The sequence below is a fragment of the Diabrotica undecimpunctata genome, chromosome 2, assembly GCF_040954645.1.
Source record: "Diabrotica undecimpunctata isolate CICGRU chromosome 2, icDiaUnde3, whole genome shotgun sequence".
In the NCBI taxonomy this organism is placed as follows: domain Eukaryota; kingdom Metazoa; phylum Arthropoda; class Insecta; order Coleoptera; family Chrysomelidae; genus Diabrotica; species Diabrotica undecimpunctata.
Genome location: NC_092804.1, coordinates 124,097,127 through 124,385,484, shown reverse-complemented (window position 1 = coordinate 124,385,484; position 288,358 = coordinate 124,097,127). Strand labels below are relative to the sequence as shown.

The following is a 288,358-nucleotide window of genomic DNA, read 5'->3' as shown; positions in this document are numbered from 1 at the left end:
GTAATCAAAGTTGGCAACGAGGAGGTATTTCTCCATCCACATAATGACAACACTGTGCAAGCAGCCATTACAGAAGATACAGTCGTGCCTGCGAGAAGCGAAACGATCATAGTAGCGCGACTACAGGGAATTGTAGACGAAGGGAGACCTGTTATGATGGAGCCTTGGAACCACGACGATGAGGTTGGCCGTGGAATCATAATTGGAAAGGAATTGGTGACTTCGGCTAAAGAAATTCCTGTGAGACTTATCAATGTCAACGACTACCCAGTGACCATAAAGAAAGAGACAAAAGTAGGAACTTGTGTACCTGTGACATCCATAATTCGTCAGGCGACAACATCTGATAATTCCAACGACAAATTCGACCAAATGGTTGCAGTTGCAGGACAGTCTCTAAATCAGATGGAGAAAAGGAAATTAAGGGAATTTCTTCGGCAGTATCGTGATATTTTCGTACCGAAAGGAGGAAAGACGGGAAGAACTACCGTTGTTAAGCATAAAATTGATACTGGTAATGCTAAGCCAATTCGTCAAACAGCTCGACGATTACCACAGGCGAAGAGAGAGGAAGCTGAAACGATTGTTCAGGAAATGAAGAAAGACGGGGTGATAGAACCTTCTACGAGTCCATGGGTCTCTCCGGTGGTCCTGGTTAAGAAGAAAGACGGAACGACGAGGTTCTGTGTGGATTACCGTTTGCTGAACAACGTTACCAAGAAAGATAGTTATCCTCTGCCTCGGATCGATGACACATTGGACACATTGGCTGGAAGTAAATTGTTTTCTACTTTAGATTTGAAGTCTGGATACTGGCAGGTAGAAATGGACCCAGTCGATAAAGAAAAGACAGCCTTCACCACAGGATCTGGATTGTGGCAATTCAACGTTATGCCATTTGGACTTTGTAATGCTCCTGCGACATTTGAGAGGCTTATGGAAAATGTGTTGAGAGGGTTATCTTGGAAAACATGCCTGGTTTATTTAGATGACATAATCGTCTTGGGGGAGACATTCGAAGATCATTTGAGGAATTTAGAAAACGTTTTTAATCGACTTAAAGCTGCCCAATTGATGCTAAACCCCAAGAAGTGCCAGCTATTTCAAGGTAAAGTCAATTATCTGGGTCATATAGTCAGTAAAGAAGGAGTGGCCGTGGATAAGGGAAAAATCGATTCCATTAAGGAATGGCCAAAACCAACTGACAAACATCAAGTGAGAAGTTTTCTTGGACTATGTACTTACTACCGGAGGTTTATTAAGAAGTTTGCAGATATCGCTAAGCCATTAACGCGACTTACAGAGGAAGCAAGAGAATACCGCTGGGATATAGACTGCCAAAATGCCTTTGAGACCTTGAAAAAGCATTTAATAACAGCACCAATTTTAGGGTATCCACTGCCAGAAGGAGAGTTCATCTTAGATACAGATGCAAGTAATGTGGGAATTGGAGGAGTGCTGTCTCAGATTCAAGGAGGACAGGAACGAGTCCTCGGATATTTTAGTAAAGTTCTTTCAAAACCTGAGCGGAATTATTGCGTCACGAGAAGAGAACTTCTGGCAGTAGTGAAATCAGTAGAGCACTTCTATCAATACCTCTATGGAAGAAAGTTTCTAATCCGAACCGACCATGCCGCCCTTAAGTGGTTGATGCAGTTTAAGAATCCAGAGGGTCAGATAGCCAGGTGGATCGAACGACTCCAAGAATACGATTTTAAGATTGAGCACCGGGCCGGAGTTAGCCACAGAAACGCTGATTCTCTTTCCAGAAGGCCATGCTCAGCAGAGTGTTCCCACTGCAACAAAACGGAATCCAAGGAAGCAGCAGTGCTAAGAACGACGATTGTCAACGACGACTGGACGCCTACTAAGATCAGGGAAGAACAAGAGAGAGATCCAGTTATACAGAAAATCCGAAAATGGAAAGAGGAAAACCGTCGACCACCTTGGCAGGAAATATCAAACCTATGCTCAGTAGTTAAGACGTATTGGGCCCAGTGGGACTCATTTATCATCGAAGATGGCTTGCTTAAACGAGTCCTGGAAAATGATGACGGTTCAGAGAAGAGAAGACAGTTGGTGATCCCAAAGAGCAGAATAGCCGAAGTACTTCGTCAGTTACACGACAGTCCATCGGGAGGGCATTTTGGTGTAAGGAAAACCCTTCAGCGAATTCGGGAACGGTTTTATTGGATGAACAGTTCCGACGATGTAAAAAACTGGTGTAAGAAATGTACTATTTGTGCCACGAGTAACGGGCCTTACCGAAAAAGGAGAGCTCCTATGAGACAATATAATGTTGGAAGCCCGTTTGAAAGAATAGCTTTGGACATCGCTGGGCCATTTCCAGAAAGTGAAAATGGGGGCAAGTACATGTTGGTAGTAATGGATTACTTCACTAAGTGGGTCGAGATTTACGCACTTCCAGACCAGAAGGCCGCCACCGTTGCAGATAAGTTGATCCAAGAATATATCAGCCGATTTGGAGTGCCTTTGGAGATCCATAGTGACCAAGGCAGGAACTTCGAAAGTGATCTATTCCAAGGAATATGTGATAGACTAGGCATGAAGAAAACAAGAACTACAGCAAATCATCCGCAATCGGATGGTATGGTAGAACGAATGAATAGGACAGTTGGCAAGTATTTGACAAAGATGGTGTCCGATCATCAGCGAGACTGGGACCAATACCTTCCATTCTTCACAATGGCCTACAGATCTGCTGTTAACGAATCAACGGGCCAGACACCAGCCAGAGTCCTATTCGGACGCGAAATGCGACTACCTTGTGATCTAGAATTTGGGTGTCGACCTGGAGAAGATGTAGCAGGTGAAGATTATGTGATCGAATTACGAAGAAGAATGGACGATGTACATGAGTTGGTCCGTTCCCACCTTCAGATCGCTAGCGACCGAATGAAGAAACGGTACGATACACAAGCCGAAAAGGGTTGCTTTAAGAAGAACGACAAAGTATGGCTGTATAATCCCAAGAAGCGAAAAGGTTGTTCTCCCAAATTGCAGCAGTTTTGGGAAGGTCCATACCTCATCATGGAGAAGATCAACGATGTCATCTACCGAATAAGCAAGATTCCGAGGGGAAAGCCGATGATAGTACACCATAACCGGTTGGCATCTTTCGAAGGTGACCACGACGTAGATGAAGAAGTGGAAGTAAACCAAGTCCAAGATGTGTCTGACCTCACGTTTGAGGAATTCATGGGTGCCTATGGAGGTACCGGTAAAGCGAGACATGGTGTTACCACTGAAGAAAAGCAAGATCTACTCGCGCTCCCCGATGACTACTCGCTGGCCCTTACCATCCCGGCCAGTATCAAAGACGCACCAGGGTTGGCATCCGTCTTTCGAAGGAAGTTTGGTCGAGTTGCAGAACTTCAATGCCAAGTGCCAGCTCCCGGTAAAACCTTGAAACTCCAAGATGCATCACGTTACCTTTTCTACCTGGTAACAAAAGACACTGCCCGTGACCAACCTACCTACCGAGATGTATGGGAAGCCTTACTTCAATTGAGAGGGCACGTACTAGAGTCCGACGTGCAAAAGTTAGCCATGCCAAAGTTGGAGTGCCGCCAATTAGATTGGAGGGTTATCCGAAATATGGTGGAGGAGATCTTTAAAGACACCGAAGTCCAGGTGTTAGTCTGTTGCAATCCGCATAGTTACTGGTGCGGAGAGAAAACCGTCCCTTGTCATTTTTATACAACTGGAAGTTGTAAAAGAGGGTCCAGTTGCCGATACCAGCATACAGTTCCGGTTCCAGTCCCGACAAGGTTCCAGGAGGAACCATCTTTTAAGAGGGGGGCAATGTTACGATAAATATACTGGCCTAACTTTTATGACTAATTATTCTGTTTTATTGTAGAAATTTCGGTGGAAGTCTAGATTCAAATTATGGTGAATTCTCCAACTTGATGTTCTCGACTATTCCAGTATATCAGGATTTCGTATATAAATACAACATTTTTATATGGAGAGACAGTTAATTCTCAAGAGCCGCGCTCGCGAATTTGTTACGTACGAATATAATAAATTATTGTCAGATAAGTTAATATAAATAAAGAAATAAATTAAATCCGTAAGTGTTATAAATATTGAACCTTTTAATAAATTCACAACAGTATGACAATAACAAAAGATCCGCTCAGATGTAAGTTAGTGGTTGAGAACAACCCCATAGAACAGGTGATGCAATTCAGATATTTGGGCATAGATATATCAAGCACAAACGACCCAGTAAAGGACCTAAGGAGTCAGATCAACAAAGCATCCGCATTGTCCGGTTAAATCTGTATATATGCACAGATAGTAAAATTAGAATTTACAAGGCTTGCATACGACCGATCATGACATATGGCATAGAAGTGCGTGAAGATACGAACAAAACGAAACAGATGCTAAGAGTTGCTGAAATGAAAACCTTAAGAACAATAGTGGGCAAAACAAGAAGAGACGGAGCGAGAAATACAAACGTCAGAGAGTAGTGCAAAATTTAAGATATTGTAAGATGGAGAACGCAGCGCAAGAGGATGTGGTACAATCATATAATGGATGAGAATAGATTCCCAAAAATTGCACTAGAAAACAACCCGCCCGGTTCAAGACCTCCCGGAAGACCACCTAAAAGATGGAGAGATAGTTAGCAATCTACCTTCCAGGAAATTAACCAGAGGCAACTTTAGAATTAAACAGATCGGAAAATCCCAAGAAGAAGTTCTAGATTTTGAGAACGATTTCCGAAGTGGAAATTGAAACGTCAATAAACGTATTTTAACCTTTAATTGTGGCTTATTCCCATGTAAATATAAATTAATTTAAAATGCCACAAGAAAATAGCTTCAGAATAATAACAAAAAGATTATATATACAGCACATTAAGATTATTATTCAAAAATAAATAAACATAAAATAATGTGAACTTGTCATTAGAAAAACTCACACACCACAATACCGGTCCTGTCTGAGAATTTAATAACTTAGAAACTAAATTTGGCTTCGTCTAATTTCCAAGTTAATACTAAGCAACATTCTGTCGCAGGCGAAGCCCTCGTGCGAGTCAAATTGGCTCTAACGTTCACGGAAATTTAATAGTTCTGGATGGCATGCCGGCGGTATTGCCGTTAAGTGTGTAGACATAACGCGATCTTATAAAGACGTAATAACACCTTATACTCCGTTCTAATTCTAATTAAGTCAAAACAATTATTCGGCCCTTTAGTGTGTAACGCAACAGTCTGAGGCTGAGCCGGAAGATTGCTTAATTGATAAAGCGCACATCGTGTGTAATATTTTAATGATCCTATACAAAATTTTGTTCGAACTTATTAGATCTTACATTTGCATATGTCCATGGAAAAATAAACATAAAAACATTGGACGGAAGCAACAATAATTAATAGTTTAAAAATAGAGAAAAGGAAGATTTAATTTGATTTTACTTTAAGTGTTGTTGTACATAGATCTATAAAATATAATAGAATTTGTAATATATCAAAAGAAGAAGTGGCATTTAAGTCCGTAGTAACGGTAATTTAAAGGCTGGATCAACAAGAGCCACTATTAAACTCCAAAATAATCTTAATCTTAACCTAATGCAAAACTGCCCAGAGACATATAAAATTAAGGTGAGGCGTATCAGCAAGTGTAATATATTTTTTTATTTAACCTATGGTGTACATAAATGATTATAACGCGTAACAAACAATTTTATAATAGTTATTTATTCACCAAGGGTGTTATTAAGATGATTACGCTTGGAGACCAACATAATCTAGCAAGAGGACCTCTGGCCCGAGATATGGATGTTGCTTGATTGGCTTAATCATCCGGTAATACCAGTGGTATATACAAAATTTTATTTTTCAGTTTAGACGTTTTTACTTTTTATTTTAATGCACCTACAAAATATCTATGCCTATTTTAAATAGTTTATGACAAATAAAGTGTTGGAAGTAGCCTATGACAGTTGTTGATATTTTGACATTTGTTGATTATATTATGTAGTTGTCAGTTGGATTTTGATTCAGTTATGGATTTTACCAGAAAATATTCGAGAAGGTGCAGTAAAGACATCGAGTTAGAATCTATGGAGAGGGCATCACGTGACTAAAAACGACCTCACTTCGGCCATATTGTTTTGCCACTTTTGACAGATCGTATATGTTTATTTACGTTTGTTGTTTTTCGAATATTTTTAGTTTTATAATACTTTTATAGAAACTGTAATAATATATTGTGATAGTGCATAATAATGGTTTCTTGTTCTCAACGTAGTTGCAGTGGCAGAAGCAATGTTAATAAAAAATCTTCAGGAATAACGTTCTACAGGTTAGTATACAAATATGTAAACAAAGTAATGGCCCGTACTTCAGAGAATAAATTAATCGTATTTGACTGTATTAATTTATCTTTATGTATAATATATCGTGTTTTTAGTGTTTACCGCAGGATAAATAAATCATAGTTTATTAAAAATGTATTGCACTTTTTTAAATTATGATTAAATCTTCTGAATTACTAGTCATATTTTTATAGTAGTTTTAATATTATTGAGTCCGGCTATGATCCCACCGCCATATTGATATCACAGTTAGCCACGCCTATCTACGCCGTTTTTAGTACATACGTTAATATGCTCATAGCTTCTCCATAGATTCTAACTCAATGAGTAAAGACCACAAAAATTTTAATGCCGCTTCAATCCCGGCCATTGTACTTCAAAGAGCACAAAGTATTTATTCAATGAAAATTGAGCAATAAAATAGCTGATATGTATAAATAAGAATATAATATTGGCTTACTTTTAGGAATTTGTAGGTAAATTTTTGTTTTTTTTTTTTTTCTTTTTGTTATGTTAAGTTCACGTTTGTGAGTGAATTATTTTAGTCCGAAAAGTATTCTTCAAATTCCTTGTGACCTAAATATTCCAATCTCAAATTCGCATTAATTGTTAACGAAATTCTAATATTTCCCATTTTAAGGTTAGTTCCATAATACCTATTTACTTCTTTAAAAATAATTTTACTTTTTTTATACAACAGGCTATATAGCCCGCTTATTATAACAACTAATATTATTCTTCTTACTTTTCCTCTTTGGTTGTCACTCCATTTTTTGCGCGGTCTTCTGATACTTCTGCCGATTGGTGATTTATCTTTTGCTATTTATTGTCTTCTTCCATTCTTTTTGTCTATTTTGTATGCATTCATTTATACACTGTACGTTACATTTTCTTCTAATGTCTTCAGTTCTCTTTCGATCTCTCAGAATATTTCCTGTAATTCTTCTCAGTACTCTTATCTCTGCTGTTTCCAGTAGCCTTTGTGTTGTGGCTGTGTCGGGTCTTATTTCTGAGGCATATGTCTTATTGGTCTTACACTGGTTTTATAAATTATTGACTTAATTTCAGTGTTAATCTATCTGTTTCGCCATATAGTGTTATTAAGACATCCTGCCAGTCTATTTGCTTTTTGTACTTAATCTATCACTTCTTTATCCAGGTCTCCATAGCTGGACAGTGTAATTCCAAGGTATTTTATTTCCATTACTTATTCAATACTGATGTCCTCAGTTTCTATTTTACATCTGGTTGGTTCTTTGCTAATTACCATTGTTTCTGTTTTCTAAAATCAGATTCTCATATTAAATTCTTTGCTTTTATGTTAAATCTCTCGACCAGTCTTTGCAGACTATCTTCATCTTGGGCTATCAATATCATTTGCATCATCTACGTAACCGAGTATTTTTATTTCTTTGTTTCCCATTCTGTATCCTGTTGTTCCTTTTTTAAGTATGGTATGATAATTTAATACAACTATGATAATTTCATACATGATTAAATTGAAGAGAATAGGTCTCAATGCAAGAAGTAATATGCAAGTGAAAAGTAAAAATATATAAAACAACTATACATCAAAACCTATATGTACCTATATTGAATATGTATAATTATGGCGTAGAGACAGGAACTAGTGTTTCTCATAATTATAGTTTTGTCTTGAGATTATTAATCGATTCTAGTTCAGCATTTTTGGCATGTAAGGAGTCGACATGCTACCAGAATATGCCATCAGGGGATATTCCAGTACAATGGGAGGGTGATGGAATGTGCTCCGATGGCATATTATCGGTAGGGTTATCGGTAGTCGCATGATCACTCAAAGCGGGTTAATTTCATACCTATTAGATGCGCATTGAAGTTTATTGCTATCTGTGGTGGGACGACCAGCATTTCCGTTATTTTACTTAGGCGCTGAGATCTTCCTCATATAGTTGTTCGTCTGCAACACGAAACAGGCAAGGTTCTAAAACTATTATTTTTGTGGCATGGAATAAATTTCTTATGGACATCAACAATAAATAAGAATCAGTCAAATTCACCATAAAACAATAAAATTTAAATTACCACACCAACCACATACTAAACATAAAAAAAGGAATTATCAAATCCCCATATGATAGAGGCCGAAGCAACTGCTCTAATGACAATGCATTTCAGGAAGAAAAAAACCTATTAAGAAAGGTTTTGACTAAGAATAACTACCCATTGTTCTTTATACATACGTAATTCACATAATTATACAGAAATATTCACACGAACTGACTCAAAGATGGCAAATTGACTTGAAGATGACATTAAAAAACGGCATCAATAAAATACCCTGTAAATGCAACAACTTATATGTTACAGAAACAAGTGTCAGGGTGAATGAGCATGAAACATATATAAAGAATGGAGACTTCGAGAAATCCAAGATATGCAAACACGCCTGGGACAACGAGCATAGACCACAATGCATCAATAGGGGAGAGTTACCTAAGACGGGACGGTTCCCAAGTAGGGACACTAGCAATTCTAGAAAATATGTAACAAGTGGCAACACCTGCATTGGAAGAATGAAAGCGCGCCATTCAGTCATATTGTCACGTAAACGACACGATAGCATACCGGTAGCGTTCGTCAGAACAAGTTGTTAATGTTTACATATTTTTTTAAATTTATTTACGTACAACATTATAGTGAATATAGCGTTAATGGTAAGTATCTGTGAAACTTAACGTTATTAGTCAATAACAGAGTTTATAGTCATTGCATTTCACTGTAAAGTATTTGCCACTAAAGCTTTTGTTTAATATCGATTAAGATTTTACAAAATGGGTGCAAATCTCTTAAGATGGGACAAAGTTAAACTTCCTAAGTCGGGACGTCCCATCTTAGGAACTAAAATATGGCTACAGATATTCTTCTTATACCTGCCTACTTTTAACTAATTAAATCATTAATTACTCATAAATTCTTACATATAACGGTAATTCATTCTAAAAACATTTAGGTATAAGTAGGGGTTCATTAATTAGATTATACCCAAGGAGGTCATAATATTCTAACCTTGATTATAGCTAAGTAAAGATAATGTGTCATTAAAAAATGTTTTATTCAGTGAACTCTATATCTCGTAAGTGGCACTGATATATTTTTCTTTTACAGATGCCAAATAGAAATCCAAATTCCTATTGCAAAAGAAAAAATGATCGTGGAAACTGGTCCGTTCAAAATATGATTCTAGCTGTACAAAAAGTTCGGAATAACGAACTATCGCTTCGAGAAGCTGCTGACAGATATAATATTCCTAAAAGTACTCTTCAAAGACGAGTTACAAACAAAAATAAAATCGTGACCGAAAATGACAAATATCTTGGTCGGTTTAGGCAAATATTCTCAGTTGAACAGGAACACGAAATTTTAGATCATATTCTTGAAATGGAAAAGCGATTTTTTGGAATCACTTATAAAGAACTTCGTTGTCTGACATTTGACTTTGCCCAAGCAAATAATATTGCTAACAATTTTAATAAAGATACTCGAATGGCCTCTAAAAAGTGGGTTTTTGGGTTTTTGAGTCGACATAGAAATATTTCTCTGAGAAAACCAGAAGCAACCTCATACGCTAGAGCTACAGGATTCAACAAGAATGCAGTCCAAAGTTTTTTCAACAACCTGGAAAGTATTTATAATAAACATCACCTTACTCCAGATAGAATCTGGAATATTGATGAGACCGGAGTGACCACCGTCCAAAAATTATCTAAAGTTCTTGCTCAGAGGGGTAAAAAGCAAGTGGGAGGTTTAACAAGTGCCGAAAGAGGAGTTAATGTCACTATAGTAGCTGCTATGAGTGCAAGTGGCAATTTTCTTGCGCCTGCTTTTATATTTCACAGAAAGAAAATAAAACCAGAGCTGATGGACAATGCACCTAACGGTAGTCCGGCATTTGCACAGGACAAAGGATGGATGGATCGTGATATTTTTTTAAAATTCATAAAATATTTTGCACAACAAACCAGACCTTCGAAGGAGTGCAAAATTCTTATTATTTATGACGGCCATTGTTCACATACAAAAAGTGTAGACGTTAAAAACTTCTGTCGCGAGAATGGTATTATTTTATTATGCCTGCCACCACACTGTACGCATAAAATGCAACCCCTAGATGTTTCGTATTTTAAATCATTTATGAGTTATTATGATTTGTACCTTACTAGATGGCTAAAAAATCATTGTGGTCGTACATTTGGAATATATCAAATCTCAGGGGCTGTTGCAGAAGCATTCTCAAAGGCATCTTCTGTACCGATAGCGACAAATGGATTCCGAGTAACCGGAATTTGGCCTTTTAACGAAGACGTATTTCAAGACTGCGAATTCGCTCCCTCTAAAACGACGGAACAATCAGTGGACAATGAAACTACATCACAGGTCAATAAATTATCCGTAATGATGGCTCATACCGAAGGCGTAAATCAAGTTGAAATGTATGATAATCCGATTCCATCAACCTCAAAACAGTCTGTTTTAAGGTCACCTAAAGATGGCGATTCCAAAGATAACAGACCGATACAGAGAAGCCAAATCATTCCTATCCAATTTCCGACATCCAAGGTAAAAGTGACTGATATTAGTCCGCTACCAAAGGCACAGAAAAAGAAAGGTAAGACTTCTTCTAGACATTCTTTGAAATCCACGATACTCACAGAATCGCCGTATAAAAATGAATTAGAGACGTTGCAATCCACAATCCCTACTAACAAGGTTAAATCTGTGAAACGAACTGTAGTTATGGACCACAGCGCTCGAAATGCAAATATTAGCAATATCACAGTCGTCACTTCAACTAAAGATGATTCAAACTGCATTGTATGTGGAAAGAAGTACGCAGAGAGTAGTGAAGACTGGTACAACTGCAAAATATGTTCAAATTGGGCTCATGAGTCTTGTGGAGTAATGGATGATCTCTATTTTATTTGTGGAAGTTGTATCGAGTAATGTCCCTTTTTGAGAAACCCAACGGACCATCTTTGGATTCCGGTTTCTCATGATGGGACATTTACACTTTTTTTTAATAACAAAAAACGAAGCATATTTTTTATTTTTTATTTAGTTTATATCTAAAATGTGTTAATAATTAGAATAAAGTTTCATTTTATTACCTCAACTTTTTTTTAATATCTATAGATTTTCAAGTATTTGTTATAAAAAAAAACTGTCCCAACTTGGGTGACTCTCCCCTAATCATAAAAGAACTGACACGAAAAAGAGAAAAGTCAAAGAACAATCCTCATCCTACTTAACGAAGAAAAATGTGTAGCAAATCCATCATTCGAATAGAGCAGGCTTTGGTTGTCAATACTAAAAGAAGAAGTCAACAACAAGAGGATAACAACAATAGCCGAGCAATAGAAAGTTGGAAAAATATTACCTAAAATCGTATACACAATATATATGCAACACACAATAAACATGCAACACACAATATACCAACACAAACATTACACAAGTACATTACACAACTTTCGTTACACAACTACAATTACGATACAGATTACACAAACATATAACATATAACACAGGGAAACAGTCAGAATATGATATTCCTAGGATAAAAACACCACCCTCAGAATTTTTTAGCCATTTACATGCTTTTGCTTACCAACAAGATTGAGGCCAAGTATGTCTATTTTAAAAGCATATAACCTAATAACAAACAACTTAGTTATACATCTCAGAATTTTTTAGAATAATCTTTTTTGAGAACGATTGCCGGAGTGAAAATCGAAACGTCAAATATAAGTTAGTTAAAAATGTAAGCTTTATTACAACCAATAACTGTGGCTGAATCCCATATAAACATAATATTTAAAACAAAATAGACACTTATGCACGGGTAAGTTAAGATATCAATGCAACACCCATCCAAACATCAAAACAAACGAGATACGAGAAAAACAATCAATTACAGTTATTCCTAGAAAAGAAAATACTGACTCAATCTTGACATAGTATGTAATAGAACTATGCGGATTATGTAAATCATAAAACACTGAGATACTACATATTTTCCATAAAAAAAAATTAAGCGTAATAATTAATAAATATCAAATTAAATTTGTAACAATGTGTCCAATGCTAAACAGGCGCCTTCCTAAGTTGTCACCATTGCTCCCAATCTTGCGTTTTGTAAATCAAATTTTTTGTAACCGTCCTTATACAAACAAATAGTCCACTGTGTCCACCTCTACTCATACATGCCAGAAATTTAGAACGGTATTCTCTTAGTTTTAATTCCAACATCGATCTTTCCATTGCTTGCTGACCTAATTTGATTTTTTCCACAGATTTTTCGTAAGTTTTAATTTTTTTTTGCACAATAAGTCAATACTGGAAGCACATATTATTGAAAAACCTTTCTTTTTAGTCAAACTGGTATATCGGTTTTAAATATTATACCTCTCAGTTTGCGAAAGCCGATCATGCTGATTGTATACGTCTCTTAATTTTGCAAATTTGGTACTAACTTTTTCGTATACAAGGTCTCTTTAAGATTACTATTGTAACTGGTAGCTCTTTTAGACCGCAAACTCAGCAAAGCTTAGGTTAATTAAAATAAAAATATATTTGAAACAAATAAATAACCAAAATAAAATTATATTCTAGATAACAATAAACAAACGCCAATTCTACGGCGGCAGCATCAGCATAACTCGGCGGCTCACTGTTTAATACCTGCAAGAAATAAAATATAATTAATGTCATGTAATTTAAACGACAATCACGATGTGTTAATACGCTCGCAGCAAAGACCGAAAGGACTGAGGAATAGAGATGGAACGGGCCGATCAACTCTCGGTTCGGCAAGAATCAGAAAGTGATTAATCAACACTTAGCCACTAAGTCTCAGATCAATACTCAAAGACCGGGTAAGGAACTGCTACTAGATCAACACCCTAGTAGAAGCGATTGGCTTTTAGTCAATACCATAGGGCCAGTGGAGTTGTTATCAGATCAATAATCTGATGGAACTCCGGACAATTGCGTCCAGTGAACACCCAGAGGCTCGGTGGGGTTCCCACAAAATCAGAACTCTAGCGGAACTCGATTCTTTGCAAGCAAGCAAGCAATTTAAGTAAACCCAGTCTGTTAGACATGTTCACTCCTAAAAATTTTGTTCGGATGTAACAATTCATTGGAGCGAGATGTATTAACTCGAGTTAAAAAAAGAAGTCGCTCCACCGCGCTTAAATGCTCCAAACTTTCTCCAAACTTTCTCCCGGATAGCACTCTGATGCGCGATAGGGGTACAACTATCAGCCAAATGCTCTTCATGTGTCATGGGTAATAGAACTCCAACATGGTTCCCTAACCAATTCAAACTCAGGACAGCGTGACGCGATTTGTTCCTGGTATCCTCTATTGACTTCGCTGCGAATCTAAAATTGCTTGCTTGTGCTCCAAGTCTCCGCATTGGTCTACATCCAGTCCGGAGACTTGTTGCTTAAGTGTTTGAATCCTACTTCCCCGGGTTTTTTGTTTTTGTTTTTGTAAATTTTTTTGGTTGGCTGTCGACGGATTTTTATATGTTTTTTAAGTTTTTTTTTGGCCTAGGCCCTTTTTAATTGTTTTTCTTATTTTTATTGTAGGTTGCCTTTGTGAGGGTCCTATTGATTTTAATTGGTCCTCGCTCCTTGGAGCCCACACAGCCCGGCGATTAGCAGTGTTTGAAGACTTGTAGAGCTACGAACTATCCTCTGTTGGCATATTTGTTTTCTCTCTGGGGTTTTTGTGTTTCTCTGTGATGATTTACTTTGTTTGATTACTTATTTTGGTTTTCTCTCCCGTGTTTGTTTTGTCTTTGTCTTACTCCTTTTTTGTTTAGTTTGTCGTTACTTTTATTTGGTTCCTGAATTGATTCCACTATTTGTTGTTTAAGCCTCTTGTGTATCCAACGGTGGACAACGTCATATCTTGTGATCTCTCACAATATGGGACTAGGGTAGTTTTCCAGTCACATTGACCTGTTGTAGGTACCTGTATATGAAGCGTTTTGCTACATATCTGGGAATGTTGTTGTGAACTGCGTAGATCCTCTTTTTTGTGGTTTTACAGGTGTGTCCCCATGCGAGATATGCGTATGTGAGTATCGGTAGAATGATACTGTTTATTAATGTCATCTTTGTTTTTATTCTTAGTTTACTTTTTCTATCTTTGAGTCCTCTAATGGTTGCTTTAGCCATGTTGGCTTTTTGCCCTGTGACGTCTACGTGCTTTTTAAATGTTAGGCCTTTATCCATGATAACTCCCAGGTATTTGGCCTCACTTTTCCACTCCATGGGATTATTCTGTACAGTAAGTTGTTCCTGAGGTTGTTGGTGTTTCTTTTTGAATAGCACCGCTTGTCTTTGGTCTGAGCTTATGGCAATTTTCCATTTGATACTCCACTCCTCGATTTCTTCCAAAGCGGTTTGCAGGTTGTTTACTGCTATATCAACATTTCGGTGCTTTGCCGCTATTGCAGTGTCATCTGCATTATAGGCTTAATAGTGTTCCTGGTATTCTGGGAACATCTGAGTAAATATTAGGGGTGACAGGATCGCTCTCTGTGGTACTTTAGCCTCCGAGTTTCCGAGTTCGGACAGGACTTGTGCTATCGAATTTTAAAGCTCCGACTGCTTAACTAAGAAGAGATTAGTCTCGTCATTGTCCCGCTGTAGCCATATCCTCTGTCCAAAGCTTTACTTACGTCCAGAAAAGCTGCTCCTGTGTACTGTTTGTCGTTAAATCCAGCTGATATGTATTCTGTTAGTCTAAGTACTTGTAGCTCACTAAATTGGTCTGCTCTGAAGCCGAATTGAGCTCCTGAAATTATTTTAAGCCTGTCCGTTTCGGCTTGTAATCTGCTTAGGAGAACTCATTCTCTCTTGTGGCGTACGCTGTTTTATACGGTCGTCGACTTTTAAGCTCCTCTAGCGTGCATTCATGGAAAAGGAACTTGTGGTGCAAGTGCGTGTATACGAAGCGCTGACGGGACGTGGCGATGCACATCGTTACAATATTTAAATCTATCTCGGCTGACGCAGAGTTTATTGTACGTAATTACTCTCGAGCTTCTTTAAGACTATCTGAAACCAGCACGATATCCTAAACGAATTATAAGTAGTTTATTCATGCACCATTATTAGTCAGTCACACGTTCTCTTATTCAGTTTTTTAAATATTCATTTAAGTAGTATTGTAAATATTTTTGGTGTGATGTTTTCACCTTGGTATACATCCTTGGAACGCGGTATATATCCTCGTTCCATTTAAACTGTTGATATATAAGTATGAAGTTTCATACTTAATTTTATATAATATCCTCCTCCTCAGTCCTAATCCCTTTTGGGTTGTGGTGAATCCATCAGGCCTTTACAGTTTTTTCACGATTTCCCTCCATCCTTCCCTGTCCTGGGCTAGTTGTTCGGCTTCATATAATCCTTGGTTAATCAATATTTTTGTTTGATCTACCCAACGGCTTGAAGATCTTTCCCTAGGTCTCTTTCCTTCAACTTTACCCTCGACTATCAGTTTTTATCGATACGTTAGTGCCATGATCAATCCAGGATATTCTTAACATGCGGCGGTATACCCACATTTCAAAAGCGTCTAGTTTATTTTTATCCGCTCTTTTAAGGTCCACGTTTCGGATGCATATGTGGTTATAGGAAAAATGAGTGCCCTTACCAGCCTTAGTTTTGTGTGTACTGTGATGTTCTTGTTTTATTGTATTGTTGTTATGGTTATAGCTGTTCTAGCAATAGTCAACCTTCACCTTCTACGTATCTCTTTGTCACACCCTCCGTCATTTGTTATTAGAGACCCCAGATATATGAAAATATTTACTACTTCAAAGCCACCAATTTCTTTAATGTGTTAAAGATTATTCCGAGCTCTTCCATGATCTTTGTCTTACTCCTATTTAGCTTTATATTATATTAGTCCATATGTTTTGCTTTTCTCCTCCAGACATCTCATTATTTCTTCTATTTCTTCTTGATTTACCACGGTGTCATCAGCATATCTCAAATCTCAAGTTACTGATTTTTTGACCTCCTACTGATATTTTACCCTTCCATCCATCTGGTATTTTTCGCATAATGTGTTCGCTGTAGATATTTAACAGAGTTGGCGAGATTATGCATCCCTGCCTGACACCTGCCTCTGTTCTGAAATGATCGGAATCGGATTGAGTATTTGGATCTGTCCGCTAGTGTAAATTTTATTTGTCATTTTAATTTTATATATACGAGTAGCTACAGCCAAATCTGCAAATAGCCACGTTTGTAGATAGTAAATAATCTTACCTACAACGTTATCAATAGAAATTTGTGTTATCGCAATATAAAGAAAAATATTTTCTCTATTAGGTTGCATATCTTTAAAAAACACGTTAACAGATAGTCAACGTTTTAAATGTTTCATAAAATTGTTATGGATATTTAAAAAAGGGCCATTAATAATATTAAACGATTTCCTTAATCGTATAAAATAATACAAAAGAAATACACATATAGGGACCAATTTCAAAGCTGTTAACAAAGTATAGAAACCTCCCCCGAAGCTTTAAAAGGGACTTTTTCTGAAATTTCCTTTTGCTTTTGATGGAAGTCTCTAATAATCCAAAAACAAAAGACGAATTTCTTGTAATAAGTGAACAGGGGGAGGTAACAATGTAGCTATAGAAAAGGCGAAAGGGTTGGTTATCAAACTTATTCGGAGGGTTCTTTTTAGTTGAATAAATCATGGACGCAACTGCTCTTCTTTGCTCTAAGGTATTGTGTATATTTTGTTTTTATTATTAATTATAATTTTTACTCATTTTATCGTTTACTGTCGACCTTTTAGCGTTAACAATTCTTGATTGAACCGTAAATATTATTTTGCTACAAGTAATAATGATATTAAAATATCGTTTAATTAGGAGTACGGGAGCATTTTGATAAACATGATTTCCATAAATAAAATTAAGATATAGGGTAAGGTTCATTTAAAAAGGTTGTAGAACTGTTTTTTTGTGTCAAGTTAAATATTATTTAAAAAAAAAAAGATTATTTTAAAAAACAGCGGGGTGTTATTGTATACAAAAGTTGTTAGACACTTATATTTTCCAAATTGACCAAATTGATTAAAGTAATTTTTTTAAACGATTTCCTGAGTGAAAATTGAAAAGTCAAACAACAATTATAATACATAAAACTTTTGGTACAATGAATTGTGGCTAAACCCCATATAAACATAATATTTAAGATATTTTTATTTTATTCATTTATTTTTATTTATTCATCTATTTAATTATGAAAGAAACCTACCTATCTATCTATATAAAATGCTAGGATGACAATTCACTCTGTTTGTCCGGTAGGGTAACTACGCCATCTAGCAAAGAAATCTTAACTACCAACTGTCATTTCAATCTACTGAGTCAATCATATTTTGTTTTTGAAACGATACGTTTAACTAATATGTAATACTAATAATAATAATTACATATTAATATAATTAATAATATAATTAATTTTTTGCAAAAGTGCCAAAAATATTGGTTTCTGTAATTTTAAAATAATATGTAACAAACAAAATAATTTAAATCTTTATATCTTTTAAATGTTAGTTTAGATTTAAACATCTAGCACCACATAGGAAAGAAATCTGAACTACCAACTGGCATGAATAAATTTATCTGAGAAAAAAAATGTAAAATATATATTTGCGAAATAAAGTACCGAATAAGGACTTATCTGGAAGATAAATTGTGTTTAGTTTTGTCTGTTATTGTGTTGTAGGTTATCGCCAAATCAAAAATATAACCTAAATATTGATGTTTATTGTTGGTGAGAGACATGGATCCGGTATTAGAAGATTTAATGAAATTAATGGGTGTGATGTTTTATGTTAATAAAATTAGTGAGGGAATATAATATTTTAGGTAAAATCGACCATTTTAATGTTTTTAAGATAGTAAGTTAACTAACAGTGGAATAAAAGTTAATGGGAAAAAAGTTTTTTACTTCTGTATAAGTTTTATATTGTAAATAGTTGTTAATAAAAGATTATAAAAGTAGTTTATCTACCTATTTTTTTTTTTTCACTTTGTTTCGGCATTCAATGTTTTAACAAAGATGGTAATTAAAAAAAAGTTTAAATGGAGATACCTAATAGAAATGGGCTTTTACTTGGAGATTCTGATTAGACAGTGAACCCATTTTTAAAGAGTCCAGTAACAGGCCATTTAAACAATTTCTATAATGAACTCCATATTAAAACCAGATACATATCAAAACATTTTATATATGGAAGAGAAGGTCTAGGTACTATTTTATCCAATGGAAGTAGCTGTAAAGTTCTGCAGCAAACATTCTACAACCAAGCAAGAGATTAAAATGAAGAAAAATGTAGAGATGAATTGCAAAATTTTTATTGGTTATTAAATTTTTCTTTACATAATTTAATTTATTCCTGCCGCCACAAATTGTATAATCAAAAGAGATATTAAAACATTAGTGTGATTTCTTTGAAAATTCTTTAAATATTGGTGGGTTCCGAAATAAATTTTTACTTTTATCTTACAGATAAATAACAGCAACATAATTTGACGTGAAAAGACGGGTAAATTTTAATCTATAAATAAATGTCTATCCTCCAGATAAGTGTATGTTAGATAAGACAATATCTATCTAAAGGTGAAAAGACCGAACCTTTCATGCAAGTTTATTATTTAAAAAATTAAATTTTTAACACTTTTGAAAGTTTGTTTATACTAAAATATTGGCTGCTAATTTAACTTTCTTAACAAACAAATTGCCAAACTAGAATTATGCTGGTTTTTGTACGTAGAACGATTTCATAAGACGATTTTACGCAAAAGTTCAGCAATTCTCCAAAAATGACTTATTTGTTACGAAATTTGTACAACAGAATAAAATATCATTTTGTTTACATCCTAGCCTTAAACAGACGGAAGTCAGAGAAAATTGATTGAAGCGACTGTAGATGGCAATTAATTGGATCCCCGTCATATGGTGACGGCACAATCACTAATTAAGTTTATATATATATATATATATATATATATATATATATATATATATATATATATATATATATATATATATATATATATATATATATGTTTGGATAAATTTCCGCGGTCAGATGAATGAAAATTACTTAGTTCTCGGGAAGAACTGCGTTGAGAATTTATTACTCGACGTTTCGGCACCCATTTTGGAGCCATTATCAAGAGTGATACGGTTCGGTTCGAGTTCGGGGTCTCAATCTGCCTACTCCCCTCACTCGAGACGTACCAGTATCGTGTTCTATATTGCAAGAACTGCCTCTCGGCACTGAGGTCTTAATCTGCCTACTCCTCAGTGTCGAGTGACAACCGGTCTTACCCTCTGTGGCTGCTTTTATACTCGCTGTATGCGCGGGAACGGTATGCGCTGACGTGGTCTGAACTGACGTGGCCTGAGCGGTGTGGACGAGAGGTCGCTGAAGCAGGGGTCGCCATGTTGTTCGGTCCGATACTGAATTAGTATCGGAATGTTTGACAGATATAGAATGTTCGTAAATACGGTTATGGATTTGTCGGTTTGTCTGTCCGATGTATGTACGTGGGCAATTGGAACAGGGTATCTCGTAAACACCATGGTCTTCATTAGAGATTGGCTCTTTTACGGATCTGACGAGATTGAACAACTTGGAGTGAGTAGTGAAGATGGTTTTGATATTTAGAGGAAGAAGAGTTCTACTGATCTTATCAGTGACACCTTTAATAAAAGGTAGAAATATTTTGGGTTGATCCGGCGGCAAGGTTTCTTTTTGGGATGGAATGGGGTTTAGATGTTTTTGAATGCTCTTATTGATTTGGGTTTTGTGGTAGCCGTTTTGTAAGAGTGTTTGCCTTATTGAATTAATTTCGGATGACCTATGATTATTGCTGCTAAATCTTATGGAACGAGAAATGAGAGTGTTGACAACTGATTAAGTTGGGCGGGGTGATGATGTGACTGGGCATTAAGATATCGGTTTGTATGAGTGGGTTTCCGGTACACGGAATAGGAAAAACTGTGAGGTAAGTTTTTCTGAATAAGAACATTAAGGAATAGCAAAGACGCTTCAGACTCAACTTCCATCGTGAATTAAATACTAAAATGTATTCCATTCAGGTGGGAGAGGAAGAGATCTAACACGTCTTTACCATGAGACCAAATGACAAAAGTGTCATCAACATACCGTAACTAGCAGGTGGGTTTGAGATTTGATGACGACAGGGCTGCTGTTTCGAAATGTTACATGAAAATATCAGCTATTACGGGAGAGAGGGGAGATCCCATTGGGGCACCTTTGATTTGACGATAGAAATGATTTTGGAATGAAAAGTATGTATTAGACATGCAGTGTTTTATAAGAGATAGTGTGTCTTTGGGGATTTGATGTTTAGAGTCCAAGATGGAAATGGTTTCATCGTTTCATCGGAATGTTAGTGAACAAAGAAACAATGTCAAAACTAACTGGTATATCTGAGGGTAAAATAGAAATATTTTTCAGAAGATCAATAAAATGAAAAGAGTTTTTGACAAAAGACGAAGCTTTTTTGGCTAATGGTTGTAAGGATAAAGCGAGATGTTTTGCCAATTTCTGAGTGGGGCAGTTGTATGCACTGACGATGGGTCTTAGGGGAACATTGGGCTTATGGATTTTTGGAAGGCCGTATATCTTTTTTTTCTCTGGGTATAAGAGATTTTTGATGTCTGAAGGTAGAGTAGACTTATTTATAATGGATTTGGTCGTTTTTTCCAGATAGGTGGTGGGATCGTTTGGGACGCGTTTGTATTCTGTGGAATTGAGAAGTTCGAACATTTTGTCGAAATAATTAGAAGAGTTAAGAATGACGGTGGCATTACCTTTGTCGGTCGGAAGAATGACAATGTCAGGGTTGTTATAAAGTTCTTTGAAGGTGCGTCTTTCTAAAAGACTGATATTTGACAGTGGGGGTTTGGAAGTACGGAGAATTCTGGCGACATCTTGTCTGGCGACTTCGGCTTGGTCGGAAGGAAGATAAGAAATAGCTTCTTTAGTTTGACAAATGATTTTCTCAGTTGGGATTGAAAGATGTGTGACAGAAAAATTGAAGCCTTTTGATGGAGCTTTGGTAGCTGAATCGGATATGTGGATATCTGAGAAATTGCGGACAACAGTAGAAGGTTGTTGATTTGAAATGGGCTTTGGATTTTGTTGAGAGATAAGTTGGTCCAGTTTACGTTTCTTGGTTTGGGTTTTGTTGTCAGAAATGTGTTGGGCTTTTTGGTGAGAAAGACGATCGAAAGTGTCCCATAATAATGGATAGATATTAAAAGAGTGTATGTCATTGTAAATTTTAAGAAGTTGGGAATTTGTTGTATCTAAGTTGCGTCGGGTGGAATGAATTGAATTTCGAAGAAGCGAAAAACCAGTTGCTCTAAGAATTTTGGAAATTGATGAAGATTTAGTATGATGTGTAACTTGAAGAGATTGTGGAATTACTTGATGATCTCGACACGATTTGAGAAAAGCAAGATCACAGAGAAGACGGTATTTGCGTGTTAGAAGATTAGAAAAAGATTTAGTAAGAATGAAAAATTCCTCCCCGTAGAGGCGAATAAAATGTTCGGATAAATTTTCGCGGACAGATGAATGAAAATTACTTAGTTCTCGGGAAGAACCGCATTAAGAATTTATTACTCGACGTTTCGGCACCCTTTTGGAGCCATTATCAAGAGTGATACGGTTCGGTTCGAGTTCGGGGTCTCAATCTGCCTACTCCCCTCACTCGACACGTACCAGTATCGTGTTCTATATTGCAAGAACTGTCTCTCGGCACTGAGGTCTCAATCTGCCTATCTCCTCCTGTTTTTTTTTTCTCGGACAGCATTATTTATTTATTTATTCTCTCACAATTCAACTTTTGTATGATATACTTAATTGTTTATGTTTACTTAACTTTACAATTGGTTTATAAGGATGTTTTTTATTTTTGATTTTTGGGCATAATAGGAGCTCGCTCCTCTGCCCTTATTTGTAATATAATAATAATAATAATAATAATAATAATTCACGTAAGTCTAGGATAGACCATTTAATGGAAAATCATGTATATTTTTATGGTTTTAAAAGCTCCTGAACAACCTGATATTAACAAACTCTTTTATATAATGAAAAAGACAGAAAAGATTTTATTTCACGTTCAAAGCGTCTATGTATATATTGATACGTATTTCGACTTAAAAAGTCTCATCAGAATAGTTATTCATAGCCGTTCTTAAAAAGAAGAACGGCTATGAATAACTATTCTGATGAGACTTTTTAAGTCGAAATACGTATCAATATATACATAGACGCTTTGAACGTGAAATAAAATCTTTTCTGTCTTTTTCATTTTATTTGGATCTACTCTGTATGAGTACGAGAAACAAATTCGTTAGGATTTCTGCCTAGATGAATAGACATGTCGTGGAATGCAAATTTTAGATTCCCCATGTCTTCTTTAACATCTTTATCATCGTCTGGTCATGTCTTGCAATTTTTAGAAGGCTCCAGATTAAAGCAGAAATCTGAATTTGTTTCGAAACTATCTTACCGATTTTTCTTTTATATAGTTTGTGTTATGAATAATTTAAGTCGAAATTTTGAAATTATATATAATTTTCATTAAGACATTAAATACCTACTTAAAATTTTTGAAATTTATAATTTAACACACTCTTAATAATGTATTTTATTTTTATTTGGCTAAATACAGACATCAATTTTCTAAATTAAATAGCATTATATTGGGTTTTGTATTTAATTTCTTGACAAAAATTATACACAATTTTAAAATTTTATCCTAAATTATTCATAACAGACCTAATATAGTTTGTGAAAATCAGGTTGTTAAGGAGCTTTTAAAAATATAAAAATCTATAGGGTGTTCCATTAAAAATAAAGATGCTGAACTATGCTAGACCTTGACTATTGCGTGAATTATCCTGTACATTTAAGTTATTGTTTAAAAGGCACACATTTAAATTTAAAAGTTTATGTGTATAAGTATATAAACTTACAAAGGGTGTTTACGGGCATCAATCTCCCGCTTAATGCCAAACCAAAGAATCAGACCCTCGTCATACGAAAGCTTCTATTACATCAAAATTTCACTAATAAAGTCGACAAACTTCTTAAATCAAGGATAATAAAAACAATTTTTCCCCTCAACAAAAACTTTTTTGACAAGGACAACATTCCAAGTCAATAACACGCAGTTTATAAAATTCCTTGTGTGGACTGCCCACAATCTTACATATACCAAACCAATTGTAGAATCCAAATTTAGCCGCAGAGCTATTTAAGCCATAGAGATCGAAAAACGCCCGAACTGTCTCAATAACGATCATGGCACTCGATGGAGACCTCTTATAAAGAAAACATCGTCCTTTCCGTCTAATAATATAATTCACATCGTCAAGAAACTTCGCGTTAACCCCTACCCAAATGCCCTGTCAGTGAACCACGTAACCATCGATGGTATAAATGGACTGTCCCCTATTTCGAGCAGTTTACCAGGGGCATTCTCGTCAAGAATCGGATACAGAGGATGTACAGATCAAAACACAGACTGATCTACCATCTGATCAGAGTCTAGCCGAGTGGTTGCCGATGACAACAATCAGGAAAGTAGGTACTATTCCAAGAACAAGTCGGTACAGAAAAAGATGCCACGGAGTCCAAGACAGATAAATCCAGAATCCGAAGTGAAAGTGGTTCAATCAGTAGATGATGCAGAAGCGGTGCATCAAGAAAGAAAACTAGAATATCTTAGGTTTGAAATATCTTAAGTGTGCAATGTATAACATTATTATAGTAATAAACGTTTTTATTTTTATTTTCATTTTTATATTCGAGCAGAAGTAGTGCAGTGGCCAATGAACTGTTACAAGTGAAGTGATCTGGGGCTTAGGAGATTGATACTCCAGAAGCCCTGATGAAGACTTAAAGAGGAATTCGAAAGCTTGGTGTAGTGAAAATTGACCCTAGTTAAACCCGGAAGCCAGGTGAGTTTGTTATTAATTTTTGTAATAATATTAATCTTAGCTTTAGGTATATACAAGATGTCCAGTGACTCTCCTGACAAACGAAGACCAGATATTCCCAATGGAGCTAGAGCTCTTTGAAGATGGCGCCTTGTAAGTAGTTTTTTTAATAACTTTGAGAACTCTTCTATTAAGAAAAATAAAAACTGGTAAGAATATTTATCTTTCAGAGTAGAATCGAATCCATTAATTACGAATTTCTACTATCGTTCATACGTGTCCGTTTTGGGTAGGTCAACGAGTATTTTAACGGTTAACTTTTTTTGTAACTTTTAAGCATTTGTTATACTACATTATTAAATTTTTAGATATTCTAGTACTAAGAGGTACTCTTAATTTAAATCTGTAGGATACACCCTTTTCTAGAAACATCGATTTGAAAATTTTTTAAGCAGGCAAATCTCCTTGTAGCATTGCTTGTACCTTTGTAAAATGCAAAGATATAAATTTTCGTTGTGTATGAATTTCGTTGATTTTGAATTTGTGGGATACATGACAGATAGTCTTCTAGCGCTAATCTCTAATTTTTCCTAAACCTCCATTAAAGTGACATCTTGATGTCACATCAATATGTTTCGTTATTGTTTGACTAAATGACTGACTAAAATGTATATCAGCGTATTCCTCATTAGTAAAAACCATTTTTGTTGAATTGAAATTATTGTGTTTGAATGCCACAAAGTAAAAACTAAAAGAAAAACTTTACGAACTGACAAGAGTTTGACAATGCAAAACGTAGGTTATAGTTGTGTTGACAGTAAAAAGCCTACTAATAAAAATATTAATTTAATTTTCATGACGAAAAAATAAAAAAATTTCATCTCGATTTTTCTCGAAAATGGTGTATCCTACCAACTTAAAGTAAAAGTACCTTTTAGTAATAGAATATCTAAAAATTTAATAATCTAGTATCACAAATGCTTAAAAGTTACAGATAAAAAAGTTATGCGTTAAAATACCCTTTGACCTACTCAAAACGGACGCCTGTGAATGGAACTAGAAATTCACAATTAATGGAATCGATTCAACTCTGAAGGATAAATAATCGTATCAGTTTTTAGTTTCCTAAATAGAAGCGTTTTGGAGTTAAACTTAAAATTAAACGATTAAAAAAAAGTACTTACAAGGCGTCATCTTCAAAGAGCTTTAGCTCCCTTAGAAAACATTTTCGGACTAGATGAATTGGGTTAAATCGTCTTAAAATTATCTGAGAAATCTGCGGTTTTCGTTTGTCAGGAGAGTTTCTGGAGACCCTGTATATATATATATATATATATATATATATATATATATATATATATATATATATATATATATATATATATATATATATATATTTCAAATGATTTTTTCGACCGTACTGTTTTAAATATTGATTTAGAGTATCAGCAATCGGTCAGGAAATAAAACTCTATTTGTTCAGTCTCAATATTTCGTCACGATTTTGTGACTTCTTCAGGAGAAAACTGTAAATTTATTAGAATAATTAATGATTATATGTAAACAAAATGAATATTTTAATACTTACAACTATATTTAAATTTTCATTCTTATAGTTGTAAGTATTAAAATATTTATTTTGTTTACATATAATCATTAATTATTCTAATAAATTTACAGTTTTCTCCTGAAGAAGTCACAAAATCGTGACAAAATATTGAGACTGAACAAATAGAGTTTTATTTCCTGACCGATTGCTGATACTCTAAATCAATATATATATATATATATATATATATATATATATATATATATATATATATATATATATATATATATATATGTATATTTATATACATTAAAAAATAGTTGAAACAAGTCGGTACAACATGGCATAGAAAAGCGAATTTTAGAAAATCGTGGGCAAGTTGGTTTATGGGGATTACGAGAAACTTAAAGAAAATATTTTGAATAAAATCCCTTATAAAAAGGTATATAAAAAACCCAGTTGGGCTATGTTGAATTGACAAAACGTTTTCGGAATAAGTATTCCATCATCAGTGTCTAGTTAATACATGGATGTAGCCACTAAATATGTGGGTAAAAACCCTTTGAAAATTATTAAATGAAATTTAGTTTACATTATGTCTAATTTACAGTTAAAATGTTAAAGTTACCGTTGGATTGGTAACATGGCGACATACGACTCTACATTAAGTTGCAAGTCCTGAGACCGTCTCAGGACTTGCAACTTAATGTAGAGTCATATGTCGCCATGTTACCAATGTAACGGTAACTTTAACATCTTAACTGTAAATTAGACATAATGTAAACTAAATTTCATTTAATAATTTTCAAAGGGTTTTTACCCACATATTTAGTGGCTACATCCATGTATTAACTAGACACTGATGATGGAATACTTATTCCGAAAACGTTTTGTCAATTCAACATAGCCCAACTGGGTTTTTTATATACCTTTTTATAAGGGATTTTATTTAAAATTTTTTTAATATATGGTATACAGCCAAATACAGGAGTGGATTTTAAAGAAAATATGTTAACAGACATGCCACGCCCGAGTGAACACCATCTTAGTTATTTTAAATGGAACACCCTGTATATTATTGCGTTTTTATTTAGATTGAGTGTAAAATTCTAGTCCAAATTTGTATAAGGTAATTTATTATTTACTTATTATAACCTTTTAATTACAAAGAAAACTAGATGTCAACAAAATGCCTAGAAATCGAACAACTTCAAGAAAAATACGACACCTTTAATATTCATAAAAAAGTAAAAGAAGTGACAGGTAGACACAAAAAGAGATAATCAACAATATTAAAGAATGATAACAACGAAATAATTATGGGTACAAAACACAAACTAGAGAGATGGAAAGAATACATACAAACTCTTTTTGACGACGATAGACCTTGTCCTCCACCATCCACAGATAATCGAATAAATGAAAAAGGCCCAGAAATAACCAAAGAAGAAGCGATTCACGAAGTAAAATCTCAGAAAGATGATAAAGCCACCGGTCCAGACAATATCAATGTCAAAATACTAAAACTGATTGCAGATAACGAAAGTAAAAGCCTAGTTAATAACAGCACTATTCAATAAGATATATGACACAGGTAAAATACCAACAGACTGGCTAAAATCAACATTCGTAACATTACCAAAAAAATCGAATTCCGCACAATGCGATGATCGATATCGAATATTAAGCTTGATGTCTCATGTCCTTAAAACTATTCTCAGAATTATCCATACACGAATTTACAAGAAGTGCAAGTTCCAGATGAGTGACACTCAATTCGGATTTCGAAACGGATTGGGAACATGAGAGGCTCTTTTTGCTTTAAATGTGTTAACGCAACGTTGCAGAGACATGAATGTAGATGTATATGCATGTTTTATTGACTATCAAAAAGCATTTGACTGCGTGAACCTTCAAAAGATGATCGAAATTCTGAGAACAACTGGAGTTGACGAACAAGACTTGCGAATTTTCTTAGAACTATACTGGCACTAAACGGCAACAATTAAAATAGAGCACACAACATCCGAAGACATACAAATCCGACGAGGAGTGAGACAGGATTGCGTCCTATCACCGCTACTGTTTAATTTGTATTCGGAGTCTATATTCAGAGAAGCATTAGACGAGGTCCAAGGCGAAATTAAGATTAACGGAATCAGCATACACAACATCTGATATGCTGATGATACCGTCTTAATAGCAAGCAACGTACAAGAACTACAAAATCTAATAAATGCGGTAGTTCACCACAGCGAAATGTTCGGTTTACATCTAAACGTTTTCAAAACTAAAACTTTAGTATTTTTAAAGACACCAATAAACGTACAGGTTTATGCCAAAGGTCAAATAATAGAACAGATAAATTCCATAAAATATTTGGGAGCAAATATAAATAGTCAGTGTAATCCAAAAAAATGAATCCTATCAAGAATCGAACAAGCAAGGAAAACATGCATGATCATGAAAACATTTTTTACAAGATCAGACCTTAGTCTACAGCTTAGAATCCGAAGGATCAGATGTTACGTGTTTTCTCTCGTACTGTATGGCTGTGAAAGTTGGACAATGGACTTTGAAACAGAAAACAGAATAGATGCTTTTAAGATGTATATATACAGACGAATGTTGAGAATTCCATGGGTAAAAAGAGTTGCTAATCTTGAGGTACTTCGTCACATGTGTAAACAAAAAGAATTACTAAAAATAATCAAAGAGGGAAAAATGGAATACTTGGGTTATGTGTTGAGAGGCGAAAGATATGAATTACTTCAAGTTATACTGGAAGCAAAACTCCAGGGCAAAAGATCAGTATGAAGACGCCAGAACTCGTGGCTGAGAGACCTGAGGAGATGGTTCGACATCTCATCCGCAGAAATCTTTCGCGCAGCAGTTTCCAAAACTACAATTGCCATTTGGATCGCCATCCTTCCAAAGGAGATGGAGCCATGAGAAGAAGAACTTATTTTATTTGAGTTATTCACCTTTTTTTTCAAAAAAAATTTGACAGATGGAGACAAACTATATATATATATATATATATATATATATATATATATATATATATATATATAAATTAATATGTGTACTCATCTTACGTTACGTATACTTATGTGTAACATGGTACGCTACTGTGTTTGCCTTTTATGTAGTTTTTGAATGGATTATTGCCTCCCGTTTTATGTGTCTATTGGAAAGCAATTTAAAGCAACTTGGGACAGAGACTTGTATAAAGTAAATCTATAGGTTTATTTTTTATTTAGCTAGGTCTAAAAGGCGATCAATATAAAAAAGAGAATGCCAAGTGTGCAAAATTGGTTACAACTTTCTTAAAAATTCAATTTTATTTACGAACATGTTATGCTACAAAATATTTTTTAAAGTTTAATAAATGTTTAGAAAAATTACAAGAATATGTAAAAGACCTTGTTAGAAAAAATTGCCAGGCACAAAGATCTTTGAAGACAGACAAAACATCACGATGACCCGATGACCACTACACTTCATCCGGGATTGGTCCCGACTGAAGAGAATTTTTTAGATAAGTTAGAAATTTTAGTACTTAAAAAAAGTTATTTGAATGTTTTCTATAAAACTATATAAACTGAACCTGTAGATAAAATTAAAGATAATAAACATGGTCTTCGCTAGATGTTTAGCTGTTAATTTAAAATATCAGTGTTTCCATAGCTCTTAATATAAGTACCTGTGAAAATAAAGTATTTAATCGTTATTTTTATTCTAAGTATAATTGAGGAGCAACTGAGCAAAAAGCAATGGATTCAGTTTTAAAATTTTTTAAGTTGATACTACAAAGTACTTGGTTTAGTTCAATTTACATTACGACTGATAAATCACAGCAAGATACAAAAGTATCTTACATGATAACTGTTTTTTCCGTATAAAGAAAACGAAGAATCAAGATAGGCCCCCGTTGCATTAAAAGAACGAAGAGAGGGAGATAAGGTTTCTCATAAAACAGTAATGATAAAAAAATATTACTGAATTTATTGGAAACCTAAAAGGCTGCGAAAGTCACTATAACTGATCAAAATCAAAGATGATCTATTTATCTGCCAACCTAAATATATCAAAATTACACAAATTATATAACTCACAATGTACAGATAATAACCATATCTCCAGTTTGACGATGTTTGCCAATATTTTTAGAACAAAATTTAATATCGAATTTTCTTCCCCTGCATCTGATAAATGTTCTCTGTGTGTTCGATTAAAGCACAAAATTAAAACAGCAAAGGATGACAAGGAAAAAGTGGCTTGATGTTACAGTACAGAATTCATAATAAAAGAGGTAAGGCTTTTTATAAGTTAGCAAGAAAAATGAAACCGAATTCAATCACCTTTTGCTTTGATATGCAGCAAGTGCAACCCCTTCCAGGTACACCTATTAATGATGCTTTTTATGCTCAACAAGTGAGTTTTTACGTTTTATGCTATATCGACTTGCACGCTAAAAGTCCCGTATTTGACACACAGACAGAAGATATGGCTGGACAAGGATCGATGTAAGTATCTGCTTTGCTTTGTCATTTGAATTAATTCAATCTTAAATATAAACAAAAAGTTTGTTTGCCCTCTACTATTGATTAAAGAAAAAATCGTCTGAAAACTTAACTGAAATTCATCTTCCCTTTATATGAAATAACATTCCCTGTTAGAGGTCACAGCTTCTTACCAGCTGACAGAGTTTTTGGGCACATTGAAAAAGCCTCAAGAAATTGTATTTCTTTAAAGACAAAAGAAGAATATAAGCATATTTACCGCTTATTTAGAGCTGTAAAAAGCCTTTTATCTGATTAATTAAAGACAAAAGAAGAATATAAGGAAATTTACCGTTCTTTGGGAGCTGTAAAAAGCCTTCCATCTGATTGGATTCTGTATGATGTTAAACAATTGCAATCATATTTAAAAAAAAATTGATGAAGTATCAGATGTTAAAAGAATTATATCGAAGAAAAATGAACCTTCACCAATAACCATTACTTGCTTTGAACACTTTAGGTTCGAAAGTAACTCGACGAAGTTTTTAAAACGTTGCTTAGGAAAAGTAAAAAAGACTCACAGTTGACATTAGAAATCGCGAGATTAGAAAGACCACTAAACGAAAAGAAAAAAAATCGTTAAAACGTTTACTGATACAAGAATTTGGAAATACGTCGGAAAAAAAAGAAAACCTTAAATGGTACAAGGACATTCTATAAAATCGAGAAGAGGACACCGTTAATAAAGGTGATGAAATGAAAAAGAAATGTGATTGTCCAAAAGATGATACAGGCCTTCATAATTGAGAAGCTTTGTTTTATAAATAAATAATAGTATTTTCGTATACTGGTGTTTTATTTTCGACATTTAGGTATTTACTTATTTAGGAAAATGACATAAATCCAACCAACATTTACGCAAAGCAATATAAATCCATTAATATAGAGCAAAATGCTATAAATCCACATAATGTTTTAGCAAACTGAGATAAATCCAACAAAATGAAAGCTGTAAAAATTGGAAACTCCGAAATTAAACACAAAACTTCAACTTTCTGTAAAAAATAATGTTATCAATAAAGTTCTATAATCAATAAAATATTTACTAGTTGATAAAATATGTTTAATTCAACTAGTATTTTTGTTGTTAATTCAAAATTATATATTTTAGATTTAATACGTTTGGCTCAGGTGCCCCCAATTTCTATCGTACATTAATTTACCTGCAAGAGATACGCAACACCGATTATGCAACTGCGCATGCCCAGTCGACATTTTAATGTTTTATCCGTGCTAGACGAAAAATTAGAATATGTTGGCACATTGAAAAACAGACAGACTACATAATAAGAAGAAGATATGTCGTACATAGTATTCCTATTTGTAAGTAAGCGTTGTAAGTCGTCTGGTACTTTTGCAGATAATGTTGTACCTTTCACGTATCTAATATTACTCACAACCTCCTGTTTGACTACTATTTATTTATTTAATTTTAAATCGCCTTCTTGGCATATACTTTCACTATAAACATTAAAAAGCATTCACTCTAAACATTAAACATTTCTTACTGCATGATAGTTCTTGTTAAATGTTAGGGGTAAGGGGGAATGGTGGCCGATGGGGTAATGCTAGCCATGAAATATTTACATTTACCTAATATTATTTCACGTTTAATACCTGTTGCGCCATCTAACAGTGTTTCGTTCAAACTGTACCTAAAACAATGACGATGTTTTGCTGGCAAAGAAGGAATTTTTGAAAATGTCATATTTTGTTGAAGTTGATGTATTAGTGCAAGATTTTTTAAGGTATGTAGAAGTATGTAATTAAGTTTATTTAGCTGCATAATTGATACCCATTTGTTAAATTTTTAACGTAGTTTAAGACTATATAAAAAGCAAGAAAAAGCAAGAAGCTCTAATTTAAGTGATTATGAGTCGATCAGTATAAATATGTATTTTGGGGTTATAATAGCCACGCGCCTGATGGTAATGCTGGCTGACCACTATAACCCCCAAATTGTATTTATATAATACAGAGTATTTCTTTATAAATTCTTATATTTCAGATGCCTCGAAATTACAAGAGAAAAAGTAACAAAGCACGATGGAATGCTGAGCAACTTAGTGCAGCAATAAATACAGTAAATAATGGCAGAAGCGTCCGTGAAGTTGCAAGAAGTTTTGCAATTCCCAGATCTACCATTTAACTACGACTAAAGCGAAATGATACAACAGTTGCTTCTTTAGGTCGTAATTCTGTTTTTACCAAAGAAGAAGAAGAAGTTTTCACAAGCAGGTCATAAAGTTATCAAAACATTTTTATGGGATAACTCACACAGAAATAAAAAAATGTGCCTATAAATACGCTGAAGAATAAAATTTACATTATCCATTTTCGAAAGAAAAAGAAATTGCTGGAAGAGACTGGCTTGACGGCTTTCTTAAAAGAAATCCAGCTATTCGATTAAGAAAACCGGAGGCGACAAGTATTAACCGCATATCTGCTTTTAAAAAAACTGAAGTAAACCTATTTTTCTCTAATTTAAAATCCATATTGTATAAATATAAATTTTAGACATTCAAAATATATAATGCAGACGAGACAAGCATAACAACCGTCTAAAACCCCGGAAAAATACTTGTTGAAAAGGGTCAAAAGAGAGTCCGTTTTATTACAAGCGCAGAAAGAGGTCAAACAACAACTATTATATGCTGCATAAGTGCCTCAGGAACATAAATTTTACCTTTGTTTATTTATGCCCGCAAAAGAATGAAACCAGAGTTAAAGAAAAATGGGCCACCTGGTGCAGTCTACTGCTGCTCGGATAATGGGTGGATAAATGAGCAAATATCTCTCGAATGGCTCCAGCATTTTTACAGTGTTGTAAAACCTTCATAGGAGCATCCAGTTTTGTTAATCGTCGACAATCACAGTAGCCACTGTACATTAGAGACATACAATTTCTGTAAAGAACGAGGAATTATTATGTTAACCATACCCCCGCACACATCGCATCGACTCCAACCGCTGAATGTAGCTTTTTACTCATCGTTAAAATCAGCGTATAACATTGAATGTGGCAATTATCTTCGAAGTCATCCTCATGAGCATATCACGACATTTGAAATACCTAGTTGAAATATTTAAAAATTCATACGGTCACGTAGCCACACAGTCAAAGCCCTTAAAGGTTTTGACAATACAGGAATATTTTCATATAATCCTGAAAATTTTACCGATAAAGACTTTGCTCTAGGTGAATCATTCATACAATAAAAAGATAAAAAGACACTAGACCAAGAGGAAAAAAGTGGATTAAATAAGGAGAATAATAATAAGGAAGTTAATGGGAATAAAGAAAGTTCGACACATGACAAATTATTTGAAGTATCTTTTGTTGACATAATTCCACTACCAGGATGCTCAAAAGATAACTCAGTTGGAAATAAAAGATCCAACCACAAAAGCAACAGGAAGCAACAGGAAGCAACATTCCGAAATAATGACATTTACACCAATGAAGTTACTTCTAGAAGAAAAACAGCGGAAGAAGGAAGAGCAAATGAGAAATAAAGCCAGCAAAGGAACCAAAAGAAAAATAGGCATCGAAGAGTCCAGTCCTCCGCGGATAGTTCCAAAAAGAAATTGTATAAGAACACAGAAGATCACAGAAGATATATCATCTGAAGATGAGGATGATGACGATGACCGTGATAGGGACGTTAACGAGGATATTTGCATAATTTGTGGCGAATTCGGTAAAAACAGAGAACTCTGGATCCAATGCAGCATTTGTGGCCAATGGGCACACAAAGACTGTACCAGTTTCGAAGGCAAAATTTAGATTTGCGATTTCTGCATTTAATTATTTTTTAAATGGGGGTAATAGTGGCAGAGGCCACTTATACCCCTCGGCAGCGAATAAATATGGCCACCAGCAGAAGTCTGAAAATCCGTTTTAATTTTTATTTTTCTGTTTAAAAATTTTTCGTAAATAGAGTTTGAAGTACTAAGGTTTGAAGTTTTATTTATGTTAACAGTATAGGGGAGAGTGTTGTACCTTGGGTCAATTTTTAGTTTTTATTTTTTTCTAAATCCTAAAATTATATATTTGCAAAGTTTATCCAATGTATTAGTTACTTTGTCTATTTGGCTACATGCTTTATTTTTATTGACACATTTTAAGCTTAGTAGTTAGTTAAAAAATATATTTTAGCAGGCCCTTGCATGTTGACCCAAGGTACAAACTGGTAATGTACCTTGGACCAGCATATATTGTACCTTGGACCAGCATTATATTGTACCTTGGGTCAGTTATAAAAAAAAATAGAACAAATCTTGAAATGTTTTATTGAATATCTCAAAATAATCAGAACATTATGATTAACTAATGATTAATTTAGTAAATAAAAACTTATTTGACATTATATCCGCTAAATTTAACATTAAATTTCAGGTGCGCATCGTGACGTGCAGTTCCGCTTATTTTGTGCGGTTGTGGAAGTTTACGTACAATATCATTGCGTAAAAAATCATAAGTCTCGGTTGAGTCGTTTATAAACTTATTGTAATCTAGAATTCTACGTAAATATCTAAGTTCATTATTAATTCCACTGTTCAGTATCTCGGCAACATAATAAACAAAAGATTTCTTCCCTGCCACTTTCACTAAAACAAAGTCTCCTTTTTTAATCTCGTTATTTTCAGATAAGTCATATATTTTTTGGTCATTTAATAATTCTTCTTCTCTAGTTACCAAGTCCTCAAATGTACCTCCATCACTTGAACTTGATTCACTATCATACTTAGCAGCTCTCTTTGGCACATTTTGTATATCTTCTGTCGCTATTTGCTTTGTAACTGCCTGCACTTTCTCAAATGATACCGTCTTTCCCTTTTTAAGCGTAGCTATTTCATCTTTCTCTGGAGTATCGGTAAGTATTCATGACTTTCCTCTTGCTCTTCCTAACTTCTTTTTGCGAACAGGTGCCTTTGGATAGGGTCGCAACATTTCAGGTGTAATAGAACTTCCTGAAGTTCCTGCTTGACGAATATTTGAGGTAGAAGGAGTAGAGACTTCCATTTCATTAACTGTAGTTTTAGTTTTTTCCCCGTCCTGTTCAACATTGACTTGCTCGCGACTGTCAGTAAGCTGGTTTAAAGGACGATCAGTTACATACGAAGACAGAAACTCATTATCTTCAAAAATGTTTTCATTGACGGGATAGAGACCGCTCACCTCAAATCCCTTCTGTATATTAGATGTAGTAAATGCTTTTGGAAATGCCTTACCTGCAAGTTCGGCTATATCGTAAATCGTAATAGGTTGTCCAGGGTGCATAATCATCCACTCACTACAGGCGGTATTATAGTAAGTTTTCATCGGTCCAAAAACTGTTCGATCGAGCGGTTGCATTTTGTGGCTGGTGTGGGGATGAAACGTTATCGGTAGAATTCCATTCTTTTTACAGAAATTAATGACACTTACATTCACGTGGCTATCGTGATTATCCAAAAGTAATATAACTGGATTTTTAACTGTTGGTTTCACATGATTTTTAAAGTGTTGTAGGTATTCCAAAAACAATATTTCGTTTGACCAGCCGGACGAATTTGCACCTCCTATAGTTCCAACTGGACAACCTTTTAGCATGTGAGGCTTAAAATTAACCCTCGGAAATATCATCATTGGCGGAATATGATTTCCGATTGCATTTATTGAGGCTATCAAGGTTACATTTTGACCTCGCTCTCCACTTGTCATTTGACCTAATTGTTTTATTCCCTTAGGTCCTACAATTTTTGGTGGTACATGGACAGTCGTTAACCCTGTCTCGTCACAATTCCAAATTTTTTCTGGGGAAAAATCTCCACGAGACAAAGCTTCTTTGTAGTTCTTAAAAAAGGAAGATATATTTGTTTTATTGAAGGATGTTGATCTGGCCAAACTTGTAGGTTCTGGTTTACGAAGTGATAAATCTTCATGTCTTCTAAGAAACTGCCTCAGCCATTCCTTGCCAGCTATCTTTTTTTGGTCCCAAGAAGGCGGATAAGACTTGTTATTTGCAGTTGTATACTGGTATGCTAAAGTACGAACTTCCATTTTCGTCAAACCATGCAGTGGAGGCGTGCAGCAGTGAGAAGATATATTTTTAACTCAGCTTCCTCTTCTTTATTAAAAACTTGTTTTACATTATTGGCAGCAACATAAGAAAATTCTGAAGCCCCCGACTGCCTGAAGGATTTTACGTGCCTGATCAGCGTGGTTTTTGATATGTTATAGCACTTTGCTGCTTCCCTAATTGATAATTCACCACTTATGCATTTATTTCCGGCTGCAGTTAAATCCTGGGCATTTAAATGTGGTCTTTTGATACCCACTTTACTTCTCGGCATTTTAAAATGACTATCTGAAACAATAATAAAAGGTTTTTTTGGTAACAGACACACCAATTAATTTAAATAAAAGTCAAAATAATGTTAATTCGCAATAAGATTGTACCTTGGTCCGGTCCAAGGTACACGACCTACCGGTGACCCAAGGTACACAACGTAACAATTTCAGCTGTTTTTTGTTTTCTAATATTAGGTTATGCGTTTAGACAAAAAATACATTCATGATTATCAAGCGTAAATATATATTGTCCATTACAGATAATAATAAAATATATATATTTACATTTGAAGCGGATTTTAACAGATAACAAATAGGTAAATAATTTACTTACGATCAAAAAAAACACAAAACGCTCTGCAAGTCACCACGCTGCAATTTTTTGATAAGTGTATTTAGATGCCATCTACCGCTGATATTATTAAACCACTAATTCAACCAAATCGAAGAGAAATCTGCAGTGGGTAAGAAAGAAAGTCAACTGACCCGAGGTACAACCCGGTCCGAGGTACAACACTCTTCCCTAATATGTAAAGCTATGTAGCAGTATAAATAAAACAAAATGCTTAGGCGGCCACTATTCCCCCCCATTTCCCCTATACAATTTTAGATAGCATTACTCTGAGATTATTGTTATTCATTGACGAAAATTTAATAGGTTTATCTAGTAAGACAAAAAAGTCCATTACAAAAACATAGAACAAATTATAACTTTGTGTTTTGAAACGGAGTTTTTAAAAATTATTTTATTTACAAATTTACAAAAATTAACAAACAAAAGTTATGAAACAAAAACTATGAAGCAAAAGTTAAGTAGCAAAAGTTTACTAGCAAAATATATGAAGCAAAAGTTATATTAATTGAAAAGTCCCTCTATTTATAATATTGTATTGCGTCGTTTCTATTCTCCTATAATGTGCAGATTCTGTGGAATCCAGTGGCGTAACTCCTCCCTCACTGAGTCCGAAAAATATCGGAGTTATTTTTGGGATGCTGGTTTGTGGAATCTTCTTCAATGCCGGAATCTTCTTGTAATTCTATATCATGCTCGTTCCGTTGCTTTGATCTTCTTTGTTTAATAATATACAGAATGATCAAGATTAGAATAACTGCTATGACTGAGGTGGTCACCAATGGAGTCGTATGCGAAGGAATATTTGTTCCTCTAATTGGTACTAATTGTTTGGCCATATTATTAATTGCGTAAAGATTTTCAAAGTCAATTTTGGTAATATTATGGCTCTGGAATTTTTGTATATTTTCTGTGGAAAAATATTTTATTTTTGGTAAAATTAGAGCTTTCCCTCTATGAATTTTGATATTATTATTGAATTTCAGTTGATTGATTATCACTTCACAATCTTCTGGTATACTGATGAGAGATGGACTGTGTACTTTGAAAATTTGGTCTCTCTTGCACTTTGATTGGACTCGTTCTGATGTCGATGGCATTATCAATACTTCATTATTAGTTACTTGTTCAATAATGGATTCTTGGAGAGTGACTTCTGTGGTAAAGCATTGGGTTGAACTTTGACCATTGAGGAAACGCAAGGTGCAATTGTCTTGTAGTATGGCATCTTCTTTGCAATAGTATGTTTCTTCTAAAATGGGACATTCTTCTTTTTGTAGGTGCATCTCGTCAGAGGTTCGTGCCAAATAAGGGTATGTGGGAGTGAACATCTTGTTCTTTTGAATTATTGGGTAAATATGATAAAAATCAAGGACAGTTGGTTTTAGGATAGGAATGTGAGTAGCAAAGATCAATTTTGAACTTGAAAAAGTTACTTGTGTCCCTAATAGCATGTAATACGTTAAAATATTTATAAATTTTGGAATTTGAGAAGGTTGGTAAATACTGTGCAAATATTTAATCATATCCTGAATTTCCTGACTCGAAATAATTGAACTATGTAATGTGTTTAATTTTGAAAACATAATTCCATTTGCTATATTTTCGATAAAATCTATCATATTCTGACAATCTAAATTTATCTGACTTATGGTACCTTGAAAAGTAATATAATTTCCTAAGCTGTTTATAGTACTTTGAATTTCTAATTGGAACTTCTGTAAGTTATGTTGCAGTTTTTCTTGGTTTTGCCAAAGTATTTCTAAAGATTTGTTGTAATGATCAATTAGTTTTTTGTATAAAGATATTTGTAAGTTCGTTTCATGAATAATTTGTTTCTGATTATTTTCCAGTAATTCTATTGCTTTATCATATCTATCTCCGTCTTCTGAATCTAAATTTCCAAATAAGTATTTATTAACTTTACCTAGGCCATCAATTAGGCCTCTTTTTGATCGAATATGGGGATAGATGTTTCCTAATTTTTTCTCTAATGTATTAATTAAAACTTCTGTTCTTTCTAACATGTTTTCTGCCAATCCATGATATGAAATGGGATTTGAGGCATTAACTTTCACTACATTAGTTTTTATTATTTGAAAATTAACTTTAAGAGATTCTACTTGTCTAACTATTTCTTTTAAGTTTATATAATGGATAAATGTATGTTTACTATAAATTAATCTACATGTACCTAATTTAATTGGGAGTAAAAGGTTTTCAAGAGGTGTTATATTAATGTCGATGTCAACTCTAACCTGGTGGGACGTCTGGTATATCATCTGTATCAGAATCAAGACGATTATTTTCTTCATTTTGTTGAACCTGCAAAAAGTTTCTTTTATTAGATCTGGGTTTGCGAACTGTGCTTTTATGATACAATCCTTTATCTGTTTCCAACAACAAGCCACGATCGTTGACAATAGTTGTTTCTTTAAACTTAGGAAGTGCTTTGTTGCGACTTCCACTTTTAATATATGCTTTGTTTTCATTTGTGTAATCGTGTGGGTCTGACCTCGTTAAATTGCGTTTTTCTATCTGTTGGTATTTTACGTTTGCATTTCGTTCATGTATTTTATCATATAATATTTTACAAGATTCTTTATGATTCTGCACATATTGTGATAAAATTAAATGATCATTATTGTCGAATGGGTCTGGATTATTTATATGCCCTTTAATAATTTCAAATGGCGTAAATTTAGTAACAGAATGAATTGAATTATTATATGATAATATGCAATGTTTCATTAATTGTTCTACTGACATGTCTTTATTTGTTTCTCTAAGGCATCTAAAATGTTCTATTAAAGAGGAATAAAAACGTTCTACCGGAGAATTCGAATTGCTGTTCTTAGGAGTAGTAAAATGTAATTCTATTTTATGTAATTTACAAAAATCTTCTAAGTCATAGTTTTTGAATTCAGTACCGGAGTCAGTTGTTATTTTATAGGGTAATCCATGATGTGTGATATAGTTTAACAAACCATCGACTAGTGAAATTCCACTAATACTAGGAATTTGATATGCTTGTCCGTATCGAGAAAATGCATCAATTATTGTAAGAAATGGCGTATTGGATATTCTAAATATATCCATATGAATATGATCAAATGGCTTAGAACCCGTTGGTGTAAGATTAAATTTAATGACTGGTGGGTCTCTATCATATTTATTTTTTAAACAAACTTGACAATTGTTGACATACTGTTCTATATCTTCTGACATATTAGGCCAGTAGTATCGTGAACTCATTGACTTTTTAGCTCATTTATACCACGATGTCCTTTTTTGTAAACATGATAATAGTTAAGTTTTTCTTTTTGTTCGTCGGTAGTCTCAATATCATCTAATATTTTTGTACAGTGCACAAATTTGAATGCAGAATTTTTGAAGTAATTTTGCAATGCAACTACAAATGTTTCAGGTGATAGTGGTGGTCTAAAATACAAGGCATATAATTTTCTTGGGTCTATATAATTTTTAACAAAATTTATGATTCTTTTTTGCATATCTCTTTGAGGTAAAATAACAAATAGTCTTGTGTTCTCAAATATCTTTTGTGTTTTAGTTTTTATTTCATTGATTTCTCCACAAGTTAATAATATTTGATTTTTGTATAAATTCAAGGCTCGGTCTGTGATTGGTATACTAAGAATTGGATTTTCCACTGAAGTATGTACTGTATTTCCATCAGTATCTTCATTTCCACTTTTTTTTTTATTTTATTTTTATGGCTTCGGCAGTTTGCCATACAGCCAGTTACATGATCTTTTAATCTCATTAGGTACAGTAAAAAGTTTTTGAGTTATTTGCAATCGAATAGACTAAAATAGATAAATTTACAACATTTAACAAAAAGAAGAGAAAAAATATAAATAATACATACACATATATATCCATAAACATATACAATTAACATGGGTCACCTGTTTCACGTCCAGGGGACCATCAGGACATTATAATATATAACATACACAGGAGAACTAGGCCACGGTAAATAGGATTAAACATATAAAGGAGAGAAAACAAAGGTAAGGTCAAAGGTCAAAAAATCGATTATGCAATCGTAAATTAATCTATTTTGAGTCGCTAGGGCAGATAAAACGTTAAACGGAGATTTACCGGTAATACGAACTATATTCTTATATAATAAGGTGGATTCCAAATTATATTTGGCACAACCAAAAATTACATGATCTAGGTCACCTTCTACTCCACATTCCAAACAGTTTTTACTCTCGATCACATGAATCCTTGCAAGATGAGCAGGAAAACAAGCATGTCCAAATTTCAGCCTAGATATGGTTGTTATATAACGCCTAGGGACATTATAAGTTCTGTGCCAATGTGCAACAGGGACAGTTGTGTGTAAAGAAGTGTATCTATTTGGGTTGGTAAAACAAATCTCAGACCATAGGTCACTCCATTTATATTTTAAAACTGCCTTGCGTGAAGCAACCAAATCAGAAATACTGGGTAAAAATTCTGTGGTATCCACTGAATAAATACTTAATTTGGCTAGTTGGTCCACATGTTCATTATGTTTAATTCCACTGTGTGCTTTGGCCCATATAAATATCACATTTTTTTTATTTTCCTTAAAGTGTTTAACTAATTTTTTAATTAATATTATGTAGGGATTGGAGTATGAGGTTGGAAAAAAAGGTTGGTTAATGGCTGTGAGAACTGACATGGAATCTGAAACAATAATAACGGAGGAATCTCTGTTAGAAACAAAAAGTAGGGCTTGATATATGGCAATTGCTTCCGCACTAAATATGGAAATATTTGCTTTTAATTTGAACATTTTTTCTACCTTCTCCATGGGGATGTAAAAGGCACATCCTGTACCGTCTTCTGATTTGGAGGCATCCGTGTAGATAGTACTGTAGTAATCCCAATTGGATAAGATGCTTGTTATAATGCTGTTATTTGCTCTTCCAGTGTTAACATAATTTGATTTAATAAATTTAACGCTATAAAAAAGAGCTTCAAAATCATTTATATCTGTGTGTGATTTTAAATTAATAGCTTCATCAGCACAAACTGTGTTTTCTCTAAGAGCTTCACATAGGGTTGGAGAATTTTTCTTAATCCAATATTTATTCGTTAAATCATAATTGTTTAAATTTGTTAATTCGGTATAAAGGAAAGTGTTCTGGTGTTTAATTTTCAGTAAAAATTTTTCGGCCAAGAAATGTCTTCTAAGAAAAATTGGAGGCTCACGTGCTTCAACATAAAGGGGCTCAATAGGAGTTGTCTTCATGGCACCAATACAGATACGCAAACACTGGTTTATAAATATGTTTAATTTGTTTAGTAAGTTCTTGCTGGCAGATCCATATAACCAACATCCATAATCTATGATAGAGCGAATGTAAGTTCTATAAAAAAGTAAGGAAGTCTGAACATCTGTTCCCCACCAAGTTTTAGTTGTCATTTTCAGAAAGTTTAGGCCTTTTTCACATCTATTTAACATATATTCTATGTGAAATTTCCATGTGAGCTTGTGATCCAGTATAATGCCCAAATATTTAATTACCTTTTTAAAAGGAATTTCTCGCTGTTTTACTATAAATGTTTCGATATTGGGAATATTATGTCTACTGAAAATGGTCACTGCTGATTTTGTGGCCGACAGCTGAAGGTGATTTTCTTCCAAACATATTTCTACAACGTTGTAGGTATCCATTAAAAATCCAAAAGATTCATCTCTCTTCTTTGTTTCACAGTAAATGCAGAAGTCATCTGCATATTGGATGATCTTAAAAGGATATTTTTCCAACTTTAATTTATGTAGGTCAGCTGTGTATAAATTGAAAAGAAAAGGACTTAAGACAGCTCCTTGTGGAATTCCTGTGAAAACATATCTTGGGCCTAATAAATGGTTGTTAAAATCCCTGACATAAACATGTCTTTCTGAATATAATCCGATAATAGCATACACTATTGCCTTAGGAATGTTAAAATCAATAATCATTTTTTTACTCAAAATATTTAAGTTTAAGGTGTCATATGCTTTCTCAATATCAATAAAAATTGTTGGAAGAAAGTTATTTCTAGAGAAATTATTTTGAATATTTGTTACTAAGGTTGTAAGTGCATCTAGCGTACCCACTCCTCTTTTGTATGCAAATTGACAGGGCGTAAGCAGGTCTTTTCTATGTAGCCACCATTCCAGCCTATGTTTTATCATACGTTCGAAAGTTTTTTGCACACATGATAGCAGAGAAATTGGTCTATAAGAATGGGTCAAGTTAGGGTCTTTACCTTGTTTAGGAATCGGTGTGATTATAATTTTCCTAAAATCTTCAATGCACTCACCTGCAAGCATCTCATCAAAAATTTGTAGAAGAAAACTTTTTGCTATAATTGGTAGGTTCTCTAACATCGGATACTTTATTTGATCAAAACCCGGGGCAGTACTTTTTTTTATTTCTTAAAGCATAATTTAGTTCATTAATGTGAAAATTATTTGCCAAAAAATGTTTTTTATCTAAGATCGTATGTTCGATATTTACAGTGAAAGGAACAGTCTGGGGAGCTACGTGATTAAAAAACTCATCTATTAAATCATCATTATGTGGCTTACCAATGTTTATTGTTTTACGATTCATTTTTTTTGCTTGTTTCCATATCATGCTAGTTGGAGTATTTTTGTTGAGATTGGAACACCATTCAATCCAACTTTTTTTAGCTTTTTCTTTTAATGTTCGTTTAGTAAGTGCCATGCATTTTTGGTATGCAAGAAAATTATCTTTTGTGGGGTTTGCTTTGTATACTTGCAGTACATGTTTCCTTTCAGAAATTATGTTGTCACATTCTGCATCCCACCAAGGTGAAGGTGTTCGATTTTTGCACTTAAACGGTCTGTATTCTTTTAAAGTTCTTTGTGCCGCATTATTTATACAATTGATTAAGAATGCATATTTTTCTTTGGTGGTTGGATATTCTGCATCAGTAAAGTTATAAAAGTAGTCTTCCACAAACTCTTTATATTGTTCCCAATTAGCTCCTTTTAGGTTCCATCTATATCGCGGAATTGTGATGTCCTGTGGAATTTGCTGCATTGCAAGAGTTATTTTTATCATAAAATGATTCGATCCAAGTGTGTCAGAGTAAACTGCCCAATCTATATCACTAGCTACGTCCGAGGAGCAAAAGGTAACATCTATCATAGAATCATTGCATCCTGGCCGGGTAATACACGTGGGTTCGCCAGTATTCATAACTACAAAATCACAATTATTGCTTGCTTCAATGAGTTGTTTACCAATAGAATCGTTTTTATGGGATCCCCAAGTAGCATGATGCGCGTTAAAATCCCCACCAATAATACATGGAGTTGAAAACTGCGAAAAAATATTTACCCAATCAGTTGTGTTGGTTTTAATATCCGGTGACCTATAAACGGAAATTATACTTAAAGTTTTATTGTTGAATTTGATATTAATACCACAAACAAGAAGATCCAGATTAAAATTGGAAACTATGCTTAATTCTAGGTGTGAAATCGACTTTTTGACCAAAATGCAAATTCCTGAAAAACCATCTTGTCTATCTTTACGAATTACATTATAACCTACGAAACTATATACTTTTTTGGGTTTAAACCATGTTTCACTTATTATTGCTACATCAATATTATTATTTACAATATAATGCATTAGACTATTTTTATTCGAAACAGCAGAACGTGCATTCCACTGACAAATATTTAATGTCTTTGGTAATGGAGTGAAGGTTACTTTTTACATGTGTCCTCCAACACTTTATTTATTCCTGTTTGAATTAAATCATTATTCAAATTTTTGATATCTTCAATGGTATGAATACCTTTTAAAAATTCAACTATAAAATCTGCAATTGACTTTACAATGTTTTTGTTATTTAAATTTTGATAATTTGGTGGATTATTATTTCGAGGCAGTGGTTGATTAGGGCCAAACTGAAACGGAAACATCGGTTGTGGAGGAGGAGTGTCATTAGAAATTCGACGTTTTTTATTGCTATGGCCGGTAGGACTTCGTGTAGGATGGGTGGGCAAAACGTAATTGCTATTATTCTTAAAATTTGAGTGTAAAAGGGAGTTAGAATTTCCAGACTTAGATTCAATCGCTGGTAAAGGCGGAAAATTGGAGTTGGATAAAATAGAAAAACTATTGTTTACAGATATACCAGAATAAGACATTTCACAATATTCTTTTGCCTCAATAAAGGAAATATTTTGTTCAACCATAACATTCTTAATTTTACGTTGTTTTTCATAATGAGGACATTTTCTTGAAATAGAAACGTGGTCATTTGTTTTACAATATAAACAGCGAATTTCTGAATCGTGACAAACATGATTTTCAGCTTTTACATTACTACACTTAATACATAACTCTTCAATATTTTTACATTGCCTAGAAATGTGACCATAGCGTAGACATCTGAAGCACTGTGTAACTCTGCTAAAAAACCGCTCCACCGAAAAATATACACTATTTATTGAAATATAATTAGGTAAAGTGTTCCCTTCAAAAGTTACAATAATGGTTTTTTTGGGGACATACTGTATATCACCATCCTTTTCTATTCTACGATGTGTACGTTTAACATCAACTACTGTTGAAGGAGATTTTATGTTATCTAAAATATATTTCGTATCGAATTGAGTATCAATATCTTTTATCAAACCCTTAATTTCTAATAAATGATTTGGTATAAACGCTACAAGATCATTTTCTGATAAAAGAGGATTGTTTACTAAAGCATTGGCATCAGAACATGTTTTTAGACTAACTTTTATTCTATTTTTTCCAACAGATCTAATTTGGTTAATATTGTTAACATTTAGTTTTTTGTGTAAGATATCTCCCACAAATAAGGGATGAAGACGGCCGGCATTTTCAATATTTTTTCGTTCGATAAAAACACAAATATTACTCAAATTATACTTATCTCCATTTCTTAGATTAAAAACTTTAGGTGTTTTATTTTGTTTATAAATATCCTTTTCTTTATCACTAATGACCTGACGACTGGTTTCAGCTGTTGTCTCAGAACTTAAAGTGGTATCCATGTCTTGTACGGGGACCGATAAATAATTTCCTGACTCCGCATCACTTTTAGAGTTATTTGCACTCATTGTCTGGTTAATAGTTACACCTAACGGCGTCTTTCTTTTTAAAGCTTCCCCCATTTAGGGGGGAGCTATTTACACTCCGTACACGTTAACCACCGTACCACTCCGTTGGCTACCTGAATGGGAATCTTGAATACTTATTAATTGTAATATAACTATTAAATACTGTTTAATATACACACAATTATTAAAAACTAATAGGAGAACTTTTAATTATCAAGTTTAACTTTGACAGTTATTTGACGTGGACAACGATGTTCATTTCCACTTGGATTAACATTTGGGGGTCTGATTTTTATATCCGATATTATGTTTATTCTTTTTTCTTGTTCATTCTTGTCATCTAATGTTTCAGAAATTTCTTCTTCATCTTTCATCACTAGATGTCTCTAGTAGCATACTCTGGTAATTATTTTTTCTATAATTGCTAGAGTAGTCGGTGCGTTTTGGTTTAGTTTGAGTTTTCTTACAAGCTCTCTCTGATGACGGGAAGACCCAGAAACACGTGTCAGGGAGTGGTAAGAAACTCAAATTAAATCGAAACGCAACCATTTTCGTATAGAAATTTCTTCATTGCTTAACTCAGGAAGATAAAAGTCATTTGGATCAAACAATTGATCTGTAATTTCTTGATTTGGAACTGATAAGTTTTCTATTTCTTTTTGTATTACATCATCTATGTCATCAAGATTTACACACAAAGATTCAGATTCTAGTACATTTATTTCATTATCAGTGTCTATTCGTGAAAGACAATCCGCAACCTTATTAAGGGTTCCTAAGTCTATTTTGTTTCTTTTACTACATTTCTCATTAGGTTTTTTGTTAAAATAATTGAAGTTGTATAATTCATACTCAGAATTTCTAAAATAGCTATTTACTTGTTCATGTTGTGGTTCTCTTGGATTATTATTTTCGTTTTGATAATTATTTGTGTATAGCTCCTCAGCTATAGTATCAGGAATTCGTCTAGGGAAATAATTTCTCCGATAATTATTGTATTTATTGGGATTTGATCTAGCGTTTGAATTTAATGTATTTCTGGATGCTATTGACATAGGTTGTGGCTTAGGTAACCGATCATTAGGAATTCGGTTGGGTCTGAATACATTACTTTCTGGTCGGAAGTTTGTGGAACGATTCTGAGATGTGAAATGATTCTGAGAATGTTGGGGTGCTAAAGAATTTTGGTTTTGATAACCTTGATTTCGATATAAAAAGTTAGAATTGAAAGGGTTTTGATTTTGATAAGTAAAATTTGGATTTGTTTGATATTGATGTGTGGGGTTAGAATTTTGTGGACGATAATGGTTGCTAGGCTGATTTGGCCTGTAAGATGGATTAAAGGAATTGTGTGACTTAAAATTATGATTGTTTTTTAGAAAAGTATTACTAGAATGTCCATATAAATTTTCAAAATTATGAAACTCGTCGACATATGCAATGGCATCTTTAAGAGAACTGGGTTTTCTAAGGTGCATATTATTTTTAAGAACACCTGTACATCCTGCAATAAAAGTGTTCAGTGCGATTTTATCACAATGGTTAATTTGGCATAGTTTATCTGCATGCTCTATACTAGTATCGTTACTTATTCTTTGGGCTACATTGCTTTTTAATAATTGTATTCTTGTTCCAAAATTATGGAGTGTTTCATTTTTAAATGGTTTAGTTCGTGTTAGTTCTTGCATTAAGCAGTCTAAATCACGTCTATCTGCGAAGCATTGTTCTAATGCTATCTTTATACTACTCCATGTCGTTAGTTCCATACGATTTCCTACTATTGCTTCTGCTTTTCCAACTAATTTATCTTGTATGCATTCCAAAATGTGTTTATTTAAATCTGGATCATTATATGTAGAATATGTTTGTATTAGTTCGTTGTATCTAAAGATAAATTTGTTGAGAGTATTGGAATCTCCATCGTAGGGTTTAATATTTTTTTTAATTTTGATTTGAGAAAGTCCCAGTTAAGGGGAGTTTGAGTTTGAGTTGCAGTAGCCATATTTTCAGATAAAATTATTTGTCAAAATATCTCACAAAATTGTATAAAATTATGTTTTATAAAAAAAAAATATATATATACGCAATATAAATATGTTTCAAAGATTTTAAATATTTCAAAAAATTATTCAATAAAAATAAATATTTTCAATAACATAAATATGTATTAAAATGGATAAAAAATATCAGTATTCTTATTCAAAAAATTCAAATTCGTATTCAAAAATTCAAAAATTAATCTATCTATCCTCACAAATGTATGAAAGGAAAGGCGAAAAGGAAAGGCACTTACAGTTATCTGGAGCACCTGCTTCTCTTCTCCAAACTTTTGCTTCCTCTGGAACTCTGCTTCTTCTCGTTGATACCACTGTAGGGTAAAGGTTCGATTTGGATACGCACTACGATGTTGAAACACCAAAAACCGAAAAAGTTCTATCACTTGATGTGTAAAATGTTCTTTTCCGATCCGCACGTATCCTACTGACTGCGCCAATTATAACTTTGTGTTTTGAAACGGAGTTTTTAAAAATTATTTTATTTACAAATTTACAAAAATTAACAAACAAAAGTTATGAAACAAAAACTATGAAGCAAAAGTTATATTAATTGAAAAGTCCCTCTATTTATAATATTGTATTGCGTCGTTTCTATTCTCCTATAATGTGCAGATTCTGTGGAATCCAGTGGCGTAACTAACATAAATATAACATAAAGATACTTTACCGTTCATAAAGATAAAATTGTTTTCAAAAGTGGAGTTGATACGTTCAATACGCTGAGTCACATATTTTTTATAATTCACTTTAACCTGTTGTACTTAACTTTATTGTACGTTTGTCTAACTATGTAGAAAATGATAAATAAATATTGTAAAAAAGACAACCATTTCTTAAGAATTTGAGCATAGATCTTATAATGACACTAACATAGCGTTTATCAAGCTGTGGGCTTCGCCCCTTTAGGGGGCGTGTTAATCCTACGTGGTGGGCACCAGTACATCAAAATAAAAAACAAAAATTTATTTCATAGAACGGAAAGCAAAGTGATATTCATTCTGAAATTACAAAAAATTTAGTGAGTACAGTACACACATAATATACTAATTTCTTCTTCTTCCTCTTTATAAGCAATTGCAGTGTTTGTTTATTGGCGGAATAATACCTCTATGGAAGGTTGTGACTCCATCTTTTGCGCGGTCGTCAGATAATTCTTTTGCCGATTGTTGACTTATCTCTTGCTATTTTGACGACACGGGTCATTATTCTGCTTATTTGGTTATTCCATTTTTTTTCTCTATTTTGTGTCAATTCATTTATACACTGTACGTTACATTTTCTTCTAAGGTCTTCACTTCTCTTTCGATCTCTCATCGTATTTCCTGTAAGTATTATCAGTACTCTCGTCTCTGTCTTTTCTAGTAGCATTTGCGTTGTGGCTGTGTCGGATCTTGTTTCTGGGGCATATGTCATTATTGGTCTTACACTGGCTTTTATAAGTTCTTGACTTCATCTCAGTATTAACGTGTCTGTTTCGCCATATAGTGTTATTAAGGCATCCTGCCAGTCTATTTGCTTTTTGTACTTGATCTCTCACTTCTTTGTCCAGGTGTTCATAGCTAGACAGTGTAATTGCCAGATATTTTATTTCCATTACTTGTCCAATACTGATGCCATTACATTCTATTTAACATCTGGTTGGTTCTTTGCTGACTACTATTAATATAGTTTTCTGAGAGGAGATTATCATATTAAATTCTTCTGCTCTTATGTTAAATCTGTGGACCAGTCCTTGCAGACTATCTTCATCTTGGGCTATCAATATTGCGTGTCTGCGTAACAGAGTATTGTTATTTCTTTGTTTCCCATTCTGTATCCTCTTCCTTTGTATATTAAATATGTTAATTTATTTATTATAAATATGATTGTATCAGTAAGTACTATAAAATGCCAAATAAAACCAATAATAAACTCATCAGTAGTAAATTAAAAGTAGCTTTGGTAATTATTACTTGGCCCTGTCTCGCACAGTAAAGTATTTCAAAACAAAGTTTTATTGTTCTGAAGCAACTGTTCTTGTGGTATTTTAAAGTAATTACTATTATTTTAATGAAAATAAGCTACAATTGAAAGTTAAAGTAAGTTTATTGACGTTTCAATTTCTACTTCTTAAGGTTTTATATTACAAATAGACACTCAATTTTTTTGTCTATATTCAGTCGATAGCTATATTTGGTCTTCAGAGCAACCACCGCCGAAAATCCGGCTTCTCAAAAGTTGAAAATGGCAATAATATACGAAGTGCTCTTGTTTTCAGTGTAGAAAAGGTATCATCCACTCCTGCTCAAAATTCAAAGAGAAATTTATTAGACAACATGGGTCAATGACCTTAGATTGTCACAAAAAGAACTTTTACATATTGTTCTTCTTCCGTGTATGTTTTGACAGACTCATTCACATTTGAAAGCGGCTCTAGTTTTTTTTTTATTCTACATTTCTGCTTTACTTTCTACAAAAAGTACTAACTTTATCACTGATATCCAACATGTGTGCGTATGCTACTCAAAGTTGTAGATTAAATTTAATTTCTCGAATATTTCGACCAAACAACTTAATTTTATCACAAATAAAGCATCTTAAAACTTTCCGACTTCAAAAAGTTGAAATTTTTTCTTTTTCTTTTTCATAATAAATATGAACACTAGAGCGGTATTTTAATAAACGACTTTATTTGATTTCATTTAAAAAGCAAAATGTTTATAGTTTGCACTTTGTTGTCAAATTATCATTACTACTATAGTCTCCTTGAAACTCTGTTTTCTTTGTTAATCCAGTCGTCAGAGATTTGACCCCTAAAAATCATACGAACATGCTGAATTTTACCGAGAATATCAATTTTGGGTCCCCAAAAAGATGAAAAAAAGTTTATTACGTTTACCTTCAAGCTTCCACCTTTTCCCCTAAAACCCCCCTCGTCGGGGGTAAAAACGCTTAAAAGTCGATTTACCAAGAGTATGTAGGCCGTAGAAAAAAATATTTTAAATGAAAAATATAGCTGAGATACTTTCTTATAAAAATTTGTATTAGTACTTTTTACGTAGAAATAACTGTTCTCTCAGAAACAACGCTTAAAGCGACCGGCGATTTTGAATGTCAGTTGCGCACGCCAAATCAATAATATAATTTGTATAAACTAGACGGTAAAAATTGGATATCCTTTAATCAAAGTGTATTACTTTCATTGGCCGTTCTAAGTAAAATTTAAGAGACCAATCTTCAAAATCATTAACATAAAATTTTAATTTGGAGTTGTAGCAACAAATATAAGGCATTTGAAATATGACTAATAAACGCAGAATTTAAAGTTTTATATTACAAACGGTGGCTCGTCACGGAAAATGAAAACTAAAATATCATGCTATAGGTTTTGAAGATTAGGATCCAGTTATCGAAACTCTAAAGTAGCTTGTCGATAAAAGGGATAAATTGTATTGAATCATAAGAATCATAAATAATGCGCCACGTTTATGTATTTAACCCTTTTTTTTTAAACTGAATTTATTTTGTGGCAATATACAAAAATTGCATACAAAAGCTGCACTTTTTACCTTTAAAACGCATCTTGATTTTTGTTGATAAGAAACTTGAATCAGAAGATATCGAATTTTTATTGTCAAGTTAATACAAATTTTATTTAAAATTGATTTCAAGCTCATAACTGACATTCAAAATCGCCAATCGCTTTAAGCGTTGTTTCTAAGAGAATGGTTCTTTCTACATAAAAAATGCTAATAAACGTTTTTGTTTAAAATTATCTTGGCTACATTTTTTATTTAAAACATTTTTTTATGGAGTACAGATTCTTGGTAAAACCATTTTTTTCGTTTTCCCCCTCTACGAGGAAGTTTTTTGGTTAAAGACTAGGGGTAACAGTGATAAACTGTTTTGCATCTCTTTTGGCGTCCTAATATTGACACTTTTGACAAAATTCAGCTTATTCGTTTAATGTCTAGAGATTCAGTGGCATTTTCGTCTCTGACGACTGGTGTATGTCAATTTATCTGTTAGACATATCTGTTAAACATATTTCTGTTAAAAATATTTTTAAATTGTCAATTAACAATTTCATATTGCTCTTATATAAAATTAAATCTTTAGCACTTATTTGCAAATTTTAATGTTTTATACATTTTAAATTCATTTAAGGATATTCTACGTACTTATTTAATTATCCACTTTAACTACAAAGGGAAAATTCATATATACCCCTATTATTCAAATATTACCACATAGTTCTTTATAAGCTGGTTCGCATATCAGATCTACCGCCTCTATGAAATCTCACACCGAGCTTCCGGTTTAAACGCGAAATTAAAAATCTCTATTGTTTCATACTCTTTTCTAGAAAATATTTATGTGAATTCTGAATAAAGAAAATATCGTCGTGTACGTACAACAAGCTAATATGTGGGACTCGTATGCAGAAATTAGACCAGTTAATATTTATATATTTTATTTTTAGAAAATAACATCGTCAGGAATAAAAACTAAAGAGCTCTGTGCAACAACCGGACTTGATCCAAAAGACTACTTCTGGCACAAATTTTGTATCTCTTTTATTTTCATTAAATTTAAATAAAGCTAATTCGGCGGTTAAGGGAACTATAAACTCAAATAACTGATGTTAGAGAAACTGATGAAAAAATGGGTACCTGACTTTTAGCAGGTTATAAGCCAAGCGATTATGGTGTGGTGAGGACTTGTCTGGAGGTGGGGACATCGGTTCCCACAACGACCAAAAAACAATATACTTTAAGTGAAATGAACAAACTAGCAAGTAATAAAAAGCCGTCGATTTATTTAAGTGGTTTTATACCATGACAATACGACACTTTAAACAGTGGGTTGGTTTATTTAAACTCGGCAATGCTTCTTCGCTTCATCCCTTCTTCTTTTTTTTATATAGACATGACTCTGTCTGCTATTCAATGTGCCTCCAGTAAGTTGTCCTTCCATCGTTTTCTTGGTCTTCAAACTGATCGTCTTCCTATTAGAGAACCGTCTCTTGCCGTCTTTACTACTCTATTTGTTGTCATTCAGCTTATATGATCGTTATATTCTACTCTTCTATTTCTTGCTCAGTCCTTGATGTTTTTCACCTTGCATCTTCGTCGTATATCTGTACTTATAACTCCATTCCATAGTGTTTTACCATCAATTTTTCGCAGTGTTTTCATCTCTACTATTTCTAACATCCTTTTTGTCTTGTGTGTATTAGGTCGAATTTCTGCCGCGTATGTCATTATTGGTCTGATGACTGTTTTGGATTTTCATTTCTCCACTTTGTTTCATTTAGGTAACATGCGGCTCCGTTTTTAGAATTTTTTAGAAATTAACATAATAAGTTTTCTGGCGGATATATTAAAATTGTAAAATTGTTTTTCTCCCATTTGGTATCCTTTTTATATCTGACTTTTTTATTATAACATCCATAATAAGGTTAAATAGTAGAGAATTCAAGGAATCTCACTGTCTTATCCCACTTACAGCTTTAATAGGGTCATTTAGCTCTTTTTCTATTTTTTACTTTTATTGTTTTTTTTTTGATAGATATTATCGATCGTTTTAATTATTCCTAGAGGTATCTCTTTTGCATACAATAAATAACGTCCTTTAATTTGACTCGTTTACAAGTCTTCTTAAGGTCCAAAAAGTATAGATATGTCGGTTAGTTCTATTCTAATTATTCCTCTTTTACTTGGCTCATTATAAATATAGCATCGGTGCAAGATCTTCCCGACCTAAAACGTTGTTTTTCTTCTGTTAGTGTTATAATTTCATTCATTTTATTTGTTATCACTTTGGTTATTAATTTTAGTATTCTGTTTAATAATTTAATTCCTCTGTAATTTTTTTGGGTTTGATTTGTCTCCCTTTCTGAAGAGAGGTATTAAGATGCTTGATCTTCATTCCTGAGGAATTCTGTTTTGCTCTATTATTTTTTGGATTAGTTTTATTAGTTGTCTGGTCAGATATGGTCCTCCATACTTTAGTAGTTCGTTTAATATTCTGTCCTCTCCTGGTGTCTTTCTATTTTTTTAATTTCTTCCTTTACCTCTTTCTCTTCGCAATGTTTTCCTAGTTTGTCGTTATATCTGATATTGGTGGTGCATTATCGTGACCTTTAGCAAATAGGGATCAAAAGTAGTCTGCCTTTTCAATGTGTTTCGTTTTAATTAGTTCGTTTGTTCCTTTTTGAATGTGTTTCATTTTTATTAGTTCGTTTGTACCTTTTTGAATGTATTTCATTTTATTAGTTCTTTTTCTTTTATTTGTCCTCTAATCATTTTCCATATGTCTTTTTGTGTTTTGTAGAAGTTGTGTTCCATGTGTTTTAAGAGAGCTTTGCCAGTGTTTTCTTTTTTATTTGTCTAACTAAAGTATCTGTTTCATTTCTGATTCATTTATAGTGGTTGTATGCCTGTGGTGTTAGTTGTGTTTTGTATTGTAATCTTTTCTTCACATTTTGTCTTTGCTTCCTTTCTTTACCATGGGGTTGTTTTTTTTATGTTAGTGTTCGTTGCTTGTCTTTCTTTAAGTGATTCTATTGCTGCGTTAATTATGTAATTTTTGAGTTTTTCGCAGCTTTCCTCGATGTTATGGTTTTTTAATATTTCATTCCCAGCGATCTTCTCCGATATTCTTTTTCTGTATAAGTATTCCGTGGATTCCGTATTTAGTTCTTCTGCTTTGATTTTTATTTGTGTTGGCTCCGCTCACTTGGGTGTGAAGTATATCACGATGATTCTTATTTTACATAGTACTTGGCTATGGTCGCTACCTAGATCTGCTGAATAAATTGTGAGCAACTTATTGAGTGATTGACTAATACCTTGCGATTGTTTTACATGGCTCTTTAAAATTTAGCCTTCTAAGATATTAATGAAAAACATTAATGAAAAAAAAAAAAAAAAAAAAAAAAAAAACAAAAAGAGAAATCAAACGATTTCTACTTAGCGAAACCGAATTCAAATCTTAACCACTGTGTTTCCTAAAATTTGCGAAACAAACAGCTGGATGAATTAATCGGCAAGGGAATCTAAAATTGCATTCCACAAGCCGTTCATCCTAGTCAAAATTCGTAGTGAATTCAGTTTCTCGTACTTCCAACGAAGTAAATAACAGAACAGAATGACGGTATTAGATTTTTGTTTTGATAAAGTGCAGCAACAACCGTTGATACGTATTTCGACCTCCTTAAGTCTCTTCAGAACGGTCTGGCAGAGCAGTGGCTATACCGTTCTGAAGAGACTTAAGGAGGTCGAAATACGTATCAACGGTTGTTGCTGCACTTTATCAAAACAAAAATCTAATACCGTCATTCTGCAAAACATTAATGGTTTTAAATACCATGTTAACTGGTCAGTTTTTTGAATTGAAAACATCAGTAGAACACACTTATCTGAAATGTCTTTTAAACGTGATTCATTTGTTTAGTTGTTTTATTTAACTTAAAGTTGACAAGGAAAACCGAGAACATTATTTAGCTCAAAGGCATCCAATTCTCATATACAGCATTTTCAACTTTTGGGTGTATAATCCCTTCATGCTCGTTTTGATTATTTGTGCTCCTCCACCATTTTTAAGGTTGTTGCCTGAGTATGTTTTTCATGATCGTAAATAATTAATGTTACTGTTTGTTTTTTATGATAAAAAAAACCTTTATTGAACTGGTGTAATAAAGAAATATTTATTTAATACATGCAGTTTAATAAGGTTTTATATTTTGGTAGAACTTTAACACGTTACCTGCGGGACGAAGTCTATTTGGCTCCGTGAATGTTCTTCTTGTATGGCGGAATCAATTCGTGGCCTCAATACTACAACTAGGTAACTCAAATATAACACTTCTAAGAAAAACGCATTTAAAGATTTTTGCAAAGTGTGAATTCCTTTCTAGCCTAAAATTGACAAAATATTAAAGCCATATTCCGTTTTTAACATTCTTACCTTCTTTACTGACCATCCATGAGGTTTAATAATGTATATATTTTCCAAGATTAGGAATATCAGGAGAAAAGTTGGAAAAGTCCCAGTTATCTAGTTGTTGCATATACCAAAAAACACAGTTATGTACTTGTTGCAATATATATTTTCTTGTATTGGCCCTGGTTTTTGTTAAAAAAAAGAACTACTAGAAGTTATTTTTTTATTTCTTAAGTTAAAATTATACACTGTTACACATAAAAAATAAAAATTAGGTAGGTACCTACTAACATTTAAAAAAATATTTACAAAAAACTACTTTATGAATATTGATATAAAACAATTTGTAATTTCTGAAGAGGTACAAATAGATAAGTTCTTTAAGAGTCACCTTCGTAGTCTTGACCGTCATCTATTTCACTTGAATCTTCTTTATTCTCGTATGGCCGACTGGTGTAAAATGACCTGTAGGAATCTCCCAAAGCAGGTGGTTTCACAGAAAATAGTGATATCAGATCTTTATATTTGTTTATAGATATTGGAATCAATTGTTGGTACAAAGGTTGTAAAGGCGATTGAATTGAAGTGCGGGTCCGTTTGATTAAATTTAAGTGTCTAAATCCTTCATCAGAAAATGATTCTTTGAACTCCATAATAAACGGCTGTGACTTCCTAAATCTTAGCCAGCACATCTTTTGCCAAAGAACAGCGTTTCCATTTTCATCCTTTTTCCGAATAGTCAAGTTATCCCTTACAAATTTTTTGAAATCTTTTATGTTCGATTGATCCAAATCATGAACAAGATAAAGATTGTCTCCCTTTCTTCTGGCTTCCCGAGCAATTTGCTTCCAATCTTCAGGCCACAAAGCTTTCCCCACACACGTTTGAATTCTGTGTTTATTGCAGAGTGAATGGAATCACATTCCATCTCACTGTGCCCAGAAACCAAGAACTTCATATTAATGACTTACAGGTTATTTAAATCATTTTCTGCCTTCATTAACATTGCTGAAGTAAACTGATTCAAGATTTGGCCTCCACATCTGTCACTAAAAAAGGTGACACAGGTTGTTGTTTCTGAAAGTGATCTAAGATAAAGATAAATTGCACTGGCTATTTCACAACTTCCTCGGGATCATCGAGTCTCATTCCAAATGAAACAATCTCCTTGCTTACTGACAACATTGTAAATAGTGAAGTTGTAGTTGTCAAGCCTACGTTTATAGAAGAGTGCATTATTTGTTGGATCAGAGGGTACTAATAAAACTTGCTGGAGATCAAAATTGGCACATATGTGTGATCCATTAGAAAATTCAGCATCAATTCAATCTTTAAGTTTTTCGGTTCTAGCTTGATCCTCAAGAAAAAGATGAGCTTCATAATCTATTTTGAGCAACGATTTCTCATCAGTGGTTGCACTAATATAATGACAACAAACACGACACTGATCTTTTTTAGGATGATGGAAACTTAGATTGAAATTTTCATTAAAAATTTTTCTATACATGGCCAAAATAACTTTTTCTTCATCTCTTGAATCACACAATTCACAATAAAGTCTACGTGCTACAACTAGGTAAGTGTAGTTGTATAGTTTTGTGACTAACAGCTTAGTCATTAAATGTGCAACAAGTAGATAACTTAAGATATTGAGTTGTAATATTAAACAAAGGATGATTTATAAAGTTATCTACTTTTGAAAGTTAGTTATATTGACTCATAGGGTTCGTTTTGAATTGTCTAGTTATAGCATAACATGAAAATAATATATTTACATCTATTGGTAAACTTATCTCAAAAATGAAAATTTTCCAGTTATCTAGTTGTAGTATTGAGGTGACGAATTTGTATAAGACTTCAAATATGGCGGACAGACCGTCAGAAACTTGCGGTCCAGCTCCAGGGCATGTATGACCCCGAAGAGGTTGTAATGTATTTTTGAAATTTGTTTTATTATAATAAATGAAAACTGAATATTTTTTATAGAAAATCATTGTAAAACTGTCAAACACAGATTTTTATTGAAATAAAACTTAAAAATACAAAATTTTTGTACAAAAAATGTGACATTGAATGTGACGAGGTTTTTAAGACCCCGTCACAAGATATAGGAAGTTATTTAAAAATTGTTCCCGTAGGTAACGTGTTAATAACAGTGTTATTTTGTTAGGGTTACCATGTATATCAAAATGTAGGTATGTATATTTTTCATACTTTAAATAAATTTAATTCTAATTTTTTATAGATTACTTTAAAAATGTTCTCAAAACTTTAGTATTATAATGATTTTTTTAGTCACTTAAAAATCGTTCATCTCCAACAGATTAGCTTACTTTAAATATTTCAATTCTAAATTTATAATTGTTTAAATTTGGTTTTATTTTATTATTTATTTAATTCGTGTTATAATTGTAATAAAATTAAAAATGAAAATTGTTTGTATAATCAGAAAGAAAGATGAAATAATTGGGAATATGGAAAAATATGAGAAATTGGCTAATATGGACAAAGAATTAAATTATGTATTTCTGCAAAAGTTTTAGTCATGTTATTATAAACTTTTACATATAACTATTGTTTGAAACAAACATTTAAAATTGCGGGTCATTAAATAATAAGCCCAGAATTTGTACTCTGACAAACATAAGCTGTATTGATTTGTGTCTTTCAAATAAACATGTTTTATTGCCTGGAATGCCTGGTTTAAAACTGATATACGAATCTCCCTCGTTTCTCCTCCTGTTGAACTCGAAAGATCATCCCTAACACGATTCTACAGAATTGCTGAGATTTTGCGTGTGATAAGAAAGTAAACGTAGAAAATTTGAATCGAAGGATTCCTTCCTGCGGATCCTGCGGAGATTGCCGGTAAAAGTTGGATCGAGGTCGCGGGATTAACCGTTTTCGATTTTTTGCTTAGTTCACCTTTGCGCAGCACCTCTAATAATATCTTCTTTCAAAAACAATTTTTAGTTGTATTTACTGTCAAAAATAGTTTTAAAAAACTCAATCATTTCGAGGAAATCGAATAAAGTTCGAATCGAATAAACCAAAAAGAGAAATTTACTTACACAATAATTACAAAAATTAATGAAAAATGTTTTAACATATCGTTGAACCATCGAGTTAGAATCTATGGAGAAGTGGCTAACGATGATACCAATATGGCGGTGGGATCATGGCCGAACTCAATAATATTAAAACTACTATAAAAATATGACTAGTTATTCAGAAGATTTAATCATAATCTGAAAAAGTGGAATACATTTTTAATAAACTATGATTTATTTATCCCGTGGTAAACACTAAAAATACGATATATTATACATAAATATAAATTAATACAGTTAAATACTATTAATTTATTCTCCGAAGTACGGGCCATTACTTTGTTTACATATTTGTATACTAACATGTAGAACGTTATTCCTGAATATTTTTTTTAACATTGCTTCTGCTACTGCAACTACGTTGAGAACAAGAAACCATTATATATCACAATACATTATTACAGTTTGGGGCCGAAGTGGGGTCGTTTTTAGTCACGTGATGCCCTCTCCATAGATTCTAACTCGATGCGTTAAACAAACATTACTATAGCAACCCTCAATTTGAATTAAATACACAAAATTAATGCAGCTAATAGTATTTAAAAAAAAAAAGACAAATATATCCTACTCAAATAGAGTTTGAGTTTACTGTTTTATTAATATGCTGCACGGCAATATCATGTCTGACTCTTCTTTTTCTTCGCATATTCTTGATATCTTTTACAGGTGTCGAATTTACCTAAAACACCAAGTAGACTTTCTTAGTGCTTTTAGTACCTTTAGGAAAATTCGCCAAATATTTTATGTCTTCTAAAGTTTTACAGTTTTACTTTTGCTCTGAGTTCTTTTATTCTATTTTCACGGCATTTCCTGAGTCTACTTTTTATTAATTTCCCTATTGTTTTGCTTTTACTTCCTTCTTTAGTATCTGATTTTTATCCCATATTACGATATGTTTAAACCAATTTATGTTTGTTAGTTGTTTTATTTATAATTTAATTTTTATATTTTCTTGTTTAGTTATTCTTTAGTCCTTATTTTTTGGTCAACATTTTCTTTACTAATCTTTCTTTAATTAATTTTTATCTCTTCTGTCTAATATATATTATATATATATATATATATATATATATATATATATATATATATAGAAAACGAAAAGAAGTCTTTGCTGACAACGTTAAAAACGGAGCTTTGAGGTTTCTTGGGATTTGCAGCGGTGAAATAAGTGTACTCTTTTAACTAAGTTTCAAGCTTTCGAAAATATTTATTTTCATCATCGGGAAAAACTGAAATAAAGTGCTACTGTTAATAAAGCATACTCGAAATCTATTAAGAGTGTAAAAGTTGTAAAAAAACTTACGTTATTGAGATTTGTCTTTCGTGGATGTTCTACTCACAGGTGACAAACATGGCAAATGACAGTACTTCTTCTTATTTTCTTTGTCTTATGTAGTACTACTACTATTACACATCAAAATTTACCAAAGGTTGTATTTAACAATGCTATCTCTATTTTAATCCAGTATCCTATAAAATATTATAAATTATACCTAATGTAAAATATGTGCTAAAAAAATAGTACACACCTATGTGGTCAGTAGACCGTCAGGTGAACATGTGCTAGTAACTTACTTAGAAACAGATACTCCTCCTAATAATTTGTTTTCAACTTGGTTTTTATCTATTTTTGATTAATACAAATGTCTAATTTTATTGTCATGGTGCTAGTGACTTTTGTAATATGTAACAATACATTTTCCATCATTTAGTTGGCTACATATAATCTGATTCGTCTAAGAAAACATAGTTTTTCAGAACCTTGCATCTTTTGCAACCTTTTCTGACCTCATCCTAAATCATGTTACCTGTAATGTTGAAAGTATTTAGTAAAACATGTATTATTCCAAACGTTTTATGTGTTACATTTCTTGTAGCTTCTATTACACTGGTAATAAGACATTTTAATAGTGCCATTATCAGTTTTCCTCAACTTGCATCTTCTTGTCAAAACATATTCTGTTTTTTCTTTTTATTTATATCCTCCAACCAATCGTCAAACTCTAAAATTTATTTTAATATTGTAATAACACACTTAGTTGTGCATATACTTACCTTTAGAATCATTAAAGGTAATCTCTGCATATCTCTAAGACTGCATACCTTGGACACATACTGAGGAATGACAAATATAGTCTTCTGCAGGTCATCATGCAGAGTCGATGGCATAAAGGGAATAGGTAGAAAGGGGAAGTCATGGCTGCGAAATATTCGAAACTGGACAAACATGAGTGTAGACAAATTATTCCACATTGCAAAAGACTGAGAAACTTTTAGAAATGTGGTCGCCAACCTCCGTTAATGGGGACTGCATAGGACGAAGAAGAAAGGTAATCTCTATCCTATAATCCTTAATAAATTTAAAAGAAATTGCACATTCAAAACACTTCGAATTAAACACATTTAACTCTTATTTCAGTCTTTTTCTGATTGTGAACTTTTTTATTATTTCTATTCAAGCATGATTAACTTGAGAGAATTTTTTTACAAAGTTTATACATAATAGCAATATTAAAAAAGAAAATCGCAATTCTCTGATTACAACAGCTTTATTTGAATAGCAATAATTTAATTGGTTATGTATGATGTTCCTGTCGTGGCACTACGCTGTGTGTTAGCACTGTTGCTGGATGAAGCTACTTTTGCTCGTACTTTAATTTGTGATGGGTAGCTCTATTAGATACCAGACTCGGTAAAAAAACAAGTATAAAAATGTATTCAAATAACTAACAAATAAAATGAACTTCGATATAACCTACATGTTGATTCTTCTTCTTCTTCAGCCTTAAGTAATCCAACTTTGGACGTAGGCCTATCGCAAATCAATCCAGTGTCTTCGATTTTGCGCCACTTGCTTCCAGTTGTGTCCTTCGATCTTCTTAATGTCATATACATTTTGATACCTGCGAAAAATAAATATTTCGTTTTAGACAGATTAGGCAAAGGACGATATTTTAGATGATTATAAAACAAAAGTAGAAATAAGGTTAGAACATGATATCTCTTCTGTACCGGGGTTGAAACTGAATAAAGGCTCGTATATGGCAGGGTCACATCCCAGAAGTAGGTCTGTAAATGTAGTAGATCTAGAAAATGTAGCAAACTCTATAGCAGATGCCTAATTAGAGTGTAGTAAGATCTGATAATTATTTTTAAAAACAGATCCTAAAAATAGTAGAAGCAGAAGGCAAAAATTGTGGAATACAATTAGACAAAACATGAACCTGAATTGACTGAGAAAAACAGACACAGCTCATAAATACAGGCAGAAAAAAAGTACTAACTACTTGTTTCTCGTTATGTAATGTTAATGTTAAGAGTAATATTTTAAATCGTTTTTTTATAAATGTGACTGACTATACAAACAAATATTGTCGTTTCCTGGTTAAGAGCTTCTTAATTTAAACACTCAAAATAAACACAAACAATCTTGTGCTACTCCGATTTATGATATTTACCAAAAACTCATTATGTTTTCAACCCATCCGGCAAAAGTTTTAATACGTTTTGGTCCATTTCAACTCTTTAATATTCGCTATATTTAAGTTTGTGTTCTGAAATAATCTTACCTCAAGTTTACTTAAATGTAATAATCTGTAAAGGTTTAGGAAACAGAACAAAGTTAATTATTTGTAATAAAATATGAAATGTGATGAAACTCTAGCCAATCTGATAAAATAAAATTGCCTCTTTGTAGATGTATTGTCAAAATGTATACTTACATCTGATTTTCATCATATTATTTTTGTTTGGTTTTTTTTTTGTTTTTTAACCTAACTTAACCTATAATATACTATTTAAAATAGGTAAATTCTTATTTTCGTACGTTCTCCTTATTTGAAATTACTGATTATTTCTTCTTCTTCTTCTTTCGTTTTATGGCCTCCACCTCTTAGGTACGTGGTACTGATTATTTCTCTATTTATCGCCGTAGAACAATTTCCACAAATATATTTGACAAATTTTAATGAATTCAAGTGACAAAAAAATGTCATAGATATTTTAAATCATAAATTCAATCTTTTATTAGATCAAGTTAACTCTGATTCGGTCGAGAAAAATACGAAAACAAAACCTTTTTTGATCTAATCGTTACTGTAAAAATTCGTTACGCATGGAAAGATCTTTAGTTCAGAACCAATTTTAGAGCAATCAGGAATTACTAGATGGAAGCCTGTTAACAGTAAAGAACTTTTGACTTTTTTCCTTTGGCGTTTCACGTAGATATCATAAAATTGATCTGGCTTTTAATTTGACATAAGTCGACAAATATCCTTAGTTATTATTAAACGTCTACGTTTTGCAAAAAAAAATGAATTATTAAATGGAAAAGAAAAGTATTTTTAAAGAGTGTAAAATATAATTCCCAGAAGAGCGCTTTTGGCTTACAATACCATCCTCAGAACTATGGTCAAATTTCTAAAGTACCACTACTAAAGAGGAATCCCATTGGTAAAAAATATAACATTTTTTTATTAAAAGTTAAAAAAACTTAAAAAATTCTTAATAAAACATCTAAATAAAAAAACAGCACATTAGACAATTACTACTTTTAATGGGAATAAGCTACAATTTATTTAAAATAAGTTTATTTTTGACGTTTCGAATTTCACCGAAAATCGTTCTCAAAATACAAAACATTAATAAATTAAACAAATTTTGTTTTTTTTTGCATGATGAAAAATTCTTCTTATAATTTAATTTAATCTTACTCATTCATATTGATAATTTAGACATATATTCATTGAGCAAAAAGACAGAAGAGGGAACGTAAAGGTAATGGGGGCAAAAATATTGTTAGACGGGAAGTGCTATTTTGAGAGGCCCCATTAAACAAGGAAAAGAGTCTCTTTCCTTGTTTAAGAAATCAAATTTATTTGGGTTATGTTGTTTGTCCCAACTGTCACATGAAATCTTATTTATATTAAAGTTTTTTAACAATGTATTGTATTTCCGGATATGTTCGCCATATTAAGAGGCCACTTTTATGAATTTTGGTCTCCTTTTTGATAACGATTAGATTCCCTCTTTTGTCTTTTTGCTCTATGCATCTATTATACATCATAAAGTAGACTACTTTAAAATAATATTACCGATATTGCTGACTTGTGTTTCTGGGAGAACTTTATTGTAATATAATTCATTTGATTACATGAAATAAACTGTAACTTGAGAATATCCGTCAGGAAAAATCATAGCATGTGATTCGTCTTTAAAAAGACAACAACGTATCTGGTCTATTGTGTGCCACTGGTTGGTCTGTGAGTACAGTGCATACAAAGTAAAGTTTATAGTTGTCGTTTTTAAAGAATTTTGTCAGGGACGTTTTAATAATAAGGAAGATGGTCGGTTTGGAGAAGTCCCAGTTTGCTAGCTAATTTTTAGTGAATAATATGTTCAAGTGTTTGCAGGAATGGATATGTTTGCAGGATATATTTGCAGGAAGCAATAACACCAACTCAGTGGTATAACGCAGAAATTATCATACTTCATGAAAAAGGGGATGCTACTGACCTCAGGAATTACAGGCCCATAAGTCTACTTTCACATATTTATAAACTATTTACAAAAATAATTACGAAACGACTAGAAAATAAATTGGAATTTTATCAGCCTATAGAACATGCACTGAATATAATAAACCACTAGCTTTAATATTTGTCGACTATGAAAAGGCATTCGACGCCGTAAATCAACAGAAAATGTTGGAAGCCTTGACAGAATGCCGAATTGACTATCGGTATACAAATATAATTAAACCATCATCATCATTTTGGCTTTACAACTCTGTGTGGGTCCTAGCCTCCCCAAGAAATTTTCTCCAGTCGTCCCTATCCATCGCCGTTCTCCGCCAAGCACGTATTTCCATATTTCTCATGTCTTTATCGATGTTATCTAGGAATCTTGTTCTGGGTCTTCCTCTTCTTCTTTGACCAATAGGTCTATCAAGGAGCGTTTTTCTAGCTGGGTCGGTTTGCTCCATCCGCATTACATGGCCTACCCAATATAATTAAACACATATACCAAAACGCAACAGCCAGTGTTAGAGTGGGTGATCGTCAAACCCAGAAATTCCCGATACAACGTGGAGTACGCCAGGGAGACACCATATCGCCGAAACTGTTCACTACGCTTTTGGAATATATATGTAAAAGGGCAAAACTGACCGACAAGGGCATAAACATAAACGGAAAAAAGCTTAGCCATCTAAGGTTTGCAGATGATATTGTACTAATAGCTGATGGGATAGATGAGGCCAAAGAACTTTTAAATCAGCTCTACCTTTCCTCGCTTGAAGGGGGATTGAAAATAAATATATCTAAAACCCAGATGATGACAAATCTTGTAGTCAGCGAAGATATATGCGTAGGAACAAGATCCATAGACCAGGTAATGGCCTATAAATACCTATGTCAAGAGATTCGCATAGGAAAAGATAACCAAACCGTTGAGCTTCTCCGTCGTATAAGACTGACTTGAGCAGCCTTCGGCAAGCTGAACCATATTTTCAAATCGTCTGATATACCAATATGCCTTAAAAGAAAAACGTTTAATCAGTGTGTTTTGCCAGTGTTAACTTACGGTGCGGAAACGTTGACCATGACAAGGAGAACAGTTCAAAAGATCCGTGCGTGTCAAAGGGCGATGGAGCGTGCTATGTTGGGCATTTCACTACGAGACAAGATCCCAAATCGCCAGCTACGACAAAGAACAGGAGTGGCTGATGCAGTAGAGAGAGTAGCAATACTGAAATGGAACTGGGCAGGTCACGTGGCTCGAATGACAGATAATAGATGGACAAAACGGATACTGGAATGGAGACCAAGAGATGATGCCTACCGAAGCAGAGGTCGTCCACCAACACGTTGGACTGACGATCTAAAACGTTGTCATAGGAATTGGATGCAAGAGGCACAAGATCGAAATAGATGGAAAATTATGAGGGAAATCTATGTCCAGCAGTGGATAAGCGAAGATTGAATGATGATGATGAATATTTTCTAGTGAGTTATGTCCTTCATTGCAATCAGTTCCGACAAACGCCTAGCAGCCCTCCGTAAGATATGGGATAGTTTTTTGGGCTTGACATCCATATCGGCATTTATCCTTTTGGTCCTGTGGGTCTTTAACAACATATGTCAGGTAATTTTTAGTTGGAATAATCTGATCCTGAATGGCAAGTAGAAAACCTTCTGGCTCGGGAAACATCTTGATGTCCTTATGTCAACCAAGAGTTTGACGCTGTATTGTCGACATATTTTTGGCTGATTTCATTGAGATGTCACCCATGCATGAGTTTACTCATCCAGGTATGCATTTTTCTTGCTTAGTTAGGTGGTTTACGCGCATTTCTTGTTACTTCAGTTTAAGCGGTGTTGTGTCATCTGCTGCATAAATTGTTCAATGTAAAGTAAATATCTCAGTCTACGTCTAAAAATAGATTCTTAAATTGGCAAACTGTTTATTTAATTGCTCACCTATGTAGCACCTTAATAAGTCCTCTTCCCCCTTGATACCACGGTAATGTTGTTCTCTCTACTGCACTGCGTGAATAGTGTTTCTGCGCCTTTGTGAAAAGTGTTCTTACTTTCCGCTGAAGACTTTCTATATCCGTTTTCAAGCACTTAATAATACTAAATGAATAGCTAAGCGAAACAGCGAGAAAAATGTGGAATGTACTGAAAAGTAAATATGAAAAAGTTGGTCTTCCGGGACGGTTATATCTAAAAAAAAGTTATTGGGTATGAAATTGCAAGAAAATGATGATTTACCTTAATTTATAGATGAATTTAAAGAAGTAGTATGACAATTAAAGGCAGATAAAGCAGAAGTAAAAGATGAAGATTTAATTTGTATGTTACTACTGTGTTTACCTAGCACATAAGAAACTGTTGTGACAGTAATTGAAAATATTAAAGATGTCACTTATGAAACTGTAAAATCAAAACTATTAGCCGAATACAATAAACGCCAGTTGAGCAGTGCGAGTTCAAATATAAAAAGTAGAACTCCAACAGCTTTTGCAGTACAAGGTAGCTGTTTTAGATGTGGCCAAGCAGGACATTGCAAAAGGGACTGTAAAATGAAGAATTCAAGTCAAAAAGTTTCCAAGTAATACAGAGGTGGCTTTCAAGGGAGTAACAGTGTTAAAGGGCAAGTTCAAGGAAGGAAGTTCAAGACCTTACAGAGGAGGTTTTCAACCAAATAACCCTGGTAGAGGTTACAAATGATAAGTGTTACAGTTAATAAGTTTATTTCTTCAGGTGCTTTACATAAAAATTACGTACTTCGTCATCTAAATCGGGTTCACAAAAATAGGCAATACGTATATTTGCATTACAGCACGTTGTGAACATGCTATATTATGTTCCACAACATTGCTCTCACTATCGTCGATCATACGCATATAATCAACTCTAAGCAAGGAAAACAAGCAATCCACTGGAATATTTAGTTCTTGTGCAAACTTTTAAATGTGTCAGTTCAAAAATTTACCTAATTGTTGACAGCTACTGCTATTCGCGTTCTCAAATAGCAGCAGTTGTTTTGAAAGATGGCGGACGAAATAGGGATATTGTTTCTTGACATTGTAAATTTGATTAGGGTATTTTAAAAGACCGCAAGCTAAAGGTCAAGTAATGTTAGATTCCAACCATATTCTTACTTGTGGAATAATATCATGTAGTGGTAAAACCGCAGTGATACAAGCATTGTGCCTTCAAACGAGCAATTTGAGAGGAGTACTCCACCAAATACAAGTGAAAATTAAAGTGATTGATAATATTAAAAATAATGTTTGTAATTGTACATGTAAGGCTAGAAATTCAGGCAAATGCAAGCATATTATTGGCACATTACTATCTATTATATTTTTTGGCAAATTATTACATAGTGATTTGATAAAAGTAAGAGAACCATAACTTCATACTTATATTTTCTTTTTATTACTTACAGGAATACGATGAAAAAACTAAGCTCCACAAATATGAAGCAACAGTGGGGACAATTAAAAAAACATAATATGTATAAAAGTATGGTGCCAATTAACCAGTTAACCACATGAAAAAAGGCCACATGCAAGAAGAAAATTAGATACGCGTCTAGCAAAACTAGCAGACGCTGAGATATTGAAAATATTACTATCTGGAGCAAAAGATTTAGAATTAAGTCTGATTTTAAAAAGTTTGGTTCCTTTACATCAATACACAAAGTTCGGTGAGGAAGAAATGCTTTAGATATCTCTATGTCACAGTATTATTGGCAACAATAAACTTCTACCTGTCTTTGCCGATACATGGGCTGCTGACATTGTACTTAAATACGATTTATCTATATTTTATACAAATAATGTTAAAGTAAGCTATAGTAATTCTGTTGAAATGTGTTTACTCACGCTAAATCAAACTGGAGAAGCGTGGAAAAACCTAAGGCGACTGAGAGTAACTGGAACTACTTGTTATCATTCATTTACATATAGTAAAAATAAAAACCCAAATTGGCCACCTATAGTAAACTAATTATATAATTCCAATTTTAAAGAAAATACTGCATCATTACATGGGAAATCATACATACAAAGTATGAATCAGTTGCTTTAAAAATGTATCAAAATATAATTCAAAGTAAAATTGAACGTTTAGGGAATTCTTATTTTATATGATGTACCATGTCTGGCAGTAAATGTCGATGGAATTGTTTTAAGAAAATGTTGTGTAGAAATAAAGTGCCCTTTGGCAGGCAAAAATTTACGTGACCTTAAATATTTATGCATAATTGAGGAAAATAGTGTTACTTCAAAGAAAAACCATATGTATTTTGGACAATTGGTATATATTGGTATATTTATATTGGTATATTTTTACAATGTATTACCAGTTTAATTCCAATTATATAAATAAAAACTGGTTTTAAAATATTGTGTTATTTCTTATAGGTACTTTTACTTGGAAAAAATATTTACACTTCACTACACTCACATCTGTTAATTTAGGTATATACAAATATAGATTAATATTTATTATTATTATTACTAAGTATTGGTGCAGATATGTTAACAGTACATGAAATAATATTTATAACAGAGTCCATAAGGAACTAGGAATAAATTAACTCTTTCTTTAAGAATTTTAAAAATTTTTGGCCGTTGTATAGTTCTTTTAATATTTACTCTTGCTGAAGCAGTGTCAGCATTACAAAGAGCATCTTGCATTGATAATTGATTACATTTTCTTAAACATGGCGGTCCTATTATTTTATTTTCAATGCATTCATTGTCTATCAAAAAGCCCTTATCTACTATTATAGCACCCTCATTTGGTATCAAATTGTCCAATAATCTTGAATGAATAAAAATGTCTTTGTCTGAGATACGACCACCATAAACAGGATTTACAAATGTAATTAAACCAGATGGTGCTATTCCAATCATAAATTTTAATGTGTGGTCCTTTTTTAGTGAGAATAAGTCATTACACGACACTTGAGACAGTTGCTTTTTTGTAAAACTAATTCTATGCAGTCCAAAATTTATTATGTTAGGAAATTTCTAAACTAGATATCCTATTTCTTTTCTTTTTTTTTCTTGGCCAGTGGATTGCAGGTTTTAATACTTCAGAAAATTTCCACTGTAATCTGTAATTCTATTTTATCTGTTATCTATAATTTCTACATGTGTTTGCCGAGACACCAAATATAACAGAAAGGCAAAGAGAAGTGAGGTCAATTTTTAACTTGGCAAACACTAGAACAACACGTTGTTTTAGCTGGAGCAATAATGGTTTGGAATGTTTGTTTTCTAACAAACTAGCAGCTTCACAAATTTTTTGCAGCAAATTTAGAGTGGTTATTTTACTGAATGAAATTAAATCGCGATTTGTTTTGTATCAAATCATACTAAGTAACTTTTTTGCCTTCGCTTAATACAGATGGGGTCACTTGGATAGCCTTCTCTTCTGTGTTGATTTTGAGTGAGTGATCTCGCTGTAACTCTTGACTATTTAATCTAATCTCTGTACCTGTGTTAATTTCGATTTTATCTTCCATAATTGTTGACGTTGTTGGATCTGAGTCGATCATTACATCTTTTGAAATAGATACAGTACTAGATAGATGCCTTTGTTTTGATTGTTTTGTACAAAGATCGAATAGGTAGATTCTCAGATGGAATGGAACCTTTTTTAAAAATCGTTTACCAGTCCTCTCATCTAAAAAATATATAAAACGTTATTACAATGATTAAGAAAGAACCAGGCTAAGACAATATTACCTAAATAAATTTCCTATCAAATATCATTTACCTGGAAAAAAGTAATCCTATTTCTTAAAGTGTCGGCTTCATACATTCATGAATTTTGTCACAGGTTTCTCAATACGAAGAGCTACTTGCCATTTTTGTCGAAATTTCTCGTCCTTTGGAAAGTAGTGGAGATGTATAACTTTCGTACATGAAACATAACATTGTGGCACTGTGAACAATATCTATTACTGTTCTTCTAATCGCTCATTGTTTTTAAAATTTGATGAAATTTATACCAGTTTTTAACTCTAATTTATTCAAATTTTTGACACGTATCCCTATTTTATTAGTTATCTATTTTGACAGCAGTTGGCAACACTGTCGTTTGAGAACGCTAATTGCGCTTTTTTAGAATTTCACCCACTAAACCGATAAAGTGACTCAATAAACGTTAAATTTTCATTGTAATTTGGAATTAAAAAAAACCTCCTTTTTAAAAAGTGATTTCAAAAACAAGAAGATTGCAAAAAGAAAAATTATCAGAAATTACAACAGTTTAAAAAACTCGATTAATTTTAATTTATCATGATCATATAATTATGCAACTACTATTTTCTTCAGAATAATAATTCTTAAACTTAATAAAACAATAAGAAATGTCCCCTTTCTAATTTATATACGGTAATTTGATATCAACATGTATACAATATGCAAACATCATTAATCAAAAATATTTTGACGTACATTGTTTAAACCAATGGATACTCTCTGACCCTTTTCCGCATTTAGAAAAGGGAAAATGTGATGAAGAGTAATTGCCAAAATGAATTAGAGTTTAATTTATAAAACGATTTTAATTGTCCAGTCTTTTATATAATTTATAATTAAGCTCCATTAAAAGAGAAAAAACCTGAAAAAATAAAATATTATAGTATGACCCTTTGATTTTGAATAGACTGTAGCTGTACACAACATAAAGGCATATTTAAACAAACAAAATACCAATTTAATAAACAGTACTAAGGATGTTGTACTATAATAAAATTCACACTGAAAGTGCAGTACGGTAAAGATATAAATACGCATTTCATAGACATATAAAACAAATAGACTTACTGCAATACAGGCCCGTTCCCCTAGTGCGACAGGGAAAACTGACGCAAAGCAGCCCCTGTATCTCTTTTTAGTTGGCCAGTTTTATCGACCACGTGACCTAAAAGACCAATAAGAAGGTCTACTCTTCTTATCTCGGTCCATTTTCTGGTAGCTTTTAGCCAAGAGGCTTGCTTTCTACCAGTTCCACTTCGTCCTTTAATTTTTTTTCTCATAATCAGTTGTTGTATAATATTATAACTACTTCACAATAGGATGTCTCATATTATGTGTCCAAAATAGGCTATTTTTCTGGATTTAACGCTATCAAATTACAAGCTGCGTCTGCTCTGTTCGAACTGCTTCGATTGTTTGCACAGCTGTCCACAGTATTTTAAATATCGGTATATAGAACCATATCTTAAAAGCCTCCATGCGACTAATAGTGATATTTTTAAGGTCCATGATTCGACACCATATGAGAAAGCTGACATATAGTATTTTTCATATAAAAATGCGTGCACGTCATTCAAGATTTACGACGTCAGAACCCCACAGCGTTGCCAAAACATCAGAGTAGTTAGTAAGTAAGGAATTTTTAAAATGTTAACTATTTGTCAAACTATTATATTAACAGTAAATACACTTAGTTTTAAGATTACTGCAACACACTAAAATACATAAAAAAACATTTTAATACAAAATTATATATTCTAAAATTGAAACTTACCACTTTTAGAGCATTAATAATAAAAACGTCCCGCCAATATTTCTTGTTCCAAATAATCTATATTATATGAAAGCTTATTAGCTTTCTACAGACAATTTTGGCATAGCACAATCACAATACACAACAATAATTAGTTTTTAAAGCTATTAATCTAAATTTAATATATATTTATAAATACAAGTTATTAATATATAATATATTATGTATTATCAAATTCTGTAAGAAATCAAAACATAAACAAAATTCTTACTCTAAAAAAACCGCAACACTTTAAACAATTTTACCACACGCTGAACTGTCAAAAAATTTGAAGTATTCCCATATCAGTTGCGTACAATTGTCTAATATATTTAATTAAAATTATTATTTTGTAATATAATTCTAAAATTCCCAATATAATGATGATTACATTTTTCTGATTATTATACCATGTTGACGCCCATGAAAGATCGAGCAGTTCCGTATGGGTTTCGTATTATTAGCTGTGTTAGGAAAATTTGAACTCTAAGGTTGACGTTCTGGAAATTTTAAATATAAGTGTCGTCACTTTATTTAAATTGTGACGTGCACGCATTTTTATATGAAAAATATTATATAAGCGATATCTTATATAACTACAACATTTTTACAAAACTGGAACCACTGCACGTAACGTAACACGTACTGCACAATTAACTGCAAAGCTACTAATCTTCCATAAAAAATAAAGAAACAAAAGAACAATACAAATTTGACAAACAATTTTGACCCACACTGTAGGCCACTGCCTCTGACAGCGACCCAAACGAGAGTGTGGCAAATTATCTTGCCGGCAAAAACTTCTCAGCGATCTAAATGAATGTTTATTTGAATCGCAGAATATTTAGCGGTTTCAATCAAAGAAAAATACCAAGAAAAAACGCATCTATAAAATATAAACAAATTATAAAATGGTTTAAATTAACTTCTGCGACGTAAAAAGAACGAAATACTATTTGGTTTTTAACTCGTACAATAGGAACAGAGAAACATAGAAAACATTCTTCATTATTTTAATACATATTTGAGGGGATTTCAAAATATATATCAGGGAAAATGGAAATGCTACAATATATATATTATTGTGATATTCAAAGTCTTGGTGCGCCAAGCAATAATTAGCTAATTAATTTTTTGATTAATTAAAATTATTTAAATGATATGATTATGACTCTATCACAATTTTTAATTCTTTTATCTCAGGGTTAAATTCGTGCTTCCATATCTATGCTATTACATGTGAAAGGTAAGGTCCAAAGAATACCGGAATAATAAAAAACACATATGATCTAACACTATATATTGAAATAAAAATAATGAAATAATTCACACTCAAAAGTTTTCAATAAACAAATCTCATATAATGATTCTCAAAATTTTGTTCTACGTACGTGAACAATCAAAATTAATGGTACAAACAATATTAATTGAAATCTCAAAATCCCAAACTATTCTAACTCTCCTAATCAAAATATTTATATCCTTTCTAAATTAAGTGTAAAAATTGTGTTATCAATAAAAGAAAAAAACTGCAGAAAACAAAAATATCTCTCTCTGATGATGAGTGGTCCAAATCCTTATTCCTTGTAGACTATATTATCTCCTCTCAACCGCTCCCTATGTAATCAGCAATCTTACAACAGATTGTTGCAAGTATATCGTCCTTAATGATCTCCTTCAAAAGCACAAATCATTCAAATTATGATAGCCTTTCTCCTCTCGATAAACTGAATCTCTCGTTGGCCCGAGTGAAAAATGACTCTTGGAATATCTTCTCTTTACGATAAACTGAATCTCTCGTTGGCCTGAACAGTGACTCTTGGAATATAAGTAGAAAAATATGACTTACAATATTTTGCTGCTTCAGCTTCTGTCAGATACACTAACTCCACAAAAACTCACTAACATTCAACACTACTGCTTGCTACTTCTCGGGAACCGCCAGAGAACAATCACTGTTCGTCTTACAGACTTGGAAAACCAACTGATTATCTTTTCTCTCTCCTAAATCTAGCTAAACTTTCATTCCTACATACCTATCCCACCTTTTTCAATCTCCGCCAATCAAAACTCGTCACAATTCCCCCATTTTTCATTTCGATAACAAACAAATTTTTACCTATAATTATAAAATTTCCTAAAACTTATTTACAAATAATATTTTTCTATAATTCTTAAAAACTAACAAAAACCTCTTTCTAAAATCTCTTCTATTGTCTCTAATCACTGCATTAATGTATTTGGAAAACCCGGTTCAATTGTCTTTGGATTTCACTTAAAATTATGCGGGTCACTCAAGTATAACAAAGAAGTAATTTATGCATAGCTTACATTTTGTTTAATACAGGTAATCCAAGAATCTAAAAACTTTCCTTCTTCGAAATGATTGTTGGTTATTATCCTACTTATCTGAATTATTTTAATGTTTTTGAACTTTGAAATATTTTAATCAACCCAATATTTTTCTCGATTTTACATATCATAACAATATATATATAAAATATTGTTCTTTTTAGATGAACTGATGATGCTTTCTGAGCAGAAAGCGAAACGTCTTCAAGAAATAAATGAAGTAGCCACCTTCTTTGTCTTTTATTTCTCCACTTTGACCGAAAAACCCACCACTCTTCGAGTTTTCCTTAGTTTATATTGGATTGACAGTCGTACTCCTTTTCTCGATATATATATATATATATATATATATATATATATATATATATATATATATATATATATATATATATATATATATATATATATATATATATATAATATATATATATATATATAAATATATATATATATATATATATATATATATATATAAATATATATATATATATATATATATATATATAATATATATATATATATATATATTTATTATACATATTATTTATTATTTATATATACATATATTATTTTTTTTAGTTTAAATGCATATTTACTCCTCATAAACAATACATTGAGTAATTAGTAAATTTGATGACAATTCTTTGGGTGCCGTGTCCGTATTCAGACGTTGGCCGTCATCATGTTTACAATTTCCTGAAACAAAATTATGATATATACTTATTTATATAAGGTATTTTTATATATTGCTGTCGGTTTCAGTGTATTTCTTCTTTTATTATTTAATAAAAACGTTATACATTAATAAACCTCATTACGTAGAAAAAATCGTTGTATATTAAAGCCTATTAACAGCGGTGAGTACATTTTTTAAAAAAATATATCGTCAAATGCCCAGGGCTAAAAATAAAAGCAAAAAAATCATCTTATTCCCAGAACCCAGTCCATTACTGGAGTGCCGTGGGGTACGGGGAAATGGATAAAATGGAAAATGGAGACTGAAAACGTTTCATCGGTGGTTAATTAATGGTTATAATGCTTGTGTTTTGGCAACGGGAAACTGTTGATCAATAATTGTTGGATGATACACTGATTTATAATCTGTTTGAAAATGAGATATAACGCATCCGCCTGAATATAAATATTATATTATTTGAAAAATATAAAGTATGAATGATGAAATTTTAAAATTATTCAGTAGTGATATTATCCAAATATGGACAAAATATGTTCCACCAGTATGTTCTCTAACGACGGATCTTTTAATAATGTAATATGTAATGTAATAAGTAAATCTTTTTTTCTATACCAAAGCGAAATAGGGCGAACTAGTTTTAATAATTTACATGTAGTAATACGGACAATGTCATAAAAGTAACACAGTTACAAGAGTTAGCAAATTTTAAAAACATGCATTCTGTTCTTCTTCCTAAATCAAGCGAGATGTTTCTTGTTGCAGCACTCTGTTTTTTAATGTGCCTTCAGTAAATTGTCGTTCCATCATTTACGTGGTCTTCCTACTGATCGTCTTCCTATTGAGGAATCGTCTCTTGCCGTCGTTTTTACTCTATTTGACGTCGTTTGGCCTATATGATCGTTCTATTCTACTCTTATATTTCGTACCCAGTCCTTGATTTTCTCCACTTTGCATCTACGTCATCTATCTGTACTTCTGATTCTGTCCCATAGTGTTTTCCTATCAATCTTTCTAAGTGTTTACATCACTGCTGTTTCTAACATCCTTTTTGTCCCCTCTGTTTCAGGTCGTGTTTCTGACGCGTATGTTATTTATGGTCTGATGACTGTTTTTTAAATTCTGCCTTTAATTTTTTTCTTCTTCTTCTTCTAGTTCCATGACCGTTATCGATCGTTGGATATCATGTTGGCTACCATATTCGCTATGGTGACTTTATTGACAGCAGCTGTTTTATTTTGTTCATTAGATTTTGAAGGTCTTCTCCGCAATTAGCAAGCACTAAGGTATCGTCGGCATATCTAATATTGTTGACGGTTACTCCATTCACAATAATACCTTCGGTTGTCTCCATTAAGGGTTCCTTAAATATTTCCTCCGAATATAAGTTTAAAAGTAAAGGCGACAATATACAGCCTTGTCTCACTCCTCTTTTTATATTTATTTCATCCGACATTTTTTGTTCAACCTTTATTCTTGCCACTTAATGCCAGTATAGATTTGTAATTATTCGTAGATCTTTATAGTCCAATCCAGCTGTTTCCAATATTTCTAGCATTTTGTTATGTCGGACTTTGTTAAAAGCCTTTTCAAAATCGATTGCACAAATGTACACGTTTTGATTTATATATCTGCATTTCTGTACTAGCACCTGTATACTAAACAAGGTTTCTCTTGCACCCAAGCCACTCCTAAACCCAAATTGAGTATTGCTAATTCTGTCCTCTAACAGCGTGTAAATTCTGCTGTGTATTACTCGCAGGAAGATCTTCAAAACGTGACTCATGAGACTTATTGTCCGATAATCACCGCATGTCTTTGGACGATGTTTCTTAGGTATTGTGACAAAAAATGTCGACTTTAACCAGTGAGTTGGTAATATCCCAGTGTCATAAATTCTGTTAAAGAGATTACACAGAGCTTTAATTCCATTTTCTTCCAAAAACTTTAGTATTTCAGCACTTACTTCATCAGGGCCAAGTGCTTTTCCATTGTTTGCCGTTTGTATTGAACGTGTAACCTCAAATTCTGTTACTGATGGACCCGATATAGCAATCGGTGTATAGTGTTCTACTCTCTTATCTTCAAATAATTCAGAATTGTAGTTTTCCCATTCTTTTAACTGTTCATTGATGTCTAATATTCTGTTTCTGTCTTCTAAACTTTGGGATACTTGTTTCCGTTTGTTTCCAGCGACCTCTTTTAATTTCTTGTGCAGATCAAATGCATCGTGTTTCTTTTCATATTGTTCAATTTCATTACATTCTTTACTATGAAATTGTGTTTTCGCGTGTCTTATCTTCTGCCTGATTATTGCGTGGATCCTCTTGTATTCGTTTTTTTTCTGACATTTTTATTTCTCCATATTGTTTCATTTAGGCAACCTGCGGCTCTGTTTGCTCTATTCACTTGATGTTTCACTTCCGTTTTGAGCTTTCCTTAGCTAGACAATGTGATGCCTAGATATTTAAACTTTATCACTTGTTATATTATCTGATCTCTCAGCTTCAATTTACATCTTAGTTAATTTGCTGTTATAACCATGCATTTTGTCTTTTTTGGGGAAATTAATATGTTAAATTTTATGGCAATTATATTAAATTGGTGCAGCATACTTTGTAAATCATCTTAATTTTAAAGATGATTAGAGAGAGTAGTATTGCGTCGTCTGCATAGCAGATTATTTTAAGTTTTTTTTCTCCCATTTGGTATCCTTTGTTAGTTCTTACTTTTTTTATTATTTTATCCATAATCGGGTTGAACAATAGAGGACTCAGGGAATTCCCCTGTCTTAGATCATTGCCAGCTTTAATAGGGTCAGTTAGTTCTTCTTCCACTTTAACTTTTATTGTGTTGCTTTGATAGATATTTTCAATCTTTTTGATTATTCCTAGAGGTATCTCTCTTGCGTACAATAAGTGGATAACGTCCTTTAAGTCTACCCGACCAAATGCCTTCTTAAGGTCCACAAAATATAGATATGCCGGTTTATTGTATTCTAATGATTCCTCTTGCACTCGCCTCATTATTAATATAGCCTCGGGCATGATATTTCCGACCTAAAAGCTTGTTGTTCTTCTGATAGTGTTATAATTTCATTCAATTTATTTTTTATTACTTTGGTTGTTCTTTTTAGTGCTGTGTTTAATAAATTGAATTGAATTTTTCACCAAGTAACAAAAGAAACAAAATTTGTTTAATTTATTAATATTTTTTATTTTGAGAATGATTTCCAAAGTGGAAATTGAACCGTCAATAAACTTATTTTATACTTAAATTGTGGCTCATTCCCATTAAAAGTAGTAATTAAATCTTTTTAATTTATATTCCGAGCAAATATGCAAGGAAACCTTGTATGGGTCAAGTCACAAGGATACAAAACTATTACCTCTACGAGTAAGATACTTTAACAGCAAAACCGGCATTCAAACAAAATTATTACACTTAGTGGATTTACCAGGTGATCCGATCAATTACATGATTATGTATTAAATATTTTACAAAAATATCATCCTGTTAACAAGATTGTTGGACTAAAAGCAGATAACACAAACACTAATTTTGGTGGAATCAAAAGACAGGGAACTAATATTGTATTCACTAAATTGAGTAATTCTTGCAGAAGACCTTTAATCGGTATTGGATGTGTTGCTCACATATTCAACAATTGTATTTAACATGCTACTGATGTTTTACCAATTGATATCGAAGTAATAACAGTAAAAATTTATAAATATTTTTATATTTACACTGTTAGAGTTGATAAACTAAAGTCATTTTGTGAATCGGTTAATTATGAATACAAAAAAATGTTATTATTTTCAAAATCACGATTTCTAAACATGATGCCTGCAATTAAACTGATTTTACAAATATTTGAATCACTTAAAGCGTATTTTCTATCATCTGAGAATTGTCCCACAATTTTGAGACAATTTTTCAATGATCCAATTGCAGAGATGTGGATGTGGTTCGTTCATAATGTGGCGTCGCAGTTTTATGAAGCTATTCTAAAAGTAAGAGAAGTTTAAGTGAGAGAATATCTTGGTAAACTTAAAGACGGGCAATCCGCTACTGAAAACTTCACTGCACAAGTGAAACATTTTTACAGAACATGTGTGACCTATCTAGAAAATTGGAGTACAAATCTACATGAATTTAAAATAATCAAATGGAGAGATACTCTTTAACGAACTGTGAATTTTGGAAGACGTGGCTACAAGTGAAACAATGGCTGAGTGGAACAGAACAAAAAAAGCGAGGCAGAAGTGAGTAAAAAAAATATTATGCGAATTTTTTTTTTTTTTGTCTTCCGGATACTAGTGCAGCTACCGAGCGTTTATTTTCTATAATAAATAATTAGTGACCATCGTAAAAGTCACAAATGTTCATTTCCACTCTCAAGGCAGCGATGCATGTGTATGTAAATTTTGATGAGACTTGTAATAAAATGTTTCACTTGCTTCAGTCGAAGCCGGACCTTCTTAAATTAATTTTAAGTTTGGAAAAATATGAATGGTACAAAAAACCGGAAGAAGATGAGGCTATTCCAGGTCCTTCATCTAAAAACTCTTAATTACAGGATTTTTACTTTTTCAAAGTTAATATAATGTTTAGTTTGATATAATTTTTTATTGTTTAGCAACATATTGTCTTAATATTTAGCATAGTTTATTCTTTATTTTGGCTTGGGCCGGACATGTTGCCAGATTAACGGATGATAGATGGACCAGAAAGATTCTGGAATAGCAACCAAGGCAATAGGCATATCGAAGCAGACGATGACCACAGACTAGATGGACGGATGATATCAAGCGCATCACCACACTCTGGATGCAAGAAGCACATGATAGAAATAGGTGGAAAATTTTACGGGAGGCCTACGTTCAGCAGACCGTGGACAAATATAGGCTAATTGATGATGATGTTGATTGATGATTGTTTATTTTCAATGCCAAAAAGTTATGATTGTCCAATAAGAAGATTCATTTTGTGTTTTTACTACATTTTTGTATTTTTGTACTTTTTTTTCCAAATATATATATATGGTCACCGTATGTATGGCAGACCAGAAAGTCCTGTCCAATACTTGATGTTACGCAGCCAGTTAATTTGTCGTCTGCCAGGACCACGCTTTCCTTCTAAATAACTTACGGAAATAATATGAAACCACCAAAACAATGTTGTTCAGAAGGGCGCTATACAAAGTATAAATAGCGCTGATTATTTTCAACGTTTTGTAGAACACGACATGTTAAAAGGAAGATCCACTTTAAGTTATGTTCAAATAAAATTCCTAAGAAATTTCTTTCACGCATTTCAAAATTACTTTATTTAACGTGAAATAAATATCATTTTCTTTTACTAACTATTAAGACATTATTTTCTCTTCCTAAATGTTTTTTTTATTTTATATTTATCCTAATGTTATATTTATATTTGTATATGCAAATTACTATTTTATACATACTTTAAGCTATGATTTTTCGAATCAAAACTTAAACCAGTCAGACCTAAACGTAAATTTTGTATTACATAAGCAAACAGGTAACATCATTTAAAAATCTAGCTTTTATAGAGGTAAACGTAGTGTTTAAATTTTATTGGCTTATAAAGTAGAGTAGATTTAAAATTTACGATCCCGGAAAGCTGACGAACACCCATAAATATATATTACTTTAACGTTATTCAAGATCGTGTCTGGCTAGAGCTTTACGATTATTTAATGGGACGATTTACTTCTAAAGGGCTTGCAACTTAGTAAATATATATCACATATGCACGATTTATGGAACTTAGTTTTGTTAATATTGTAAATAAAATATAATTTTTTTGGGCTAGCCAGATCATAATATATATATATATATATATATATATATATATATATATATATATATTCTGGCCTAACACCATCAGAAACGACGATCTGCTACACCTGACCGAACAAAAGAGGGTACAAAATGAAATTAAGTCCAGAAAGTGGGGTTGGATCGGTCACACACTCCGAAAAAATAGTTGCAGTATCGCAAAGACTGCCCTAGAGTGGAATCCCCAAGGGAAAAGAAAAAGAGGTCGCCCAGTACAAACTTGGAGAAGATCCATCATGGACGAGATAAGAGGCCAAGGAAAGTCTTGGAATGAGGTGAAGGCCTTAGCGCAAAATAGAACCCGATGGCGCGTTTTCACTGAAGCTCTATGCTCCACTTAGGAGTTCAAGAACCTTATATATATATATATATATATATATATATATATATATATATATATATATATATATATATATATATATATATATAAATATATATATATATATATATATATATATAAATATATATATATATATATATATATATATATATACAAGAAATACTGGATATTAGTGACTGTCGAGGGGTTGCAGTCAGAAAATTGGCCAGGATGTTAATGAAACACTCTTTTGACTTTTTGTCTAGCTTTCGGAATGGTTTTATTCCTTTTTCAAGACACTGTAATAAGAAAAATATGTAGATATTTATAAAATATCACAATTTTTCAGTGTAAATTACTAGTCGTTGAGATTAATTATAAAAGCATTGACACTCAACATTAATAACACACATATAAAATAATGGACAAAATACATTCTAAAATTTTTAAAATTTAGGTACAGATAGTAAAACTTAGTTTATGTCATGTATGTAACTAATTTAAACCAGTAGGCGGTCAGGGATGTGCTAGAATTTGTTTTAAGAATATTAAATTTTGTTTTTTGGATGAAGAAGAGAAGTTGGAGGAAAGTTTGGTTGATTTGTGTGTGTGTGTGTGTGTGTGTGTGTACCGTTTGGTTTATAGCCACTCTGAGCCGCCTACTGAAGGAGTTAGTCAAGAGTCAAGAGAAGGATTCGGTATTTTGTTTTTTTTTGGTTTATTTTAAGAAAAAAAGTAAGTTATTCCCTAGGCAAATTACACACCTGATCCCCAGGGTTAATTCCCGTCATTCTTAGCTGTTTCTTCATAGGTCCAGATCTCTACCAGACTTTTCCCGAACAACTTCAGGAAACCAGCCGGAAGGACCTCCCTCATTGATTAGAATGTGGAACACTGTCAATTTGTACAGTCAAGTTATTTTTATCGATTAATTTTAATAATTTTCTTTGATAATTTTTTAACTTTAAATCATACTATTTCTTATAATAATAAAGACCCGTCTTTATTATCTATATTAAAAAATATGTAACTTTTTATTTAAAGTTGGTTACATTATTTAAAAACTAATATCTTACATTACAATTCTGTGGCTAAAGGACTAGTTTCCAAGCCAACTCACCAAACACACACACACACACACACACACACACACACACACACACACACACACACACACACACACACACACACACACACACACAATAAAGACCCGTCATTTTTTTAAATAATATTGAATAATATTTAAGGACTAATTGTCGACAACAGGTTGAGGTTTTAAATCCTCCATATTAACTCTTCTGTACGGTTTTTTGTGTATACATTTAATTAATTGATTTAATTAATAATTTTCATTAATATATATTTAAACATTTGGCACCTATCCCCTCAGGATAGAGTGTCTATATTACTTTATTAGTACTTTTAATTGAAAGCTGAAGTACAGAATTACATTTGTAGTAGGCGAGTAAATTACATTTTTGGTAAAATTATTAAATGTTTTACTTATATTTATTATTTGTAAGTTCCTTAAATAGTATTAGGTCCTACCATTTAGTAAATTTAAATTCATAGATAACTAGGGATAAATTATCTATAATCAGGGAATTTTTTTGTATATAACTAGATTAACTGTACATAAGTGGTGGTGGGTAGCATAAAGAACTAAGATAGACTGTATATATTTGGTTAGGTATTAAATTTGTTGTTAAGACTAAATATTTCAATTAATACCTGTTTAAAAGGGGTATAAAGCATTACAAGATACCTTGGAAGATATATGTTAATACTTTCCTGGTGCCCGCTTACATGTTGGAGCAACTTCCATATTCTATCACTTACATTTACATCTATTCATATTTTATTTATTACCTTGTCATCTATTTTCTCATTCTACGGTCTCTGTAGGACATGCAAATTGGCCGAATCCTCTTTTGAATGTCCAGTAGTCACTCTCCGGCACAGTCCGCTAGCCAACCTTCAATTTAGTTATATTTTTATATTCCAATTTGGTTACATTTTTTCTACATTTCAATTTTTTTTATATTTCCAATTTATATTTTCCCATGTTTGTCGTTCTGATCTAATATCTTCCTTTGTGAGGATTAGTAGTTTCTTTAGTACTGGGTGTTTCAAAAAGGTATGTCATAAATTGAATTACGTATTCCGGGGACAAAAATAAATTGATTGATCCAACTTACCTTTGTACAAAAGTGTACACAAAAAAAGTTACAGCCCTTTGAAGTTACAAAATAAAAATTGTTTTTTTTGCATTATCTCCTAAACTACTTGATATTTTGTAATAAAAATAGACACGTTACTTTCTTGATCTAAAATGATTTTTTATAAAAAAAAAACAACAAAATCTAAGCGCACAGAAAAATTTTAAGGGGGGTGTGCATCCCTAAATCCCCCCAAACTTTCGAGTACATTCAAATCAAATGAATTTTGTGGGATCATTAGTTTAACACATTATTTTTAAAAAAAATTTGCCTCCTATCACCTTTTTCAAAAAAACAGTTTTTATTGAGTTACGGCCCTTTTCATTAACCTTTAAAAAATTACGTGCAACTAAATAAATGGCTTAAATAAATTAACAAGCACAAAAAAGTCTATAACCTCTATAAATATGATATTACAATAAATGTTCAAAATGACCCCATTTTCTTCAATACACATTCGGTATCGTTTTAATAAGGAAAACCGAATGCGCTGAAAAATCATATTTTTCTAACGAAATTGATTTGCAGCTTCAATTTTTCTAACCCTCAATTGTTGTTTGTCCTCTATTGTTACAGAATACACTTTTTCTTTCATAAACCCCCAAAAGCTAAAGTCCATGGGGTTAAGACCTGGACTTCTGGGTGGCCAAGAAATAGGTGCGTCACGACCCCTTCCAATTCACCGACCAGGATACTGCCTGCAAAGGTATTCCCGGACTTCATTAGTGTAATGCGGTGGAGCGCCATCTTGTAGAAACCACATATTTTGCCTTATTGCAATATGCACTTCTTTCAAATACTCTTGTAAATCGTTTGCCAAGAGCTGCAAATAATTATCATCATTTAAACTGTTGGGAAGAAATACTGGGCCTATTAGATTGTTATCCACAATTCCTGCCCAAACATTAACTTTGAAAGTCCTTTGGTGATGACTCGTTTTTTTGGCGTGAGGATTTTCGTCGGCCCAAATGTGCTCGTTATGATGGTTTGTTATTTCATTTCTACTGAAGCTAGCCTCGTCGGTAAACAAGATATTTCTAATAAAATTAACATTTCGAGTGTTTTCCATTAACAACCAATCGCAAAATCCAATCATTTTAGGATAATCTTCAACCAATAACTCTTAAACCGTTGTTAAGTGATAGGATTTAAGCAGCTGATCCTTCAAACGCCTTCAAACCCTTGCCTAAGGAACATTTAGTTGAGCAGCTATTACCCTTGTACTTGTTCCAGGGACTTCTTCAATGATTTTTAAAATGTCTTCATCAGTTGCATCCATTATTGGAAGACCACTATTGTCAGCAACTTGCGGTTGGAATGTACCCGTTTCCCGTAAACGACGATCAATGGTTAGAAATAATCGTCTATCGGGTGTATTTCGATTGGGGTATTTTACTGCACAACGCCTTGCGGCTGCTGCACTATTTCCTTGACATTCACCTACGATATTCCCGATAGTTTTTGAAATCATAATTTAATGTGATCCAACTTACCCAAAGTTAAATGCATATCTGCCATTTCCTGAAATGTGTAGGCCATTGTAATATCAAAATTTTGAATATTAATCTTATTCACACAATAAAATGATAGCTTCAAATTATTGACTATTAATGATGGAACTGTTTGTAATTATTGTATCCGTAGAAACTAATTGTAATTTTATGGCAAACTAGGAAAAAACTAGTTTTTCGAAAAAGTGATGAGGCAAAAAAGTTTTAAAAATAATGTGTTAAACTAATGATGCCACAAAATTCATTTGATTTGAACGTACTCAAAAGTTTGGGGGGATTTAGGACTGCACACCTCCCTTAAAATTTTTCTGTGCGCTTAGATTTTGTTGTTTCTTTCGTATGAAAAATGCTTTCCGAACAAGAAAGTAACGTGTCCATTTTTATTACAAAATGTCAAGTAGTTTAGGAGATAATGCAAAAAAACAATTTTTATTTTGTAACTTCAAAGGGGTGTAATTTTTTTTATGTACACTTTTGTACTAAGGTAAGTTGGATTCAATCAATTTATTTTGGTCCCCGGAATTCGTGATTTAATTTATGACATACCTTTTTGAAACACCCTGTATATCAAGGTACATTTTATAGTTGACCTTAGTTGTGCACGAAGACAACCTTTCTTAAGTCATTTGTTTTTGTTAAATTGGCCTAAAATACTTCTTGTTACAGAATGTCTTTAAATTCTCTTGTGTTTTTTTTTATATCCTTTAGTTTTACAATTCCGCTGTTCTGGTTTTATGTAGACGCAATTTGTAATAACGTCAACTGTGGACAATTTAAATGCGTAACTTTGTTAATACCTTTTTGGTCAAGTTCACCACCTACTTGCAAATGTTAAATTTGGTTTTAGTTATCAGGTAGGTATATACCTTATGATAGCTTTTAATTTTACCGTTATTATTAAATTTGACAGAAATATAGAATTTATACTTTATGCTAAAAATACATATATACATTTACAGCTAAAGGGTTTCATTGTTTTTGAATAGGCCAACCCTGCTATTATACTTTTAATCTTCCCCTGCCTCTTTGTTGGATTTACAACTGGTAATTACTTTGCCACTGGGAGTTGTATATGTCAAAGTCGGCGACTGGTGTTAGGATGCAATGAAGAAACACTATCCACTGTAATATATTGCCGACTGTCTCTTGCTTTACGTGTTTTACTAGTCGAGTTTTAATTAGTACAGTCAAAGTTTCAAATTAAAACCAAATCGGTTATTTCTAGATAGGTATTTGGTTTATCTGCCGATGCCCGCAAAAGAGTTTTATTTATAAATGACTTAAACTAATTAATAAAAAAGAGTGTGAAAAGTTAGTTTCTTTAGGATGTTCCGTGTTTGCCTCGAAACTTGGGTCATAGATCCAATTTTCCTGTTGAAGTGATCGGTTTTTATTATTAAAGTTTTTATTCCTGTTGTTTTTCTTGTTCAAATGTCTTTGGCTTTTCAAGGAATAAAAAAGTGGTTTTCTAGGGACAATTAAATTAACACAACCCAACTCTATATATTAGGGCTAATTTCAAAGAAAAATATTTAATATTTAAACCTTGCTATAGGGTATATCTCAAAAAAGTATAAAGTTATTAGATGGTCGTAATTTTCGTCTTCTTCTTTTAGTATCCTGTACGATTATCGAACTTTGACGATCATATTGGCAATGGGCGTAGGAAATTTCGACACTAAGCAGGTAGCGACTAAAATTTAATGGCAATTTTCGACACCAGCCCCAATTCCCGTTTTTATCTTACAGGTATATTCGACACCAAATAAATATATCTGCGACATAAATAAAATACCATAATTAATTTATTTATTTATTTTAATAAAAGTAATGTGCATTTTATTTCTTTATAACTGTAATAATATCTAAATATAATACAACTAGTACCTAATTTTTGTACATTTTACCGTTAATATACTTGTATACAATGATTTATTTGCTATTATAGGAATGATAAGATACAGCTTTTATAAAATCTAACCTACGTATTTGTTGGGATCGTAGTTTATCCATCATTTTCTCCAAAAATGCCAATTTAGCCTTAACAGTAGTATCTTTGATTTTTGCTGGTATATGTAAACTATTTATTTTGACATAAGTGTCTACTTGAAAATCTTTTAACTTTTCAATAAAAATAAAAATAGAAGGATGTGTTGAATAAAAAGAAGAATTAAATCTCGAATGAAAGGATTCACAGGCATTTGTGGTCCTCGCAATAGACGGATTCTGATTAGACCATATGTGTGGTGGAAATAGAGCGCTATCGAAAATGTAATTTTCCAGTAAATAATCTGCATATATATCAAGTGTTGCGTTTATAGGTTTATATGACATTAAATCATAAAGAAAGCATTCTTCAACTTCTGCTGGATTTAAATAAGTTAAACCAAACGTATGCCTTAACCATTTTCCAATTTCTGAATTTGTATCCTTATATTCTTGTACCAAACCCAAAGATTGAATTTTTTTAAATCAGTTTTGGTGTAAGTGAAAACGGCATCCACTAATTTTTGCATTGGGCCACATATACAATAAAGCACAGTGAATTGCTTTTTCAAAGTCCACAAATATTTCAGTTGGCTCTAATGATAATTGAAATGTTTCAAAAATCTTAGACCTTAATAAAGAAAATAAATTTTTGTATGTCATTGACAATTTGTCCTTTAACAAACAGTATGCTAAAGGAACATAATGTCCATTTTCCAAGCTATGTATAGTAAATAATTGTAGAAAATATTTGGTACTGTATGAAAATGTACCATCCATATACAAAGTTTTTAATTTACACAACAAACGAATATTTGTCTCGCATGAAAATACAATTACATTTAATTAAGGATGATTTAAAAACAAAAAACTTTCATTGCGACAGGTTTTAGGAGAATAATTACTAACCGCGTTATGGACTTCTGATATGCTTCTTGGTAACGAACCTGGTAACAGTTTACGACGACAGTTGTTAATGTTCTTTCTTATGCTAGCTATGTCAGGAACCGTCAGCAAATTGGCATCACACTCAGCAACAGCAGTTCTTGTAATTTTGGCAGGCTTTTCCGATATGTCCTCTTGGGCTTTTCTTTTACATGCATTGGTTACCATCTTTACTTCAAGCTTTTTTGGATCGGCTTGATGATTATGTACCAAATCACTTCTTGTGATGGTGAGGTCCTCACAGCCCATTGTGAACACTTAGTGTTTCTTTGGATGCAGCGCCAAAATATCTCGCCGCTTTTTAACACTTTCTGTTTCAAGAACAAATGATGCTCCACCACTAATAAATCTCGACCACGGGAACTTTTTATCAAACTCATTTTTTAAATATCCGTATACGTGCACAAGTCAATGTCAAACAAGAAATAAATTACAACTGAAATAATTTGGTCACAAGTACACAAGTGCCGCGCCCCCCGCCGTGACAATAAATATTGGGAAAACCCGCTTGTCCTGCTTGGGTGCAAATGTCCATCGCCGCTAATTACCTACCTACCTGCTTTACGCCGCGGTGTCGAAATTTCCTATAATAAAATTTGACCCTTCGATTACCCAGGTACAAAGACAATTTGGTGTCGAAAGTTCGCCCGCCGTTAGCAATTATAACTTTGTTTATGGCAACTCGAAACAGATTAGCGGATGTCTTTCGCTATTTCGAAGAACTTTCGAATTTTTATTGTTTTTGTTATTTCTGTGCTCTTGTTCATTCAGTGTAAAACTATTGCATTTGTTATTCGATCAACCCAACTTATAACAATCTTTGTCGGTAAATCCACATCTCAAAGTCCTCAAGTTTTTTCATTAATATTGCTGTAAGCGTCCAGCTCTCCATGTCATACATCAATTTGGAGAATATGTAGCAGTGTATTCATATGATTTTAAGGTTTAATATAGTATTTTATTAATGAGAATTTTCTTTGCTTACATCCATTGTATTTTACATGTAAAATTGTGGATTTTTTCTAACTCTATTCCATACGCTCTGATGTTCATTGGTTGTAACCCTGTTTTGCTGTACCGTCTGCGAATCTGAGATGATTGACATTAATCTCGTTGATTTTAATACCTGCATCTTCATGTAAGGCTTATTTTTACAGATATTAATAAATAAAGGTGATCAAAGACATCGCTGCCTCTTTTCACGTCGTATTGCCACTGCTTTTGTCGTATTCTGACCAGTTCGTATGTTTGTATTGATGCCAATACAAATTTTTGATAATACCGAGGTCTTGGTCATAAATTCCCAGCTGTTTTAAGACACCTCTCAGTTTGTCGTGGTTGACCTGGTCAAAGGCCGTTTCGAAGTCGATAAAACACATATATATATATATACTGGTTGTTTTATATCCCTACATCTTTCAACCAGGAGCTGCAAACTGAATAATGCTTCACTGGTTCCAAGGTTGTCAAACTGTGTGTTCGCTTAGTTCTAGTAGTTCTAGTATACCTTCTAATTTGTCGTAAATTCTCGAATTCAGTATTCTTAAGAAAATTTTCAGTACATGGCTCATTAGACTGATAGTGCGATGATCGATACATTTTTTAGCGTTTATTTTTTTCGGTATCATTACAAATGTTGACAGTAGCCAGTCTGTTGGTATATTCGCCCTGTTTCAAATATTCTTAGGTTTAAAGGAGGTTTAAAAGAGAATGTTTGCCTTTACGGTCGAGTAGTTTGATTATTTCGCTGAAAATTTCATATAGACCGGTTACTTTCCTCTCTTTTCATTTCATCGAAGGTTAGGTTTGGGCCAGTCGATATATTTTCGATTTGCATTTCTGTTCTTTCGTCATCAAACAGTTCCTCAATATATTCCCTTTTGGCTCTCCAATTTGTCTTGTTTATTGCCTATGATATTTCCTTGTTTATCAAGTAAACTACTTGAAGTTGACCTATATGGTCCAGTTATTTCTTGCATTATTTGTACATGTTAAACTTGTCATTCTTTTTCTGCAGTTCTTCTATTTCAATACATTTGCTGTACCAATTTTCTTTTGCATCCAGGATTCTCTTTTTGATTTCATTATTGCTTTTATTGAATTCTTCAATGTTTTTATTTTTCTGGTTTCATCTGTTTTTCATTAGCATCAATATCGCATCAGTCATCCCTTGTTGTTTGCGTTTATTAATAGTTTTATACTTTTTGTTGTAGGGAATTAATTTAATATAATATAAACATAAAATATAGTATAAAGGTCGTGGCATATTATCGTGCACGTTGCGTTTCCGGCACGTAGCGTTTCCACTCCAGCAATTGGGCTGCGCGTTTACATTTTCATACATAGAACGTTTCAGTTTGGTTCGGTGAAGATATGATCTCGCTTTTCTCGACAAAAATTATGTGCAATTGCTCTTCTACTTAACTATAAAGAATGAAAAACTGTGTTAAAAAGAAGGTTTGAAGTACATCCAATCCTAAGAGAAAGAAAGAAGGAATCTGAATACTGGACTTTATACAGAGAATTAATTGATGACGATGAAAACTATTATGGATATTTTAGAATGAATAGGATTTAGTTTAAATATGTTTTAAATTTAATTTAAACCTTTAGTTAAAAAACAAAATACTACATTTAACGAAGCCATACATATCAAACCAAAAAGTATTTTTAAAAAGAAGAGGTATCACTTTCGTACAAAAGTCCTAATTGTTTATCACTTCCGTGATTAATTGTCACAAAGCAATAAAAACACATGCATAAATGACAAAATAGCCTCGAAAATTATTTTTTTAAATACTCTGTATCAAAATCAAACAAATTCCTAAATAAACAACAAGGGGAAAACGACGAACATCTAATTCGAATTATCCTTACCAACCGGTTACGACTCGTTACGTAGCCGTCGGCATCAGTAAAATATTGTTGTCGAATATACTGAGCGGAAACGTTAAGTGTCTGAAACGCTATGTTCCGGACAGTGTGCGTTGTTCATATTTAAAACCATTTAAATTATATTTTTCAGAAACTAAACGCTATGTGCTGGAAACTCAACGTGCACGATAATATGCCACGACCTTAATTTTTAATATAAACGCCTCTTACTATAACAAAATCTGTAATTTAAGTGAGAATTCATCTTCCTCTTCGCTTCATATACTAAGCACTGTTGCCTGCTACGGTACCTATTGTTTTATTGGGCGTCCTAATGTCTTCATCTTTTTTAAAACCGTTTAGCGGAAATTTTGTTGCATCCAATATTTGGATGTGTCCATTTCTACTATTTTTGTATTGGTTTCTTTTGATAACTCAGCATATATCACTAAATTTGTCTAATTTTTTTTCAACATGATTGTTATAACTTATAATGCTTGATTTTGGAAAATTGTACCTCAGGATACTCCTTTATTTTAGTAAGTATTATTTTTATTTTGTTGGAGAAGGTCTTTTCCGTATGACCTGAATTTTTTTTATATTTCATACCTTGTAACGATAAGACTACCAAAGAGAATTGAAATACCATTATAAAAATAATACCTCAATCAACCATGGCAGCTTAATTGAGCCATTTTCTATCGGCATTATGTCAAGCATTATTTGACCAACACACTATTTTCGAGAATCAAAATTGTAGGCAGTAAATTCTTAGAAGTAATAGCAACGTTTCAGCGCCATTATAGGTCTTAATCTATGATAAAGTTTATTAATCTATGATAATTTTGCTGAATGTGAATGATTTAAACATAAATTACTAGAATATCTATTATCACAAACTGGCAACAATGTTGTCGCTTTATCATATTCACACTTCTGAGAATTTATTGCCTACAAATTTGATATTTAACTATACCAATGTAATCAAGTAGTCCTACTCCATACCCACTTATGTTTTTCTGTACAGGTTATGATCCCTACTATAAGAACTGCCCTTTCAGAAAAGGGATTGTTTCGCGTGTCACACTTTACGTGAGTTAATGATTATTTAGCTATTACAAAAAACCAAAAATATACACTCTAAAAGCTATTAACTATATAAAATAAATCATTAGTGAATAATAAAGTTACACATTTCTTATAAATGGTAACACATCGTAAAATAAAAGAAAATTAAAAGTTAATTAGTCAAGAAGGGAAAAATGGCTTTACAATAAGTAATTAAAGTACTACTACTACAGTAATACATTAGAGGAATGAAATGTTTAAAATAAAATTAATGATGAAGAATCATGCGTAAAACGGCACTCCAGTCTTCACAGACGAAAATGCCACTGGACCTCTAAAAATTATACAAACTAGCTGAATTTTGCTGAGAATTTTGGGGTCCCAAAAAAGATGGAAAAAAGTTTGCCACCCCTACCCCCTATAAGGGGTGGAGTAACAGAAAACATTGATTTACCAAAAATCTGTAATCTGATTGGTCGAAACAAACTTTCCTGGCTGCGTAATATTAGACAATGGTGTGGTACCAGAGTAGAAAAATTATCTCGCGCAGCAGCTGATAGAGAACGGTTTTACGAAATTGTAAACATGATGATGGCCAACGTCTAAATAGGGACACGGCACCTAAAGAAAAAGAAGGATCTAATAGAGCACTGAACTTAGAAAAGCTTGCAACCAATCCAGATGAGGTGTATGAACTCCTTGATGAACTGGAGTCAGATGTTGAATAAGAAAGCGATAACCATGATAAATTTTTTACCCTTCAAATGACTCTTTGCAGGGAAAAAAAGAGTTGGAAAGTAGTAGTAGTAACGATGAAGAGCCTAGGGCTAGCACAAGCGAAGAAAAGTCTACTTCAACTCCAAAATGGATAAAGCAGCCATTTGAAGGTGAAGAAATTCTTTCTTTATTTTAATAGCACTAGGAGAATTTATAATTTGTGGAACATAAAAGGGAAATCTAAATTATGAAGATGCTCCTATGGATGAAACTGAAGAACCGTCTGCTAAGACGGTAAGATATACGCCGCTAGTTTGTAAGGATAAAATATTTAATGAATTTGGTCACTGGTAAATACATGAAGATCAGAAAAATCCTCACACTTATCTAGAATACTTTTAAATTCGATCAAGGATTCAACGAATTATGTGCAACAAATACTTATGTTTGCAAAAAAATGAAAATCGCTTTAAAAAGTTTCGTATTAAGTAATTTTCTCATCTAAGACTAAACGTTTTCAAGATATTTTCAATCCTTATCTCATTTGTGCTAGTATCCTTTTGACTTCCCTATAACACAATCGTGAGTATCCCTAAAATCCTGTTTCACGTCAATTTTTGTTTCTTAGAAAAATTAGAATTTATAATAATGTACTAATAAGTACTATGGTAAAATTTTATCTGCAAATTTAAAAAATGTAGGCTCGGTATAGCGTAAGGGATATATAATTCCATTATATATCCCTTAAATAATTCCAATGCATCCGATCTTGAGCATCTTGAACACGACCTTTTTGTAATACGACCTAAACATCTAAAGATGTGTCTTCAGCATAAATATTTACAACCCTATACTTAATTTTCGAAACTATAATAGTGGCTTGCCTGAAATACTCCTACACCATTCATCACATTTAATCAGTTGTAATAAACTAAAAGTGGTTATATCAGCAGACGATGTAAAAAGAATAACTATCATTGACTGAAATATATTATTTTATTTTGTCGTTTAAATTTTACTTTTTTTATTTGAGAAACGCCGCTTAACTTGTACAACGCCGCTGTTATGTCACCAGAGAAGTCAATTTGAATTTCAAGTATTGCCAGCAACGTAACCATACTCGAGATAGACGACGAGGCAGCCGTCAGAGAAACAGATTAAGGGCTCAGCTTTGAGCTAATCTTTCTCTGAGGGCCAACATCCCCGAAATGTAGCTGCCATTCTCTTTATTCACCTGATACATTCCCAAAATGTTTCGGATTTGTAAAAGACTACGTGAGCAGAGCCACGACAGTCACATTTGTAGTATACAGATAACATAATAAATAAAACAGATTAAAATAAAACAAATTATTAAGTAGAAATGTTGTAAATTTTTACTCGCCATAAAATCATTTTCATAAAGTTTTATTTTAATCTTATAAATATAAAGCTAGTGTCCCTTTTAAAATCCAGTTAAATAGTTTGGGAATACAAGGTGGACGAAAACATAAAGCAAAAAACGTAATTTCTCATTAACATCAAACATTTTTAACCAAAAATATCTATGATATTTACTAAAGCATATAAAATAGAGTATGTAGCAACTGAAACTTTATGGGAAGAAAAGAGATAGAAAGCAACAAAATCTTGTTATATTTGGTTGATATCTCTCTCTCTTTTTCTCTCTCTCTCTCTCTCTCTCTCTCTTTCTCTTTCCAGTCCAGTATTGTCTGTCTTTGGTCATTTTTTTTAACTTATGCATAGGTCTTTCGCATATTCCTGTAATTTGGTCAGTCCATCTTGTTGGGGATCTTCCTTGTGATTTTCGGACTTCTACCTTTCCTTGTATTTCCATGTTTTCTGAGTCTGCTCTCATAACATGTCCAAAGTATTTTAATTGTTGGAGATGGACTTTATTTGCTGATCTTTAGTTCATTTAAAATAAAATTATTTATCCGGTGATTGGTTCACAGAATTGGTAACATTCTTCTCCAATAAAACATTTCAGTGGTGTCGATCTTTCTTCTTTCCGCTTGTCGAAAGGTCCAAGATTCACATATATCTGTCAGTATTGGGAATATTAAGCACTTGGTCAACCTCATTTTTAGACTTAGTGAAATTTGAGAGTTTTTCAATATTTTGGCCATATTTCCTACAGCGACTTTTGCTAGATCACATCTACGTTTTAGTTCGTATTGTAGTGACTGTGTTTGTGATCAACAATCCCAGATATAAGTATGAGCTCACAACATCCAACCGGTTAATCATGGTTATGTGTGGATGATTATTATGTAGTTTATCTACTATCATAATCTTTGTCTTTGATATCTTTCACTGCAGACCAAATATTTGACTTTTATATTCAACCAGTCGTATAATCAATTAACTCTTCTTGACTATTTCAAAGAAGTCCTGGCAAGAAACCTCGTACCTAGGTCACATAATGGGAAATGACAAATATAGCCTGCTACGATTAATAATTGAAGAGAAGATAGAGGGCCAAAGAGGAGTAGGCAGAAGAACCATGTCATGGCTTTGCCATATCAGAGCTTAGACGAACAGGAATGTTTTACAATTACTAAGAGTGGCGCAGAATAGAGAACATTTCGATGTAGTGATCGAAAAGCTCCAGTAATGGAGTGCACCAGAAGCAGAAGGAGAAGTATCTATTTTTATCAGTTTTAGAGATACGAATAGGTCGTATCTACAAAGCAAACAGTCTTACCTTTAGCTTTCACAAAATAAAGAAATTCCTTCAAAGTATATGAATAACAAAAAGTAATGGAAAAGATATTTCCGAGTAGTTTGCTTTATAGTAAAAAGTTTTGCATAGTTACGAACAGAAGTATTTGCTCAAGATTTAAATAATTCGCTTCCAAAAGAAGGAGTTAGTTTACAACAATTTTTCTCACTATTTTTAGTAGATATCCATTTATCACACAGCTAGCAACAAAAAATCTACAAAATATCGTGCATAGATATACAGTGATGAGTGTCTTACCACCCGGCTTTTTAACGTAAGAGATAGAAAACACAGTTACCTTGTGAAATAAAAAGAGATGAAACTCGTAGAGGTGAGAAATAATCGGAGAAACCTATAATTTATATTACATTCCATTACCATTATCGATAGTCTCACACCTTTAGACGTTAGCTTCAAGCTAAATCACCTCGGTCATAATTATTATGAGTAACGTCGAATGTGTGACATATTTCCATTTTTTAATTTCGCATAAAGTAAAAACTGATTGACCACAATAACGCAAAAATGTGAATAAAATAATTTAATTAATAGTGATTATTTAATCTAAAGTTTTAAATTATTAACCAAGAATAATTTCTACTATGATTTGAGGAGTTTCATACACTCTTGTCACGGAATAATTATAAATCCTTCGTGGATTAGTGGTAAGAATTCGACATTGCGACACAGACATCGCAGACGATTAGAGTTCAAAACCCACATGTGGTTTTCTTTTTTTTTTTAATATGATATTATGCAAAGATCGTTTTGCTTTGAATCACAAAATATTTATGTCAGTCTGACATAAATAAAGTAAAGAATTATAAAAGTCTGATGGATCAGAGTTCAAGGCACGATGTTCTCATCGTTATATCTCTCATATAGTTTGGACTTGATATTCCCCACATAAAAAAATCACAAGGTGCAAGATCGGGTGATCTTGCAGGCCAAAAAATATCTCCGTGACCACTAATCAATCGATTAGGAAAAGTCGCACTGAGATATTTACTGACGATGCGAGAATTATGTGCACGACAACCATCGTGTTGAAACCATATGGAATCGAAAGGTATTGGTAAATTACGAAGGGCTGGGACAATTTTATTTTGCAGAAGTTCCAAATATTTCCACCCAGTCAACATGCCGTCTATAAAAAATGGACCAATGACATGATTCCCTATTATGCCTCCCCAAACATTTACTTTTCGAAGACGCTGGGTACGAGCGACATAAATCTGACGAGGATTTCCTCGAGACCAATACCTAGCTTTTAGAGAACAAAACGTTCTCTAAAAAATGTTCATCTTGATGTGACATTTCCATTGCAGTTTGACAAAATTCTAAACGTCTATATTGATCCCCAGGGAATTGTTCGTTGGATTTATGAAGTTTATAGGGACGGTATCGATGTCTTTACAAAATTTCACCAACTCTAAATTTGGAATTCCATATTGTTCTCCGAGACGAGATGTTGATTGGGTAGGATTTTGCTCAATACTTGCACAAAAAAGTGTCCCTTAGTTCCAAATCTGGATTTACCTCCCTTTGTCTGCGAACTCCTCTTGGAGCGAACACGGATCCATAAGTAAAAAAATTACGTATAATAGACTGAATTGTTGATCGTGCTGGAGCCGGCCTATTTGGAAACATATTTACAAATTGTTGTCTAATCATGTTGTCTGATAATCCATTCACATGCCAAACAACAATTTGCACTTTTTCCTCGACCGTTAAAATCCTTTTCACGAATTGTTTTTTCAATAAAAAGTTTCTGTTTACCGTAAAAAACACTTCTCGATGTGTTATTATTTGATAACTTGAAGGCTTGATGATTTGGTTAGCTATAAAGCAGGTAGCTGTTCGTGCGCATCCATTCCAATTGTTTTGAAAATCATTACCTGTACAGAGGAATTAATATTAACACTGAGAATTTGTGATGCATTTGACATTAAACAGTCTTCAATGGATTATTTTCCATTCACAACTGAGGACTGTAAAACTGGAATTGAATTTTAAATATTTTGTATTTCTATTTTATAACATTGGAATAAGAATAAATTGTAAATAATGAGTTTTTCGAAAACTTGTTACCTAATATGTATCATATTTTCTATTATTTTTGATTAAGTAAAACAAAAATTTTACCCTTGGTGTGAATTAAACCCCGGTCTTCTTGTCAATAGACAAAGTCTCTAACTATTACACCAATTTTACGTACAATAATTGTTTTCGGGAGAACATATCTACCTTTAGTTTAGTCAAATATTTCAGTTGAGTTATTTTTATTATTAAATAAACTTAAAGATTTATAATTTAAAATCGCTACTAATTAATGTTTTTTACTATAATATATCTTAATATATTTAATCATTTATTCTAACATCAGAAATTATTAAAATAAAATATTTTCGAGGTCATCCGTATAATTATGACTGAAGTCAAATAGACACGTCTAATAACTAACCTTATCTCGTACTATCTCACAACTTAATCTGTCTTCTATCCTTTCCGCTATTTTGCCGGGTGGTAAGACACTCATCACTGTATAATAAAACACTACAAACCAAGACGCAAATCGGCACACAGTACTAAAAATATTTTTTGGGTTACTTGAATACAACCGTTGATTGAAATATTATAGGGAAATATTATCCAATATTTCAATCAACGGTACGACAAATGTATTTTATTCCCAAATAGATTCGAAAATAAAATCAGGTAGACCTCTAAACTGGAAACTGGAAGCAAGTGGCGCAAAATAGAAGACACTGGATTGATTTGGGGGAGGCCTATGTCCAAAGTTGGATTACTTAAGGCTGAAGAAGAAGAAGATGGCCCCTAAACAGACCTTCTTAATGGTAATAAATTCTTTAATGCATTTTTGTGTTTTATTAAACATTGGGCGAACATATTTCCTTGCAACAATATTCAAAATGTCAAATAAAGTATGTAAAATAAAATGTGAAAAACATAAAGCCAAATCGGTCACATTCTGATAGAAACTAGACAAATGTCATAGATATTCGTACATATGCCGTAGTCGATATAGATTCGGATCACTTCGAGATAAGTGCAAGCATAAGAGCAACAATTTCAAATGCAAAAAAGGAAAAGACAGCCACCAATTCTCGCTATAATATAAAACTTTTAAAAATCTCGAACATCGAAGTAAAACACTTCTGTTGTACTTGGTATTCTATATTTGATTGAGGTTAAAATTAAAAATCAAAAAGGATTAAGTTTAAAAAGTTTTCGGATTAATCAGTCCATCTTCAGTGAACCTAAAAGCAAATATTCTCATCCTTTTATCCTTAGTAATAACCTCAAAAATAAACAGTGGTTAGGTTAAATGGGTTAAACCATAGTTGAAATTATTAAATTATCTGGCAGTATACCGATGAACTTATATTGCCTATATGGAACCTAAAAGTCCCTACTCGAAAGAGTTTTCTACATTTGAACTGTAATGTTAAATGCCAACTAATTTGATATGTCAAAAGTCATAATTGACTGTTAACAGTGACAATGACATTCGGAACAAGATTGATAGAACATTTTTTTAAAAGTAAACCATGTCAAGGACCCATATGTTGAACTCTATATGCATTTTAATTAGATTAGTTTATTTAAATTGAGACAGTAACTATTATTTTTATTATTATTTATAGCTATTTGTTATATATATATAAAGCAAAACAGGTATATCGATGGAAGGCAACCATATATACGTATTTCTGACTATTGGTCGTCTTCAGTAGGGTGCAGCCAAGTTAGAAAAGAAACATTTTAACTTGGAGGATCACTACAGGAGCAATGCAACCAATGTGTGGCATCAGAGTTAGAAGACCCTGATGGTTTTCAGGGCAACAACTAACAATAACCACGGAGGAAGCTTCAGCTCTCTGAGGAAAGGAATGCCAAACCTTAAAAGGTTTAAAACAAATAGTAAAGGTTAATGCGAGTGATTAATAAAAGTAAAATGGCATGTCTCGCAAAACAGGAAAACTAAAGGGTCTTTTCAATTAAAAGACGACCAATAGTCAGAAATACGTATATACGGTTGCCTTCCATCGATATACCTATTTTGCTTTTGTTTTCCTGTGTTGCGAGACATGCCATTACATTTTACTTTTAGTATTCACTCGCATTATCTTTTTCTATATATATATATATATATATATATATATATATATATATATATATATATATATATAATAAATTATAGTCAATGTCATAAGTTGATAATATTAATTGTGAAATTTAATGAAAAATTAGTAAAGAAAAAATGGGGGGGGGGGGAACTTAATGATTCCTGAAGTGAACGTACAATGTATGAATGTGAAATAAAATTATGTGATTATATATAAAATTCTTTAAGGTCTAAGAAAATATGAATGGAAAGGAAATTATCTATTGTTTGGTGAAATATATGTTGAAGATTGTATGTGAATATGTTTTGAGAAGATTTTATGAGGAGTGTAATGGCAATTAAATGCTGAAACTATGAGATAAACTGTTCAAGAAATAGAGAAGAAGAAGAAGATCATTAATGAAAGACATGATATAATGCATGAGTTAATATTTCGTTAATGTAGGAAGTAATAATAATGGTGATACGAGAATGAAAGAAAAAAGTTATATTGAATGGACAATCAAGATGGACCAATCCAATGGCGCTACAGCCCAAATCGGGCCTTGGCCTCCTTCAACAGGCTTCTCCAACCATCTCTATTTACCGCTGTTCTTTTCCATGAACGCGTTCCCAGGCAGTTCCTGGCATCCTCATCGACTTCATCTTCCCATCTCTTTTTAGGTCTTCCAACAGGTCTTTTTCCCTGCATTCTTGCATTTAATAATTTTCTGGGGATTCTATTCTCATGCATGCGGACCACGTGCCCTGCCCATCGTAATCTCTGCAGTTTAGTATGTAGGTACAATAGAGAAATATACGAGCAATATAGATGGACCACCCACCTCAGTACAAAATGAATAAATGGTAGTGCATTAACCCAAGATTTCCAAATCGGGAGATACGAAGGCGAGGATCGATGGAATGGCCACCACAATCTCCTGATCTAACTCCATTAGATTTCTTCTTATGAGGATATGTCAAAAATATTCTATATAAAACTAAACCCCTCTACTTAACTGACTTGGGAAGGCGAATAAGAAATTTCTAATTAAAATAAATGTATTTGCTGTTTTTACATTATCAAGAAATAAACACTATCACTTATCAGTGTTTCAGTGTGTTGTGGCAAATATCTGTACATGGATAATGTTTTTTAATGTTACTTTTTTCAGTAAATCTGAAAACTCTTAATATTTCCGAAACATTCACAAAAATTAAATAACAAGAAAGTTGGTATTGGCCACTGTTACACGACACACCTTGTATGAAAAGTTTCTATTGCCAAAAATGCGCAACTTATCGACGTAACCAAGTTTTTTAACACGTCTCATGTCTTCTCATTTATTATCGTTAAATTGTTAGTGTATTAATAAATATCATTCTTTATTGTATATTTCGAATAAATTCTGCTACCAGAAATGATTTTAATTGGCACTTAATTTAAACGGCTTAACCGTAATTATACCAATGTTCTGATAAATGACAATCTATAACAGCAATCTATAACGGCATTATACAATTCCCAGTTGCATCTCCCAGGAAAATTTAGCTTAACTACTACCGGAACATATAAATTACCATTCTTTATTTGTACCTCACCACTAAATGCAAATATCCACACAAATTTAATCAATTCAGACTAATTTCTCCAGCGAAATGCCATAAAGTTTGCACTATTAGGACGTCAATTAAATTAAGGTCAGCAATACTGGCTCCGAATACTCTTCAAACCCAAACTTTTCTAATTAACACCAGCTCTCGACATTATCATTCATTCGATGTCAACCTGCAGACCAACAAATGTTCGTTTTGCATTTTCAATATGGCTTGGTGAAAGAACTTTTCAAATCTAATCACACTGAAATGAAACGCATCAAATACGGAAGGTAAAAGATTATGACCAAGGGAATTTAGTTTTATTTTCATTGTGAAAAAGCAAAGCTCCGCGTACGATCATTATTTTCTGTCAGTTTTTTATAATTAAAATATATTTTTTTGTCGGTGTAGATAGAAAGTGGTTTTTCGTTTAATTGTGCTCTTTAACATTACATTTTAGTCGGTGGAGCGTTGTATCTTAGAGGTAAACATTCAAAGTTGTAAAAAGTATAGTTTCCGTTTGAAGTTTTCTTCTTGTTCCGGGGTTGTGTGGATGGGTGTATTAAACTTCCACGGAAACAAAATAAAAATAATAATAATATTGATTAAAACGTAGGAAAAAAACTGTTAAAATATTTATTTTCGTAAATCGTAATTTATTCTCGAAGGGAATGTATTTTTTGTATCTGTATCGCGGACCTATGCAAATTGTGTCCCAATGATTACTAAACTCAAACTAAAAACATTCTTTATTTTTAAAAGCCATAAAAGCCTTTATTTTTAAATGAAAAAATGCAACATGCTCAAAATTTATAATTAAAGTGTCCAGCATATCTGTAGTATAATAAATAAACATATTGAGAAACACATTTAAATTTTTATTTCATTTCTATTTCTTATGTGTATAACCAATTGCGAAAATGTAAATTTTAATATGAGATCGTTTTGTTTAATTTTTAAATACAAAAGTTTAATTATTCGTAATTAGCTTTTCGTTATATTCTTATCATATTTCCCTAATGTTGAAATAAAGTCAATAAATTTTTGAGTATTTATACATACTAAGCTGTTTAAATGCTGTTTCCCGTTCATTATTTGCTATAGGATTCTTAGTAACCAATATGTACTTGGTTTTGTCTTCTTTGATGACTAGAGCGATCTGTTTTGCCGCCGTTTCCAATTCTACGAAATATTTCTCAATATCTCGCTTGCTGCATCCTATTATGTCAATGTCATCAGCGTATGCTAAGATTTGTATCGATCTATTTTAAATAGTACCGCCGTCCTAATTCGTGTGTCTCGGACTGCCTTCTTCAAGGCAATGTTATATAAGAAGCAAGCCAGGGCATCCCCTTGTCTGAGTCCATCCTTTATCTTAAAGGATGGGAATTTTCTCCTTGTATCTTAATGCTGGCTTTTAAGTTAGACATTGTCATTCTCGTAAATCGGATAAGTTTTTCTGGTATACCAAACTCACGCATTGATTGGTATAATACTGTTTTCTTGACACTGTCGTATGCGGCCTTGAAGTCGACGATTAGGTAATGAGTTTCAATGTTAAATTCTAATGTTTTCTCGAGAATCTGTCTTATTTAATAAATCTGGTCAATTGTTGATCTTTCTGGGGTAAATTCGGCCTAGTATTTTCCAACTATGCCAACTGTGTAATCTTGTAGCCTTTCCTAGAGAATATTTGCTAGTGTTTTGTAAGCAATTGTTAACAGGGTTATACCTCTGTAGTTTTTTTTTTCACAGACATCATGGAAACTGGAAATATTCCAAAAGAACTAAAGCGCTCTAAGATAATAGCCATATTAAAGTCAGGCAAACCCACCGACAACCTAAAAAACTACAGACTAATTGCGCTCCTCTCTGCCATCTACAAAGTATTAGAGAGGCTTTTATATATATATATATATATATATATATATATATATATATATATATATATATATATATATATATATATATATATATATATATTGTTATGATGTATTTGTTTGTGAATGATGAGCAATGAGTATTTTTAATAATATAATATATAGGGTTTTTATCGCGGTTCTCAAAGAATTAGTTTGTAAGTACTTTTTTAAATTATCTTTATTATATCTATTATGAAACACACATATATATCTAACCTAGCCAATGTAAATTTAAAATAAACTATCTTTAAATTGAAATTCTTATGAAACTAATTAAATTCTATAGACAATGTAAAATTTAAACAAACTATCTTCAAAATTGAAATTGTTATGACACTAACTAAATTATATTAACAAAATTTTGTACCTTTCTGTCACTGAATGCCTAAATGAACTGTTTTCCACTATATAGATTATAATCACCACTGAATGTCTTCGTACTTCGGTTATCCTTGTTTTTGTGAAATTACTTTTTCCAATTATCAGCTTCTACCAATTTAAGATATATTTTTCTTCACCATCATTTATAAACCACCAAGCAAACCAGCAAACAGCATTTATATTTATTCTTCTTTTCAAGATACCAATATCCAATCACCATATAATTATTATAAGTTGATTTATACTAATCTCCAATCATAATACAATTTTAATTTCTTCCAATATCCAACAAATATTCTTCTAATATACTTTTTTAATCTTCAATAATTATTTGTGTATAATTATAAATGTGCATTAAAATATATGCATAATTTTTAATCTTCATTTAACTCACTATATTAAACAATTGGACTATTTGTAACTGATTGACTGACTCCGACTAACTTTCATATTTCTTACTAAACTGCCTGACTGACTGACTTACTAAAACTGTCCTCTTGAATCCAAATCACGGGTATTTATATCTTTTTGGATGTTCCAGAATCATCTGGTAAGAGATCATGTTCCATTTGTTCTATTACTTCTATATGGATGTTCTCGAAAAAAGTATATGTTCGTTCCACAGACATAACCATTATTTCGAGAATGTTCGACCGTAAACAATGGTCAAATTCTGCATTCTGGAGAATTCGTTAATTTTCTATTGATCATTTTGTTGACATTTAGACTTTTCTGATCAGAATAAACACTTAAATCAGTAAATATATATAAATTAAACATTTTAAACTAACATTATTATTATAACCCCACTTATATTCCTAATTATTTAAAATGTCACTTGGAGAGTAAGTATATCTGTCTGTCACTCACATATGTATAGTTGGTTGCCTAGTCACATGGCTCACTTAAATATATCTACCACATTATAATTACTAAAATACAACTTTTTACAATTATTATATGCTAATTTCTTAAAAATGCCCTCACATAAATAATTTTTATTAAATTCTCTAGTATATAACTTCTTAAAATAACCAAATACTTTTTTATATCTAATATTATCTAGTATATAATTTATAAATTATTTTCTTTAAACACCAATAAATCACAATACCCAAAAATAATATTTAAAATAAATAATTTACTTATTATTTCTCTTAAATATTATTTTTCTCATACCTTATTAAATTTAATAAATCAATTTTTTTTTTATTTAAAATGTGTTAAATACATCCCTGTTCGCTCCCTATGTCAAACTGTCATGTCAAATAAAGCCATGGATGGCTACAGAGAAAATAAACATATAATCTAATCATCTATTATTGTGTTATGTTTATTTATAGACAAAATCTAGGAATTCCTTCAATTCAACAGGCTTTCATCCATATGAATTAGTAAGTTTTACACTTTATTATATTAGAAAGAGATTTATAGCAATTATAGTATCAATTTTGTGTCTAACCCCAAATTATAATTTTTAGGGTACAAAATAATTTCCATATGTATAAGACAACAAGTATGATGTCAAATTGATTCACAATAATGAAATCTATCATCTATCTATGAAATGGATCTATCAGTAAGCTGTTAATGTTATTATTATTAGTGTTAAGTTTATAACCTAGATATATCACTTCTTTTTGAAAAAATGTACATTTTTCTTGATTTATTTTTAGTCCAACTTTATCTAATCTGTTGATTATAATTTTTAGGTATTTCTCATGATCTTCAGCTGTTTTAGAAAAAATTAATATATCATCAATGTAGTGAATTACAAAATGTTCATATTGATCCAAAATATCATGAAGACATCTACATAGAGCACTGCAAGATGATTGAAGTCCAAATGGTACTACTTTGAATTGATATACTACTCCATCTATCTGAAATCCTGTATACTGTCTACTTTTTCTTTCTAGAGGTATTAACCAAAAACTATGCTGTAAATCGATTTTAATTAAAAAATGACATTCTTGTAATTCTTCCTAATATTCCATCTTCTAACATATTATTAATTGTTTTGTTTACTTCTTCTCTGTATTTATATGGTATTGGGTATGATTTTGTTTTAAAATCTTTTTCTTCTTTAACTTTTATACTATGGATATAATTTTGTGCAATTCTATTTTCTTTATTGACAAGTCCCTTGTGTTGCTGCAATATGGAAATGACTATTGATTTATATTCTTCAGGGCAATTTAAAACTTTCATCATATCTTCTTCTTTACAAATAACATTATTCTTCATTATGTACTTATTATTCCTTGCTTCCAATTTTACGCACTCCACCTCGTAGGCATCCATCTGCTTAAAATTTCCATTCCTTAAATATTCACTACAATTATTCTTTACATTCTTTTGGGACATTTCTCTATCATCAAAACACATTTCTTCTTCATAAATATCATTATTTTCTTTTAATAATATCCTATCAACTCTTATTCCTTCTTCCACCTCATCTTTCTGCATAAATTTAATTATTTGCCCTTCCAAAGTTACCATTTTTTCTTCAAAATCTATCTTTACTTTCTTCTTTTCCAATTCATCATTTCCCATTAATATATCAACACATAAATCCTTGACAATAAATCCTTGCATATTAATTTCTTTATTAAGAATATTAATTTTAAAATTGGCTAGTTTATCAATTTCACCCAACTTCTTATTATTTGCACCAATAATTTTAATTTTTGGAATCTTTATTATATCTGATAGTTTTAATGTATTAAAAATAAAATTCTCCGAGACTAAAGTACTTTCTGAACCAGTATCTATCATAATTTTAATCATTTTATTTTTGGCCAAAGCATTTATATAAATTAAATTAATAGAGTCAATAATTTTATCTTCATCTAAAGAAATAAATTCAGAAGGTTTTTCATAATAGCAATGGCCTAACTTGTAATTCAGAAAGTTTACTGAACAAAATTTTGATTATTAGAATTGTCAGATTGTATCTGACCACTTGGATCTGATGTCCTATGTCTTTCCCTACTATGACTTCTATTCACATTTTCTTGTCTTGTACTAATTCGTTCCCTGTCTTCGCAGCTTCTATTCCTTCGTACACAATTTACCTGTCTGTTGTAGTTAGGTCGCTCTGTATTTCTTCTATTGTTAAAATCTTGTCTATTATTATTAGTACTGTTATTAAAATGTTGTCTATTATAACTAGTATTGTTATTAAAGTTCTGTTTTTTTTGATTACTGTTATTATTATTAAAATTTTGTAAACTATCACCATACCTAGTATTATTGTTATATGATTGTCTATATTGTTGATTATCATTTTTATTATATTGAAAGTTATTATTGTTTTTTTTTTTGTTGTTATTATTACTTGTCATATTGCCTCTTTGTATTCTTTGAATAAAATTAATAAAACTATCTATTGTTTGAATATTTTGTACAGTTACTGTTTGCACAACATCAGCATCAAAATGTCTAGATACATTTAAGACCGTTTCATCCTCTCTAAGTGGTGGTTCTAAATATTTTGCAACTGTTATCAGTTTCAATGCATAATCTACCATATTTGATTTTAAATTGTGATTATACTTTCCAAAATATAGAATTTCTCTAAACTTTGCTTGCTCTAATTCACCCCAATAATAATTTAAAAATTTATTTTCAAATGTTCGAAAATTATCTAAATCATTTTCAATCCTAGCAAACCAAGTTGCTGCATTGTCATTTAATGTCATTCTAATATAATCTTTAATATCATTAATATTATTCACTAATCTTAATTTATGTTTTAAACTGTTTATGTATAATCTAGGATGCAAATTTTTTATATTACCAGTGAATTTAATCCCAGTCTCATTTGTTAAATTTAAGTAAGGTCTCCCTATGTCTCTCATTTGTGAAATATCATCTATTCTCTGTTCCACATTTCTTATTTGATTACTATTTATTTGGATATTTTGTTGTATATCGTCTAATTTTTCTTCTGTGTTTCTCCTGTCTTCGTTAATTTTTACTTCTAAGTTACATTTCTGCAACTCTATTTTCTGTTCTATATCTATCTTATTATCTTGAATAATCCTCTTTACTTCTGTCCTTTCATTTTCTATCCTTTTCTTGTAGTCATGCCGTATATTTTTTATTTCATTTGCTACTTTTTCTCTGCAGCTTCAAGTTTTTTATCTATTTGTTTTTCTATTTGTTTTACAATTTTATTATTATCTTCTATTTTCTTTTCTAATTTTCTATAATTCTCTTCCATTTTTTTCGTGTTCTCTTCCATTTTTTTCGTATTCTCTTCCATTTTCTTCGTATTCTCTTCCATTTTCTGTTCCATTTTTTTTATGTCTTCTTTGACTTCTTTTGAATTCTCTTCTATTGTCTTGTTCATCTGCATCATTAATGACATCAAAGCTGCCATATTGACATTTTCCTCTCTTTCTGGATTCATTTCTGCAGTATCTTGTGGAGCTTGAACTAAAATCTCCTCTTGTACAGGTTGTGTTTCTACTTCAACATCTTCATTCTTTTTGCTTATTGTACCTTTCTTTCCTTGAGACATTTTGAGACTTTACTTGTTCAAATATAATTAAAAATAAAATCTATAATTTTTGCTTTCTAATGAAAATTAATTTAATTATATGAGAGCACTTATCTTCCCAAACTAATTCTTTTAAATAGAGAGCCACCGCGTTGGGCGCCAAATTGTTATGATGTATTTGTTTGTGAATGATGAGCAATATAATAAATATATAATTTAATAATATAATATATAGGGTTTTTATCGCGGTTCTCAAAGAATTAGTTTGTAAGTACTTTTTAAAATATCTTTATTATATCTATTATGAAACACACATATATATCTAACCTAGCCAATGTAAATTTAAAATAAACTATCTTTAAATTGAAATTCTTATGAAACTAACTAAATTCTATAGACAATGTAAAATTTAAACAAACTATCTTCAAAATTGAAATTGTTATGACACTAACTAAATTATATTAACAAAATTTTGTACCTTTCTGTCACTGAATGCCTAAATGAACTGTTTTCCACTATATAGATTATAATCACCACTGAATGTCTTCGTACTTCGGTTATCCTTGTTTTTGTGAAATTACTTTTTCCAATTATCAGCTTCTACCAATTTAAGATATATTTTTCTTCACCAGCATTTATAAACCACCAAGCAAACCAGCAAACAGCATTTATATTTATTCTTCTTTTCAAGATACCAATATCCAATCACCATATAATTATTATAAGTTGATTTATACTAATCTCCAATTATAATATAATTTTAATTTCTTCCAATATCCAACAAATATTCTTCTAATATACTTTTTTAATCTTCAATAATTATTTGTGTATAATTATAAATGTGCATTAAAATATATGCATAATTTTTAATCTTCATTTAACTCACTATATTAAACAATTGGACTATTTGTAACTGATTGACTGACTCCGACTAACTTTCATATTTCTTACTAAACTGCCTGACTGACTGACTTACTAAAACTGTCCTCTTGAATCCAAATCACGGGTATTTATATCTTTTTGGATGTTCCAGAATCATCTGGTAAGAGATCATGTTCCATTTGTTCTATTACTTCTATATGGATGTTCTCGAAAAAAGTATATGTTCGTTCCACAGACACATGGTACAATGAATACACAAGGTATGATATTGCGCATGACATTTGACAGCTGGCCCAGGAGTGTGACGTAGTTAAGATCGCCTGAACCACCTCGAACCCATTATTAGAGCTTAACGTACACATTAATTTTGAAATTATGGATAAAAAGTGATCTAATTTTTTTTAAATGTTTTGTTTTGGTTATAATTGAATAAAAAATATATTTTCAGTAGCGTAAAACCTTTACTTCTCTTAGAGATTCAGGCAAAATATTTATTTTTGTTTTCATACATATATAGTAATAATATAAGTACTCATTTTGTATGCAAATTCCTTGAAATTTAAAAATTTTCTGCAGAGGAAATACTGTGAATAGGTAAATAGTAGTAGATTTGCTTATTCTGATTCACTGTCACTCACTTCCAAGCAGTTTTACTGAAATAAAAACAAAATAAAGTACAATAGAGAAAAATCTGTTTTACAATTCAATATGGTTTTTTAGATGAGTTATAATCATCACAATATATATATATATATATATATATATATATATATATATATATATATATAATAAAATCAGTACAGAACTGTTCCAGGTGATCCCAGTCGAACAAGCGGGTTTTCGACCAGAACGAAGCTGCGTGGACCAGGTAATGTCACTCACCACCTACATTGAAGCGGGTTTCCAAAGAAGACTTAAAACTTCAGCGGCAGCATTTATTGATCTCTCGGCAGCTTACGATACAGTATAAAGAGAAGGCCTTATATACAAAATTCTCCGTGAAATCCCCTGTAAACCAATAGCACGCCTTATGTATAGCATGCTCAATGACCGAATGATTCAAGTAGTGATGGGCACAGATATCAGCCCACCAAAGAAACTTAAGAATGGCCTACCACAGTGCTCTCTCCACTACTGTTTAGCGTATACCTAGCAGATATGCCGGAAACACAATCAAGAAAGTTCGGATACGCCGATGACTGGGCCCTCACTACACGATGCAGAACACTAGAAACGTCTTAAGAAGTTCTGACGGCAGACTTATATATATTGGGCAAATATTTTCGCAAGTGCTTTCAGTGCAGAAGTTAGTTGCTTTCACCTGAACAATAAAGTTGCTGGAAAGGAACTCAACATACGGTTTGGAAATACCACACTTACCCACTACAAAACACCGAAGTACCTGGACATAACACTAGACAGAACGCTATCATTTAAAGAGCATTTAACAAAAACCGTCCAAAAGTTGAGTACAAAAAATAACATTATACAAAAGCTCTGCGGTACCACCTGGAGAGCATCGGCTTCCACCCTCCGCTCTACTGTCTTAGCCCTTGTTTTATCGACCGCTGAATATTGTGCTCCAGTTTGGCTACACAGCCCACACGTAAAAAAGGTCGACACTCAGCTGCACAGCACTATGAGGATGATAGCTGGTATAATTAAATCAACTTCCACCCAATGGCTTCCAGTATTAAGTCACATCCCACACGTGAATACAAAAAGATCATGAACAATATAAAACTGCCGATCCACCAAGATACCGAGGATGCACGAAATACCCGTCTCCGTTCTAAAAAATCACCAATGAAAACGGCACGAATGATACATGAGGTGTTCAACATCATGAATTCATGGTCCCAAGAATGGAACGCATGGCAAAATAACATGTCCTGCATTACCCACAAGCCACCAAGTTTTGATCATCCACGCAAAGCATGATCCACTCTAAATAGGATCCGAACCAGACATGGCAGATGTGCATACATGCTACACAAATGGGGAAAGAACCCATCTCCTCAATGTGACTGTGGGGAGAACCAAACCATCGACCACATTATTGAAGAGAGTCCCTCAAGATCCTACAATGGTAGCTCCGAAGACTTCCTGTTTGCAACTTCAGAGTCAATTGATTATATTAAGAGCGTAGGCGCAAAATTTCGGGCCAATGCTTTTTAAATGCATTCATTTTTTTCGAATCCCTAGGAAACCTCTAAGTATTTTTGAAAAATTTAAACGGAGAATGAAAGAATACATTATTACTGAGGGCCAAAAGTCCCTGAAAACTTCTATAATGTTTATTTTAATAAGTTACAGGGGTAAAAAAAAAAAGAGAAAATTTAGTGTGATTTTTAATTTCAAATATCTCATTCAAAAAATCTTTTTGTTTATTCTAAGGGACTTTCGGCCCTCGGTAATGATGTAATCTTTCATTCTGCGTTTAAATTTTTCAAAAATATTTGTTAGTTTTATCAGGATTCGAAAAAAATGATTGCATTTAGAAAGCATTGGCAAGAAATTTTACGCCTGCTCTCTTAATACACTTGATGTTTGTTTGTAACTATTTAAAGTTTGTCATATACCTATATTACTAGTGTTTGTAATTTTGTTCTAGATTTGTTGTAATTGCCATACGATAAATAAATACCTCTGTAGTTGTCACACTGGAGCTGATCGCCTTTATTTAGGTAACCGGCATATCACGCCTTGAGACCAGTCACAGGGCATGGTCTTACTTTGCCAGACAAGAAGTAAAACTTTATGCAGTTTTTGTAGCAGGGCGTCGCCATCATTCTTGTAGAGCTCACTACAAATTTGATCAATTCCTGGTGCTTTATTATTTTCAACCTTTTTAATGGCTTGGAAAACCTCTTCAGTGGTAGGTGGTCTTTCGTGTTATCTGCTTCTTCGATATAATGGCCGTTAAATTTTGCGTCGAAAAATTCAACTCATCGGTTCAAGATTGAGATCGTATCACTTTGTTTATATTTCTGTAGAACTTTAGAGTTTCGTTTTAATTTCTTAGCCATTTTATGTTTTCTAACTGCTTTTCTCCAATTCTTCCCTTCTTAGGTTCTGGTATTCCTCCTTTGCTCTTCTTGAGCATCTAGCTTGATTTGTCTTTAGGTATGCTCTATTTTTGTTTTCTGTTGCTTCTTGGCACTCCTCATTAAGCCATTCTTTTTATCTAACTGGTTTAGTTTTCCCCAATATTATCGATGCCTTTTAAGCTTATTATATTTCTACATTTTGTCCACAATTCCTCCACATTTTCCCCCTTCCACATTTCTTCATCCAGTTGTCTCAGCCAGATTATCAACATTAATTCTGTCTTGTTTCATATTTTTATCCTTCTTTAGGTTTGAAATTCTTCCTCTGGTTTTTGCCATTATAAGAAAGTGGTCACTATTTATGTTTGGACCTCGGTAGCTTCTGACATCCATGAGGTCGGAAGAAAGCCTTGCATCTATTAGGATGTGATCTATCTGGTTAACGGTTTCGTTGTCAGGTAATTTTCATGTTTCTTTTTTTATTATTTTATGGGGAAATCTTGTTCCTTCTACTATCATGTTTTTGGTATTTGCAAAGTTTATTAGTCTCAACCCTTTATCATTTGATTCTTCATACAAGCTCTCACATCCTATAGTTGGCTGGAAAAATTGCTCTTTGCCGATTTTTGCATTTAGGTCCCTAACAATTATTTTCACGTCATGAAGTGGACATCGATCATATTCTTTGCCTAAGGTGTCGTAGAGTTCATCTTTTTCATCATTTTCCTTTTCTTCCGTAGGTGCGTGTACACTAAGTAAGCTATAGTTAAAGAATTTTTTCTTATAGTTTAATACAAGTGATAAAATATAGTCGATAAAAGGAGATACAACTATAAATTCCAATTTACATTACGGTTTGCTATTAGTTAAAACTATAACTTTTAGTTACCAACATTATGGCTAGAAAATGGAGGAGCCAAATCATGAGAAATGTAACAATATTGTCCATATGCGTGTATATTCTTTATAATATAATAAGAAACAATAACGACCAAATCCCAGAAAACTCCACAATAAATTCTGTTATTCTTTCACGCCATCTGTCTCGCAATATCTGCACTATAAATCAACCGAGAAAATTATTCACAGTACATAGTAGATAACCCTCTATCAAAGAATATATTATTGTACATTCGTCTATATTCTTTGGTAGGATGGTTAACCCACGTATTTTAATATTGGATCATATTAAAATATTCTAATCTAAAATTAATTACTCAAACTATTTGATGATAGAAAGTAAAGCTTTTAATATTTTATTTAAGCATAAATTTGATTCCGTTATGAAACAGTTAATCTGCATAATCAAAAACCAATTAGCCAGTATGGTTAAATAAAGTCATGATTTTCCAAATATAATAATTCATTAAAGTGTATAGATGTGGGAAAGTTTGGTACGATTATGGTGATTATAAAAGATATCTTAAATTCTGATGTAGAAACAAGATCCAGAATAAAACAGGCTAGAAAATGCTTTAAAAAAATCAGGAGACTGCTATGTGATTCTCGAATAAAACTCGAAATTCGACTATGTTTATCAAAATGCTACGTTCGACTCTTTTCCATGCATCTAAAACGCGGACCCTTAAAACATCAATGGTAAATAAATTGGAGGCCTTTGAAATGTGGATCTACCGAATCCTCAATATTTCATGGACATCGCATACCTCAAACAAAGAAGTACTGCAGAGCACGCAGAGAATAGACAAGGAACGAGAACTTTTCAACACAGTGAAGATTAGAAAAACATCATACCTAGATCACATACTGAGAAATAATGTATCAATATGCTCAACTAATATTGAAAGGAAAGATCGAGGGAAATAGTGGACTGGGAAGGAAAAGACTATCGTGGCTAAGAAACATCCGACAATGGACCGGATTCAATTTTAAATAAATAATAAGAACAACTGAAGACAGAGAAGTGTTTGCAATTATTGTAGCGGCCAACCTCCATTGAGAGAAGGTACTTTAAAAAGAATAAAAGTGATTATCAAATATATTTAGTGATTATCATAGTACAATATATATTGGTGAATATCAGATTTATGGTAGAATTACCTTCATAACTCATGTAGCTTATATTTTAGTATTTAATATTGATGACAAATGTGTACCTGTGTACTCCTTGTATACATAGAATTAAATGAAGTTAGTATATTGAGTAGCAAGTATCAAATCATTAATTCTTTATAAAATTAACCCACTGATTTGAAAGAACATTATATTAATTTTCGTCGCCAATTTACCAAATTATTTTGTAAGTTGTATTCACATATTATTTACAATCAGAGTTCCAGTTAGTGATGAATGTAAACCTCTATGATCCTGTCTTTTATTTAATTGTTTTTGTTAGGATTTGAGTATAAGAATTATAAAATAAATCATTGACATCACTTTCAATAAATATACAATAAATCACTTCTTATTGACAATTGATTTGACCACTTTCTTCACAGTAACAAATCATTAATTTTCTATTAAAAGAAGGCAATAATGAAAAGTTAAAATATGTCATTAAAAATCTTAATTCTTATTTTTCATAATACAAGCATTGTTTAAAAAAGAATCTTATGATACAAGGTAGAAGTTCAAGGTACAAGGTTTTATTTTGTATTATAGCTATGGCAACGCTGATTGTTGGTAGATAGGTAGATGAAACGACTGTCACTGTCATTTCTTGTTGTTTCATGGTAAACATTAAAAACAAAACATGGAAAATACATTAAAATCATCGAGTTAAGGTGGATTTTCACAGGTCCGATATCCGACGGTACGATGATACGATATAAATTTCAGCGAATTTTATTGGTTGAAAAATGACAGGTGGGATTTTCGTACGACATTAAAAGTCATCGGAAGAAGTTAAAAATATTTTAACTTTTGCACGAAAACCGGATGAATTTTGACATTGTTGACATTCTAACTTAAACCTTAGCCTACTTTTGTCGACTGTTTATGTTTACTATTTGAAATATATTTAAAATGGAACAAAGACCTAATTGTTATATTAATGCAATGAATAAAGTATTGGTTTTGGGTCTTCTGCACTATGTGAGGCAAAAACGACGAGAACGTAGATAAATATAATATATACATATATATTATATCAAACAAAACAGCTAACATTTATTGTCAGTTAATTGTAATAATATATGTCATATATATGTATGATGTGTCAGATTATTGGATGGATTAATACATAGATAAATAATATATAATTTCAATTAACTGTCAATAAATGTTAGCTGTTTTGTTTGATATAATATATATTTACATTATATTGAGCTACGTTCTCGTCGTTTTTGCCTCACATAGTGTAGAAGACCCAAGAGCAACACTTTATTTCATTGCATTTATATAATGATTAGGTCATTGTTCCATTTTAAATATATTTCAAATAGTAAACATAAACACTCCACAAAAATAAGATTAAGGGTTAAGGTTCAAGTTAGAATGTCAACAATGTCAAAATTCATCCGATTTTCGTGCAAAAGTTAAAATATTTTTAACTTCTTCCGACGACTTTCCTACGAAAATCCCACCTGTCATTTTTCAACCAATTAAATTCGCTGAAATTTATATCGTATCATCGTATCGTCGGATATCGGACCTGTGAAAATCCACCTTTAGAATCTAACTCGATGATGAAAATTAACGTTGATTGCCCTAAGTTGATCAGGCGATTATTTCGCACCATGGCCTGTCTTTTCCGTTATGTTAAATAAATATTGAACAAATTCATGGAATGTCACACTAAAGAATATAAATAGACGCGTATAAAAGGATCTTTCACTGTTATTTTTTAGCGTCGGTAAAGGTTGAATACACGTTATTAAAAAGAAGCAGAGGTGGATCAGGATTTTAGTTCCTTATTAGTACCACTAGGGAGCGGTCATGTCAGCGCTGTAATTGCTTCTAAATTCTAAAATATGATAGAGTGGGGCAACAAAAATGCAGCTTTAAAAATTTTTATATGTAGATGCCACGTGGTCGTAACATATTAGAAAAAATATTATGATTACATTCAGTTTCAATCGCGAATAAATGGGTTTTGTATTCTTGTGTACTCTGGTGACGTAACTCAAGCATCCCCACCCCAGTCGGAAGAGGCAACCGTAGTAAGTCTACATACCGTGGTACAAGGTATACTCCATTCGCTTAGCTCGGGCATATTTTGACAGATTCATTGCCGGAAACCTACAACACAACAATTCCTACTTCTCAGTATTAATAGCTCAAGTATCCTACTATTGCAGACTTCTTTCTTTAAAAAAAGAAGAGTTATTCTAAATAGTGGAAGTGTATACTAAACCCATCAAATTTTGGGTAGTATATATTTAAAATATATATTTTAGTTGTTATAATTTAACATAACTATTTATTATATGGTGCAGATAAATAAATATTTATTGTCGATCATTCGCAAAGTTCTATTTTATTTACTATTTAGTTTGTTTACTATTAATATTGGCTATGAGTACGTATGCTTGGTTGTATAGTAATTTCCAGCCACTTTTAGTCTGTCAAAAAGTAACTAATAATTACTAAATTCACTAGACAGTTTGGACTGGGAATAGCGAACCGATTATACAAGGTTTTATTTTGTATTATTTACATATCTCTGATATTGTAGCTATGGCAACGCTGACTGTTGGGAGATGAAACGACTGTCACTGTCATTTCTTGTTGTTTCATGATAAACATTAAAAACAAAACATATTTTAGATGGAATATACATAAAAATTAACGTTGATTGCCCTAAGTTGATCAGGAGATTATTTCGCGCCATGGCCTGTCTTTCCCGTTATGTCAAATAAATATTGAACAAATTCATGGAATGTGACATCCGAATCGACGAATCGTCTGATTAATCGAATAACGAATAATCCAATATCAGGCTATCATTCATTTGAATAATTCTTGTATCATTTTAATAATGCTGTTATCTTAACTTTATCAGAAAATTACCTGAAGGAGCAAAATAAGAAAAAACAGTGAGCAAAATTTAACAGCCTATAATTAATAAAAAAAATTGTGGAATGTGGCAATAACGAGGGCATCCATCACATAACCGTCTAAGTAATCGAATAATCCAAAGTCGTTCATCTTCATTTGAATAATTGTTGTATCATGTCAACAATGACAATGATGTTTACTGTATGAAAAAATTACCGGAAAGTGTTATATCAGGTAATAAATTAACGGAATTTGAACTTTACACCTTATAGTGCATAGAATAACGTCATCCACTAATAAAGATAAGATTGCAATCAATCACCTGTGCACTATAGGTATAATTTATTGAATGTTATAAGCGAATCTTCTAGAAATACTATAAAAATGATTCAGTTAAATTGGCCTGCTATTGGTTTTACCATTTTGCCCAACTTGGGAGGAATTGCTGGCGGCTTTATTACCAGAAGGAGTATTAATCCATGGTATGAAAATCTGAAGAAACCAAAATGCAAGCCACCAAATTGGGCGTTTGGCCCTGTTTGGACAACTTTATACAGTGGAATGGGATATGCTTCGTATCTTGTCTACAGAGACGGGGGTGGATTTCAGGGTAAGTTACTAAATGCAAATATTTGTAAAATATATTTCTGGAGAAATTAAATTAAAATCTCAATCAGTTAAAGTCCCATTCTTTTTTTTTTTCATCATTTATCATCAGTGAGTTTATCCTACTTTTTAATTTTCTACAGCCTATCATTTATTGTTTCTAGTTGTGGAAACAGTTTGGCAAATCTGATATCCTGATTTGATTAACTTTTTCAATTCTTGGTTATTAATGTCTACAACATTGTCCAGTTGCCAGAAGACTGGCTAATATATATCTTTATTATAATAGTGAGGACTTGGACCTTATAATAGTGAAATGGCAGAAATCTAAATCTTGTGGTGAATTTTGTATAATTAGTAAAAACAAACTAAGTATTGTGTAGTTGAAAGTTGAATCCTGGAAAATATTGGTCTTATTAAAAATGACGAAAAGTATGGGAACTTTATGTTATTATCCAGGGAAAGATTGAAGATGTCCCTATGAAAAGTCCCTATTTCTCTATTATCTATATCAGAAAAATGTCCTGGTTTGCTTACTGCTGAAAGTGGTTTAGTAGAACATAAACCAAATTATTTTTTAGTGCAATGAACTTCGTGATGAGGAACAAAGAAAAATATTGAGTTCTTCAACTCGTTATGCAGGGTAAAGTATTTGGCATGAGAGGACCTGGACGCCGTCATATCTTGTGGTTGAAAAACCTCCGACAATGGTTTGGGATGACCTCAGCAGAGCTGTTTCGCAGAGCAGTCAACAAAACCATGATAGCCTTGATGATCGCCAACATCCGGACCAAATAAGGCACTGAAGAAGAAGAAGAAACAATGAATAGGGACTGCATTGTAATGATGATTGGCAACATTATTGAAATAGATAAGGAAGAAGAAAATGATGCACCAAAAAATTATCCATTAACAAATTGAGAGAAACTTCAACAAACTTTATTAAATAATAATGTAGATTCTATCATCACATATGTTAAGAATATTATAGAATCAATATTTTAAAGAGATCAAAGCCCAGGGACTGATATGAGCAGGTCATGTGCATATAGCCAATGGAGAAAGGCTCATCAAACAGATATGGGAGGAACCTCTGATTGACAGGAGACCCCTAGGCAGACCTAAACTCGGGTGGAGGGATAATATTCTAAAAGGTTTGCATGCCATTGGAATACACAACTGGTGAGAAGATATGATTGACCTAAATAGGTAGAGAAAAGTCATATACACAGCAAAGACCTATGCAGTGTTGTGAAGCTAGAGAGAGGGAGAGAGAGAGAAACAACCCACAAGTAAATACTAATAAAGAACCTTGAGAGATTTTAAACAAAAGTGTCCTTGGAGATAATCAATTGTTATTTTTACAATATGTATTTGGAAAGGGTATGACTCAAACAGTACAGAATTTGAGCATCATGCAATAGGTCCATTCAACACCTTACAGTAGTGAAAACATTTTGGGAACATTTTTAAAAAATATCCAATGGTTCCTAGTAAACAGCCTGACCAAAATGGCTACTTTAGGTAAAACCTCTGTAAATAGTAGGTGGTTGAAAGCTTTCACTTTTCTTGTATACTGTAGATCTAAAAATAGCAGACTATCTTGCTATATTTGTTTGCCTCCCCAACTGTGTAAAGTCCATTATTATTATTAGATTCATTTAAAAGATAAAAAAATGATAAACCCATATATTTCATAATTTTGCTTCTTATAACTCATGTATATTGAACAAACAACCTTGTTAGATAAGATTGTGGTGATTCAGCTATTTATGTCTAGATAATACTACTTAAATGCATATAATACTAAGGTAACAAAATGTTCTAAGGTTAAACATTTATAATTTATTTATTAATATGGGGAATGATATATTTCTCCCAATATGAAAATTTTTCATTATTAAGTATGTGATAACTCTCATTTTCATTTAGGTCATAAAATGAACATTTAATTAATCAATTTCACAAGTTTAAATGAAGTGAAAAATAAAAGTTCAATGATACCTTTACTTATGGGTTTGATGTCCAAAAAAATAAAAAAATCCTTTTAATTGTCTGTTTATTCAATTAAGTATCCATTTAATGTAAAATTAATCAAAGCCAGCCATCTTACATGCCAGTTTAATGTGAGCAGTAAATATATATATACATATATATATATATATATATATATATATATATATATATATATATATATATATATATATATACATATATAAGACAAAAGAAGTACTTGTGACTCGTTTGGAACAAATATATAACTGTTTTGGATGGGTTGGAGTCAATAAAAGGGCTATTGGTTAACTATTTTTTTATTCTCGAGCTTTCAATTGTGGTTACAATTATTATCAAGAGCTAAAAAAGACAAAATACTTACAAGGTTGAACTAAAAAGAAAAAACAATTTTTGTTAACCTACCAAATAAAAATTAGTTTAGTAATTAAAAAATTACTGCTAATACATCTTCAAAATATTTAATATAAAAATGTTTTAATCCAATAAATGTTTCTCCGAAAATTTTATAATTTTGAAAACATTTTTTTAATACAAAAATAATTGAATTTATAAATAAGTTCAAATAGCAACCAATTACAAATAGCCTCAATGTCATAAATGCCAACATAAAATTTTTATTTTTGACAATTATATTGCCAAAAGTAAAATTTCGTTTAAACATTCTTTTTTGTTTAGTAACAAAAAGAAGAAGATTTATTCACCGTTGACAGATGTCTGAAAGAATGTAACAGATATATGGAGAATTAAATATGACATTTTACAAGTTTTATATATAAATCATAAAGAAAGAATATAAGTAATTATAAATTTTGAATTTCTGATCTTTTGTTTAAACTATTATCACTTTTGCTAATACAAACCATTTCCAAAAAAGTCCTTTTAAATTTATTACTTTCACTACATAAAATTTTAATGTTATCAAAATCCATAATATGGTCTTTATGGATTACATGCTCTGCCAAAGCACAAGATGGTTTTTTAATTCTGCAATCAAAATTTTACTTTTTATGTTAAATTAAAGTCATAATCAAAACATTTTGTTTACAAACCAAATTAAGAATTAGTTAAACTAAATAACATAACTTTTTGTCAAAGTAAGTGTTCGATATGTCCACCATTTTCTTTAATTCATTTGTCAATATATTCCATAAAAGATTGTCTCATATTAAATAGCATCATTGGTTCTAAAGAAACTTCTGCAGTATTTATTTCTTCCCATAGTTGGTTGCGAATGTTTATGGGATTCTTATAGACACGTTGTTTTAATGCGCCGCATATACCAAAATCAAGCGGATTATATTTTTTTGGATACATATCCAAATCTTATGCTATATTATTTAACTACATCTTATTTGTCGCAGAGGTTCAATAATGTGTTAAACTGTGATGTATCTCGTTCATTGGTTACTTATATACACACGGAATAACCTATCGATGACATTACTTATATGATTATGTTAAGCTTACGAGTAACTATAATTACAACTCAAACAAATGGACTATTATGATTTACTAATGAACTAATAATATGCTGAACTAAATTGCCTATGTGTTTACTATATTTATAACAATATCGGTTATTAGACCAACGATGATGTTTTTGTAAAAATGCTGAGTTTCTAAGGTTAGATTTGTAGCAAAAGTATTATGAAACAATACACATATGTGTTGTTTAATACCTGTGCTCTAGTTTCTATTTGTCCTAATAAAAATGGGTAAACAATTTACGTAATGAATAATAAGTATTATTTTCGGATTTTTTATGAATTAAATAATTGTATCAATATCTCACCACATTGCCAAGGAATATGACTACCACGACTAATCCAACGTTTAAAAAAGTTGTATTTAAGTATGTTTTAACTGCCTTCTTTCTAGAATGTGGTGGTGTACGATCTTGCATAAACCACATATTTGGGTTTTCAGCATTTTACAATAGAAAAAAAGTAATACAACCCCATTATAGAAACTTAAGAGGCGATAAAAAAGGGAAATTGTAAACATGATGACGGCCAACGTCTGAATACGGACACGGCACCTAAAGAAGAAGATGAAGAATCTTTTCTCCCATAAGACGTTTAGCACCCATAACAAAGCATTTTGTGATGTTACATTATCATTTCTGAGTTGTTTTAATAAGAATAAACTATGAATTATGCTTATCTACAGGTATTCAATGCTTTACCGCACAAATATCAAACTAAGAATTATTATGCAGCTGACTTATAAAATGCGATTATCTCAAAAACGGTTGAATTTTTAGGTTACTAACAAGTATACCTTTTTTTATAAAAATAATGTGTCTTTATTATTTTTTAACACAAATAGAGCTAACTTAAAGGACAAAAAATTTAAGAGCAAATTTATGCCACACATGTGGCATATGTGGGAAAATGTATGGGAAAACTGTAAGATGTATGATCCAGTGTCATTGAGAAGAAAGATGGAGAATAGAAGTTGGAAAAAGAGAGAAAGCTTTTCAGCATATTTCTGTGACAAACTGTTACTGGGCAACGAAGCAGGAGTTGCGGATGAAGATATGGTACATTAACTGATTGATAAGTTTGATGATCACTTACTTCAAAATCAAGCCAAAATAATGTTATCCGCACTCAATAGCACAGATGATTTATATAAGTTGATGGGGAGCGTGGCATCAGGGAGTGGACAGAGATTTGTTGCAGCATTAAGTTAAAGGGCAAGTGCTAGCCAGAACCAACTTCTTACAGCAACTTGCTGTAGGAAGGATGCCAGTTCCTATAAAATGTTTTAATTGTGGTCATGCTGGACATAAGGTGACAGAGTGCAGATAAGCCAAGCAGGATAGGGGATCATGCTTTAGATGTGGAAGCAAGGATCATATGGTAAGAGACTGTCCTAATAGAAACCAGCAGGTGGTGCAACAAGTCGCAGATTCAACTACCAGAGATAGCAATTGAGCCATGGGTCTAGTGAAATATCCTATGTGCCAAACAGATCCTTTTGTATTAAGCCTGGTTCTAGATAAGTGTAGCATAACATTAAATGCTATATTAGAATAATAATATTGAATCTTATTCCAGTATAAATAAATCAATTTGAAGGTTTTAGGGCTTTTTATGACACTGTTACTTTTGATGACATATCAGTATATTTAAAATTTCTCTGTTGTTGAGAAGGATTCTTTTAGTTATAATCTATTTTTGGGTTGAGATTTTATAAACAATGAATCCATAGAAAATATAAGTTTTTCAAATGGTTCTTTTGAAATAATGTATGGTAAATGTATGGTATGTGTGGTATTATTAATGATATGGTAAATCTAGGTGCAGACTTAAATATTAATTATTGTTTGCCTTTTGAAATAACTACTAGTGTTCAAACTTTATTGAAGTCATATTACTTTGATTGTGATAAACCATTAAAACCATAGTGTGATTCTAAAGCACAGCTTGCTTAAACTAAAAATGAACCTTTTAGTATCAGACCACATAGACTGTCCTATGCAGAGAAAAGGTCATTGGATAAAATTATTGCTAATTTATTAGAAAATAATGTTATTAGAGAAAGTGATTCACCCTTCTGTTTACCAGTAGTATTAACTAAAAAGAAGTCAAAAGAATATCGAATGTGTGTAGAGTATTTTACTTTAAATAAATATCTTATTAGAGATCAATTTCCATTTCCCAAAAATTCTACTAGGTATACTTCATTCGTTACACCTTCAGCTCAGTACGAATTCCTTAAATTACCTTTTTTGAGCTCAAGTCACTCTGTTTTTGCAAGGTTTGTTAATAAAAATTTTAAAGGTTTGTGTCAACAAGAACATGTCTTAATATATTTTGATGACATATTAATTTTTACCCAGACTATCGAAGAAAATCAACAAGCGTTACGAGAAGTTTTAATTGGTTAGCCAAAATTTATTTGAGTTAAGATTAGATAAATATTCATTTTTGAAAACAGAAATAGATTTTCAAGGTTACAGAATAAATGAAAATGGTAGATGTCCTAATAAAGATAATGTGAAAGCTATTTCAGAGTATCCAGTTTCTACAGATACCAAACAGGTGCATAGATTCTTAGGTCTTGCCAGTTACTTTAGACATTTTACTGTAGATAATTTTAGCAGTTTGTGATCCGAGCAGGGAAATGGAACTACACTGCGATGCATGCCAATTAAGAAATGGGTTGGTATATAGAAAACTGAAAGTTAACATTGCATTTTATGTACCAAAAAGTATGGAGTCACTAGCAGTTATCCATCACTATCTTAATGAATTAGGTCATTTCGGAAGAGACACAACATGGGGAGTTATTATATTGGTTTCCAAAATTAAAGTTTAAGATTGGACATCATGTTGAAAATTGCTTAAAGAGTATTGAATTCAATCCTAAAAGTGGTAGATTAGAAAGATATCTACATAGTATACCTAAAGGTAACTTACCTTTTGAGGTACTTCATATTGATAACTATGGGTCGTTAGCTCCTTATAATAAGAATAAATATGCATTTGAAGTTGTTGATGGGTTTACTAAATTTATTAAGTTCTATCCTTGCAAATTAACAAATACAGTAGAAGTAATTAAATAATTAACTCAATATTTTGCCAATTATGGTGTACCTAGCATTATCATTTCAGACAGAGGATCTTGTTTTACCTCTTATGATTTTAAGGAATTTTTGTATGAGTATGCAATTAAACGAGAAACGAAGTCTTAAGAAAGGCAAATACTGAGAAAGAACTTCTCAATTTGATCAAGGTACGAAAAATTGGATACCTCGGCCATATTCTGAGAGGAAAAAAATACGCAATCTCTCAACTAATCATCCAGGGAAAGATTGAAGGCAAGAGAGGAGTAGGTCGCAAACAAATGTCGTGGCTACGGACATAAAGAACTGGACAGGCATAAATAACATTGGCGATCTTTTGCATGTCGCAAAAGACAGACGTCTGGCCTTAAGATAATTCGCCAACGCACTATAGGTGCACGGCACTATAAGAAGAAGATGCAATTAAACATAAACTGATTGCAAGCGCTTGTCCAAGAGCCAATGGGCAGCTAGAACACATGAACAAGTTATTGACACCTCTTCTAGCAATGATAACAGATGAAAAATAAATCAACTGACCAAATGCATTACATGAAGTGGAATTCTGCATTAATAATTCCATAAATAGGTCAACGGGAGAGACCCCAGCTAAGTTACTTTTTGGAATAGACAAATAGGAAAGATTAAGGATAATTTGGGAAAAGCATTACAAAATATTGATAAGAAAGAAAGAGATTTGGAAACGATTGGAAACTAAGGTAGAAGCGCAAATAATTAAAGCACAAAACGTAAACGAAAAATATTATAATATTAAAATATGTTATGATTTCCAATGTAGGCACAATCCCTGGAGTAGCTAAAAAACTTATACCAAAGGTTAGAGAGCCGCATGAGGTTTTAAAAGAGTTACCAAATGATAGGTATATTCTAAATGATATTGTTGGTTTCCAAACAATGTACTCCATACGAGGGAACTATAGACAGTAGTAGGGTTAGGGCTTATGATAAATAATTAATCTCATTATTAGTTATAGTTAAAACAACTATATTTCATTTTACTCAATTATGTTAATACTTTTCTATAATCCATTACGTATTATGGATATTATGATTCCTATGTGGACCCCTATGAACACATCAATCCATTATGTATGTTATGCCGTGCTTATTTAAACTATTACGAATATTATGCCTTGCTTATTTAACCCATTATGAATTGCCATGAAGGCCAAGACCCAAACAAAAAGGGTTTTCAAGCTTATTATGATGATGCTGATATTTTGAGGAATAAAATAAAAAAGAATCCTATCCAACATAATATAAGTATTCAATAATGAATTCTTATTCTCATGCAAAACATTGTTGAAGAAAATGTCTCCTAAAATTTGAACCTTAGTCTACATCACTAACATCATGTAGACTGAAGTCTACATCATTAACATTTCTATTTACTGGCACATCAGTATTTTCTAGAAAATCATTATCACTATCATTATTTTTCTGTAAACATATATTGTAGAGTACAGCTCGTTAGTGATGAAAAGGTCACGAACGATCCGTTCACAAAGATAGAATCCTTTCGAAGACCCGTGATTGATGCAATCACGTTCTGTGACCCCTATCGTTCGAATGACGCTGTGAGAAGTTTACAAAATGATTGTACTGATTGTATGATCTAGTGATTGGTCATATAATCCGTGAACTGCGAATGAACCGCAAGGGATCGTTCAGACGGATGACATAACAATAATAACGCTGATTTCAGTTTGATGCTGTTCTCGTTCTATAGCAACCTTGCATTGTAAAATTGCGCTGCCTACTTCAGGATCCTAAATTATTTGAAACGGGGAAACCCCTATGCTGCAAAATTGTAAAATTATATACATTCCAATTGTGGAGTCAATGGTTTAAATAAAATGGAAAGAAATTAAGAAAAAAATTTTTATGTGGAATTTTTTTGATCAAAGCGGGTTAAATAAGGCGAAATATAAATTTTGTTTCAAGATAATATCCTATAAAGGAGGTGGGACAGGTAATATGATTCGTCATTCAAAATTAGTTAATTCTTCAGTAAAATTAACGGACAAGTGCCTTCTTCACGGAGTAACATAAGTTCAACAGGTGAATGCAGTTCAAGTTCAAATATAAATGCACTATAAATTAGAAAAAATTAACATTAAAGTGTTTTGAGACCTAAAATAAGTTTAAACCCGCAAATTTCCTTAGCTTCGTTTGTTAAACGACAGTTATCACACAGAAAAACTCAAGAACTACATAATAGTTTAGTAAAAGTGCAGAGTAATTTACCCACTCAGTTAGTGGACCATTCATACTTTCGTTCGTTTATTAATAACTTGAATAACAGTTTTCAAGTGCCATCACGTAGAACTGTTTCTAATACATTAATACCACAATTGTACAACATGACACAAGAAAAAATTAGAGATACTTTGGATTCTGTTGTAGCGTGCTGTTTAACATTTTTGAAAAAGCCAAGCAATCTTTCTTGACACAAGTGATTGCTTCAATAAGTCTAACTAAAGAACAAAATTCAAGAAACGCTACACGAGAAACCACATAAACAACAATATAATTAAAGTTGTTCTAAAGAACGAATCTCCATGAACGAGTTCTGCATTATCATTAATTCATCTACTTTCAAAAAGATTCATAAACATAACAATATTAAGCTCTACAGACTTGACCTTTACGCAACAAATTTAATTACTCGTTCATATGAACGGATCATTTTAATGATTGACCTGGAAGACCCGGGTCACCGAAACGAACTAGGTCTTCCCATCACTACTGCTCTTATTGTTGCAAGAGATGTATTTTATTTAGTTTGTAGACCTCATTGAAGACAAGGGAACCATATTTTCCAAGTTCCAAATAGCCTTTTGACAAGGCATGTAGTCTGTGGACAAAAAGATATATCTACCAAATAACCTATTTTTTTGGTTAGCCGATTATCAATAAATACCTGGCTGTAATACTGGAGTAAGTAGATAGTGTCTATATGACTTGATCCTGGATCTTGAACAACAATATCCATAATCTCAAAAAACAAAAACAAAAATTTATTGGAAGAGAATTGGAAAAAAATATTCAAAAACATAAACAAAGTTAGTTTAGGAAACCGTGCTCAAGGCAGGTCGATCCGATCACCCGATGTTTGAGCACGAGCTGTCATTTTTGCGTACTCAAGTTCGAGTTCGTGGTTGAGATCGGTTTAAAAAACACAAAAACGGCCAACGTATCGTCAAACAATAGGTAAACTAAATATTCAAGGTATAAACACTTTTGCAAAAACTTAGCTAAGTAAAAACAACTAGAGAATTGAAAAACGTCAACTTTTTGATAAATAACCAGAGGCGTCCGTTAGAATCTTTATTAATTAAATGGGAAAATACAGTTTTAGTATTTATTTAATTTATTTATCAAAATCAGCATAAAGTTAAATAAAATTAGTATGATTGAATAGGTATTTTCTTTACCTTTCAAACGAGATATTATTTGCCATTGTTTTACGGATTGAGCTTTTAGAGTCCAAGCTTCTACCCCATATAGCAGTTGCGACCATACATAACATCATTTTCATTAATATACGAGTATAGGAGAAACAAGTACCCCAGAACTCTGTTGTGTGGAATTCTTTTTTCATTAAGTAATTTAAGTGTTTACTTTTTCTCCTCTTTTTCCAGATAGTTAGGTAACCAATTCGAAGCTAGAACATTAATGCAGATTTTTCACAACTTTTCTAGTTCCAATGCCTATTTAACGTCTCAAATGCACGCCGCGGGTCAATAAATATAGCTTGTGTATATTTTTGTCTAAATTCCATCTTCACATAATATTTGGTTTATTCTTTCTTTCTTAAAAATTGTTTAAAGAAATAAAAATAATTTTAAAATAAGAACGATTTTACGGCTTTGTTAGGGCGGATAACAGGCTTACTTTGACATTTTCATTAATGGAGTAGAGTTTTCTACAATGTAGCAAACATTTTGTTTATGTTCCTCTCTCAGCGATAATTTATCTTTATTAATGCTCTGCATCTTGAATTAAATAACAATGGATCCACAACTTTCATCAACTTTTATGTTATAATCGAACTTGATTAAATTTTCAAAATGTAAATGTGACGATGCGGGACACTTTTCGTGTAAAGAGGCAGTTTTGCAGAAATAATAGAAGAAAACCGTATTTTCGGGAGAAATCCCTTTATTTATTTTTAATGTATTCACCTTTAAGATCATACACTTGTGCAATCTTTGAAGCATTTATACCAAAATTTATTCTCAGAAATGAGATTCTTGTATCCTTCGACCACCTTATCTAGCGTTCTCGGAAACGCAAAAAAGTAACCAAGTCAGGAATGTATGCAGGATAGTCCGCAAAATCGATGTTTTTCACCTTCAAATACTCAAATGTTATATGAGTCGTGTGAGCGCTGGCATCGTCCTGATGCAAGAGGATGTGACGATTGTATAGAATTCAGCAATGACACTTCTGCCATCAGCTCACGAAATTGTGGCAACAAGTCCCATTTTTCAAAAAAAAAGCTCGCAACCATTTGTTTGCCTGTTGCCAACGCTACAAACGAAGACTATTTTTGTTGGGTTTGGCTCGTCTTAAAACAGCTATATCGATTGGTTTTTTGTTCAAGTTCATAGAGCAGCAGTTAAAATATGAGCAATCCAACGACTGCACATCTTTCTCGCTAACAAACGGTCATGTAAAATTGTTTGAGTTTGACACTGTTGTCTCCATGCTATCCGGTCTTGTGTTAGATTTCGTGCACTTTCCCATGTCAATCCTTTCTTCTCAACTTCTTTTCTGATTTCGTCTACCCACCTAACTCTTGGTCTTCCTCGTTTGTTTTTCCCTTGCACTCTCGTTTCAAACACTCGTTTTGTTAATCTTTCATTCGACATTCTACACACGTGCCCGAACCATCTTAGTTGCCCCTCTACTATTTTTTCGTTTATTGGTTCTAGTTTTAGGTTTGTCTGATTGTTTCGTTTCGTATTTTGTCTGTCCTCTTTCTGTTTGCTATTTTCCTCAGGAACCTCATTTCCATAGCATTGACTCGAGATTTTTGTCTCCCAGTCAATGCCCATGACTCGCTATTATACATGATTGTAGGTCTAACTACTGATTTAACGACTGCCGTTTTTACCTTCTCCGGTATTTCTTTTTTCCCCAAAAATGTTGTTTTCATAGTGTTAAATAAGCTTCCTGTTCGTCCCATTCTCTCATTTATTTCCATGTCTTGTTTACCGTTTGATTCAATTATTACTCCTAGGTATTTAAAATGTTCCACTTGTTCTAGTTGTTTTCCGTTTAATTGTATTGCGTGTGTCTTTCTCTTATTTGAAATTATCATTGTTTTTGTTTTCTCTGTATTTATTTTCATATTTATGTTTGACAGTTCTTCTTCTAGGATTTGAAGGTTGTTCTGTAGGTCTTCTCTGTTTTCTGCTATCAAAACCATGTCGTCTGCAAATAGAAGCTCTGATAGTTGAGTCTGTTTCATTTGCCAGTATCCTAATGTTAGTTTTCTCATTCTTCTCTTGGCTTTCTTTATTGCTTCATTCAGTACCACTGAGAACAGCAGTGGGCTCAACACACATCCCTGTTTGACGCCTTGACTTGTAGTAAATTTTTCGGATTCCTCGTTGTTGGTTCTCACCGTATTTGTATTATTATTGTACATATCCTTTATTACATCAATTGTTATTCTGTCAACTCCTATTTCCTTTAATGTCCTCCATACGTCCTTTCTTTGTATTCTGTCAATCGCCTTTTCCAGATCAATAAAGCATATATGTATTTCTCTATTTTTATTGATTACTTTCTCACTTATTTGTCTTATTGTGAATATGTGGTCTTGCGTGCTTCTGTCCTTTCTGAATCCACATTGTGTAACTTCCATAGTTGGTTCTATTTGGGTTTTTATTCTTGTTTCTATTATTCTTGCGAATACCTTCCCAGGAATACTTGATATATTAATACCTCGGTAATTATTAGTTTCTCTTGTCGCCCTTTTTGTGTATTGGTAGTATAATGTCTTTCTTCCAGTCCTGTGGTATTTCTGCTCTCTTTATGATATCATTTATTAGTACTTTCATGCTGTCCACTCCCTCTATTCCCATGAATTTTATCATTTCCGGGGTGATATGATCCTTGCCTGGTGCTTTGCCTAATTTAACTCTTTCAATTGCCTTTTCTAGTTCCTCTGTTGTTATGGGTTCTACTTTTTATTCTTCATGTATTGCTTGTATCGTATCTCCACTATGTTGTCTAAACGACTCGACGAAGTCGAGTAAATGCTTATATAAACATTTCTCCGATTATATCATTTTTATTTTTTTGTTTTTAATATCTGCTGAATAATACCTACATGTTAACAGAAAGGAAATAGAAAATGAGTACAATAAATATCTTATTATTGATGTTTTACTTATAAAAGTGCTAATTTCACTATTAATTTAATACCACTTATCCATAAAGTTAATGTATAACGTAAATCAGTGGTCCAGAAGGTCGATAGAAAGAGTTACCAGTAGCAGAATATGAAGATTGTTTAGCAAAGTCTTCAAGTTTTTAAAGTACATACATACTTTTTCTATTTATATTTTGTTGATACATGTTATGGTTTTCTGTGAAATTCTATGACCTTACCATTGACTAATTATTTTTCCTTTATCCCTTTTTTACTTTGTTAAAGTTACTATATTATACCTTCTTTGATTAATTACATTGTATTGTATGATTTTAGGGCCCGCCAAATTACCATTAATTGTCTACGGCGTTAATCTCGCAGCTAATTGGGCATGGACACCAATTTTCTTTGGAAAGAAGGATTTGCAGCTGGTAAGCCAAACAATAAAAGAATTTACTATAATTATTTGTTAATAAATTTACATTTTCTTTGGAAACAATTTCGGATTAGAAACCGAAACGTTTAAAATAAGAAACAGATTTATTCGCAAAATATAAAATATTCAATGTATGTTTTTATTTTTATTAATTCCCCTTTAAGAGTAACATACTTTATGTTTACGAGGTAGATCGTATTATCTTGCAAAAATAGTTTTAGAAAAACATACAGCGGTTAGGTAAGCCGGAGAAATAAACTTGTAATTCCGAATATCGGGAAAACTTTGGAAGACCATTTTAGAACTCAATATAATACACAAGATGATGCTAAACTATCGCCATATCCTTTTTTAAGAATCACCAATTAGCATAACCGGAAAATTATGGAGATATAACTATGCCCCGCATGGCTATGAAGATATTTACAAAAAACTATTAAATTAGAACAACGAATTTCAAACATAGAAGAGCAGCAATTCTTTTTCAGACATTTTCCATAGGGGTCTATTTTTTACTGGAATCACTTCTGGATGTACCTTTTATCAATAATCACGATATGTGCCAGTCGCCAACCCTGTGCCTAATTTTTTATTTAACAAAATCTGGAAAAAAATGAAAATTTAATGTTTACTGTTTAAAAAATAGCGATAATTAGGAAAAGAAGTGCAAAAAAATGGAGTTTTTCCTTTAAATTTTTTAGACACTGTAGATATAACTTACTGCCTTCATATTCTGCCTAGAAAAACTTTATAATATGACGTGTACTAAATTTCGTTAGGATCGGTTTAACAGTTTTTGCATAATTTTACAATCAAGAGTCTGCAAATTTCCAAAAATGCTTGTGCCAAAATAAGTACTAATATTGGACTTTTTTAGAGATAAAAAAGGCTCAAGCTTTCAAACGCATATTTTGGGTCCAGAATATTTTTGAAAATTTGAATTTTTTTGCGTACCCTGGGCCCTGATTCTATTTAATTTCGATGTCGAAATTTAAAAGCGACTACGCCATGACAGTCGCAATCGCTAGTGATTCTCATTCATTTCGATTGTAGTTAAAACTGGGGATATTTACTTTATCATTTTTTGACACTGCTGAAAATTTGGGTTGGCCCTGTTGTTTATTGGCTGCACTACGCTTGTTGAATGTTTGTTTTGTTTACGTTACGTGAACGTCTTTTTTTTTTGTTTGAGTTGTTAAATCATAAATAGTGGCCATTCTCAATTATATTTTGAATTGAAAGAAAAGATGGCAAGAAAAAAAAGGCGATGTGGGAGATCCTTAAGTTATAACCACTAAGATTTGACTTAGTGGTTATATTCTAATATATTTTTAAATTTACTGCAGCTTAGTAATACTAACCCTAAACATTTTGGGTATCCTAGAGGCCTAAACACCTTCCAAATATGGTTCTAATACCCTTATTAAATAATTTGCAGCTTGTTTATTAAGCCGGTATTGCTGCCTAAATTGAGCATCACTTAGTGAAAAAGAATTTTGAGTATCCCGTAACATTCTTCTTATCCTCCGTTTTGAGCGTCGGATATCTATCCTCTCTAATTCCTCCAAAACTAGCAAATGTCCTTAAAACACAGCCATATTAATACTTTTGCCTCAGTTTTCCTTGCAAGGATCAAAACACCGCCTACCTAAACTGAAACTAAGTTCACTTCTCCCAGTCCAGTCAGTCATGTCAGATTAATTTCGACTCGAAATGAAATTTCAACCACTTTCTTGAAGTTGAAATTAATTTAGTAATAAGTCGAAAACTAGTGACGTCGTTTGGTTAGTTCAGCTGAAATCCACAAGGTTCGCAAAGTCGCATTTCGACGTCGCCATATTAATTTCGACATGTTTTGAGTCGAAATCTCAATTAGAATCAGGGCCCTGGATTGCAAAAAAATGATTATGTAAAAAGTATTAAAATAATCCTAATGAAATTTAGCATACGTTTCAGTCAGTAAGTTTTTCTAGGCGAAATATGAAGGCTGTAAGTTATGTCTAAAGGGTCGAAAAAATTTAAAGGTAAAACTCCATGTTTTGCACATTTTTCCCAATTTGAAGCATGTTCAATCATCCCGTAAATTCTTCCCAATTTTTGCCCTCACAAAATTCTTTTAGCTACGCCCATGGCTAACAAATTCTTAGAAGAATTATTCTACGCTTTCTAATTGGCATATCGAGGGCAAGTCATGGTTCTCTTATGATCCTTTCCCTTATCAGAAACAAGTCAATAGCTTGTGTCTTTTGTCTCTCCACTAAGGGTGGCCGCACACAGAAAGAGCAAAACTGTTTTAGTCAAAAACGTTTTTGACTAAACGAGTCTGATGCTGATGTTTCCATATAAATGAAATGAGCTGACGCACACTGATTAGTCGTGTGTCTAAAGCATGTTTAGGCTCATTTAGTTTCAGTCAGTCTGTTTGATGTTGATTACCTTATCGTCGTTTTGTGTCGAAACATTTCAATGTACGCAGGCGCAACGTGTTTTTGGAATTCCCTTCTTGAAACCGTTCGAGTAGTCAACAAGAAGCACATGTGGAAACAGCGATATTTTGCTTGTTTATATTGTGTGTATCATGGAAGTGGACGCAGAAAAATTAATTGTACTGATTGAGGCCAGATTCTTTTCTCATTTATAGGATGCACCCAAAATTGTCTTTTATCTTGCGTTTTTTCGTCCTGTAGGAGGAACCACTGCCAGAAAACTAGTGCAATTTCGTCGTTATCCGTCGACATCTTTAATAAAACTGATTGCAGTATGGTTTGTGCAAACATTTTATTTCTCTTGAAAACAAAATGTTTCTCGTGGAAACAAAAAAAACGTTTTCGTTTCAAACAAAAACGTTTTTGACTAAAACAGTTTTGCTCTTTCTGTGTGTGGCCACCCTAACCCTTTACTTCTAAGAACAGGTATAGTTCTCTGGCTTTCTAAAAAACCTCCGAAAATCAATTATCAAAAATTCCTTAAATTATTTCCATTACTTGTTCAATACTGATGCCATCAATAATTGATCAATAATTGATGGCATCAGTATTGAACAAGTAATGGAAATAAAATACCTGGAAATTACACTATCTAGCTACGGAGACCTGGACAAAGAAGTGCATTTTAATGCAAATCATTTAAATAACAATGTGTAGGTAAAATTAAAACCAGTTTCGTTAAAATCGTTTTTGTCGTCTCCTGTAAAATTAGCTTTTTGGTTTTTACCGAGTTATCATTTTGGAGCATTCAATTGTACAATCCACAAACGGCAAAAAGCTTTACAATACTACAAAATACATTTGACATTAACTGACAATATTATTGTTTTGATGTCATTTTTCCATAGCTACCTCTGGATTTAACGTAATTATCAAAAATCAACGTATGTTGACATACGTGAATGCATAACCAGGGTTTAGTGAATTTTTTTATTGTTGAAAATAAATAAAAAACCATAAGGGTAATGTTTTTAATAAATATTAATAAAAAATGCCATATTAATTAATGTGGGAACTTATAAAAACATGCATAGTATAATTTGTTTACGGTAATCAACTTAAACTGCAAATTCCATAGGTGGGCCAACTGATATGGGAAAGGTCTCGTAGGTGGTCTATAAAAGATGCGTATACGTCTACATCCACATCGTTGTGTAAATATTTTTAAGAAAAAAAGAGCTCGCATTCTCAATCCATTTGTAAATCCCAACTGGGTGTGTGTGTGTGTTTGAGGATTATTGGCTTTGGAGACAAGGTCCATTCGTCCTCTTACTTTATGCGACTAGTTGATGTTTTTTTATGCGGAAGCTCTAAAAGAGTGCTCCTTAATTTCTTCTCGTTTGTCAGTTAATCATAATCCTGCTCTAATTTTACAAAGATATGAAATTAGTTGTCGTTTTTTTTTATTCTTATTATATATTCATTATAAATTCGTTAAAGTGCAGAGGCTTAGATGGGCTGGACACATTGCTAGGATGTCAGATCACGAATACACGAAGAGATTAACATTTTCAAAATCAGAGGGCACAAGAAGCGACCACGAATGAGATGGATTGATGATGTGGAAGAAGACCTACAGATTCTAAGGGAAGTTGCCAGGAATCGACAGGAGTGGCGACTTCTTTGTGAGCAGGCCAAGATTCAAAACGGATTGTCGAGCCACTTATGATGATATATTCATTATATTTTGGACTTTTTTTCTTGGGTAGTGTTGTATTGAGAACCGTAGGTGAGAACAGGAAGTATACACTCACCTACGGAAGTTCTCACCTACGGTTCTCAAACTTGAACGTTTACAAAGGAAAACATGGAAAAAATAGCAAAGACCCAAAGAGCCATGGAAAGGCAAATGCTGAACATCAGGCTATCAGAGAAGAAAAGAAATACTTGGATCCGCAACAAAACAAAAGTGACCGATGTATTAACGCAGATAGCAAAACTTAAGTGGAAGTTCGCTGGACATACCATAAGACAGAAAGACGACAGATGGAATAAGATGATTATATACTGTAGACCATATAGTTACAAACGAAAAAGAGGAAGGCCACAAATGCGATGGTCAGATGACTTGAAGAAACACGCAGGCCCGAAGTGGATACAAACTGCCTACAATAGAGAGACGTGGAAGAAGGAAGAGGAGGCCTATGTCCAAAATTGGATAGCAAGGGCTGTATAGATTGATAGATAGTGTTGTATTATTTATGTGTATATTTTTATTTCCTTTATCGTTTATATAGTTTTATAATTTTTTTTAGTTCTTTATTTTTTTTTTAACTTTTAAACTTTTCTGCACAAAGTTTGAAAGATATGAGCTATAAGACTTCATATTCGGTAGTCATCGCTTGGCGAGAAATTATTTTTTTTTTTATTTACTTAATTGTTGGTCTCTTGAAGGTAGTAAATCGATAACCGTTGAAAAGTTTTTCGATGTTCTTTCCTTGTTGTCAGTTCGTCCTCTATTTCTATAATTACTTCGTTATTATTTTTTAAGTTTGTGAATGTTAAAAGTATTTTTCTTTCTCGACCTTGAGAATTGCTTCTATCTTTCTTTGTGTTTTTTTTTTACTTTCAGTAACCTTTGAAGTTTAAAGTCCATTAGATCTGGATTATGGTCGCTTTAAATGTAGTAAATTTGTATTTTGTACTTGACACTAGTCAGTGATTAGTTAATAAAGATGGTGATATGTTACTACAATATAGTGTGTAATACATATTTATTATTTTTAGGCTCTCATTGAGATTCAGCTAATAAACGGCACAGCTTTGGGATTGACATACCTTTTCCACAAGATCAACCCCACAGCTGGCTACCTTATCGTACCATATTGCATCTGGTTAGGTTTGGCCACTGCCTTAAACTACTGCATTTGGAGAGACAACAAAACACCGCCAGCTATAACTGAAGCTAAAGAACAATAAAGAATAAAGGACAGTAGTACAATGATGCATGTTTAAGGCGCTTGTTATATCAATATGTGGAAAAATGATAAGGATTTTTTTGTTTATATTTTAAGTAAATTGTTTAATAGTTAGTTTTTATGTTTATACACAAAACAAAATTATCGTTTCGCAAAAGAATTGACAGAAGAGTGTAAGAAGTTTATTCAGGCAGTCATAAATTGTTCACCAATTTTCTAATATCTAACAAATATGTGGGAAAAATATCTACTAATAATACTGTTCTATACTTTTGTGTTTTTTTTTTATTACAGATTATTCGTTTTCTTTAATGTAATCTATTTCTATAAAATGGTTTTGATAAAAAAAGATTTCTATCTAGATAGGAAAAACAGTATTAAAATATATGCCTGTTATGTAGTTACGAACGTTTAGTATAGATTGAAAATTGTAGGTACTAAATTGTCAGAAATGTTTATGCGTTATCGTGATGACATTGTTGCTAGATTGTTATACATATTTTATAATATTCTGTTTTAAATAGACATGTAATGACGGAGCGACATGCAAGAGAGCATTGCGTACAACGGCGTACTGTTACACTGCAAAACAAGTAGAAAATTACAATATATTAACGTTGGCGTAATATAGAGAGATACATACCACTTAATGATACCGCTCACTTAAAATGCAGTACAATACCGATCATTCTATTTAAATTTAAAAATTAATAAGTAACTGAAAACAATAGTGATAGAGCGGTTTGACATCTTCAGGACGTCAAAATAATCATTATCGTTTGAATAATACTCGTCGGATGATGAACAACTATCGCAATCACTAGTATCTACATTGATAATAATTATGGGTTCAACCGACACATCCATACATAAGATAGAAGTGTCTAGATTCCACATTAAAAATGTTTAACAATATTTATTTTGACTGCTCTTGCTAATTATATTCCTCACAGCACTATACGTGTTAACCGCTTCGATATACGAGTAAAATAATTGCATGTCCACTGTATTGATTTTTCTTAATATCTAGTTGTTCTTTAACTGGAAGATCCAAAATACCGCTACAACGTCACTGTCATTTCTGAGAACCTACTGACTATAATTTTGAATCTATACCTTAATACGTATTTTTTTGTTATTAAATGGCCGTGAACCTAATTTATTGACAGTCTGAAGATTCAACTGTATCTCCGAATTACATACAAAATTTTGAGTATTTTGTCTAATATACATACTGTTGGATAGTATATATTTAAGATAAAGATGTATTTAATGTCTATTGATTAACCTCAATTGAATATTATATATTATGTGTCACAGCTACAATGTTCAATTGCACAAAAAGACTTATTTTGATAATGTTATTAATAGTTCAAATTTTATGGTTTTTTTAATTGCTTTATAAATTTTATTAAATATTTAACATTTATCAACGCATTTTATTTTTTCCATTTAATTTTATTCCAGGTGGTAAAAACGAAAGGGATTCGTAGAGAGACTAAAGAGACAAAAATGTTTTGATAGTATAAAACGTCATAAAGTTGTAACGATAATATACTCTTACCGTCTAGAGTACGTCTATCTATTCAACAGAACATGTTTTTATACCGTCACTGGCTGTATAAAAGACCGAGCAGGAACCCATTAGTTGTCATTGTTGGTGCGTACCAAGAAGAATACCTACCTACTTACCGGCACAGGTGAGCTGAACGTGTTCCATTCCGTCGATTTGGTGAGTTGAACGAAATCGCTAATTCCCCGACCTGCTCATCGACTACGTTTTCTTTGCCGTCTGAAGTGTCTTCCGTATACATTCAGTTCGCGTTGAGAAATGAGTGTGACTTCTGACTAATTCCCCCAATCGTCGATTTATCATTCACGGATCTAACCTAAGGTCTACGAAAGTTGAACACGTACGAATAAAACTTTTATAAATTTAAAATAACGAAATAATTTTCATATTTTGTCTGTTTAGACCAAAATAAATGTCTTGAGAAAAACTAATTCTGTTTCCGAGTGTTATTTACTACCCGAGGTCATCACTCAGAAAAAATGAATACAAATAATCTCCAGATTATCTAAATTATTCAGAAGCTGTTTTCTTGTATTTTTATATTAATTATTTTTATTGGGAATTAACCACAATTTCAGTTTAAAATACGTTTATTTTTACGGTTCGATTTCCACTTCCGAAATCGTTCTCAAAATACCAATTAAAGAAATAATTTTGTTTTGTTACTTGGTAATACAAACATTCTTCTAATAATTTAATTTTATCTAACCCATTCATATTGACAATTCAAACATATATTATACATTTTAAAGTAGATGGCATTAAAATGATTGTGAGTGTTTTTGAGATGCGTTCGCGGGAAGACTTTATTGGAAGATAGTTCATTCGATTAGCTGAATTTAACTTAAGAATTGCTAAGGGACGGATATGGTTGTAACATAATGCATAATAAATTGTTATACATTATTCATATTACATCTTAGAGGGCTTATACATGGAAGCTCCTGGTGATACCCCAAATAATATACTACGGAAAATAAAAGGAGCAAAAGATTCATGGCTGACGGAGAAATGTATAGAAATATAAACACTACAACGCTGAAACATGACGACTTCTATGTGCACAAAAAACAGAAACCCACTACAGTGGTTCATAACTTTTCTGATACCCCCATTTCGACCATTGCCACTCAAGCTTTAGCAAAAGGTTTCAATTATTCTATTACTCCAATTGAGACAATCATCTGTCGAACTGAAGAAGCCATCTCCAGTTTACCTTCCGAATATGCTGAAATAACTAGACAAGACATCGCTAAACCTCTTAGAAGCTCAAGGCCCCCTACTCCGAATATTAGCCAATCCGAGAAAAAAGAACTTCAGTCAAAGCCAAATCTAGTCATTCTTGCCGACGATAAATTCAATGCCACCGTCATGATAAACACTTCTTGCAAAAATAAATTCCCAAATCCCGTTAATACTCCAGACTACAGACCAATTTCTAATAATCCAACAATCTAGTAGGGAGAAAACAACAAAAACCATTATCAATAAAACCTCTCTTCCTGTTGACATAAAACAATCTCTAATTCCTCGTGAAAAGTCTTCAAAAAGACCTCGAATATATGGCCTAACCAAAATTAACAAACCTGATATTCTTTTATTAAACATTGTATATCCAACACTTATTTTATCTTCCAAAATCAATTCTACAGACAAATAAATGGTGTCCCAATGGGCTCCCCTCTACCTCCAGTAATTGCCCAAATCTTTATGGAAGACTTACAGACCTGAGCACTATCCACATCAATGCTCAAACCCACATATTAGCTACGATATGTTGACGACACACTCGTCATTTGGCCCCATGGCAGATATGCTTTGGTGTCTTTTCAAACCCATCTGAACGGGTTACCATGTATGGAATGGAATCCTAGTATCCAGTTCACGATGGAGGTAGAAACTGATTCATCCCTACCGTTTCTCGACGTTATCATAAAGGAAAACCAATCCAAGGTTTTCATAACTCTGTTTATCAAAAGCCCACCCATGCCATTTCTTACTAGCATGCCAACTCTCGTCATCCAAAACGGATACCGCGAAAATCACATCAATAGGAGCATCCACAGACATTAATCTCAACCCAAAGACCCAGACCCTCATTATACGAAAGCTTTTCTTCCTTGCACCAAAGGTGTCACTGACAACATCGACAAAATTCTTAAATAAAGAGGAATAGAGACAATATTTACCCCCCAATAAAAACTTTCATCTCTTGTCCGATAAATCAAAGACAACATTCCAAATGAACAACACGGAGTTCACGAAATTCCTTGTGCATACTGCTCCCGACCCTATATAGGCCAAACAAATCGTAGAATTCAAAATAGGATTTATGAACATTCCATTTCTGTTCTCAATTCTGATTTAATTTCAGCTTTAGGCCAATACCATCTTCATATAGGTCACAGAATTGATTTTGCATCCTGGAGCTTCTGGAGCGAACTCCAGAAGTCGCATTTAAATAGTAATTACTTTAACATGCCACAAGAAAATAGCTTCAGAACAATATATATATATATATATATATATATATATATATATATATATATATATATATATATATATATATATATATATATATATATATATATATATGTATATATATGTGTGTGTGTGTGTGTGTTACTGTGAAAGCCCGAAATCCAGTGAACGTCGAGATACGCCAGTGAATGTCAACATTCACAAAGTCGCTTGACGTATGTTCGAATTATTGGTTAAGTATTATATTTTCTAACACATTCATCTGTGAATGTGGGCATACATACATTTTTGGTGTATGTTAAAAACTTATATTGTTTATCAAATAAAAATAAAAAATTAGTTTGGTATTTTTTTTATTTCGAAAATTGTTTTAATAAATATAAGATTATTGTATTTAAAACAAACAGCTCAAATAGCGATGGGTAACTAAAATATTATCAACATAACAGGGGAACATTTTTTTTAATTTTGATATATAATATAAAAAAACAAAAACAAACGAAATGTATTGTTTAGTCTTATTTATTACAATTTAAACTACCATGACACTTCGAATTGCACAAAAGCCCATTGCCTTTACAACTACATTTAGCCGTGAAACACTTTCTTTGGCAATTACAACGTGTATTGCCTTGTCCTCCACTTTTTGAATTTGCACAATCTGCTTCTCTTAGCAACATTTTATCAGTTGTATTTTCATAGACCAAGAGCTACTGCACCCTCCAAGTAACGTTGTGTCTGTAAGGTTATAAATTCTTATAATGATGAGTCTTAGCATGCAATGAAAATATAATCATCACCTGGTACGCATCAGGCCTGCACGTCATCAACCCCTATATTTTTGAAAATGAAGAAAAAAACTTGTTCCTGTAAGCTTGAAATTTTTATATGATTTTGTTTATCTAGTGTAAAGTTTAAAAAAATTGACAGGCGTTTTCAATGAGCACAAGTACCTATACATAATATAACATTCTTGAGAGGCTAAGAAAAGACTGACGAAATTATTAACACCGTCAAGAACGAAAAATTAGTTAGCTTTGGCCAAATTCTGCGTAATAAGGTAAGGACGCCAATTAAGGCCACGTTAAGGTTTAAATGTCTGTAATATTTTATTCAGCAAAAATATGGGGGGAAAAGTCTTGTATACGTATTGCCTAACATTTTAGCTATCGAATTTTACGATAAAGTACTTAATAAATAAATAAAGAAATATAAAATTTTAACATTCAATAAATCTTGAATATTTGGCCTTATTTGGAATTGGTAACTTAATAAGGCCAGTTTCATTTTTGAAGGAAATTTACGTGGCTAATAAATTTTAAACCTAAGAATTAAAGAATAAATACAAAGTTTAGTGAAAGAAACGTTTATTCCTATTAAAAACAAAAATGTGTCAATACATTAAGTACATATATCGCACATTTACACACATCGAGGACATACAAATATATACTTGTCGTCTTTTGTTAATCCTATATATTCCTCGTGGATATACTTATTACAACAAACACACTTGCACATATCAGCCACTCTATCTTCATCACATAAGAAACAGTACCATTAATCTTTTTTTAAATTCGGTTTTGGTTTTACTAAGCTATGAGATTGTGCACTAAATAAATCTCTGGTAACTTCTTTTGCTTTCTCATTAATGGCCTGATGACGTTTTTTTTGTTGATTCTTTTAACTCCGGTGTAATCAGCAAACCACTGGAACTAAAACTTGCATTTAGTTCTTCACATGGCTCTGTCTCACTTATCTTTGCAACTTTATTTTTATCATATTTATTTGACGTGTAAACTGCATCACTATAGTCCTCGCTGCAAGCTGTACCATTTGTGTAAGACCCAGATGAGTCAGTGTCCTCATCTGAGATTAAGTTTGAAAAACGTTGGTGTGTTCTTTTTTTTTTTGGTAATTTTCCTTTTCTCACTGCTCGAGAATGCTTTGCTTTTATTATTTTTGTTTACACCGCTGCAGGATAGCTGTTCTTCGAAATTTGTATTCTTTTTGCCAGTTGTTTCAATTTCTGGTTGGGTTGTAGGATTTTCTTGAAAATCTTCGGCGATTGTTTCAATCTCTCGTTCTGTCAGACAACTAGGTGCAAAGGCAGCATCCGCAATAGCATTTGGATTGAATGGCCATATTCCAGTTGTTTCAAATCCAGAACAAATATTTTTTTGCGTCATTGCGTTTTTCCAAACCGGCGTAAATATTTGCCCAAATTTTGCTCGGTTAATGGTACGTTCGTTATTATGGTTCACCCAAAAATTTAACACCTCCTCATCCCAGTAAGATTCAAAACTCCTGAAGACTTCTTTATCGAGTGGTTGAAGCTCATGGGTAGTGTTGGACGGTAGACAAAACAGAGTTATATCTTTTTTTATTGCAGCTTCTACAATTCTAATGTCTAAATGAGATGGAGCTCTATCAAAAATTAAAAGGGCTGGTCCAGGATTTTTGAATCGACAGAAGTGATCTAACCACTGTATAAATGCATCTGCTGTCATGCTTCCTTTCTTGGTCATTATAATTTTTGTTTCTGCTGAAAGATAACAATACCATTCTGGTTTAACTCGTTGCCCTTTCAAAATGATAAGTGGCGGAATGCTGTTGCCTATGCCGTTGCCACATGCCACGATTGTTATATTTTCGCCGTGCTCTGGTGCAACGATATGCACCTTTACTAGCCAATACAGTTTGTTGGTGATTCAGTGTAAGCTGGTATCCTTTTTCGTCCATGGTGTAAATTTGAGCAGGTTTCCCTGCGAAGCCTTTCTCATATAAAATCTGTCGAAGTTTCTCGAAATAGTCACTTATAACTGTACGATTTAATTTTTGGGCTCTGGCCAAATTGAGTTTTCGAGCCCGACGCTTTGAAATGTCAGGATGCCTAGAAAAAAACAATTTCATCCATTTTTTTCCAGCTATCTCATTTTTAACCGAGAATGGATGCCTTATTCCTGTCTCTTTGACAAAAGCATACACGTTTTTTCGCAATATTTGGGAGTTAATGGCATACCCACGTCACACAATCTTCCTATATGCCTAACCAATTCATCTTCCTGAGGTTTTGTAAGTACTGGAGGCTGCCCAAGTCGTTTTTGTGAATTACCACTAGCTAGATGGTTACGTAACGTACGCCGAGGAATATTAAATGTAAGTGCTGCCTTATGAACAGCCATGCCATTTCGTACGGCATTCATTGCAGCTTCAATGGCCTCTTCGGTTCACTGTGCCCTTTTCCTTGTGTACATATCTGCAAAGAAAAAATAGTTTAAACGATTATGTAAACAAATTGTTTATAATGTCAACCAGCTCTTAATAAGGCCAGTCGACTCTTAATAAGGCCAATCAATTGGCCTTATTAGGGCACTGTCTACTTTTCTATTTAACATAGAACAACAATAATAAAAAGCAATATAGCGAAAAAACAGTACCAGTTTCTAAAAGAGTATTAATTTTCTATTGCTTTACAAAGAAATAATATTTGGTATATATTATTTAAGTAACTTTATAGTGATTTTATAACTTACCTAAAATTTATAACCGAACTTCGGCACCGTAGTAAACACGTGTCTAGTATACTTCGCGGTGCTGTTTGATACTACCGACTGAATGGCGTAGACGATTTTGACTGGGAAAGCGATTTACAGTGACATCTAGTATATAATATCTATATTTAAGGAAATATTTACAATTTGCCTTATTAAGACACTGGCCTTATTTGGCGTCACTACCTTAATAAACTTTCTACAAGGCAAAATTGGGAGCAAGAGAGACTCTGGACAAAGACAAATATCCTGGCCAACCAGAGGATATGGACTGGTCTAACGTCAATAATCTATTTCGAGCTGCAGTAAATAGAATAAGATGGGTCAATGTGTTCGCCAGCAATTATAAGAAGATCGGACTTTAAAAAAAATGTAACAATTTACTTCCAGACAGTAAATTAATGTAACAATTTACATAATATGATATAATATTCTCCATAAAATTTAGTTTTTATTTACAGTAATGTCGGTAATAAACATACACTGATGCCACTTTAACCTTTAAATAAAAAATGCTTCTAATTCTAGATATATCTTATCAATAAGTACTTTTCTATACATCAAATGTTTAAAAAAACTATCATAAATCCCGATATCGGTGATCCTCAAGATAAGTTTCCTTACAAAATAAATATATAGTTATTTAAAATTTTGCTTAGTAACAAACCATATCTACTTTTATGAACAAGCCATGGCGCAAATCTTAGCTCCTTTAATTCTCACAATTTTGCCCAATATTGGGGGAATAGCTGGTTCATTTATTGTAAAAAACAATATGAAGTCATGGTATGACACATTAAAGAAGCCGAATCTTAGACCACCCAAGTGGGCCTTCGCTCCAGTCTGGACAACTTTATATTGCTTGATGGGATATGCATCATATTTGGTTTACGAAAGTGGAAACGGATTGAATGGTATGTATTATTATACTGTTCAAAATATTTCACAAATAAAATTAATGGTATTTTAGGTAATTAGAGATCTTAAATGTTTTAAATATCTGCTCATAATTTGTTTTATGTACAAATAATGACTAGGTTGCAAAAATCATGTTTGTATCTTTGGTTCTTTTTGTAGGAGTTACTACGGCACATAACATTTAAAGTTACTGCGTACTGCTCACTAGATCTTAGTTCCTTCTACCTTTAAACATATAAGCAGATATCACTTGACTGACCTATGTTCAATAAGGAAGCCCGTTACAAGTTTGATCTAATTCCTGCTTGTTTCCATCAGTTCTTGTCCTATTAGCGCATGGCTTTCCTATACTTTGTACTCTTTGCCATGTGCTGAACCGGGTATATTTTTATAGTGGAAGTTAGCTTTTTCAGGTCGCGGACAGTGCTTTTTGCACTGTTAAGTCTGGCTCTTTGCTAACTGTTGCTAGCAGTTATTTTGTAGCTGATCCCTTGCTGACACGTTTGTCAGCTCTTTTATTGCTGTGTATAGCCCTGTCTGTATTGCTGTGTATAGTGCTGTGTAATACTGAGAGTATACTTTATTGATCCTAAGAGCTTCTACTCATTTGTGGATAGGTACATATTATATTGATCTGCATAAATTCAAACGTCTTGGCGATGTCCTTCATTCATGTTGTTGCCGGTCTTCCTCGTTTCCGTTTTTCTGTGGGGGCCCAGTCTAATATTTTTTGGGGATTTTGCTTTCTTCCATTTGTCTGACGTGTCCGTATCGTACAAGTTGTTATTTTTTTTTGTCTTCGATTATAGTTTTTGTACTCCCATTTTTCTCCTAATATCATAATTTCTAATGTGTTTTAACCGAGATCTTCTTGCCGCTCTCCTCCCAAAGTCCACTTAATAGTTTAGCGTTATATTTTTTGGTTACTTGGCATAATTCTGCCCCATATATTAACATTGGTTTTAATATTGTATTGTAGATTTGTATCTTTGCATCTTCTCATATATTTTTGGCCATAACACCGAATTCAGTGCCCCTATCTTCTTTTTACTATTGGGTCTTTTATATTTTCTTTATTTCGTTATGTACTAGTTAGCTTCATTCGCAAGTATGTGTATGTATTTCTTACAACTTTTTTCGTGGTTCAGATCTAATTTTCCGTTGTTTGTTCCCTTTCTATACATATATACCTACTATGTTTTATTCATGTGTTTCTCCAGACCCCACTTTCTATATTTATGCATATGTTTCACTGACATACATTATAAATCTTACTTGTAATAACAATTTGATCATTTGTGTTATATAATGTGTAGAGTATTATATCTCCTCTCGACAGTTCTCCATTCCATTCTCTTAAATTTATGTTTCCACTGTCTCAAGGCCTCATCGTGTATGTATTGAATAATACTCGTGTGTGTGTGTGTGTGTGTGCGTGTGTGTGAGTGTGTGTGTGTGTATGTTTTGTACGTATTCTAAAAATAATAATAATGTTTTTTTACTATTTTATCGGGATAATTACCGTATTAAATATAACTATAATGTATTGTTAATTAGGAATTTCCTTATTAGTTTATGGATAACTAATCTTTTATCTATACTTAATAAATATATTGATAAGCGTTTAATAATGGAGATAGATAAAACGTTTGATTCATCAAATCAGTTACTCATTAGGAATTAGGAATATTTTATTTATTCATTTCGGTTTTATACTTACCTGATACACTTCAATGTTTACAATGAAGCAGTATTTGAAGAAGCGCTCTCAAAATCAATAGAGAGTATATCTATCAATGGAGAAATTTTGAATAACTTACGTTTTGCGGACGATATAGCAATAATGATAAATAACAACAATAATGTATGGACCGTAATATAATATATGTAACCTTAATGTAAGCTGCTTTGAATACGGGCTTAAGATTAATTTAAAGAAAGTGCATGGTTCTAAATAATTACTTGTACAATTAAGGACATATCACATTGTTTCACCAACTGATGTATACCCCGCTTAAAGAATTATTTTGGCTGCTACAGAAAACAAAAAAAACCGAAATGTTCAGAAGGCATAACCCACGGTTCGTAAACTTACTACGGTTGCCTCTTCCGACTAACCAATGAATATTAAGCCCGAAATTACGTCACAAGAGTATAGTAATTTGAATCGTAACATTGTTAATCATCGTTTTTATGTGTTTGATGTGTGGAAAATAGTAAAGATAGTTATGAAATAAAGATGTCTAGTGGATTATAATACCTAATTATGGAAAACTGTTGATATGTAGGCAGTTTGGTACTTAAAATTAATAAGAACCGGTTGTTAACGTTTATCCAATGTTAATGCAGGATTTACGTAAATCTAGGACTTCAATCTCCATTTTACACTGAAAATTTGTCGCGTATACTGAATTTCCATCAATACTGGATTAACTATTGAATGAATTACCGAATTACATAACTATTTTTCCATTTTTTAAATATTTTTCCTTCACACTACAACCTGTACCTGGCATTCTAAAATGTCATCAACATTATTATTCCGTTAATATACAATGAAATTTTAAAGTTTTAACCTACCTTATTAAAAGATACGAAGACAATAGGTACGATTACAATAGATAACGTTCCTTCGATAATTCAAAATAAGTTTTTATAGAAAACAACACCAAAATTTCAAATACAAAAATATAAAGTAAACTGAGATATTTAAGAAACGATAAATAATAAAGCAAATACTAAACTGAAAGATAATTACCACGAACAAACTGTGATAATAAATAGGTTTTGTATTCTTGTGTACTCTGGTGACGTAACTTTTTGTTATTTTGAAAAAAAGGCATTTTTTACAAAATTGTACAAATTTCTCTTTTACTTCAAGGCCAATTTTTTTTTCAAATATAAACTCTTTGAAACGGTCAAACTTATAGATCATATAAAAAATATATAAACAAAGTAAATTATAAGGCGATAACGAATAATTTTATTTATGGTGCTTATTAGGAGGTAATTTTCACGATGGTTTTACCAAAAAAACGGGAACAACTTTGTTTTGAGCATAACTCGCTTAGTTTTAATGCTATAAACTAAAAAAAACCTTTTTTAAACACTTTCAAAAATATTTTATGAGTTTTTACCGAAAAGAGTAATACTTCAGTTCTAATAACATACCCAGCTATTAATATTAACCAATATCCAAATAAAGCGTATATTTAAGTAGTTATTTGGATCACACTGGTTACTATACAAACCGATCGAAATAAAAAACGTATACAACCAGTTCCATTTTATACTAAAAATGAAGGTAAACAAGCATGTACTCTAAATTATGAAAATTAGAATTTTTATTATTATATTATGTCTATTAGTCAATTTTGTGAATTTGTAAACATTTTAATAAATCAATACTAATATATAAAATTATTTTTTTTTATAATAGAATAATAAACTATTAGGTATTTTAAATTATATTTGAAAACTCATATCGGATTTGATGGTATATAAAATAATTTTGTTTGATCAAGCTTAACAATCTGTTTTTTAATTTTTAGGTGTTACGGCAATTTCTATATCTGTATATGGTATAAATATTATAGCTAACTGGCTGTGGACTCCAATTTTTTTCGGAAAAAAGGATATAAAACTGGTAGGCAGAAGTATTTTCCTTTAAATAAAGGTTCAGAATATTAGAAAGTTGTTTTTAAATTTTTATAGCGATAGTACTTATACAAAAGCTTTCTTTGTGTTGTTTGGTTTTTGTTTTAATTTTTTTTACACAGATGGGGGAAGATTTTCAAAAGATGTCTTGTTATAGCAGTGCGTGATTTTACCTACTAAAAGCTTCCACTCTTTGGGAAAAGTATGATGAAAAACCTGTTGTAGTACTTTAACATGCTCTATCCACTCTCTCGTCGATTTCTCTTTCTCTTTTATCATAGTAATAACCTTTCACAGGATTCTCATAATGTAACCATCATATACACTGTTATTTTTTCACTTAACTGCTCTCATCTTCCCGCCTTTCTCTCATTGAGCTCTTGCATACAAGATATGCTCCAGAGTCTTCATACTCGCCTTGATTCTGTACACACATGTTTGTTTCCTCCCCTCAATCCGTGGGAGGTGGGCAGGCGTCTAAATCAATTGAAGCTTTAGCTCTCATGTTCACCGATGATCCATATTTTGAGATCAGTAATAAGACGTCTAGTCCAGTTAGATTTCCACCTCTTCCGTCATCCGCTCTTAACTCCAATATCCGCCCCTATTACTCCATTACACATTTCTATTCATGTCTTTGGTCCCCACTGATTCTTTTCGTCTCCAGTTGTTCGTATTTTTTTCTCAGCTATCTGGTAAGAACTGCCATTACACCCACCGACACAGTACAGTAGCCACTATAAACCCTGAGAAGTGCATTATTCTGGAAACGTCTAATTTGGAAACGTCTAATTTTGGAGACGTAGGAGGTGCCGCTGCAAATTCAACCTAAGTTAACCACATTTTCATTCGTCACAAACCATACTCCCCGTACACAAATCACTAACTCCCCCAGTTTTTCTCCAATTTTTTTTCTCCCAGCTACTTTACTAACAAAATTACTGCTAAAAAGATTTGTTATTAGTGGGACCATATTCGATCCCTTTTTGTTCATACACACTAAAACCTGCTCTGTTTACACTTTCTTTCAATTCCTCTTTCATTCTAGCCACAACCACCACTGCGAGATGCAGGGCTCAATCATAGTATGTTTTATACAATAGATACCCAGACAAACCCCTGTGGCACACCTGGCTTATATTGAAGCTCCTTCCACTAAGATTCCTGAGAATTTGAATCAAGGAATTTGAGACCAGAAAAAAGGCACCAGAACAGAAAAGCTCTTGGTTCATTATATTATATTATTATATACCAACATTTTTTGTTAGTCGTCTAGTAATTTGGTACAGCTCTCTAGTTCTGTTGTGTTGTGCAGCTGTTTCGGCTTGTTTTCCAAGTTCTTCAGCCCAACTCCTTTTGTCTCTTCTTGCATTTCTTTTAACTGCTTTATTTATTGTTTCATATTTTTGTTTTCGGTTTACTCTTTCTTTTACACTTCTTGCTTGCAAAATATCTTTCTTTTGCTGTTTTCTTTCCTCGATAAGATTCCAAGTTTCATCTGACATCCCTCTTTTCTATATTTCTTTTTTTTTACTTAGTTTATTCAGCTATTTCTGTCAAAACATCTTCCAAATCTTTCCAGCTATTTACTTCACTTTCTCTTCTTTTGAGTTGGAGTTCCTCCCTAAAGATGTGTCGTCCTGTAGTCGTTTTTAATTTGTCTGGATTTTATGTTGGTCTGTTGGTGTTTCGCATGATTTTGTTTTTTGCCATTTTGATTTGAATGGTACCGATTACGAGATGATGGTCACTTGCGATGTCTTCTCTTTTTTTTATTACGTACATCAAGAAGAGATGATCTCCATCTTTCTGATATGTCGATGTGGTCTATTTGATTTTCTCTGATATGACCTGGTGCAGTCCATGTGGATATTTTTATGTGGGAAGATGGTTCCACCAATAACTAAGCTACGATTGGAACAAAAATTTGTAAAACGATCTCCGTTTTCTTTCATTACTTCCAGGCCATGTTTGCCGATTACGGTTTCTAAGTTAATATTGTCATCTCCAACTTTAGCGTTCATATCGCCCATCACTATTAGTATAGGACCTTGGTTTACTTGTTGCTACATAGACCTTATAATATCTTGTTTAAATGCCAATTTCGAGTTTACACCGTATATGTCTAAGCTATCAAATATCTAACAATTTTTTGTATAGGCTTTTTCTATAGGCAAATGTGTAAGAATTAAAAAAATTTGTAAATCATCATCACCCGTTTTTTTTTTAAGCTAAATATGCTTTTGTCTTTTCAATTAAACAATAACTGGATACAGTAACAAATCCGCTTATATTGTCAAAAAATGTATTGGTATATATCTTCATTGATATAGCAAATTGAATAGGTACAAAACCATTTTCTTCGATAAGTTTTAAAGCTTTTTATGTGTGCCAACAATATTAAAAATACGTCTGTATTAGCAGAATCTATTATAATTGCCTCATTTAACCTAAGGTAATTAAGCTGTTTTGCTTGAAATACCAGCCGAGCATCTGCATCTATTTGATTACATAAATCTTATATTGGCGATTTTTAATTGGCCTAATAATAATTTGATATTGCATCAAGAGGAGGTAATCTTTCGGCAATAAATACTCTCCTATTTTGAAACTCTTTCGTGTAACTACTAACTTTCGTGTTTAACTTTTTCCAAATTTTCTTTTAAATATTGACAGAGAAATTGAGTTAAACAACATTTATTCTTATCATTCTACAATTTTTTTTTAAATATTTTAATGAGCTTTTATTGTGTGATTATCGTCCCGATCAATAACATGATGGTCTTCGAAAAAGAGCTGTTAATCACTATAGAAACAGCCAAAACCGAATAACTCGGTCATATCATGAGGAACAGTCTATCTAAAGTTATGGATTGCTGCAACTAATTTTAAAAGGAAACGTACAAGTAAAGTGAGGACCAGGAAGACGAAGGATTTCCTGGCTGAAAAATCTACGTACGTGGTTCAACACAACAACCACATTTTTTTTCAGAGCAGCAGTGTGCAAAGTCACCATGATGATTACCAACATTCGAAACAGACAGGCACGACAAGAAGAAGAAGAATGTCTTAACATTGAACATGCCTGAACCATCTTAACGTATGCCCTCTAATATATATTTAATTGTATGTAGGTATCTTCATCTATTTGAACTTTGTAATACCTTAATTGTAATTAAAAAAATATATTTTTTATAAATGTATAACCAAATTTAATAAATGCCCTATCAAAGGGTATACAAGTGTCTCATGAAGATGAGATCATTTACCGTGCTATAACTACACACATCGGAAAAGTATATTTGGTTCTTTAATTATTTTGAGTAAATAATAATCGATTTGCAGTGCAGCAACATACAACATAATATGTTAAAATCTTTAGAAATAACGAGAATGCCTTTAAGTACACTTAAAAAAATTTAGGTCATCACAAAATATGGTCGTAATAATGTCGCGAATAAGCTGACAAAAGTTGATATTAAAAAGCTTTTCGTTCATAATACTTAACAATGACTACATTGCTCAAATCAGGGAGCTTCATTAGGGGTGTATAAGGCTATAGTAAAACAAAATGGGCGCCAATAAGTTTTAACCTGAAACTTATGAAGGAACTCAAAAATAAATAAACTAAACATCTCATTTCTCTAAAAAACATCAGAAAATCACACCTCAGAAAAGATATCAGCAATTGTCGACAAAAAACTATTAAAAACTGACATCTGACCATAAGCTGTAAGAAAATTTTATATATTCAATAAAATACTTTGGAAGAATTAATATATTATTATCTTCTACAACAAAATTCAAATAATTTATATCGTCTACTCAAAAATGAAATAATACGTCACAATAAAAAAATAATGTTTATTAAACTTTCAAACAGACATGAATTGTAAAAACATAAACACTTCACATTGTTTATTAACACTCAAAATGTTTATTAATAATTTATATTAATAAACAACAGATAATGACACATTTTGTCATCAATTGTCTTATACTTGCATCTATTGCAATCTTTTATATAATTTAAATAATAAACATTATGGAAATTACTTTAATAACTCACAACAAAAAAAATTGAAAACCAAATGAACATTTGAATGCAATCTGAACGAATATTAACGTTACAAAATTATAATATTACATTTAGTAACATACTCAAAAAAAAAACTAAAAATAAGCTCTCAACAAAAAATGATAAAAGTTACTGTCTCTAACAGCAAAAAAAAACATCAAATACGATAATCTTGTCCTCTTCGGCTAAAATATTGATAAGAGCAGTTGGCCTCGAGATGACAAAAGGAGATTGTATATGAATACTAGAGGCAACAAGTGAATTGCTAGTCTGGCTCATAAAATCGTGAGTTTCTCAATAGCTAAACTACAAATTATATGCACGTCTAAATGCATATTGATACAAATAATAACTGGCAACTGAGAACTAAAATCGGATAGTGGCTTTTTATAAATTAGGCCTAAGCTAATTAATGTTTGGGAAGGGGATGTGTACTTTGGTTCGAAATATTTGTTTCCATGAGAAAATAATACGCTTTAGAAGGCTTTTAACTAAAAACAAATAAAACTTTAAGAGGGATTATGTATAATTAATATTTGAATAAAGTGGTTTAAAAGAAAACGTATATTCCAACTCCACACATAATTTATTACTAAAAGGGTATAAGTTTAAGAGTCTTTTAAACACTTATACGTATTCGAAGCGATAAAAATGAATAATCTCTCTAGGCATAGTATTGAAATGACAGGCCAGTAATAAAAAAATTTAACATGCCACAATAAAAAAAACAAAATTAATACAAAGTATGGCGTTCATCATGGTTTACTACGGCTCTACATTTGTCGTTCATGGACAAAATAAGATTGTCGATATCCTATTGACGTACGTTTGCCCATTCTTCTATCAGACGCTCTCGAAAACGAAACGACGTATATATGTTACCCATATGTGGAGGCTAGTTGTGCTAGCCAAGGCAGCACATAATACTTTCGTTGGTAAACCAATCTGTCACTAGACGTGCGACATGTGGACGAGTATTATCATGAATGAAGTGGAAGTTTTGACCAACAGCACCTGCAAACGAACGAACGGTAGGTTAAAGAATGGTGTCAAGGTATCGCTAAGCTGTAAGGAAGGAGCCTGAAAAAAAAACGAGGTCCATTCTGCCACCAATTATTATTCCAGCCCATACCATTATTGTATCACCTCTGTATGTGCAAACTTCCGGGACATGTCTTAAGCGTTTTACATTTCCAGATCGTCTCCACACTCTTACTCAACGAGAATCTGGATAAAATGGAAATCTAGGTTCCTCGCAGAATAAAACTGTAGCTCAATAACTTGCATTCCAGTTTTGATATTCTTGAAACCACTCCAATATTGCAGCGCGATTACCTCTGGAAATAGGTGGACATCTCAATGGCCTTCGACTGTGAGGATTGGCTTGATGGAGACGATTTCTTAGAGTATCACGGCCTATGGTTACCTGGTCGACCCGCTGCAAGTCGCTAACCAATTCAGGTACTATAATTGTCGGTTGTCTTTTAGCGGTCAACCTAAAAATAGCTTTTGAGCTGCAGTTGTAACGCGCTCACGTCCTAGATGACGTTCGGCTGCACTTCCAGTATCACAAAAACGTCACCACAATCGACTTAGAATACTTGGGGAGACTCCCATGCGCTCAGCTACATTAGTTTGCCGCATGCCACCTTAAAAAAGGCCTACAACCCTATTCATTTCATTGTGTTAAATGACATTTCTCCATGATAAAAAATAATATTTTCAATGCACTAAATAAACAATAACTTTATCCCACGTACAAAATTGAAACTACTAAAATAGTTACTGCAATATAAAATGTATAGGTTTTTCCTGTCCTGTTTAAAAATTTTGTCAAAATTCGTTATCACTTTTGCCGTTTTGTTTTACTCATTAAAATCTACAGGATGAGCAACTGTACAAATTCAATTCAAATTAAACGACCACATGAATTTATGTTTATTAATTTTATTATGTTATAAAAATATCCCTAGACTTTTCCAATGTGTGTATATATTGTTTTAACTTTTTAAGCATTCGATTTGGAAATCTGAAAAACTTCTTTAAATATTATATTTTATTTCGAATTTTGCTTTTAATCAAATCACAATTAATTTTTGCGAAAATGTCAATAGTATATTGTGTCATTGTGTATTTAAAAGTATTTAAACCATCTAAGATATGCAGATGACGTAGTACTAATAGGCGACAGCAGGAAAGAACTGAAGACGATGATCGATGAGCTTCATACGGAATCCATAAAAAAAGGACTGAAAATGAATCTGAGTAAAACTAAGCTAATGTCGAATAAAGATGATCAACCGACGATAACCATCCAAGGAACAAAACTGGAACATGTAGAAGAATACATATATCTGGGTCAGAATATCAAGGTAAACAAAGAAAACCAAACCACCGAAATAAGCAGACGAGTAAGAATGGGATGGGCCGCATTTAGAAAACTCTCCTACATACTGAAAGACAAAAAGATACCCCAAAACCTTCGAACCAAAGTGTTCGATTCTTGTATCCTTCCCGTTCTCACTTACTTAGCTCAAACCTGGACATTCACAAAAAAGAACATGGACAAGATTCGAAAAACCCAGCGAGCCATGGAACGACAGATGCTTGGTATCTCACTAATAGATCGGCAAACGAACAAAGCAATCCGGAACAAAACAAAAATAAAGGACGCCGTGAAACAAGCAGCTAAATTAAAATGGAAATGGGCTGGACACAACGAACGTCTCGAAGATGGTAGATGGAACAAAGAAGTCGGAAACTGGCGACCGTACGATGCGAAGAGACCAAGAGGTAGACCTCAAATGCGCTGGAGCGACGATATCAAAAGAGTCGCAGGACCAATGTGGAAACGCCTAGCACACAACAGGGATGAATGGCGAGAAATGGGAGAGGCCTTTATTCGACAATTCGGATAGACAAAGGGCTATAAAAAAATATTGTGTCAAAATTAGAAATCGAAATTTCTAAACCGAGCAAAGATACCACGATATATACAATTTCTTGTTTATTTACAAGTTCTTCCACCGGAAAAGTTTAGTAGATTTTTATTAGAAAAATTTTTGTATTAAATTTGTCCAGTAGAACAGTAGAGCTCTAGGTAATGACATCTTTTTGGAGGTACAATGCTCGCCAGGTGTCGCCAATCAGTTCTCTCAGCTTGGGAATATTTTGACAGTAATTGTCGAAAACATACAACATAAAAAATCCTACTAACCTTATTCTTATTAATTCCTGCAATAAGCTTACTGGTGCAGACTTCTTTAATTAAAGAAAATAAAAATACGCGTGAATAATGGAAGTACATATTCATTAATTTTGGTTATAAAACTTTATATTTGTAAAACTAATCTATAGAATTTCAAAAATAGACATTTAAGCAAAAACATAATTATTAAATTTAATAGATTGTAGGGACTGGGTTCAGTGAACAGACTATATTAATTATTAAATTATTTATTTACTTCTCAGGGGCCGGATAGCTTAGGCGGTAATGTCTGACTTCTACGCAGAAGGCCGGGGATCGAATCCCAGCGCCGCGCCGGCGAGAACATCTAGATCTAGATATACACATCAAAAATATCTAAGGAACACCGCTATTATTCCACTTTTTTCAATAAAAACTTAAATACTTTTTTGTTAATACATAACATTCCATTTGAAACTTGTAGTCTACAAATCAAGGTATGCCATTAAAATTAATCTGTCAATTGCACTTATGACAGCGCCCCAAATTCGTACGATGAATTTCTTCAAATTAAGTATAAAGAAAAAGTGCATCAAATTTTGAAGATAATCTTTATTTACTTTTTAAATTTTACTAAACCAAGATTATTTAATACAACGACAGTCATGGAGCGTCGGTATTCAACACATGTTCAAAATGGTAAGTGCTGTAAATATGATTCAGGCTGGTCTTTCACAAACCAAACTTTGAGGAATAGATAACATAAAGCTAGTCTGCGCGCCAGACGTCCCTTCAGGGTTTCCATGATATGCCATGGGGCTTAACATGCAAATGTGCATTGGGGTTTACAAGAATGAAAATCTGTGTTATTGTGTGTATTATTACCTAGATGAAGCTAGATTTTGTCTCTACCCTGATTCAAGAAGAGTGAGAGTTTGCAGACTACCTAGTAGACAAGAGAGACTCGGGTATTTACAGGGTGTCGCAACGCCAAAAAACTACCCATTTTAAGAGGTTTGCGTAGATAATAAACCCCCAGTGTACTATATTAAATTAAATTAAATTCACTGGACAAGTTTACGAAGGTTGGATTCGGTTTTATTTGCTATTACGCAGAATACAGAATTACTGTTACTTAAATATTATATATGCAATATTAACAAACTTGCAATATCAACACAACATGACATTAATTGCCGACTTCATACTGTCTCTCATTTCTTCTTTTTCGTGGTCAAAACACCACTACCTCTTTCATCCATCAAATTGTTCTAGGTAAAGGCAATCTCTGACACTGGGTGTTGATCTACTGCTGTAGATGTTAATTTGCATTACATGCCGGATAATTCAAGGCCACATACTGCAGCAACAGTAAGAGATTGGTTTCCTAATGAGGATACTACACATTTACCGTAGCCAGCACAACCGCTAGACCTCAATCCCGTCGAGCATGTATATGATTGTTATTATTTATTTACTTCTCTTTCCTATTGATCTACATATTTCGTTATTTCGCGCCTATGGCATGAATTTCGTCGATTTAGCTTCATTAAAATGCAAAGTATATAAATTGTGTAATGGAGTAATAGTTACAACAAGTTTACATAATTTCAACTACTTTTTAAACATGTAGAAATAACAGAAGATAATATTTATTTTTTAGGCGTTCTATGACATCCTGTTAGTCGATGTCACAGCCATAGGAGCAGCTGTCATGTTTTATAGAATTAATACAATTGCTGGTTACCTCATGATACCTTATTGTTTATGGCAAGGTGTTGCAACTCTACTCAATTACTTCATTTGGGTATTAAATCCTTCTAAGACTGCTTCAGTCAGAAAGCATAAGAATCCAAAACGAAAATAAAACCAGCTATATCTATACGGTGGGTAGAATATTGTGATTAAAAATAAAAAAAATTTAAACTAATAAAGGTTCGTTTTATTATTCTCTTTTAAATTCCGTCATCGGTAACGCTGTTAGAAAAAATCATAGAAATGATATAAAAGTGTACACTCACTTCGGTTTTTTAATTTTTGTCACATATTGGCTCATGTTCAAAGCTTATTATCCAATTTTGGGATAAATAAAGTTGAAGGTGGAAAATCCAAAAATTCAGTACGGAAGACTTATTAGAAGTGGCGGAGCGTCCTTATGGGCCAGAGGGGCTAGGCCACCCAAAAAAATATGTAATATAATGTAGATTTTTAGTTACGATTCTATTTTATAATATTTTAAATAAATATGCAATAAGTAATTTATTTGCTTATATATTTATATATAGTTTTACCCTCGTGGTACAAAAATAATATATTGCACAATCACGCACCGTACCTTTCTATTAATTAAAAAAAAATTGTTAAAATCCTTTATAAAAGATATATAATTAAAAATCCAATCGGGTTATGTCATGAAGACAAAACGTTTTCGAAATCCATATTCCATCATCAGTGTCTAGCTGTACATGTTTTGAGTCACTAAATATCTGGGTAAAAACACGTTAAAAGTTATAGGTTACAATTTAGTTTACATTATTCAATCTTATATATTAGAATGTTAAAGTTACCAGTGGATTTGATAACATGGCAACATACGACTCCACATGAAGTTGCTGGTCCTGAGACAAAGTGTCTACGAGGACTTGATGATAGCAACTGACTGACTGATGATAGTAACCTATAACTTTTAACGGGTTTTACCCAGATATTTAGTGGCTCAAAACATGTACACCTAGACACTGATGATGGAATATGGATTCCGAAAACGTTTTGTCTTCATAACATAGCCCGATTGAGTTTTTTATTCATATACCTTTTGTAAAGGATTTTAACAAATTTTTTGTGATACATGGTATACAGCCAGCTACAGGAACTTAGTTTCCTTGTGGATCTCTATTAATTGTCTAATTACTGACATGAGTGTGATTGAATGACTGAAATAATACTCAACATCCACCGTAACATTTTAATTTCAATTACCTCCTTCTTTTCCTGAACCCTTTTTACAGGCCCCACTTCACGATCAGACAGTAGCCCGCTCATTCGCTTCCAGTTAAACCATCCAGCCTGTATTCTGTGGACAATTTCTCTATCTAATATCCCTTTTTGTGTTATATAGGAGCCAAGGTATTTAAATTTTCCTACTCGTCCTATGTTGTCCCCAAGCAATTCAATGTCCACAATCATTCTTGTTATTCCCAACCACAGATACTCCGTTTTCGACCTGCTAATCTTAAGTTCTCCCTTTTCAATAACCCTTTTTCAACTTCTCAACTTCTTCTCCAACATTTCTTTGCTCTCCTTCATTAACACGATATCAATTAACCGCAAAGAGCTTTGACCAAGGAGCGCCCCTTTCTTACCTTCTCTGTCAGTATATCCATAAAAAGATTAAACAGTTAGTGAAAAACTTTAATGCAAACGAACCGTCACTGAAAAACTTTCGGTCAATCCGACACAAGATCTTACTTTGGTGTAAACTTCCTCCTACTTATCTTTTCCGGGCCTTACGTACTTCAAAAATCCATTTCTCTTTTATATTATGTATAGCTCTTGCCTATACGCCTTCTAAAGATCTATAAATAAGAAGTGCAGCTCTCTTTTAAACTTTAAGTATTTCTCTATCAACTGTTTGAAAACAAACAAGGCATCCGTTATGTTCCTTGCTGGCATAAATCCAAATTGTCCTTCTCCTAATGATGTCTTTTTCCTTAACCTTGGCTCTACAGCTCTTTCGTCGTAGTTTTTTTTTAATTGTTTATAACTCGAAAACCATCACGTTTACAGAAAAATTACAACAGACCTATTTTGTTCAGAATGGCCCAGAAAACAAAAAAAATTGTATGTGCCAAAAAAATTCATTGTTTCAATGTGTTTAAAAAAATTGTGTAAAAAAAATTGAACAACTTTTCGTCTGGGCGACCTCTTGAATCTTATTTTGGGGTATCTCTGGGGTGTGTTGCAAAGATAGTCACTAAAAACTTTCATTGTTTCTTCTCTTTTTCAAATGACGCTACAGTCCAAATTAAGCTTAGACCTCCTATAATTTCTACAGCAATAAAAACTTTGATAGATCCATTGGGCAGAGACCCAGAAAAATATTCATTGGTAACATCGAAGATGGTGAGGCAGACATGAAAGTACATATTTTTTGAGGAAGGCGATGGATAGAGAAGACTGATAGAAAATTCTTTGAGAGACTAGGGACTCATAAAACATAATCATAATGATGATATTTTGAACAGTTGAGGTAGCTTGGCAACTATAAAGTAAGCCAACTATAACGAAAAATTCCTTACAAAGACTTTACTGGAGTCAATATAAAGAGCATCACTTTTTATTCAATATGATACGCATAAAATTGAGCGGGAGGACCAAAATTTGCAATACTAAAATATTATTTAATATTTGATAAAATCTTTTTACCTCAGTCTCAATTTTATTCTGTGCAAGATCATGTACAGTTAACACGTCTAAAATAATTATTTTAGAGCCGGTATGTTTAAAGATCAATTATTATGTTTCAAATGATGAGGGCAAATATTGAAAGCCTTGAAACCGGTAGCCCAAAATTTACCAACTTTATTAAATAAAAACTACTTGAGATTGTGACTACTGACTCATTTCCCGTACTAGTATTATGTTTCAGTACATGAGAAATGTGCACTCAATGGCAATATGCTGAAACCAATTTCCGCTTATTTACTAACAACATTGAACCATAGTTACTATGACCGTTTGTTTAACCCTTAACTGGGGAGATGAAATAATTTTACAATGCATGGGATTTGGGGTCACTTTGACCCCAAGAAAAGAATAATCTCGTAAAAAGATGTTTTTAGAAAGAAAAATTTGCGGTGTGTATACTACATAGAAAATAATAAATGTGTTTTTTTAAACAAACTGGCTTTTTACATGAATTGTAGCAAATGGATGTCTTCTTGTCTTTATTTCTAGGACATAAATAGCTCCTTTTGCGTTTATTTTATTAGTAGTTATGTCCAAAAGTGTATTAATAATGACCATCGGCCAACGACGTGTTCTTCTATTTGATGAAGAGTTGGAACACTTTTGGTCCAATGTATCCACTCCACTCTTGGTAGAATTGTAAAACAGTGTAATATCTGGTTTACCTGTAGTGTTATCGCATTTGTTATCTTGGTGTGGTGAAAATACAAGAACAACTGCTTTTCCTTTGTTGGAACATAAGACAATTTCTCTTTTTTTAAAGTTTCAACAAATATCAAAACCTTTTCTTTAATTCGGTACACAACTCTATAGAGGAAAACCAATTATCAGTGGTAACATTTGTGTCGCTTTGCTCTATTAGTCTGCAGAGGCGTATCACGGACAGTGAACAATCCGAATGTAATTATAAGTTCGAATTGTTTCTAACGCCCTGTGTCCGTTTTTTCTCGATAGACGATGTTACAATAAAATGTTGAAGTCGTGGAGTAAAATACAGTTTTATTGACAGCTACTTAATTATTAGACTATTATAGTTGTTGTTGAGGTAAAAATTTTTAATAGACTCTGTCCCAAACTAGTCGCAAAGCTATATTTATAATCTCATTAAAATGCTACGATTCATCAAATAGGTGTATTGCCTTGGCATAGAAAAACATAGTATATAAAACATTTGAATTTTTAATAATTAAGCTCTAATTTAATAATTTTATATTTTTGGTAATTAAGCTACTAATCGATATGTTTCACAATTATACATGGTGAAACTATAAAAATTCAGAAAATTAAGATTAATGTGAGATTACAAATTAATGGACTAATTTGTGATTGAACAATTTGTGTAATTACAATAAATTTTTTATCAGATTCGAATAGACGTCACCCACCCATTTTTTTACAGTATAAGTAAGCATTTTAGATAGTTGGTTCGAGCGTCAATAAGATACATTATTTTCAAGCCACACTTGTTCGGCTTATTCAGCATGTATATTTTAAATTTGCACCGACCTCTAAAGCCGACTAATATTTCATCAATACAGGCACTATGTGTAATGGAGTACAATCTCTTACAGTTTTGGTGATCTTCTGTAAATATCAATAGCTGCAGAAGGATTTTCATGTTTTCTCTATTTTCTGGAAGTTTAATCATCAAATCGCAGGCACAAAAGTAAAGCAAAAAAATCTTTTCTCATTCATAGTACCCCGAAAAATATCACGTAAAAAACCGTCTGTGGAAAAGAGAGACAAAAGGTATTCGTGGCCAAATTTGTTAATACTACTTAGAAGTAAAAGACCTAAGAATGCCTCAAATTCTATTTTATCGATAACAGCCAATCGGTCAAAGGTCTATTCGGATCTTTCCCTTTATTTCTGTATAAATGTAGCTATTGGTTAGTGTGTGTCATAATTTTTGTAAAAAGTGTATCTGAAAATAATAGTCGCCACACCTTTAAGGACCATCTGCATCTCCTAGAGTACTCGCCTCATTACATCCTCATGGTAAATGCATAACAAGATTATGACTCCTGTTCCAATTTGTAACGATTTTTTCCACGAAAATATCCTAACTGAATAACTGAATCTGAAAAATTTTCACTTGGTTTAACATCACTTGTTTTGTCTTTGCTCAAATGTGTATTATCAACAGAAAAACTTTGGTCACCTTCTTTATCAGCAAATTGCTCAGAGTCACTTGATTGCTGAGAAGTCAGTCCTAATCTGGAACATTTTCGCTTTAAATGTTCTCAGCACCACTGTCATCGGTTCTTTACTCAATATCTCCTCAAAATCCGGATCCGTTGGTTTAAAAATAAGTCCATGACACCAAAATCCAGCCATTATTGTTACACACTGACAGTAAAAAATAACTGTTATCAGGGATATGGCGTCACACTGGCCCCAGCTATAACAAATGTACGTGAAGATATTGGGAAACAAAAAACAACTGACTAGTAGTAAGTATGACATCTAATCTTAGGAAGGTACTGATGAGGTCGAAGCAGTGCATGAACAAATAACTTGTAAGCACAAGTTTGTTTATCTGTCTGGATCAATATGACCCTACCTCCCCAGTTTAGGGTTAAATAGTGATGTGGTGTAAGATTCTTGTAGCCCTTATGGTAGCGGTGCCCAACCGGTCGATCATGACAGCCACTGGAGTCGATCGCGAAATAATTCAAAACTAATCAGGCCCAGGTCGAAATATTCCAGGTAATCCGATCGCGTGACGTTCGGCGAATGTTAACGAATCTTCTCGAGTGTATGTTCCATGTATAAGGAGATGCGGCGACGGAGCGGGAGTCGCTATAACGAAAATAACAATATTTAAAACGTAAAGTGCGTGCGGCGGAAAAAATAAAAGGTACCAATCACTATCAAAAACGTTTTAATAGTGATTGGAAGGCAGAATTTTTGTTTGTTATATTTTATTCTTACTTCCCGCGTTTGGGCATTACCCAAAGGTTTTAGTCACAAAAAAGGTATTTTAAAAAGGAATGATATAAGCAACTGTTTGATAAATATATTCAACTATTATACAATATATTCAACAAAACTACATCTCACCTTACTGTCTTTCTTGGCCTATCCGACTGCTCAAATTTTTGTCCAGAATACTTTTACATCGGTTAGGGGTTTGTCTCCTGGTTGGTTGCAAGATATCTCTCAAAGTTATTTCAAAGTTGTCGTTTACAGCTAAAATAGTTGTTATCGTCGTCATTTCGAATATGCATTCCTATAATATTACTATGCGTTCTTTTAACTAGAGTCATTTTAATAATGCGTTAATTGATATTTTCCCATGAAGCATTTTCCCAGCAAATATTAAACACTGACTACTTAAAAAAACAGCTCACAATACCATTACCGAAAGACATAAGCAATGTGTGTCCTCCCTGAAGAACATCTGAGGTGACCATTATTGACTCTTAAAGATTATTAACACGCTTAACTCTTTAACTAAGACCTGACAACGAATTTTTGATCCATTCTACAAACTGAACATGAAATCCCACACAAAGCAATTTTGCAAGAAGAATTTGATGATCAACACGATCGAATGCTTTACTTAACTCGGTATATATAGTATCCACCTGCTTTCAACCATAAGCTCAAACTGATAGCAAACTACATTAGTAGTTGTAGATTTTTTTTGCACAAAAATCAAGCTAAGATTGAAATAAGCCCACTGCATAACCAAGATAGGTGTTTAGCTATCAAAATATCGAAAAATTTAGGTATTGAATTATTAGCTATTGAAGCGCCAGTAGATCTTGCTTTTCTTTGGTGGTAACACCATGCCTTGCTTTACCGGTACCTCTATAGGCCCCCATGAATTCCTCAAACGTGAGGTCAGAGACATCTTGGACTTGGTTTACTTCCACTTCTTCATCTACGTCGTGGTCACCTTCGAAAGACGCCAGCCGGTTATGGTGTACTATTATCGGCTTTCCTCGAAATCTTGCTTATTCGGTAGATGACATCTTTGATCTTCTCGATAATGAGGTATGTACCTTCCCAAAATTGCTGCAACTTGGGAGAACAACCTTTTCGCTTCTTGGGATTATAGAGCCAGACTTTGTCGTTCTTCTTAAAGCACCCCTTTTCGGCTTGCGTATCGTACCGTTTCTTCATTCGGTTGCTAGCGATCTAAAGATGGGAACGGACCAACTCGTGTACATCGCCCATTCTTCTTCGTAATTCGATCACATAATCTTCACCTGCTACATCTTCTCCAGGTCGACACCCAAACTCTAGATCACAAGGTAGTCGCATCTCGCGACCGAATAGGACTCTGGCTGGTGTCTGGCCTGTTAATTCGTTAACAGCAGATTTGTAGGCCATTGTGAAGAACGAAAGATATTGGTCCCAGTCTCGCTGATGATGGTACACCATCTTTGTCAAATACTTGCCAACTGTCCTATTCATCCGTTCTACCATACCATCAGATTACGGATGATGTGCTGTAGTTCTTGTTTTCTTCATGCCTAGTTTATCACATATTCCTTGAAATAGATCGCTTTCGAAGTTCCTTTCTGGTCACAACTTTACTAAAATATCCAAGGACTCGTTCCTGTCCTCCTTGAATCTGAGATAGCACTCCTCCAATTCAAACATTACTTGCATCTGTATCCAAGCAGATTTCTCCTTCTGTCAGTAGATACCCTAAAATTGCTGCTGTGATTAAATGTTTTCCTTTTTCAAGGTCTCAAAGTGGTGCACTTATAACAGAAATAAACCAAAAAATGCAGAGATGGACACAATATATAGCACAACTTTTTGAAGACAAAGAGAGAACAGAAGCACCAAAAGAATTTAAGGATGATCCTGGGCCTGACATACGAGAAGAAATTGAATATGCAATGAAACAAGCTAAAGGTGGTAAATCTCTACAGCTCTAAAGCTGCCCCCCTAAGGCCGATCCGTTCTAGTTTTCCTGATGGTGAGTTTCTTGATTTGCATCGTACCTAGGTTGCTTACATAAACTTCGTACGTGTCCTTTTTCGCCACAATTCCAGCATCTTATGGTATTCGTTTTCTTGTATGTAATACTTTTCATCATATTAACAAGCTGGTCAAGTTTATCTTCGTCTCCTTCCTCTTTTACAGTCCCAATTTTACTCTAGCCACCAGAGGCCTGCCTAGCTGACCCGTATTCGAGGGCGACGGATAAGACATCAACCAGCGTCTTGTGATGAGCTAATTGCAGTGTTCTCTGCATTTCATGATCACGAAGACCACCAATAAACGTTTGAACGGTCAACTTTTCCATCATGTCTTCGGGAGCTGTTGGATAAGCATATCGTACTAATCGGGCAATATCTACCTCATATTCTTAAAGAGCCTCATCTCTCTTTTGTCTTCAATTTTTAAGCTGCGACTAATATACATGCTCCAAATGTTCCTGGCTATATCGCATAGTTAACCTCTTCCTGTTCCTCTTCATTGAAATCATCCGTCTCCTCTACGGCTATGGTCTGAAGGCACATCTAAGGCATCTCCTCGAAGAACGATAGTCAGGTTTACAGGCTTTTCTTTTTCAGACCATCCATTCGCTCTTGCAGCTGATTCGAACTGTTTCATGTAGCTGTTCCATGACGATTTTCCGTCGAAAGTTGGGACTTTAACATGAACAGAACCTCCACTTCCTTCAAATTTCGGCCGTGTTTCCAACTTACATTTCGTCTCGTCTTCTTTTGTCTCTATTGTAATTGGATTGTTTCCTCTCTCTAGTGTCCCTGTTTCCTCCATCTTCCTTTCCATCTCTTTCATCTTTTCTTCGAAGGCCAACATCGGCAGCAACTTGGTTTTTTAACGAAGATAGTCTATCGTCGAGGGCAGTCATTTCAGAAGTGACTTTAGAGATTTCCAAAGAGATGTTAGCAGAAACCAGAAACTTTGTTCTCTAATAATGCGATGTCACCAGAAACTTTGGCCACATCACCAGAAACTTTCGAACGAGATGACAGCAGCATGTTTGTCTTCAAATATATAAGTTTCCGGGTCCAAACCCTCTTTCTTCAAAGCGTTCTTTAGTCGTTGGACTAAATCAGCCTTTTTCCGGTAGAAGCTAATTAGATAATAGGTCTGTCCTCGAGATGTCTTCTTAAATTCGTAACTGTGAACTCATAAATCGTAGTCATTTAGAGACACCACTGAACTATTTTTATAAATCTAATTTATTAACTTTATTTATTATAAAATCATGTTCTAACACTTAGTTTATTAGAGTCTTTATTTAAGTTATATACAAGATTACACTAATTTATTTTTCACTGACACTATTCTAATTTATATAATTTATTTACTACATTTACTTCCCGCGTTACAATTCAAACTCGACTCGATACAATTATTCTTTTTCGACTGACTATTTAATAACCGTTAGTTTGGAGTTAGTTCCCTAGAATTCGGCCGGTGACCCTTGCTGAACGTTCTCGAACGCCATGGAACCCAGACAGGTTTTATCGAAGGGGACTCTACTAAAAAATACTTGTTAGAAAAATATGTTTACAGTTTAGGTATGAGTCATATTTGTCGTAACAATACCTAACCTTCTTAAGCGAGACGGCACTTAAAGAAGAAGAAGACTTGAATGCATATACTTTGATAATTTTCAATGTTTTCTTTCTGATCACATTTGAGTGTCGGCTCAACAAAACTCTCCTTCCAAACTTCAGGAAATAAAGATGGCTGTAATGAGCTATTAACTAAAGTACCTATGGAATGTAAGGAATATAGTAACAAAGTAATAAATATTGGAACATTTAAATGCGTCTCTACATGTAGCACAAAAATACATTAGTAAGTAACCATTTTTGCAATACAACAGCTCTTGTCTCATAGGTATACAACATTTTTCTACCAAGTGAAATTTAGTTCTACAGCCATTACAAGCAATTTTTTTTTATCATCACGACCCAAATCTAGTGAAAATACATCACAATTGTTACTATTGGAAGCAGACATAACCTCAAAAGGAAAACTTCAGACTAAAATGCACAGTTTTTGCTGCACTCTGAACAGAACTATTTAACTAGTGCATACAATATTTATATTTAATTAAACTAATAATAAATGAGTGTAAAATAATTATTAATAAATTTCCTTGTTATAGTACATAACCACATAACTGATTACTAACCAAGTTGGTTGTTGCCACTCGGTCGATCAAGTCCTTGTTTGCAATCCGCAAATGTTCTGAAAATTTGTAAATCCATTTTGAATAATTTTTAAAAATTTTTAATAAGTTTTTACTTCATAGTAAGTTTTGTATAGTTCACTTCAAATAAAAGTTTTTTGTACACAGGTCCTATCTAAAACATACTAACCTTAAAACCCTCTATCAGCGCATGCCAATCGTAGATGAACGTTAAATATAATATGCAATAAAAACAATATCAACAACAAAAAATAAATTTTTTTTTTCCATAATTTTATCAAAAATTCAAGAGGTTTCCGTTTTTCATGTCGGTGAGTGTATATTTGTTTACACTTATCTCTTTAAATTATATATCTATTTATTTACATACTATAACCATGTTGTTTGTTAATATTTAAACAATACTTAAATAATAAGTTGATTAAATTTAATGTGTTTTCTCATAAACACATAAATACTTTTCTAACACAATATTAACATTGAATGTGATCAGTTAATTACAGACATTAGACTAGTCTTCAACTAATAATTTGAAAAACAAACTAAGAATAATAAATATATATCAGCAAAGACAACCACTAAGTAATTAAAAGTCTCTAAATAAAATGCAAGAAATTAATTGGATAGCAGTAGCTTTCATAGTTTTGCCACATACTGGAGGTCTCGCAGGGGGTATTATAACTAAGAAGAATATCTTTTGGTACAATGGCCTGAAAAAGCCTTTCGGCACACCACCTGGCTGGTCATTTAGTCCAATATGGACGATTTTATATAGTAGTATGGGATATGCGTCATATATGGTATACAGAGATGGATATGGTTTTGACGGTAAGTTCTTTAAGTCGCATTATTTATGATATTAAACAAGTAGTGATTTTTTTGTTCAAACATTTATATCACATTAGCATGTTTCATCTTGAGGATCTTTCTCCTATAGGTGAAGGTGAAGGTAATATTTCGACATTCGTTATTTTATTTTTCTTCTTAAAGTTCCGTCTTCTACGTAAGGTGGGATATCAACATTGCAATTTTCACTTTATTTATGGCAGCTCTAAGAAGTTGGATGGAGATCAAGTTGAACCATTCTATCAGATTTTACAACCAATGAGTACTCTTTCTTTCTCTCTCTCTTTAATACCTTCCATAATTAACTGTAGCAGTATGTAGCTTTATCCTTTCATGACATGTCCAAAATATTCAAGTTTTCGCTATTTAATGTATTGGACGACTTCCTTATTTTTATGTAATCGGCTTAAAACTTCAATATTGGTTACTCTGTCTCTCCACGATATACGCAGTATTCTTCGATACCACCAGTGTGCAATGCCTCTAATCTTTTGATCTCTGATTCTTCCAGATTCCATTGCTCAGAGCCGTATAGTAGCGTTCTAAAAACATACTGCGCCTTAGACTTAACCGTTATTCTATTGGTCCATGTTATTCTGTGCATTTTGCTATAGTACCAATCTGTAAAAAGTTTAAATTGTTGATTTGAGTTTGTTTTTTTTTTCTCCATGTTTCCAAGTCATATAGCAATGTGGAAAATACGTGTTATCGTAGTATTTTTGTACACATATCTATATTAGGTTACGGTTATAAAGTAAGATTAATGAATGTGTTCTTGCAATGTATATTTTACATCTAATTTTTTTGTTATATCTGCAACCTTCCTTAAATATGTTTCTAATTATTTAGATACTACTGTTTATATCGTTCTTGTTGACGACCACGTACATTTTTTAGGTTTTTTTAAGATTATCATCATTTTTATTCCTATTTCATAATATTCGCATATGTTCATCTTATATACATGGTTTATTACGAATGGCAATTTTTCCATGTCATTTGCAAAATAACTATAATGTCACCATATACTCGTATAACGTTATTGATGTCATTACCTTTAACCACAATATCTTACGCAGCTTTCAATAGAGCTTTCTTAAATATAATTTAGATGCTGATGCCAGTGGCTCACCTAGAATTTTCCTGTGGGGGGGGGGGAGTTTTAGTTGGGCACCGAAATTTTCTTTATGATGTTACCTCCATTTTAAGTCCTTAAAATTTGTGAGTAACAGTGTCGGAATAGTGCCGGGGGGAGGGGGGGGGGTTAACCCCAAAAACCCCCCTTGGGTGCGCCACTGGTTGATGCTGAATACCAATGGTAAAATTATGCATCCACTCTTCAGAGTACTTGGATGCTTTGGAACCAAGCGTCAAGGAAAGGTCGTCCGCTGACGGCTTGAAAGATGAATGTTTGAACTTATTCTTCTTCTTATTCCCTTTATAAGCAATTTTACTTGTTTATTGGAGGATTGATCCCTCTATGGAAAGTTGTCACTCCATCTTTTCTCGCCCGATGCTTTTTTTACTGATTGGTGATTTACCTGTTGTTATTTTTACCACACGGGTCTCCTTCATTCCGCTTATGTAGTCATTTCATTCTGTTTTCTATATAGTCCTCTTGTTTATACACTGTACGTTACATTGTCTTCACCCCTTTTTCGACCTCTCAGTGTATTTCCTTTAATTTTTCTCAGTATTGTCATCTCTGCAGTTTCTAGAACCTTTGTGTTGCTGCTGTGTCGGGACTTGTTTCTAATGCATTTGTCAATATTAGTCTTACACTAGCTTTATAAATTCTTGACTTCATCTTTTCCACATTGCTGACATAAAAGCTGAAGAATAGAAAAGCTGCAGCTAAAGCTGGAATACGAAACGATCTAATGAAATATTGTAGAGCAGCAATCATAGAACAACTAACAATATTCATTAAGAAACTCTAAAGCACAATAAAATACCGAAAGATTAGAAAACTAGTGAACTAATTCTACTGTTAAAAAAATATAGGGTATAAAAACAGAAAACTACAGAGGTATAAACTTGTTAAATACTACCCTGAATGTTTGGACTTAACAATATTTATTTTCTGAATAATATCTTAACCGTTTTTTTAGTCTGTTGTTTATCATTTGCTAAACTTTGAATTTAAACAAATAGCACATTATAGATATAATATTTTACGTGCACATAAGTTTATTGTGCATTGGCAGAGTTTGTTGTATGACTTGGCTTTCGTTACAATTTTCTTCCACTGATATCGATCTGTGCATAATTCCCTCCAGTTTCTCACTTTCAGGATTTTAAAATCTCTCATGACCTGGTCCTCTCATTTTTCTCCGGGTCTTTCCCTTAGTCTTTCAGTTTCTGGCTTCCATCTGGTGATCTTCTTAATCAGTAAGTCGCTTTTCCTTCTCTCTGTGTGTCTCAGCCATCTCAATCTCTGCGCTTTCATAAATCTATATCTAACTATATCTTTTCCCTTCATTATATGTTTGTTTATGGTTCATTCTCTTCCCATTTCTCCACTTTCCATTCTTATTGGCCCCATAATTCTTCTGAGAATTTTCCTTCCAAATATTCTTAATTTTTCTTCATCCTTATCTGTGGGGCACATTGTCTCAGCTGCATATGTAACTACTTGTCTAATTTAAACTCTATATCTTTTTAGTTTTGTATTTCTGGATAAGTTCTTATCGTTCATTATCCTATTATATCTCCAGTAGGTTTTGTTACCTGCTAGTATTCGCTATGTTACTTCTTCACTTCTGTTATTTTTGCCATTCACAATTATTCCCAAATAACTTAAAATAATCTGCTATGCAGACGACGTAATACTACTCTCTCAAAGTCAAGATGATTTACAACGTATGCTGCACCAATTTAATATAACCGCCAGAAAATTTAACATGTTAATTTCCCCAATAAAAACAAAATGCATGGTTATAACAGCAAATTTACTAAGATGTAAATTGGAGCTGGAAGGTCAGATAATAGAACAAGTGATGGAGTTTAAATATATAGGCATCACATTATCTAGATACGGAAAGCTCGAAACCGAAGTGGACGATCAAGTAAATAGAGCAAACAGAGCCGCAGGCTGCCTAAACGAAACAATATGGAGAAATAAAAATATCGGGAAAGAAACGAAAGGCAGAATTTACAAAACAGTCATCAGACCAATAATGACATATGCGGCAGAAACAAGACCTGACACAGAGAGAACAAAAAGGATGTTAGAAACAGCAGAGATGGTAAGACACTATGGGACAGAGCTATAAGTACAGATATACGACTTAGAGACCGACCGATTAATCGGCTTCGGCATCGGCTTCGGCCACCTTCGGCCAATATTTAAACCTTCGGCTAAAATTCGGCTTCGGCCAAAACAAAGCCGAAGGTTTCGCCGAAGGTGGAGTAATAAAATGCTCTGTCAGTATACTATACGATAGAAATGAAATAATCTCTGAACAATATGCTTCGGCGAGTCTTTGATAATTTAAATAGTATTTACACCCTATTTTATACCCTTAACTAAAACGTTTTACAAACTTTCAGGTCAGGTAGTAGTAGGAATAAATTTTAACAATAGGCCAAGATGTCTCAAAGATCATCATTTGAATATTTCTCACGTAGTAAAATTCTGATAATAATAATTTTATTGTATTTGTTAAAACTCACGATTACTGGTGTTTTGACTAGATACCTATAAATGGCAAAACATCGACCATCGACTATGAATGTTTCGACTTTAATGTTTTTTAATGTTATTTATTTTTATTATCGCTTCTATTACCAAATAATGTATAAATGTTTGACTTTTTTATCTCATAATTTCATATTTTTGTTTATCACATATTAGGTATCACGTATTAGGATATAAAAATATAATGCACATTATTTAAATTATTAACATAATATAACAGGTATATTTTTAGTCACCTTCGGCTTCGGCTTCGGCCGAAGGTATCCTACAGGCCGAACTTCGGCATCGGCTTCGGCTTCGGCCAAAAAAATCACATTCGGTCGGTCTCTATACGACATAGATGCAAGGTGGAGAACATCAAAAACTGGGTAAGAAATAGAAAAGTAGAATGGAACGATCGTATAAGCCGCATGACAACAAATAGAGTAGTAAAGACGGCAAGAGACGGTTCCCCAATAGGAAGACGATCAGTAGGAAGACCACGCAAACGATGGAATGACAACTTACTGGAGGCACATTGAAAAACAGACAGAGTCATGTCTATATAAAAAGAAGAAGAAGAAGAAGAAGAAGACAATTATTCCCAAATATTTAAATTGTTAAACTCTTTCAAAAATGTAACTTTCTATCTTGGTTTTTCTCGTTTTGTTATCTTCTCTTCTAGAACAGAGTAGATATTTTGTTTTTCGTTCGTTAATTTCTACACTTCTTTTCCATGTTTCATTTGCCAAGTTTGTTACTGATTCTTTTAATCTTTCCTTGTCTCTTCCTATAAGAACTATGTCAACTGCTATGTGCTATGTTGAATAGTGTGTCGAACTCCTGTTTCTATGGTAATTGATCTTGTACTACCTTCTTCTGTTGTTATTTTAGCTTGAGAGTCATTTCTGTTAATCTTATTAGCTTTGCCGGTATACTTATCTTGATTTTTTATTTCGTTGAATAATTTATTTCTTCCAATAAAGTCAAAGACTTGTCTGAAGTTTACGAATAGGGTGTGGAATTCTATGTTTTCCTTGCTGGTAGTCCCCAGTTTTTTTCTCTGTGAATTAAGTGAGTTTGTGTCTGATGAGGATACTCTAAATCTAACAAAGCACTACTTAAATAACACATATTTCATCTATAAGGAGGAAAGATGTAAACAAGTTGAAGGAGCACCGATGGGTTCACCACTGTCACTGGTAATAGGAAACCTGTTTATGCAAGAAATAGAACAGCGAGCAATAGGAATAGCCGAACACAAACCCAAACTTTGGCTTAGGTACGTGTATGATACTTTTATAATCTGGAGATATGGAGAAGAAAAAAGTAAAGGTATTTTTAGAACACATCAATAATATACACCATAAAATCCAGTTTACTATGAAACTGGAAGAAAACGAACAACCACCATTTTTAGATGTGTTAATAATAAAGAAGGAAGACGGGTACATAGGACACACAGTATACCGAAAACCCACACATACCGACAGATATCTACGTGCCGATTCACATCACCATCCTGCATAATTACATTCAGTCATTAAAACCCTGATGACACGACCCGAAAGACTGACAGATGAAAAACATGAAAATAAAGAAATGCATAATGTGAAAACAGCGCTAAGAAAAAACGGCTTTTCAACATATACCATCGAAAATGCTTATCATCATCATCAGTGGCATTACAGCTCGTTATGAGCCAAAGCCTTCTTCAGAACAATCTTCCATTCGCCCCTGTCTCTGGCAACTTTTCTCCATGCTTTAACTCCGATGGATTTTAGATCATCCTCTATGTTATCTTGATACCTAAGTTTTGGTCTTCCTCTGGCTCGTCTTCCCACTGGTCCTCTTCGGTCGAAAATTTTTCTGATCGTTGCATCTTCATCTCGCCTAATTACATGTCCTACCCATCGAAGGCGTGCTAATTTAATATATTTTACAACGTCAGGTTCCCCAAAACTTCTATATAACTCAAAGTTGTAGCGCCTACGCCACAAACCCTGTTCTTGGATTCCTCCGTATATTTTTCTTAGAATTTTTCTCTCGAAACCTTTAAGCAATTCTTGGTCGTTCTGTGTAAGTGACCACGTTTCAGACCCGTATGTTAACACTGACCTTATTAGTGTTTTATATATGGTAACTTTAATTTTTCTGGGTAGTTTTGGGGCCATATGTTTCCTCAAGCCATAATAGCACTTATTGGCAATATGTTGGCCTGTTATCAAATTACTCGTCATATAAGTCTGAGTTGTAGATTAGTTAAGAATTTTACTAGGATAGCCTTTATTCAAAAATATATTGTATTGTATAGTATTTTATTGTATTGTATTGTATGTTTTGTTTTGTGTTAAATAACGTGGTCAAATGATGCTACGTGCTACCCAAAGCCAAATATTAAACTTACTAATGTTTAATTATTAAACAGTATCAGTGCTTTTTTGAATTCTGTCTCCTCCATGTTAAAAAGTATTCTGTTCGTATACTCCTTTTTTTATAATTCTGTTCTTTGCAAATTCTACATATAAACTGCTGACAATTCTGTTTTTTCTTATAAAAACTGAACGTCTTTGCAATTTTTCTCTATGGATGTATTCTCATCTAAATAATTTTAAATGGAATGATCATCTGTATGGATTCGTATACGAAACGTCTTCAACAAAATATAAAGTAGCAAGTATCCTTTCTTTTATTCCCCAAATTTTGACCAATTACCATGTATATTCTGAAACCAGCCAGTTATTATGAAGGTTTTTATTTGGTTAATATGTCCTCTAAGTTAAAGAGGAAAATTAATTTTAATTGTAGTCTTTAATCTATGTTCTATGAATCATTATCACATTTATTTTTATTCGTAGGACCTGCTGGATTACCGCTTCTTATATACGCAATCAACCTTTTAGTTAATTGGACCTGGACACCTATGTTTTTCGCAAGGAAGGATATGAAATTAGTAAGTTACAATAAACGAAAACAATTTTATAAATAGTATATGGTCCATAAACCTTGCTTGGGCTTATCTTTTATCTTATCTTATCTTATCTTATTTACATAAGTATATCAAAAAAAAATTGCCAATTTAAAGTCGTATAACGGCTATTAAATTTGTTTAATGACGACAGTAAGTTATTATAAAGAAAGGGACCAGCATAGTAAGGGGGCTTTTTAAAACTAACATGATTCAATTTCTTTAAATGGATTTGATCTAACATTGTCGTATAACATGAGTAGAAATTACTATTCTTTTCAAAAGATTTACACCCCAGTCAATGAAGGAAAAGGGCTGAAAAAATCTTATACAGATATTTAAAGGTTCTAAGAAGTATATGAGGGGTAGCTGATGAAAAATTCGTGAAGACGTACAACTGATTTTGTTTTATTTTTTTTAACCGATCTTAAAATGTGAAAAACACAGTTTTTTGTCTATAAAACGTTATTACACATTCTAGAGAAAAATGTTTTAAATAAAAGTTATGGATCATAAGAAGTACTTTGTTTTGAGAGTTTCCAAAATAAAATACATAGACAATTGTCCGAGATAATTGTAAAAACCACTTATTTTTGGAGTAATTTATAAATTTTAATAACTTTGTTTTTTGCATAAACACATGTAATATAACCACTTAAAATTGTGGCAAATAAGGAATTATTAAAGTATCCCAAATTTCAAAAAACAGATCGAACAAATAGTTTATAAGTTATTCAATTCGTTTATCCCGGAAAACGATTATTTAAACAACTGTACATATTTAATTAGTCACTCTAGAGGTATTTTATAAATCGCAATTGATTCCTTAAGGCTTCATTTATAAGGTTTATTAAAAAAGTTTTTAATGAATTTGTTATTAAAAAACAGTTTGAAAAAGGGTTCACTTATTAGCTTCTAAACATTCAGCCAAACAAAGGCTGACGAAAAAACACACTTTCCAAAAAATATTGTAGCGTACAATTCTCCACTTTAATTTTCAGTGGCGATATTTTACGAGTACCACCATTTTAACGGGTTATAACTTTTTATTTTTTCACTGTGTACCTACGCCATCTATCAGTTGGATCATAAATTTAGATCTACTTTTACAATTTGTTCCAGTTTCAGCTTTTAATGTTAATAAACAATGGAAATATGATTTTTTTTAAAATCTATCTGGTTTCCTATTGGTCATAGAAGGTTCTGGTTTTTTTGAAAAGTATGTTTTTTACCAGCTTTTCATTAAGCCTACATACAAGTGTATGACATAAAAAATGTCAAAATTATTATACTTAAATGTTTATAAGCTATAATGTTTAAAAGTCATCCCTTTTTCAAACCGATTTTTAATAAAAAATTTATTAAAATCTTGAGATTTTTTTAACATATCTTAAAAACGAAGCCTAAAAAAATCGATTGCGATTTACAAAATACCTCTAGAGTGACTGTTTGAACCAGTACAGTTGTTTAAATAATGGCTCTCCGGGATAAACAAATTGAATAACATTTGGTTGATCCGTTTGAAATTTAGCACACTTTAATAACTTATTAAATGCCACAATTTTCAATAGTTACATTACATGTCATTATGCAAAAAACAAAGTTATTAACATTTATAAATTACTGCAAAAATAAGGGTTTTTTGAAATTATCTCGACCAATTCTTAATGTATTAAATTCATAAGAACTAAAAAAGGGACTGTTCTGGCTAAAACAGAACCTCACTTTTAAACTTTCTAACAATCAAAAATTTAGTTATTGCCGACAATTCAAAGAATTACCTCCTTTTAAATGTAGTTACATTGGGTTTTTCGATTAACCTTGAGTAAACCTTTGCGTTTTAAGTTCAAAGCTACCATACATTTCAAACCTTAAAAAAAACTTTTTTTGCACATAGTAACAAAAAACACCATTATGTTACTAACAAAGTTTTTTAATATTCTAACTCTACAATTCTAAGTTACGGTAAGATCAATAATGTTTTTATTAGATAATATATGGTAGCTAATTATAATTTATTCTCTTTCAGCCCTTAAGAAGCCAAATTAATTCTCTTTGGCGAAAACGTTCGGCGAAACAATTGATACTCATTAGAGTCTTTCTTGCAGATTTCCCCAATATTTAAGAGTTTACTATATATATATATATATATATATATATATATATATATATATATATATATATATATATATATATATATATATTAGAAGTGATTATTTCGACCAAAAAATAATTTATAAATACGTTCAAATTATCGGGTATAGTGGTCTATAATAAAAATCTTTCTTTTTTCTAAATTACTCAATATTTCGCTATTTATTTAAAAGCTTCCTCAGGAGTAAACTAAAAACAATTTGAACATTACAAAAAATGGCGTACAAATACATTTTAAAACACTTACAGAATTTAAAAGATTTCGCAAATAAAAACTGGCATTGAAGTATTTGAAATATTGAATGTCAAGATTATATTGTCTTAAGCACGTTCGTTACAGCTATACGATAAAAAATTAAAATTATTTCAAATGTAAAAATAAAAATAACAATAAAAGAAAAGTTAGAAGAATAATATTTATTTGATGAATTATTAAGGTTAGTTGTTATTAAGATGAATGTTGGCTATTTTTAATATTTATAAATTTTGTTCAATATGTTACAATATATTTTACTTAACTGTCCAGTTACTTTAACACTTTAAATTATAAAACGGACACTGGACAGTTAAGTAACATATATTGTAACATAATGAACAAAATTTATAAATATTAAAAATAGCCAACATTCATCTTAATAACAACTAACCTTAATAATTCATCAAATAAATATTATTCTTCTAACTTTTCTTTTATTGTTATTTTTATTTTTACATTTGAAATAATTTTAATTTTTTATCGTATAGCTGTAACGAACGTGCTTAAGACAATTTAATCTTGACATTCAATATTTCAAATACTTCAATGTCAGTTTTTATTTGCGAAATCTTTTAAATTCTGTAAGTGTTTTAAAATGTATTTGTACGCCATTTTTTGTAATGTTCAAATTGTTTTAAGTTTACTCCTGAGGAAGCTTTTAAATAAATAGCGAAATATTGAGTAATTTAGAAAAAAGAAAGATTTTTATTATAGACCACTATACCCGATAATTTGAACGTATTTATATATATATATATATATATATATATATATATATATATATATATATATATATATATATATATATATATATATATATATATAAGAGGATATCAAACACTACAGACCTATAACTCTACTACCAAATCGTATACAAGATATTCACAAAGATCATCAACAACAGATTAACAAACGCATTAGATGCTGCGCATCCGAGAGAACAAGCTGGCTTCAGAAGTGGATTCAGTACCATAGATCATAGTCATACTCTTCGAAAACTAAGCAGAGCATATGCTAGCAGTATTTCATATTCTCTAGCAGAGCTAGAGAATATGAAATACTGCTAGCATTAACCTACATAGATATTTCGAGAAGGCTTTCGATTCTATATATTCCAAGGCAGTAATAAAAGCTTTGACCAACCAAGGCATTGACAAACCGTACATAGAAAAGCAAATATATACAGAGAAGCAAAAGCTAAGGTAAAAATTTATGAAAACACTCCAGAATTTCCCACTACCAGAGGCGTCCGACAAGGAGACGCAATATCACCCAAAGGTCTTCACTGCAACTCTAGAAAATAAATTCAGCAAAATGAACTGGCAGAACAAAGAAATATCCATTGATGGAGAATACCTCAGCCATCTAAGATTTGCAGACGACATCGATCTGATTGCTAATAATCCTGCAAAACTACAAGAACTTATAAGGGACCTAAATGTAGCTAGAAAAGAAGTTGGACTAAAAATGAACTTAACAAAAACAAAAACCAAGTACAACGAGCTAGTGGATGTCCAAGATGTAATAATAAACAAGACTGGACTTGAGATATTAGACGAGTATGTATACCTGGGACAATTAATACATAAATCTGGCTCCTTACTTCCAGAAATCAACAGAAGAATGAAACTAGCTTGGACATCTTTTGATAAAAATGCAGTTATATTCAAATCGAAGATGCCAATCCACCTGAAGAAAAAAGCATTCGATCAGTGTATGCTGCCAATCATGACATACGGCTGCGAAACTTGGACACTAAAGAAAGAGATAATATCGAAACTCAAAGTCAGTCAAAGGTCGATGGAGCGATGAGACGATCCCTTCCAATCCAACGACCAGGATACTGCCTGCAAAGGTATTCCCGGACTTCATTACTGTAATGCGGTGGAGCACCATCTTGTAGAAACCACATATTTTACCTTATTGCAATATTCACTTCTTCTAAATACTCTTGTAAATCGTTTGCCAATAACTGCAAATAATTATCACCATTTAAATTGTTGGGAAGAAATACTGGGCCTATTAGATTGTTATCCACAATTTCTGCCCAAACATTAACTTTGAAAGTCCTTTGGTAATGAGTCGTTTTTTGACCTGAGGATTTTCGTCGGCCCAAATATGCTCGTTATGATGTGTTTTCCATTAACAACCAATTGCAAAATTCAATCCTTTTAGGATAATATTTAACCAATAACTCTTGAACCGTTGTTAAGTGATAGGGTTTACGCAGCTGATCCTTCAAACGCCTCCAAACCCTTACGTGAGGAACATTTAGTTGAGCAGCTATTACCCTTGTACTTGTTCCAGGGACTTCTTCGATGATTTCTAAAATGTCTTCATCACTTGCATTCATTATTGGACGACCACAATTGCCAGCAACTTGCGGTTGGAATGTACCCGTTTCCCGTTAACGACGATCAATGGTCAGAAATAATCGTCTATCGGGTGTATTTCGATTGGGGTATTTTAATGCATAATTTAATCTGATCCAACTTACCCAAAGTTAAATGCATATCTGCCATTTCCTGAAATGTGTAGGCCATTGTAATATCAAAATTTTTAATATTAATCTTATTCACACAATAAATGATAGCTTCAAATTATTGACTATTATTGATGGAACTGTTTGTAATTATTGTATTCGTAGAAACTAATTGTAATTTTATGGCCAACTAAGAAAAAACTAGTTTTTCGAAAAAGTGGTAAAAGGCAAAAGAGTTTTATAAATAATGTGTTAAACTAATGATACCACAAAATTTATTTGATTTGAACGTACTCAAAAGTTTGGGGAGATTTAGGACTGCAAACTCCCCTTAAAATTTTTCTGTGCGCTTAGATGTTGTTGTTTCTTTTGTATGAAAAATGCTTTCAGAACAAGAAAGTAACGTGTCCGTTTTTATTACAAAATATCAAGGAGTTTAGGAGATAATAAAAAAAAACAATTTTTATTTTGTAACTTCAAAGGGCTGTAACTTTTTTTGTGTACACTTTTGTACTAAGGTAAGTTGGATTCAATCAATTTATTTTGTCCCCGGAATGCGTGATTTATACAGTGATGAGTGCCTTAAGAACCGGGAAAATAACGCAAAAGATAGAAAACATAATACGTTGTGAAATAAAAAGAGATGAAAGTAGTAGAGGTGGGAAATTATCGATAGAAACCTCTAATTTACATAAAATTACATTAGGACTATCGATAGTTTCCCACCTTTAGACGTTAGCTTATGAGCTAGTTGACTTCAGTCATAATATTACAAGTATGACGTCGAACATTAACATTTTTTAAATTTCGCATAAAGTAAAAACTAATTGAAGGCAATAGAGTAAATGTAAGTAAACAGTTTAATTAGTAGTAATTTGATAAATACAGAATAATAAGCTATGATAATTCTGTATTGAGAAGAGTGTATAAGACGTCTCAAATCACAGTCTATTATTGATCAATACTTTAATTTTGGATAAAAACTTTAATTTTGGATAAAAACATACTCGTACTTAAACTGTTTTTACTTACATTACGTGATACGTATTAATATGACTAAAGTCAACCAGCTTATAAGCTAACGTCTAAAGGTGGGAAACTTTCGATAGATCTAATGTAATGTAAAGTAAATTATAGGTTTATATCGATAATTTCTCACCTCCACTACTTGCATCTCGTTTTATTTCACAACGTATTATGTTTTCTATCTTTTGCGTTATTTTGCCGGTTCTTAAGGCACTCATCCCTGTATATGACATACCATTTTGAGACATTATTAAATTTACATTTACAATAAATTTCGAGCTTTTTCGAATCCAATTTTCACATTTAAGGTTTTCTATCTTCTGTTTCAACTCTGCAGAAAGAGTCATTTTGATTATATTACTTAATGGGTTTATTTTTAGCGTTATTGTTATAAAAGCACAATTTTTTTCAACGGTAGTGCAATTGGTTATTTTAAAACAAAACTGAGATCACTAGACACATGGCAGTCTACTGGACCGAATACCATAACTTATGGTTATAGGGAAAACCGGCGTGTGGCAAAAAAATGTGGTGAGCCAGGACAAATTCAAATGATGTATGATGCTACAGGCTACCTTAGGACTTGGGTACATACCAAAAACAAGAATGATAATACGGGTAGCTTTTATAGCCAACCCTGGCAAAATCGGACAGAAAAAAAATAAGTCCCTGAGGCCGATATGTTTGATGTCAGTCGTACTGCAAACTCTAGAAAAGCTGCTCGACAGGCATATTAAGGATTGAGTATTGTTTGAAATTCTGATACATCAGACATAGTATGCATATCGAGCAGGACTCTTTACAGAAATGGTACTGCATCATCTCGTTCAGAGGGAAAACGTTCTGAAAAATCAACGCTGGGTACATTTCTCGATATATAGGGAGCACTTGACAATACTTTCTTCTTCTTAGGGTGCCTGTCCGTTCTGAACGTTGGCGATCATTCTGGCTATGATGACTGTGTTGGTTGCTATACGAAATAGCTGTGTTGAGGTCTTTGTATACCATGCTCTCAGCTTAGCAAGCCAGGATATTCTTCTTCGTCCTGGGGCCCTTTTTCCTTGCAAAATGCAATGAAGTAGCTCGCATCTGCCTTGATTTCTCATTATATGTCCCAAGTACTGCAGCTTACGGCCCTTCACGATGTTGACCAAATCCGCGGTTGTGTTCATCCTCCGCAGTACTTCTTCATTGGTGACTTTTTTCTGCATGTAGTTCACATACAGATTTTCTCCAGTTACGTTTTCCTTGCTGATAATCATTAGCTTGGGTTGCTGGTGTTTATATCCAATACCTCCTACAAAGCAATCATAAGGGCGATTGGTCTAAAAAGAATATACGAAACAAGTTGCAGATGAATAGACTGTCTGCTGGGAAGATTATGTGTTATAGGCAACATTAAAGGGAATGCAGTGCCAGCACAAGTAACCAGAGGCTGTCCGCAGGGGGAGTTTTATCTCCTCTCTGGTCATGAATTGCCTGATAGCTAGTCCTAAGACTATGATCCGACGAAGGCAACATAACTCTTAATAGGAAAATATACCCGGTCAAACACGTGGTAAAATATATATTGGACGGACATGTGCTATTAGGGCTGAAATACTAAAAATACTAATAACTAAGGTATCAGCTCAGTCGAACAGGCTTTCTTACTGGACAATCGTCAGTCAAAAGACACTGCATACAATGGGGCTGTGTCATGGAGACTCAAGCTGCAGACTCTGTTGTAATGAATCTGAAGCTGTCAACCATATCTTGCATGACTTCGAGGTATTAGATCGCAGATGTCAAACACTTTTTGGAGACTACTAAATAACTCCAAAAACATATGGTACCCATCCAATAGATCTGAACAATCTGGTACAGGGTTTCAATAATCCTTGAATAGGTATCAAGAAGAAATTATTGTTTTATTATTATCTATGTATGAGCATAATTATTAGACTATTCTTACCTAAGAGCAACTAATTTATACATTTATAGCTAAAATTGTTACTAATATATTCTTGTTTTATTTTTAGGCCCTCTACAACATGCAACTTATCAACGCTACAGCTCTTTGTATGGCGTACCTCTTCTACAAAATAAATAGCACAGCTGGTTTTCTTATTATACCATATCTAGCATGGTTGGTCATATCAACTTATCTCAATTATACCTTTATGATAAAGAACCCACCCAAAAGCGCAATTAACTAAAAAATATTAAATATAATATGTATTATAGTGATAGATTTATTAGATCAACGTTAAGTTATGACGACAATCGTTTCAAAGTGTATAATAAAATGAAAATTTGGACATACGTTGTACTATCTCCAATTCTCACAATCCTTTTCCTGCATTGGCTTAGATTATAGTCTCCTTTTCTTAGAAATATCAGTAGCTGAAACTAAGAAGATGAGAGTACCACAAGCGAACGGTACTTATTTTTGAGGGAAGATTTGTAGTGGATAATCCATTTAGATGTTCAGGATTTAGACTAAGAGACGTGAAAAAAAAATTAAGCAGCTTTTCGCTGAAGCAGCGGTCGTCATGTTGCCGGCAGCGTCGTCGTTTAGCGTCATCGAGCGTGTTCATGCTGTTAGGCCGTTTTTCAATTTCGATGGCTTCACGAATGATTCTCGATTTTAAGGAGCGGATGGAAGCGATGGTTTTTGCTTTTTCGAAATCTATTTTGTGGCCTGTCTGAATATGATGTTGGGCTAGGGCTGACGTAGTATCGGAATGTTTGACAGATACAGAATGTTCGTAAATACGGTTATGGATTCGTCGGTTTGTCTGTCCTATGTATGTATATGGGCAACTTGAACAAGGTATCTCATAGACACCACGGTTTTCAATGGGGATTTTGTCTTTTACGGATCTAACGAGATTGGAATGTCATAGAATGGAATGTCTAAAGAGAAAAGGACTCGATAAGAATGACATTAACATAGTGAGAAATCCCTATTGGAACCAACAGGCTGTGCTAACATTAGATGGAAATGGCACAATGATGATGATGATGCGCAACAGATAATTAGAAGAGTGAGACAGGGCTGTGTACTTTCACCATTACTATTTAATATATATTCCGAAGAGTTATTTACGCAACCACTTGAAAACTGTACAGAAGGGATCAAGAAAAATGGTGAGAACATAAATAACATCCGTTATGCTAACGATACAGTCATTACCGCTGAAAGTGAGACAGACCTGCAGACGTTACTAAACACAATTTGTGATACTGGGGCCCAGTTTGGTTTAACAATAAACATAAAGAAAACAAAAACGATGGTTATCAGTAAGACGGGCAAAGTCATTACAAGGATCCAGATAAAAAATGAAGATATTGAGCAAGAGGACAAAATGAAATACTTAGGAGTCTGGATTACGGAAGATCTGAATCAAGAGCAGCCTGATAGATATGGAAATTTCTGAGTAACCAAAGACTCAATCTGCAAATCCGATATCAGATAGTAAAATGTTATATCCACTCTATTCTTCTTTATGGTGTCGAAGCCTGGACTGTTAATGTTGACTTAATGAGAAAACTGGAAGCTTTTGAGATGTGGCTTTTTAGGAGAATTTTGAAGATACCATGGACCGATCATATTACGAACGAAATGGTGTTGCACAGAATGGGAAGAGACAGAGAACTTTCGACCACCATTAAATGGCGAAAGACAGCATATTTGGGGCACATACTTAGAAATGATAAGTACGAGTTGTTGCAGCGGATTATGAAGGGTAAAATAGAAGGAAAAAGGGGTCCTGGTAGACTACAAATATCATGGCTGAAAAACATTCGCGACTGGACCGGGTTAAACACACAGACGCTCTTAAAAAAGGCAGAAGATAGAGACGAATTTGCAATGGTTATAGCCAACCTTCATTAGTGGAAACGGCACTAGAAGAAGAACGAGATTGAACAACTTCCATCTTCACTACTCACTCTAAGTTAACTGAAAACTTCTCTCCATTGGATTAATATTTCTTCTTTGTGATGGGATCGCAATGTTTCTTTTTAAATTGTGTTGTTCTAGGTTGGTATCTTTTTTATGTGATTAACCTTTCTATAGAATAACTTTAACATCATAAGTATTTATAAGATATAATGTCGAACAAATGTAACTAATTATTTGTTAACGGGTTTTTACCCATATATTTAGTGGCTACATTCATGTACTCCTAGACACCGATGATGGAATGATGTATTCCGAAAACGTTCTGTCTAACACAGCCCGTTTGGGTTTTTAAATATATACCTTTTACAAAGGATTTTAATAAATTTTTTAATATATGGTATACAGCCAAATACAGGAACGTAGATTCCTTGTGGACTTTCTATAGAATTTCCTAATGTTATTATCATAAAAAGTTCTATTCTTCGCTCTAAGTATGTATTTTTCTATCTGTTTCTTGTCCTTATAGTCCTTCGTTGCTGATCTTGTCCTACGTGTTTGAGTTTTTCTGTAGGCTTCGTTTTTAATTCTGGTTTCCTCTCCGCATTCTCCATCATAACACTTATTTCTCCTTCTTATCTGTTGCTCCATACCAACTACTTCCTGTGCTGTCGATTGCATTAGATTTCCTATTTTGTCCCACTGTTCGTTTATATTGGCAAGTACATTTTTAAGGAGTTCTGTTAGCCGTCTGTCCAGGTCGAAAAGTCATCGACCTTACTAGGATCTCTAAGTTCATTAACGTTATATCTTATTTGCTTTGTCCATTTCTCTTTTCTAACTTCTGATATTCTTGCCCGTATTTTCGCTATATTAAGATGATGACCCAAGTTCATATTTGCTTCTCTGTAACTGTAGCATCAATCAAAAAATTTGGTGTCGATTTGATGACTCGTATACCCATCTGGCGACACCCATGTTACGATATTAATACAGATATGGCAAGAACGCGTTTTACCAGAAGATTGGAATACTGGAATTATATGCTCTATACACAAAGAAGGAAATATGCTTGACTGCTCCAACTTTAGAGGGATTTCTCTTCTTAATAAGGTATACAAAATTTTGTCCCTGATAATTTAGGAACAACTGGCACAATATACTGACAATGTAATAGAATCCTACCAAAGAGGCTTTTTGAAAAAACAGATCTACCATTGATCACATATCAGCCATCAGAAAAATATTAGAAAAAATGACCGAGTATAACATAGAGTGCCATGACATATTCATAGATTTTAAGGCAATGTACGATACTGTTGACAAGAACCCAATTATATTCGGCTATGATTGAATTTGGAATACCAAAAGGATTGGTAGAATTAACTAAATTGACAATGAGGAAAGTTGAATGTGTAAAGTGCGGATACAAGGGGATATTTCAGAACCATTTACAACCAACAGAGGACTGCGCCAGGGAGATACGCTATCATGCATGCTGTTCAACCTAGCGTTAGAAAAAATTATGATAGATTCGGGAATAAACTTAAAAGGTACAATATATACCAGTAGTATACAAATATTGGCATATGCTGATGATATCGTAATCACTGGAAGATCCCGAAATGAAACTTTCACACGTGTCAAAAACGCCGTTGAAAACAGACTTTTGATTCAACCCAGAAAACCAAATATATGCCGGCTATATCAAGAGTGCAACAAAATAACTTGTAATACGAAGTGTAAGATGAAACTATAGAAATGATGGAAGAATTTTGCTACTTAGGATCACTGGTAGACTGCAAAAACAACACATCCAAAGAAATAGCAAAAAGAATATGCGAGCCACGTATATACTTACTAATAACCACTGTTATTTTGCCCTAGACCCTCAACTAAAAGCGAAAAGTATGTCAAGAGCAACAAAGGGCATACTTTATAAAAAAATAATACGCCTAGTGCTCACTTACATATCGGAAACATGGGCAATGACCACTCAAGAAAAAGAGTTACTACGAATCTTTGAAAGAAAAGTATTGTTGACCATAGATGGCGAAGTTAACGAACAGGGTCTGTGAAGGTGATATAATATCGAACTCCATAGACTTTTTGGTGATGCAGATATCGTGAAAACCATTAAAATAAATCGCTTAAGATGGGGGGACCACGTTACGCAGATATATGAAAGTGATACTGCTAAAATAATCATACTAAATAGGCCGGTCGGAAGAAGGGGCGACCTAAACTCAGATATCTGGACGATGTGTAGGATGCTTTAAGGAAGATCGGAGTAAGGGGATGTAGAAGACAGACACTTGGTAGCGAAGGACGAAAGAATGTTTTGAGTCTTACGAAGGGCCGTAGCACCAACTAATGATGATACCGGGTGAGTCCATATTTATCAATTTGACACCTTACCCTTAATGTGCAGTATATACCGCGTATATTCATATTTATCGTTCTCCATTCATTTGTTTACCGTTTTTCTCTCTACTAGGTTTTACTGTTCCTTTCAAAAATAGGTTTGTGTCCAAAACTGTATTCTCTTTCCTTTTCTTCCGTATATCTGCCTCGTTAATTACTTGTAGTATAGCTCGTGACAAACCCTAACCAAGACAGAAGTCTGGACCTTGTATCTGGATTTGTTTAATAGTGTTGCTATTTATCAGAGCATCAATTAGGCATAGTCAACTACCTCCCAACTTGGTACGCTGCATATTTAATCAGTGTTTTTAATTTCAGCAACTTTTTGAAACAGTCTAAAGTTTTAGTAGAACATCATAAAAAAATTTGGCGCAGGATAGAAAATCATCCCCTTATCCCCAATGCAAAGTTTCATAGCTATCCGACACACTTTCCAAGTTTTAACAAAATCTTAAAATTCACTCTGCTTAATTTTTTATCCAAAATTTTTTCAGCGCGAGCAATTTTTTTTAATAAGTTATTTGAAGATTAAGATTGTAGCTGTTTGAAATTTGTAGCCAAGGTCAAGAGGTATATATAGATCTAAACCACGTCTCCTCTTGCTCTCCACTACTCCACGCACTACAGACTGGGTGGGAAAATTCTCATCACTGACATGGCGTATCCCAATGGCCAATAGGATCAGTCCTATGCGTATAAGGACATGTGATACACCCAAATGAACACTCATGGATCAACTGAAAAAACACAGAGTCTGCAGCTATGTCATTAACTGTAGATTTGTTAATTAAACATGAAAATCTGAAATAGCAATTAAGAATCTCACACTGATATTATTTGAGATATGTATATCATTTATAGCCGAGTGATCTTTTGTATGCTCCCTTAGACAATAAAAAAAAAGGTTGACTAAATGTGTGTGCTGAATATGATGTGGGATTTCGTCCTCCCCTATGTTTTAAGGGTGTATCACAAACACTCTAAATTTTAGATTTCTTTATTTTCCTTAGTTGCATTAGATTAATTTTTTAAATATTTATTTCAGCTTCATAATGAAGCTGGTTATTTTTCATTATTTAACCCTTAGTCTCCCGACGGTACTTTTAAGTACCACTAAATTCTGGTACTCTTATATCTCAAGCATTGAAATAGATCGAATTTGAGAATTTTCTGTTAAATACATGTTCTTATTATATAAAAAAATAATTATTGCAAAATTAATAACACAAATGCTTTATTTTTTACTGGTACTTATAAGTATCGTCAGTTTATTCTACGACTAAATTACAAATTACAAACTAACGTTATGGTATTCCTCAAACCAATTCTTTTTCCCATTACTACATATGTAAATGAACTTTGCATGCAGAACAAAATGAATAAGGTTTTGATTGCATTCCTTTAGAACTGCATATTTCACACCTTGCACGATGGTCATCATATTGCATCCAATGACGACCAAGATTTTCAAGCCTTATGCTAACTGGTATACTGTATCCGTATCTTTTTCTTTTCATTCTCTTTGGCATTTTATGTAATGGAGAAGATTTGATAAGTCCCATGACCATCTCTCGACGAAATAGTATATCATTGATACACTCTTCCATGTCCAAAAAGTGTTTTGACACTACAAAGCTATTGACATAGCAATTTCAAGCAGGGTCCAAAATAAACGACACTGATCATTTATTTGATAAAATTGAATCCATTTATTCTTTGTAATGAATGCGACAACAAGGGTAAATAATATACGACCGCTAGTTTTCCCGACGGCACTTTCTAAGGATCAGTCCAAAATACAGTTATTTAAATAAAAACAAACCGATTCCAGTAAAATTTTTAATTTTTATTTATTCTAAAAATTATAAACATTGATTGTGAATAATAGTCAGATTCTAATTTCACGATCTGTTTAAATAAATTTAAAAATACTTACCACATAAAATTGCACTCACAACCATAGTTTTCGGCTGATGTTTAAAATTTCGAATGTTATTCGAACGATTCCATTTTAAATACACAATACGATTTGTAAGTACTCTAAAGGATCGTTCGCAATAAACAACGCTTTTAGCTTATTGTAAAAATGTATGACCAATAAAATAAGGCAAGTAACTGTAAAAGAAATCTAAACGTCATGGGAGACTAAGGGTTAAGGACTTTTTTTAATTCATCATTCATTTTTGTACTTTTCAATAAACAGAAAATTCAAAAAACCCTGTGATTTGTTAATAAAAATATATCACCATAAAATATTTTAATAAAATTATGCAATCATGTGATTTCTATAAATTTATAATGTAATAAAAAAATAAAAATGTGGAAAAAAATTTAATAAACTAATGAAGAAAACAGCTTGCCTGTAAGTTAATATTATAAGGCTATAGCATAAATACACTTTATTTTTGTTTAGTAATTTAGTATATTCATTTAAGTAATGTATTATTGAAATATAAAAGCTAACACAAAAATTAAACTTGTCCAGAAAAAGTTCGTTTTATTTAAAATAAAACATCACATATTAGAATATTTATGTATTTCCTATGAAATATCCTATACATATGCCCAAATATCAACAAAAAATCATTGGGTTAGATTTTATGATTTCAACTCATATCAAAAAAATGTTGTCTTCAATTTAAAAACAAATAATCGAGACCAAGAAAATGTGTCAAAAAAAGTTTCGTTTACTAAAAGTAAATGTTTCTTGATCATTATATTAGTTTTCTTTTGGTTTTTCTTCGCCCTCTTTCTTAGTGACTTCCCCTTTTGACGCCTCATCGAAATTTTCTACTAGATCTGGCACATCTTCCTCATCTTCAGGAACGATCTTTCCAACACCACCTGTGATCAATATACTATATTAATATATAATGCAAACATGTGTTTTATAAAAATTAATATATTAAATTATTATATTATATTATTATAATATATTAAATACCTAAACAGTACTTCTGCATATTACATAAATTCAATGAGCTTTTTAGGTAACCTTCTACTTAATAAACTCTAATGAAACAAACAAGTAGCAAAATGTGACTATGTGCTGTGCTTAAACTAAAGATTTACTACCAAATATAAACCAAACGGTGCATATAACATGTGCAGTACAAAACAAGTTGAATTCAATATTATATTTGAAATAAAGCAGCAAATGAGAAAATATATCAAGAAAGTGAGCCCAAATGAGCTTTACATATCATTCTAATCACCATAATCTTTCTTCTCTGTTACAGGTGAACCTAAACCAAATTTTTTTTCGATATTTTTCTATCTCAAACACTCCTTATCTAATTCATTATCAGTTTTCAAGCTGTAGATTCACTGTTAAATTCTTTTTTCTATATTTCATGATTATTTAAGATTTTAAGTATAGTTGTGCTAGGAAGAATTGAAATAACTAAACTAATGTGCTTTTACCCACATTATTATTTGTAAGTACTCACAACAAAATGTATAGCCAATGTTATTGACATTAAGTGTTCCAACAAAAATGCTACATATATTATGCTGTATATGTTTTAATAATATTTTTTTTATTCGCAGAGGTTCAGGTTCAGTCAGCATTAGATATTAACTATAGTATAATATTGAGACATTATGGAGTGTTCTTATGTATGGTAGGTGATGATAAAAACTTTTATCAGGGTGCTTGCTTAGTGTTTGATATCAACTTCATTTAGAAATAATGTGCCTACAGAGTGCACCTCCAGGTGCTAGGTAAGAAAACACCTGATACATAATATTGGTCTTAAGTGAAATATCTTTATTATTCTAGAAGTTCAGAAAAACCAACTGTTTGCCAGTCACTCTATGGCTTATTATCATGAATAAGGAAGCGACAAAAACAAACATATTTTCCTGTATTTATCTGTTGTATGGGCATTGCACAAACAATATGATAAGATTGTGGATCAATTTATGAAATAGCTTTATTTTGATATGAATTGTCTTTCAAATTGTAATAAAATAAAAGTTTATAAAAATGGGAAAATTATATCACAAACTACAAAAGCATGAAACACAAAAAAGGTTAAAGTTTGTTTATCAATCAAAAGCATTATATATAATAGAATGAAAAAGTAGACATTGCTTTATGAAGTGGTAGGTTATTATCACTTAACCTTATGCAAAGTATTGTATTTATGGAAATAAAGAATATGCAATTAAAATGAAAGTATTCACATGTAAAAATACAAAAATATATCTGTCTGATAATATTGTAATTAAATAAACTGGTTCCCTAAACACTCCACCTTGAAAAATATTTTTATTGAGTATTAACCTTCCAATAACAATATATCATATCATTAGAACAACTTTTTGTCCAGATTTGTTTGAGATCCTTATTTAAGTAAAATTTGCACATAACAATGATTATTCATGTACATTCCCATATACATTACTCTATTTTATGGTGTACAACTAAGAAATATTATATTCTACAAGTATATATGCAAAAGAAATAAAAATATTACTTTCACCTTTTCGATGATACATAACTAGCTTGAATTGATATTTCGAACTTTTATTTTTGCAATATGAATTGAACACATACTGTTAAATAGATGAGAAAAAAAGATTTATTATCAAAGATTTAGGTTGCATCAGGTTTATTTCCTTTACGCAGTATTTTCTACCATCCAATAATTTAACATTATTTATGACATTATTGGCAAAAAAATTATATCTTTTCCTATTTACAGAACCTATAACAATGAAATTAAACCACTTATCTATCAACATTAGAATATATGAAACAATTAAATATGAGGAACAGTGATTCATAATAGGAATTTCCTATTTTAAGAGCATTCATGCAAACATTGATAAGCCCAAATTTTGCCATTTTTGAGTCAGGCATGGATTTGGCATCCAAAAGCAAATTTCTATTGATATTTTCATCAAAACTCGTACTAAAGTTGTGTATTAAAGAATGTGATTATTTCCATAATATAGCACTTATATAGGTAAAAACCCACAAGGAATCTACGTTCCTGTAGTTGGCTGTATACCATATATTAAAAAATTTATTAAAATCCTTTGTAAAAGGTATATATTTAAAAACCCAAACAGGCTATGTTAGACAAAATGTCCGAAAACGTTTTGTCTAACATAGCCCGTTTGAGTTTTTAAATATATACCTTTTACAAAGGATTTTAATAAATTTTTTATATAGGTAAGTTAAAGCAAAACTTGATAATTCCTGTTAATGTCATATGGGTGCTATCAGGATATCACTACAGTATTTCCTTATTAGTTTTGGGTTATTATTTAGTGTAAGGTAGAGATGGCACACAAAGTTTTGTGGTTCACATAAAATAGATGGTTATAATGAAGACTTGATTTTAGTGGGGGAAAGCAGTAAAAAAAATTACTAAGTGTAAACAAGAACAAGCTGAGAGGTATTTATTAATGTTCTTTATTCTTACTAAATGTTTTCTGTTGAAGTTATGAATTTAAAATCAATCAAAACCCAATATTTACTTTAACTTCTTTAAACAAAAGTCCATAAAATTTAAGCAAGTTGTGTAAAAATTAATATGGTTTTTTAGGGCTGTTAAAAAAATTTAATGTACGGCTAATTATTATATGAACTAAGTAAAATAATGAACATTTTAAAGATATTTATCTATATAAAAAATTCGGTTACTTCAAAGAGCAAAAGAACTAGTTTCTCAAAATTGGTGCAATTGGACTTATCAACTTTTGCGTCTTCATTTTTTTACAACTCATTTTTGCTAGTTATTCAAATTTTAAATTCATTTGCATTCCCCGAAATTAGTAATATTGTTATTTTCAAAAGAAATTATAATGACTAAGCATTACCTTAGCATTTAATTTTGTAGGATTAGTACATATTCATTCATAAGCCAATAAGAAGAATTAATATTCTAATTGAATGAAGACAAACAGTGCAATGACTTTACTGATCAATGATTATAATTTTTCCAGATATACCAATAATTGTATCGTTTGCAAATGATATATAAAAACTATATGTAATTAGATGAAAATAAGTAGATATAAATAATCAGTCGAATCGCAAAACCATTTTATGAACATTATAAACACTACATAAAGAACCTCTACTTAATATTAGTTATATTAAGATATGAATTATATAAAATAACAATATTCAGTTTAGTGATTGTAATTATCAAATTACTAAATTTACTTCTTAAGTACCATTGACAAGATCTCATAAATTTCAGTATGATATAAGTAATATAAGAGTACAAAAATAATTTCTATATTCTAGGTTTATTTGCAACATTAATAGATATCAATACATTATTACAGTTCAAAAGTAACCAAAATTCTAAGATAAAAATAGACTGCAAAAGACTGACTCTATTCTGTTGGAACTGGTACTCTGCAATGTATTGAAACTTCATCAAAATGCATATTGATAATGAAAAAATATGCTTTGTTTGATAATTTACCATGTATTATGCCTGCAGTGAAAAAAAAGTATATACTTAATACTGCATAGCTTTACAGCAGTGTGCACGTTTTTCAAAAACTATATTCCATTAAGCAAAATGATGAATTTTACAGATACACTAGTTAAATTGAAAAGTAAATATTTGAAACGTTATATTAATGGGGCCAATTAATTTTATAGTACATGTAATCACCTACCTGCATTTGCAACTGTATTTGCTAGTCTCTTGAGCTGGGTGATACCTTCAGGTCCCAACTGACTTAATATACCCGGTAACATATCAGTGATCTGTTTATTCTCTCCATGTCCAGTGATAGCAAAAGTATTTGCCGCCAATGATGCTTGAGTCTTAGGATTATTAAAGTGAATTACCGTGCCATCTTCTTTGATCATATTTACTTCTTCAATGCCTGGAATAGTATTTACTGATAATTTTTTAAGGGACGACTGTAACTTTTTGTCATCAGTTGCTTGTGTAGAGTGTACAACCTTCTTCTTACGCCTTGGTGTGCCCTTTCCTCCGATACGGACTTGTGATTGCATCTTTTTTAACTTTTCGCTGTTCATTTTTGTTATTTTAAAGAACTTCTACCGGTTTAGGTTTACTGTTCTTTTAATTATTCGATAATTAGTTTTATCTAAAAATTGTTAACAAAGCACATGTGCCCCGTTTTTGACCGGTGAAGTTGAAAAGAAAATGGATGATGCTCTACTTCCGTTATGTCAAATTAATTTTTGCGGGAATTTTAAAATCAAACTGATTAATTTATCTTTTGACATTCTTATGTAGAAGTGTAATAAAAACAGCTATATTTCGCATTATATACGATAAAAATCATTTCGCTAACAATGTTGCTTAATTTTTTCACATTCAATATCAACAAGTGAGTTTAGGCATTTTTAAATACATTACCTAAAATATATCTTGTGATGTCATCAAATAGACCAACTTTTTCGTTATATATTTTAAGTGTTGTAAAATTACTATGAAAAAATTGAAAGAGCATTATATTTTAACATAAAATAAGTTATATTCAAACTCGAAAATTTTTCCTAACATCATTTGTTGGATGACGCAACAGAACTTTAATTCCTCTGAGACCCTTCTGACCTGATGTTATTGAAAAGCTTTGTGTATTTAACAATACGTAAAAAATTAATCATTATTTGTGGGTAGGAGATGAGATCATTTAAAGATCGTGATTGTTGTAATGACTAATATATATATATATACCCGGTATTATATATATATTAGTCATATTAGGTATATATATATATACCCGGTATACTAATAACTATGATTATTATCATTATTATAGATAATAATGCTTATTGCTGGAACGTATAACTGGTTGCCTGTCAACGACAGATTAACAGATATAGCAAAGAATATAGACGCTTATAGCTTATAAGCGTCTATATTCTTTGGATATAGGTTTTCAAAAATATTTAGCAACAATTCTCTTAATCTGATAACACAATTTATTGCTTAAAAGAGTTCTTTTTAAAGCAATATACTGTGCCGATATCTCCATGGGGTATACCGACAAATATTCGGATACAAATAATGAGAATATACAATCAACTGTAGGTCATTTGTAGATAATAATTCTAATGGGTCCAGTTTTTTTGTATAGGCCAATTAATTAATTTACAATTAATTAACTATTTTTGGGCATGTCGCTAGCCGACACAAAAATGAAAAGAACTTATTTTTAGATAAAAAATGATAAAAACTAATATAATAGATAGGAAAAGGAAATCTTTTGTAGGGTTTGTATAATTAACAAAATGGCTGGTGGAGAAAGGGATATATATATATATATATATATATATATATATATATATATATATATATATATATATATATATATATATATATATATATATATATATATATATATATATATATATATATATATATATATATATATATATATATATATATATATATATATATATATATATATATATATATAGGTATATATATATATATATATATATATATATATATATATATATATATATATATATATATATATATATATATATATATATATATATATATATATATATATATATATATATATATAAAATATAATTTTGGGAAAACGGGTTTTTGTGATTTATGCGACGACAATACAATAGATACTATTTAATTTTTAAACAAAATGTGTAATAGCTTCTGTGTATAACTTAATTTTAACGTAATAATAAGTAAATATGGTGTATATCGAATATTTTTTGAAAAAAAAATAGAACATATACCTCTTTTCACAAACATTTTTTATTAAAGTCTAGGTAAACAAAACATATCTAATTTAATAGTAACTAACTATTGTTATCTTCTTGGTCAGATGCATCTGACAAAATATCTGTCCATTTATGTCCATTTCAATAACGTCAAAGGGTTTTTTAAAACCACAAAGCCTCACGAGATTCATCCAATATCTTGGATGTTCAATGGGACAAGGATATCGTTTTTTTTTTCAATAATCGAGTGGTCGCTGTCACACTCCATATGCGTGTGACCGGGAGTTAAGAATTTATGATCAATGTGTTCAAGACCTGAATGTTCTTTTAACGCAAGCATGAACATAATGGATACATAACAATTTTTGTTTTGTCCAGCACATATATCGGAATAAAATGTAATTGTTTTTGTCGTGGATGAAAGCTGTTTAACGTGTTTGCTTAAACACATATAACAGAAAGCTTGTTACTCTTTGCATATGTAGGGGGTAAGGTTATATGTCCACAATTGCCTTTTGTAAAAAGCAACCGATGTCTATAGATTCGGAGTTTGGAGGAACGGCCGAAGGTCAAAGCTATATACTAACTTCGACGGGTCTTGACGTGAGTTTCTTCGCCCGCCTTTCTTGAATTATAAGCCATTTCAGCATGTTGCTGGTGTTCGACTAATTTTTTTAGGTTTTAGGTTTTAAGTTTTCGTCTGCCTGAGCAACTCTAATTAACATACAATATCGATCACTTGTGGCGCATGTCGACTTGACATTTATAGTTAAATTCGTAGCTTATCGTCGGTTTCTTTATATTGTTACGATAAATATGACTCATATTTAACCTGTAAACATGTTATTATTCTAATAAGAATTTTCTAGTAGTTTCCCCTACGATAAAACCGGCCTTCTTTGCTGTTCGAGAGAGTTCAGGGGTCAGCACAGGTCAACATCCGTCCGCTTCGAAGGGACTCCAGAACAACGGTTAATAAATATATATGTAAGAATTTTCATTGTGTGAGTTAGCCCCGTATTTATAGTCGGTACTCAAGCTCGTGCTTGAGCACGTGCTCCGCCAAGTCGAACTTACGTCAAAGTCATGCTCAAGTATTTGTTGTGTTCTATAAACGATACTTCGGGTATTCTCGTACAAGATTGATCTCAAGCACGAAAATTAGGGATTTTAAGTAAATTTGATTGGTAACATCCAACAAAAAGAAGATTCTGTCAATTATTATCATTGTCACTAAACGATTTTTAGCGCCAAATTTAACTTTATTGAAGAAGAGGCATGTTGTGTATTAAAAAAAATTAATTTTTAATAAATTATTTTAAGATATGTAATATATTATAAAAAATATGCATTCGAGGGAATAAATTTCAGTTATGTGCATTTTTAGATGAGCGGAAATTGTACTAAATATGCAGTTTATTCAACAAAAGGAAAGGTGTTTATAATCCAGCTGGTAAAGAAAATAATACTGTAGAGAATAAAAGGATAGACAGTGCTTCCTTAATGAAAAAATAAGGGTTGTGAGTACAAATACAGCCTATTATATAACTGCCAGCCTGAGGCAGATATATTAAGGACTTCAGAACAGCTACGAAAAATGTAAAACAAATTGAAACAGAGGTAAAATACTTTTATTTATTTAAGCAAAGTTTTTGTCGTAGAAAATGCAGAGAAACAACAGCATGCTGGCTACAGGTGATGACCCTTTGAAAAAACCAAAGCCTGATGTAGTGCTGGAGTTTGTGAAAGTTGCTGTTCCCGACATATAGATATGTAAGCATCGACTGTCCCTGGGACAGCACAGTATTTGGAAGAGGTAAATTTACTATATACTCACACTTAGTATAATTGCAGGACAAAAGGATGCCCACCAGCTAGGAGGACATGTTAGTGTAATTACAATAACATCAGAAGTATCTGACTTCCTCCATTGCTTTTCCAGTTCAAAATAAAGAGTTGTTATGTATGATAATTTTGATAAATCTTACCTGTACATTTAATAATAATTTCAAGTAATACTTGTAATATGACACCTGTTGTTCCTAGAGAATGTCAATGTTCTTCAAATGGTAAGTAATCTTAAATGTACTTATGGCAATATGTAATAATAATAAACACTACTAGGTACCAATGAAGTAATGGCTATTATAATTGCAAATAAAAAACATTTGCCAAAAAAAGGTTTGAATTATTCCAAAGGTTAATAGTAATCCATAGTTATGGATTTTTAAAACAATCATTTATATATAACTATTCTTATTTTGTACTTAATGTATGTATTGTATTGAAAACTGTTAAAAATTCTAAATGTAAATACTAGTTGTGTGTATATTTTTTGGTCATTTTATTTAATGTATACTATGGTGGTTGTAAAGCGATTATTATATTATTTTATATTTAACAAGCATGATATTATTCCATTTTTTAGTTTTATAAATTGTTACTTTCAAATTTACTTATCGTGAAGGTTTATAAATATATTTTTAAATAAAGAATATTAATATTTTAAATGTGTAATTAATTTTAAATTTGATAAGGAAAGGTTTTATGAAAGGAATAAACACTTATTTAAAAGGAGGGAGACAACTTGAAATCAATAAAGATATACTTGCTTAAAAGATATACTTGAGTATAGTATAACTCTCATTTATTTTAAATTACATATAAAAAATACATTTTGACAAACAAAATAAAAAAGAATTACATTTAACATAATATAAGTATTCAATAATATATTCACATTCTCATGCATAACATTGTTGAATAAAAGTCTCCTAAAATTTAAACCTTGTTCCACATCATTAACATTTCTATTTACTGGCACATCAGTATTTTCTAGAAAATCATCATCACTATCAATATTTTCCTGTAAAGATATATTGCAGAGTACTACTGTAGCACTTATTATTGCAAGATATGTATTTAATTTCATTTGTAGGCCTCATTGCAGACAGGGAAACCATATTTTCCAGGTTCTAAATAGCCTTTTGGTAACATTTTCTACATGTGTGCACTATTATATCTATTTTGTTGATCATTAGCTAAAAATATATCTCTATCAAATAACCTATTTTTTTGTTTAGCCTATTATCAATAAATACCTTGCTTTAATACTGGAGTAAGTAGATAGTGCCTGTGCTGCATGCATATTCACTATTCATAATAATTCACCTATTAATAATACTGGAATTTGTCCTGTTTCCATTTTAACTCTTATCAACTTTGATCAAATATTAAGCTGCCATGACTTTATCCTGGATGTTGAACAACAATATCCATAAATCATCGCAAAAAACAAAAATAAAATATTGTATTGGAAGCGAATTGAAAAAAATATAAAAATAAACAAACAAGTTAGGTTAGGATCCCGTGCTCAAGGCAGGTCGATCCGATGCTTGAGCACGAGCTGTCATTTTTGTGTACTCAAGCCCGATTTCGTACTTGAGATTCGTTTATAAAACACAAAAGCGACTCAAGGTCGACCTCAAGCATCGACCGATACTTGAGTACCGACTATAAATATGGGCCTTAGTCTGAATAATAATATCGAGTCGAGTTTGAAATGTAACGCGCGTATTGTCGGGAATATAAATTGTAATAAATGTTGTAAATAAATTATATAATTATAGTGTGAAATAAATTAGTGTAATATTGTACAAATAAAGACTTTAATAAACTAAGTGTTAAAATATTTTATAATAAATAAAGTTAATAAATTAGACTAATAAACTCAGTTCAGTATCATTTGCAGTTAGCACGCGCTTCTAAACCTTGCGCAAGACTGACCGGAGGCAACAAGAAATAAAACACGCCACCCATAAACCGTCAAAAACCAGTTACAATACAACTGCTTATTTCCATCTATTCGGGAGGTATTATACCTAATGGTGTTTGACGGGTGGGTTGTGGATCGGGAAAGGGGACGGTAAACTGATCTTACCCCCCTGACAAATCTTCTAGTTCCGGCACTAGTTATTTGATAATTATTATAATATACTTTGCCAGTAAAATAACAACCACTCTTCTTGTAAGGTTGATTTAATTATAAATTCAATCTTAAAACTTTAAAATGTAGGTAGTTTCGCGAAGGATAATTAAACATTCATAAGTAAATAGTGCTAGAATTAAAAAATCTGTATTTATCATAAAATATAAAAAATTATGGATAACATTTTTTATCATATATTTTTTTATTGTCTAAAGCTCTCATCTTTATTACTTTGCTTCGTTCTTTCTGCATTATTTTTTAAATTGGCCTATTTGAATTTCGGAAATTTCAATTGTTTCAATTAATTTCTCAGGTATGGTTTCATCCACGTGAAATTCATTCAATTGAATAGAAGCTGCAGACCCTTTGATCTAAAATATGAAATGAAATTTAATAGTTGCTTTATATTTTGTTATTATAGAGATTCAGACAATGTCAACTGTGACCACTTATAATAATCTGTCAGCGGATAGTGACAACGGCAGATCATCAATAATGATATTAATGATAAGAAAACTACTGTTATATCGAGGAATGTGATGGAGCACCGAATACACGCACACAATAGGGCACGCAATGGTTGGTGTGCTTGGTATTTACGACGTAGAATATTGTTTATCTTCTTATAATACAATAGCAACATTGTAACTATACTCTCTTAGTTGAACACTATGGACTACCTAAGCTCTGACCTCACAATATGCGGGGATTTTAAAAAGCTTTCCAAATATTTCTAATTTTGAAGTTAGACTTCTATACGCGCGCTCCAAGTTAGAAATTTGTACGGGAGTGAATCGGTGAAATCATTACATATGCAAGATAATGTGTAAGAGAGAGACAGAAGATATATTTTCTCTCTCTTCCTCTCTCGAGAATAAAAATGTTCCTTTTGTATATATATTTAATATTATATATATATATATTATATATATATATATATATATATATATATATATATATATATATATATAATATATACACGACATATATATATATATATATATATATATATATATATATATATATATTATATATAATATATAATATATAAACGACTTTTGGTTATGAACATTTGTTCTATGCGATTGGAATTATTTATCGTTCGTGAATTTGTGAGGTAAGAATATCAAAGTATTAAGATATTTATTATCAATGTTCATGTTTTAAGGTTATGTTATTGTTTGATTAAAACTTTATTTATTTTTTACTGTATTTCAAAGTATTTTGGTGTTGTTTTTATCGGGGTTATTCCAAAATGAATCAATAAATCATTAAATTTATTTACGAAGTTAAAAATATTTCAATTACTGTTTTATTATTTTTTTAAGTGCTAGTGATTTTATCCTATAAAAGACTAAATTTAATATATTCGTTTTCTTGTATTTGCTTCTGTAGGAATTTGCTTCTTATTACTGAAAAATTCAGTAATACTAGATATCTTTAACACGTGTGTACTAACCATTATATGTCCAGATCTAAAAAATAATAAAATCAAAAACTATTACGACATTCAAAAATATTTTTTTAAAACACTTATTATGGAAATTTGATAGAAAGGTTTCCACAGAATATTACCTATATTACAACTTAGACTACGAGAAAAACAATATCTTTAGTCTTTTACAGGATAAAATCACTGGCAAGGAAAATAGAATAAAACATTAATATAAATATTTTCAACTTCGTAAATAAATTCAATGATTCAATGATTCAATAAAAACAACAACAAAATACCTTAAAATACAGTAAAAAAATAATTAAAGTTTTAATCAAACAATAACATACTTAACCTTGAAACATGAATATTAAGAGTAAATTTCTTAATAATTTGATATTCTTACCTTACAAATTCACGAACAACAAATAATACCAATCGCACAGAATACATTTTCATAACCAAAAGTCCTTATTTACTCTTTACACCATTAAAAAAACAATATTTCCAACTTCTTATGGAACAAATACACACAAAATAGATTTGTTTGGAAAGGTTTTCTAAGCCCCATCATTGTGACATCAGACTTAGGTAGTCCATTAGGTAAAAATCTAAAGGTGTCCCCACCAGCAATGGAAAAACCGAAGGCAGGCCTCGAGGCTCAAGGACTCAAGAAAACTTCTTTTTGTGTATGGAGAATTCTCTGAGGTATTCCTGCAGGTCTGTTACCTGGAGGCCTGCAGAATATTAAACATCAATGAACAGTTAAAAGAATGGGAAAACTATTTTTCTGAATTATTTGAAGATGAGAGAGTAGAACACTATACACCGATTGCTATATCAGGTCCATCTATAACAGAAAGTGAGGTTACACGTTTAATACAAACGGCAAAAAATGATAAAAAGCACTTTTCCCCGATGAAGTAAGTGCTGAAATACTAAATTTTTTGCCAGAAAATGGAATTAAAGCTCTGTGTAATATCTTTAACAGAATTTATGACAATGGGATATTACCAACTGATTGGTTAAAGTCGAAATTTGTCACAATACCTAAGAAACATCGTCCAAAGACATGCGATGATTATCGGACAATAAGTCTGATGAGTCACGTTTTGAAGATCTCCCTGCGAGTAATACACAGCAGAATTTACACGCTGTTAGAGGAAAGAATTAGCAATACTCAATTTGGGTTTAGGAGTGGCTTGGGTACAAGAGAAGCCTTGTTTAGTATACAGGTGCTAGTACAGAGATGCAGAGATATAAATCAAAATGTGTACATTTGTGCAATCGATTTTGAAAAGGCTTGTGATAAGGTCCGACATAACAAAATGCTAGAAATATTGGAATCAGCTGGATTGGACGATAAAGATCTACGAATAATTACAAATCTATACTGGCATCAAGTGGCAAGAATAAAGGTTGAACAAGAACTGTCGGATGAAATAAATATAAAAAGAGGAGTGAGACAAGGCTGTATATTGTCGCCTTTACTTTTTAACTTATATTCGGAGGAAATATTTAAGGAAGCCTTAATGGAGACAATCGAAGGTATTATTGTGAATGGAGTAACCGTCAACAATATTAGATATGCCGACGATACCTTAGTGCTTGCTAATTGCAGAGAAGACCTTCAAAATCTAATGAAAAAAACAAATCAGACTTGTGATCAGTATGGATCAACGTTATATGGACTCAACGTTAAGAAAACTAAATATATGATAGTTAGCAAACAAAATTATATACAGGATGACGGTATAAAAGTCGGAGATGTCACACTGGACAGAGTAGAGAAATTCGTGTATCTCGGCAGTAATATCAATGAGAGCTGGGATCCAACCACAGAAATTAAAAGCCGAATAGAACAAGCCCGAGCTGCCTTTGTAAAAATGAGAAACGTATTTTGCAGTTACGATCTTAGCATTGACCTTAGAGTTCGAATGGCATCTTGCTACATCTTTCCTGTCCTGCTGTATGGAGTGGAAGCGTGAACTGAAAATAAGCTGGGTCGACAGAGTTAGAAATGAGGAGGTCCTTAGACAGCTGAACCAAACAACACAACTGATCAATATAATAAAGAAACGCAAGCTGGAATACTTCGGTCACATTATGAGACACCCTGAAAAATATGATCTTTTACATCTGATCATTCAGGGAAAGATCCAAGGTAATCGTGGTCCTGGTAGAAGAAAAACATCATGGCTGAAAAATCTAAGGCAATGGTATGGAAAATCAACTACATCGTTATTTAGAGCTGCTGTCAATAAAGTCACGATAGCGAATATGGTAGCCAACATGATATCCAACGATCGATAACGGTCATGGAACTAGAAGAAGACAGCTGTTTCGGCTGATTGTCTTTCTCAAGTGATCTATTTTTGGTGGTAATAGAAAAACAAATTCTATATATGCACTTCACCTTCTAAATCATAATCATACTTTTAATGACAAATTTCAAAATCTTCACATTCAAAATAAAGGCCTTAAGCTATCCTTGTTAGAATCTGTGGAAATTAACAAATTAAAGAACACAGATATAATTCTGAATGACCAACTTCAGACAAACAGTTCTCCCCTCTCCAACCTATTTCATTAAAGACTATAAAGTGTAAACGCATGCCAAAAATAGATCACTTGAGAAAGGCAATCATCCGAAACAGCTGTAGTGTTAAGATTTTATAATAAATGTTGTGGAAGTTTTGAAAACAAAGTATTCAGTGTTTTATTGTTACATAAAATGAATTTCCATCAAGTAACGGTCGAGTCCATCAATTATTTTTGAAATCGTCAAAAAATTAATTTTTGCATATATGCCAAGCACAGTCGGTATTATCAAAATTCCGGTAAGTTATTACAACACTCATAATAACCCATACTAACAATATGTACTTACTAATTCCGTAGGGCTTGAACATTTTACTGTAGGCATTGGCAAATTAAATTTTTCTTTACAAAATGTATCAAAATTGCGAGTTAACTCTTCTTTTAAATCCCTTCGGCGATCTAAATATATTTTTAATTCAGACAGATATCTGAAAACTATTTCTTTTTGGTGTATGTGGTCTTTCTCAGCATTGTCTTTTTTTTCTTTACATTTGGCTTCTGCTTCCATAAAAATAGCTTCGGTGTATTTATCACTATCAGTCGATTTGAATTTCATTATCATTTTGGTCTGAAAATAAAGAATTAATTTAAATTTCTTCTACAACTTTGCAAGAAAAACCCAATTACTACTTCAAAAATAGACAAAGTACGAGCTTAATATTGGCACTGCTGATGTTTGCGCTTTTAGCCGCTTTTGACTCTTTTTCTGCTGGTGTCTACTTAGCAGCAGATGAAATTTGAATAAAACAGTGTTTTTATTTTTATAAAAATTCAAATATTCCTGCTCCACTTCAATTGACGCGCAGTCAATTTTGATCAATTTTTATTTAAAATAATATATTTAATAGCATTTGTGAACAAAAAAATTCTACGCTAAAAGGATGTTTATTAACCAAAGAATTTGATAAAAAACATGTGAAGCAACGTAGATACTATCAGCAATGGTAACAAAAATAACAAACATGGAAGGTGCTTAAGTACTTAAGTCATAAATAAACAAAGATAAAGCAATCGTACCGGATGATATCCCTGAGAAGCTTGGACAGCTTTAGGAGAGGCAGGCACTAGTTGGTTAACAGCTTAATTTACTAGAATTATGGAAAAGAGACAAATTTCAGGCGATTCAAGAAGCAGTATATTAGCACTTGTTTACGAAAAACAAGAAGATATTCAACAATTCACAAACTACAGGGCCATCCTACTAGGCATACTACATACTACTTAGGCAAACCAAGCTCTCACCGTTAGTTTTTTTATTAGTCAATATTGGATTGAACTCTTTTAATCACTGTATTACTCATAGTTAAAATTATATCGGTGAGTGATCAGAGTTCATGTCCCAGCCGTCATTGATACCCAGATAATTAGCTGAGATATTTTTGTAAATAAAGAAATCTATCAGGTCGGGAATTTTGTTCCTATCGGTAGGCCAGTATGTTGGCCTACCAATAGAGACTACTTCACCCTTTTGTTCCTTAACAGCTGACAACAGTCCTTTTCCTTTAGTTGTAGTTAGCCTAGAGCCCCAGTGGGTATTCTTTGCATTAAAGTCGCCATCGATGATGTATCTTTTTCCTAAAGTGTTCATAAACTCTTTATATTGTTCTCTTTTAATGGAATGTCTAGGAGGACAATATATTGAACTTATATTTACGGTATGTGTTTTCATCTTCACACAGACTGTTTTGTATGTGCTCAGTTACATATTTTAATTCCTCATGATGCAAGATGTTATCTTTAATTATGATAGCGCTTCCTCCTTTAGCTGTATTATCTGGGTGTACAGTAGAATATACTCTATATACCCTAAATTTTACATGTGACTGTTTAGTGAAGTGTGTTTCAAAAACGAGACACAGATCAATTTTCTCAATGTCTAGTACTGCTTGCAGCTCGATTTGATGTTGTAACAGTCCATTTGCGTTCCACGCCATTATTCGGAGGTCCTTTAGCGCTATGCTCTAGTCGGGTAACTCTGATATCGATTTGAGTTATTTTGTCATCAATCTTGGTGAGCTTTTCCAATATCATTTTTAATGTAATATCAATTTCTTTTTCTTGTTGCGATGATGCATGTCTCCTTGCATTCTTTGTTACATCGCTGTAACTTCTATGTTCACTGATCTCTGCCGTTTTTAGTTTGTTTGCTTTCAATAATTCTATGGGGCGCTTTTATAACAATGTCTTTGTTTATTCTCTCGTTTCTCATTGTTTGTAATTTTTTAGCTACATAACATCCGCGGTAGTTTGCAGGATGGTTTTCTCCACGATAAACACATTTTGGTTTATCTTCCGGTGGTTTTTGGCAATCTTTAGTAAGGTGTTTACCAATACATTTTACACATATTTGCTCCTTTTTACAGTATTTCCACGTGTGTCCGTAAGCCTGGCATCTTTTACATTGTGGGACTAATTGGGAACTCCTTAATGGCTTGATTTCAACTCTCGTACTAAGTATGTCTGTTATGCCGTAAATTCTATTTATATCTTCATCCTGTCTAAATGTTAGGATGAACATACATACGTCTTCCAAAATAACATACTTTTCTTTGTTCGAGTCTCATCTTCGATATGGCCTTCCCTTTTGGAGTTCTAGTACATCTGCTACTTCAAAAATCACGGTATTTTAATTCTTGCCTCTTTATGTATTCTAGAAACTGTTTGCTTAATTCGTAAACACCTACATGTTTTTCCAGCAAGACCTAATCATGACTACTCCACCAGAAATTCAAGCTCTGATGTGTATTTGCCGATCCCGTCCACTGAGTTATAAAGAACTTTATATTGTAGCGTGATTAAATAAAACGAGCGGTTCGAATTTATATACATATATTTATTTATAACTTTACAGTTCGGTAGTATCTTAATAACTAACTCAACTCATAACATCGTGAGATATATATACTACAGTTACAAGGTTCGAGAATATTCCGGCGTTGTCCCACCTCTAATTCGCCTACGTGACCGGTTATTCTCTCTCGCACTCGATACACCTCGAAGCTTCGAGAAGGGTATTGGAGATGCAATGCAACCGTTACCTGGGCCATGCCGAGTGCATGTTCGTAACACTGCTCCCCTCTTAAATCTGATCGTCCCGATCAGCAACTCTATATGTAGGCACAGGATGGCGGAATCTACAGTACTCTCCAGCTCTGCATGAACCCTTTAGAAAGAAATAACAGTCTACTGACTTTGAAGGATACGATCTCATCGGGTTAATGCAACACACAGTAATTCGTACGCCGGTTTCTCGGAAGATTACTTCAAGCATGCTTCTGACAATCTTCCAGTCCAGATTATCTAGTGCATGGCCTATCTTGGGTAAGGCCAAATTCTTGATGTCGTAATTGCACACAATTTTCTTCAAATTAGTTAGAGCACGCCATATATCCTCGTAGCTTGCCCTGTCTGTATACGACTTCCTGGTCACCATATACAGCAAAGATCGAGAACCATCTTCTAATCTCAGTACTCTTCCAACTTTAGGCTGCTGGTTTTTTAACTCGTCCAAACGACCGAATTTCTTATAAAATACGGATGAAATTCCTTTAGTCCTCTCAAGATCTTGGGCAACACAGTGGGCAATAGAGACGTTATGCGGAACACTAAAAAGATCCTGCTGAACTTCTGTGGTCACGCCGAATCTAGCACTCTTTCTCTCTGCGTAATTTGACATAAATTCATTAAAGCTTGGTCGCCGGTCATCTTTGATCTCATGTTGAAGGGTTCGTGCTTCTTCTGTTTCGTTTGAGCCAGCATATGGTGCAAGACGATTTATGTGAACTACTTTTGGTTTACCTTTCGGCAACTTCTTAATTCGGTATATTACGTCATTTATTTTCTTTTTAATTTCATATGGACCTTCCCATTGTCTTTGCAGTTTGGGAGACAAGCCTCGACGACGTTGTGGATTATAAAGCCAAACAAGATCACCTACTTCATAGCTTTCACTCTTGCATCGAGAATCATATTGATCTTTCATTCTGTCACTGGCTATCTGGATGTGTTGTCGGGCAAGTTCATGAATGTTGTTCATTCTTAACTTCGGGCGGTCGACATAATCTTCGCTTGCAACATGTTCTTCGGAAGGTCTGCAGCCAAACTCTAGGTCGCAGGGTAAACGAACTTCACGACCTAACATCAGGCAGGTTGGAGTCTGGCCCGTAGTTTCATTCACGGCCGAGCGGTAGGCCATTAGGAATAAATGAATATGCTGGTCCCAATCTCTTTGATGTTCTGATACAACCTTGGATAGGTGTTTACCCATTGTTCGGTTCATTCTCTCGACCATTCCATCTGATTGAGGATGCAGGGGTGTCGTTCTGGTCTTATTGACACCAATCAATTTACAAACGTTTTGGAAAAGAGTTGACTCGAAGTTTCGCCCTTGGTCGGAGTGGATCTCCAAGGGAACACCAAATCGGCTAAAGAATTCTTTAACAAGTACCTCTGCAACGGTAGCAGCTTCTTGATTTGGTATCGCATAAGCCTCAGTCCATTTCGTAAAATAATCCATGGCTACCAGGATATATTATTTCCATCATTTGTCTCTGGAAGTGGACCTGCAATGTCGATTGCTACTCTTTCCATAGGACTACCAACATTGTACTGTCTCATGGGTGCCCTCTTTTTACCAGCTGGACCATTACTGGTTGCACACAGTTCACATTTCCGGCACCATCTCCTTACATCATCTTTACAGTTCACCCAATAGAACCGTTCTCGAACCTTTTGCAGAGTCTTCGTGATACCAAAGTGTCCACCTGATGCACCGTCATGCAACTGACGCAATACTTCTGACACTTTACTTTTAGGTACAATTAACTGAAGCTTAGTTTCTGTACCATCATCGTTCTCAAAGGTTCTATACAGAAGATCATCTTTCAGCACTAGGCAATTCCATTGGCTCCAGTAACACTTGACTTCTGGACTACATGCACTAATGTCTTGCCAAGAAGGTCTTTCACTTCGACGCATCCAATCCAATACTCTTTTTATACATGGATCATCTGCTTGAGCGTCTTGTAGCTGTTGAGGCTGCCATTGCTCATTAATGACGGTGGTTCGTCTCACGGGGCAAAGTCGTTCTTCTAATTCAAGACAATGATTACGATTTGCACTATATGCCCGTCTTGACTGAGTATCAGCAGTTGAATGACTCTTTCCCTGTGTTCCATTTGTTCTAGCTTTCTGACTGTTGTATTATTTTCTTGCAATTTACGGCGAATGTGACCTACGTCGCCATCATGCGAACATCTGGTTTCGTGTCTCTTCGGCATCATGTTACGAACTACTTTCCGTACGATTTCCTCCAGACGTTTCTCGTTTTGTTCGTCGCTCTCTTCAGAGGTTCGTACTCGATAGCTCCGTGAAACTTGACTAGCTGTTTCATGTTCCAAGGCAATAGCGAGCGCTTCATCTAAAACTTTCGGTCTTGCTAGTCGTAAAGCTTTCTGTAGTTCACTGTCTCTTAACCCATTGACGAAGGCATCTACAGCAATTTCTTCCAAAATGTTGTCTGGTGCCTCTGGATATGCCAACAACGCTATACGAGCAATATCTGCTTCAAATTCTTGCAAACTCTCACTTGCTCGTTGGATTCTACTTCTCATTTGTACTTTGTAGACTGGTTGTAGATGGGCATCTCCGTAACGTTTATCTAGTCGAGTGAACAAGGTCTGGTAAAATTTTTCTTGACCCTTAGTAATTGATCTTAGGATATCCGCAGCATCACCTCGTAAAGCAGCAGTCAAGGAAACAGCTTTTTCTTGTTCTGTCCAATGATTGGCTGTCGCAATAGCTTCAAATTGTCTAAGGTATATGGACCAAGAGGACTTTCCATCAAATGGTGGCAATTTGAATCTCATATGATGTGTCATTTCGTCTCTCGGTGATTCTTCTTTCACTACCGGATCTAAGGCTACTGTATTAACTGGTGGTAGCACTTTCGTGTTAGTTATCATGGCCTCTAATTGTTTGATCTTCTCTTCTACGTCTCCTATCTTGTCGTTTACATTTTTCTGTATCTTATCGAATTTTCTCGAGACTTCTTTAAATTTCTCATTGTTTTGAATACATATTTCTTTAATTATTTGTGAAGTCTCGTCGAATCTTCTAAATACATTTTCGAATGTTTCATCGAATCTTTTGGGAACATTCTCTAATTTATTATTATCTCTTTTAGAAGATTCTTCAATTTTTTCGAGACATTCTCAAATTTTCCATCAATTATTTTCGTTAAAACTGCTTCTTTTGTTGATTGAAACTGGAATGTCTCTGGGTCTTCTCCATTCTTGTTAAGCACAGTCTTCAGTCGTTCTTGGAGTATCTTCTTGGACCCACTGCAGTCTTCATCGCGTTCTTCTAGCTGCTCACGCAACTGTTTTACTGACAGTTCTACTAGCAGCATCTTTGGTCAGGCACGCGTACTTTTTAAAATGTTCAAAAGTCTTTTTCAAAAGTCACTGCTGAATTTATATTTAAATAAATCAATTATCCTCACACCGTGACACCACTGTAACGAGATTAAATAAAACGAGCGGTTCGAATTTATATACATATATTTATTTATAACTTTACAGTTCGGTAGTATCTTAATAACTAACTCAACTCATAACATCGTGAGATATATATACTACAGTTACAAGGTTCGAGAATATTCTGGCGTTGTCCCATCTCTAATTCGCCTACGTGACCGGTTATTCTCTCTCGCACTCGATACACCTCGAAGCTTCGAGAAGGGTATTGGAGATGCAATGCAACCGTTACCTGGGCCATGCCGAGTGCATGTTCGTAACAATATTATATTCGGCAAAAAAATTATACAACCATCTCCCTTTGCAACTTAAATCTACAACTTCTTTACTTAAGTTCCGTAAATTGACAAAAGCCTATCTATCTGAAACACCATATTATTCAGTATAAGAGTTTCTTACCAAATAACTAAAAGAAATTACAGTACGTTTTGGCGTTATCACATGCGGCAACTTTCTTTCTTTCTCCCCTTCCTTTACCCTAACAAGGTGTCAGATTTGGGCGAGCTATTTTAATTTCCATTTACCCACCTCTTTCATTCTTTTCTGTTTCCTGCCATTATTTTCAATTCCTCGAGTGATTTTTGTTTAAGTTTTCCCGCCTCTACTACTTGCTGTATCCATTTTTTTCTTGGTTTGCCTCTTTTTCTTTTTCCGATGTTTTTTGCTTTATAAATTTTTCCTTGTTATTCTATTGGATTGCATCCTCATCAGATGCCCATACCAGTTCATTTGTCTCTTTGCTATTTTGTTCATTATCGGTTCCTGGTTGGCCATTCTTCTAATAGTCTCGTTGCTTAATCTATCCCATTTTGTCTTTCCAACTATCCTTCTTAGATGTCTCATCTCCATTGCGTTTATCCTGCTCTTATGTTTTTCCAGAATTGTCCAGTTTTCACTTGCATAGAGCACAGCCGGTATCACTATTGTGTTATATATTTTTATTCTTGTTTCTCGTGCAAGTTCTCTTTTTCCCATTATTGGGGCTAACGCATAATATAACTTGTTTGATTTCTTTGCTCTATTTGTTATTTCCCAGTCTATTTTTCCATCATTAGTTATTATACTTCCCAGGTATTCGTAAGTTGTTACTATTTCCAATTCTGAGTTTTTACATTTTATCTTTATTTGATTATCTTCCTTATCTCCTTTGCCGCTGATTATCATTATCTTACTTTTTTCCTCGTTTATCTCCATTTTAAGTTCTTCTATTTGTTCTACCCACATATCCATTAGTTTCTGCATTTTATTCTCGGAATCTGCTATTAGTACTATGTCGTCTGCATACATTAAGGACTCTATTGTTACCGGTTGTAATCTGCGGTAACCTATTATTGTCTGTAGTTGATTAGTTCTGACTCTAGTGTTTCTTATCAATATGTTCATTACTATTATGAATAGCAAAGGGCTGAGACTATCTCCTTGTTTAATACCTCTCTTCCAATTAAATGCTTCCGATCTTTCCCCTGTTATTTGTACCCTTCCTTTTACCTCTTTGTAAGTACTTTCTATAATTTTTATCAATGCATTAGGTACGTTAATTTTCCTCAAGCATTTCCCTATAATATGTCTTTCTATCGTGTCAAATGCTGCTCTTAGGTCTATGAATGCTAATACTAGTTTTTTCCCGTATCTATGCTTCTTTCTATTAGGTTTCTAATGATATATATGTTGTCATTTGTCTGTCTTCCCGGTTTAATGCCATTTGTTCTTCTCCCAATACCATTTCTACTTCTTGTCTCAGTCTCTTCTCTATTATTTTCGTATATATTTTAAAGCACACCGATGACAGACATATTGCCCTATAGTTGTCGCAGTTTACATGTTCTCCTTTTTTGTATATTGGCACGATGATATTGTTCTGCCAGTCTTTAGGGATTGTTTGTTTTTCCCACGCCTCTTTATATATTTTCCATAGCCAGTTTATTCCTTCTTCTCTCATGTATTTTACCATTTCCGGTTCAATTTCATCATCTCCACCCGCCTTGCCTATTTTTATATTTGATAATCCCTCTATTACTTCTTCTCTACTTATTTGCTCTGGCTCTGTGTTTTCTTCGCCTTCATTGATTATATTGTCTTCCTTTATCACTTCGGTATCAAATTTTTTCTCATAATATTCTTTCCATACCCTAGCTATTTGTTCTGGGCTTATTTGTATTTGGTTTGAAGTATCTCTTACTGCGTTTATTTCCTTTCGTTTTCCCTGCCTTATGTGTCGTATTGTCGTCCAAAAGTTTCTATTATTTGTTATATATTCTTCCTGAAGTTCTTCTCCAAATTCTTTCCATGTTTTTGTTTTTGCTTGTGTGACTGTCTTTTTTGCCAATCGTCTCTGCCTATAGTATTTTTCTTTATCTTCTTCTAATCCCGTTTCGAGGTATTTTTTCCATGCTATTTTCTTCTTTTTTATTTCTGCCTTCACTTCTTTATTCCACCACCTTGTCCTTTTTAACTGTTTATTATATTTTTTGATTCCACACACTTCAGTTGCTGTTGTCTTTAATACTTCACTGTATGTATTCCATCTTTCTTCCATTGTCCATGTTTCTTTTTTGGCGCTCTATTTGTCTCAGTCTTTTGTTAGTTTCCTCCGTGTAAAATTCTCGCACACTTTTTATCTTTAGTTTGTTTACATTTACTTTTTTGTACTCTTTTCATCCTCCAGTTTTGCAGTGACCATCCTGTGTTGTGTAGACAGTTCGGGTTCCTTTTCCGTTAAGATGTTTTTAATATTTTGTTCTAGGTTTCTCGTATAGACTATATAGTCGATTAAGCTTTTCGCATTTCTCTCTTCAGCCACAAATGTATATTTGTCGTTAATGGTTTGTTCACTGAATGTGTTTCCTATTATCAGGTCATTGGTTTGGCAGAATTCCAGCATTTTAATTCCATTTCTATTTAATGTTTCTTCCCCATATTGTCCAATGCATCCTAATCCCCTGTTAATATCCTTACCTACTCTTGAATTCCAATCGCCTAAGATTACTATTTTTTCTCTTGTCTCTCTTAATTTGTCTAATGCGTTTTGGAGTTTGTTGTAGAATTCTATCATTATCTCTTCTTCATTACCTTCTGTTGGTCCGTATATTTGTATTATTCCTATCTTGTCGTTTAGTTCTATTTGGGCTGTGATTATTCTAGATGATACTGCTTCGTAGTTTGTTATTCTTGATTCTATTCTTTTATTAACTATTATACCGACTCCTTCTTTTGCTCTGTGACCCTGTGGTACTCCCGAATAATATAGACTATATTTCTCATTGATATTGATGTGTCCTTTACCTATCTTTTTTGTCTCGCTTATTCCCATTATTTGTACGTTCATTTTTCCATTTCTTCCGTAGCTTCTATTTCCTTGCCGGTCAGAGATGTCACATTCCATGTCGCTATTCCTATGTGATTAGTCTTGTTAAGATGTATTTCCTTATTACTGTATTCTTCTTCTCCATTATTGGTGTTAACGTTGATTTCATGCTCCCTGGTTTTTGTATTAACATTATATCCGTTATTTATTTTATTACCGTTATTATTTCTAATGCTAATATTTAATTTTTCCCTACCTTCATTACTAATGCTATGCCCATTTTTGATATTCCCCCTAACTATAATATGATCACTACTGTTAGTAAGCCTAATACCCATATTACTATCACAAGTCATATTTATAATGGCACACTTATCATTTACATTTCTAATCCTATTCCTATTACTACTTAAAACTAAACATTTATCATCATTGTCCGGTTTATTTTGTAATTCTTCTTTCTCTATTCGTTGCTTGACCTCTCCTTGGTTTTTTTTATGTTGCTCTGGTAGTTTTTTGAACTCTCTATTTCCACTACTTTTTCTTCTTTATAGCACCATCTCCATTCCTTGCCATCTACTGTGATTTTATTGTATCCTATTTTGACCATTTTTCCATTTTCCCTCATTTCTCTTGCTTTATCTCTTAAAGCTTTCATTTTCTCTCTCTCTCCTTTTGTGAGATCCTCTGTAATCCATATTTTTTTGGTCTTCACATTCTTAAGTTTGTATTTGTTTCTTAAGATTTTCTTAAGTTTCTTAAGTTTTTTCTTCTTCGCTTTCTAGTTCCATTAAGCATGTTTTTGTGCCTATTTTTTGTGCTCTTTTAATATTAGTTTTGACTTCAAGATGATTTTCTAACATAGTAGTCATTCCTTCTTTCAATGTTTTTGGGTCTTCAGAGTCTATTATTGCTCCACTAATGATTATATTCTTCTTTCATTTTTCTTTGTCTAATCTTTCCAATGAGTGTTTTAGATCATTTAATTCTTCCGTTATCTTTTTGTTATCGGTTTTGGTTAGTTCGTTTTCTCTTTTCAGTTCTTCTTTCTCTTTTGTCCATTCTTCCTTCACCCTTTCTATTTCCAGCTTTATGATTTTTATTTCTTCATTATTTAGTTTTATCTCTTCTTTAACTTCATTTATATATCTTCTGATCTCCTTATTTTCTTCCTTCATTTCTGTTTTCAGCTCTTTTATCTCCGTTTTAATCTCCTTATTTATTTCTTCTAGTAGTTTCTTTAGTTCTTCCATTTCGCGATTTTTTATGTTATCCTTTGGAGGTGTTCTTAACGTAGCTTTGATATAAACTTATGAGGCTTTTATTTTAATATTTAATTTTTGTCGGCACTAATTACTTTCTTATCTGCCAAGAAACCAAAAAACGCGTAGGAATGCCTAAGCGGGTCCACCCCTCGGACTTAAAACATTCGCCAAAACCAGTTTTTTTTAATATTTCTCACAATTATTTATTTACTGAAAACTTGTTAAAATTATTTAAAATGGTTATATCTTACTTGCCTGATGGTATTTCTTTTATTCACTACTATCACCTGTATGCACTTAACTTTTAACTTTTATTTTTGAACTTTGTTGAATTTTTTAACTTGTAATTCCCCAATTATTTGACGTTTATTACGGAGCGAAAATCAACGAAACTACTGTGTCACTTGCAGGACCGTCTCTCCATGCGGCAACCTAAACTTATTAATTAGTTCGTAAGGTTTTATTATGCAATTTAGTTAAAGTTTGCAATGGATTGTATATTATATTATCTTTTATTTTGTGATATTGACTTATGTAATTTTAATAAATTTTAAATTGTTATTGTTATTTTTTTGACTTTTTGTAAACTTTGTCCATAAAATTGTACAATTTTCAGTGACAATAAAGCATATTTCTATTCTATTCTATAACTTTTCTGGAACTACTCATGTTTCCATGTCTTTGCTATAACAACAGAAATTAAAAATTAGTTAACAAAAACTATAAATTGTTTTGATCATATTTTATATATTTACCACTTAAAAACAACATTTTTATTATTATTATAAAGTTATAATTTATTAAAAATGTAATAAATAAATACATACCTTACTTTCCAATAAGTTATTTTACTGCACAAGATATTCAAAAATCAATGTCTATAAAAGTAATTAAACTAACAATTAAAACTAAAACTGTAATAATGAATTAAAAAAAAAACAAATTTTACTGCACTATTAAAAGATTTGGAGTAGAAACAACCTGAACAAAGAACTATAAAAGAATGAAATTTAACGGCTGAAACTTTTAGGGAGAATGAGTGCAACTTATTTTAAACGTGAACTTGTGTTCTGCGTTGATATGACTCCTAGCGTCATAGCTCTTTAGAAAATCCGTTACCTCTACCAGATAATTCTGCTAAAACACTGAAATTATTATGGAAGTGAAAAATTATAATAAAAATAAAAATATACAAATTCCTACCTCTATAATTTCCTGTTTTATAGCATCAATATTTACTTTTTGTTCATTTAACAATTTTAATGCTTCAATATACTGTTCGTAAATACTACTGATATTTTTTTCGTTGGATTTATATTCTTCCATAAAAGATGTATATTTGGGATCTTTCAAAAAACCATTCCATGCTTCAATTTGGTTTGGAATAATATCAGGAGTAACCACTGTATCTGAAATAATGCCGTCGGTAAAACTACTAACTGATCTTTGTTTGACTTCAGAGGCTCTTCTCTGAATTGAGGTGGTGAATTTTGATTTCCTCCGTTTGGCACTTTGAGATATGGAGCCAGAAGCTACAAGAACAATAAATTCAAATACAATTGCTAAAATATAAATACCAAAGAAAATTAAATAAAACTATCCAATATCCAAAAACTCTTAAAACCAAAATACATTTATATAAACATTTAACAAGAAACAATAACCAAAATACATATCTGTGGCTTGGTTCAAGAAATGTAGATGTTACTTTTTGGCCAAAATAAGTTAAGAGTAGTTTTAGGGTAAAAAAATAATATAGGTATATTTCGTACAATAATTTATTGTTATCCTACAGTAATTAGAAAGTTTCTAATTATTTACGATAACGATAAATCATTGTACGAAATATAGGTATAGTACATCCACTAATAATTTTCCAACATAAACATGTCTTATTCTGGTATCAAAGAGACCGCCTTTCAAATCAAGGTTGTCAGACATATTTCCTAAAATTCCTAAGGTTATATTTAAAAAATATTCTCTATTCTCTATTCGTTATTATTCAATTGCTAGTCAACGAACGACACTCTTAAAAAATAATATGAACTTATTCTCAAAAATATATATATAAATTAATTAACTAGGTACTAATATTTACATGGACTCTTCACTAATGAATTAAAGCAACCGTGAACTTTGTATATATTACTTATATTCTAAGTAATTTTCGAATATTGACAACATTGTAGTCTGGAGAGAATTTGAACGTTCGACGTTGCCCTGTTGGTGAATTTAGCGGTAATACTTTTATAGATATAATGATCGACTTTTAAGAAATCAGACAACTTTTAAGAATCCAAGTTCTCAAAAACGGTTTCAAGAATTGTATTATTTTTTTCCAAATTTCATTGATTTTATACCTTACCTGGAAACATGAAAAATTGCAGATATATTAATAATGGTAATAAGGTTATATTCACTAATTTTAAACTCATGCATTATGGCGGCAACAGCGCGAAGCGCAAAGCCGATAATTCTAATGAACACCTGTTGTCTGGCTAGGCGACACCCTAAAATATTTCCTTTTGCAGAGGCGGCGCTTATAAGGTATAGGTAATATAAGTTATAAGTAATATTATATTTTTCTAGGATGGCATTTTTTAAGATGCATCAACTTCTGTGTTATCAATAAATAATGACAATTATGTTAATGACAGCTCTGAATTAAAAAATAAAGATTTGCACGTACAATCCCAAAGAATAGTTTTAAATATGTATGAGTGTTTGAAAAAAGAAAATATTGGGATGGCTGATAATGCAATTGTTTCGAGAATTCATGTATTAAAAAAATCGGGTATAAGACGATATATACAATTATTAAATTAGGCACAGTTACAGATCATTCCTTAAAACGAAAGCGACCAAATAAAAAATTGGGTAGGATTGACACTGCTGCAAAAGACGTTATTCAGGGAACAGTTTACAATTTTACAGGCACACTGACGATTCTTTTCAGTCCTTCTAATTAATTTCTTTACAGCTATCGCGATGCATCTTGAACACTAGTATTCATTATTATACAGTGTGTCGCATTTAAGATGAAGACAACTCTATATATCAGCTACTAAAATACATACAGATTTGACATTTTGCACAGTCATACATGTTGTTAGTGCACATTTTTTTAAGATAGTCATCTGAAATTTAAATTTTAAACGCGGCTTACTGCGAATCCACAAACAGGGTAAATTTTCGATATTTTGCTTCGCGTTAGAGAAATCGGAAAAACTTATTTGGAAAAGTTGTTCCACTTATTGTAAACGCACATACCAAATTTCATGACAAAATTCGCAATTTTAGTTTTTCAGTATTATTTGTAATCTCGATCCTAAATCTACAATTGGCTGTCTAAAGATGCATCTCGGGACAGCCAACTGTCCGTTTTAGAATCCTGACTACAATTGAAGAGCTTATTTCCAAAGTGTCTTACATCCATATAATGAAATCCATGAAATTACAGATTTTCATACAAATTTAACATACAAATTATACAATTTTACAATTTTCATATGCACTTTTAAATGGTAAATAAGAAGTTGTTTTGGTACATATAACTTTATTCTAGACTTGAAGAAATCTATAAAGTTTAAAAAAAGAAAATTTAAAAAATCGAAATTTTGGATTTAAGACACTGGAAATAAGCTCTTCAATTAATGAAAAAAGTAAAAGTGCGAATTTTGACATAAAACTTTGTTATGTGGGGTTAAAATAATATTTGGAACATCTTTTCCAAATAACTTTTTCAGATATCTCTAACTCGAAGCAAAATATTGAAGATTCACCCTGTTTGTGCATTAACAGTAGGCCGTGTTTAAAAATTAAATTTCAGTTGACTATCTTAATTGCTGGATAGACAATGTTTTAAAATTTTCTGACAGAATGAGCCATTATTTACAGATAATTGTAAAAAAATATTACGGTTTATGTAAAAACTAAATAATAAGTCCAATATTCTTATAAATCACTAAAATTAACAAGCTTTAATTTGAAAGAATTAATTTGTTATTTATTCGGTGTTGTGAGCCCGCTCCCATTTGAAAAAAAAACTGATTCCGTCCTTTGAAGAGTCCTATTCAAAAATGCCCCGTTTAAACAAATCGAAGGTTAAAGGGTGCCGGACATTTTTGCCGGAAACAATTCAAATTCAAAAGATCACCTTTTTCTGCTACGGAAAATATTGCTCCGATTTCTCACCAAAATCAATGTTGATACTTTAGTTTAGATACTCTTGAATCTCAAAAATACTCATTTACATATTTTTCAAGCCTCGAAAATGCATATTAGGTATCGCATTTTTCGGATTTTAAATCGCTTATATCTCCAAAACTATTAACTTTTGAGAAAAATGACATAGATCTTATTTAGAGTCACCCAAAAACCTAAAAAATATTTTTTGGAGCACAAAAGGTGATATTTTGAATTTGTTTAAAAAATTGTTTAAACAATTTCTGCCCAAAAATTGAGAAATTTTCCTGAATATAATTATGTAAAAATTAATAAAAATTATATGATTTTTCTTGAAATATGCGTTTGATAACTGATCCCTTTTCTTAATTTCCACGCCAATGGTCGGCATCGACATCAAAGAACCTCAAAAGCCGACGCTTGGCAAATTGACAATGGAAAAAGTATACATCTCTGGCGCGTAAATGAAGACAGAAATTTTTACTTGACTCTTAATGGACTATTCTGGAAATTGGTAATATAGGGACAAAGTCCCAGTACTTAGCGAAACAAAGGCAGACCCCCGGCTTGTTCAAAAGCTTAACTGGGAATGATAGGAAAAATTTTTCACTCTGATGATAAACCTCTTAATCAGTCTTAACCTTGAATCTCGAGTCGATTCTCACGATCTCCTCATTTCTACCTCGCAGGCGATTAGTTGCGATTGCAGAGGGCATCTGGCAAATGTCTATAATAACTTTTAATTCTCTTAGCGACAGTTTCCAATGCAAAAAACTGATTCAATTTTGCTTATTCCAATCTACGCTTTTAAGACGCAGTTTAAAACCAACGATGAAATGATTATAGCAACTGTTGAGATTTAGAGAGAAAGCTATTTATTCGATGTAATTAAGACTGTATAAACAAATACTCATAGTATGTCTTTCCGTTCGAAAATCAAGTGTTTCTTTTTTCGAAGATTTGTAATGCGTAGATTAAAATCTTATACAAAACGGAATTTAAAATACGTGAATTAAAACTTTTTACAGAATGGATTTTAAAAATGCTACATGTTAAGTACAATTTTATAAGATTTGAACAGTAAAATATATTCGGAGAGGACAATCCCCCATCTGGAAAGGAATATTGATATAGATAAGTAATATAAATACGTAAATGAAAACTTACATATATCTTGACTGGTTATTATTTTCAATGTTGAGGGCTTAACTCTTGAATCAAAAAATGATTGTACTGAAATCTGCTTATCTACTTTTTCTACCGTTGATAACTTTTCATCCACGGAAGCATCTTTAGACTTTTTAATTCGTCGCTTTTCTTTACCCACCTATGAAATTATCTATCTATATTACAGTTAAGGAAGTTGTCGAGTGGTAAATAAAATTACATTAAAAACTTAAGAAAGAACGAGAAGAATTAACAAAGCATAAACAACATGTATATGCTTAAAGAAAAAATTTGAAGGTTAAAAAAGAATCTGAAAATTTCCTCAATTAAATCTAAAATACCCATAAATAAAAAATATAAAGCTTGATTATACAGTCGGACTTTTTTCAAGCATAGTAAAAGAAACTGTGCACTTTATCCTCAAAGCTAGATTTTAGCTTTATATATAGCTATATACTTTAGCTGTAAGTATAAGACGTGAAGTGTATATCTATAAATAAAATTTGACATTAATTAATAAATTACCCTAAAATTGAAGTAATATGTATATTGAAGCTTGGTAAAGTCATAAGGAATTGAGAAAGCTAGAAAGAAAGTATATGATATATGATGATCTCGAACATTCGTTACGGATAGGCACATCAAGAAGAAGAACCATGTCAGAATTATCTACGTTATTAGGATCGCCAAACTGAATGCTTCACGATATTCTGTTATATGAAAAAGTTATTTTACTTTCGTATTTTGGTCCAACGGCGAATATTTTTCGAACAAGGAAACATCTCTTTCACCTTATACTTTTTCTTAAGAATGAGTTATAGTATGCGATTGTTAATCTGTTTCCCTTCAATAAATATCACAAATAATACGTGTTCCGTCCCTCCACACATATTTTTCTTATTATTTCTTTAATTATTTTGTGTGTCTTTGCGTACATAACCTACGTGTAGACACCGCATTGCCAGTCTTAAGAAATACTTAGAAATCTATTCGCATTGAGACAGGTCTCTCAGTAATCGTATAACCACTAGTCGAGAAATACTTCAGTTTATGTTATTATCCACTCCCAGTGTAAACAGGCGCTGTTCAAACAGTCCATAGATTCAAAATACTTTAGTACACTGGAAAATGTAGAAGGAAAAAGAGAGAAATGTTGAATAGAAAAATACAACAAATTACGTATTATAATAACAGAAGAGAGACTAGAAAATTTTAAAGAAACTAAGCAGTACACCCAAGGATACATGACAGTTGGCAAGGACAAAAATGGGGCAATTTCAGCGAGAAAGAGGAAATAATGAAAAGGTGGAAGGAGCATTTTCAAGAGCTGTTAAACTCAGAAAAAGAACAAAACGAAGATGAAGAAATAATTCACCACACAGCAGAACAACTAGTTGAGCAACCAACATTGGAAGAAACGATAAACGTCATAAAACATCTAAAAAATAACAAAGCACCTGGCATAGATTGAACAACTGCAGAAGTGATAAAGAACGGTGAACATGAGCTATGGAGGCGTATCCACAAACTAATCAACCGCATATGGACACTAGAAGTCATCCCAGAATATTGGAAAGTAGGAATCATACTTCCTATGTACAAAGGGGGAGACAAACGACTCTGCAAAAATTATAGGGGCATAACAGTTTTAAATGTCGTCTACAAGGTATTATCAGGAATTATATACAGCCACCTGGAATCGTTTTCGGAGGAGATGATTGGTGAATACCAATGTGGCTTCAGACCAAATAGGTCAATTATAGACCAAATACATATATTAAGAAGTATACATGAAAAATGTGAATATAACATACCTATTTACAACTTGTATATCGATTTCAAACAGGCGTTTGATGGAGTAGATCGACAAAAGATGTTAAAGCAACTATCTATGTTCTTCTTCTTCTTGCAGTACCATCTCCTATCGGAGGTTGGCTACCATCACAGCAATCTTTACTTTGTTGGCTGCAGCTCTGAACAACTGTATTGAACTGCACCCGTACCACTCCCTTAAATTTCGCAACCAGGAATTCCTCCTACGTCCCACATTTCTCTTTCCCGAGATTTTTCCTTAGAAATACCCAATAGGGATACCCAATAAGTTGGTTAAACTTATACGAATGACTCTGGAGGGTATCAAAGCTATGGTGAGAATAGATGGAGATATGACGCAGGCCTTTGATATTGAAAATGGAGTTAGACAAGGTGATGCCTTATCAACAACACTTTTTAATCTAACTTTAGAAGCTGTTGTTAGAAAACTGGATATAAACGACTGTATTAATACAAGATCAATGCAAATATGCACATATGCGGATGATGTTGCCATAATAAGCCGCAACAAAAGGGTATTAAGCGAAAAAGTTATAGAACTGAAACGAGAAGCTGCTACGTTTGGTCTATATATATATATAAATGAAAGGAAAACAAAATATATGAGTGCACAAAATCGAATCAACATGAGAATCTAAAGGTAGACAACTATACCTACAAATATGCCTCCACTTTTCCCTACCTAGACTCAATAATAAATGACAGCAACAACATCAGTCAAGAAATACAAGCACGGATTCTTAGCGGTAATAAGTGCTTTTATGCATACAAAGACTTAATGAAAAGTAAGTTAGTGAATCGTGAGTCTAAGCTTAGAATCTACAAAACAGTAATTAGACCAGTGGTCACATATGGATGTGAAACGTGGACCCTCTCAACCACTGATGAAAATCCACTGAGAATATTTGAGCGCAAAATACTAAGATATTTGGACCAACCCAATGCAGCGATGGTTTGTGGAGAATTAAAATGAACCACGAGCTGGATGAACTAATGCAGAGCATAGATATTGTTAGATTTGTAAAGTCACAAAGACTAAACTGGCTTGGCCACCTAGAAAGAGTGCCAGATAATCGAGCTGTAGAAGTAGTCCAGAGATGGAAGCCCCAAGGAAACAGAACAAGAGGAAGGCCCCGTAAAAGATGGTAGAAGACGTAGAGAGATATCTTAAAACCATGAACATCAGGCAGTGGCGAAGGAAAGTATCCGACAGGGCAGAATGGAAGAACATTGTTAAGCAGGTCAAGACTCACAAAGGGTTGTAGCGCCATTAGAAGAAGAAGAAGTACACTGGAAAAAATATCCATTAATGACCACAGGTACCGTACGATATAACTTACATACAATTGATAAATTTGCATTTAACTTATTTCGGCATAAAAAATAATACCAGTACCTTTAAATAAATATTTGGTAGTTGTATACGTGAAAGCTTATAAAAATCTATATTTAAGCTGACTCATTTTAATACTTCTACATTAGTTAATTTACCAACTTATTGTAAAAAATGATCTCATTTTGAAAACAAGTATGTTTAGTCATTCTGCGATTTTGCTTTTTACCTTAGTATCTTGATCTAGATGTTCTGTGATGAAAGTTCTTAACTATGGGAACTATGGAAATTTGTATATCCTCTTAACTTGTACTCCAATTAATTCGAGCTTTATATTTGGATATGGATTACGGCTACGGGTTAAAAATATAGTAATATGTCTCTTTTATTTGATAGCTATTCCTCTTCTACTTCGTGGATACAATTTAATATAATTTGGAAACGTTTAATATCGTTTGATAGAATTAATATAAATATTATCCCTGTATCTAATTATATTAAGTAACATTTATTTTTATTCCACATGGTTGATCATCAAGTTTTTTTCTTTTGGCTCTACAACCATTTGTAGATTTTGATCTGCTTAATAAATATTCTTCTACCATGTCAACCTTTTTAGCTACTTTCCTTTTTCATTGACTAATTTTCATAGATTATCTGGTTCTTCTTCCTTGTGCTTTCTATCTATTCTATTATTTTAATCTAGATTTTTTTATGAATGGCCAAGCTCAGCATAGCCAGCTCAGTCTTAGAAATGTAACGACAGCTACACTCATTTTATATTTACATTGTTCGTCGTTAAAATGGATTGGTCATATGACTGTCCTGCTGAACTGCTTCCATCGATCTCTATTCTGAGCAACATACTTCCAATTTGTTCTGTTTGTGAAGCTCAATTTGAGTTTGCCTATTTTTGTTGTAATATCCTTGACTTTTGTTGTTGATCTTACCCAGTCGTTCTCCGTTTATTCATATTTCCCTTGATTAATGTTTAGGTTTGACATCCATATGTCGTGATAGAAAGGATGCACTGATTGAACACTGCTTCTCAAGTATTAAGGTATTTTGCGGTTCTTAAGTATCCAACTGAGTTTTCCAAATTCTGTCCACGCCAGTCTTGTTCTTCTAAAAATTTTCACACTTTGCTACTCTTTGTCAAGTTTCAGAATTTGTCCTAGGTAGATATATTCCTGGACTTGTTCTATCTCACTGTCATTTATAGTTATACGTCTGGGACGTCTGTGTTTGTCATTGTTTTTGTTTTTGTTAGACCCATTTGTCATTTCAGTTTTTGGGACGTATTGGGAGCTGTCTGCATCATTTGTAGTTCTTCGAACGTGCTCGCTATATAATCACGATGTCATCAGCGAATGTGAGGTAGTTTAACTTGTTGCTATCAACGTTGATGCCATATATTAACAAATTTGTAGTTTTGAAGGCGTCTTCTAGAGCTAGATTAAACAGTATGGAGATATTACGTTTTCTAATTCCTATCTTAATGGGGATGGGATTTTTATTTTCGTCTAATTGTACTATCGTACATAATATTGTAAAAGTGGTCGGATATGCAGATGACATAGACATTATTGCTAGGCCCACAGAATCTCTGATCGAAGCATTTCGATCACTAAGGGTGTCTGCACTGAGAATGGGATTAAAAATAAACGCACAAAAAACCAAGTATATGTATTGTACTAGATCAGGCTACTAGATACCTAGACTATTAATTGATGATCTGGAACTGGAAGGTGTGGACACCTTTGTCTACCTGGGCTCGCTGCTGATCAAAGACAACAATGTCAGCGAAGAAATTAAAAGAAGAATAGTGTTTGCCAATAAGTGCTATTATGGCTTGAGGAAACAGGTGGCCCCAAAAATACCCAGAAAAATTAAAGTTACCATATATAAAACACTAATACGACCAGTATTAACATACGGGTCAGGAACGTGGTCATTTACACAGAACGACCAAGAATTGCTTGAAAGTTTCGAGAGAAAAATTCTAAGGAGAATATATGGAGGAGTCCAAGAACAGGGTTTGTGGCATAGCCGCTACAACTTTGAGTTATACAGAAGTTTTGGATAGGACATGTAATTAGGCGAGATGAAGATGCAACGATCAGAAAAATTTTCGACCAAAGAGGACCAGTGGGAAGACGAGCCAGAGGAAGACCAAAACTTAGGTATCAAGATAACATAGAGGATGATCTAAAATCCATCGGAGTTAAAGCATGGAGAAGAGTTGCCAGAGACAGAGGCGAATGGAAGATTGTTCTGAAGAAGGCTTTGGCTCATAATGAGCTGTAATGCCACTGATGATGATGATGAATTGTACTATCACAGTTGCGTTTTCATATATTTGGAGAATATTTGGAGAAGAGTTACAGTCAATTATGCTGACCAAATACACAGAAATTCTCCTAATTTCCTGATTGTTGATCACAAAAGGCTGGCAATAAAAGATACACCCTTAGAAAAATTGGAAAAAATATGTTACCTATGCTGCAATATTAAGATATCTGGGATCACTGCTACATACACCGCTGGGTCTTAAGAAAATTCCTGTAACCTATCTTCAAGTATCAATATACGCATAAGAATTCTTAGATTTTATATCTTTAGTGTCCTTCTCTACGAAATAGAAAGCTGAAGTCTCATAGAAGGGGCCATAAAACGGTTAGAGACATTTGAAATGTGGTGCTACCGATGCATGTTAAGAGTCTTGAAAGATTCTTAACATTTATCTTAAGAAAGTTAAGAAGAAAAAATTAACTCACTTCGGCTACTTTATGCGAAATAATACCTACCAATTTCTACAGTTAATTCTACAAGACAAGATTGAGAGCAAGACAGGCCCTAAACGCAGACGTACTGGCCTGTCGTAGGAAATGAACTGGTCAAACATCAGCTCATATATTTCGAGCTGAAGTGAATAGAATAAGATGGGCCAATTTGACCACTAACGTCATAAGAAGATAGTTAGTTTTAAAAGAAGAAAATAATTATCATATTCAGTAATAGACAATATTTATGGTAAACAACATACAAGGAATAAAAGAAAAGTATATTTCAAGAAAATGGTAACATACGAATTTATTTACCTTGGTCGTCGCCATAGTGCTGCTTGACCTAGAAGACCACTTTTTCTTCTGTAGTGATATTTCCGAGTCTGAAATTCGTTTTCCAAACGATAAACTAGCTTCTTTATAAAGCTTTTGTCTTTCTTGTTCCCATTGGGTATACAAATCTTTGAACATTTTAAAAACCATGGAAGCATCTACAACCCTTATAATATCTAGTTCTGAGATGTGGTTGTTCAAATAATCTTTAACGATTTTCTGGAGATGTTCCGCTCGTTCAGAATTTACGTTTGACGTAAGATCTACATTGAGTAACATAGAATTCTGTATTCTTTCCTCTTCTAGTTCTTGAAGTTTGCGCTAAAATTTATTAAAAATTAAAAAATAAGTTAATTTTTAATTAATATTAATACGTATAAAAGGATTTCGCTACTAAACAAATTATAAATCTCTTTTGACTCACATATTAGTTGACAAGCACATATTATTATCCCGCATATCTTCCTTATACAGATTACTGTTTCAATTAAAAAGTTTGGTACTAGAGCAGTCTACGTGCATTTTATCATCATGGTGCAACCAACTTTATCCACTGTTAGATGTAGGTCCCTGCCGGTCTCGGCTTGCGTAAAGGAGGAACTCTGAACTAAGTAGGGGTCCTTCAGTACTATGTGCAAGACACTGGGCGAGGGAGTCCTCAACCCCTTCAATGGTTGATAGGGAAGTTCCTGTATATATGCAGGACAGGTACGAATAAGGCTTAGCCAAATAAGTGGGAGAAATATGGGACGTAGGAGGATTTCCTGGTTGCGAAATTTAAGGGAGTGGTATGGGTGCAGTTCAATACAGTTGTTCAGAGCTGCAGCCAACAAAGTAAAGATTGCTGTGATGGTAGACAACCTCCGATAGGAGACGGTACTGCAAGAACAAGAAATAAGTACCCGCGGATCAAGTGAGGACATGACACAGGTCAGCAGCTGTGTAATTAGTGGCCCGTGGTTGAGGAATGCAATTTCTGACAAGTGCGGTACCACAAAGTCACAGGCGACAATCAAGTTGATTTAACTGGCTGTGATGTTGCGAACACTCACCAACCCGTCTGGCAGGTGTGGTGTATTAATGGCAATCTACCCCTTAAACCCGCGATGTCAGACTTTAAAACAAATACAGATTTATCTCACACTGATTTATCAGTATGTCCCAAGGATTCTGAGGGGGACAAAAAACTGACTATACGGAAACCCAAAAACTCCATAACTCTTACGTTAGTACATACAATGCCAGAAGTCTACTATACGAGGAGAGACTTACAGAAATGGAAACTGAAATAAATAAAATAAAATGGGCTATCATAGGTATCAGCGAAGTTAGAAAGAGAAGTGAAACTTTCAAAACACTGAAATTAGGGCATATATTATATCAGATTGGCCCTGAAACTACATCAGTTGGAGACATCGATTTTTTTGTCCACAAATACCACGCGAACAAGATAATAAACATCCAAAGTATATCATCTACAGTGACATATCCTATTATAAAGATGAACAGTAGATATCAACTTAAAATTATCTAAGTATACGCTCCAACAACAGACCATAGAGACGAAGAAATCGAAATGTTCTATGACGATATATCTACTGCGCTTAATGACTTTCATACTCAATTCACAATTTTATGTGGCGATTTCAAAGCAAAAATAGGTTTAAAAGAAGCAGAGCTAGAAACATCCTTGGGAAAATTCGGTTCCCCAGAAAGAAATGACCGAGGAGAAACGCTACTAGGATTCCTACTCCAGAATAATTTATTCAACATCAATAGCTTCCAAACGGTAGAACAAAGAACGAAATCGACTACATCATAAGTGACAAAAACAAATAATTAAAGATGTAACAGTACTCAAGAAGTTCACCGCAAGTAGTGACCACAGAATGATACGAGCGAAAGTCCAAATCAACATAAAAAGAGAAAGGAACATAATGATTAAAAATAACTCTCATGGTATCTGGACACCCCCATTAGATATCAACCAATATCAGGCTTATCAATAATAAGCTACTACTGCATCAAACTTCCGAGAACGATTTTAACGACGTTGAATAATTGCATCATAAACACCTTACAAGAAAGTCACCGAGTGCACTGTACTAAAAGAGTCCATAAGAGTAAAAAAGTCTATATACTGAAACGTTGCTGGATCAAAGAAGGCAAATGAAAAGAGATAAGAATTCAAACAGCCACACTCTAAGAGAAATGAATAAAATCGTTTCGAAGGCAATCAGGAGCGATTTAAGGAAATTTAAAACCGATAATATTAAACTCACTATAGAGGAAAATAACAACCTAAAAGTTTTACATAGAAAGCTAATTAATGGGAAATGCGAAATTCATAAATTAAGAAAAAAACAAAAGTGAAATAATATCACGTAGAAACGAGTTATTACAGATCTTCAAAAAGTTTTACGAGGAATTATATGAAAGTGTACGAGAAGTACTAGCGAGACTCAATTTAGAAAAAGAACTATTGAGAACAGTCAAAAGAAGAAAAACCAGTTATTTAGGGCATTTGTTGCGCAACGAGAAATACTACATCCCTCAGTTGATAATAAAAGGCAAAATAGAAGGAAAGCGAGGAATTGGAAGAAAAAAATTGTCCTGGTTACGTAATATCAGAAACTGGACAGGACTTGGATTTGAGGAACTCTTAAGAACAGCTGAAGATAGACAAACGTTTGCCACCATAACCGCTAACCTCCATTGATGGAGACGGCACTTGAAGAAGAAGAAGTACGAGAAGATCAAACAGGAATACAAACCGCCATTTCAAAGAAGATCATGAATCAAGGTTCCTAACTAATGCCAGAGATAAAGGTAGATAAGATTCGACAAGCATTAAAAAAAAATGAAAAATAACAAAGTCCCAGGAGAGGATGGAATTGTAATAGAAGCTATCGTAAATGGAGGAGATATGCTATTAAATATATTAAGGAAACTGTTTAATCTATGTGTGCAGCAAAGAGAGGTGCCCAAAGATTGGAACAATACTACAACCATCCTTTTTCATAAAAAAGGGGATAGAACGGACTTGGAAAATTATAGACCTATTAGCCTGTAAAACCACATATACAAGCTCCTCACTGGGTAAGTGACATCAAGATTGGAGAAAAAAATTAGATTTCTATCAACCGAGAGAGCAGGCAAGATTCCTTCAAATTATGGTATCAATGATCACCTCCATACAGTAAAGACACCCATTAAAAAATCTATAGAATACAACAAACCTCTTGTCCTCACTTTCGTAGATTTTCATAAAGCGTTTGACACGATCAAAACAAACAGTCTTATAAAAGCAATGAATGACTGCAGGATTGACCATAAGTATAGTGAACTTATTTACAATATTTACAAAAATGCCACTATGACTGTTAAGATACACGATAAAACCCGACCAATAAAAATAAAACGTGGGATAAGCCAAGGAGATACATTGGCACCGAAATTATTCATAACAGCATTAGAATATGCCTTTAAGATGGTCAATTGGGACCACAGAGGAGTAACAATAGACGGCGAAAAACTTTACTATCTCCGTTTCGCAGATGACATTGTCCTTATCACAGATAATTTAGGAGAAGCCACAGATATGTCATGAATATGAATATTTGGGTCATGAAATACGAATCAGCAGGGATAACCAAACATGCGAAATCCAAAGACGAATTACTTTAGAGTGGGCAGCCTTTGGAAAACTGGGAGACACAATTAGGGCCAACATACCAATTAGACTCAAAAGAAAAGTATTTGACCAATGCGTATTATCGGTCATGACCTATGCGAAGAAGAACGAGTATTGCTGATGTTATGGAACGCATAGTGGAACTGAAATGGAACTGAGCAGGCCATATAGCGAGAATGCATGACTCACGATGGACCATCACAAATTGGGAGGCCAAGAGCAGACAAACGTAGTAGAGGAAGACCACCTACACGTTGGGCTGACGACATCAGGCTTGTCACGAAAAATTGGCATCAAAGAGCACAAAATCGCAAAGAATGAAGGAGTTTAAGGTCTATGCCCAGCAGTGGACGTAATAAATGAAGGCTGGATGATGATGATGAGACGAAGGTCCCGACCAAATGTCTTCACCTATCGTGCGCAACACTAATCCAATTTGTGACCACTGCCTTGAAGTCATCTATACATCGGATATATGGTTCACAGTACGCCTGTCGTCTCTTGGTATCAGCTCTAAAATATTTTTTATCGATACATCGCTGAAAAAAGTTTCGACCCAATTGCATCATCAGGAATCATCCAAGTGGGGCCCTTATAACAGGATTTACCGCTTTTCGTGCATTGTATGTCCCCATGTAATTCTTTGATGTTACATAGTGTGGCGAAAAGGTAATTTGCTTTGTTTGTGGTTACGTTACTTATACCTTTTCGTTCTTTAGGATCTTTGCTTACTTTCTTTAACACATTCTAGGCTATTTTGTTGATGTGAGTCATGTCAACACAAAAGACCCAGAGGCAGATCTCCTATGAGATGGACAGATGATCTGAAAAGGACTGCCGGGAAAAATTGGCTACAAGTAGCGTACAATAAAAAACAATGGAAAGGAAGACTTGAAGAGGCTTATGTTCAGATGTGGACGTGAATGGCTAGACGAAGAAGAAGAAGAAGAGTCATGTCCATTCTTTCTAAAGTCTTTTCCCATATTTTCTTTCTTACATTGCTTAATGCCTAAAACAATATTGTGTCGCATTCGATAGTCCTTTTGCTAAAAGAGTCCTTATCCGAAATGATAGCGAACTGTATATATTTTAGACGTGAAGACCAGCTAGTTATGCGAAAGTGAAAATGTTTTTAGAATTCAATCCGATTATTTTCAGAGATAAGTATGCGTTGTCTATATCTTCTTCTCCTCCTTCTTTTTATATAGACACGTTTCTGCCTATTTTTCAATGTGCCTCCAGTAAGTTGTCGTTCCATCGTTTTCGTGGTCTTCCTACTGAACGTCTTCTTATTGGGGAACCGTCTCTTGTCCTCTTTACTACTCTATTTATTGTCATTCGGCTTACATGATCGTTCCATTCTACTCTTCTATTTCTTACCTAGTCCTTGATGTTTTCCACCTTGCATCTACGTCGTATATCTATACTTCTAGCTCTGTTGCATAGTGTTTTACCATCAATTTTAAGTGTTTTCATGTCTGCTGTTTCTAACATTTTTTGTCCTCTCTGTGTCAGGTAGTGTTTCTGCCGCGTATGTCATTATTGGTCTGATGACCGTTTTGTAAATTCTGGCTTTCATTTCTTTCACGATATTTTCATTTCTCCATATTGTTTAATTCAGGCATCCTGCGGCTCTGTTTGCTCTATTCACTTGATCTTTCACTTCTGTTTCGAGCTTTTCATAGCTAGATAATGTGATGCCTAGATATTTACTCCATCACTTTTTCTATTATCTGACCTCTCAGCTCTAATTTATATCTTAGTAAATTTGCTGTTATAACCATTCATTTTGTCTTTTCTGGTAACATTGACAAGTTAAATTTTCTGGCGGTTATATTAAATTGGTACAGCATACGTTGTAAATCATCTTCACGTTGAGTGTTGTCTATATGAAATACCTAATACAACTAAATAGGAATCGGGATAAAATCAAAGTACTGGCGAATATTCCCAAACTTTTTATTATTACAAAAGATAATAAATGAATACCTTTACTTACTTGTAAATATCTTATTTTATTCTCAGGAGTCATTTTGGCTGGATGTTCTATTTGTATACTAGATGGTTTATATCCTTTAATTATTTGTCCAAAACGCATCATCGAAAGAGAAACTTGCAAATCTTCTTTATCGGTATTTATGTGTCCTATAAATCTTAAGTAAACATTTTTTATTATTTGAAGACAGAAATGAAATATACTTAAACAAATTACTCAACTAAGGACCTAAGCCAAGAATGTAATTAGATATAATTATAAAGAGATAAAGAGCCATTTATCTTGCGTTTCCTCTTTTTTTGCATATGTCTGTTTTCTACTAGGTCCCTGTAGACTACACAGCCCTTATAGTTTGCTGGGTGACCTTGTTTGCATATTGCATACTTAGCTGGAGTGTTTCTAGGTTTTTTACAATCCTTTGCATCATGTTGTCTTCCATATTTGACGCAGTAGTGAGGTTTAATGCAATATGTTTTGACTATGGCCGTATGCTTGACATCGCATGCATTGGATGATTGATTATTTGATAATAAATTATTATCAAATAATTAATATAATCATAATATGATCTTATTTGGTGCCTCGACTTCTATTTTGTGTATGCATTTTATCTGTGTTGAATGTTAGTTATATTACAAACTTTATGGCCGGCTTTTTCTAGATCCTTTGTTATAACTGTTGTGGGTATAGAGTGATGGATATGTCTCATTACCACTCTGTAGACACGTTCTTTCTTTATTTGATAAGTGTGATGAACGATTTCTTCTTCCGTGATAAGACATTTACGATAGATATCTATTGTATATGTCGTAATCTTGACAGTGTCGTTTGTCAGAGTTCTGGTATAGTAGTAGATGTGCAATTTATGCAAAGTTATCGACCATATCTTTAAAGTTTTTGACGCCATATACGAATATTGGAGGTGGTTTTGGTATTTCCTGTTTCATTTTGTTCAGGGCTCTCGGCGCTTGATAATGCACTGTATCGATTTTGTATTTTTGTAAGTGGTGAGCTTGTAGAATTGAAATAATTATTTTGTTTTGTAAATTTACGTTTTTTGACTACTTGCCATGAGTTTTTATTTTGGATTTCTAATAGTCGTCTTTGCTAGACTCTGTATCCGAGTTTTCTGAATGTATAATTGCTATTTTTAGCTTTGTGTTTGAGGTCTGCCCTACTGTAGATGAGATGCTTGGGTTGTAGTAAATGGGTTGAGGTTGTGGTAGAAATTGTGATTGTGGTGGACGATTTAATTGATTTTGTGGAATGTTTGGTATAGGAGTATATTTGACGGTTGCCAGTATATGTGGTTTGGTGCATGTTCGGATGTGTATTCTAGTGGCGAATATTGTTGGGGAGTTGGGTACATGTTCCTGCATGTTTGTTAATAGTGGACCTGCTGCTTACCTGCAACTTCTTCTAATATTACAATAGACACTGATTGTTTGTGTTCTGTGTGTGTATGAATTGTTCATTGTAGAAAACTGAATGTGATACGCCCCTTCCACTTTACTGTTTGTCACTGTCACTATTTGTTCTCGCACTCGTTCGGAATACGTCCTTATTCTACGAAGTTCAAGTGAACAATATAATGACATGTAGTAAAACTACTCAAAATTGTGGCACTAAATCATAAAAAAACGTTTTATAGGCTAAAAATAGTTTTTTTTCACTTAAGAAGATTGTTTAAAAAAAAACAAAGCAAAATGAGCTGTATGTCTTTACGGATTTGTCATCAGGTACCCCTCATGTACTTTTTATAACCTTCTGATATCTGTATAAGATTTTTATGTGAATTCAATTATTCATTCACAGATAGACTGGTCTAATATGTTAACCGAAATGTAAACTTTAATATTGCCCAAGTTGTAGAAGATTGGATACTACTAAATTTAAATGTAACATAAACTAAACTTTTCTAAAAGGGAAATGACTCACCTTAATGCACTGCTTACATTAAGATCATCCTTCAGAAAGAATATTAAAGGATTAGTTCTTAGTCTAGACTTAATCGCTTTTTGTGACTTCTCCACAAGGCATAAGAAGAATTGTTCTAGGCTAGTTTTCGCTAAATTTGCTGAACCCACTTCGCCTTTGGTTTTGAAAACACACGTTAGATTTCCTACCGTATCTGATCCGGCCATATCTATAAGATGTAACTGCAAAAATTGTACAATGGTAAATGTTAGCTATTTTGAATATTTATATTAAGTTGAGTGTGGAGGTAGACATATTATAATGATATTTTCTCGAGCCTTATTAATGACATCTTTGGCGAATAACTTAGTATAGCAAATAAAATTATCCATCCACTGCGTAAATAAGTAGGATTTAATCCACCCTGAAGTATGGCATCTAAAAATTGCTTCAGGCTACTAACACTATACTATACTATACTATAACTATAGTATGCTTGTGTCAGTACTGCTGTTATCTCGGACTCGTCGTCAATATTTTAAACCCTCCTTGGATTAAATTTTATCTTTTTTAGTTCTGGTTCCAGAATATCATAAAATTTGTTAAGATTTTCTTTAGTAAATCCTTTGATTCTAGCTCCAGATACACTTTCTGGCGTTCAAAAAGAAAGATTGTTGTTATGCTTTAAAAAAACACTTAGTTATTTTCTCCTTGCTTTTGCTTTAGAAAAAGGAATGTAGCAAATTGTTGGCCAAAGCGAATATCTGTTGATGTTAAACCATAAAACCTCCATTTAAATTCCAAGCAGTATGCTGACCACGAGACTGAAAACTGAACTCTTTACCTTTAAAACGCATATTGATTTTTGTCGATAGGTCGCTTGAATCAAAAGATATCGAATTTTTACCGTCAATATGATACAAATTTTATTGAACATTGATTTTGCGCGCGTAACTGACATGCAAAATCGACGGTCGCTTCAAGCGTTGTTTCTAAGAGAACGGTTCATTCTACACAAAAAATGCTTAAAGAAATTTTTTTTAAAATTATCTCAGCTACATTTTTTATTTGAAATATTATTTTCTGCGGTGTACAGATTCTTGGTAAATTGATTTTTTTTGCGTTTTTGCCCTCCTACGAGGAAAGGGGAAGTCCGGGAGTAAAAGCGGTAAACTTTTTGCATCTTTTTGGGGTCCCAAAATTAATATGCTCGGCAAAATTCAGCTTGTTCGTATGATTTTTAGAGGTTCAGTGGCATTTTCGTCTCTGATGACTGAAGTAAACGTATTATTCGGTTAACAGTTTGAGAAGTTTATTAAATAAAATTTGTCCAGAACCAATATTTTAACAAAATGCGACTGCGTAAGGTGAATATAATGCCACATATTAATACGTACCCTGCTTTTAACTTGATTAACGTTGTTAAAACTTAAGTCTTCAATTGTAACATAAAATGTTAACACGCTAGTGTTTATATGAGATAAATAGTTCTTTGTTTCTTTCGTTTCCTTTCTCGCTTCTCCTAGAAATTAGAGAATAGCAAATTAAATAAAACTGCATAAATAAGTTATTTATTTAGACTACGTTACAGTATTTTTGTTTATTCTGTGCAAATGGTTAATCAAGTATGGACAAGTATGGAAGTGCCTATTAAAACTAGTTGACTCTCTACTACTCTTTACGCGGCAGTGACAAATACTAGCCAAATATAAAATAGTATATACGTATAAAAATAACATGAAACTCAGTATGCTACTTATACTTGCCGTTCGAAGTCTTTAATTGCTCTAAGTCTTAAGGCGGACTCCCACTGCTCGTGTATTTGGCGCCAAATCCACCTAATTTCGAACTCAATTTCAAGTACAGAGCTCCCATTACTCATGTATTTGACAAGTACACCATTACTGGAGTACATGGCAAATACAAAAAACGCTGCAATTAATAACAATAAAAACACACACCAAGCTCGAGCTACGGAAGCCAAAGACAGAGTACTACAGAAATTAATTGCGAACAAGCTTGAAAGTAGTGGGGGAGCATCGACAAGTATGAACTTGTCAAATACACAAATAATTGAAATCCGTTTGACTCGCGGCATGTTTACCGACAACCGGCGGGACTGCCCATGCGACAAATAATTGTGCAAGTAATGGACGAGTGAACCACTCCCACTACATGGCAAATATAGGCAAGTGACAAATATTTGCCAAATATACGAGTAGTGGGAGTCCGCCTTGAGTTAAAAGCGACAAGTTTCTAGTTATAAAAAAAAAATTCGCTTTAATTTGATATAAAAACATGCATAAAGGTCACCAGCAGCATATTTTATTTAAAAAATAAATCAAGGAAATAAAATATTAGTCAAAAACTAATTACTATTAATTGAATTAAAAATATTTGCGGCCAATTTTTGACTTGCAACCTATTATCAATGTGTTTTCCGAATTTTAAACGTATGTAAAAATGTGAGTTTGATTAACTATGTTATGAACATAGTGATTATGTAGTGGGATCTTATGCTAATACTTTTAAATTGCAATCATAAAACGCCACAAAGAGGTGGTTTTTCTCTTCAAGTTATAGAGAAATATATTTCTGCAGTTTCATCCGCAGTTCCGACTACGAAAAAACCAAAGGCACATAGGCCAAAGACCGCTAAGGCTGCTGAAAGTTCATCAAAAGCTAGAAAAGCTGCTGCGCCTAAGAAAAAGAAGTAATTATACTAATTAATATCTTCGAATTATTAAAAACAACTTTGGAGGAGGCTCACATATGTGATTCAATATAAACAACACTGAAAGTAAATTGGGAGAAAACAACTTATAAGATTTTTAAAACTAAAATGAAAAACAATACAATACCAAAGAATGTTCAGATACAGAAGCTGGAAGTATTTTTAGTAGATAATACCAAATTTCTGGGCATACATATCGACCAGAATTTGGACTTCGAAATCTATCTATTTAGCCTTCTTCGGTCCATCTTTGGACATAGGCCTCCCCAATCCTTTTCCATTCTTCTCTGTCTGTCGCTATAGTCATCCACCTAGAGCCCACGTGCTTCTTGATATCATCTGCCCATCTAATTTGGGGCCTTCCTCTGCTTCGTTTATATTCCCACGGTCTCCAACTTATAAGAATTTTGTTCCATCGGTCTTCTTTTTGTCTTATATTGTGTCCTGCAAATCTCCATTTCAATTTTGCAACTTCTTGTCTAACATCCCTCACTTTTGTTTTCTCTCTTATCCACTCGTTTCTCTTTTTATCCATTAGTCTTATGTGCAACATTTGTCTTTCCATTGCTCTTTGGGTTTTTATGATTTTGTCCATGTTTGAGGAATAGAGGAATGTGGTATTCACTTGCTCGTTCTATAACTATTTTCATACTTAGTAAATTGTCACTTGTGCTGAATCCCTTTCTAAAACCAGCTTGTTCTTTCGACTGGTATCCGTCGAATTTTGTCGTCAATCTATTGGTTAAAATTTTTGTTACGAGTTTATACATTACATTGAGGAGTGTTATAGGACGTTAGTTTTTTATATCTGCTTTATCCCCTTTCTTGTGTAGGATAATGCTTACGGATTCCTTCCAGTTGTTTGGAATTCTTTTTTTTTTAATATCTTGTTAGGGAATGTAGAGTATTAATTACCACTTTTCCACCATATTTCAGCATCTCTGCATTATTCCATCTTTTCCAGGCGATTTGTTGTTTTTCATTTCTTTCAATGCCTTCTTTATTTCTGATTTGCTTATTTCTGGCTGTAGCTCTGAGTTGACATTTTTTATTTTAGCCTTAAGTTGGTTTTTAATTTCTTCTGGTGGTTCCTTTTTTGTTTTATATAATTCTGAGTAGAAATAGTGGATAATATTTATGATGTCATCTTTAATGTTTGTTTCTACTCCGTTTACATCTTTTATTTTGTTTATTTCACACTTACCTAATTTCATATTTTTGTTGTTCTGTATTACTTCTTCTATTTTTATTTCTTGTTCTTTTCTCTTATTTTATTTTATCATTCTGCTTATTGTTTTATTGATTTCTACATATTCTATAGATTTGCTTTTGCCTTCTTCATTCAGCAGACTTCGAAACAGGTTGGTAAATTATGCGCTAAACTAACATCAGTTTGTTACTCATTTAGAATAATATGATCATATTTAGATTATCATAAAAACGTACTGTCTATTTTGCAAACTTCCACTTACTTATAAAATTTGTAATAATTTTCTGGGGAGGAAGTACCTAATTATTATCCAGAACAAAATAAGATACTGCTTGGTTTGAAATTTAGACATTCCTGTAAAGGAAAATTTAAAGAATTAGTAGTAATGACTATACCAAGAATATTTAAGTGACTGGTATTTTTCTTCAAAAATAAACATAGATTTGAAATAAACAGCATAAACCCCAACTTAAGTACACGAAGTCACAGTATCAACTACAATCTGCCTATGCATAGTCTTCTATCACAGAGAGGTTTCCAATGTGTGCATGTGTAAATTTTGTGACATAGTTAAATGTTGGTAGAAACAAAAAAGTGTTGTTCGGTAAACACATATCATTTTAAAAAATTTTGTAGCATTTAAATTTACGTAAGATGTAATTAAAAAATGTTTTATTTTATATTATGATTTAAATTTGTATCCTTTGTGTCTATAAGTTAATTGTTCTGTTATTTCAACATAAAATTTAATATATTCTATATATTCTATTGTAAATAGGTATTGAAATTGTAAAATTTTCATTTCTATTGTATCGCGACACTCTTTAATTTGAGTCATTTATATCATGTATTTGTTTGTCAGGCAATTCTTGTGAATAAAGATATTTCTATTCTATTATATTCTATTCAAACGAATCGCCTTCTTTCCAATTATTTATAAACCAAATATACCTCTTAATTTTTTAAAAAGGTTTACTGTTTTTGACATATTTAAACTTTTTTATTTGTCCACCCTGTATATAAAAATTGAAATTTAGAATTTAAATATATACTAAAAAACCAATAAATATTTAAATTAGGTTATTATTATAATGTAAATCAAAAACTTATAAAAACTGTGAGAGTGAGTACATTTTTATTGAGCGGTGTAAACGTAGAAAAGTGGTGACAGGTATTGGAAAGGAACATTCAAAGAGTGACCATTCAATCTTGTCAGCTGCTGTAGTATAGTGCAAATTTGTTTATATATATATATATATATATATATATATATATATATATATATATATATATATATATATACATATATATACAGGGTGAGTCACAACTAACGAGACGGAAGATTACAGCGAAACGGTAAAAAATTTTAAAAAAATAAAAAATTAAATTTATAGTTTGAAGGTTGATAAGGGCTACATATTAAAATAATTTTGAAATATACAGGACGTCCCAATAAAGTGCGGCGAATCAAAGTTATATTTTTTCCTATGAGACACCATATATTTTATTTCATTTTCTAATTGTTGGCAAAAAATAAGGTATAGTTTCATAGGACTTTCCCATACCTATGTACAGAGTGTTGTGAGTTATGCGGAATATTCTTAAAAGTAAAGCTTTAAACGAAGACTCATTTCTAACTTATTTAAGAAATTCTAATAAAATTGTTTATACCTACCTCTAAATAGTTGGATATTGGTTGAATATATTTCATGATTAATTATTAAACATTTATTTACAGGGTGTTCAAAATTTGCAGTTTTATTATTGGATTATTCAATGTCTAATATAAGGCTTATTTTAAATGGAACACCCTGTATATTAATGAATTATTATATTAAAAAAAATTATATTAAATAGTTAAGCAATTATAACAAATTTTCTCTTACAGCGAAATAGTTGGGTAATAATTAAATTTATTCCATTATTGATTATTAAACATTTATTTACAGGGTGTTAAAAACTTAGTTTCAATTTTGGATTATTCAATATCTAATATGAGGCTTATTTTAAATGGAACACCATGGATATTAATTAATCGTAATACTAAAAAAAGTTTCCTCTTTTGAATGGTATAACGATGTCCTATACTTAAGTCTCGTAGTTTTTGCGTAATTTACAATTATTTAAACTCTTCATTCGGTATACATATTGATTTTAAAACAAAAGATATAGTTAGTTAATGTCATTGTATGACATTGTCATTTTCTGACATTACGGTCTGGTAATTGTCAAAATATAAAAGTTCGTGTGTAATATTTAACTTTCATTGTTCCTAAAAATAAATAATTACGCTATCCATGAAAGAGTCGACATAGTACTTTGCATTGGAGAATGTTTGGAAAATTGTCTCTTAGCTTGTAAAGTTTATGCTCAAAAGTATCCTGATAGAAGACATCCACAAAAGGAAGTTTTTGAGAGATTGCTTAATAGATTCCGTGCTACTGGTAATGTTGCATACGACAAGGTAAATAAAAATAAACCAGTTATTGGTGACAACGTTAACGAACTTAATGTCCTGCTTTCTGTTACGAAAAACCCTAATATTAGTACAAGAAAAATTTCGGGTGAATTAGAAATTAGTCAAACTAGTGTATGTAGAATACTTAAGACGAACCACTTTCATCCGTATCACATTTAACTTCACCAGCATTTGACAGAACAAGATTATGGTAACCGTTTAAATATTTGTTTATGGACTTTAGATAAAGTTGGAGATCCTGATTTTTTTTAAAATGTATTATTTACAGACGAATCGACTTTTCATAATAATGGTCTAGTAAATAGACATAATTTTCATTATTATGACATAGAAATATAACATATGAAAATAAACATTTATTTCGTACTGTTGATCGCCAACACCGATGGAGTGTTAATGTTTGGGGCGGCATTATGGGCGAGTACGTTATCGGCCCGTATTTTTTTGATGGACATCTCAATGGAACAAATTTCTTCAATTTTTTAAAACAAGATTTTTGGACACTGCTTGAGAACCTTCCACTTAGCCTACGAACAAAAATGTGGCTCCAGTTAGACGGAGCTCCTGCTCATTTCTCACGTGATGTTAGGAACTACCTTAACAGAAAATTTACAAACAGATGGAGAGGTAGAGGTGGTTCATATAATTGGCCCTTTAGGTCACCAGGACTAACCAAGATGGATTTTTTTTAATGGGGTTATATTAAAAATAAGGACCTGCGTAGCGCAAGCGGTAGGATGCTTGACTCGCAAGCCGGTGGTCCGGGGTTCGAATCCCACCGCCGGCAAGAACATCTAGATATTTTAAAAATGTCTATAGGCCCCAGGTCGACTCAGCCTGAATAAAAATGAGTACCTTGGGTAAAACCAGGGGTAATAATAGACGGTTGAAGCGTAGCACTGGCCATGTTACCTTCCTTGTATACCGTAGGCCCTAGATATAGCAGACTACCCTGCTATTCTCCCAAAGCCGCGACAGCGGTATAAAACGGGAGACTATTATATTATTATATTAAAAATATTGTATATGCTACACCTCCTACTACTAGAGATGACATGAAATTAAGAATTACAAACGCGTTTGCTTCAATAACTCCTGCTATGTTAAATAATGTTTAAATAAATCATTCGAAGATAGAATCGCTTGTTGTATTGCACACGATGGCAAGCAATTTGAACATCTGTTACATACCTGAACATTTTTTACTTATAGTAAGTTTTGGATTATTTTGTATTATTTATGTTCATTGTTTATTTCGTATTATTTTGTATTATTTGTTTTATTAAAATTATTTCTGTTTCGTTATGTATTTAATTGTTTTCAAAAAAAGAGTGTGTGCTCGTAAGCACGTAAGAAGTTATAGGTACATCTATTATTATGACTTCAAAGAAATAAATATATTTTACAGTTTTATTTTTATTTAAATTTTAAACTTATTTTAATACTTAAAATAATATAAAAAATTAAACATAACGTTAATATCTACGTCATTTTTAAAAACTGTAACCTCTGCGCAGTTGCCTTTCACTTGATGAATCGTAGAAAATCTAAAAACATCAGATTTTCAATAAATTTTTTTATTTTCTTTTCATCATATTTTAATACTAATTATCCTATTCCCAACGAATACAAATCCAAAGACATAAAAATTTTAATTTATTTACAAAAAATGTATTTACAACTACACTGGTTTCGTTTACAACAATATGTCAATATGATGGGTTTAAAAATCGAAAGTAACAATTATAAATATTTGAAATCGATTTCTGTTTATCAGAATTTTAAATTACAGCAAAACTATCAGTCCTAATCCGTATACCATTCGAAAGAGAAAACTTTTTTTAATTTAATAATTCATTAATGTACATGGTGTTAAGCCTTATATTACACATTGAATAATCCAATAATGAAACTACAAATTTTGAACACCCTGTATACAAATGTTTAATAATTAATCATGAAATACATTCGACCAATATCCAGCTATTTAGATGTATGAGTAATTTTATTAGAATGAGTCCTCGTTTAAAGTTTTACATTTTAAGAAAATTCGACATAACTCAGAACACTCTGTACATAGGTATAGGGAAGTCTTATGAAACTATACCTTATTTTTTGCAGACAATTAGAAAATCCCATAAAATATAGGGTGTTCTATAAGAAAAAATATAACTTTGAAACGCCGTGCTATATTGTAACACCCCGTATATTTCAGAATAATTTTAAAATGTAGTCTTTATTAACCTACATACTATACATTTAAATTTTTTTCAAAATCTTTTACCGTTTCGCTGTAATCTTCCGTCTCGTTAGTGGTAACTCACCCTGTATATATATATATATATATATATATATATATATATATATATATATATATATATATATATATATATATATATACCGGGTGAGTTACCACTAACGAAGAATAAGAATAATTTTAAAATGTAGTCTTTATTAACCTACATACTATACATTTAAATTTTTTTCAAAATCTTTTACCGTTTCGCTGTAATCTTCCGTCTCGTTAGTGGTAACTCACCCTGTATATATATATATATATATATATATATATATATATATATATATATATATATATATATATATATACCGGGTGAGTTACCACTAACGAAGAATAAGAATAATTTTAAAATGTAGTCTTTATTAACCTACATACTATACATTTAAATTTTTTTCAAAATCTTTTACCGTTTCGCTGTAATCTTCCGTCTCGTTAGTGGTAACTCACCCTGTATATATATATATATATATATATATATATATATATATATATATATAATTAAAAAATTTTTAAATGTTTAGATAATAAACAAAAATACGCAAAAAGATATTTCTAAATAGGATGGGAGAATATAATTACAAGGAAGATGTTTGAAACTAAATGTAACAATTTTACCTAAGTACAATTCCTTTAAAGCCTGACTTTCGGTATTAATAATAAATTTTGTACTTTCTTTGTCAACATGCCAGGCGTTTACATTATTAGGATATTGTTTAAATAAATCGTAAACAGCATTTTTCGACATTTCAATATAAGACATCTCAATTGTCATTCTATTGTCACCAATAAATTGTTTTTTTATTTCCAACAATTGTTTTACTACTCTAGGTGCTATCCCAAAATTCTGAAAGAAAGATTTGTTCCATAATGTCATGATTCTTTATAAATATTAAGTTATCAAACAAAATATATACCTATAACAACTGAAAATATTATCGATATTAAAAACCAGTAAAAATAAGGCTACAAATTTAGTTTTGCAGTATAAGACAATAAAGGACTTGTAAAGATTACAAAAGCAACAACAGGCACAATGAGATCGCACTGTCTATGAAAAGAGTCATCCGACGTAACTTTAGGGGTATTACTCGACTTTTCCTCACTACATATTTATATCTAAGGATACCCTGGAAAGCGCATTTGTAGAAAGGCTCAGTATATAATTTTTCTAGATGTCCAGGCATTAACACAAGGCAAGCGAAAAGAGTATTGCGCTTAAAATACTCTAGGTGACTTCAGAAAACTAAACTCAAACAAGCAGTCGATAACGAAGTCAGCGCCCTGTGAGTAAACTGTGCTAACGAATATACAAAGAAATGGACAGTTAATGTGGTATGAGCTACGAAGATCAGATGAGAGCTAATAATGGTAGCTTTTATATCTAAAGCCGGACAGAAAGTCCCTGCCGTTGATAACTCTGATGTAATTTTTATTACTCTATAAAAACTACTCGAAAGAGTACACACTGAATCTGGTGAGAGAAATAAAGTAGCTTGAGGTAATATTAGACTCAAGATTTAATTGGAATCAGCAGATAGAACGAATAACTAAGAGAGCCGTGGCTATGTTAATTACGCACAAGGAAAAATGTGGAGTTGAAACAGTCAAAAAAGTTCAATTCTCATAATAAGCAAAGTGCAAACATTTGCTTTCCTCGAATCTGACGAGCACACCAACATCAGCTATGGAAGTTCTACTGAACCTCTCTCCTTTGTGCATTATATATAAGGAAGAGGCGAGAACTGGATATTATAGACTGTGAGAAAGCCTGAGGAACATAATGGCTAGATCAGGACTTAGTAACATCATAAATTAAATCAGATCTACCCTACGGATGACGAAAAACACACGCGACTTAGACTACAGATTTATACTTGTTATACAGATAGCTCTAACTGCAGAAGGGTTGGGTACAGTTATATTTAGTAGTGGTGGAAATTTAAACATTTCTATCCTACTAGGATAATATAACTCTGTATTCCACTCGGATAATCTTGAACTATATAAGAAAAATTAACATGAAGGCTTTCGAACTAAAGCAGATCAATATAAATGTGCACAAATAGTCAAGCAGCTGTGAGGCCTTTTAGAATCCCTAAGGCGGGCTCTGGGCTAGTGGGGAAATGCCGAGAAAAACTCGACAGATTGGCGAACATAACAGTGCCACACCGTAAGATTACCAAAAAGTACCGTCCTTGACCGAAAAAAAAAATTCTGGACCCGAACACAATACAACTTTTACTGGGAGTATATACAGTCAAGCACATGGCAAAAGGTTTATTGGATAAACATGCGCTAATATACAAGTCTTCCTAACTAAACATGTGCTAGCCAAGGGACAGTACGGCCAGTTTAGAACAGAATGCCTCCGGAAAAACCACAGGTGTTGTCACTGGACACCACAAAATTAACCAAACTGATCAAACCAAAACTAATCTTTCCTTACTAAATCTCACTTTGGCCTATAATATTGCTTTCTTCGCTCACTTCACATTGAACAAAATATCCAATTTTTGCTATATATTAAATTTTAATCATCGATATCTTTAGAAGCCAACATTTCTGGCGAAAAAATGAATTATCCGAACAAATTAGCATTGATTTGATTTGTGAAGAAGGTTTCAAGAACATTCGCAACTACATACTAAATTATATTTAAGCCAAATTATAATAAGCTCACTATAGCTTATAACGCATAAATAAAATACATTAACTCACCTCGTTGGATACAAATTCAAGACCTGCTATGGTAGTTGATTTCCCAGAACCAGTTTGACCGAATCCCACTAATATACCATTGTTGCCTTCGGCTAATCTAATTAAATATATTAAATCATAAAATTAATATTCTCAATAAGAAAAAGTTGTAATAGATTATGTATTGTATAAAATTCCTATAGAGTTGTTGACAATAATGTTAAAAAGTAGCCTATGAGCGTTGCAATTTATTTGTTTTGGAATGATTTCACTTTTTACTATGCTAAATAATTACTCAGAATGTTATCCGCATAAATTTGAGCGTTGATATAGTAGTATACTGCGTTGTAAGTACTAGGTACGATGTTAACGCATTAATATCTAAAGAGCATTAAGATAATGTGACGATAAATAATGACGTGTCATATGACTTAAAACTGTAAACATATTTATTACTAATATCTTTTCTATTCTAGTTATTTCGGCGCTCAGTTGAAAGACCTGTTACCTGAATTATGATGAGTCACCCACGACTTGAAATTTCCAGAAGGAGGTCGAATAAAACTAGTCTGAGCGACCTTCTGGGCTCTTCGATGGGGTTTCGCCGCAATTCTCGAATAACGGGAATTTATATTTAAAGAGGAATTTTGTTGTAAACAGAACAGTTAGTTTTTGAACATCGCGTCGTTTAAAATTTAACGCATGGATTATAATAAATGTAGATAAATTATATAATTATTAAGTGTAAGATAAATTATATTATTGTCCAAATAAAGACTTTAAATAAACTAATAAGTGTTATAAGTAAAACCTTTAATAATAAATAAAAACAATAAATTAGATTAATATGATAATATTACAATAATATAAAGCCATAGTTAAAGATCCAACAGTAAATCGGTCGATTTCCTGACTTACAACTGGTAAGTAACGTTCATCCGGATATCTAAACAACAGAAGACAACCATCATAACCGGTTATACGACTTCTACACTTATCTCTTAAACGTAAAGGTCTTGAGTGCCGACGTTGCTAACTAAAGTGGTTGCTTTCAGATTATAATCGTACTCCCCTGTGATCATCGCTTGAAAGAGGTTTGCGAAAAGTTTTCTGGGTTTTAAATTAGAATTTTTTAATCTTTTTAGTACCGTTTTATCACCAACCACCAAAGAGCAGCATTTAAAACGACGTTAGGCCGAAATAATAATAAGTCGATTGTGTCTTTTGAAGACATGTTTTCACTTTGTTTTAGGTATTTTATGAGCATTATTTAAAGAGCTCGTTGCAATAAGAGACCTAAGCCACAATTTTTAAAATTTAAAGATTTCAATAAAACGAGTTCTGTAACCATGATAAGTCACCAGCCAAGTTTTAAGGCTATAACGACTTTGTTATCAACTTGTAAAATAATGAAAAATTTTTAAGCAATAACCTCACAAGCCACACCAAAATCAAAATGGCGACGGTTGATCGAAGAGTATTGAAAGAAAGACAGGTATTTTATTAGGAGAAAACAGTAGTTTAGGTTCATATTTTGACTTTGATGATTCTGCTAATAATCGAGAATATTCTCCACAACCGAGTTTCTGTGAAAGTGATGAATCTTGGCCGAAAAAGGTAAATAAATATTTTGGTAACTTGAGAGCTTTTTGCATTCGGATATGTAGCTTGCGTCTTAATAATTTATCAGACTAACATAAATCTTAATGGGACCAGATAGATTAGCGAATATCTGTAAAAACAACAAGCCTCTAGCAGAAGACCCATTGGAAGGCCGCCAAATAGGTGGAAAGATTATGTACAGTCAACAACGACTGAAACAGAATAAGAGGCAAACAAATAGGAGCAATCCTAGTCGCGCGAAGAAGAAGAAAAAGAAGAAGAGACATAAATCTTTTATTAAAATGTAGCCATAAATATCTTGTTTTTAATTTTTTCTTTATACAGAGCCATCAGCACTAATATTTTGCTTAAATTCGTTTGTCAATAACATGTTCTAAGACCAATTATTTACTAGGTGGCTTAGACCCTTAAGGTCGCTGAGGCCCTTAAACTCAATTTCATGTTCATGAGTTTCATGTAAGAAACTCAGAACATAGACATAATTCTTTTGACTTGCAACAGACTTAACCCACATCGGCATTGACTGTTGGCGTAGCATTTTACCTTAGAAAAGTATGGACCTACATAATCTTGGTATACATGAAGTTGCAGTTGCAAAAAAAGTTCTAAAATTGCTAGTGTATTTCTTAAGTACATAACCAGTAACGAGCAAGGTCTGAAAAGGGCCAAAAAAAGAATACTGGTATTGCGGCTGCAATTCGTGGGGTAAAAAGTTTACAAAACCATAGAATATCATTTTGTCGCATCTGGGCAGATTCACTTGCCTTAAGATAGAGATTTTGCTTTAATAGAAGAACATAAAAACATATCAAGTAAATGTGTTCTTAAGAAGAATGGTTTTAAATTGTGAAAAAGTGAAAAACTAAATACAGACTAGTTTAATTCGGAAAGAATTATAGAGAAACTGAAACTAATTGATATCAAGGACAATCTAGAAAGATGTTAAGATCTAGCTTAAAATATGAGAACTAAGAATATCGGTGACAGATTTTTAAAGCAGTGTTTATACAACCAAGTAAAAGATCGCTTAAATAGATAAGAAGCCACTTCTCATTGATAAAACAAAGGCTTGTCTGTTTACTGTGATACTATGTATTTGTGTGATTTCAAACAAAATTACGCAAAAGGTAAGTTGATGGTGATTTGTATTTATAAGTAAAACTCTGTAGAATGACTGAAATTTATCATATTATCGAAAAACAAATCGGAGTGGTACAAAAAATTGACAATTTTAGTGTTCGGGATATATGATCCCAATGGTTGTTTTTGGTGGCAATAATCATTCCAATGGTTTTTTTCAGCATGAAGCGACGTCAACCGTTGAGTCAAATAGATATAGAAAAGTTCGCCAACAATTTTTATTCTGATTCAGAATTAGATGATATTGAAGATCCATTTGCCAATAGTGATAATTCTGTAGATCCAAATTATACCGATAGTGAAGTTTCTATTGATCGATATCCTTCTGGCAGCGATTCTGAAGAAACAGATTTCGAAATAATTGAACTGAAAATGAGATAAACAATCTAGAAACTTTAGGAAAGGAAAACAATGAAGAAATGATAGATACAGTGATTGAAAATAGTAATGAAAAAGCCAGATTCTAAAGGTGAAAATGTAGAATAACATTCCAAAAAAAGAGGATAAAGGAATGAAAAAATATTTTGGTATAATCTTTCAAACCATTTTAAATCCAGATTTCCAACCATTCCTCATAAGAATGTTCCTGTAACATTGTTCATACTTTTAGTCCGTTACCAGTCTTCAAGAAGATATTTCCGCCAAGTTTGATGCTCTTTATTGTGGATTGTACCAACGAGAGAATTGATCTCTACAGAAGAGAAAAGACAACACCAAGGGACACAATACACAGGAATGTTGGAGAATTTATGATCGTAATCGGAATAACATTAAGTATGTGTATCAATTGTCTTCCTAACCTTTCTGATTACTGGTCTTCAAGGCCTTCTATCGGTAACCAATTTATAAAACAAAACATTTCAAGAAATAGATGTTTGGTGCTTCTAGCTAAATTGTATATGCATCACCCGAAAATGCTTTAAAAATCTACTATACTGATGAATTTGTTTTTTGCTTGAAGTACACTTTTCAGAAATACAGGTCAGATAGCTCTTGTCAAAGTATTGATGAACGCATGACGAAGTTTAAGTGCCGAAGCATATTGAAACAATATATTCCGAACAAACCTATAAAAAGAGGAATTATGACATGGGTTGAATCCAACTCTGATACAGGTTACACATATGATATAAATATTTACAGTGGAAAAGAAATCCAAAAATTTGAAGGTACCCTAGGGGAAAGAGTTGTGCAGTACACACAATGTCAAGTACGATAAAAGATGGTAATGTCGTTTTAGCTTTCTACGAATTTGTCACTACTGTAAAACTACTTCACGAAAGTTTCTAGGAATTTGGACTGTAATAAGGACCAGAAAAAATATGCCTTTCCTCAATATTAAGTTAGTCAGAGGAGAGTCACAGTTCGTTTGCACCGATGCAGGAATAATTTGAACGAAATGGCGAGACACTAATTGTTATTAAGTAATTGCCACAAAGATACCTTAACCACTGTAAAACGTAAAGGACTTGATGGTACAAAAGCTGACGTCTCTTGTCCAAAAGCTATAGCTTTTTACAACTGCTGTATGAGTGGAGTTGACTTGAGTGACCAAATGTCTGGATTGTATGATTTAGATAGAAAATCGCTCAAATGGTGGAAAAGTCTTTTTTAGACTCACAATGGTAGCGACTGTCAATAGTTAAATTATTTACAACCAACTCAATCGCAAGACAATTTCATTCAAGGATTTTTTACTGACAGTAGGTGAAGATTTAGTAACCGAAAGAAGAAGCTCTACCAAAGTTCATGTTAGAAAAAGATCTGTAGGAAGCCCTTCAAAGATAACGAAGAATATGATAAATGTGGGAAATCATTTACCAATCATAGAAAAATCTCGTCGTCGTTGTACGGTGTGTTCTGCCAAGAAAAAAGAAACACGAACACAAATGATATGTCAAATGTGTCAGGTACACTTATTTAAACAATGCTTTTCTCCTTGCCATTTATAAAAATGTTTTGTTACTTATACAATGAATTATTATTGGTTAAATTCAAAAGAAAATTGTTTTTAAGATTTTTATTTCATGTAATTAAAAGTTGAATCCCATTGAAAAATTTCATGTAGATACCATTGCGATATATCGTCCCACCAAAAAACCATTGGGACAATATATCCTAGGATAAAAGTACTCCAAACTTAATAAAAAAAATAATATTAATATGATCAAACACATCCGTAGAACCACATTATATGCCCAAATGATAAATATGTATTAGTTTTTGCTGAGAAGAAAAAAAAGTGGGGTCGAAAGGGTTAATGTTGAATATAAGGTATATATTGGTTTATTCTATCAGGTCGTGTATGAGTATGTCATAATTTGTGGTTATTGGCACTTTTGCAAAGTGATAGAAATGTCTCGTTTAGAATAAAACAATGAAGAATGCGTAAATTTACTTTAAATGCATGGAGAATGCGGCAGTTATTACTAGAACATACTTTATTTGCTAAAATTTATCCGGATCAACCACGAACTACTCGTGATACTGTGGACAGATTACTTAAAAATTTGAAACAAATGGATATAAACGGACTAGCTAATAAAATAAAAGTAACTAATAATAAAAGTAATAAAAGTACTTAACATCGGTTAAGAAAATATGCTCAAACACGAAAACAGCCAAAACATCTAAACTCCAACCTAATACAATTCAAGAAAGACGAAACAGAACAGATCGAACTTCGGACAGCTTCCAAAGTTTAAACAAAAACGTGAAGAAAGAAATTAGGAACGATCATAGAAACTATACTAACAATCTAATAAAAGATATAATACAAGATAACTGCAATATGAAAGTACTGAAAGCAAAAAACTCAAGCGGCATAACAAAAATTATAGAAATAAAAAATGAGAAAAACGTCACTGTTCGAGAAAGGAAATAAGCGAGGCCATTGAAAAATTCTTCTCTAAATTATACTCGGTAAATACACAACCACAACAACGACGTACTGAACGAACAATAATTAACACCGGCTCAGAAGAAATACCGGACATAACCGACTATGAAATAAGAATGGCCCTAAATCAACTAAAAACGATTAAATGTCCGGGAGAGGACAAAATTACAGTCGAAATGTTGAAAATTGGTGGCAGAAAAATGGAACAGGTATTAAATATTTTATTTAATAAAGTAGTTGATGAAGGAAAGATTCCTCAAGAATGGTACAACTCCGAAGTTATTCTATAATTCAAGAAAGGGGACAAAGCAAACATTGAGAATTACCGACCAATATCCTTGCTATCATATCTGTATAACTTACTAACTAAAATCGTAACCAACCGCCTAACACATAAGCTCGATTTCTATCAACCTATCGAGCAGGCTGGATTCAGAAAACATTTTAGTACCATAGACCACTTTCACAACGTAAGAACACTGATAGAAAAATTCACCGAGTATAATGTTCCAATTAATATGGCGTTCGTCAATTTCCATCGAATTATGGGCAGTGCTTGAATCTCTAGAAAATGCACGTATAGATTCAAGATACACTAACATAATTAAAAACATATATGAAAATGCCACCATGCAGATAAAGCTGGACGAAAGCACAAAAACTAATCCCATAAGACTACAACGGGGAGTAAGACAAGACACCATCTCTCCCAAACTATTTACCCTTGCTCTAGAAGACATTTTTAAGAAACTAGAATGGAACAACAAGGGTATCAACGTCGACGGATCATACTTAAACCACTTGAGATTCGCAGATGACATAGTTTTAATAGCCGATAATACCCAAGAACTAAATGATATGTTACAACAATTAAATGCAGTTTCAGGAGCGGTAGGCTTAAAAATGAACTACAGTAAAACAAAAATACTGAGCCGAGACCAGACAAATATAAAAATACAAAATCATACCATAGAAAATGTTGTATATCTAGGTCATGTCATCAAACTAGGAAAACCAAATCAAGATGCTGAAATTAAAAGAACATAACTGGAATGGGGCGCTTTCGGCAAACTAGCATATATCTTGAAAAACATCTCCATTCCTGTAAACTTAAAGAAAAAGGTGTATAACACATGCATACCACCATTTTGTACCTACGGCTTGGAAACAGTAGCCCTTACCAAAAAATCTGCTAAAAAATTAGAAACAACGCAAAGTACAATGGAACGAATCATGCTTGGAATATCACTGAGAGACAAGATTAGAAACACCGAGATAAGACGTAGAACGAAGATTAAAGATATTGTGGAAGAAATTACAAAAATGAAATGGCGCTGGGCAGGTCACGTAGCCCGATATAATGACAACAGGTGGACACGGAGAATTCTAGAATGGAGACCAAGGATGACAATAAGAAGCATGAGAAGACCTCAAAAAATATGGGTAGATGACATAAGAGCAGTGGCAGGCAAACAGTGGATTAGATTGGCGCAAGATAGAGAAAGATGGAAGCAATTGGGAGAGACCTATATTTAGGAGTGGATGGAAAATGGTTGACCATATTTTACTTGTTTTCAATAAAAAGTTAACAAAACGAAGCCTATTTTTGATAAGATAATGAATTGTTGAAGAATATTTTATGGTGCGACGAATCAAGATTTACAAAAAATGGATGTTTAATTAGAACAGACACAATTCGCATTAATGGAGCAAAGTAAATCAGCATTTAACCGTGGTTTTAAAAAACGATGCTAATTTAATGTCTTTTGCAAAAAGAGGCAACCAGGTTGTAGCTCTCCTCTTATATGATGATAACTTAAACTAATTTTTTTATGTAAAAGATATCTCAATATATTTAAAGTAAATTTAGGTATGCAATTTTCATTGTTTAATTCTAAACGAATCATTTTTATCACTTTGCAAAAGTGTCCATAATCAAAAATAATGACAATTATGATATTTTCATACACGGCGTACTAAAATAAAATAATACACACTAGAAACACTAAAACTATTTTCAGGATAATTAATTTCTTAATTCACTAAAATTGTAAAATACAGTGTTTTATATAAAATTATTGACTTACTGTAGTTTGAATTTTAAAGAACGAGTGTATCATTTGTAAACACCCTGTAATTTTATCTAGAACCTTACACAGAACCTAAAAATTCAATAATGTATAGGATGTTCCATTTAAAATAAAAAAACTTGCTGCTCAGTAACCGGAAGTGGCATATCTGTCAAAATATTTTGCTTAAATTCGTCATACCTTGTAATTTCCATAAACAAATTTACATAGATATCGTGTAATTAGTTTCTGATATATAGATAGTGTAAGCTCGTTGTGAAACACCCTGTATATCGTATAAATGTATATAAAGCGATAGAACGAAATAAAAAACGTGTAACCAATATGTGCAATTTTCAGTGATATGTTTCTAAATACATTGTGTATACCGTATTTTTAAATTTCTTGAGTCATAGTTGTATGTACAAAAATGCAACACATGTTGGGAAATATTGAGCAGTTAAGGTAATAGTGCAAAAAAAGCATATTTATGGCACATGGAGTTAATTAGCGGAATCGCTTATTCATACAAAACACTGTAATCAAAAAACCGTATTCGCATACAATATTTAACCTGGTCGCCAATTTAGTAACAAAACCAGTTTCACAGTCTTCTTCTTCTTCTTCCTCAACTTTTCCCATTTCAGTCCATCGGGTATTCTTCACCTACACCTTTCTCTCTCAAGTCCTCTGCCACACATTGCTTCCACCTTCTCGGTTTTCCTCTAGCTCTTCTTCCATCAACTTTTAACAACTCCATCCTTCGTTCAACGCATTGCAATGTTTGTTCTTGAATCTTTTTTGAGACTATAATCACCCCGGCTCTTTCCCTAATCAACTCGATCCTGATTCTGTCCCTTCTAGTCTTACCCAATATCCACCGTAAAATTTTTATTTTAGCTACCTCCATCTTCTTTTCCTGAATCTTCTTTACAGGCCACACTTCACCCCCCGTACACCGACGCAGGTCTCACCTCACTCTTGTATATCTTTTCTTTCAGCCCTTCTCCCGATTTTTCGCTCATTTGCTTTCAGTAAAACTAACCAGTCTGTATCCTATGGACAATTTCTCGATCTATTGTCCCATTTTCCGTTATTAAGTAGCCAAGATATTTAAAATCTCCTACTCGTCTTAGTTTTTCTCCAAGCAATTTTATGTCTCCAAATATTCCTCTTTCTCCCAACCCCATATACTCCGTTTTCGACCTGCTAACCTTAAGTACTCCCTCTTCAATAGACCTTCTCCAACAATCCAACTTCTCCTCCATTTCTTAGCTCTCCTCTACTAACACGATATCATCAGCAAAGAGCATTGACCAAGGAGTCCCCTTCCTTACTTTCTCTGTCAGTACATCCATAACAAGATTAAACAGGTAGGGATTCAGTGAAGAGCATTGATGCAAACCAACCGTCACTGGAAAACTTTCGGTCAATCCGACACAAGTCCTTACTTTGATGTAAGCTCCCTCATGCATATCCTTCATGAGACTTAAGTACTTCTCAGGAACCCATTTCTCTCTCATACATCTCCATAGCTCTTGTCTAGGAACTGTGTTGTACGCCTTCTCAAGATCTATAAATATCAAATGTAGCTCTCTTTTCTTCTCGTCGCTTTTCTCTATCAAGTGTATCAAGGCAAACAAGGCATCCGTTGTCCTCCTTCATGGCATAAACCCAAACTGTTCTCCTATTGATGTCTCTGTCCTTTACCTTTACTGTCGCTTGACAGTTCTCTCCCAAATTTTCATTATGTGTGACATTAACTTTATCCCTCCATAGTTATTACAGTCCTGAATGTCCCCTTTATCTTTATATAATGGTACCCTGCATTGTGCATCCATTCTTCCTCATATATCCTTCTCATCATTTGCCACAAAATATCAACATCTTTCTCTCCTAGAGCCTTTTAAACCTCCAGAGGTATTGCATCAGGTTCTACCGGCTTACCATTCTTCATCCTATTTAACGACTCGACAACCTTAGCTCTCTCTATCCCCGGTATTAGATTCTTATTTACGGTCCCGCATTCTCTGTCTCTCCTCTGGTGTTCTTCATTTAACAACTTTCTGGAGTACTCATACCATATTTGCTTTATTTCAACATCGCTTCTTAACACTTTTCCTTCCGCATTCTTAATCTGCCACACGTGAGTCAAGTTCTTTGATGTTTTGTCCCTTGCTTTAGCAATGCTGTATTAACTTTTCATCCCCTCAAGTGTTTCCAACTCTTCATACAGCTGTGCAGACTATCTTTCCTTAGCAGTAGCTAGGGCGCGCTTTGCTTCCCTTTTTGCTACCTTGTATGTATCCTTATATTCCTTTCTTTCAAACAAAACTAGCATTCACAGTGCTCTCAGAATAAAACATATCTGCAATCAGCAATAAAAACCAGATCCGTAAACTAAGCATAACCTGGCTAACATTTTATACCATTTAAACATTACCGCCATTATATGTTGTTACCTGGTCGCTATTTTTCCAATTTTAGGAACAAAATTAACTTTCAAGTGATCTCAGAAAACTAGATCTGTATACTATGCATTATCTGGCTAATATTTTAGACTATTTAAACCGTTACCGCGATTATATGTTGTTGCCTTATTTTAATCCATTAAATAATATATACTTTGGTCAATTAACAAAGCATGCGTTAGGGTAGAGAAACATATTTCACCTGTGTGAATACTTGCCAAAACATCTTTCAGTAATCAACGAGTTTTAAAATGGGGAAAATATCAGAATAAAAGAGGATTTATAAGAAAGAGGAAGTAGTATAAGTTCTCTTATAAAATATAATATTTAAAGGAATTTTTTAGAAAAAATTATAAACGTTTACGTAACAAGATTTATAGTTTCCTGTTAAAGCATATGTGGGATTAGGAATAGGATAGTATTATTTATACATTACGAAACTGCATCGGAAATGCCAAAAAGTGCAATTAATCTGCATGTTCATATAAGCCGTTAAAATATCTATTAACAAGAAAATGTATCGCGCATCACGGCCACTTTGCACATTTAAATGCTGGAGACATAACTCAAATATTCAGTACGTATCAGTCGTTTCGCTGATGATGATAAGTGAATAGTGACTCCAATATATTTTAGCAAAAGGTATGTTTTTTAGTATTTCTATTATAGACAATTAAGAAAAGTCTTATATATAGATAATTTGCTTTCATTTATTGTACCTTTATACATATGTTCCTAGACTGTTCTGTTCGTGTTTTTATTTCTATATCTGGATCCCACTTTTCATTTAGTACCTACTACTACTATCTGAATTTGTAAACTTGATCTTTTTCTTTTCCTTTAAGTTTCATCTACTATCGAAGGTTGAAAATCATCATGGCTATGGGGACAATGTTGACTGCCGCTCTAAATAGTTCTGCACTACTGCATTCAAACCAATCCCTCAAGTTCTTAAGCCACGATATTCTTCGTCTTCCCACAGTTCGCTTTCCTCGAATTTTGCATTCCATAATAAGCTGCAATAATGAGAATCTTTGCCCTCTCATAACATGGCAAGTACTCAAGTTTTCTTCTTTTGATAGTCAATATCATTTCAGCTTCATTTCTGATTCTTCTAGTAACTTCTGCGTTAGACATTCTTTGAGTTTATGATATTCGTAGAATTCTTCTGTAATACGAAAATTCAAAGGCGGCCAACTTATTTCCATGCACTTGTTTTAAAAGAAGAGTAATTAATACATAACACCGAAGCATTCTTAGGCATAGTTCTAACCTTATATCTCGACAACAAAGAAACTTTTTAGGTTTAACGAATGATGCACGTGCTATTTCAATACGTGTCTTAATTTCTTTTGTTTGGTCTACATTTGATGTTATCCATGTTCCTAAGTATTTGTAGGTATCCACACTCTCAATTACAGTATCATCAACAATTAATTGGATATTTGATTCTGCTGATTTAGTCATGATCATGCATTTAGTTTTTTTTTTTCAAATTCATTGTTAGTCCGTATTTATGACAGCAGTCATTACATCTTTGAATCACGTTCTGAAATTATTGTTGTTATCCGTCATTATTACTGTATCGTCTGCAAAACACAAGTTATTCAAAACTTCTCCATTGATAGATATACCTTCTATTGAATCTGAGAGCGCTTCTTTAAATACCACTTCACTGTAGACATTGAAGAGTAGTGGTGACAGCACGCAACTCTGGCGGACTCCTCTCTGTATTTTGATATCTCGGGTGTTCTGGTTGTCAACTCTTACCTTGCAGTTTCCAATGTAAATTAGATATAATTTTCATATCACGACTGTCAATATTTTTGCTTTTTAATATATCTACAAGCTTTTTATGTTGAACCTTATCAAATGCTTTTTCAAAATATACAAAACATAAGTACATGTCCTGATTCATATACATGCATCTCTAGGCCAGCACATTCAAACCGAACAAAGCATCTCTTGTGCCCATACCATTTATAAAGCCAAATTATGTGTCACTAAGAGTTTTAACAATTCTGCTGTGTATTAATTTTAAAAATGTTTTAAGTGTGTGACTCATTAAAGCTATTGTTCTGTGATCTGAGCAGGATATTGCACTTGACTGGTATTGACAAAGGTCGATTGTAGCCATTGTCTGGGGATTGTGGCAGTCTGATATATTAGATTAAAGAGTTCAACAGGCAGCTTTGCCCTCTTTTGTGTTTTTGATGGCATATATGTCTTCCCGTAATATTGGTGGTCCGGTATCCTCTGTGGTTTCTAATGATAGTTCTACTCTTTCATCATCAAATAGCTTTTGGATGTAATTGGTCCAGTGACACAATCTTTTCTTCATATCAGTAATAATATCTCCTTTATCATTTTTAAGGATATTTCTAGGCTGCCAGGGAAAAAGAGTATACTTAAGTCAAAAATCTTAATTTTAGAGGAATAGCATTTTGTTATTTGAAAGATGTATCTAAATAAATTTTAAACCAAATACCTATCTTCTAAAAAAAACTTATAGCATATTACCTAAATGTAAGTTTGAAGCAAATTAATATCTAAGCTACTTTAGAAAAAATTAACGACTTATATTATATTGACCACTAAACTAAATTAACATTTTATTATTACATTATTTGGACCTATATCAGATAAATGGAAAAATATTAAAGTAATTTAAAAACTTAAATAAAAAAATATATATAACTCCAGTTTGGTATTTTAAGTTTTTCTATGTCTTTTTCAACTTCCTTCTTCCACCTGGTTTTCGGTCTGCCTTTCTTCCTTTTCCCTCCTATTCCTTCCATTAGCATTCTTTTTGGCAGTCTCGTGTTTTCCATCCTTTGGATGTGTCCCAACCATCTCAGTCTTTGTGACTTTATGATCCCTACGATATTTGGTTCTCCATACATCTCCTCTAATTCCATATTTGGTCTTTTTATCTATATACATAGCATATACATAGCATATACATTCCATAATTTACCTCCAAATATTTTCCTGAGGACTTTTCTTTCCCAGACTTGCAGCAAGACATGCTCGGATTTGTTCATTGTCCATGTTTCACTGGCATATAATACAATAGGTCTTATTACTGTCTTATATATTCTTATCTTAGCCCTTCTAGATATGTTTTTGCTTCTTAATAAATTGTTTAGTGCAAAAATACAACGGTTACCGGCCATAATTCTCGCTTGGATTTCTTCCTTCATATTTAGTCTTCTCGTGAATGTCGCTCCTAAATACTGGAATATTTCTACTTCTTCGAATTTATATGTTTTTTCATCTGTTATTACTGTCAGATATTGTTCTTGTAGGTAATCTATTTCTGTCCATTCCATATATTTAGTCTTTTCTTCATTTATGTACATCCCTTTCTTTCTCGCTTTTATTTCTAATCTTTTTATTATTTCTTTTAATTCTTGCTTACTTCTGGCTATTAGTACAATGTCGTCAGCGAATGCTAAGCATTGGTGTTTTCTTTGATATATAAGTCCTGACCTGTTGATTCCAGCTTCTCTGATGGTAACTTCGAGGACGATACTGAACAACAGCGATGACAGTGGGTCTCCTTGTCGCACCCCCTCCCTGACCTCAAACTTATCTGTTTCTTCGACATTTATTTTAACCCTATTCTCTGTTTTTCGGAGTGTCACTTTTACCATTCTTATCAGTTTTTCACTAATTCCCATATCACGTAGTGCTTTGTATATTTCTTTGCGTTTTATCCTATCGAACGCTTGCTTAAAGTCGATGAATAGGGCCATTGTAGGTTTCCCATATCCGTAGCTTTCTGCTTGTATTTCGCGCAGTAGGAAAATTTGATCCACTATGCTGCGCCCTCTTCTGAATCCACATTGATATTCCCCTATGTCATTATCTATATTTTGAGATAGTTTATCTTTTACATATACTGCAAGTATTTTATATGCAACATTTAGTAGGACTATTCCCCTGTAATTGTGGCATAAACTTTTGTCGCCTTTTTTGTGAAAAGGGCACAGTGTCGCTTCGGTCCATTCCTTCGGTAATTTTTCTTGTTCCCATATGTCTTTTAGCAACTTTTCCAAATGCTTAATTAGTACTGGTCCTCCATATTTAAACATTTCAGCTGTTACTTCATCTCTTCCTGGGCTCTTATTATTCTTTAGGTTCTCTATTATTTCTTTTATTTCTTTTTCGTTCTTTCCGGCGGTCTTTCCGCTATTCGTTCTTGATCGACATTTTCCTTCGCTTCTTCTTCCTCTTCATATTCTGTTGTGGGAATTTCATTTAAAAGTTCTTCAAAATATTCTTTCCATCTGCTCAATATTTCTTCGTCACTTACAAAATTTCTTCTACTTTTGTTTTTGTAGTGTACAGGTTTTCCTTGGTACCCCTTTTTCTCATTTTTCACCCCTTGATATAAGTTTCTAATTTCTCTATTTTTATAGCTCTGTTCTATACATTTTAATTTATCTTCATTGTATTTTCTTTTCTTATGTCTTATTATTCTTTTGGCTCTTTTCCTTTGTTCATTGTATTTTCTCTCTATCTCTGTTGTTTTTTCTTGCATCATTTTCATTCTTAATTTATTTCGTTCATCTAGTTCCATTTTACATTCATCGTCGAACCATTCTTTGTATTCGTGTTTTATATTTCTATTACTGGCTTGAGCTGCTTTGGTCATACATACTTTTATTTGCATCCATATTTGTTCAATATCCCCACTTTCTGCAATATTATCTAATCCTCTACTGACTATTCTTTCATATTTATTTTGTTCCTCTTCTATCGGTAGTCTCACAGGTTTAGTTGCTTTATACTTTCTCTTCCGCTGGTTTCTAAGCACTGGAATAAGTTGTTTCATTTGTATTCCAACTATGAAGGGATCTGAATCTGCATCTGGACCTCTGTATGTTCTTATGTTCTTTATACATTTTTGCATATCTTTTTCGACAAGCACATGATCAATTTGGTTTATGGTTTTCCCATCCGGTGATCTCCACGTTCCTTGGTGTATTCTTTTGTGTTGGAAGTACGTGCTCATAATGATCATATAATAAATAAAAAACACATATTAATTATTTTCACAATTTTTCGAATCATCTCCACCAGGAAAAGTATCAGGCATGTCATTTGTCTTGATATTTCTATAAAAATCATGAAATGTTGGAGAAATTAGTGTTAAGAGATCCATTATATCTTATTTATTTTCTTTTGAAATGGGTAAAGTAGAGGTATAACATTTGGTTGGATTTAGCTGAGCATTTGGATGTCCCCTCCGGATAAGACTCAAACACTTGAAAGAAACATCGTGTCTAAAACTCTGTTTAAAATAAACATTTCCAAATTCGCGAGTATATAGAAACCACCTGACTGAGTACCAATTAAATACATTGCCTTCATTGTCTTTTTTCCTAAGTTGGAGGTCCGATTTAAGAAGATCCGTAAAATTTAAGAAATCTGAATGGGTCAATTCTATCACGCTAAATTTTTTCTTTTTTCCCACAGAACGGACAAGTTGGTACCAATCACATGAATGAGAAATAGGAATTTGTAATTTCTTTTTTGCTTCTCAATGAGGCCGTGATCGACATCACATTTCATGTGAGTGTATCCACTAATGAGGAATTTATGATCTATATAAGGTAGATGCTGATTAGTTTGCATAGCAACCAGAAACATTGCAGCAACATGAGAATTTTTATTTTGTCCTCCACAAGTGTCAGAATATAATATTACCTTGCTTACTTGTGGAGGAAGAGAAATCAGTTCTTTGTAAATGCTTGTTGCTATTTAATTTCCTTTCCTACCACCTTCAGCTTCATGCCACATGTAACATGTAAGGTTACCTGTACTGGTTTCATGCATGGTTAAATTGTAGGTCTATAACTGCCGTTTCTTTTTTCAAGGTAAGCATTGTCAGCATCCTGGTGGTGGTCAGCTAATTCACGTTCTATATTGTTTTTTTCTTCCGGTGTAGAAATCTTTAATTTCATATCTAACAAATCACATTTGTGACAAGTATCGGCCATAGGATCTTTAAAACTTAGATTCTTTTTTTGAAATTCGCGTTCGTAAATCTGCCTTGGCACTGGTTTCTCTTCCGATTTATTTTGTTCACAATAAAGTTTGTACATAATTCGTAGAGTTAGGTGAGTTTGAAGATATCTCCTGGTACTTTCCCTTCGTGTATAGTGGGATTTGTAACGCGGAAAAGACAAAATATGACTTTTAACTTTTTCTATTTTGTCTGTACTATGTTTGTTAACAGAAGTCTCACGACCTCTTTTATCGTCATATATTATCCCAGATAGGGTTGAACATTTGTTGCCCAGTGCTGAAGTAACAAACATTTAAGTAAAAATTAATGGGAAAATCCCAGTAGTTGGCTGTATACCATCAGTTAAAAAACTTATTCAGAATTAAAACACTTCACATTTGTATGTAGTTATAAAACATTTAATTTAATTTTAAACAAGTTTTACAAAAGTTTTAAATTAAATGTTTTATACCTACATACAAATGTGAAGTGTTTTACTTGTGTATAAACATTTTAGTCTCACCTAGAGTTTTCGTGAAACAATCTCTGCATACACGGATTAATTCATTGTTTACAACAAAATGAAAACGATGAGTTTTTAAATGAAACTTTTCTTTTTCTGGGTCTGTGGTTCTTTTTCTAGATGACGCAGGTTCAGTAGTGTCTACTTATCCAGCAATAAATCTTACTCTTTTATTTCTATCCGCAAGAGACCAGTATTCCTTAAATATATGTTCCCTTACTAGTTTATTATCAAGTCTTATTTCTAGCTTATCTTTACATTTCATCCTACAGCCATTCAATGGAATTGACATTCTTTCTTTAACCACTTTGCCTTTAGCAGTGACATAACTTTCTCCCATGTTTCTTTTAGTTTTCGTTCTGCTCTTTTGTTTCTTGCAAATGCTCCTTTTTGTGCAGTACTTTTAGTCTTCTGTATATCATATTCTAGTGTTGCTTTAGCTGCATCATACAATTTATGTTTCCGCCTTCTCTCTTTCTTTGGATTCGTACATATTTTAAATACATCTGGGTTATCTTCACTTTCATCACTTGATTCTGCAACATAATCCTTATCAAGGTCACTATCATCAGATATTCTCAGTAAATCTATTTCACTAGTACGAGTATTATTAATAGAGTCCTTTGAAGTACCTAAAAATGAAAAGAATAAAATTAATTCATATTATAACAAGCATAACAAAAATGTTTCACCTGGAACAGCATCTAAATGAATGTGATCATTTCTCAATCCCGTTGTAGGAGAAGGCCATTGTAAATCCGTATCCCAAAGAGTAATATCAGTGGTTTCAACAACAGTGGTCTCCTGCTCTACATGTAATCCAGAACAAGAACAAGAATTTTCATCGATTTGGTTTTTGCTTTCGTCTAAAAATATTTATCAAATTTACTAATTTTGTTTGACATATTTAAATATTATAAAAAATCTCAATATACATATAAAATTCTAATACTATGTATCCCTATATTATCATCTAGAAAGAAACAAGTTTATAATTTTAATCCTACGATAATGTAAAAAACAAAAACGAACTATAAAGTTATAAATATTTTAACCTACCGTTGTTTTTCAAAAGTTTCAACATTCTTTTGATTCTTGAACTAGCCATTGCTTATTAATATAATTTTTTAAATGGTTTTTAATCGTTTTTTATTTTTTTGCTTTCGAATTGCATGTAAACACTCATAAACGCAACGCTTAAATAATTTTTAGGTTAGGTACAAAGAGTATAAGTCAGTTTGTTCCGAAATAAAAAGTGATCTTTATAGTACAAGTTGACTTATACTAATTGTATCAGGCTTATATAGTTATACCGTTTCCACCTAATGGGTAAAATAGAATTTTAAAGCAAATAAGACTTATGTTCTTTTTACCAAACTGTGTCAAATGCAATGTTAACTCGATTTTTTTATATAACTCATTTTGGCCAATTTGTGACTTATACTCTTTTTCGGGCACCCTAGATTTGTTCTTGTACTTTTTCTAGAACCTGTCATTTCTTTGATTTTTTTGTGCATCTAAATTAAAGCTATCATACTTTTTATCCAGATCTTCTACTTTTATACTTCTACAATTTTCTTTCTGTTTTTTCTGAATTTTTTTGTATTTATTCAGGTCTTTTGCTCTATGTTTTTTCGTTCTTCCATAAGTTCAAAAATTTCTACTGTCATCCAAGGTTTTGTTTTTTTTCCAAGTGATTTGGGGGTTTCTTTTCCAAGTGACACAAGGACATGTTGAATTTTTCCCCATTTTTGGTCAATGGTTAGAGTTTCTGCATTATCTTCTTTGACTTTCTCGAAAGTTTTCGTTTATTTTAAATTTCGTTTCCGCATATATGTTGTCTTATTTGAGCCGCCTTCTATCCATGATTTTCTTGGAGCTAGAATGCTTTACATTCTTTAGTTTCACTCTTATCGACAAAAAAACCGGATTGTGATCGGAGAATATGTCCGCTCCTGTATAAGTTTTGGATGATATTATAGAATTTCTATATTTTCTGTTGACGATAATATAACCTATTGGATTTCTGACTATTTTGTTGTTATTGTCAGCTGGTGACAGCCATGTGTATAATCTACGTTTAGGAAGTTTCACACAATTCTCCACTTGTGGATTCTCCACAATATACTTGGATTATATTTACTTTACGTTTTAAATGAGAGTTGAGAGACAGCATCAATACTCGATAGAATTAGGGAACAAAGTTACAAACAGCTTTTTGAGAGTTCTTATCAACTATAATGCCAACTTCCTGCCTGTGATTGGAGTTGTTGTTACCGAAATAATAATATGTTTCATTCCTAGTGTTACATTTTCCTGATTCAGGCCATTGTATATCGCTAAGCCCCAGTATGTTAATCTTCATTCTGCACATTTCCGACACAGTGTTACCTAGTTTGTCAGATTGGTACAAACTTCTTACGTTCCATGTTCCAATTTTCAAGGCTATAGAGTTATTCTTTTTTGTTTGACAGGGATTTACCTTAATGACGATCGGAGAGGCCCTGTCGTCTAAATCTGATTGTCCTCCTCTGCCGAATCTTGGATTCCGAGTTCCATGACCATTAAGTCAATTGTCGACTAGTGAGTCCACGATGATTTTTACTAAGGATATTCATGCGGATTATGAATGTGGTAGTCATCCCGTGACTTTGAACTTGATCTAATTGAGTTGAATTGTTATTTAGGTCAATGCGACATTTTTCATCGATTTTTCTAATCACCATTAGTTTTTTGAAGATTTATTGTCATTGCTTCACTTGCATTAGTAATTCTGTCTAGTATAGTTTGTAAGTCTTTCATTTTTTTCTATCAGAACGGTATCATTTGCATGCCTGATTGCCTGAATATGCATTCAGAGTAAAAGTTGACAGCCTTGTCTGACTCCTCTTTGTATACGGACGCTTTTAGTAGTGTGGTTGTAATATTTTAAGGTTGCTAAAGGTTTTAAAATATTTGGAGATCTTTTCTTTGGAATATTAAACTTGAAGGCAGTATAATTGATGCGAGGGCAGTATAATTTGTGTAAAATGAACCCTTCTCTCAGACCTTGAGCTTGAAGCCACCGGTGATTTTGAATACCAGTTACGCGAGCAAAATCAATTTTAAGTAAAATATGTATCAACTCGACGGTAAAAATTGTCCTATCGACAAAAATCAAAATGCGTTTTAAAGGCAAATAGTGCAGATTTTTGTATGCAATTTTTGTATTTTTCCTCAAATAAAGTCAGTTTTATAAAATTAAATTAATAAACGTTGAGTGATTTTTGCCATTTTTTTTATGATTCTCCTGAGATTAATAAAATTTATCACATTCATTGGAATTTTCATGGAACTTTCACATGGAATTTTCCATTATTAGATCCCAATCTTTAAACCTATACCATAAAATTTCAGTTTTAAGTTTTGGCAATAAATGTGAGGCATTTGAAATATGCTTAAAAAACGCTTAATTTAAACATTCACATTACAAACGATCTACAACATTTCAAATTGCTTCTTTTTGAATGCACAAGTACGTTTTTCGAAACTATACAACTTCTTCTACAAATTCCACTCAATATTGCCTTCGTATGGTGTGTGATCATTTGTACTTTAAAAGTTTAAATTCTGCGTTTTTAGACATATTCCAAATGCCTCATATTTGTTGCCAAAACTCAAAATCAAAATTTCTTGTTAAAAGTTTTGAAGATTAGACTCAAATCAGACTTTAACATTGCAAATTCCATTACGAGCGGTCAATAAAAGTGATAAATTTTGTTGATCTCATGAGAATCGTAAAAAATGGCAAAAATCGGGCAAAGTTTATTTATTTAACACTTTTATAAAAACAGACTTCATTTGTGCGAAAATACAAAAATTGTGTATGAAAACTGCACTTTGCACCTTTAAAAAGTATTTTAATTTTTGTCGATAGGACACTCTGATCAAAAGATATCGAATTTTTACCGTCGAGTCGATACAAATTTTAATTAAAATTAATTTTGCGCACGTAACTGACATTCAAAATCACCGGTCGCTTCAAGCGGTGTTTGTGAGAGTTCGGTTGATTCTACACAAAAAGACCAAATAAACATTTTTGTTCAAAATTATCTCGGCTATATTTTTGATTTGAAACATTTTTTTATACGGCGAACAGATTGTTGATAAATCGGTGTTTTCCATTTTTCTCGCCACAAAAAGTATCATGATTATTCGTAATAAAACAATATACTATAATTTTATCTATAAGTATAGTATAATAAAGATTATATTTATTTACCTGTTTACAATATCCTCAACAACTTCATTGTATACTTCTTTCTGCTGAACCTTATAAAATATTCCATCTGTTATAAATTCCCAATAGCTAGGAGGCATAGACTGTTTAGTAACATCTTTTAGCTGTTCTTGTCTTCGTATGAACATTGTAGAATCTGAAATTTTTACGTGTTCCTGATCGATTTTACATAACGAACTAATTCTATAAAAAACCTTAACATAATGGTTTCCTAGTTGATACTTATTCGTTTTAACACTAGAAAAATTTTGCCGGGAAGTAACCAATTTAGTGACACAATCCATTTTATGGGAAATATTAAATATTTTATAAGGATAAATGTCAAAATTATATTGACATTTATTTGACTTGATATTTGAACTTCTGGTCAATACAAGTTTGTTTACATCTATTTTGAATAGTTTCGATGATTTTTTCATTCCATTATCTTATATTTATCAGCCACAAATCGCACATGCTAAAGAAAAGTGACACTATCCAAAATAATAAATTTTACAGAATCAGCGTTTAAAGTTTTTGACATACTTGAAATATGAAATATGATCTTTTAGAAAAAAAGTTAGTGACTGAAATATATTGTTTTAAAAAACCTTATTTACTACCTTATACACTTAATTATGTATTTCTTCTGTTTCCGAGTCTGATACTAGTAAAAAAATTAATAAAATCATTTAATATAGTATAAGCAGTGAAATATTTTTATAGTTACATAATTTTTTATTGAAAATAACAAGTTACAACATTCTTAAAAATATAAAAAAACTTAATGTACCTATACCGTTGGCTACACAGTTGGAAAATATATCGGAATGAAATTAACATAAAAAGTCAGAAAAAAATTAGAAAAAATTATAAAATATTATTATAATACGATACACTATAATATTCAGGTATTATATTTTGGTCTATCATGCTTTGTAGGTATGTGTTTTTTCTTTAATTCGCTCAAAGAAAGTCGTGTGGAATATAATTGCTTTAATGGGAACTGCTGATTCATTGGTCGATTTTTCCGTGTTTTACACCTGTTAGAACCACCTTTATTAATTTCTTTATAGTCTTCGTAGTACGAATTTTTGTAAGTTACTTTAATATTATCTTCATCTCTTTCAATTCTTATTATTTTAATATCAGTCAGTTTTACGGTTTCACCTTCTTTGTTTCGTTGTAAGTTAACTAGATTTGCAAGTTCCTTGATATCGTAAAAATCTTTATAACATAATTCATTTACAGTATAAGGATTGCCTTTTTCTTTGCTTTTCATATTGCGGTAATGTATTGCGAAGGCACATAAATAGGTCTGGACCTTAAAGTTTTCTGTACTTCTCTTTCGATTGTAGAGTGGGCAGCGTCACCTTCATTTTGTGTATGACCTTTTATTAGAAACTTATGTGTAATTGAAGTCAAGTTTTTTAAAGTTAGCAAGCAATAAACGTACAAAGAAATTATAAATTGGTTCTTTTGTTGACCACTGCAGTTATCTGAGTAGAAAATAATATTTAGGTTAGTAGATACAGTCATTTGTGACATATTTCTAATATATTTAAAAACACAACTTGCTATTTCATTTGCTCCACGTTGGCCCTCTACTTCATTCCAGAAAAAACACTCAGTGCGATCTCTTCCTATTGCCGGTATAGTGAAATTAAAACAATTCATTTTACTTTTGTAGTAAAAGACTGAGACATCACCTCTTGGACAGAGGTGATGTCTCATTTAATTTTGCATGTTTTCCTCTCTGTTCTGTATCAATTATTCCTTTGTTGTCTATCTTTGATATTAGAGTACTTATTGGACGATCAGATATTCCAAAACTTTACATACTCGCACTGTCTTAGATGTATCTACTTTCAAAAGAAAAGATTGTTTAAGTTTCCTGTTACTGTTAACCATTTTGTACTGATATTTTGGGATAACAGGTACCATACTCCTTGCAATAAATTCTCTCTGACGTGTCAGCGATCCCATAGCCCAATAGCTATCAAATATCTGTTTTCGAATTTCTTCTGAAATGTGGTCAGCACATTTTAAACGGCATTGAGTTGTACATGCAGATCCTATTTTTCTTGCAGGTATAACCATACGGTTACGAGAAGCTGGCAGGTAATCCTGTCCTGAATTTCTCAAAGTTTTAGCAACTGCCTTCCTACTTTGTCCAGGTCTTCTAAGTATTTTTGACACAACGCAATGTCTGCTTGTTTGGAGGACAGATTTTGAATGCCTGTAGCAAAATCTGACGGTGTAACTGAAGGTAGCGCTAATAAAATTGATTGTCGGGTTGTACCAAACCTAAAATATTATAATTTTCAAGACCATTTTGTCGCATGTTAGTGCTTTCGACAGAAATGTTGTTTTCCGTAGCAACATAAACGGGATGTTCTTCTGATTCGCTTTTATGAGTGCCTGATATTGAACTAGTTGACAAACCTGAGTTGGAAGATGAGCTTGTGTAAGACGAAGTGGTGCTAGAAGAAGTATCGGAGCTTGAAGAGAAGTCGGAGCTAGAAGACGCCCTGCGTAGTTTTTTTGTCTTGGATGGTGCCAGCAAATTTTTATAACGGCGTTTCTTTGTGTTGGACGAATATGGCAAATATTCTTTATCGTCGTCTGACACTGGAGAAAAATCGGAAACATTGTCCACATTATTATTATTGTGTTCACTTAGATCTGTATCATTCAATAATATGGGAGTATTTGAATTGGGGTCTTCCACATTAGATGCTGTTGACAGTAAAACCTCCTCGTTAATAATTTGCTTTTCCGTTGGAATTGGATCATGTGCAATATCACAATTCTAGTATATTTGTGTTGAGTTAGGTGGATCGACAGATTTATTAGCTAGCTCTACCAATATTCGTCCACGAAACGGCATTCTGAAGTCTAAAAGTAAATATTAAGCATCAGAAGCATAAAGGTGAACTTATAGTCAAAATAACTATTTTTACAGTTTTTCTCAGATTTTATTTACAAAGAACGGATTTTAAAAATTATGATATTAGTATCTATATTAGTGTGTTATTATCTTTGTTACAAAATGAAAATTCATATTAATAGATTGAATAAACCAAATAAAAAAACGACGACACAACTATCGTTTAAAAATTTTAATAATTAACAGTCTCAAGTTTGCAGTAAATTACGACATAAAAGCCAAATGTAATCATATATTTAAAGAATCGTATAAACAACAATGTCACTAAACAAAACATGACGCTATGGTAGCACTTGCTGCAGCTATTAATATTATAAATTAACAGCTACAATGACACTAAAGACAAAGTGGCGTTATTGCTAACCACAAAGTCAATTATATGTACAAGATGTATACGGAACAGTGACACTAAACAATCAATGTCGCTTTTGGAAGCGGCTAATTTAGCTATTAATACTACAAACCAAAAGCTATAGTGACATTAAAAATAAAGTGACGTTATTCCTAATTGCAAAGTCAATACTAACCTTAAAACTGATACAGGTAAAGTATCCTTAAACTGAAGAAGACGTTATTTCACAATTTGAATGTTAAATTGTAGTAATCACGTTCGTCACCACTGACATAATGACGGTTTTCAATATTGTAGAAAATCATCTTTCAGAAAATGACAAAACGGATTTCTGCCATTGTTCTAGAAAAATGATAATTTTATTGTATTGTGTAATTCTAAATTTTGTAGTAGATGCCGCCATCGGTACAAAATACGTAAATTTCGGATAGTGTCACTTTTCTTTAGCATGTGCGAAATGTCGTCGTCTACACGGACCTTTCACTTTACCTTAAATTATAATTTGAAAAATGTGTTAGTTATCATTTCTCGTATTCGACCATACTATTTTATTTTTGTTTATTTAAATTTACAGACCAGTTTTTTGGTCTTATGTATTCTTTACGCAACATTTATGTTGATTTTAACCCATTAATGCCCAGAACTATGAACTTTTATTGAAACTATTCAAATCAATGTTTTGTTTTAGACAGTTATTAAATCCGACATGAAAAATGTTTAAAAATGTTTTTGATATTTAGTTTAAGATTTAGAAAGTGGGTCGTCATCGACCCCTTGGACACTTACTGAAATACAAACTAAGATATGTTTTTTTAATTTATTGAAATTTCAAATTTTACAATAATATATGTATGAAAACCAACTTTTACATGCTTTCGTAGTTTTATTTTTACACAGGGAACATCTTCTTCTTGTCTTTTGGTAAACTATTAAGTGGCGGCTTTCTGAGGTGATATTGTACACAGAAGCTCTCGTTGGTCCAGGCATTTTCGGTTTAACTCCATATTTTTTTATTTGTAAAACATCAGCAGATGTCAGTTTGAATACAGCAGTACAGCAGGTTTAGATACAGTTTTAGTACAGCAGATTGTCCAAGACCCTTGTATTTATTAGATATGTTGTCTTTGATATGATATATCAAAGTGTTTGTATCAAAGTACTTGTTTGATATATTATATCAAACTGTAAGCTATACCATCATTTGTAAGCTTGGTAGCCGAATTGTCTTACTGCGTATGAATTGTTTACAGTCATGTTTTTCATAATAATGACTTGTCGATGGATACATTTGAATGCAAGGGTGCAGATTGCAAAACATTTTTATTCAGTGCAGCAATAAATAGGCGCAGCTTACCCGTTTTGTCCCCCTGAGGTAACGTGTTGTTATCATTTGCATAAAAAAATCTGAATATCACCTCAAATCAATTACGTCATATTGATTGAAATACTAGTGCATTGTGCACATCTTCTGCTTCTTTCCAAAACATTCTTGAGGAAAAGTGGCGTTAACCAGAAGAACTCCGATAAATGCATACAACTCTTTGCTTGATAGTTCAAATTTAAGAACATTTTTATAAGTAGTATACATAATAGTATATTTCACTAGCTCTTCGAAGACTGACTGACTTATGAAAAGCTCAAAAAATTTAATAGGATGACTATTTTTACATAATACTAATGGTAGCAGAAACGTATGATTCCCAGAGAAAAGTGATCTACGCAGATCACCTTTTTCCCATTGAAATTTGGTCCCGACTTTAGATTTTTTTAGAAGGTTGCACGATTTTAGTATTTGACTGCTTATTATTGAATATAGTTCATTTTGTATGCCTTAAACATCTTCAACGTTTGTGTTGCTACAAAGTAATGCCTTTTTCCGAATTCTTTCATTTCTGAACATCTATCCTCTATCCAGTTTTCTTTAGCCGCTCGTATTTTTTGTTTTATTTCTCTTTGTTTTCTTCTGTATTGGTTTGCTTTGTCATTGTATTGCTCTTTTTTGTTTTATAAGATCTAGTATTTCTTCCGTCATCCATTGAATCTATTAGTTATACTATGTTCTTCTGTTTTCTCAATATTTTCGGTTATTCTCATTTCTTTCATGTAATTGTTTACATTATTTTCCATTTTACTTTTGTTGACATCTGAACTAGTAATATTCTTTTGCTGAAGTTTTCTCTATATTCGTTTTAGCCTGACTCTGGCCTAGAGCCAATATCTGCTCCAGAATATGTCATAACCCTACTAATGGAGTTCCTAAATCTTTTGTTGATAAGAATGGAAAAAAGAGCTTCTTCTTCAAGTTCCATATTCTATCGAAGGTTTGAAATCATCATGGCTATGCGGACGCTGTTGACTGCTGATCAAATAGTTAGTATTAAAGTAACAATAAATAAAGAGTTAGTAAAGAAAGAGCTAGGTATGTAAAAAACAATTCAATTGGAGTTACTACAGACGAAGAGGGCTCCGGAATTATTAAAATACTTGCATCAATTTCGTCGCCATTTGGGGTGGCGAAGATGCCACTTGCGTCGAGCCAGCCGACATCCTCTTACGATGTTTATTTGTAGCGCACAATGCAGAGAAGCTCATTTGCTCAAGCTCAAGCTTTTATAAAAATGTAGCTGAGATAATTTTAAACAAAAATGTTTATAGGCATTTTTTGTGTAGAATGAACCGTTCTCTTAGAAACAACGCTTAAAGCGACCGCCGATTTTGCATGTCAGTTAAGCGCGCGAAATCAGTCTTCAATAAAATTTGTTTTAGCACGATGGTAAAAATTCGATATCTTTTGATCCAAATGTCCTATCGACAAAAATCAAGATGTGTTTTAAAGACAAAGAGTGCATCTCTCTTATGAATTTTCTGTATTTTGCCGAGAATAAACTCAGTTTTTGAGAGTTCGGCCCTGATAGCGATCAAATCTACCACATTATCAGCTGTCCCGAAATATAGTCATTTTAAATGGTAAAAACAAATCATAATTTAATATTTAAGGTATATGTTATTGTTTGTTGAAAGAAAATGTGATGTTTTATATTATTTAAATTATTTAAGTTATTTATATTTATTAAAGAGATATATTTTGAAATGTGTGTCAAATTATTGAAAATTTTATAAAGAAAGAGGTCAGTTATATGACAATGAATGAAAGTACTTGTACTATTTTGTGGGTGTGCAATTTCTTTGACTTGTAATTATCAACTATTGATTAAAAAGTGAAATTAAATGCTTTTAATCAATAGTTGATAATTACAAGTCAAAGAAATTGCACACCCACAAAATAGTACAAGTACTTTCATTCATTGTCATTTAACTGTCCTCTTTCTTTATAAAATTTTCTATAATTTAACACACATTTCTAAATATATCTCTTTAATAAATATAAATAACTTAAATAATTTAAATAATATAAAATATCACATTTTCTTTCAACAAACAATAACATATACCTTACTCCTATATCATCTGTTAACATCCCTCCCCTCAAGAAACTTCCTCCTAAGTTGTTAGACAGTTACAACATTGACCAAAGATCACTATATAAAAACCCTTGTACCGGAATGTAAGTAGTATTTTGTTTATTTCTAATTTATTACAATTCAACAGATTTTTTCTCTTACCAATTTGTGGGTTGTTACTGTCTGCTAAAGCAATTTATGCATATTAATAAACACAGACATGTAATATTGGCATAATTACTAAAACCTTTTTTTGATCTATAACTTTTTTGATCTATATTCTTATAAGACAGCACCCTAATATGGGCTTTTTATAATTTCAGCATTTAATTTACTTTGTACCACTGACCTGATGCAAATTTTAGAAAGCGAAACCGGTCGTCTTAGGTAGTAAAATTAAACTGATTGTGAGTAAGTCTAATTTATTTCTTTTTACCTCTTTTATTTGTTTGAATTTATTCAGTAAGGAAGCCAAATTGTAGTATATTTAAAAATGATTCATCCGTGGAAGAACCTAGTACTTCTGGTGAAGTTGTTAGTAATAATAATGCCGAAAGAAGAGACGTCAGAGTTAAAAAACCATTAAAGCGAAGTGTTTTGTTAGTGAACTTAACAAATATTTGATAAGTTCAACTCTGCCTTTGCTGGAACCCCCGTTGTGTGTTCAAATAAATGCTTATCGGCTTTGAGCGATAATAAACGTCTTAGATAACTTGGAGAACTATACAGTAGGCGTTACTACAAGCTTCATACTGTTTTCTGCATTTATAAAATTAGAAATATTTTTAAAATTGAATAAAGTAATTTTACTTTAACTTTAATTTTACTTTAATTTTTTTTATATATAACAATTAAAGTATATGAAGGAACAAAATCAATACAAATAAATAGAGGCGTGAGACAGGGTGACACAATATCACCAAAACTTTTCAATCAGGCTCTGGAAGATATTTTTAAAAGATTAGAATGGGAAGAAAAAGGTATAAAAATTTGTGGACAACGCTTGACATCGCATTGATAACCGATAAAAAAGAAGAATTATTTGAAATGATGAAAGAACTGGACGTAGAAGCTGGAAAGATAGGCCTTAGAATGAATTACAGCAACACCAAAATCATAACAAATACAGATGAAGACATCACAATGAGGATCAGACAAGATGAAATAGAACTTAATAGTATAGGATAATACAACGCCAGTATATAAGCTTGGCTTCAATATTAATCTGAGATATTTGTTAGCCACTATTTAGAACTTGGAAATCGAACTATAGTAGTACAGTATTTCGATGTTGACTATTTCAAATAAAAAAAATAGTTGGATTATCAAACATATATTTTTACAAATAAAATAAAATTTATAATAAAACATTATCTCTAAACTTGAGAATAAGATCTCAAATATTTCAATACTTAATCATTTCCATATACAAAATGCATCTAACCTATCTAAATTGATGTACACTTATTCTGAGTCCAATACAATCCTTTCCAATTTCAGCTACCCGGCAAACATTGCACAAGGTTCCCTTATATTTAGGCAAGTATGAAGTTCCACACAAGGGACACTTTTCTTCAGCCTTTCCTCTGTAAATCGGTGTATACGAGTGACCACACAAATTGAAAGGATTATGTTCATCATACTGCATCTGTAATTCATCGGTGAGATTGGTATCACAGGCTTGAATGATCTTTCTAGCTTGTTGAGCTACTTCAGGTCTTGGGCCAAGCTCAAGAAGTCTTTTAGCAAATGATGATGCTGTTTTGTAATTTTTGAGCTTAAAGAACATGTTTAGAGCAGTCCTGAGTGTTAAAATTTGATGTATAGGCTGAAACAAAAAGCAACATTTTAAAAAATTTCTCAGTAACGTTAAGTCAAAGAATGAGAAAATAAAGCAACTGTCAGTAAGTACATGGATAGAAAATTTTAGTAAAAGCTACCGATGAAACATCGGGAAGAAATATATTCAAAACAGGGCCTACAAACCCAGAAACCAGTATTTTACATAAAAATAAATTTTGCCTTTTGGTTGCCGCAAAATCATCATAGGTTCATTGTCTGGCTGTTTTTTTTTTTATTTCGGAAGATAATGTTTCTTACGTGATATCTTCTAGTTATGCATATTATGTTTCTTAATGTAATAATTTTCGGTACTCTAAGCAAAATTTTGTTTTATCAGTGTCTTTTCTTATCAGTGTCTTTTCTCGTTTCTATTAAATGTCGTAATAGGGCTAATATAAGTATTATACACTGTGTGTCAGCCAAATGGAATAAATTAGCTAATAAATAAATGAGGGAGTATTCGAAAAAACGGTCGAACACGTCGATTAGTATTTATAGTTGTGCTTTTTTTTTTTCATAAAAACTTTTTATACGGGGTGTATCAGATAACGGTGGCCAATACCAACTTACTTATTTTAAATAGAACACCCTGTATATTAATTAATTTTTAGATTTCTTAAATAATTTTAGACATTTTTTGAATACAATGTCCTATACCTATCTTTGACTGTTTCGGAAATATTAAGTAAAAAGCAAAAATTCACATTTAGAAAAGAAAATCATCTATTTGCCGAAAGTCGCTACAACATATTCAAAAACTTCTAAATAATACAAATCTAAACAATAATGTCAATGTAGGAGATGATCAAAATGCTCCCTACGAACATCTTGGCAACACCCTAACCGTGAATAGAAATTTCTTCAAACGTTACTCAACATCTCAGATGTGATCGATCTAATCGCAAGCGTTATTCGTCTTCGTAAGTCAGCTAAGTCAGTGGGTTTAGTTTTGTATACAAATCGGGGGATCGTGGTGGCCATTCCATCGCTCCTCGCCTCCCTATCTATCGATTTGGAAATATTTGGTTGAGGTACTGCCGGACATGGATTTGGTAGTAGGGTGGTGCTCCATCTTATTGAAACCATATCATATTCTTTGGAACTTGTGGGTTTCCTGGATCAGGAATAATTGTTGCCATTCAAATTACTATCTATTAAAAAGGGACCTATGATTAATTTGATCTTCAATAATTCCTGCCCACACGTTAACCTTCTCATTGTATTGAGTATGGGCCTCTCTCATCCAGTGAGGATTTTCCCTGGACCAATAGCGGCAATTTTGCCGATTAGCATGGCCGTGAAGAGTAAAGGTGCACTCATCAGAAAACAAAACTTGTTCTAATTGGATCACATTGCTGTCTAACATTGCCATCATTTGTTCACAAAATAGGTTCTCCTGTCAAAATCATCTTCCATGAGCTTCTGAGTATGTATAATTTTATAGGTAGGGATGCATTTTGTTTTCTAGTAATATTCGAATAACCGATGAGTAGCTAATATCGTGTACTGGGGCTGCTTTTCGAACAGATGTATGTGGATGTTCCTCAAATTCAGGCATAACAGCGAAATTGGTATACCTTACTTATTGCATTGGCAGCTTCTTTTTTTACCTTCCTAACATGGCCCAGCTTGTGGAATTGCTTCTCTATTTTACTAATTGTCCCTTGAGATATGGGCGGCAAATCAGCAAATGCTTCGTAAAATAAACGAGCTACTTCCATTTGCGTCCGTGTCTTATCTCCATAGCCAATCATCTGCATAATTGTAATTTTGTGCATTTCTGTTAAATGAACCATTTTTCTGGATTGCGTTAATGAAATTCAAACGACTATAGCACTGACAACTACTTCTGTCATGGAACAATAAAACATTGGCGTTTCAAACCAAAGTAAACAATTTTTTGTTTTTTTTTAACATATCAATAAAAAGGAATGCTGAAATAGTTTTTGCTTACTTTATCATTACCAAGACCTAAATGGGCAAGAAGTATTAAGACATTGGTAGCGACTTTCGACAAATAAATAATTTTCTTTTCTAAATGTGAATTTTTGCATTTTACTTAATATTTCCGAAACAGTTAAAGATGGGTATAGGACATTGTATTCAAAAAATGTCTAAAATGATCTGAGGAATCTAAAAATGAATTAATATATAGGGTGTTCTATTTAAAATAAGCAAGTTGGTATTCTCCACCGTTATCTGATACACCCCGTATAAAAAGTTTTTATGGAAAAAAGTGAGCAACTATAAATATTAATCGACGTGTTCGACCGTTTTTTCGAATACTCCCTCATTTATTTATTAGCAAATTTATTCCATTTGGCTGACACACAGTGTTTAATCTAACTTTACTCTCTGCTCTCGTGTATATGTTATTCCAAATTACATTTTTTAGACATCATGACACCTTTGCTGATATTTGCACGAGTTTATAAGGCTTTTTAAAACTTATGCCTGGTTGTGACCAATGAAGAGGTTAATTCCTAGATATTTGAACTATGATATATGTTCTACAGTTTTGTTGTTTAATCACGGGAGAGTATCTTATTGGCTCTCTAGATATGGACATGCAGTTTGTCTTCTCTATTGATATGTTCATTACTTCTCTGATGTAATTTGTGCAACTGTCTGTAGACCATCCTCAGTTTGGTTATAATTACCGTGGTATTACAAAGCAGACCATACAGATTCGTTTGTTGTTCATTCTGTGCCTCCACAAACATTCTTTCCTGAATCATCATCAGTGTCTGAAGCAATCGGATGTGGGACTAAGAGGGCTCTCGCTTCTTATAATAAGCTTTTTCTGATAGTTTGCATATTGGTACTAATGCCACTGCAATTATGTCGGTTCATGGATCAGTAATCAGTCAACCGGTGGATATATTGTACCAGAGATATAATTGAACGAAGTACCTGGCTGTTTCTGTAGTATACTTCCGAAAATTTTCTATATCAATTTCTTTACCACTCGAAATTGTTGGTAAAATAATATGAAAACAATGGATCAGTTCTTCGTCTATTCTGGTTATATGAGCTGATATATTCGTATTCTGAAAGAAATGCCCAGTTGTGTTTTCATTAATACTACTGAGTTTACAATACTAGTTTGTAATGATCAGCGTTTACGGCTGTTTTTAACATTGCGTCAATGTCGTTGAACTTAGTTGATGTTGCTTCGCATAATTAACAACGATGCGAAGATTTTGTTTGTGATGTTCCAAAATTTCATGTTAGTTCCTTTACTATGTTAAGGGTATAAAGAAACTCATAAATCTCCGAAATAAAACGATAACTGTGCGTTTATATCAGTTTTTCAACATTGCGGAAATATTGACACTTTAACGTTTAATTTTAAAAAGTTATTTATTACCGGAGTAGCGGCTAGTAGTGCGGGTTTCCAAGTTATCTTGGAAGTCAATTAGCTATACTTTATAGAAATATTGGACATTTAACCTAATGCGGCCTAATACATAACTTTTCGATCATAGTCCAGGCGGTATCTGTAATGAGTTACGCGGATGCATATAAACGCATCTAACCCACGTGTCGCTAAGTTCCGTCTGAAATTTAAAAAAATCCACAAACCTAATCCTAGAAGATACGATCTCAAACAACTTAGAGATGATGACATAAAGCAAGAAGTACGGGAATATCTGAAGAACAACATATCTAAGTCAGAAGTAGTTAATGATGTTGGCACAGAAATAAACCACTTAGAAAACATTGGGAAGGAAATATTAGACCAATACCTGCGACCGAAAAAGACAGAAAAGAAAAAACCATGGATGACCGACGGTATATTACAGATGATGGACAGAAGAAGAGAATCCAAGCGGAAAGACTACGTTGCCTATCAATTTCTAGACAAAGAGATAAAAAAAGCTGTCAGAGAAGCTAAAAATAGAAATCTGGAAGAACAGTGTGAAGAAATCGAGATATTGGAACGTAAACACGATTCCTTCAACCTCCACAAAAAGATCAAAGAAGCAGCAGGTATCTATAAATCAAAAAGGCCAGGGCACTTAACAGACGCTCAAGGAAATCCAATAGTTGATATTGAAGAAATAAAAACAACATGGATGAACTATGCGACAACATTTGAAGGCGATAGGAATGTCACCATCACACAAAATAAAAATGACGATACCGGACCACCTATTCTCGAAGCGGAAGTAGAAGCTACTATAAACAACATTAAGGAGGGAAAAGCAGCAGGACCAGACGAGTTCTACTCAGAATTTTTGAAAATTATGCATAAAGACGAAGTAAAAAGACTTACCTTGATCTTCAACAATATATACCAAAGTGGAAAAATACCCCAACAGTGGCTAAGATCAACTTTTATAACAATCCCTAAAAAACCCAATGCCAAAAAATGTGAAGATTATAGAATAATAAGCCTTATGAGCCATCTCCTGAAAACTTTTTTAAAAATTATACATAAAAGAATATATAAAAAGTGTGAGGAACACATGACAAACACACAATTCAGTTTCAAGGATGCATTGGGTACTCGAGAGGCACTTTTTGCAATAAGTTCTCTTTCAAAGATGTAGAGACGTGAATTATGATATATATATATATATATATATATATATATATATATATATATATATATATATATATATAGAAAAGAAATTTAATCTTTGCAGATTAGTTAAATAGTAAACTCTTAAATATTGGGGAAATCTGCAAGAAATACTCTAATGTGTATCAATTGTTTCGCCGAACGTTTTCGCCAAAGAGAATTAATTTGGCTTCTTCAGGGCTGAAAGAGAATAAATTATAATTAGCTACCATATATTATCTATTAAAACATTATTGATCTTACCGTAACTTAGAATTGTAGAGTTAGAATATTAAAAAACTTTGCTAGTAACATAGTGGTGTTTTTTGTTACTATGTGCAAAAAAAGTTTTTTTATAAGAATTGAAATGTATGGTAGCTTCGAACTTGACACGTAAAGGCTTACCCAAGGTTAATCGAAAAACCCAATGCAACTACATTTAAAAGGAGTAAATCCTTTTAAATGTAGTTGCTTTGGGTTTTTCGATTAACCTTGGGTAAGCCTTTACGTGTCAAGTTCGAAGCTACCATACATTTCAATTCTTATAAAAAAAACTTTTTTTGCACATAGTAACAAAAAACACCACTATGTTACTAGCAAAGTTTTTTAATATTCTAACTCTACAATTCTAAGTTACGGTAAGATCAATAATGTTTTAATAGATAATATATGGTAGCTAATTATAATTTATTCTCTTTCAGCCCTGAAGAAGCCAAATTAATTCTCTTTGGCGAAAACGTTCGGCGAAACAATTGATACACATTAGAGTATTTCTTGCAGATTTCCCCAATATTTAAGAGTTTACTATATATATATATATATATATATATATATATATATATATATATATATATGTGTGTTTTGTTGATTACCAGAAAGCGTTCGATAGAATAAAACATGACGAACTGATGAAAATATTAAATTCAATTGGTCTAGACAGCAGAGATCGCCGTATAATAAACAATATCTATTACGAACAAACTGCAGCTGAAAGAGTTGGGGATCAGTTAACAGACAACATAAAGATAAAAAGAGGTGTGCGACAGGGATGTATATTGTCCCCATTATTGTTCAATACATATTCAGAGCACATTTTGAACCTAGCTCTAACGGACATAGACGAGGGAATACTTATAAACAGAGAATGATTGAACAACATAAGATACGCTGATGATACTGTCATTTTTGCAGACAGTCTTGAAGGTCTGCAGACATTTGTCTCTAGGGTGGCAGAAGTAAGTAGCAGGTTTGGGCTTGATTTTAACATCAAAAAAACCAAATACATGGTTAGAAGCAAAAATAGGATACCACCTGGTCAATTACTAGTTAACCAAAAACCTATAACACAAATCACCAACTTTTGTTATCTGGGTGCAAACTTCAATGAACAGTGGGACCAATCGACGGAAATTAAGATAAGGATCGAGAAGGCAAGATCAGCTTTCGTCAAAATGAAAAAATCTTTAACAGCCACGACATAAAATTGGAAATAAAAGTTCGTTTACTAAAATGCTACATATTCTCCGTACTTTTATATGGCGTGGAGTCATGGACCTTAACTGAAGCATCACTGAAGAGACTCGAAGCATTTGAGATGTGGTGCTATAGACGCATGTTGAGGATTTCCTGGATAGACAGAGTTACCAACGAAGAAGTCCTACATATAATGGGTAAAGAGCGCGAACTAGTCGTAACCATAAAACGTCGCAAACTAGAATACCTGGGCCATATAATGCGCAATGAACAACGATATGACCTACTTCGGACCATACTTCAAGGTAAAGTGCATGGGAAAAGAGGTCCAGGGCGAAGAATATACTGGCTGCATAACCTGCGAAAATGGTTTAACTTAACCATTACCGGTCTTTTCAGGGCAACAGTCAACAAAGTCAGAATAGCCATGTTAGTGTCCAACATCCGTAACAGATAGGCACCAAAAGAAGAAGATATAAACGCAGTTTTTGCATAAATCGCTCCAAAATATCACTAATAATGATAATTTTACTATACGTAAGTTGTAAAATGTGAGCTTAACTTTTTATTAAACAAAATATGAAAAAAAATAAATCAAAAATTCGATATTTTTTGTCCTTTTTTTCCGTTTATCTCAAAAACTATCAGTTTTACAATAATTTTGATTAGGACATAAAAGTTCTCTAATTAAATTAGAAAATAAATAAAAAAATATTTAAAAAAAGATTTTTTGTGATTTTATTTTCCTTACTAAAATCAAACTTAGGACCTTTATATTCCAAGAAAGAAAACTCTTTAATATGTTTAATTATCATACAAACTTTCATTAAAATCGATTTAATAGTTTTTGCAAAATAATATTGGAATCTATGTTTTTTTTAATAAATAATTTTCAAAATTATGCCGGTGAAAAATTAAAACTTGTGTATGAAATCTTTTTAACAATTAGAAGAGTATTCAAGATTTCAAACCTATTTTGAAAAATAAAATACGTCGAATAAAAGAGCCAAGGCAGTTTTTTTTAAAATTGTTTAAATTTTAGGCTTATAAACAATCTGAATAACTTTAATAACTCAATTATAGATCGATTTTAGTTTTCAAAACGGATACTAAAAGTGCGACGAAAGACGCTTAAAAAAAGGCAAAATAAGATGATCGTTTCATTATGATTAGTTTCGGAGTTATGATCGGTCAAAGTTGACATTCGTCTAGTACTTTTGTCATTATATATTCAGAATATATGTTGTATAATAATGGTGATAGTATGCAGACCTGTCAAGTTCCTTTATTTGTTTTACACGCATCTGAATATATTCCGAGTTTTTATCATACAGATTTCTTATTAGGTTAACTAGGTGGTTAAGTACTCCCATATTTTAAATTATACTCCATTTTACTGAATCAAAAGCCTTTGTGTAATCTACGAAACAGAGCCGCCTTGGTATATTGCGTTCGTTTTTCGTAATACACATATACTCCCTTCATGAAGTCCTCATTTTATATAGAGGCCATCACATGTGCAAAACGTAAAAGGTCTCATTATATCAGAATATTTATTAAATGACATCCTTAAGTAAATTGTTCTCAGGTAAGAGCATATTCAATGATTGGAAATTTATAATTGAAAATATGAATTCCACATTTGAAAATAACAAAACATTCTGCAGAAAACAATACTTCCGCAATAGGTTGCATACAAATTTGATGAACCTGAGCTAGCATGGTCACACTGTTTTGCCTTTTCAAACAACACTAATTGCTGCGGCGATAAACAAAAATATTCTGTGTATTAAATACAACGAGAAGATTGCAAATTATGGAGATCTTGAGATACAAAATACGGAGACAATGGCGGATGGAAAGTACCCACACGATACTGGCGGCTGTGGCTCAGTGGCTATGGTTCTGGCTTACGAAGCCGGATGGTCCGAGTTCGATCTCATGTAGACATCAGAAATTTTAAAATTTTTAATTTAAGTGAACCGCCACAGTGCTCACAGACGTATCCGTCGGTGCTGGCTAGGTAAGTAGTCGTTAACATTACAACCTGTGCCAGAAGGTTACACGAATGGAAGATATACAATAAACTTCACAAAACCATTCAGAAATCGGTATTGTTTTCAGCATCCAAATGCGTAAGAAAATTTTTGGGAGATACTCCAGCATATGAAATCAGCTAGCTTGATAGCATAAGTACCTAGGATGAGTGAATTTCCTTTTCAATGGAGTGAGAACTGTATGGCATAAATCTATTATCTAGAAACAATACTAATAATACATATTCAGTAATAATATTGTATAAGGCATGTAGACCGATTTGTTTGGCCCACGAAAAAGAGAACAAATGATGAAGTGTAAAATTTATCCACATACCTGGAGTTTACAATGTGTGAAGTAAGCCGCCATCTCGCATTGACGTTTCTGTTCTTCGTGTGAAGATTTTGGTAAAGTTTTTCTTAAAGTTTCCATTTGAAGACCACAAATGTATTCACTACATATCCTCAACAACTGTTGTGCTTCCGATATTTCTTGTTTATTCTCTACTACTACTAACGTTACTGAGAGAAGAAGGGTTTGGAATTTTTCTATGGCTTCCGTGAACTTGCCTCCTGTAGTGAGTTGATAGCAAGCCTGCAAAAGAATTGTTGATTATTTGTGAAGGAAAACTTAATTTAATAATTTTAATAACTTTAAAAAGATTGTAAAAACATAAATCGGAGTGATTTGAGTTTTAGATTATGATAATATACTACTGCAAAAAAAACCCAAATAGTTACATCTTTGGTAATTCACTACATTTTCTTTAATTTTAGTCGTAGAAACTTTTACAGATAAGTTTAGATAATAAATAAGTTTATAGATAATTATGCTTCTTGGAAGATATTGAAAAAAGAAAAATATTAATGTATTCGTCACAAAGAAACCAATTTATTAATATCGGATATTACATCCCAGGCTTTTAATTACACCACTAAGAATTAACAATTATTTCGATGAAATAGTTATTACAGCTTCGTCTCGTTTTTCCCATTTTTCCTTAAAAGTAAATTACAGTTCCTGAATTATCGCTGAATCACTTTCATGTCTCCTAATGCGTTATTTTCCTGGTATTTCATCTTACACATGATTCAAAAGAATCATCTTTTTGATATTAACCGCATACTTCAATGAAATCATAATTGCATAAAAGTTCATAAATAAAATCTGAACTAATTAAGTATGCATATGGTAAAGCTTAGTCTACACGTTCGTTAGTCTTATTAATTGGCTTACCTAAACTACTTAAACAGTAGTTTTTTTGCAAATTATTGTCGCAGAAAAATTAGTACCATATAACTTTCGAACGACGAAAGTTAAACTTCATTTAAAGATGGAGTTACTACAAATGATATCTTTGGATAATGAAATGATTGAAGTAATAGTTTTAAGTACCTAGGATCGGTAATACAGAGTAATGGAGAAATAGATGAAGATGCATGCAGTAGAATTAGGTTGGATAGATGAAGTGGAAGGAAGCGAGTGGTCTACTGTGTAACAGAAAAATTCCAATGAAGCTGGAGGGAAAAATCTATAAAACAGCCATAAGACCAGCTATGATGTACGGAACTGAATGTTGGGCAGTTAAAAAGAAAAATGGACAACGTATGCATGTGGCGGAAATCCGAATGCTTAGATGGATGAGTGGAGTGACGAAAAAGAAAAAAAAATAAGAATGAGTGTATTGGGGAGAGTCTAGGGGTAGCACCAATTGTTGCCAAAATGATAGAGCATAGGTTAAAATGGTTTTGACATGTTCAACGTCGGGACGTTAATGACCCAATACGAACAATTGCTGATCTGCAGGTTTCTGGAAGGAGTAGGAGAAGAAGAACAAATAAGACCTGGGGGAGGCGCATAGGAAGGACATGTCATAGGCATAAAGGCAAAGAGAATGATGATGACCTTTTGAACGACGAAAAACAGCCCAACTCAATGTTCCCGTTTTGTGATACATTTTATTTGACCAGAATCATTTCTCTTGTTGAATACGAACCATGGACAGTACGTTTTATGGACCGAAAACCTAAAATAGGGTAATGAAACATTGTTAAATGACTTACAGGTCGTGATCTGAAAGTATTTCTTTCTGACGTTTTATTTGATGCTGCGGCAGATAGACAATGCGACTGAGTTAGTTATCGATCAGCACAGCCAGCAATTCAACCCGACTATTATCGCATTCCTTTTGATAATCTGCCACAATCGTAGACGAAACGTCAGGAAGAACTAATTCGAAACCCCACACTTGTCGATAAATATCTTAAAACTAATGTCGTAGTAATAGGGACTATTGAAAATGAAGAATAAATGCCATATATAATGTTAAATAATAATAAAGTTTCCTTCCCCAAGTACAAGAAAAAGTCTACTAAACAAACTGTATTTGTTTACAGAAAAAACAAAAATGCCAGCAATTGCGGTGAAACTATTGAAAATTATAGTAGAAGTAATAAAAATAGAGAAACCAAGAAACAGTAAAACAAGAAAAAGGAAGAATGTAGGATGTAGGAAGTTGGGTTAAGGAGATAAAAGGGGATGTGGTGCTAGGTAATTATAAGTTCTCGGAATCAGAGCGAGATCACAAAACTACTCTGGAATACAGAGATATATGCTCCTAGTGGAATAGAAATGTTAACATTGACACCACTACTGAATACTCGTATTTCAACCGACCAATATGTGTACCAGGTATAACTGTGGATTGGGCAAAGAATATACGCGGAATCTAATACTTATGCCTGTATTTGGGTACCATATGGCCAGAAGTCATCACCGATTCAGTATCCCTGATTTCATTTATGATATTACTACGATCTGATCTAACCATTACGTTGCTCAGGTTTTCACGCAGTCCTGTGTTTCTGTGATTCCAAGGTAAGCAAGTCTTTGCACCTTGCTTAGTTTGAGGATAGCACTTTTTTGTTGCACCTTTGACAATCATATCACAGATGCATATGTAATTGTTGTTTTTACTACCATTCTATAAATTATATATAACATGCCAGGTTTTAAGCTCCTCGTTTTTCAAGCGTGCATCTGGTTACCAATAATGTTATCCATGTATGCTGATTCCAAGTAAACCTCGAGTCTAATATTATACTAAGTACTACGCTGTATAAGCAAAGAATTCGGACTTCAGATCAACACCAGAAAAACAAAAATTATGATCGTAGACTATCAAGCAGACTACAGAAATCAAGCGTAGACTAGCAATGGCCCGAAACGCAACAGCTAAATTAATTAAAATATGGAAAGACCGAACACTAACATGGAGTACTAAGCTCAGGTTGGTCAATGCCCTTATTGTTCCCATTGCTACATAGGCAGCTAAACATGGACTCCCAAAAAAATCGATAAAAGTAGGATCAAAGCCTTCGAAATGTAGTTCTACAGAAGAATTCTACGCGTGTACTGTAAAAGTAAGCCAATACGGAACGGGGACTATGTGGAATTATTGGTAGTAAGGATAGGTAGAAGGCCGAAGACAATGGCTTCTGAGGGCTTATGTTAAGCCCTACATTTGAAGTCTATTATATAACTACAATCAGGACCTCTGTATTATATCTCTGACTATTTCATTAAGTTTGCTGGGTGCTGCTGATACTGCTGGACTGCTAAAATAACCAGATCATCCGCATAACTCAGGACATAATCTCTCGGTATTGAGTCTAACTATCAGCCCACCTATGGCCACATTCCATAAGAGAGGAAATAAGACTCCTGCATAGTACCTCTGGCTACTTTTACTCATACTGTATTCCCAGTTACGTTGCATATATCACACAGTTCATATGCATGTAGTCTATATATCTGTAGTTTATTTGGCCTATTCCTTTTAGATAAATCGCCATTGTGATTGTTTTGTAGGTGTTGTCGAGTGCTCTCTCTATATTGAGAAATACATCCAGCATCATTTCTTGGTTTTCCAGAACGTACTCCACCCTTTGTACGAGATTGCGCAGCGCCATACTACACCTACTCCATATAATTACTCTCCCTTATGTATTTCCCTTACCTATTCAGATTATTCAACCAATACATGATCCCTAATTTGCGAGTATATTTTCTAAAGTACTCAGTACAAGTAACAGATTTATCGGGCTTGCGGTCTTAGCTTTCTCCTGTCCGGTTTTACCAGTGTTTCGATATAAAGCCTTCCTAATGAGCCCCCATGTTTTTGTTAAGCAACCTAGTCCTGAGCTAGCATGTAGTATTATACATAAAGGTCTTTTCCCTTCTGTAGAAGTACTGGATAAATGCCGTCCTTGCCCGATTTTATCCTGATCTATTACTTCTATTGCCACACGCCAGTTTTCACTAAAACCATAAGTTATGATATCCAGTTCAATATACTGCCTTAATATCTAGTGGTATCAATTTTGTTTTAAGACTCTAAGAATTAGATCTCCGAGCAACTGTCTTCGAACGCTGACATGACAACCCCTTGAAGTTGTTCGGAAGCTATGTCTAGGTCCAGTATATGCCTTATCGTCCCTTAAATAATATTCCAGACCTGCTTGATCTTCATATGCTTCCTAATCTGTTTTACGAGGGTTACGATAAGTTTCCTTGATAGGCTCATTACTTAAACAAAGACACATCATCTGACACGTGCCATTTTTGAACAGTTCTTCCTTGTCAGATTAACTCCTCTACGTTGGTTCGTCTGAGCACCGTCATATAAAAT

At 32.7% G+C, this 288,358-nt stretch overlaps 7 protein-coding genes and 1 long non-coding RNA gene across 10 annotated transcripts in view; 4 read left to right on the top strand and 4 right to left on the bottom strand.

The window, feature by feature from the left end:
* Positions 1–35,437: 35,437 nt before the first annotated feature.
* Positions 35,438–36,598, bottom strand: LOC140433894 (uncharacterized). The gene has a single exon (XM_072521868.1). It carries the CDS (start codon positions 36,596–36,598, stop codon positions 35,438–35,440), a length of 1,161 nt encoding a protein of 386 aa, XP_072377969.1.
* An 80,678-nt stretch (positions 36,599–117,276) lies between these two features.
* LOC140434849 (translocator protein-like) lies at positions 117,277–138,125 on the top strand. The gene is made up of 3 exons (XM_072523422.1): positions 117,277–117,862; positions 131,193–131,287; positions 136,506–138,125. The coding sequence occupies exons 1-3, from the start codon at positions 117,637–117,639 to the stop codon at positions 136,695–136,697; spliced, it is 513 nt and encodes a 170-aa protein (XP_072379523.1). The 5' UTR covers positions 117,277–117,636; the 3' UTR covers positions 136,698–138,125.
* Positions 138,126–144,943: 6,818 nt separating this feature from the next.
* On the top strand, positions 144,944–158,074 carry LOC140434848 (translocator protein-like). The gene is made up of 3 exons (XM_072523420.1): positions 144,944–145,218; positions 148,774–148,868; positions 157,808–158,074. Exons 1-3 carry the CDS (start codon positions 144,996–144,998, stop codon positions 158,009–158,011), a joined length of 522 nt encoding a protein of 173 aa, XP_072379521.1. The 5' UTR covers positions 144,944–144,995; the 3' UTR covers positions 158,012–158,074.
* A 10,162-nt stretch (positions 158,075–168,236) lies between these two features.
* On the top strand, positions 168,237–183,481 carry LOC140434847 (translocator protein-like). The gene is made up of 3 exons (XM_072523419.1): positions 168,237–168,598; positions 175,154–175,248; positions 183,203–183,481. Exons 1-3 carry the CDS (start codon positions 168,376–168,378, stop codon positions 183,377–183,379), a joined length of 495 nt encoding a protein of 164 aa, XP_072379520.1. The 5' UTR covers positions 168,237–168,375; the 3' UTR covers positions 183,380–183,481.
* A 6,529-nt stretch (positions 183,482–190,010) lies between these two features.
* On the bottom strand, positions 190,011–194,646 carry bic (bicaudal). The gene is made up of 2 exons (XM_072523418.1): positions 194,140–194,646; positions 190,011–190,335 (listed from the first exon to the last, which is right to left on the bottom strand). Exons 1-2 carry the CDS (start codon positions 194,507–194,509, stop codon positions 190,211–190,213), a joined length of 495 nt encoding a protein of 164 aa, XP_072379519.1. The 5' UTR covers positions 194,510–194,646; the 3' UTR covers positions 190,011–190,210.
* A 2,560-nt stretch (positions 194,647–197,206) lies between these two features.
* LOC140433436 (uncharacterized) lies at positions 197,207–198,484 on the top strand. Of its 2 annotated transcripts, XR_011949965.1 has the most exons (4): positions 197,207–197,522; positions 197,583–197,794; positions 197,857–197,968; positions 198,050–198,484. It is a non-coding gene; the product is annotated as an uncharacterized lncRNA (long non-coding RNA). The 2 variants fall into 2 exon arrangements; XR_011949964.1 differs by having other exon boundaries at positions 197,207–197,794; positions 198,050–198,479.
* Positions 198,485–200,345: 1,861 nt separating this feature from the next.
* LOC140433435 (uncharacterized) lies at positions 200,346–267,346 on the bottom strand. The gene is made up of 11 exons (XM_072521440.1): positions 266,990–267,346; positions 246,009–246,105; positions 243,906–244,134; positions 235,966–236,090; positions 234,590–234,810; positions 232,655–232,808; positions 226,944–227,282; positions 220,677–220,836; positions 216,528–216,856; positions 204,509–204,787; positions 200,346–200,554 (listed from the first exon to the last, which is right to left on the bottom strand). Exons 1-11 carry the CDS (start codon positions 267,289–267,291, stop codon positions 200,435–200,437), a joined length of 2,355 nt encoding a protein of 784 aa, XP_072377541.1. The 5' UTR covers positions 267,292–267,346; the 3' UTR covers positions 200,346–200,434.
* Positions 267,347–275,090: 7,744 nt separating this feature from the next.
* The window catches only part of alphaCOP (coatomer subunit alpha), a 43,787-nt gene continuing 30,519 nt past the window's right edge, over positions 275,091–288,358 (bottom strand). Inside the window, exons 12-13 of one of the 2 annotated variants that reach the window (XM_072523416.1) lie at positions 284,005–284,262; positions 275,091–275,577 (exon numbers count right to left, since the gene is read on the bottom strand). In XM_072523416.1, the coding sequence (XP_072379517.1) occupies positions 275,194–275,577; positions 284,005–284,262 (642 nt within the window). In that variant the 3' untranslated portion in view covers positions 275,091–275,193. The remainder of the gene's footprint in view (positions 275,578–284,004; positions 284,263–288,358) is intronic. The other variant, XM_072523417.1, reaches the window with a different exon arrangement.

Bases quoted from the DNA above. Each gene is read 5' to 3' on its own strand.
- LOC140434848 (XM_072523420.1), top strand. From the start codon at position 144,996: ATGGCGCAAATCTTAGCTCCTTTAATTCTCACAATTTTGCCCAATATT. The intron at 145,219-148,773 runs GTATGTATTATT...TTTAATTTTTAG, and splicing joins AAGTGGAAACGGATTGAATG to GTGTTACGGCAATTTCTATA. The intron at 148,869-157,807 runs GTAGGCAGAAGT...TTTATTTTTTAG, and splicing joins GAAAAAAGGATATAAAACTG to GCGTTCTATGACATCCTGTT.
- LOC140433435 (XM_072521440.1), bottom strand. From the start codon at position 267,291: ATGGATTGTGTCACTAAATTGGTTACTTCCCGGCAAAATTTTTCTAGT. The intron at 234,811-235,965 runs GTACGTATTAAT...CAATTTTTGCAG, and splicing joins TTAATCAAGTTAAAAGCAGG to TTACATCTTATAGATATGGC. The intron at 200,555-204,508 runs GTAAGTACATAT...TTCATATTTTAG, and splicing joins GTTCAAGCCCTACGGAATTA to ATCAAAGGGTCTGCAGCTTC.
- LOC140434847 (XM_072523419.1), top strand. From the start codon at position 168,376: ATGCAAGAAATTAATTGGATAGCAGTAGCTTTCATAGTTTTGCCACAT. The intron at 168,599-175,153 runs GTAAGTTCTTTA...TTTTATTCGTAG, and splicing joins AGATGGATATGGTTTTGACG to GACCTGCTGGATTACCGCTT. The intron at 175,249-183,202 runs GTAAGTTACAAT...TTTTATTTTTAG, and splicing joins CAAGGAAGGATATGAAATTA to GCCCTCTACAACATGCAACT.
- LOC140433894 (XM_072521868.1), bottom strand. From the start codon at position 36,598: ATGGAAGTTCGTACTTTAGCATACCAGTATACAACTGCAAATAACAAG.
- bic (XM_072523418.1), bottom strand. From the start codon at position 194,509: ATGAACAGCGAAAAGTTAAAAAAGATGCAATCACAAGTCCGTATCGGA. The intron at 190,336-194,139 runs GTAGGTGATTAC...TATTGATCACAG, and splicing joins AAATACAGTTGCAAATGCAG to GTGGTGTTGGAAAGATCGTT.
- LOC140434849 (XM_072523422.1), top strand. From the start codon at position 117,637: ATGATTCAGTTAAATTGGCCTGCTATTGGTTTTACCATTTTGCCCAAC. The intron at 117,863-131,192 runs GTAAGTTACTAA...GTATGATTTTAG, and splicing joins AGACGGGGGTGGATTTCAGG to GGCCCGCCAAATTACCATTA. The intron at 131,288-136,505 runs GTAAGCCAAACA...TATTATTTTTAG, and splicing joins GAAAGAAGGATTTGCAGCTG to GCTCTCATTGAGATTCAGCT.